Source organism: Equus przewalskii, chromosome 9, assembly GCF_037783145.1.
Source record: "Equus przewalskii isolate Varuska chromosome 9, EquPr2, whole genome shotgun sequence".
Taxonomy (NCBI): domain Eukaryota; kingdom Metazoa; phylum Chordata; class Mammalia; order Perissodactyla; family Equidae; genus Equus; species Equus przewalskii.
Genome location: NC_091839.1, coordinates 59,276,630 through 59,533,494, shown reverse-complemented (window position 1 = coordinate 59,533,494; position 256,865 = coordinate 59,276,630). Strand labels below are relative to the sequence as shown.

At 39.2% G+C, this 256,865-nt stretch overlaps 3 protein-coding genes across 29 annotated transcripts; 2 read left to right on the top strand and 1 right to left on the bottom strand.

The window, feature by feature from the left end:
- The first annotated feature begins 22,088 nt into the window (after positions 1-22,088).
- Positions 22,089-146,200, top strand: METTL24 (methyltransferase like 24). Of its 12 annotated transcripts, none has more exons than XM_070556805.1 (7): positions 22,089-22,519; positions 52,030-52,128; positions 58,380-58,519; positions 68,142-68,370; positions 96,726-96,836; positions 110,546-110,674; positions 120,388-121,222. In XM_070556805.1, exons 1-7 carry the CDS (start codon positions 22,202-22,204, stop codon positions 120,463-120,465), a joined length of 1,104 nt encoding a protein of 367 aa, XP_070412906.1. In that variant the 5' UTR covers positions 22,089-22,201; the 3' UTR covers positions 120,466-121,222. The 12 variants fall into 12 exon arrangements, 11 of the variants coding, with proteins under 11 accessions (XP_070412906.1, XP_070412907.1, XP_070412910.1 ...); XM_070556809.1 differs by lacking the exon at positions 120,388-121,222 and adding an exon at positions 146,047-146,200 and having other exon boundaries at positions 22,092-22,519; positions 96,778-96,836; XM_070556807.1 differs by lacking the exon at positions 120,388-121,222 and adding an exon at positions 146,047-146,200 and having other exon boundaries at positions 22,092-22,519.
- On the bottom strand, positions 121,013-169,428 carry CDC40 (cell division cycle 40). 3 transcript variants are annotated; one of them, XM_070556786.1, is made up of 16 exons: positions 169,114-169,428; positions 168,765-169,014; positions 156,507-156,593; positions 149,238-149,367; positions 143,479-143,562; positions 141,876-142,015; positions 140,645-140,741; positions 138,755-138,894; positions 137,845-137,919; positions 135,571-135,616; positions 133,410-133,511; positions 132,424-132,539; positions 132,034-132,167; positions 125,664-125,740; positions 124,014-124,158; positions 121,013-122,998 (listed from the first exon to the last, which is right to left on the bottom strand). In XM_070556786.1, the coding sequence occupies exons 2-16, from the start codon at positions 168,951-168,953 to the stop codon at positions 122,821-122,823; spliced, it is 1,740 nt and encodes a 579-aa protein (XP_070412887.1). In that variant the 5' UTR covers positions 168,954-169,014; positions 169,114-169,428; the 3' UTR covers positions 121,013-122,820. The 3 variants fall into 3 exon arrangements, with proteins under 3 accessions (XP_070412887.1, XP_008519512.1, XP_070412888.1); XM_008521290.2 differs by having other exon boundaries at positions 169,218-169,401; XM_070556787.1 differs by having other exon boundaries at positions 168,765-169,071; positions 169,180-169,266.
- WASF1 (WASP family member 1) lies at positions 169,290-230,879 on the top strand. 14 transcript variants are annotated; one of them, XM_070556795.1, is made up of 11 exons: positions 169,359-169,495; positions 170,614-170,799; positions 211,139-211,309; positions 211,615-211,775; positions 218,676-218,810; positions 222,985-223,138; positions 224,210-224,327; positions 225,875-226,047; positions 227,174-227,353; positions 228,467-229,095; positions 230,020-230,879. In XM_070556795.1, exons 4-11 carry the CDS (start codon positions 211,643-211,645, stop codon positions 230,175-230,177), a joined length of 1,680 nt encoding a protein of 559 aa, XP_070412896.1. In that variant the 5' UTR covers positions 169,359-169,495; positions 170,614-170,799; positions 211,139-211,309; positions 211,615-211,642; the 3' UTR covers positions 230,178-230,879. The 14 variants fall into 14 exon arrangements, with proteins under 14 accessions (XP_008519507.1, XP_070412890.1, XP_008519509.1 ...); XM_070556794.1 differs by having other exon boundaries at positions 169,424-169,560; XM_070556793.1 differs by lacking the exon at positions 169,359-169,495 and adding an exon at positions 169,502-169,958.
- Positions 230,880-256,865: the final 25,986 nt, after the last annotated feature.

Genomic DNA, 256,865 nt, shown 5'->3' with positions numbered 1-256,865 from the left:
TAAGATGTCAGCCCACCCCAAGACTTTTCACGCATCCTAGGATTTCCCTTCCATATAGACCCAAATGGTCTGGCAATGGAACTTGGCCTTTGTAGTGAATACTCCAAATGATTTGCCTGCTCTGCCCAAGCCCACTTTCCTGGGATGTCTGCTCAGGCCTGGGGGATCACTATCTGAGCAATATTCCTTGTGCCCTGCCTCTCTTGTCCCATCTTATTGGATCAGAGGAAACTATCACTTGGGTTTAGGTTCCATTGTAAGTAACAGAAACTCCCCCAAATAGTTGTGTAAACTAGATGGGCATATATTTCTCTCTTACGTAAAAGAAGCCTGGATGTAGGCAGTCCAGGGCTGGGGTAGGGACTTCATCAGTGACCCAGGCTCTTCTTGCTCACACTCAGCTATCTTGGGGGTGTGGCTCCAAAATGGCAGTCAGACCTCCAGCCATCACATCATCACATCCACCCTTCTCACCCCACCCCCACCCCACACCAGAAAACTTTCCAGAAGACTCACACAACATTTTTGCTTACATCTCATTGCATAGGCTTTAGCCTCAGGCCTACACTGAGATTCAGGGGAAGCTGGGACTGTAGTCTTTTGGCTTGGTGAGAGTGTAAAGGTCAAGATCTTAGCAGGATCTGCTAACAGTATCAAACCATAAATTGGGTTAAGCAGATCAGATTCTTAAAAATTTATATTTAGGGATTATAAAAGTCTTTCCTGGTAATGGCAGGCTCTGGAGACATACAGACTTGATCCGACAGTCCAAGTTGTTCAGATTTATACAGAGGAAGCCAGGCAGGAGAGAAGAGGCAGATAAAAGCAGAGAAGGAAACCCAAGGGGCCATTTAGTTTTGGGGAAGCATCAAGAATGACCTCAGGTCCTGACCCAGTTCCACTTCTCGTGAGGAGTGACTGAACAGTCAATTCTGCATTCCTCAGAAATTCACATTGTTAAAAACTGCTTTTAAAAATTATTGTACTAAGGAGAGAAAGAGGATGGAAGCTGGAGAGTTTCAGGTTCCCAAAAAAGAAGTTATTTTTTCCTGCAGTAATTTCAATAATAAGGATACTTTTTATAACCATAAGAGTAAAATCTAAACATCGTGGAGCCAATCCAGCATTTGGTGACTTCTCACTTTTGCTTGAAAATCTTGTCCTTTCTTTTCCTGTCACCAATGGTGGACATTTTACATATCCTTATCTCCTTATCTCCTTTATCCTTATTATCACTCCTCGTTAGGATAAACAAAGCTCTGGTGTTGCTCAGGTAACAGTTTTTCTTATATTGGTGCTAGCTCCTGAATATAATATTAGTACCCCATCAAGACCCTGGTGTAACCAGTGGTGTCCTTAGCAATGCAGATTATGTTCTTTAATTAATAGAATTGAGTTATGGCTAATTTGTATGGCAAAAACTCACGCTGTAGGTGTAATGCATGGATTTAATTTCATGTCCATGGATTCCACAGGGAACTATTTTATCATAATCCCCTTTCCTCCTTGAACCCATCTAAGTAGACGCTCTCCTTTCAAGCAAAAACCCATGTTTGTCACCTTATAAGCAACAGGTGGATCCCTGTGATGAGAAAACAGATTTCAACTAGGCACTAGACCAGGGGTCGGCAAATTGCTTCTGTAAAGGGCCTAGTAGGAAATATTTTAGGCTTGCCAGGCCATACAGTCTCTTTTGCAACCACTCACCTCCTCCACTCTGCCACTGTAACCTGAGAGCAGTCAGATAACGTGTAAACGATTACAGCTGTGTTCCAATAAAACTTTATTTACAAAAATAGGCAGAAGGCCTACTTGACCTGTTGGCTGTTGTTTGCCCTGTACTAGACTATAAGCTGCGTTGGGCAGGGACACATCTGGTTTGTTTAACACTTTATACCCTGTTCCAAACACCAAGCCTGGTACTCCATAAACGTTTGTTGAATGACTGGGTGAGTAAACTATCAACGTGATGTCAATGGACAGATTATCCCAGCTTAAACTTGAAAAAACTAGTAAGCCTCATTCAACAAGCTCTCCTGTCAGCTTTCTGATTGATTTCCCTTAAAAATCGTGAAAATCTATCTACTGCTACAATCTTATAGTTTGAGTACACCACAGAGAATACATTCAGGGCCTGGATTCTCAGGGAGTTGAATTGTCTAGCCAGGCAGAAGGAATAGGATGAAGAAAATTTTCTTAGGAGCAAAGCCATCACATCTGTGCCCGCATCCAGGCTGCACATCTCACTGTCATTATTCTACCAGGCTGGGACCATGAAGGAGTGTAAGGGTGCCCTTTGGTAAGGGGAGGAGCTTAAAGTTATGTTTCTTCCTTGCTTTGTGGTCTCTGAAACCTCCAGGCCTGTCGTGCCTAGGATTTGGCTCTTACCAGGAGAGGAACAAGATAAAAGATAAAAACATTGGAATTGTGTCAGGACACTGTGTAGACCAGAAAGCCTTCTGGCAAGCTCGATGCCTTGTTTCAGTTCAGCCCTTCCCACATTGGCCTGTGCATCCTGCTATCTGCCCAGCCCACCAACAGCACTTTTAATATGTCTGGTCTTCTCCCGTGGCTTGCGTTACCTTTGCGCCCACTCAAATGTGAGTTAACTTCCCTGAACAAGATCCTATTTGACAGTCTGGATCAGAGGTCTTCAACCCTGACTGTGCATGGGAATCACTTGGAAAGCTATACAAAAAAAAAAAAAAAATCCCTGATACCTGGACCCGCCTCCAGATGCACAGAATTAGAATCTCTTGGGTGGGGATGGCAGACAGTGATATTTTTTAAAAGGTCCCCCCACCCTCATCTTGGTGATTTTAATGTGCATCCAGGATTGAGAAACACTGATGTAGATTTCCAATCCTGGTTGTACATCAGAATCACCTAGGGAACTTTTAAAAAATATGGATTCCAGATGTAAAAAATCAGAATCTCAGAGGGTAGGACCCAGGAATGTACATTTTTGAAAGCTACTCTGGGAGCTTTCTGATGAACAGCCAGGCCTGAGAACCAGGCTTTAGGCCATGCCAAACACCTCCTGTTGTAACATGCTGGGCTTGGGCACAGGCCTGCTGGAAGCTCAGCCACCGGAGCTTGTGGAAGGGGAGAAAACCTGGACTAGGTCGCAGACGGATGGTGAGCTCTGGCCTGCCAGCGGTAATTCAGCCCATGCTGCTTAGGTCTCAAAGACCTCTGACCTGGACACTCAGTCTCAGTCCCTTAGCCGGTCCTGCCCAAGCCTGATAGTGTGGGGAAGGTCCACCCTCCTCTAAGCCAAGGGATGTTTAAAAGGGGAGACTTGAAAATGCTCAAATGTGAAGGAAACAGGCCCCAGAGAGGGAGAAATTGAAGATCCAGCCACAGAGTTAACTGATGTCCAAGATCCCTGAGAAGGCAGGGGAGGGGATGGTGAAGAGAACTCCTCCTCCGAGATAGAAGGAAGGCCAGCAAAGGGGGACGTGGGTGTGGGGACATTTGTAGGTTTGGGTGAAGACTGCTGGAGTTCTCATCTAATGATCTTGATCGCTCCCTGTAAAGTGGGCAGCAAAGTCTTTTGCTGATAATGAGTAAGGAACTGCAAGTCAGGCAAGGAGCTGAAAGAGAGGGGCGAAGTTTTAGAATAGGCACATGGAAGAGATCGGGCCAGGGACGCATGAAATAGATCACAAAGTAATACTTGAAGGGCGGGGATCCTAAATTGGTGGTGCCCCAATCCGCAAAATTAATCAATTAATTCAATGCATATTTATTACATGCCTTCGATGTACTAGGCACTGTTCCCAAACTGGGGGACAAGAGTGATGAATGAGACAAAAGTGTTATCTTCATGGAGCTTATATTCACTTGAGGGAAAGAGAGTACACAGGTACAGACCCTAATGTTAGCAAATGTCTAAGTGCTATGAAGAAAATTTTTCTAAAAAATAGGGAGGCTCTAAGGCTGCTGTTTTATATAAAGTGGCTTGGTTAGGCCTCTCTGAGCAGGTGGCTCTTGAACAGATGTCTGAGGAAAGTGAAGGAATTACGATCCATGTAAATATCTCAGGAAAGAACATTCCAGACAGAAGGAACAGCAGGTGCAAAGGTCCCAAAGAAGGAGTGGAGTGTGGCTGGTATGTATAAGAAACAGCAAGGAGGCCAGTGTGGCTGGGTGCAGTGAGCAAGAAGGAGAGAGGAAGAAGATTGGGTCAGAGATGTAGACCCAGGTCAGATTCGGGGCCGTGGTAAGGATTTTGGATTTCGTACTAAGTGCAATGGGAAGCTGTCAGAGAGTTGAGGACAAAGGAATGGCATGATCTGATATTACTCTGGTTGCTGTGTGGAGAATAAACTGAAAAGATGGGCAAGAAAGCACAAAGGGAGGCGGTACTGAGGAGGCCATTGCAATGATCCAGGGCAAGAGGAGAGTAGGTTGGACTAGGACGGTTGGGGTGGTAAGACGTGGCTGGGTTCTGTATATGTTTTGACAGTAGAACTACAGGATTCATTAGTGGATCTGATGTGGGATATGAAAATAAAAGAGGTAATAAAGCTGACTCCAAGGTTTTTGGTCTGAGCGTGTGGATGAATGAAGCTGCTGTGTTCTGTAACAGAGAACACTGAGGGAGGAGAAGGTTTAGGTGGAGGGTGAGAGGTACAAATAAGCAGAAGTTTTGGGCATGTTAAATGTGAGACACCTATTAGACACCCAAGTGGAGATGTCAAGTGTGCAGTTGGATAAATGGGTTTGGAGTTCAAGGTCAGGACCAGGATGAGGCAAAAATTTGGGAGTTATCGGCATAGTTAAAGTTGTGAGAGTTGGTGAGATCTTTTGGGAAGTGACTATAAAAAAGAGAAGAAGATAACTGAGGACTGAGCTCTGAGGCCAGTCAGCATTGAGACGGTGGGAAGATGAAGACGGGACAGCAAAGGAACGCCCCGTAAGGTAAAAGAAACACCTGGAGAATGTGGTATGTCAGAAGCTAAATGTAGGCAGTGTATCAGGAGGGAGGGAGTGATCGCTTGTGTCGAATGTTGCTGGGAAGTAGAATAAAGCAAGGCTTAGGAATTGACCACTGGATTTGGCAAAGTGGAAATCACTGGTGGCCTTGGGAAAAGTAGTTTCTCTAAAGTGGTGAGGGAAAGAGTGATTGGAGTAGGATAAAGAGAGAGTGGGAAGAAAGGATATGGAAATATTGAGTATGAGGCAACTCCTTTAAGGAGTTTTTCAATGAAAGGGTGGAGAGAAAAGGGGCTGGAAGGAGTAGCTCAGAGAGTTTTGGTGAGATGTTCTCCAGCAAGTCGAGTGGAAGATGGTGACTAGACCGATTCAGGGCTGGGGACTACAGGATGGGTACAGCAGGGGGAGTGGAGGCATAACCATCTGAGGTGCTGCTCAGAGTGCCCAAAGTGAGACCCCCAGGACTGGGTGGGATGGCCAAGGAGGTGAAACCATGATCCTTAGGAGGAAAGGAGTAAGGGAATCAGAGAGATAGGACTCAGTGGTCAGAGAGGAGCATATGGAAATTTAGGATCAAGGAAGTAAAGCGGTTGATGTCAAGGTCTACTCTGCAGCATAGAGAATGGCTTTCTTAATCGGAATGTGATCCCAAGATAAATGAGGAAGAACAACCAGGAAACAAGAAGTTTTGAAGAAAAAGAAATAGTGGAGAGAGAAAGAAACTAACATGTACCGAGGACCTCCTATGGGCTAGGTGTCTTTTACATGAATTATCTCTTTAAAAATTCACAAGTTGGGGATATTAAAATTCCCATTTACACCTGGGGAAATTGCCACTCAGAGGTTAAATTACATGTCCAAGGTCACACAGTTAGCAAACAGTCCGAATTTGAACTGGCTCTGAAGTGTGTGCACATCATCATCCTCCCTCCCCTTCCTTCTCCTCCCCTACTTCCTTCCTTCCTCCCTTTCTGCGTGTAATTTATATACAGTAAGGAGCACAAATCATACTTGTATAACTTACAAACTACACAGACATGTAATTATCACCCAGATCAGGATACAGAATATTTACAATACTCCTGAAGGCTCTCTCATGTTCCTCTCATTTGACATCTCTCCAAAGGTAAGTGCTTGTGATAGTTAATTTTGTATGTCAACTTGACTGAATCACGCATGGGATGCCCAGATATCTGGTTAAGCATTATTTCCGGGTGTGTCTGTGAAGGTGTTTCCGGAAGAGATTAGAATTTTAATCAGTAGACTCAGTAAAGTAAACTGCCCTCCCCAGTGTGGGTGGACCTCATCCAATCCCCTGAGGGCCTGAGTAGAACAAAAAGATAGAGATGGGGGAGAAATTGCTCTTTCTGCCTGATGGCTTAAGCTGGGACACCAATCTTCTCCTATCTTTGGTGCTCCTGGTTCTCAGGCCTTCCGCCTAACACTGGAATCTATGCCATGGACTTTCAGGCCTTCAAACTACACCACCTGCCTTCCTATGTCTCCAGCTTGCAGAATGCAGATCATGGGACTTTTCCATAATCATGTGGACCACCAGTCAGAGTAGGGTCTTAAGGAGGTCAGGTGATCAATGGAATATTTGCTCAGGTCTGTCTCATGGTGGGCCCAGTGGGTCCCGAACCCAACCTGTGATTTTCTCCCCAGTTCTGGAACGCAAAATTGGAATAGATATACTCAGCAGCTGGCAGAATCCCCACACCGGTTTGCTGATCTGTGGAGTGACGGCTATTACTGCAGGACAGGTCAAGTGGAAGCCAATAGAACTGCCTCCTTCTAGGAAAATGGTAAACCAAAAGCAATACCGCATTCTTGGAGGGATTGCAAAGATTAGCGCCACCGTCAAGGACTTGAAAGATGCAGAGGTGGTGATTTCCACCACATCCTGACTCAACTTGCCTGACTGGCCCGTGCAGAAGACAGATGGATCTTAGAGAACAACAGCGGGTTTTCGTAAGCATAACCAGATGGTGACTCCAATTGCAGCTGCTGTACCAGAGGTGGTTTCAATGCTTGAGAAAATTGGCACATCCCCTGTTACTTGGTACACAACTATTGAACAGGGAAATGCCTTTTTCTCCATCTCCATCCATAAGGTCTAATACAAGCAGGCTACTTTCAGCTGACAAGGCCAGCAGTACAACTTCACTGTCCTATCTCAGGGGCATATCAACTCTCCAGCCCTATGTTATAATTTAGTTTGCAGGAATCTTGATTGCCTTTTTCTTCCACAAGATATCATGCTGGTCCACTGCATTGATGACATTACACTGATTGGGCCTGGTGATCAAGAAGTAGCAACTACTACAGATTTATTGGAAAGACATTTGCGTGTCAGAGGGTGGGATAAATCTGATGAAAATTCAGGGGTCTTCTCCTTTAGTGAAATTTGTAGTAGTCCAGCAGTGTGAGTCATGTCGAGATATCTCTTCTAGGTGAAGGATACATGTTGCATTTGGCCCCTCTCACAGCCAAAAAAGAGGCACCATGCCTAGTGGGCCTCTTTGGATTTTGGAAGCAACATATTCCTCATCTTGGTGTGTTACTCTGGCCCATTTACTGGGTGACCCAAAAAGCTGCTATTTTTGAGTGGGACCCAGAACAAGAGAAGACTCTGCAACAGGTCCAGCCTGTTGTGCAAGTTGCTCTGCCACTTGGGCCATGGCATCCAGCAGATCCAATGGTACTTGAAGGAGCAGAGGCTCATAGGGATGCCGTTTGGAAGCTTCGCCAGGCCCCTGTTAGTGAATCACAGCATTGGCCCTTAGGATTTGGGCCCAAAGCCCTGCCATCCTTTGTAGACAGCTACTCTTTTTTGGAGAAACAGCTCTTGGCTGGCTACTCAGCCTTAGTAGAGAATGAAGGCTCAACCGTGGGCCACTAAGTTACCACATGACCTAAGCTGCCCAACATGAACTGGGTATTCTCTGACCCACTGAGCCATAAAGTTGAGCATGCATAGCATCACTCCATCATCAAGTGGAAGAGGTGTATATGCGATTGGGTCCAAGCAGGCCCTGAAGACACAAGTTACCTGAAGAAATGGCCCAAATGCGTACGATTCCACTCCTGCTACACTGCCTTCTCTCTCTCAGCCTGCACCTATGGACTCATAGAGAGTTCCCTGCAATCAGTGGAAGAGAAGACTCAGGCCTGGCTCATAGATGGTTCTGCCCAATATGCTGGCACCACCCTAGAGTGGACAGCTGCAGCACTACAGCCCCTTCCTGGGACATCCCTGAAGGACAGTGGTGAAGAGAAATCCTCCTAGTGGGCAGAACTTCGAGCAGTGCACCTGGTTGTTGACTTTGCTTGGAAGGAGAAATGGCCAGATGTGCAATTATATACTGATTCATGGGCTATGGCTAATGGTTTGGCTGGATGGCCAGGGACTTGGAAAGAACATGATGGAAAATTGGCAGTAAAGAAATATGGGGAAGAGGTATGTGGATAGATCTCTCTGAATGGGAAAAAAACAGAAAGATATTTGTGTCCCATGAGACCTCAGCAGAGGAGGTTTTTAATAATTGAGTTGATAGGATGACCCCTTCTGTGGATACCAGTCAGCCTCTTTCCCCAGCACTGTCATCGCCCAATGGGCTCATGAACAAAGTGGCCATGGTGGCAGGGATGTAGGTTATACATGGGCTCAGCATCATGGGATTCCACTCACCAAGGCCAACCTGAATATGGCCACTGCTGAGTGCCCAATCTGCCAGTAGCAGAGACCAACCTTGAGTCCCTGACACGGCACACTGCCTGGGGTGATCAGCCAGCCACCTGGTGGCAGGTTGATTACATTGGACCACTTCCATCATGGAAGGCGCATGTTTTGTTCTTACCGTAATAGACACTTACTCTGGATAAGGATTTGCCTTCCCTGCACACAATGCTTCTGCCAAAACTACCATCTGTGGACTCACAGAATGCTTTATCCACTGTCACGGTATTCCACATAGCATTCTTCTGATCAAGGAACTCATTTCTCAGCAGAAGAAGTACAGCAATGTGCCCATGCTCACGGAGCTCACTACTCTTATGATGTTGCCCACCATCCTGAAGCGGCTGGTTTGATAAAACAGTAGAATGGCCTTTCGAAGACTCAGTTACAGTGCCATCAAGGTGGCCCTACCTCGCAGAGCTGGGGCAAGGTTCTCCAGAAGGCTGTGTATGTTCTAAAGCAGCATCCGATATGTGGCACTGTTTCTCCAATAGCCAGAATTCATGGGTCCGAGAATCAAGGGGTGGAAATGGGAGTGGCGCCGCTCACTATTACCCCTAGTGACCCACTAGCAAAATTCTTGCTTCCTGTTTCCATGACCTTGTGCTCTGCTGACCTAGAGGTCTTGGTTCCAGAAGGAAAATGCTTCCCCTAAGAGACACAACAATGATCTCTTTGAACTAAAAGTAATGACTACCCCTCGACCACTTTGGGTTCCTCAGGCTTCTGATAATAGGCAAAGAAGGGAGTTACAGTGTTGGCTGGGGTGATTGATCCTGACTATCAAGGGGAACTTGAACTACTGCTTCACAAAGGAGGTAAGGAAGAGCATGTCTGGAATACGGGAGGTCCCTTAGGGTATCTCCTAGTATTACCATGTCCTGTGATCAAGGTCAATGGAAAACAGCAACAACCCAATCCAAGCAGGACTACTGATGGCCTAGATCCTTCAGGAATGAAGATTTCACCCCACCACGTAAAGAACCATGACCAGCTGAGTTTCTTGCTGAAGGCAAAGGGAGTTCAGAATGGGTAGTGGAAGAAGGGAGTAATACATTTCAGCTTTCACCATGTGACCAGTTACAGAAATTAGTACTACAATTGTCATGAGTATTTCTCCTTATTTCGTTTTGAATACGTTATGTGCTATTTGCAGCACAGTAATTAATGTTTATGATTTTGGGTCATTGAGAAAAAATAAATTGCATTTAGTCTTTTTTTTTTTTTTTAACTGAGGCTTGGAAAAGTGGAAAGCACTTGAAAAAATGTTTCACAGAAAATAGTTAAAAGAAAAGTGTTTTAATACTTCGAATTTGGTCTTCAGTTTTACTGGAACTTCCTTGATAGGAAGACCATGTCATAGATTCTGAGAATTGGTCAACACTTATTCCAACCTCCTTATAATGTGCCTTTTTGTACTGTAGAGTCTTGAAAGCTAAAAACTACATTTCCTAGACTCTCTTACAGCTAGGGTTCCGTATGTAATTTAGGTTCCTTTGGACTGATGCATTTGCATGAAACTTAGATTGGGAACTGAGTAGAGTGTGAAAAGAGGCAGGGCCAGAAACATCAACTCCTGCTGGAGCAGATGGTGGCAGAGGCATCATGGTTCAACATCAGCCAGTTCCTGATTCTGCTGCATCCAACAGCTGCAAACCCAACAATGGCAGAGGCAGTTGGGAGTTGTTCTCAGTAGCTCAGTCAGCTCCTGTTCCTCTACTTTTCCATGATTTAGGAAACCACATAATACTCGGAAATAAATACCTTTCTCCCTACATTAACTCAAGCGCAGTATCTGTTGTCTGCAACTGAATGCCATATACCAACGATGTTAGGTGCCTGAGATGCCCTCACCATCATCTCCACCACTCAGTTATCAGTGCCTGGTACTATGCAGCCCCATAATCAGGTTGGGTTAAGTAGAATAGGTAGCACTCAAGTAGAGTGACTTCAGAAGATGCTCTATGTTCGCTGAGCTTACCACCCTCAAATTTCACTTGAAATTCCACTCTTGATATTTCAGCTCTTCGAGGCCTTTTACTCCCTCCTCCAAATTGTTCCTTGGTGCATCACCCCCCGTTGGACCATCTCTTGTTATACACAGTGATTTTTAACAGTAATGGAATTTCTCCTCTGCTCTGCTCACTGGGGCTAGGTTGTGGGAGAGAATACACATGAAGGGTGTGGAGGGAAGGTATATCACAGTCTGAGGGAGAGGTGTATAAAGTAAAAATATTTATCAAGGTGTAGCTGCTTAAGGAGACACTAGTGATTTACACCTTAATGTGAATGTGTTGCAGGTCTCAGTTGAGAGTTGCTTTTGATATTTTAGAATTGGGGGTTTGGAGGGTTGTGGAGTAACAGGTGGAAATGTTTGGGAAATCCACATATTTTGGGTGTCTGCTGGAGTTGGAAGTGTTTGTTGCCAAGGGTGGTGGAGTGCAGAGCAGGGAGGTATTGAAGATACGTTTTGCTGAGGGTTGGTCATGCCTTTACCTGTTAGAGCTTAAGTGAAAGAATGGAACACAGTCACATGTCACTTAACAATGGCGATACCTTCTGAGATATGCATCTTTAGGTGATTTCATCACTGTGCAAACATCATAGAGTGCACTTACAGAAACGTAGATGGTGTAGCCTACTACACACCTAGTTTGTATTGTACTAATCTTATGGGACCACCATCGTATATGCAGTCTGTCGTTGACTGAAATGTTACGTGGTGCGTGACTGCATGCTAATATGTACAGATGTGAAGAGGGTGTGTCAACAGTGGGCAATGCATTGCTAGTTTTTATATTTGGAAGGAGACAAAGGAAAATGCATTTAGAGGATAAGAAGGGAGAGGGTAACAGGAATATTTTCACTCCTAGATAAGGCAGGGCTGCTGGAATTTCTCTTCTGACTAATCCAGGAAGCGTTTGGAGGGGTGGTGCAAATCTTTTCTTTTTGGTCGGTCATGTATTAAATGCTTTTGGACTTCAAGAAGAATGATTTTAAAGAGCAATTCAGAGACAAGGGAGCTGACTGTTGGCTCAGCAGAATCCTGGGCTTTTAAGGGGAAAAGGCTGGGAGACGGGGTCATTACAACTATTTTCAAGTTCCAATGAACAAGTTTATCCACAAAGCATTTCTCCAGTCTTTCCTAGGAGAATTAGAAACACTTTCACAACTATCTAATTTTAATCTTTCCAACATCCTGATGAGGTAGGTAAGAAATATTCTTACACTTTTTTTTAACAGGTCATAAAATTTCATGACAAGTAATTTCTAAAGAAACCACGTGGAACCAAAGTGTGAAGCCAGTCAGAGCAGTCTGTCTTCCGAGAGCAGAGCTGTTATTCTTATTGCTGAAGCATTTTTAGTGTGTCTCTTCTTTATATTCTGATCTGATGGCTATTGATGTCCTTCAGTGTAGTGATACAGGGCTTAGCACTGACCTGTAACGGACTCATGAGAGTGTTAATTATGAAGGCTTTTCTATGGTTCTGAGAGTGGACTGTGCTTAGAGTATGCTTTTTTTTTTTTTTTTTTTGCTAAGCACTTAGAGAAGTTTCAGAGTTGCAGGAAATTTCCCTGATACATGAAGCTATTGAACTTAGGAGCTGCTTCTGTTCAGGAGCCCAAAAAGCCTTTCCTGGAACATGAACCACTAATGAAAGGCAGAATTTTCTTAAAAAAGGACATTGCTAATCATTACCTTCCTACCATCTATTGTCTGAGGAGAGAAATAACTCGGTTGATCTGCCCAGCTAAGTTTTACCCCTGCCAGTAACAAAGACAGTTTCTAACAACGGTGGGTGAATAACAGACGAGCAGCCAATTTATCCTGGGATGTTAAAGCCTGAAAGATAATGAACTTCTCCCCTTTGTTTAACGTGGGGTTTGAAACAGGCTACATAGAAACAGTTGTATTTCATTAAAGCGTGATGGTAAAGAAGATAAAGACCTTTGAGTTAAAGAGAGTTTCTCTGTTTTAAAGAGATCTGATTGTGACAGATTGTGACTTTAGTTTTGATTTTTATTTCTTATCAATGAAACCTTAAGGTATCTCCTTTTCATCTTTAATTTTGCTGTTAAAAAAGCTTAAGGCTGGAGGACCCTTATGAAATCCATGCTCTTCTGCTTTTAAACCAGAATTGGGAAAAATGAAGGATTTTATTGGTCATATAAATGCCCACTGCTCTCTAGTTTCCCCCTTATTCTGGAATTAAATGCTGGGAGATGATTGTGTGACTGGCAAACTATTTTCGTTATTGTCCGCCAAACTTAGGAAGGCTCTTCTCTAATGCAATAAACAGACAAAATTAAGATTCCCCTAAAATTTCAGCAGTGCAGCTTTTAAGAGCTTCAACAAAGACGTGTTAGATGTATTTTAGCAGAGCTGCGAGTGCCTTCTGTGAGGTTGCAGAAAAAGTGAGAGTTTATTCTGAAATAATCATGCTTACCATTAGGTAATTTTGTGCAAAGAAGATGCATAGTCGGACAACGACCACTTTATTTTGTTCAATCTCTGTGTTCAAACCTTTTAAAATTCTATAGATTTCTGGGAGCATGTTCTGCAGTAAAGAAAGAGATCTATTTCAGTCTTGGGGGGGGATCAGGAGAAGTGGAGAAAGGCTCGGAAAAGGGCCTTTTTGCACTCAGAATTTTACATTGAGAAGATGTAGAATCAAGCCTTTTCAATGTTAATGTATCTGATGTTTTGTGTTTTACCGTTTGGTAGTGTTTTTATTTTGAAATATAGAGGGTGGGGCCTTGGGTGTGCCACATCTGCATTCTTAGGGTCTGTAGAGGTCTTCATCAGGCTCTCCCTTGAATTATATCAGTGTCTTCTGCTCAAAAAACCATCAGTGACTCCTCATTGCCCATTAATTAAAATCTAAACTGCTCAGCTTGCTCTTTTTCAAACCTGCCCAGGACCATTCCATGCCCAGGACAGGGCGATAGTGTTCCTTTCAGGCAGGGAATGGCATGAGCAAAGGTCCAGAGGCAGGAAAGCACAGTGGGTGTTTGGGGTACAGCCACTGGGGGCGCCTGACTGTAACGTGGGGTGCCTGAAGGTTAGGTCCATATATAGCAAGTCCAGCATCGCAGAGGTCTTGAACTCCTTAGCTGGACACATTTTATTGAGCTTTTCTCTGCACAAAAGGCTGGTTACCACAGCAGGCAAACATGAATAATTCACATCCAGGTCCCCATCCCCGCATCCCCGCATCTGCTGCAGGACGTAGGCTGGTAAACAGTCACACAGAGGCAGTTAAGTGCTGTGATACCTGAGGGGCTGAAGCTATGGCAATAATGGGAATTTGTTTCCTGAGTTTTACATACGGTTTCCCCACATTAAAGGCGGAATTAAAAACCCACCAAGACATTAAAGTAAGAACTTCAGCTATTAAAAACCTATTCTGGTGATCTCATACTTCGCGGTTGAAGCCGCTAATGGCAGCTACACACCCGCCGCGTTAGCAAGACACAGAAGCTCGTCCCGCGCTCTTCTTTGTGGTCCAGCCTAGAGCCGCTCTTCTCCAGGCCGCCCTTTGTGACAGCGAGCTACTTCTCCTGCTTTCTCTCCTAGCAACAGCAGCGTTCTTTCAGACAGCGTCTGTCTCCAGAGCTCTCTGAGCAACCCCGTCTAAGTCACTGGGGAAGGTGGAGGGGGGGCGGCGGAAGGCGAGCAGCTCCGGACCCCCGGCGCCCCCCTGGCAGGCAGCCGCTCTCTGGAGATTCTCAGCAGTCTTCTGCACCATGAATATTCCCGAAGGAGATGTTAGGGGTGTGTGCCCTGCGACTGGGTTTGTACCTAATTCTGATCGTGCAAACTCAAAGTCAAGCGGTCAGGGCTGTGGCTATCCTAAGGGCTGGGTGGAAAGGAATCGGAGGTGATGGAGCTGGCATGGCAGGAAGAACATGCTTCAAAGAGAAAGTGTAAGAGGGAGCACAGCAAACAAAAAGAGAATGGGAAAGGAGAGAAAAGCCGTGTGGCTACATGACACACAAACCCCAGAGAAATCAGAAATACAAGGGAGACAGGACATGGTTCAGAACACTGCAGGTCAAAGGGGGAAGGAAAGAGCTGATCCGTGTACTGTCCTAGAAATAATGGAAACCTCAGGAGGCTGTGTCCTGATGTGTGATGACACGAAAGGAAAAAGAGTGTGGGCTCTGGAGTCACACCAGGAGCCGAGACATGGTTTCCATTTCCCCTCTAAGGTCAGTGAGTCAAGACCTAGTAAGCCCAACTCCCAAACAAACAGCTCAGCCTGAAGGCAAGAGGAACCGAACTAGAGCAAAACTGAAGCAAATGTCCTTTCTGACTTACAGCGAACAACAAGGACACATTACACCTGATAGCACGTCCTATGGGCCCGGCACGCTACTCTGAGTTCTTTAAATACATTAACATGTTTAATCATCACAACAACTCTTGAGGAAGTGACTACTATTATCTCTATTTTACAGATGAGGAAACTGAGGCACAGAGAGGCAAGGTCACTTGTGCAAGGCTACCCTGCCAGTGAGCAGTTTAAGAGAAGCCAGGCTTAGATGAGGCTCTTCTGCTTCACCTGACCTTTTGGCTCTGTTTCCTCAATCTGCCTTTCCAAGTCCAGTCTCCTTAACATCCTGGGGTCCTTTAGTGAGCTGAAGGGCACTGCCTCCCGGGGAGCGCTGCAGATTTCCAGATGGTACTGCCTTACTTAGAGGAAGCAAGGAGCAGCTCTGGCCATGCGATATACCTGTGGGTAACCCCACACCCTTCCCCTTCCATTGCAGAGCTCTGGGAAATTCCCAGAGCAAATAGAAGAAGGGTGGAAGGAGGGAGGGAAGGAGGAGAAGGAGAGAGGGAGGGAGGGAGGGAGGGTGAAAGGAGGCTCTCCTTTTTGTATTCCCTTCACCTTCCTGTCAAGTGTCAGGGGAAGAAGAGAATGGCCTCTAAGGGGACTCATGAACTTTCGAATATGAAGAGCCCTTGTTAACGCCTAAAACTTTGTTAGTAAGTGCATTTAGAGGATTGAGAGAGAACATTTGCACCCATGGGTACTTGGACACCTTGTAATAACTGCTTCTTACATCCCCCTTCCCCCTAACAATCATGGCTGGGGAACCTCTACGCCAAGGCTTCTAAAAGTTTGATCCAGGACCACCTGAAACTTGTCAAAGATTTTGGGGCCTCACCTCTGACAATCTCTGGAGGTGGGGCTTCTGAATCTGCATTTAAACAACTCCCCAGCTGATTCTTATGCACACTTAAGTTTGAGAGCCCCCGAATTGTGATCTGAAAATAATACAGTTCTTATGCTTCCCCTGGCGCTAGAGCAGTAATGTGATGAGAAAGCAAAGTGGCTTTTGACCTCAGGATTTTTAATATATTCACGAGCTAAATCGAAATGACAGAGCCCTGAGATTTGTGCCTTTGGGCATGCTGTGCTTCCCTTCATCCTGTCAGTTCCCTGGTGATCTTTTCTGACCTTAAAAGGTTTTTTTAAGCCCTTGACTTTGGCAAAGTTTCAACCAGGAATATTTTTGACTTCAAAGTGATCTATAGCTGGGAGATTATTTCTGGCATGTGTTATAATGATGAGTCGAAGCTGAGGGAGGGGGGGATGCTCCATAGGTGGTCCTATGAAACAGACAACGTTTTGATCATTCTTAATCTAAGCTGCTTTATTGTCATAGAATCCAGGAATGTCTCATCGTGGGAGTTAATGTCTGTAAATAAACCTATCTAACAATGCCTCAGATATGTTTTCAGAATCCAGGAAAGTGTGTGTGTGTGTGTGTGTGGCACTTTTTATGAACTTCCTGTCCAGACCTAAGGTTTACCTAAAAGCTACCAGCCACCATAATTTTCACCCTATGTACAGCTCTTCCCACACCTGCATCTTTTACCTTAATTCTTTTTTCCCAGTGGCTTGTGTGAAGCATTCTCTGATTCTTCCCAAGTTCCTCGAGGGGAAAAAAGGTGCCAGGTTGGAGAAATTACCCATGAGCCATCCAATACAGGTTGGAGTATGATTTTTTTTTTTTTTTTTGGTTAAGATAGATAAGCAACCTGATCTGCTGGAAGAAATGTGCTAACTTGGGTCTGACTTCAGAGGGTTGGGTGTGATGTCTGTTGTTTCAGCAGTTCCAGAGACATGATTGACACCCTGCCCATGCAAGGCATTGCAGGGGATACAGAGATGAGTAAGACCTCATCCCTAAGCTTGAGAAACAACCCATTAGAGGAGGGACAAAGCAAGTCCACAAATGTTAGAGTAAGAGAAACACCAAGAATGGAGAACACAGTGTTAGGGGATTCAAAAGAGGCAGGAAAAGCTCCTGCTCTCTCCCCAGCAGGCCAGGGTATGAAGACATTCCCCAGGCATTTTCCATAAGACTAGCCCAGAGCCAGCTTTATTAGGTTGTGGACTAGGCAGTGGTGTGATTTTAGGCAGGGCTCCCAGCCCCAAATAGCAGTTCCAGTGTCTGTGGTTCTATTGTAACTTTGTTCTCCTAGGTCTTGAAAGCTCTCCTCTTGGTAAGGTCTTCTTTTAACGCAGATACTTCTGATGGGGCCTTAAATCACATTGAGCTAGTATCTTAATATTTAGCTACATCCTTAAGTGGGCCCAGGGAACGAATTGACAGTCCAGTGAACACAATCCCGTCTAGGATGCGGCTTCAGATGAGCAGTGGAGGGGAAATCAAGTGTGGGTTCAAGTGTAGTGACAGAAGGGGTAGAAGGGAACTAAAAATAAACTGCTTGGTTCATCTGTCTGTCAGAGGCTGGCTCAAGCCATCCTTTGAGGGTTCCCACTGATAACAAAGGAGTATTTGATGAGCTTTAAATGGGATTAATAGAGCCTTTTTTGGTGGACTGAGAAATTAATACTAGCACTTTACATCGAAAGACCTACAATTTTGCCTTAACTTAGCAATTCTACTCTTAAGAATTTAACATGATGAAATAATTACAGATGCACACAGATTTGATTCATTCTTCACTCTCCAATTCAACAGTCATTTCTTGAGTATGTACTACATGCCAGAGACTGTTCTAGGAACTGGAATTACAGCAATAATCAAAGCAGACAGAGTCCCTGACCTCATGGAGCTTACATTCTAGTTGGGAGAGACAGACCATAAGCAAGTCATAGTACTACCAATCTCATGGGCAGTTTTCAGCCCACATTTTATTAGACCTCTCAGTCTCTTCCTTCTGGAAATAGTTTCTTCACTTATTTTTTTCTGGGACTCCACATTTTCTTACTTTCCTGCCCGTCTATCTTGGTATCCTTCGTTGGATCCTCATCTTCCTGACTTTAAATTGGTGGACCCCAGAGCTGAGCCTTCAAAAAGTTCTTCCCTCCTTCACTCAACAGCAATATGCTGATGATCCAAATTTATATTTCCAGCCTTTGCTGCTCCCCTGAATTCCAGTCTTTTAATTCCAATTGCCTACTTGACATCTCCACTTGGCTGGCTTCTCAAACTTAACATGACCACCAAAATCAAACTCTTGATTTTCCACTCCAAACTACTCTTACTTGAGTCTTTCCCTTCTCAGTTAACGGCAATTTCATTCTTCCAACTACTCAGGAAAAACCTTGGAATCATCTTTGACTTCTTTCTTTCTCTTGCAGTCCACATCTGATCTATCAGATTTAGCTACAAAGAATTCCATCACAGCGTTGTTTATAAAATGAAAACTTGGAGATGATCTAATTGTTCAGCAGGGGAAGACTGGTTAAATCACAGGACATGTAGCCAATAAAAGCAATGTTGCAGGTTAATAGGTTACTGTATAATGAAAAATGTCAAACATACTCAATAGTAGAGAGCTCTGAACCCCACCACTCAGCTACAACAATTCTAAACTCATGACCATTCTTGCTTAATTGATACTGCTAGTTCTCTGCCTCCTCCCCCATGGGATTGTTTTTAAGCAAATCCCAGATATCATATTATTTAATATGCAAATTACATAACATATTATGTTACAAAAGCAGATTATAAAGAAATATGCTTTATGATTTCATTTTGTAAAATATATGTATGCATAGGAAAAAGTCTGACAGGACAGCTATCTCTGAATCATAATATATGAATGATTACTGATATCTTCTTTTGCTTGTGTATGTTTTCCACGATGAACATGTATTAAGTGGAGAAAAGATGTTGGGGGGTGGGAGAAGATGTTGATGCCAGACATTCTAGGTCTATTCTTTTTCTAAATTTGATTCCTTTAATTCAGGCTGGGTACTTCACATTGTGAAACAGAAATAACCACTTCGTGGAGGTGAGGATCATTGACTGTCAGCCTGTTTTCTCTTTGGACAGTCCGTAATTAAAAGTTGCCAATTAACGTCTATGGTTATAGCAGGGTTTCTCAACTTCAGCTCTATTGACATTTTGGGCTGGATAATTCTTTGTCGTGGAAAGCCATTGTTCCTATTGGAGGAGGTTTTGCAGCATCCCTGTTCTTTACCCATTAGATGCCAGGTAGCATACTCCGCCCACCCTCCCCTGTTGCAACAGCGAAAAACATCCAGAAATTACCAAATGTCCCCCTGTTTGCAAAATCGCAAAATTACCCTGTTTGAGAACCACTGCACTACAACATGTGTGCAAATTACGGTGCCTAGGAGATTAGCAGTAAAAATGTTCTCTTTCACTCATCTTGCTGGCTGAAACCTCAAGGAGAATGTAATTTGTGATCTGATGAAAGCTGCTTTTGTGGTTTACTGACCTGCACGTTTAATTAACCAACCTATGACTCAGCGGTTAATGATTATCTGCATTTTTGAAACATATCCAGAAACAACCCAGACAAGTTCAACTCTACGAGAAAAGCAAAGGTCGCGAATGAAAGATTGCTTGTCAGCTACCATAGTGATCAGTTAGATTTGCCTTGCCAGCCTACCAACTGACCCAGTTCACTATTTATTATCATGCACCACTCAGGGAAATATTGTGTGGAAGTTAAAAATGGGAGATTTCTTCCTAGAAAATTAACAATGCTACATATATATAAAGTTCCTTTTTATTAGTAATAAACACATAGAGTCAGTTACAGAACATAGAAGGGTATTTACATATTGCATTTTATTTGGATTTTTCCCCTCATAATGGAAACATTATTAGAGAACCATAGAAATGAGATAAGGGAAAATATGAGGTCATCTTAGCCATTCTCTTCAAGGGCTACACTGTTCTGTGTGCCCCCCCACCCCCAACATCCAGTCCAGAGTCTTACTAAATATTCCTATTTTAATAATATATGATATTCCTCATGTTTACCCCCTGGAGAGTAACTCAATAGATGAGCAGAGGACATAAGTCAGTGGTATCATAATCTTCCAAAGTTTACTTCTTTAGTTAGTGGCACTGTGTTGGTTGCATAGAAAATAAAACTTCTAGCAAAGTCTACATCAGACATCTGTGGTCCAGCTTGCTCAAGTACAACACAAATCATGTCTTAAATATCTTCACACAATTATACAACTTCATAGAGTGCATCTGTGGGATCTTGAGTCCTAATGATTTGTTTCCTGCAACTGCTGGGTATCCTAATTCTAGAGCACACTGTAGAAGATATTTATAAATCTCCTTCCACTTTCTCATGTTTACCAACTTTGGAATCAATGCTTAAAGTTTGTTTTTCATGAGAACATCCAGGATTTTCTTTAACGGTAAATAAGAAAAATAATTATAGTCACGTGCCACATAACGTATGGGGCAACAGCAGACCACGTATACGACGGTGGGCCCATAAGAGCGGTACCATACAGCCGAGGTGTGTGGTGGGCTGTACCATCCAGCTTTGTGTGAGTGCGCTCTGTGATGTTCACACAGTGATGAAATCGCCTAAGGACACATTTCTCAGAATGAATATTCGTTGCAAAGGGACACATGACTGTATTATTAACGAAGTACCTTCTGTTATTTCAGCTATTATGGGTCTATGGCACATGAGAAAACCAAGGCTCACATAGGTGACGCACTTTATCCAAAGTCTTACAGCTTCTGCAAGGCAGGATCCCGATTCAACACACAGTTCAAGTCTGACACTACAGCTCATGTTGTCTAAATAGTTACAGGATGTGAGATTTTTCTCTTAAGTGCTTGTGTTAGGAAAAATGTACTTGCTTGGACTCTTCAAAACAGCCCGTCTGCAACAGCCTGAGGGCTGTATCTAAGAAGAAAAGCAGAAGTCAGTCAGAAGAAAACACCGAGGAACGAGGACCCGGTGTGCCCAGGGAAGGGACTGGACTGGGTTGAGTTTTCTTACATGTAGACAAATAGCCCAAGTGCTTTGTATAGTGACAAAGAATAAATTGGACCTTTCTTAAGCCAGGGGGATCTTAGAGAGGAGGACTTGTTATGGAAAATTCTCGAAATTCAAGGGGGCTGACGGGGGGCTCCACATTTGGTCTCTGTTGTCCATGCTGCAGACCTTTAAGGGGAGAGGATAGGTCAGCACCAGCAGTCTCACACTGAAGCGTGGAAAATGCCAAGCGTAGAGCATGAAAAAAATGTGGCCACAGCTAAAGAAAACAAACCCAAACTCAAGCCCAACCTCAAACCCCCGCCCAAACCTCAAACGGGTTGTGGGAAAGAATTCTACTAACAATTGAAAAGGGAACAGCTAACTGGACTTCAGGCTGTGAGCGTTCAGCCTGATTAATTAAGGTCAAGGTGGTGATGGAAATACCAGCTGGGGAGCATTTTGCCGAGAGATAAATTTGTCCCTCTGTATCTCTGCAAGACAGCAGGGAGGTGTGTGTTTGGAGCTAAATTAATTTGATTTACATCACGCCATGGTAACTTCTGTTCCCTCTCCCCGCTGTCAGATGTCTTCTCCGGCTTTTTCCCCCTCCTCCTTCACCCCCACACGTTTCCCAACACGGAGAGAAAGCACGGATTGGCTTCGGGCAGAATTTAGAAATGGAATAACTCTCATTTGATTATTCTGCATTGAGTGCTAGTCTCTCCTCCCCTCCCCCTTCTTTCTTGAGGGAGAGAAGTTGTAAACCCGAGCACCAGGGCGATGCATTTTTCTATCGCGTTTAATGGCACAAACTGCTCGACAATCAGAACTTGTTCCTTGTAGCAAAATCTGGCAGCTCACCTCTTCTCCTCCTGTGTTTCTTCAACAATAATAATACGAGAAAATGATGTTACGGCCCAGCATCTCGTTAGCAATGCGCTTTTTCTGGCCTTGTAGATTTCATCTCCGCCGGGCTCGGGGACGCCGGGGTGGAGGGCGCTGCTCCGGGACCCCCGGGCTGGGGCTGAGCTCGGGTTCTGGCCCAAGCGAGCCGCCTGCACAACCGGGCCCCGGCCGGGCCCGCCGCCCCTCGCCCCATCCCGCGGCCGGGCGGGATAAGGTTACGCCGAGGCCTGCTTGGACGGGAGGAGGGAGGCGGGCCCGACGCGCGCCCCGGCCCACGGGGACTTCGCACAGCTGGCAGCTCGGCCCGGCGGGGCCGCCTCCCTGCTGCCGGCCGCTGAGCGCAGCCCCGGGCCGGCCCCGCCATGGCGCGGGAGAGGCCGCCCGCGAGGGGCTGCGGGGCCCTGCGCCGCTGTCTGCTCGGCGCCGCGCTGCTGCTCGGCCTGCGGCTCTGCGCGGAGCTGCGGCGCGCCGGGCCCCGGCCCCCGGCCCGCAGCGCCCCGCCGGGCACAGCCCCCCGGCCGCCCGAGCCGCACCTGCCGCCCGCGCCCGGCCCGCCGCGCGGCGCCAGCAGGAGGCGGGTGACCTACGTGCGCAGCGGGCGCCGAGCGCCGCCGGGGGGCCGTGGGAGCGGGCCCCCGGAGCCCGGCTGCTGCGCCCCGCGCGGGCCTCCCCGACGGAAGGTCAGTTGCAAACGGTGCAGTCTTGGGCCTCTGACCCGAATCCTCCTCCCCGACTGCGGCCACCCCGCTGGGGCTTTCCAACAGTCTTCTGCTTCTCTTCCCCCTGCCCTCTCTTGGGCGGCTCCACGGGACGCATCCTTCTGTGCCCAGATAAAATGAAGTGGGGCTGAGCAGAGTTCATTCAACATTAACCAGTATATGCTGAGGGTTCACTGTGTGCCAGGCCCCTTGCTCTGCGGGCATCCAGCAGTGGAGGGCAAAGCCCTGCTCCCACGGGGCTAATATATCTAGGGAGGGGACCATATGAGTGATGGGCAGGGAAAGGGAAGAGAAACGAGTGGTGGTTTTGCTTCTCTTCTCTTCTGTGCTTCTCCCAGTTTTCCCTCGAGGCCTGGACAAAGCTGGGCGGGTATCCACTGTGAATTGCTTTTCCGCTACCTTCGTCGCGGTGATTAAGACCCACTTTCCAGCCCCTTTCGGTTGCATTCCATCGCAGACCTTGGCAGGGTGGCTGGGGGGCGCAGGGTGAGAAGTCGAGCCCCCAGCACCGCTTAATGGGAAGTTAACTGGAACTTCGAGGACTGAAGTAATCACCTGGGTTTGTCTTAAAACCCTCGACAGCGTTGCTCTTCCTAGCTCATTAACGTCTTGGCTCACCCCTCACTGAGTAGTCCCATTTTAACCTCTGATTGTTAAGCCTCTGGCCTCCTACCCTCCTTTTAGAGCTCAGTAATTTACTTGGTAGTTGGGAGAGAAAAGATTAAGAACTGCAGGCAGGAGCTTGCCTGGCTCTTATACCCCTCAACCCTAACCGCATCCTCTGGGGCAATTTATTTCTGTTGCCTGGCTTTTCTTTCTCCTTCTTGCCCACTACCCCACCTCTTGGGGATGGAGGAAGACTCTTCTTGGACTCTGCCGCTTTCTTTGGCTTCCCAGTTTTACCCTCCTTTGCAGTGTCATGCCCCAGCATTTCTTCCCCAGCTTTCCTTCCCTCTACTTTCTCTTTGAGCCTTGCTCTGTCTTTTCACACCACTGCCGTCCCTGTCTAGGCCATCAGGGTTATCTTCCTCAATAAACTCAAATAGTTTTTCCTATCTCTGAACCCTCACTTCCCATGTAAAGTCTTAATTGGCTCTCCCAGAAGAATGCGGCCACTTCCTTCTCCATGCTGCTGATGCACTTTCCAGAATATCCTGTCATGCATCCAACACGCTCTCACCAAGACCTTATCAGGTCCCAGATGCTGCGTCAGGTGCTGGGGGGCACAGGATCTGTGGGGGCGGCACTCAGCACAGGCCTCCAGTAATGTGACCCAGGCTGTAATTAAGGCCTTGAACTCTGCCTGGGGAGTGAGAAAGGCTAACTGAGAGGAGACATTTGACCTAGGATTTGATGTTGCTTAAGAGTTCAGGCTCTTTTGTCTCTCTACATGTCCTCAAATGCCGCCTCCTTGATACCCTCAACCCCACCCTGCACTTTTCCTTTCACATCCGCTCTCAGCCTCCGTTGTTTCTGTTGTCACCTGTCCAAGAATCACTCTTAAATGTTAGTCTCCACTATGGACAATAGTATTGATAACTGGAGCCTGTCCTACAAGTGGAAAGTTAGGAACGCCTAGACTCAGGGGTCACTGGAGGGGAAGTTCACATGCACCCCCTTGGGAGGCTGTTGCAGTGATTAGCGCTGGGGATGGTGGTGGCTTAGAGAGGGTGGCAGACGTGGAGGTGTGAGGAGTGGTCCGAGTCTGGATATATTTTGAAGGAAGATGAGTAGCTTTGTTGTTGTTTAGTTTTCTCTTTGGGAGGGAATGCCTGGAAATCAGGAGTTTGGTTTTCACCATGTTGAGTTTGAGATGTCCTTTAGACGTCCAGGTGGAAATGTCAAACATGAGTGTGGAGTTGGAGGAAACGTCCAGGCTGAAGATAGAGACGTGCGAGTTATCATTGTCCAAGTGGCAGGAAAGCCCTGAGACTGTAGGAGATCACTTGGGAGGGAGGGTGGCCGACAAAGACAAGAGAGCCGGGTTTCATTAAAACTGAATCAGAAAAAACAGAAGGAAATATCTGCGTAGAGTCTGGCAGGTTGTAAGCACTCAGTAACGGTAGCTTTGATTTTCACTGATCTGTCCCAAGTCTTTAGTGTCAGCCATTCCCCAGATGTAGTTTGTTATCACCCATTTCCATTTGGCTTATGTTGGTTCTTTTGCCTTCGAGGCCCCATCCTGCTTGCTTGTGATTCATGTGCTTTCCATCCTTGGACGTTCAGGTCAAGGATCATCGCCTGGAAACCTTCCCATATCAATCCTACTTAGTGCTGATTTTTCCCCAGTTTGGGGTGACAACAGAAATGCCTTCTGATTTGTGAGTTGCTTTGTACAAGTTGCGACCCGGTAATCTGTTTCAGATTGAATGCTTTTCCCCACAGTTGTTCTTGATGGAAAAGATTGCATTTCTCAAAGTGACCCCTGGTAAACGCTTACTCCTGAGACACCAATATGTAAAAAATATAAGAATCTTACTATTTCAGCTTATTATGTGTAATTCTAAATGTCTTTGGTTAAAAATATACAAGAAAGAAAGGAGTGAGTTTATTGCTATTTTTAAAATATTGTTTTCAGCCTCCTAAGGAAAAAATTTCCCTGGATTTCCTCCTCCCTAGCTATTAGTTATTTATTTACTTATTTTCAGGATGTGTAGTCTAACTTGCCCAAATTGCTAGATAGTGGGAATCTTGAATTTGTTTCATTTTCCCATTATTTCACAGCTGAATTAAAATGTTCCTCAAAACCGGAAAGACCAGTTATCTAGTCTGTTCTCCCACTTCTGGGAACAGAGCTCTATGCCCTTATCTCTCTGGGAACAAGCCTTGTTCCTTTTTAGCTTCCTATCAAGATATGGTGAAATATAAGCCAAACGCCTGGTTAAATAATTGATATAATTAAAGTTTGGAAGTTATGTGTTAAACTCCTTGGATCTTATTTTATTTAAATTTGTTTGTTGGGAATCATGGTAAACAATGTTATTTAGGTTCTTGAATACTTTGCCATAGGCACCTACCAGATTGGTGAAGGAGAGAAAGTTCCATTCTATTTTGAGGATGGCTTTCTGGGTGGATGGAAACCTGCATGAAATAATTGGGGTGCCGAGTGTTTCTTGTCAACGTGCTTCCTCTGCAGGTGTTAGAGGCACCAAAATTCAGCAATTATATTGCCACTTTAATCACAGCTTATGCTCCTCTTGAAGAAAATAATGTACTATAAAAAAGAGAAGTGTAGTCTTCATATGATTCTTTCCCCCTTTCTTCATCCCCTTCTTTCACTGAACCGTGCAGGAACTAGCTCTAAATGTTAAATCTTTCACATCAGGGATTCTAGTCTTAGAGCATGGTGAAATGAGGGCAGATGATATATGATGGATAAATACTGCCCTTTTTGATGAGGATTACCCTGGAACCCATACATTTTGGTACGTTACAGAGTCTTAAGGGTTCCATCAGAGCTTAGTCTCCAAATTCTGCATACTACACACGCATAAAAATATCACTGTAATTCTTTTCTTTACTCCTCTCTCTGTTTTCTGTTTCTTTCTGTTTTTTGTTTTTCTTAAACAGGCATTTACTATGTTTACATGGGTAAAATTCTTTTGGGGAGCATTAATAGAGGACTAAGATATGGTCTCCATGATTTGTGCTTCTTTATGTAGCCTTGGGTAGATGTTTCTCTTACAGGTGGGCAATCCACCTAAAAGACAGCAGCAAAATATTTGGCTCATTTGCACGGGAGAGGCACTCATACAGGAGCCAAGCTTCCTGAAGAACTTTCTTCTCTCTTATCGGAGATATTTTACTTGACATTTAATGTGTTGGATAGAAAAGTGACTTCTGAGTCATAGAGCCACAGAACCCAGCCATGTGCTGGCTTGGTTTGTTAATTACAGATCCTTTGGAACAATGTGTCAGGAAAAAAAAAAAAAAAGCTGTTTCCTCTCCTGAAAAACCATATGGCAAAATTTGGTCGTTCTTCATCACTTCTCATAGAACTCTTAGTTTTCTAGTTCTGTGATTGTCATCAGGAAGAAAGAGGAAAAATGGCATAGTATGCCCCTTGCTATATATCCAACTGCCTTAAAAGTCCTTATTCTTTACAAAATACTTGCAGGTCGGGTTGAATTGCTTGTAAAATATAGCCCAGCAGTCGTTTCCAGCTACTTAGGGTTTTGCTGGGTACCTACACTTCTGTCCGTCAGGGAACAACATTAATCAGCCCTCTCTCACTGTCCTCAGGAGGCAAAGCGTTTTCATTTTAAACAAAGTCCTGGAGGGTAATTGAATGTGCTCCAGCAATATGTGGGTGTGAAATAGCAGTTGCTTGGTTTCACAAAGAAAAGCAGGTTTTGATTAAAACTTTGATGTGCCTTAGATGAGGAATAGGCCTGTGTACTCCTTCCAAACCCCGCAGTCCTCAGAGAGCATTCTCTGGGCAAAAGAACCGCTGATGGAGCTCCATTGTTTTTCAACAGTCGGTGGTGGAGATTTTAGGTTTTTATGTGCAATTTGTCCAGTCCATTTTCTCCAAGGAAAAGAAACCCTTATCAGTTTTCTCGAATTGGATTTCCTTTTTAGTCTGTGGAGAGGATCAGAGCTGTGTGGTTAGACTGGAGACTGTTCAGGGTGGGGGCTATTTGAATTTTCCCATTTGTGCTATGACACCTTAGGAGTCCTTGTGCTTATAAGGAGTTTGGCTCTTTATTCTGTGATTCATAGAAAGTAACAGGAGCCTGATTCATTTACCACAAGACACACGCTAAGGCAGGAATCTACCGGCAGAGATAAGCTTCTTTTAAAAGCAGCCCTTGAGTTCTCTAGATATCTCACATTGGCCCCATTAATGGCTTATGCAGTTTTCTGCTAAAAGAGGGTGGGAAAATTTGCTGCCCAAGAAGCATTTTTATCCTGCTCAAATGACCGAAACAAAATTGAGTTTTATGAGCCTTACAGTCTAGGACCATATGTAATTTAAACTAATAGCAGGCTGGGTTGTTAGTTGATGGCTCAGGAAGTAAATTTGGCCCATGAAGAATTTTGTTTGAGCCACACAGTGTTTTAAGTATTTGGAACATAGATCTCTTTAGCTCGGGCATACAGTATCCAGTGGAGTCCAGCTCAGTACTTTCTCCCCTTATGTCACCTTTCTGATCTCTGAAGACATTTGAAGTTGCAACCTCTGAGCCAGGTGTCAAAATTAACAGTTGTTTTTCCTAAAACGTGACAAACAAGGTTAATGCTGCTAAGCTCCATGGCAGCATGGCACATAAATACCAGCTACACAGAAGCTTAGGATTCTTTAAAGCCATTCCCAGCAAAGAAAGATGAGCCATCTGAGGCTGGAGTTGGGTATTGTGGAGAGTAAGATTCCAGGGGAGCATACTTAGTTCATGTAATGTCCGTTTGGTTGTAAACAAGAGAGATGGACTCTGGCCTAGCTTAAGAAAGAAAAAACAAAACAAAAAAAGATTTAAAGAAGTTTATTGGGAAAACTTTGGATTTCTCGCTGAATTGGAGGAAGCCCATGTCACATGGAGGAGACAAGGCATAGGGCTACTCTGGAAATCCAGCTTTCGGAGCTTCTTGGCTTCTCCCTCAAGGGCTACCATTGCAAGACTTAGCTCCCTCAACTCCTGGGCTCAGCTTCTTAGATGTTCACCCTGAGTCGGCCGGCTCTAGCCACAGGCCACAGACATAGACCAAAGGCCCCTCTCCCCATCCCAGAAGCCGTTCTTAGAGAAAGGGGAACTTTGTCCAAGTTACCCCAAGAATTCAAGTCCTTGGCGGTCCTTAACTATCCAGTATAATTTTTGTGCAGTTTTGCCCTTAGGTTTTTGGGCAAATAAAAATAAATAAATAAAATAATATTGTATTCTATTATGTCAACTAGCCCATTTCAGGGATTTTGGACCTGAGCATAGGCTGGCATCTATGCCTCTGTGTGTATGTATTTCTCTATTGGTTAACTATTTCTCTCTCTAGATGTATTAGATATAACCTTATTTCCAAGTAGCATTTGGCAATAAGTTGGCACCTTGTGCATACTTCTGATTTTTTTTATTCAGTTTGGTATATGCCCACAGGACCTATGTATATGCAATATTTTTCTTTTTTTTTCTTTCAGAACTTTTTTTTTAAAGATTGGCCTTTGAGCTAATATCTGTTGCCAATCTTCTTTTCTTTTTTTTTCTTCTTCTTCTCCCCAAAGCTCACAGTACATAGTAGTGTATTCTTTGTAGGTCCTTCTGGTTGTGCTGTGTGGGACGCCGTCTCAGCATGGCCTGATGAGCGGTGCCACGTCCACGCCCAGGATCTGAATCGGCAAAACCCTGGGCTGCCGAAGCGGATCGCACGAACTTAACCACTCGGCCGTGGGGCCAGCCCCCGATTCTTTCCTTTTTTTTTCAAGTAAGAAGTTATTTGTGAGGACGTTTGGGAAAGAAGGTAAATATAATCAGTATTCAGCCCATGATCCCAATTAGGGTTCTCGAACCAAAGTCAGAGTCTTATGTTCTTTGTTTGATGTTTTTCTGTCAATGCAGTTACTTTGCAAAAAAAGATCTGAAAAATTCTTCAGAGCATCTGAATATTTACTGTTCCATTTGCAACTGGCGAGTCTGGGATTGTTTAATATATGGTTACTTCTTGATCAGGACTCTCTGGGTTGCAAGTGACAGAATCCAAGTGAAACTTGTAAGAACAGGCATTCATTGGAAGGGCACTCGGGTGAATGAAGGAGTAGCTTCAGAAACCAGGGGGCTCTGGGAACTTCTCTGTGGACTCAAAGGAGCATTGAAGAACTTCTTCATCCATATCACCCATCATCACAGATGTGGTGGGTATTTATCATGCTTTTTGACCACACCTTTGAATTTTCTTCCTCTGTTTGAGGAACTTCTACCTTTCTAAGAAAAAAGCTGAAAAATAATTTGCCTTGCACCTAAAGTGCGTTCGTGTGACCTAGGCTTTGCCACTCAGAGATACCTGCATGAGAGTTTGAATTGTACCTTAGAGATTTGGAGAAGCAATTGGTACAAGGACTGTAGAGCGGCACATTAGCTAAGGTTCTAGCGGAGGCATCCCGTGCCCAGGATGGTGAAATGAGCCGTGTTGTCTGTGCCCAGCGGTGGAACAGTGCAGTCTACACTGGTCCACCTGGTGGTGTTCCTGCCCTTGAGATTCTGTCAGCTAATAAATCTTTAATCAATTCCTTTTCTACTTAACTAACCAGAGTGGTTTCTATTGTTTACAGCTAAGAACGCTGGCAGATCAATAAATTAGAACTGGCAGTTCAGAAGGTTACAACTGTAACTTTCCGCTTCAATTTTGCTTGGTGTATTTAATTCAGATTTTGGAACATGATGATCGGGGTCCAAGTGGACTGTGAGCTGAAGGATCTTTTCCTGACAAGATAATAACATTTGGCTTCAAATACTAAATTATACAAATCTGTTAACTTATCGCTAGAGACACCAAGCCCTTTTTCATGGCACCATTTGTCTGGGGTATAGGGCAGGAGGGGCCGGTTTGTGTTGTGATCACAAACAACCCTCAAATCTCAGGGCTCATGCTGACAAAGGTTTATGTCTTGTTCTGCTGTGTATCCACTGCTGTTTGGCAGGGGGCAGGGTGCTGCTCTGTGCTATCCTCATTGTCTCTCTGGACCCCAGGCTGGCAGCGCACCCACCACCTCGAATGTTGCCTGTCACCTTGGCAGAGGAGTGAGTGTTCTGCAGGGTCTTGCATGACGTTATTCAATGCCCTGGCTGGAAGCCACACACAGCACTCCTGCTCAATGGCCAGAGCTGGTTGCTGGACCCTACAGAACGCAGGAGGCCAGAGGCTGGCCATGTGCTCAGAAGTCAGACAGCTGGAAATGTTTGGTGAGCAACACTTACGGCCACCACAGTATGGTAACCCTTCAATCATCCGTATCTAAATGGGCATCATTTAGGTCATGGGTCACGTTTGCTGTTTTGAATGCCTAGATGAATATGCACATTCGACAGAATTGAATAAAGCAGGGGAAGCTTTTTTCTGGGGGCCTAGATCTAAAATGAAGCAGACATCCGAATTTAGCAGAACAGTGAAATTAAACAAGGCTCGATTTACGTCTCATAAACAGTGCTGTGGCGTGTCATGGGGTTTGTTAAATTCAATGATTCTCTCTGACATTGCTTATGTTAGATTCTTTGCACAGAGCAGTGATGGGATGATGGTCTGCAAGTCTTTTTTTCCTGGGGAAAAAAAAAAGCAAGTCATTTGAATAAATAAAGCCATGAGTGTAAATGAGCCAAAGGCCTCTGGTAAAATGAATCAGACTCCCATGTTTAAATCCATCTTCATGGTGATCGCTTACTCATTTTTAGTTGGAGCAAGTTGAAAGACTTCCAAACGTGTTTGCAGAATCTGGCTGCAAATCAGAGGCAATATTCATGTTGTATAGTGTTTGCTATTGTACACAATATGACAGCAAGTATTTTTAGTTTATTTTTCATCTACTTGGAGTGGAGCACAACAAATCGCTTAAAAATTCTAATTAGCAAAATACATGCCCATTGAGCACAGGGTGATGAGATCATATGTGGAGAGAGACTCTGTCGTTCCCCAGTTTGCAGGGAACAATATGGGAAAAGCCAGCGGAGGTAACACATGAGCTCCTTGGAGACCTCTTTACAAATGTCATGAGAATACTTCATCATGACGCATTATATACGCTGGGCTCATGTTTTTACACTTGAGGTCAGAAGTTTAAATTCTGCTTCTCTACTCACCGGATGCGGACAAGTGTTGTACCCTATCTGAACTTCAGTCTCCCCCTCTATAAAAAAGTAGTAGGACTTAACTCCCAGGGATGTTGTGAAAATTAATCAAAAGTGTGTCGGCGAAAACACCTGGCCTATGAGAAGAGTTTCCTAAATGAAGATCGTCTCTGTTCAACCTTGTGTTGCCGGCTGGGATGCTGGCCCCTGAGCATCAAAAAGGTCTAGGCATGTGCATCTGTGGGGTGCAAAGCCCAATATTCATTGGAAATTTAATATTTCTTTTATTTTTCTTGAAATTTAAAGCATATATAATATGCTTAGCCATCAAAGGTGCTGGAATATTTTTTTGAATCTTAAATAAAAGCTAGCAGTAAATTTTTGTTAGCATTTTTTATTATAAATTTATTCACCATATAACTCATTTATTATAAAATTGTTACGGCCTACCTGTTCACATCGATTTGTATTTCTTTTTTCCCTCAAAACTAATTACAAATATCTTTTACAACATGCTGTAAAATAATTTTGGTCCCTGTTAGGGTTGACTGTATAAATGTGTTTCTAAGCTTTCAAAATATGCTTTTTCCTCAAAAGAGTGTTTACAAAACTCCTGTTGACTTTGCCACTTACTATAACTCTGTTACTTCTTTAGTTCAGGGGAGGCCAGTGGTGTAATGGTGGGTCAAAAAGCTAATAGCTAAGTTGTTTTTTGGGTCTTGTTTTCCACATTTTAGTCAATTAAGTGTGTATTATTATACTTGGTACTTTATATGCATTTTAAAGATAAACTCAGTTTAATCAACACAATAAACAAAATCTAAGTACTGACCCTGGACATGGTATTAAGGAGGCCTTAAGGCTTTCAGGAAGCTTACAATTTAAGAGACGGGTGGGAAGGGTCGCTGTGCTAGAGGAGTTGCATATATTCTTTCATTTAATTCTCACAACAAACCTGTGAGGCAGGATTGTCTTCATTTGACAGATAAGGAAGCCAAGGCTCAGAGACATTAATCCATTTGGGTAAGCCATAGCTGTAAGGAATGGAATGAAGGTTTAAACTCAAAATCCATGACTTTCCAATTTGCCCACTGAGATGGGCAGCTAACAACACTTTTTCACATAAAGTAGATTACTTACGGAGATATTTGCGAGCTAAAGATAAAAATCCTCTTGGAAACAAAAGACACCACAAAGTTGAAAGACAAGTCATAGCCTGGGAGAGGATATTTGCAATGCGTATCATCAATAAAGGATTAATATCCAAAATTTTAAAAGGACACCAACGAAACAATAAGAAAAGACAGACAACCCAACAGAAAAATAAACAGGGAATTCACCAGGAATTAACAGAAGAAGAAACCTGAAAGACCAAATATATATATGTATGGCGAGAGAGAGAGAGCGTGCAGAGAGATGATCAGTCCTACCAATGAGCGGGTAGGCACATCAAACACAATGGGATTTAATTTCACCCCATCATATTGGGAAAAATACCACCTTTTTGCATTTGGATTGATAAGAATGCTGAGAAAAAGGAACTCCTGACTGAACTGCTTCATCCAAAGTATCTCCCTGTCCCAGTCGCCTTTCTAACACCTTCTCTTATTTTCTCCGTGGCACTCCCACTCTCTGAGCTTCTTTTCTTTCTTTAACTCTTTTTGCAGTTTCACCCCCTATGCAGGTAGGGAGTTCATCTGTCCTGCTCCCCACTGTATCCCCAGTGACCATGATAGCACCAGCACATAGTAGGTGCTCAGTAAATACTGGCTGGAAAAGTGGATATTTCAATCACTGGGGTACTTGACCGTTGTGTTTGACGAACATCTGAATCTTTGAAGAGCTACTTGCAAGTCCATTCCTGGCCTCCAATTTCTGAATCAGGGTTTTCCGCTACAGGCTCTTGGAACAGAGCACCCAGCATTGACTTTGCTTCAGACAATGGTGACTACACTGCAGAGGTTGTGAGCCACATCTGGCCCGTACCTGTTTTTGTATGGTGATGACAGTGGTTTTCATAGATGAACACTTGCAGTTGATTTCATGTTAGGAAACACTAACTTTGAACACCAGTGAAGAAAAATGCTTCATTTTGCTCCTCCAAAGTTCCATTCTTCTCATTGGTAGATCTATAGTACAAAAAATTGTGCACAATAATTATTATATTTTGAATTTCATCAACGAAAATGTTGTGGAAATTTGTCTTCTCTCTCTTATAAGTACCTACTTATATCTTTGATTTTCTTCCTGGCTCACAAACATCATGCGAAGTGGCCATGCCAGTTGGCTATCCATCTGGCTCTTTACAGAAAACCTTTGTCAACCCCTGCTGTGGAAGTGGCTTCAAGGCCACTTAACTGTGACTTTTCCAGGTGGAGGTGGACACAATCAAATCCACAAGACTCTTGTGGTAGAGTTTTCCTGCAGCTTAAGAAGAATAGTCCTAGACTTCCAACAGGGACACAGAAAATGATTGGGTCCTCTCTAACCATTCATGGAGATGTCATCATAAAGCCTTCAAGGTCTTTGTTTTGAGGCCATTGCCACAGAATGAATGCTAAAGTGGTTTAAATCTTGGTGTTTGCTTACTACTGCCTGTTACTCACCTTTTCTAACACGTGTGCAGTAATGCACTGCATAACACCGTTTTGGTCAACGATGGACCGCATATACAATGGTGGTCTCAAAAGATTAGTACCATATAGCCTAGGTGTGTAGTAGGCTATACCATCTAGGCTTGTGTAAGTGCACTCTATCACGTTCAAACAATGACGAAATGGCCTAATGATGCATTTCTCAGAATGTGTCCCCGTAGTTAAGTGACGCACAACTGTATCAGATTGTTGGGCAGATTATATTATGACAGTCAGATGACCCCATCTTTTCCAGCGTCTGGGATCACCCTTTCCCTTAATACTTAAGTTGAAATGTCTTGAGCCATGTGCTATGAGAGGTCCGGTACCTTTCCTCCCCTCAAATATTCTGACAATGTCCAGGGCTTCCGTTTTCTGGTCACTCTCTGTGAATTCCTCCTCCTGGCTCAGAGTTTCACCTCTGGCCACTGCTTTCTCCTCTCTGCCCTGCATTGCCTGCTTCTTTTATCTCCCAGAGTGACACCAACACAGGCCTTACTGAAGGTGTTAGGGTAATAGAGGCAGATATCAATGCAGTTCAAAACAGAAATCAACTTAAAATTGATTACTTAAAGTTTTCTTGCCCTTTGGGGTTTTCTTACTGGCTGTATTTTCTTCTTAGACTCTTGCCTTCTCTTCTCTACCCATCAATCCCTTTCTTCCATTTTCAAGCCTTCAAACCCCCACTGCCCACCCGCTCTCTTGAGCTTACATCCAGCAAATCCCAAATACATGTCATTTTCTTGCTCAGGCAATTTGGCTTCCTCTGTTCGCCTCTCTCCTTCCAGGTCTGGCCTGGAGATGAGTTATGACGCTGTGACAGGAAGGCACGATTGGCTGCAATCAGTGTTTATTTTCAAAAGTCACGTTTCCCTCATCCTCTCCACTGTTGGACAATACATGTAATGTGCTCAGCACGGGGCCTCGGGGATAGTAAACACTCATTACGTGTTCGTTGTTCTTGTTATGAGGAGGATCGTGCCACCTTAGGTCCAGTGCTGGTCCCTCATCCTAGCTATGGTTCCTGCTGTCTTATGGTGTAGGGGAAATACATTATTACAGCATTTTGGGAGCAGCAATATATTGCTTCATGCAGAATCCCTTTTTCCTTCATACATGTCTTCATTTCCTCCTTTGACTTTTGAGATCCCTGGGGAGCTATATTTCCTTCTGTCTGCCATGGAAATGTGTTCACACAGAGGGTGCTGACATGAACAGTAGGATTCAAGCTGCCTGGAGGGGGCCAGCCCCATGGCCGAGTGGTTAAGTTCACACGCTCTGCGTTGGAAGCCTAGGGTTTCGCCAGTTTGGATCCTGGGCGCAGACATGACACTGCTCATCAAGCCATGCTGAGGTGGCATGCCACATGCCACAACTAGAAAGACCCACAACTAAAATATACAACTATGTACTGGGGGGCTTTGAGGAGAAGAAGAAGAAAAGGAAGAAAAAAAAAAAGAAGATTGGCAACAGATGTTAGCTCAGGTGCCAATCTTAAAAAAAAAAAAAAAAGAGTGCCTGGAAATGACCCAGCGATTGTACTTCTAGGTATATACCCAAGAGAATTGAAAACATATGTTCATACAAAACTTGTATATGAATGTTTATACCAGCGCTATTCATAACAGCCAGAAGTTGGAAACAACCCAAATGTGCATCGACTGATGAATGGAGACACAAAATGTGGTGTATGCATATGATGGAATATTATTCAGCTATAAAAAAGAATGAAGTCTGATACATGCTAACGTGAATGAACCTTGAAAACATGCTAAGTGAAAGAAAACAGTCACAAAATGTGATATATTGCATCAATCCGTTTTAATGAAATAAACAGAAGAGGCAAATCTATAGAGACAGGAAGGAGATTAGTGGTTTCCAGGGCCTGGGGAGAGGGGAGAATGGGAAGTGAGCACTACTGGGAATGGAGTTTCTTTTTGAAGTGATGAAAATACTTTGGAATTAAATAAGAGTGATGGTTGCACAATCTATGTATAAATAAAAAGCCACTCAATTGTTCACTTTAAAATGGTAACTTTTCTAGTATGTGAATTATATCTCAGTTAAAAAAAATTCCTGGAAGCCCATGGAATGAATGACAGGTGTCAAACTATAGGCTTTACTCTGTTCAGATAAGACAAATTAACTGTGAGAGAGCCCTGGGATCCCCCCGATGGTGCTGGAAAATGGGCATGGGCATGTCCAGCATAAGAGTGGAGGCCGTGTGTGTGCTTCTCTAGAAAGCCCTTGGCTTGGCCTCTCAGGAGTGGTCCCCTGGCTACTGGTCAGACATGCAACACTGCATTAGGAACCCAGGAGCTTGCTGTTTGCCAGACACGGGAGAACTCCAAGCTGCAATCACTGGGAGCTTGCTGGCCTCCTAGGGCATCAGCTTGTAGCATAAAGCACTGACACAGAGCTCCAAGGGTTTGTGAAAAGATGTGGCCAAGCACCTGTCAGCCCATTGCACCTCTTATAAGAGTGAGTTTTTCTTCTGCTTAGGACTTCAGCTACCTTGGTTCATCTTTTTGCCTTCATTCTCATTCGCATGACCTTTGTCACCTCATTCCTAATGACTTGTGTGGAGGGAGCATCCTATACATTTTGGAGGGCATTCGTGTTAAAGGGAACAGTAATTATAACCAATACCTTGCTTTTATACAACTCTTCCCAGTGTACAAAGGCTTCCTCTGTTGTTATCCCAAGTGGTTCTTATAATAGCCTTATGAGTGAATTGGATGTTATTTCCATTCCACCAAGAGAGAATCTATTAAATAACTGGTTCAAGGTAAATAAAGATTATAACCCAGGTCGGCTGAGGTCGTATTTCGTATTGTTTCTATTCTATACTATGGCCATCTCCATGCTGAAATCTAGATCTCAGGAAAATATGCTGATTACTATAGATTTTAGGTTTGCTATTAAGGCATCTTAGATATTTTCCAGGTCAACTAATACATTTAAAGCTTAATTTTAGCTATTTTGTCAAGTTGGAATTTCAAGCATGCCTTACATTGCTTAAGAACAAATTTGAACTGATTATATAATTATGATAGAGAATGTTCTTTTGAATAGTGAATATTCATTTTGTACAGAAATAGTAAAAAATGGCTTATTTAGCTAATGTGCACTTAGAGGACATTCACCTCAATCAGATAGCTACATCAGTTTTGAAATCGAAGTGCTTGAATTTATTTGGATACCCTGGATACAGAGAACTGTTTTGGAAAATCTGAATGCCTGGGCCTTACTCCTGCACAAGGCATGTTCTTATTTATAAAACCAAACCACCAGCACAGATTGGAGCCTGTTTAACACATACAGCATTGTATCCTTCCTTGTAATGGTGACGTGTTGAGACAAGGAACAGGAAAAAAAAATACTATATAATTTGTTATTTTAAAAATATAGGCAAACCAGGATGCTGATAATTAAAATAAAGGCCTGTATGTTTGGTCAAGTCATTAACTTAATAGGAAAAACAGATCAAAAGTACTTGTAAGGTTTCTTTTAAAAAAATGTTTTGGGGCTGGCCCCGTGGCCGAGTGGTTAAGTTCGTGCACTCTGCTGCAGGCGGCCCAGTGTTTCGTTGGTTCGAATCCTGGGCGCGGACATGGCACGGCTCATCAAACCACGCTGAGGTGGCGTCCCACATGCCACAACTAGAAGGACCCACAACGAAGAATATACAACTATGTACTGGGGGGCTTTGGGGAGAAAAAGGAAAAAAGTAAAAAATCTTTAAAAAAAAGGTTTTAACAGTAAAACCATACGAATGGGAGAAGGGGGTAAGGGAAATTGCAACTTTAATTTTCTGTGTCTTTTATCTGAGAAGTTCTTAGATTATAGTTATTTTGAAACCAAAATTTTTAAATGTAAAAATAGAAGTGAAGAAATAGGAACAGATTGGCGTTTGGAGGAAAAAAAAATCAGAGCGAGAAAGAGAGAAATACACCAGGAAGGCTCTGTAGGGGGAAGTTGATGTTCAGCTTCTTCTCAGATTCCCTCTGGACTGTGTAGACAAGCAGGGCGGTGAAGACTTGCACTGGTTTCAGAACAGTGATTGTTTGAGTTACAAAAATTTGATGAAAGCAATTTGATGGAAGCTATGGACAAGCGTTCCAGAACACGGAACATCTGTTTGCACACACATTCATTTGTGCGTGATTTCAGGAGGTCTGTGGCCCTCATGAAGCCCTGAATTCTTAGTCCAGAAGTGGCTCAGAGTCACTCAAAGGAGTTTTCAGCATACAGATACCTCAGCCTCCCCCACCACAGGTCCCCTGTGAAGGACCACTCAGGGAGGCCTGTGTGCCAGGTTAAGACACATCAGTGTGACTAGGACGATTGATTCCTAAAGTTGGGGTAGATGCTTCAATAGCTAGTGTCCACCTTTAACGGAGAGCTGCCCCAGTGTGGTGGACTTTTCTCTCCCAGAGTCACCTCACTGTTCACTGGGAGCCCTCAGGTGGCGGAGCCCAGAATCTTGGCCGACAGCTTGTAGAGTCAGGACCACCCCAGGCCTGGCCCGGTGCTGAGATGTGGTGCCGAGATGTGCAATCCTTCTGATGGCCAGTTCTGCTCTCCATGGTCCCCTTAAGCTACACGTTGAGGAACAGCATGTTGTTTTCAGAATAGTAGCCAATGGTTCCTCCCTGCTATTCATTTTTATATTTCATTTGTAAATAAGTGCTTGTTTTATGCTATGAAAATGTTGAATGCTAAGAAAAAAACTCTACAGGTGGAGAAATTCATAGATTCTTGTGCAAATAAACATAAAGGAAGTTATAGGTCATCTCTTCCAGTCTCTCGTCTTGTCCACAGTCCTGCTTTATGTTAATATTTCTCCAGCTACACACCAACATTAGTCAGCATCTCAGTGGATTAATAACGTTGCCCTGTCTGTGGCTATGCTCTTGTGGAATCTCTACAACCATGTCTTTAGCAAGCTGAGTAGAAGCCTCTTATCCAAAATCACCAATTCCCGGTCATTGGTCAGTTATATAGAGGCAGTTAAAATAGCAAATTGCAAAGAGTATACGCACAGTCTATTTTAACTTAAAACATATGCATGCACATTTGTTTGTTAATCTTTTGTTGTGAGTATGGCTGCTGGCTGGAGTTCTGGTCTTTCTTGCAAAAACCCATCTGAACTTCAGCACTCGCCATTTGCAGTTTGGGGTTCTTCAAAGTGGAGCAAGAACTTGACACTGAGAAGCAGTCCGAGTGCAGAACACCTCCAGATTTTAGTGATTTTGCGATTCTCTTTTACAGTGACTTCACCGATACCTAACACAACAGTATTCCGAAATAGCACCTAGCTTTTAATTGGCCTGGCTTTTATAGGAAAGGGAACCTGCTTTTTTCTGTGCACAGATTTCATCAGTTCACCTAAATTTTAATTAAATTATAAAATTTCAATAACTCATACAACTGATATAAACTGGTTTGGGAACAAACCAAACATCTCTTGGTGAAAATACGACTGAACTGGTAGCAGCAGGAAGGCACAGGACGAGAAGATGCTGAGTGTCTGCTAATGTGACAAGTTGGTTTTGTAGAGACAGGTTAAGAGTGCTTCTACTATAATACATGTCAAAGAAAATCAAAATTGTGCACCATGTTTTAACGTATGTTGGAGTTACTTTATTTTATTTGTAAAATAAATTCCAACAAGGAGGAATGCATATGCTTACCTTTAAGAGAATCTGCACAGCAATGTTGTAGAGGTGGAATGAGCCAAACTAGGTCAGAGGGATTATGATCAGAAAGTCCATCTCTGCAAGGCATTGTGGGATCCACCTTCCATGGCAAACACAGCTCCACCTTTACCTGAACAGTCCATATTTCTGCATTTAATAAGTTAAAGTTAGAGTAACAAATATTTATAGTTTCAAGGTTACATGCCAACAGTCTTTGGAGTTATGAAAACAAACTTTCAATGTTCCTGAAAAGCTCTGTGCTTTTCTTAACAAATGGGTTTGGATAAAACCTAACTTTATGATTTTCAGGTATAGAATATGTTCAGGTTCAGCTTAAATTTTATAACTGGTATGTAGATATTTATTAACCTTTTAATCTATCAAAACCAATGTTAATTTTTAATGAAATGTTTTAAATTCTCAACAGTGCTTTCATACAGTTTCTCTCAGGGTTCCTGCTAAACTACTTATCTCTGGTTTTACTTTAATTTGAATAAACCTGGATCAAAGACATTTAAGGTTTATAATAATTTATTTCCACCTAAATAAATAGTATTTATATTTAGCTAGATTAAGGTATTACTGTACAGCTCAGCTAGTGAATTTCCCTACTTCCTTCCAAAGTAATAAAAAAATTGTTCTCAATCCCAAGAATTTGATCATGTTCTTTTCTCCCTGGCATTTAAATCCATGTAAAAATGTGCCTTGAATCATCTCTGTGGGGGACTGTGGAAGAAGTGAAACACAGGTGTCCTCAGAAGGCTTGTAGTCTGGTGAGATAAGATTGGCGCATTTGAAACATGTTATTCCAAACGTTTGATTAAGTATAAAATGAAAAGTACAAGCAATACGTGCTGAAACATCTGCTTTGTGTAGTTTATTTTGTGCATAGTAGAGGCTTGAGTGATTAGGAGATTTGGGGGAAGGCTGTGGGGCTAAAACTGGACCCTGAAGAATAAGTGGAATTTGAACTGACTAGTGAATAAGGGAGAGAATTCTTGGAAGGAGGAAAATAACTGGCACAAAATGTTAGGAGCAGGAGGCACGTAGGAAACAGACCAGAGAGTAGGATTTGTTTTGTAATCAGAATGTCCTTATGGTCTTTATCTGAGCACTTCTCTAACTTCTCTGAGTCTTATCTTGGCAGTGAATTATCTTTGGTTAGACTTCTTTTCTTTCCCCATGCGAGAGCCTTCATAAGACCAAAGGTCTGTTCTAGCCTACCATTCAATCTCTGGTGGTGGGACATTGGGAAGGTTCTGTGAGGATGCATTTATAATAATGATAACCATATTTACCCAGTGCCTTTTAGGTACCTGTAACAGTCAGGATAGGCTAAGTTATGCTGCAGTAACAAACATCCCCAAGTTTCAGTGGATTAAAATAATAAACTTTTATTTCTCACTCATGCTACATGTCCAATGTGAGTTGGTGGGGCTGAGAGTCAAGATCTCAGCTTCTTGCTCCCATTCAGGGACTCAGGCTGACCCTGCCTCAACTTAGATATACCACTGCCTTTGTCAGACAGGCCTGAATCCTTTCCCCTGACACATTCTAATCCTCCGTTTTAGGATGAGGATTTGTCATCTATGACATTTTCAGAGCTGCTGGTGAACTTTTTAGTGTGTTCCACATCTTATGGAACAAACAGAAATTTCATAAATTTGTTTCCATTGCATCAATGAGTGTGTCAGTGAAAAACGGCCATTGTGGTTTTTACCAGGGGGTCTCTTCTGCAGTTGCTATATTGGGCATGTAATGGCTATATTAACAGGAAAACTAGGTATGGAGAAGATAAAACTCTGAAACCTGGGATGGAGACAGCATGATACAGCAGAGCAAGTATGGGACTAGCAGCCTGGAGGACTGGGTCTGAGTCATGCCCCTGCCTCCTCCCACCTATGTGACTTTCGCATGTCATTTCACCTCTCTGAGCTTCATTTTCTTTAATTATCGTGTCAAGGAGTTGGTCTAGATTATCCTTAAGCTCTCTTTGAATATAATGATTCTCTACAAGTACAAAACAAGTAAAATTTAAAGCTAGAAATAGTTTCTGTCTTCTGGATTCTATAACCTTTAAGCTCTTCGTCATGGAAGTTTGTTTTTCTTTAATGCAAGGAATGTTAGTCCTCCTTTCTCATATAATTAAGAAATATGGTCAAAAGTTTCATCAGCTTGGATCGGCTATATTTATTTGTAATTTGTCCCCTTTCCTCTCGTTATTTCCAGTCTCAACTGGGGAAAGAGGACTGGGCCAAGGTCAGCTGCCACTCTGACAGCTCTGCTTCTAACCTTGGAGGTTCTCATGCTCATTCACCAAAGAACCCTGAATCCAGAGAGTTACACAGCAGCAAACCCACTAAGAATTGACCTTGGCAAAGGTCTGCGTCCTTCAGCAATTCTTCATGTCCCTGAAAAGGGCCACTTAGCGATAAAGATTGTAGATCTTTCCTTCCATTTAGGTTTGAGGCTTAAGTGCTTTTGTTTCCTGAGTTCTCCAGCCAGCTCTCTCTGCCTGGTTTTACGCTGCTGGCAGCTTCCCACAGAAGGGAAAAAAAAAAATTTATTGGGCTGCTCCTACGTGTCAGGCACTATAACTTATAGTGCATTCAGACAGAAGAATGTTCTATAAATATAAAATCATGTGAGGAATGTCCCAGAACCAGAGTCTTATCTCTAATTGTCAGTAGGATTCACTCAGGCAGCCAAATGCTTTATCCCAGTCAAAAGGGCCAGAGACCTGGCAACATGGACACTATGCAAATGACAAAAGAGTTAGTTAATAACGAGTGAATGTGTCCTCAAAACTGAGAAATACACACATACATAGTTGTGTGCAACCGTTTCTAGAACTGAAATACTTTCCCTGTAAAACTGCTCGGCAGCACTGAGCTTTACCACTGACAGGCTTTCTATTCAACATTGCACCACAGAACCTCATTAGAGGCTGTAAGACTGGGAGGATAATGGGGCGGCTGCGTGGATGGGCCTGGCGGCTTCAGGATCACAGTGACGGAACTCTTGGGGACTCTTGTGGTTTGGCATGAGGTTTGGGGACTGAGGTGGGCTGAGAGCCACCAAAGAGGCCCTGGTACCCATTATGGACAAACCTGGGCCCCAGGTGAACCTGTGGGGAAGATGAAGATGGCTATGCAGGTGTTGGGGGAGCAGCCCCCTCTTTCCTCTCATGCTCCCCTTTTATACTCTTTCCTTTTTCCATTCCTCTCCCTCCCTCATGGTGGTTTTTCTGCTCTCCCCACCTGCTGATTCCACTTCTCCTTTGGCTTCGGCAGTGACTTAGGATCCAAGGATCCCTGAAATGGTTTATGGGGGTGCTGTAGGCCTTCGATCCCAAGAGGCTGATGTTTCGGGAACCGGTAAATGTTTGGGGCATGTTAACTGGCTGAAGTTTTCTAACTAAACATGAACTCACAGAAGATTGATGTGGATTCTGAGCCCCAGAAAGTCTGGGTACCTTATATGTTTTGAATAGGATGTGCATATATGTGGAGTGGTGTGTGTGTGTGTGTGTGTGTGTGTGGAGAGAGAGAAATTCCTTAGAAATGTGGTTAATGCTGTTTCTAAATTCCTACTTGCTTTCTTATGCAGACATTCTTATATACTCTTAATTTCATGAGACAAATGAAACTCCTCTCTCCTTTCCTGGATGATGTTACCTCAGTGAGATCTATGATTTGACATTTGAGTGCCTACTGTGTACACAGACGCTGTCTGTTTCTCCATCATGAAAGCCTCCACATTTCACGGGATCTACTCCAGGAATTCGGCTTCTCTTTTTACTGTGTATGATAAAAACCTAAAATACATTATGTCTTATTCTCTTCGCCATCCCCTTGTGTGTTTCAATCTCACCCAGGCTTGAGCAATTTTGATACACACAGAAAACGTGGTGAATTTAGAGATGTCCGTTTAAGAACAAAAACCAACTCAAAATTGTTTGGCCTTTCTTTCCAACTTACCAGGATAACTTAGACAATAAATCTAGAGCTGAGTGCTTATTCCTCCTTGTCCTTTGTTTTCTTCTTTTTCACTTCCTTCCTAAAAGTTATCAGGGCCTGCTTGAATGATGGTGCATTTTTTTCTTGTCAGAGTTGATTTGATTTCTGGTTCCCTTGCCTCCCAGCCTACGCTATGTGTAATGATGCAGAGGCGGCAGATTGATGGGGGAGGCGTTCAAAATGCTGCTCTGGATTGGGGTTTCAGCATGCATGCTGTCTGCTGCCAGAGACATTTAGCAGATGGACTTGGAGAGGGGGCCTGGGCCGTGAGAGAGAGAGGGCTTCAGAGTAAGAGGCGCCCTATGGGCTGGGCTGGCCGTGCCTTTTCCAACTAGCCATTTCGACCCTGGCCCACTATTGAGTCTATCCCAAGATTAATAGAGACTCAGCTTTTTTGAATTTCTTTGAGTCTTTCTGTTAGGACTTTACTGAGCCTCTTGCATCTTTAGGTTTATGTCTGTTGTGAAATTTGGGAATGTTTCAGCCATTATCTCTGTAAATATTTTTTTATGCACTGCATTCTTTCTCTTCCTTCCCTTGGATTCCAATGACTGCATGTTAGACTTTTTGATATTGTCCCACAGGCCCCTGAGGCTTTCTTTTTTTTTTTTTTTTTAATGATTTTTCCTCTCTGTTGTTCAGATCAGATAGTCTCTGTTGATCTAGCTTCAAGTTCGTTGACTCTTTCTTGTGTCATATTCATTTTGCTATTGAGCCCATCCACTGGAATTTTTATTTTGGTTATTGAATTTTTCAGTTCTAAAATTTCCATTTGGCTCTTTGTAACTCCTGTTTCTTTGCTGGGACTTTCCATCTTTCCATTGGTTTCAAGAATGTACACCCTTACTTCTTGGAGTAATAGTTGCTTTTAAGTTTTTCTTGAATAATTCCAACAACTGCGTCATGCCTACATTAGCATTTGTTGATTGCCTTTTCCCCACACTAATTGGGATTTTCCTGATTCTTCATATGCTGAGTTGTTTTGGACTGTATCTGGACATCTTGTGTATTTTATTACGAGACTCTGAGTTGTGTTTAAATACTACACATAATGTTGATATATTTGTTTTCACAGGCGATTGACTTGGTTGGGTTCAGGCCTCAACTTCCAGCCAGCTTCTGAAGATTGTGATTTCAATATCAGTTCTGTTTTCAAAGACTTCGCAGTGTTTTTCAGATCTGTCCCACATACACGCCACCCAGTGGCCGCTCTGGGACCCAGGCGGAGGTGTGTCTGTTAGCTCAGTTCTCAAAGTCTTGGATAAGCTAACCAGGATCAGGTCCATTTCCGTGCAGTACAGGTGTGAGCCCAGGACTTCATAAACTACTCGATGGCCTTGCTTTCCTTCTCCGTGATTTTCCCAGTATCCAGTTCCCTGACGTGTCTGAACCTCTGGCCATAAAGGTTGGGCTTTAGTCACCCCTGCTCTGCCCATGCTTCGCTGCTCACTTCCTGTGACGGTGCCTGAGTCCCCAGCCAAGATCAGGAGAAGAGAGACGGGAAACACTCATCGAGGGGTTCACTCCATCCTCCTGGGGCCACAGCCTCAGATCAGAGAGGAAGCTCCCCTTACCTCAGAGTTTTTGGTCCTTGCGGCCTGGCTGTATCTTCCACCACCCCAGCTGGATTGCCTGGGAGTTGGGATGCAAGAAAGGAGAAAAGGAAAAAGCAAAAAGGAGAGGGGGAAAATGCGGGATTTCCCTGCTCTCTCTGAGCGGTCGGAGACCCCTTCCCTCCTTGAGCCTGGACTAGAGGGCTTCTCCTGGCGCCAACGGCCACTTCCAGTGCGAGGCTGCCTGACTCGGGGGCAGGAGGGGGATGCCGGAAGACAAACCAATGGTGACTCCACTGTGGTTCAGTGGTACTTTGAATTCTAGTCTTCCTCACGTCTGCCTGCTAGTATTTACTTTTCAGATTCCTCAAATAACTAACTGCTCCATGCCTTCCGTCCCGGTTGTCTTGCTGCACTCAGTGCAAGACACGGGCTGGGCCTGTGCTTATCCATCCTACCCAGAACTGAAACCCAGATTCTGGTTTTTTTAAGCAATTTTTTCACGCAGTACCTGAATTTTGCAGGTCGCCACAAAATGTGTAATTGACCCTGCTTGTTTTGAAGCAGAGCTGACCCTGAGAAAAAGGCCGGTCACAGGAGCACGCTGAGGGAAAGCATGTCAGCTGCCGCCCCAGGGCCTCTCAGAGCCCTAGTCACTCGCAAGCAAAGGCCTAAATCCACTATTATCCAAGGGCATTACAGAAAGCTAGTGGCTGATCTCACCTCTCAGCTCTGCCCGGATTCATGTTTTGCACGGGGAGCCATTTCGTGCCTCCTCCTTCCCCATCCACTTCCACAAACCCCCCTCTCCTTCTAAAAAGGAATAAACAATTTCCTTCAATCATTGTTTCCTGCCCACTAACAGATGCCCTTAATTAGCACAAAATTGCAGCAAAATTGCTAAATAAATATATTTTGCTTGTTTGGGGTTTGTTTCTCCCTGAAAGCTTAGGCTTCCCCAACATCAACATATCAACACATGCTCAGCGTATTGTTCAGTTTGGGTCAAGGACTCACAACCTCGTTCTTTTCCACGGGCACAACCATAACGCAGAGAATCAATTGTTAGCCGTCTCTCCCAGCAGAAAATTGCTGGTTCTGAAAGCTTTCGGGAGGTTGCTAGCTGTGGGAATGTACATTTGGGAGTACTGAAACTTTATAAAAATATCCCAAAACTCTACCAATTATCCATCAAAATAAAGAAACTGATCATTTAAATCACTCATCATACAATTTCATCGCCAAAGAACTGGAGCATTGAAACGCAGAAGAATGGACCATTTGACTCCTTCTTTTGGCTTATTTTATATTTGGTTTTTATACCCCTCCAAAAAAGTAAAAAAAGGCTTGTACAAAACTTGCTTGTACAACTCATGGTGGCACTGTTCTTAATTTGACAGTTTCTATGTGGGCTACGTGAGGTCATTCATGGATGTGGGGGAAACTGCCTGTGAAGAAGGAAGCTGTTATTCCAAATTTCAAGACAAAGAAAGCTTTTGCACAAGGCAGAATCGATGTCACTCTTTTCTAGGTCATGGGTGGGTCTGGTTTTTTCTATAATTTTTTCTTTTAACATAACCACTTTTGCTTGGGGCTTATCATCTTGAATTGATATATTTCTATTATGTGCATAAGCGGAGGCTGGTAGGCAAAAGAGTATTTTAAAAGATTGCTTTATTTTTTGCATTATCTTTTTTTTGAGGAAGATTAGTGCTGAGCTAATATCTGCTGCCAATCCTCCTCTTTTTGCTGAGGAAGACTGGCCCTGACCTAACATCAGTGCCCATCTTCCTCCACTTTATATGTGGGACGCCTGCCACAGCATGGCTTATCAAGTGGTGCATAGGTCCTCACCCGAGATCTGAACCAGTGAACCCCAGGCTGCTGAAATGGAACGTGTGAACTTAACCGCTGCACCACCAGGCCGGCCTGGTGCATTATCTTTCAATAGTAAAATTTTGGAATTTAGTTTCTTTGGCTTGAAAGAATCATTTTCTTTTTTCAAGAAACAAATTTAATGCTGAAATCATAAATTATAAAAATATCCGAAAGCCCCATGGCTGTGTTTGCTGCAGTCTTTCTGAGCCGGATCCATCATCTCTGTGCACCCCATTGGACTGGCTCAGGAAGCCCTTTTTTACCCTTTGGGAAGCAGAATCTGAGATGTCTGCAAAATAGCCCGCAAACAACATGAGTTAGTTGTGTATAGAATCTTCTGCTGTCCTTAATCTTAATTTTTGGAAATTTTCTCTATGTGATCAAAACTTTGCCCCTCACTAGAAGAAGCCAGCTCATTTTTCAACACACATTTCCTGGAGAAAGTGCCAGATGAAGCCTTCACAAACAAAAGGGGGGCTGCTTTCTTTCCTGAGAAATCTGGGACCCTGGCTTCCCTGAGATGCTCATCCGTGCTGGGGGAGGGGCTCATTGTTTGAGTGGCCTGGTGGTTTAGCAGGCAGGACCACAGACTGCAAAGGACTAGAAGGACCCTGTCCCTGCAGAGGCTCAGGAACGTGGCTGCAGCTCATTGTGTATGCTCCATTTGACATTTCAGCTCAAGCCTGTTGGGGACAGACAGACTGGCCCCCAGTGATGGTACCTCTACCACCTTCTGCTTAAGCCGCTCCTTTACCCATCTGAAGAGGAAGTGGGGGCGGCAGACAGGACTAGGAATCCACACTCCCACCTCCCCTGGGACTGGTAGGGGTAGCATCGTTCTGGCCACTTGATGTTTGGAGCACATGGATAATAGTGTACCCTGGCATTTAGGGAATTGTTTGGGGTAAAATCATAATGATAATTTTTTTTTAAGTAAAAGATGTCTTTTTTGCCTTGTTCTATTATTAAACACTGGCCATTGGTGTTTTCAGGTACTCCGAGAATTCTGTTTGTGGGAGTTTTGGAAGGACAAGCATTGATGTGTGCACTAGAGAATTAAGACAAATGATAATTGAAAGAGATGATAAAAGCTAGTGGTTTCCTTGGGGAAATAACCACGAACTGCTGTCAGATGGATTCCAATAAGAACATTGCTTTATGTGAAATGTTTCTTAAAGAGCTCATCCAAAGCATTTAGCCAGAGCACTTCTGAGGGCGCCTCTTTGCTGTGTGTTTCTTTATGTCCCCATCGGAGACTCTTCAACTTGTACTATTCACTATTCCGGCTGCCGTGGTTAGCTTCTTTGTGGTCAGCACCGAGTTGGAAATGAGAAATATCAGATTGCAAGAAAGATATTATTTGTGGACCCTTAAGATAACTCTGTAGTTTCGCTATATTGATTCCCATATGGATTCACCGTTATTGATCTGGGAGGTTACTTTTGCCCGTTAGCCCAGGTTAAGTGCTTCGACTGTGCTTAAGGTGTGTCTTTAATGAAGCTTTTGGGCTTCTCACAGTGGAGACTGCTTCCCACAATCTGCATTTGTGTTTTCTGGCATTTATTTATTACTACTTGGGTCCTCCATCTCCTTGACATTTCAGCTGAAGCCTGCCGGGGACAGACAGACCCCATCGTGCCCTCTAGAGATTTCTGTTAGAGCCCCTGCAACACTTCATTGCTTTTACTGCTTTACAGAGTGTGGCACGAGGTACAGTGCCCGCTGAATGAATGAATCACTCCCTGGTCAAGTCTCACGGCCTCTTTCCAAAGGATGCTGTGCAGGAGACCTTCCATTTGCCCCTCCAGATCCACCCTCCACCCTGCTCCTTCTGCTCTGCACCCCAGGAGGCTCACCTGCCTGGACCAACCACAGCCTCCCTTTTCTCTGCCTTCCTGTTGGGTGTGACAGTTAGGGCGGGTATGCAATAGGACTGGATGTGATGGGATTGGCTGTGTTCCTCTATTAAAGGCCTTCTCCATACGGTTACCCTCTCGGGTTTCACTAATTCCTCCCCCTCCTTGCTCCTTCAGGCTTGGGGTTTCAGAGGGCTCTCTGGTGTTCCAGCCACAGGTATTGCATTATTCCTTACAGGTTTCCTTAAACCCCGCCCACACCTTTGTAAATAGCCTCTCTATTAAATGCTTCCCAAATTAGCCAATTGGAAGGAGCCCACTGGATCCTGCTGGGACCCTGGACTGATATTTACCCAAGTCACCTGGATGACAAAGTCGCTTATAATCTAGATATCATAATCTGTCTCTCTTGCATTATTTCAAGTAAACACTCTCTTCTGGGCTGGTCTACTTCAGATTAGAATCAAATGGAGCAGGGGTCAGCAAACTACCGCCTGGCAGGCCAAATCCAGCCTGCGGCCTGTTTTCGTAAATGGCGTTTCACTGGCACACGGCCATGACCGTTTGTTTACTTACTGTTGGTGGCTGCTTTTGAGCTACAGCAGGAGGTGAAGAGTTACAACAGGAACTGTACAGCCTGCAAAGCCTAAAATACTAGCTATTTGACCCATTATAGAAAAAGTTTGCTGATCCTTGATTTAGAAGAAAACCGTAACGATGGAACTTTATTGTTTCCATCAAGAGGCTCCCGGGCCAGATGCTGGGGCACTTGTGAGTGGTCCCCCGACAGTGACGTGGGGAGCTTTCAATCTTAGGCCTAGACAAGCTTGCACGAAGAAGCAACAAGAATGTGACCAGGAGAAGGGAGGAGGCATTTGCCTTTAAATGTGCTTATAATTTATGAGCTCATAACTAATAGTTTCCTGAAAAGAATGGCCCTCCCTCACCTTTCAGCATTTCTCTATCAAAGTTATTCTGTAGTATCTGTCTCCTCGCTGTGAGTGCCTCTGGGGAGAGTCCAGGGTTTACTCATATCCATGTTGACCAGTGCCTGGCACAGAGTGCCTGATGCTCCGTGAATATTGTTTGGCCAAATGGTCATCAACAGCTGCTTCAGAGAAGGAAGAAGGAAATAGGGCTGGAAAGCGTTAACTGGGAAGACGCATGAGTTAATGGTCTCAGGCTCTCCCTGACTAGAGTCTCTGTCTGTTCACCCTTCACAGAATGGGAGCAGCCATATGAAAAGGCTGTTTTCCCAGAAAAGGGGCCCCTCAGGGCAGACTGACTACATAATTTGCAGGGCACAGACCAAAATGAAAACGCGGGGCCCTTGTTCAAAAATTGTGAAGATTTTCAAGACAGTGTCAACAGAGCATTAGGCCAAGCACGGGCCCTTCTAAGACCTCACAGCTTGCATGCCTGTGAAACCAGCCCTGTCTTGAGGGTTCCTGAGAAGAAGGCAGTGGGTGGGGAGTCAGGAACCGTTCTCCAAGTCTAGAGGACTGCCAGGCAGGACAGACACGTCTGGACGCTAAGACTGTGGGCTGTCGGGACTCTGCAGCGATGAGTCTGATAACGCCTCGCCTGGAAGAATGCTCCGTCACTTAGAGAGTTTGCATTTACCTGAGACCCTCACGCCAGAGCGCGCTCCTCCTTCCCAAGCCCACGTACCTGGCTTCACACTGACTGACCTGCTTGCTCCCCGCACCTCCTGGCTTTCAGTTCAGCCCCAAGTCACCTAGGCCACCCCCTCCAGGAGCAACAAACATCACAGCCTGGGTGGCTTATAAACCGCAGAAATTTGTTTCTCACAGTTCTGGAGGCTGGAAGTCCCAGATCGGGGAGCCAGCATGGTTGGGTTCTGGGTTGTCAATTGCCTTCTTCTGGCTGTGTTCTCATATGGTGGAAGGGGCTAGGGAACTCTGTGGGGTCTCTTTTGCAAGAGCACTAATCCCCTTCTGAGGGCTCCACCCTCATGACCTAAGCACCTCCCAGAGGCCCCACCTCTTATATGAACGCATTGGGCATTAGGATTTCAATATATGAACTTGGGGGGACACAAACATTCAGACCATAGCAATACCTAACTGAAGAACAATGTATATATTATATGAATGGTCCCTTTTTCTTGTCCCCAGAACCCTCCCCCGCTCCCTTCCTCACCATAAAAGGGGGTTTAGAAGCCCATCCCAACCCTTCTGGGGGAGCCCCTGTGCCAGGACACCCAAAGTCTTTCCTGACACGAGACATTCACCCTGCCAGATGCTGGGGCTTCTCCCAGGCCCCAACCCTTCCGTCATCTACACCCTGAGCAGTCCTCTCCCCTTGGGATCACGGTGAGCCTCCAGGAGGGTTCCAGGTGGTAGCCTTTGAGCTCTAGCAAGGACTTCATGACTAGCGCTTCCTTTTGACTTAGAGGGATCCCTATTTTGGATTCTTCCAAACCACGGCCTTCCCCCAACTCTTCATCCACCCCACCACCCTTGCTACACAAGAGGGCTTAGGGCTCATCTCTAACCACTCTGCTCATGGCAGCTTCTCATGGCCTCTGCTGAAAGGCGGGGGCTGCCTCATAGTGCTAGGAGGCCACCCTTGCCAGCCCTGGTGGTGCCAGCTTCCCCATGCTAGGGAAGGTGCCCAAGCACTCCAAGGATTTCAGGCACGATGGTGCCTAAAACTGGCCTTAGGGAGGCCCATATTTCTGAAGCTGTAAGTTCTGGAAACCGTAGCAGACAGGAGAGTTGGGAAGCGGCACCGTGTAATACCAAGCCGCAGTTGAGAGCCTGATGGGGTCAAGCTGAGTTTGCCTTTGATCAGAAGCTCCAGTCAGACATCCCCGAGCCTTTGCAATCTCCTGCTTAACCTGGTAGCGGGGCTTCCTCAGGCCTCATTTGTCTCCCTGTGACTGATGTGGTCTTAATGGCAGCAGCTCCAAACCAGCTCCCTGCCGCCCGTGTGCAGACAGGTTTATTTTGCAGGCGGCCTGTCTGATGACTCTGTGTCCTTCCCGCCCCCTCCCAAGCTCGTCCTCCTCCACACCGACCTCTGTTTTCTGTCTCTCACAGGGTCCCCGGTGGCATATAGATCTCCAGCCTTGGGCGGGCCCTGCTCAGTCCCTGGATGAAGAAGCCTTGAGGTTCCTGAGATATATCAGCACCACCCAGGTTGTGTTTCAGGCTCAAGAGGGTTTGGAGATGATGTAAAAGATTCCAATGACGCCTTTTAGAGAAGGATGTGTCTGTGAGCGGGTGGAGAGGTTCCTGATGGGGCCTTGATAGGGATGTGGTTTCTGAGGCCTTGCTGCTTAAATTTATCCCCTCACTTAGAGGCAGATAAGATGCCTTCCATTTGCTTCAGCATCTGCTCCCTTCCAGGAGTATCATCATCCTGAAATGTTTTAATGATTCATCCCGATGTGTTTTAAAGATCCACTTTAGAAAATTGCTTTGGAAAACCATTCAAAGCGACAGATTCGTGCCCGTGAATAGTCCGCCAAGCGTGTCACAAAACAAAAGCCTCATCTGGAAGTTCAAGCTCCATTTTGTATTTGGAGGAATCTGCCTTTTCCCTTTTCGGCCACAGATGCTTAGCAGACTGGGACACGCTGGGCCAGAGAGCAGGGAAGAGGTTGCAGGCAGTCTGAGGAGAAGCTAATGAATCCGAAAGCTCTCTTTTCTTGGGGCGCTCTTAAATCATTCCTGAGCACCGGCCTTCATTAGTGACTTAACGCATTGTGGCAGCTCCAGCAGGCTGAGTCAGTGCCCGGAGCAAGCAGAGAGACCGTCCATTAAGGAGAGTCTATGACTCTTGACACATTAATCAGGAGGTTCCATTCTCCAGCAGCCTGATCCTGGGGAAAGAGAGCCAGAAGAGGAAATCAAGGCCTGAGGGAAACTTTGCCCTAAACTGAGAGGTGCTAGGAAATTAACAGCTCAGACTGCCAGTGACGTGCACACAGCCCCACTTAGGACACTGCTCTGTGGAGCTGGTGTGACACTGGGGATCCTGGGTTCTTTTGATCTTTCAGCCCACTGGCTCTTGGCCGCCCACTTCTCCTCCCAAACTTTGCTGGCAGCAAAGCCCACTTTTCATCCATGGGAGAGAATATATTTCCAGATTTTTAGAAGGCTAGTTGAGGGGTAAAAGAAAGTCCCATTTCTCACACAATGCAGACAGACAATTGGAGATTTTAATATTTGTCACCTAGACATGCAAGTAAAAGCTTATTGAATTAATCATGAGTATGGGATAATAAACTGGTCCTGTGCTTTATAATTTCATCTTATTTTGCTTGCTGCTGCAGATTAATTTGGTGGACTTACACAGACTTAATTAAGATACTGAAATTTTAATTTTATAGTTTGGTTTTACATGAAGGATAAGAAGCTGGACCTCTTAACTGTGACTTAAGACCTGAAAGGCCCCAGAGAAAAATGAGAGGTGTTAAATCTGTGAGTTGGATTTGAGAACTATGGGCTCCACCCCCCCAAAATAAATTCACCCGGTGAGAACCTCCAAATTCTATTTTATACGTATTTCAGGTTAATGTTCTGAAATTTATAAAAGGCATATTTATTTAGAAGAGGCTCTTGAGGGGTGAGAGGGTCATTTCAAGCCCCTCTTGGAGCTTTCCTATGAGGTATGGGCTAAGAGGATAAAAATTCCAAAAACAGCAAAAAAAAAAAAAAAAAAAAGCATCCTATGATGTAGTCTGATGTTGTCACCATGGGCAATTTATTTTGCTTCTCTGGCTCTCACTGATCTGATCTTGAAAAGGAAGAGATTGTATAAATTCTTTCTGCAGTCCCTCCCAGTTCTGTGAGCTTGTACTGTGCTGAGAGCAGTGCAGGACTGTTATTAACCAAGTCTTGTTGAGTACCTACTACGTGCCAGGAACTGTGCTAGGTCCTAGGGAGACAGTTTCTGCCCTCAAGAGCCTAACAAATTGGTTGGAAAGGCGGAGAAATGGACATAAAATTATTATTCAGCTTGATGAGTGCAGTAACAGAGATTTCGTTGTTGAAGTTCACCAGAAGAATTTTTGTCCTCCAGAAAGGAGGAGATAAAGTTCCAGACCTCACAATCAGGGGTCATTTTACCCCAGTAAAGTCCTGTGCTTTTCTGTACTTCCGGGTCACTAGGAGGCCAACAGGTGGGAGCTCATCAGAGATGACACTAAGTGGTGATTAATCAGAATCTTACTAAGCAGGGCTCCCTCCCGCTCTCTATGTAATGCAGAGCTTTCTGGCTGCTTTGGGGCTTGTACTTCATTTAGAACTCATCTTGAGATGAAAGCCTACAAAGCTGGCAGAATATTAGAGTCACTATTACCTCAAATTTTCACAGTTAGCAGTACTGAGTCATAATGGGTAAGGAAAAAAAATAAAACCTCTAAAGGTACTAAAGCAAATTCCACCCCCATCCTCTTATGCTGCTGCTTAAAATTAAAAAAGAAAAAATTATCTCCCTTAAATCTGTGTTCAAGCTTGTACAGCAAGGCCCAGCATTCAACATGCTCATCATCGATGTATTCATTCCTCATTCACTGGGCATTTGTGGAGCACCTGCTTTGTGGCTGGCACTGTGCTGGCCACTGACTGGGATATGAAATCTGAATTAAATACCCACACAAGCTGGTAAACAGCTAGGGTGCAAGAAAGTTATACGTTCTCTAACAGGGTGGACAGATGGGTGGGGAAGCTCCCCCAGGCCGAGGGAGCTCGGGAACAGAAGCACAGAGCATGGGACAATGTGGCATTAGACTGCAATGGAGCTGGCGCCCCTGGACTTGTGCACTGTGGAGGCCCTGAGGGCATGGCTGGAGCCCTGCACTTTTTAATGAAACACCAGAGGAGACAGTGTTTGGGTAGAGAGTGCAGAACTGCAAGCTCAGTTTAATTAGGTATTGTTTTCTAACGTGAAAGACCATGATTACATCTCAGAGTTCCAGAGTCGATGATACACTGTCTGCTGCTAACAAGAAACGGTTAAATCACAAACACAGTGCTCTGTTCTCAGGGAAAGCTCCAGAACAGCTTTGTATGGCAACCCCCAAACCATATGCCTCCAGGAAGCATGTGCGGCAGGATAAAATTAATCTAAGCAACAGTTGCTGTTTTAAAAAAGAAAAGTATATTTTAAAATCTATCTATCTATCTATCTATCTATCTATCTATCTATCTATCTAATCATCTACCCATCTATCTATTTTTAAGAATAACACAAGAAACCCGGGTTCTGGACATGCAGACTTTACAACTTTATAACAATAGTATCTCTTGTATTTACTGTTACTCACACACACAAATTGGGATAAAAGCAACAAAAATACAGCTCCTTCCTTGAGATTTTACCTTTCAAAATAATGGTATTACAGAAATACACAGTTGATCATTGAAGTGATTCTTGCCAACAGTCCCAAAATTTTAAGGGCTCTCTTTTCCAGATTCTACTTATGGGTTGGCAGAAATGCTATTCAAGTTTTTGGGATATAAAATGAAGTGAAAATAAGTTAGATTCCTTTAAGTTAAATAACTCAAAAGCATTGCAGAAAACACTTTCTTCCTGGAGTCTATTTTCCTTTGTCCAGGCCTGTTTCCCTTTATATGGCTAACATTACAAGGAGAATTAGAGAGAGAGAGAACATCATTACCAGAGAGGGAGCTTAGCTAGCAGTTACCGCCCTCACTTATTTTGCTTGCAAGAGAGTTTATTGAGGCCTTGGCCATAAATCTTAACAAGAAAGTTTGAAAAATCAATATTTAATTAATTTTTAGGAGCTGAAGTTTACTGAGTACTCCTAGTTGTTTTCAAAAGCTGAAGTCTATCAATGAGATGGTTAATAAATGGTTAAAGTGAAAAAATGCCTGAGCTGTATTTATTTTTGAGCTAGAAGAGGAAAGAGGAACATTAGCAGAGAGATCAAATGGAAAAGAGTGTCTTTCTGGTAGGGATATATCTGTGCAAGATGAAATCTGTGGAAGAAGAAGAAATGCTTAAAGTGTCATCTTTAATAGAAGAAAACCCTACCCCCCACTGTTGGCAGAGGAGGAGCAGCTGAACCTCAAAGCTCTGAGTCTTTTTATTTTTTTTTCAGGAAGATTAGCCCTGACCTAACATCTGCCACCAATCCTCCTCTTTTTTGCTGAGGAAGGCTGGCCCTGACCTAACATGTGTACCCATCTTCCTCTACTTTATACGTGGGACGCCTGCCACAGTGTGGCTTGACAAGCGGTGTGTAGGTCCACACCAGGGATCTGACCCCGGGCAGCCGAAGCCGAACATGTGAACTTAACCACTGCGCCACTGGGCCAGCCCCTGGGGGAGCTTATTAAAATGCATGTTCCGGGGCATCAGCCTCAGAGATTCTGATTTTACAGATATGGAGTGGGACTCAAGAATCTGTATTTTTAAGAGCCTCCCAGGTCCATCACAATGTAGGTGGACCACACCTGGAGATACACAGTGAGAGAGATGAGAGTTAGATTTTAATGGCATTAGAAGGGAATTATGAACAAGCACCTGTGAACGTCCATATCCTGATCTGTCATTATGGAGGTTCTTGGGGAGAGGGACACACAAAGAACAGTAGCAAATGGGAATCGTCGTCCCACTTTAATAAAGACACTCCAGGAAGCTGGCCTAGAGCAAACGGCTCAGGCTTAGGAGGGCCACGCTTGCTTTGGGACCCACAGCACTGCCCTGGCTTAGCTCGCTGGCTGCAGGAGGCAGGGCATGGAATAGAGCACCAACAAAGGTGCTGACGTGCAAGGCACAGTAACCTGCCTGCTAGTAAAACAGGCCCAACAGACACAAGGAGCTTTGACTAGTTGGATTAGCAGCTTCTCCCTTGGTGGATGAGTGGGGGCTAGGCGGTGGGCAGGCAGAGGCATAATTTCCATTTATCTGTGGGAGAATGGTAGGAAATGAATTCTACAAATAAACATGTTGACGCACCCAGTTAATAAATGAGTTGCTTGAGAGAAGATTTGATTCCATATATATTTTGTCCTTTAAACAGTGGTTGTGGATAGAGGAGTAGAAAGATATTGGGTTGAAAGAAAAGAATAGATATATAGGGTTTCACTTTTTAAGCTTCCCTCTAAAACGTCCATATCCTAGCAGAAGACTCTCTCATAGTCACTGATAAGTAGTGCTAGGATGGTTTGCCAGGCCAGCCCTAGCAGGAGTGAGGGAGATGCTGTATTAGTTGAATAGGCTCCACATAGTACCCTCTTTTCAGATTAAAACTTTGGAAAATTGGTTAAATAAAAGGATTGGGCAAGCGCAGAATGTCTCCTTAAGAAGAAAATTATTTACTGTTACGTTTTCCAATGAATTAAAGCAACGAACCTCCAAACACCCTTTGCATCTGGAGACGTCTGTTATCTGTGATGTGACATCAGGAGCTGCTGCGTGATTCATGGAGCAGCGTCACGACTATGAGAGTTTTGAGGGGTTAGGGGGAAAGACTGGTGCTTAGTAAGGTAAATACCTTGGCCACAGAACTTGTGTTCTGTGGTTCCAACAGCCTCAGCCAGGCACATTGTGCCAGCCTCAAACACAAGTCAGAATTCCTTACAAAGTATATTTACTTAATGTGCATTTGAAATTAGAGACTTGATTCGGCATGATTTAGATACATGTGCTCTTTGGTTTTCTGATCTGATTTTGATGGATGAGTTAAAAGAAGTGCTTTGGTAGCTCAGGAAGGGCCTCCTTCCTGCCTGGGGCTCTTGCCCTTCTCCCCTGGGAGGAAGCTCATTAGAACAGTGTATCACAAAGAGGACTGTCTAGTTAGCAGGGACTACAAATTAATTTCACTTGACCCCTTGTCAGCTGTTTACTTGGTTAACACATGCCACCTTTCCAGACCATGGTGGCCCCACCTTATCTGCCTGAGGTAAGGAATAGAAAATCTCATATCCTTCCGAGATCGATGCCCCCACATCGCATCTCCCAGCTCCTAGTAGGAATGCTGTGGGTAACAGACCTCCATTGTGTCAGTACCGTTCTCCACGTCTGGCACGTCTTCTTGCTCTCAGCCTCTTGGTCGACTTCTGTTTATCCTCCAAGACTAACACACCTCTGCAAAGCCTTTCCTGACCCCTCCTCCTGCCATCGTTGCTCCTGACTTGCTCTCCGCTGCATACTCAGTGCAAAGGGCTATAGCAGCTCTTAACTTTCCCTCAAACCTCCCTATAGTCTGCGCGAGGTTACTTACAATCTGGTATTTGGAATTCCTCCGAACGTTTTACAGCAGTCCTGTGTTTCCCTGGGGAGGCGAGTAGTTAGCAGTGGAGAAGGAAGTAACTCTCCTGTTATGGTTTTCAGGGACCGGGGAAGCAGTAAGTCCCTACCTGCCATTAATCATCCAGCGCTTTAAATTATTCACATTGATTTCCAATCCCTGCAGATTGCATGCAATCACATAAGCACAGACAGCCTGGCTACCGACTCCAGCCCTGCAAAGAAGCCCTGGTCAGTCTGTCTTGACGACAGGTTTGGCTTAGCTCATCAAATCCGAAATAAGCAGTGCCGTCTCTACTCTTTGGGGTAAGTACATTTTACAGCAGAAGAAAACACAACACTCTTGCATGCAGCCAAGGCCTTTTCAGCAACACAAAGTTATGAATGGTTGCATCATGTGTAACAGGTGCTATACTTTGCCTCCTGCCATCGTTTCAGACTCATCTGTCTGTTATGTAACTGTGGGCACATGTAGACCACCAAAAGTGGCCAGGGCCACTTCTTCTCCCATTCTGCTAGTAGTAAGTTGGCAACTTCAGTTTTCAGTGTGATGATAATCTGCTTGGTGAAGCCAATGATTTCCAGCTAGACTTAGAGCATCTTTATTATAAAGAGAGAATATTAAGAATGTACCCAGAAAAAAAACCAATGAGCATATTAGAAATTTTACACAGTTATGATGAGTGACCCAAGACAAATGGCCACTGTTAGATTTTTATGTTTTGTGCCAAAGGTAAATCTGTGAATATTTTTGGGGGGATTTTTTTTGGTGAGGAAGATTGGCCCTGAGCTAAGATCTGTTGCCAACCTTCCACTTTTTGCTTGAGGAATGTTGTCAGTGAGCTGAGATTTGTGCCAATCTTCTTCTATTTTATGTGGGATGCCACCACAGTGTGGCTTGATGAGCGATGTGTAGGTCTGCACCTGGGATACAAACCTGTGAACCCTGGGTGGCCAAATCCATGCGTGCAAACTTAACCACTACACCCCAGGCTGTCCGCTACTTTTACATTTAAAGAAGAAAGAAACAAAAGGCAGATCTTATGAAAACCATGTGATTTTATCAAAACGGTGGGAAATATTGATATTCAGTTATTCAGGCTGAAAATGACCTAAATGTGCACACGGATTTAGAGAGCTTTTAGTAAAAGGGTGAATATAAAGTAGTGAGACTATTTCGCCCCGTATACCAGTACTCATATAAACAGTCTTGAACATACAAATGATATATACTTGAAAAAAGGCAGGAGAGAGTTACCTTTCTGTTCCATAGGTTCTTTGTAGAAGCTGTGCGGTTAGGTTCTCAGGCAAGATCCCTCAAGTACTGGGGACCCTAACAAGTGTCATATGCTTGTTCCTCACTGATAGGTTTCATCACCTCTACGATTTACGCTCAGGCCCATGAGTGACCACTGCCAGCCAGAATCCTAGATGGCAAGGGTTCGCGGCAGACATTGGGGTGATGTGGAAGCCTACGCAAAGGTGCCAATGCATACAGGATCACCATCACTGTCAAGCTTTACCAAACAAGAATTCTTGGTTATAGTCATGGTGGATTTTTTGTAAAAACAAAAGATTCAAATAAGAGTTTCAGGATAGTGAAAACAGTCTTCTGTGGGTTCAATGAAGAGCAATGGACTCTATCTGTGGAGCTTGGTATACAGTAGGCACTCAGTATATATTTGCTACATAAACGATTGCTCGAGGAAAGGAGACTAGGGAGGGAAATGGATGATGCTATGATTTAAACTAGGAGGCTGAGGATTAGGAAATAGTTGCTCAGCCAGTTGATTAGAACAGAGCTCTTTTTCTGGGAGCCCACCAGCTATGCTTTAAGATTATAGGAAGAATGGGAAGTTGTGACAGTGGAGTTTGTTTTGTATTATATTAAAAATGCATGAAAGTGGGTCATAAAAATAATTGCATAGTACCACATGCAAATTGGAGATCTCAGCTTTGCCCTATTTTCTGGCTCTGAACTGTCTTTATATTTTCTGTAATATTTTACACCCTGGAATAATTTCATTTAAAGGATATAACTGAGTAAAATGAAACTGGGAAATTGTTTTTGGGGACATTTTAAAAATTCTTTTTTTGCTTTCCTTATACTTCTGAGTCATTATATAAGATAGTTGTGCTGTAAGATTTCAGATTATGACATGTAAAAGGGTAGTTTCTTATTTTCATTTAAATGTTCACTATTCAAAATCGACTTTGTAAAGAGCAGATAAGGACAGTTGAATTCCACTGGGAATAGAAATGACTACACTATAAGGGCCAACATTTGATTAAAAACCTGAAAATGATTAATTGAAAACTGGGAACTAAAGAAAATATCTCTTACAGCTAAAAAAAGGATGCTTTGGATTTTGGATGTACATGTTAATTGCATTGTTACTCAGGATTGCAGATCTGGACAAACATCCTTTATTCTCAGGTGAATTGCTTGCCTCTGGGGCAGGTAAATAGCTGGCTGACAACATCTCAATTGATGCTAAGGGAAGAAAGAGACCCAGGCCAGAAGTGGTGGTCCCAAAAAGAGGCACAAGACCAGGGAATGTGGGCCCTGGATTCCCAGTGTTTGCAAGCGTTGGGATAGTTGTGACATAGGCAAGGAGGGCAGACGGCAGGGTCCTGGGGCCCCTGCACCCAGACAGTATGTGCTCCAAGCCCCAGGACTTGGAGCTGGGGCAGCAACAAGACCAGCCGCTGCTGTGCCCAGTCATTTCCAGGCAAACCGAGGATGATGGAAAAAGCTGCAACTGGGGGTAACTGTCCTGGAATGAGAGGGAGGAAGGGAGCTGAGGACGTAAGGATCAGAAGACAAAGGCTGAATGCCCTGTCTTCTGATCTGTTTCCTAGCTTCCCTCCTCCCCCGAGAACTAAAGCAGGTGTCACCTCCCCCTTCTCTCTGATGTCTGAAACTTCTTTACTAGGAGTCCAAGCTTTTTATTCTACATTTAATGTGAAAGACATTTTTCTGGGAGAAGTTCAGTTGAAAATTAAAATCAGATCCTTTTCAGTTTTGTAATGGGGTAGAATAGACCAGGTAAGGTGGGGAGGGTACCAAAAGGAAGGCTGTGTTATAGAGAAGGGAAAGAGAAGAGAAAGCAGAGGCTGTGAGAGTCTACCTTACAACTTCAGGTGGGGCCTGCCCTGGAAGTCTTCTCGTGTGTAGAGTGGAGGGGTGATGGTGGAGAGATGGTGGGGTGGTGGTGGGGAGATGGTGGGGTGATAGTGGGGTGGTGGTGGGGAGATGGTGGGGTGATGGTGGGGAGATGGTGGGGAGATGGTGGGGAGATGGTGGGGTGATGGTGGGGAGATGGTGGGGTGGTGGTGGGGAGATGGTGGGGTGGTGGTGGGGAGATGGTGGGGAGATGGTGGGGTGATGGTGGGGAGATGGTGGGGTGGTGGTGGGGAGATGGTGGGGTGGTGGTGGGGAGATGGTGGGGTGGTGGTGGGGAGATGGTGGGGAGATGGTGGGGAGATGGTGGGGTGATGGTGGGGAGATGGTGGGGTGATGGTGGGGAGATGGTGGGGAGATGGTGGGGTGATGGTGGGGAGATGGTGGGGAGATGGTGGGGTGATGGTGGGGAGATGGTGGGGAGATGGTGGGGTGATGGTGGGGAGATGGTGGGGTGATGGTGGGGAGATGGTGGGGAGATGGTGGGGTGATGGTGGGGTGATGGTGGGGTGATGGTGGGGAGATGGTGGGGTGATGGTGGGGAGATGGTGGGGTGATGGTGGGGAGATGGTGGGGTGATGGTGGGGAGATGGGGGAGGGGGGATGGTGGGGAGATGGTGGGGAGATGGTGGGGAGATGGTGGGGTGATGGTGGGGAGATGGTGGGGTGATGGTGGGGAGATGGTGGGGTGGTGGTGGGGAGATGGTGGGGTGGTGGTGGGGAGATGGTGGGGAAACGGTGGCAGCTAAAGTGAACCGGGAAAAATCACCTATTTTATCTTTCACGTCAAAGATTGTATTTCAGGGGTAGAAACGAGAGTGGAAGAGAAAACTTGAGAAGGGATGATATGTAGGTAAATATTTTTCATCTCTTCTTTAGTTGTCTGGTAGCTTGCACCATTTGATTTTAAGACATAAATTCTCATCATAGAGAGAAGAAAATTTGGCAGATGACACATGGTTAAGCACCAAGAGCCAATATCTTCTACAGAAAATCTGAGACTTCTGGTTGCTATAGTGTTTCAAGATGTATGAATGAGCTCCAGAACCAAAAATGTTCATCTTATGAGAGTTTAATGAACCGAGCAGAAGCTCATAGTGTACATGGATGGGTGAGGAATCAGAAAATCATGGACCCAAGGACCCTTTTTAGATAACTTTTTCCAATCACTCCCCCATGAAATTTTAATACCATAGAGACGCTGTCTATCTGTTTATATAATGTATGTATTTGTGCTTTCTATGTAAAAAGAGGAAGGTTTTTTTGCCTCCTAGAATCAATTTTCGCCCCCTTAGGATGATATTATCCCTGTTGAGAATGTTATGTTTTAGATGATATATTGACAGTTCATGCAATGTTATTTAATAAAAATTAATAATTATGAAATATTTTTTATCCACTATTCAGTGTCATTTACAGTTATTTTTAATCACAATAATCATAAATAATAATTTCATCAAATTAATAATTCAATAAATAATCTAATTTTCTATTAGCATAATCGATAATCATTTGGCTCAATTCTCTTTCCTACTGAGATGAAGAATGAACTGCTGAAACTCCTGGTGAAAACACTAATGTCTTAGTTTTTCCAACCCCCTACCTTCAATGGTGAGGTTGAAAACTTTCCTTGTATCTGCTCTGATTTTATTTTATTTTTTTAGTTTTTTAACAACTAACAAGAAACTCGAGTTTGTTGAGATATAATTCACATACCACACAATTCACCCATTTACAGTGTATAGTTCAATGGTTTTTGGTCACCACCGTCAATTTTAGAACATTTTCATCACCCCAAAAAAGAAGCCCTGTACCCAGTAGCAGTCACTCCCAATTTCCCTTCAACCCTCTTTCCCCGTCACCCTCTAGGCCTAGGCAACCACTAATCTACTTCTGTCTCAATACATTCACCTACTCTGGCCATTTCATATAAATGGAAGCATATAATATGTGGCTGGCTTTTTTCATGCCTGGCTTTTTTCCTTTAGTGTAATGTTTTCAAGGTTCATCCATGTAGTAACAGGCATCAGTACTTCATTCCTTTTTATTGCCAAGTAATATTCCATTGGAATGGATAGACCACATTTTATTTATCCACTCATCAGTTGATGGACATTTGGGTTGTTTCCACTTTTTGCCTATTAATAATGTTCCTATGGGCGTTGATGTACAAATTTTTGTGTGGACATAGTTTTCCATTTCTCTTGGATATATATCATTTTACACTCCCACCAGCAATGTGTGAGGGTTCCAATTTCTCCACATTGTCATCAACACTTACTATTGGTCTTTTTGTTTATAGCCATCCTAGTGAACGTGAAGTGGTATCTCATTATAGTTTTGAAATGCTTCTCTCTATTGGCTAATGATCTTGAGTATTTTTTCCTGTGTTTATACCCTGAGGTTTTGATTCCTGGAGAACATAAAAGACTCTTACCTTAATACTCTCAGGAATATTTTTAAAAGAATAACCAAGGACCTGAAACAGTGTCACATCCATCCCTTCCACCCCTCGCTGGCAATAAAGGGCATGCAATTGTCAGCACTCTGGCTAATCCAAAGGATACCTCTATATAACTTGGAAAGACCCCTTCCATCAAGAACCATTACTGCCATCTGCTAGAAAATCATCGTTATGGTGACTATAATGTGAGCAGTGCCCTCTAGAGTTGTTTAGTGCACAACCCACACAACCACACTTAGGGATCCTGGTTGTTGCTCTTTGAGACCGCAGAGGAGGAGGGCCAAGATGGTTATTCTGTTATTCTATTACCTTTCAAAGTTTAGCCCTGTGATTCTCCCTCTTCCTGTTTCTTCAACAACTCTTTCAGATTTGGTGGCCCTTCTATGCTGAAGAGTTTGTCGCAATCTCAAGCCTCTGTGTTAACATATGCAGAATAATATTCATAAGCATGAGTTATATAATTTTCTCTTTCTCCCATATGGAGGGATTGGTTATAGCTTTCATGAAGGCTTACACCTTTGAGTATACATATTAACTGCTTAACTATTTCAGAAAGGGGCTGTCACTGGAACTGCTAGTTGCCCCCCAGTATCCATTCTCTCCTTCTTCCTTGGGTATCAGAACTCTTGAGTTTAGCAGGGCACGTGGTCGCCTTGCTGACGACTGCGCATCCTAGCCTTCCTTGCAGCTGCAAGCAGCCATATCACCAGCTTTGAGCAATGAGATATGAGTACAAGTGATGTGTACAGCTTCCAGGCATGCCCCTGAGAGGAAAGGATGTGACTTTCGCTTCCACTGTTACTTTTCCTGATGGCTGGAATGCAGACGCAACGGCAGGGAATGAAACAACTATCTTAGATCATGGGATAGAAGTCTTATGATCTATATTTCTTGCTTCATGGAATAAACATTAAATAGAAAGTTTGCATAAAGTAAAATTTCCTACAGTGAATTCTCTTTCCAGTTAAATAAGAGCAGAACATGGTTTCCTTATAGACTAAATACATTTTTGTTATAAGTAATAGTTTAAATTTGGTTAGTTAGTTATTTCACGATAGTTATCTGTTCAAAATCTTTCTTCAGTACTCCTGTGAGGCTCTTCACATAAAGGATCATGTTTACTTTATCTGTTTGTCTCTGGTGTCTAGTATAGTGTCTTGCCCAAAGTGCTCTGTAGGTATCTGTTTATATACACGACTAAGTCAGTGAAATGTAGCCCATCCATGCCATGTTGATGTATATTCTGGGGATTCCAGACCCTACATAATAGTTTTCTTTCATTTAGGGGAGCATTTTGTAGATTTGTCTGTCATCATTCATCTATCTACTTGGCACGAGGGATTCAGAAATAAGCAAGATTGACAAGGCCCTATTCTTCATGGAGCTTTACTGACCAGTAATTGACAATTTCCTGGATCCTCGAGGTCACAAATATTCCTTCCAGGATCCTGTGTCCTGTGCTCCTTTGCAGTGAGCTAGAGTGTGAAGGGCACATGCTTTGAAAATACCCGGATTGGATTTGACTCCGGTTTTAACCTTTTGGGCCATGTTTTGCACCACCTCTGTACATGACAATTGCTCTTCCTCTTGCCTTTGACATCTACCACGAACTTGACTAGTTTAAATTAAGCTTATTTTGAATAAACGAAAGTAAGAATTACAGACACTGGTTAAATGAATGCAGTTTATTACTTTCCAATATAATACATATCATGTATTAAGATTAAGTGGATTTTATTTGTAAAAGTAACATGTTAACCAAAAACTTTACAAATTTCAATAGTTTCATGTTATTTAGTATATCATACAAAATAGTTCTTCACTATTTAACAATTAACTTACATATTTATGTATATACTTATGATATTTCTAATAGAGAACACTTGAACATGTGTAGAATTTCTGGAAGGATACACAAAAAACTGCTAACTGTGATTATCTCTGGAAATTAGCGGCTAAAACTTCTAGTGGAAGAAAACTTTTACTTTTCATTTTATATGCGTCTTACAATTTGAACTGTTTCTATGTGTGCTTGTTATTTTTTAATTATAAGAAACTAGTTTAAGTTGAAAACATATCAGTATATAATAAAGAGCAGTAGTAAAAAAATTAGTTACAGAACTCTGTGGTTAATTTAATTCTTAAATTTTTTGAGGTCTTGATTAAAATACTTATGTTTTAAAGAGTTATTTTGAAAACAGTATTCTGAAAATTCATAGAGAAAGAAATTATTCACACTTCTTTACTCTAGAAAGTTTATATACAAATTATATTTAGTGAGTACTTTTTTGGCATGGTGTTCTCTTAGTAAAGCTACAAGACTGCCATTTTCCATTGGATGACCCATGATAACATTGGTTTGCTCATCTGAGTTTCAATAAATTCAGTTAAGTGAAAAATCCCTTGAGGCAGGTGAATTCTACAACATTGTGATCTATATAGAAACAAATCTGTCTACTGAAAAATGCTTTGTAGTTTCTACTGCATCTCTTGAGTTTATATTTAATGCCAGGTTTATCAGTTGGCTATTGCTGTGTAACAAATCACTCTAAAACTCAGTAGCTTAAAACCATTAATACTGCTTACATGTCTACTGATCCGCTGGGCTTCAGTCGATCCAGGCTGGGCTCAGCTAGGAGACTTTACTCCAGGCTCGGATGGCTAAGGGCAGCTCTGTTTTTCACAGAAGCTGGTGGATTGGCTGGGGCACCTCTGCTCCTCATGTCTCTTGTTTTCCTGAGACCAGCAAGCTATCCAGGGTAGGTGTTTATCATGAGGATGGTACAAAAGAGTGAACAGAAGCACTTAAAGCCTAGGATCAGGACTGGCATACTGTCCCTTCCTTCTAAAGAGCAAGTCACACAGCCAAGCCAAAATATCCAGGGACAGGAACAGACACTCCACCCACGATGAGCATGGAAGTAGTGTGCATGAAAGGGTGAAGAATTAGGGCCAGCAAGTCAATCTGCCGCACCAGATTAGATCATGGAAAATTGGGGGGAAAACTAGAATAGAGATTAGACTGGTCTTTGGTTATGTGGGTTCAACAGGAGGCAGAAAATAGGAAACAGGATCTCTGGGTAGAAGGAAGGGAGGGTTTGTGAGAGGAGTGCTGAATCTTTCTAGCCAAAAGAGTTGACAGAATTATGCATGAAGGACAGCAGAGGGTTGACAGGCCGTGCGTCCAGTGAGGAAAGAGCAATGTCGTGGGAGTGCAGGGCAAGAACAAGGCAAATAAGCCTATTAAGAATGTCTAGGTGGAGGATATCCATGCTGAAGACTTATTTTAGTTAACTAAAACCAGATACATAATTGTCATCCAATGAGCTTGTATATTTCCACATCATGAAATAGCCTGGAATAGTATAGTCTAAGAGAGTGAAGCATTTCTGCACTGAGTTCAAGTTTGGCCAATGTATTATAGATACTCTGTGACATTTTGGTATCTTAAATCTCATCTAATTATAGTATTTTGGGCAGACAAGCTATAATCACCATTCTGAAAAATCATCCTCTTGGTTAATTTCGTGTTTTTCATTCAAATTGATGCTTTAATCAAAGTGATGAATCTTACACCACTAAATAAGGAATATTTCTAAGTAACTTAAAAATGTGTAAATATATGAAGCTTCCATATGATGGGCTACCTACTGGGTCCTTAAGTACCATCAATTCATAATTTCTTCCTCCTGTTGATGTGAATTTAGGTGAGGTCCCACTTCTGCTTCTCCAGCGCTAGATCCAGTAGGGCCACACACATTTGCCTTTTTTATTTAACTGTACTATTTTAAGATACATCCCATTTCTAAGGAGACAGCTATTGTCTTTAAGTCAAACTGCATGCACAGCATCGTGGTCATTAGAATGGAGACAAATTACCTCATTAGTGGAATATACCTCTTCCTAAGGGAACTGATCCTGGCGCTCATATTTCTGACATATTCTGAGAAGACCTCTTAAGACTACTGGATGATCTTTGTTTCATTGCTACTGTGGTTTACAACTTTTTAAAAAATTAATTTGATATGCTTCTACATGTTCGAACATGTGATCGCTGGTCTCCATTTAGCAGACAGTTTCTCTACTTTTTTTATCCAGCAGCTTTTAGCTATAATACTTTGGTGAAAGGTTTATTGAATGTGTACAGTTAGCCATGTATTAAACAGGAGAAGGCTTGATATGAGTAAGAAAATTGGCCTTGGAATTGTCATTTTGTCAGTCTACCACTTTTTGCTTCCTTCTATTTTATCGTTGTTGGTTTCTATCCTCTTGCTTTACAGGCTGGGAAGTGATGACACTCATTTTGAGGTTCGCATGGCCGATGATGGATGTGAAGTACATCGCTTTGATCCCAGCGTTAAGTCAGCTCATGTTCTGGAGAGCCAGCGCCTCTGGTTCCACCACTTGTCTGTCGACTGGCGGGACCCCCATCCAGCTGTTGCAGCCCAAAAACTGCATAGCAATGCCAGAAAACTGGGAACCATTTTGAATGAATTTGGGCATCACAAGGTGAGATTTTTCACTTGATTTCACATGATTACATAAAGTGAACAAACTCATAAACAGTTTTTTTTAATGCAAACTAAGAGGTGGATAGTTGAAGATCCAATTTTAACCTAACTGATCGCCCATCATTATTTATAGAGTCAGCTCTGTGGATGTAAAGTTTGGCAAGGATAGAGATATTTAAATTGATTTGGAGATTTTAGTTGCTGTTGAGTAGTGCTAAGGTTTTGGCCAAGACTGAGCAAGGAGAGTAAGAAACCTACTTTTGGCATAGATTCAAGAGTACCATTTCCGTCTGGCAATTGATTTAAAATGCCCAGACAGAGCAAACTACTTATGTCAGCCTCAGAAACAAAAGGTAATTGGAGCTGGGTTTATGTTTGATAAGAGATTGCTCGTCTATCATATTTCTCCCTGTTGTAACAACTATTTTGAGTCTCCAGGCTCTTAAAGGTCAGAAAATATGTGTAGCTTTGATTAAAATGTACTTTGTAAAATTGAATGGACATTATGTGTCACAACTGATATAATGATGTCAAAGGATGTCAAATCTCTGCAAATATTCTCTTGTGAACGGATAGCATAAAGGAAACTCAAGCTTTGAACTGTGTTCCTTGAAAGCGATTTTTAGCGTAGACCTGAGCTAATTGCATCCCATAGGCAGATACTAGAGAAAGTCTCCTGAGTGTGGTTGGCTTGCATTTGATTGCCAAGTCTTCTTGGGCTTGGCCTATCTTGGCTTAACACTCCCAGTCAGAGATGGCATGTAATTTAGAACGTGCCAGGATGGATGTTTCTGAGAAACAGTGTATGTGGAACTCAATTTTAAACTTGAGTTGGTGGCTTGATCTTTAATAAAAGAGCTTTTCTTCTGCATTCTTCTTCTTCCTCCTCTTCCTTTCCCTCCTCTTCCTCCCTCTCCCCCTCTTCCTCCTCCTCTTCTTTTTTTAAAACTCCTCTTAAGGGCCGGCCTGGTGGCGCAGCGGTTAAGTGTGCACATTCTGCTTCAGCAGCCCAGGGTTCGCTGGTTCAGATCCCAGGTGCAGACATGGCACTGCTTGGCAAGCCATACTGTGGTAGGCGTCCCACGTGTAAGGTAGGGGAAGATGGGCATGGATGTTGGCTCGTTGCCAGTCTTCCTTGGCAAAAAGGGGAGGATTGGCAGCAGATGTTAGCTCAGGGCTAATCTTCCTCAAAAAAACCCCCCAAAAACTCCTTTTAATTGGACAGCAGGAGTTTCTTCGAGAACAACTTCAAAGAATTTGCTGCTCTTTTAACATGTGGTTAACTCTTGATTTATGTTTTGCTTTGCCATTGAGAATAACTAGCATTTAATAGGAGCCTTAATGAAACACATATAGGATTTTGGGGGTAAAATCTCTGAACAGAACCCGAAGAAGTGGGAGCATTTTTCAGAACTTTGTTTTGCCACTTGTTAGCTTCCTAGATCTGTTTTTTGACAGCCGAAAATTACAGGCTTGATTCTCTAATATGTCGACTCTAGATCATTCAAAGAGGTAACTACAGAATCTTTGTGTTCACTTAGGAGTCTTGCTGCTACTTCTTAATGCTCTTTACACCCTGGCCCTATCCAGCTCCACTCTTCAAAGACAAGACTGAGTAGAGAAAAGAGATGGAACTCAAAGCCATTTTGCTTTTTTAAAATAATATTTTAGCAAAAGATTTGGTAAATGTGAGGATAAAATAAGAGTTTGGAACATGATCTGTGGACATAACTTATCTAAGCCACATGTCATACGGAAAATGTGTTTTTGGATAACCAGGTACGGACCTGAACCGTGCTTGTTTCACTGCAGGGGGAGCTGCAGTGGGCAAGACTCACTGCTGAGGATGGCTTGAAGCCCCTTACAACACTTCTCCTGAGACTGCAGAAACATTTATAGGGATACCTAGAAAGGAGAAATGTTTTAAAAGATTTCTTATACTACCAGGGCTACTTATTTTTATTGAAAACATTAATAATGATACTTTAAAAAGATGGTAATTTTATGTTATATGTATTTTACCACAATAAAAAAACATTGGAAAAACCCCATTAATAACGAAAATGATCTGGTTCAGAATAACCAGGTATGTATTTGCTGCTTTAAAAAAAATCCCCTGTGGGGCTGGCCCCGTGGCCGAGTGGTTAAGTTCGCGCACTCTGCAGCAGGCGGCCCAGTGTTTCGTTAGTTCGAATCCTGGGCGCGGACATGGCACTGCTCATCAGACCACGCTGAGGCAGCGTCCCACATGCCACAACTAGAGGAACCCACAACGAAGAATACACAACTATGTACCGGGGGGCTTTGGGGAGAAAAAGGAAAAAAATAAAAAAAATCTTTAAAAAAAAAAAAAAAAATCCCCTGTGGAGGGGCCGGCCTAGTGGCGCAGTGGTTAAGTTCACACACATTCCGCTTTGGCGGCCCAGGGTTCCTGGTGCAGACCTATGCACCGCTTGTCACGCCATGCTGTGGCAGGTGTCCCACATGTAAAGTAGAAGAAGATGGGCATAGATGTTAACTGAGGGCCAGTCTTCCTCAGCAAAACAAAAAGAGGAGGAGCGGCAGCAGATGTTAGTTCAGGACTAATCTTCCTCAAAAAAAAAAAATAAATAAAAATAAACATTAAAAAAAAAAAAGCCCCTGTTGAAAAATTTAAAAGATACTGATATGCCTTTCATAGACGTTTTCTTGGTGAATACTTTAAAACAAAAACTAAACCCTCTGGTGCGTGATTGCTTCCATTACAAACATGCTTCTAGGAGCTATGGGGTGCCAGATAAAAGGAAACCTCATTTCCGGCCTGTAGCAAGCAAGGTCTGTTTTCACTTTCCTGCATGTGTACAGACATGGGTAAATAGGATGTGGCTCTGGCAGGGAAAGCAAATAGAAAGAAATATACACCAAAAATGTCAGTGCCTTTGCCTGGCCTTCTTCACTCATTTTTTCTGAAAGTGCCTGTAGAAACCAGAGGGGTTTTAGTTGTTTCATTTTCCCTTCATGACTTTAAAATATCTCGTATAGTTTTGTGATATTTTCCACGTTAAGCTGTGATTTTTCTTCTTCTCTTTATCCATGCCTGGATTCCAGCCACTCAGGCAAAAATGTAAGCAAAAGTGAAAGGCAGTCTTCTGAGAGGGCGACAGAAAGATGCATATGGCTTTCGTACTGCTTTTAAAACTCTTTGGTAATTTTAACTTCAAACTGTAAATCACAAAGCCTTTCTAAAGCGTCCAATGAGAGCGGCTGCGTCAGCAAAAAAGCCTGTGAACCAGAAGCCCGGGCTGTCAGGAATGAAATCACCTGGATCCACCATTATTTGAAATGATTAACTGTCCTCTCTTTGCTGAAGTGCTTGTTGTTGTAACGGCCCATAAGAATTTTTCCAGAAAGTGACTAGAAATATCGAATCTGAAATTTCTGCTCATATGAATCAATCATAATGTATGCTTTTTTTCTGAAGTCTTTGTTACACAGAGGATCCTACATGATCCAGGCTGGTTGATGGGAAATTATTATTTTTAGTCAACCATGCTGATGATAATATGAAGAACAGGACTGCGTTAGGGTTTACCTGTATAAGATCACTAATCTGGGTTTGGGGCGTGGGTCTTCTTGTCAGTTTCTGGTGTGGGGCAAGTCATTTCACCTCTCTGGCGCTCAGTTTGATGGTCAGTAAAATGGGGACAATGATTCTACCTAAATGGATTGTTTTTGAGCATTAGATGCGAGAACACTGTGTGAGAGGCTCCAGCATAGCCTGGCAGGAGTTAGTCATTCGATTGCAAATTCAAAAATTTTTTATTAATAATTTCAGTTAGCTTTTACTAAATTTTACAGAAAACATTTTCTTCTTTTTCTTTCTTTGTTTTCAGGGAAAATAGCTCAGAGATTTCTCTGGAAATTGCTAAATGCACCTAGTTCCAGTCAAGAGTTTTTCATGAAAGCTTTGTGTGAAACTGAAGGGCAATTGGCTCTTGTTCGCTGCCTGGGGGCACTCGACAGCTTTGCCCGCGATTGTATAGAAAGTAAATACTGTGCTGTACACAAATTAAATAAGCTGCCGGGAATTAATACAGAGACCGCGGGGCGGGGGCTGCTGGTCAGACGCCCCGGGGTGGAGCTGGACTTCCTGCTATCCTTACCCAGATGCTGCCCTCGTGGCTGAGAGTCCGAGTGGCCCCTCGGAAGGCCGGCAGTTGCTGCTTCTCTGGGCGGGGCGCTCGCCGCTGTTCACAAAACATCAGTTCTGTTGGGTGGTTGCTGCTCTGTTTGACAGAATGCAGGCTTTGAAATTCGAGTACAGAGAGAGTCCTTTTCCTTTTTGCTTATCAAATTGGCAAATATAAACGAGATATTGATAGTGCCTTACATTGGAATGATTGTTGGGAATGATACGCATGCTTCGCTGCTGGAAATGGAAAATGATAGACTCCCTCAGGGAGAGAATTCGTCCGTGTGATGTCAATTTTTATTTCTGGAATTCTTTTTTGCCTTAAATGCTGTTTTGTGTGATATTAGTTCTGCCATACCAGCTTTTAAAAAAATAAGTATTTCTATGAAATGCCATTCTAGATTTCTTTAATTTCCTTTTTTTTGGATATAGTTTTAGTTTATGTGTAGCCTGTAAGAGCAACATATTCAGTACATGCTTGGACTGTGTTTTTAAATCCAGTCTGATAATATGTCTTTAAAGGGATGTATTTAATTCATTTATGTTTATATTTATTGCGATTACTGGCATATTTGGACTAATTTCTACTCTTTTAAATTGGGCTTTTTTGGTATTCTGTACTTTTTCTCTTCTTGCCAAAGCTTGTATTATTACTCTTCATGGTTACTCTTAAATTTTAGATGTATATAATTAACTACAAAATTTTAAAACAATATGTGAAATTATTCAGTATTTCTATATTCCTCCTAAACACTACCAGGATCATAGCTAGTTAACTACCCATCAGACATGGGCCCCTGGCATTGTTATCATCTGGAGTTTTAGTTTTACCTTTTTTTTTTTACATTTTCTTTTGAAAAAAATTTTAAATGCAGAAGTTGCAAGTTGCAAGGATAATGCAATGAACTCTCATCTCTTGTCAATATTTTTCCATATTTGCCCTCTTTCTCTCTGATTTATACAAATATATATATTTATATTGAACTACTGTCTCTGCAAATTTTAAAAAATTCTCGATGGAAAGGAATGGATGGATACTTCCATAATACGTCTATCTATATATGGGAGTACAATCCATTTATAGGCATACCTTGTTTTATTGCACTTGGCTTTATTGTGATTCACACATATTGCATTTTTTTAATAAATTGAAAGTTTGTGGCAACCCTGCATTGAGCAAGTCTGTCAGCACCGTTTTTCCAACAGCATTTGCTCACTTCATGTCTCTATGTCGTTTTGGTAATTCTTACAATATTTCAAACTTTTTCATCATTATTATATTTGTTATGGCGATCTGTAATCAGTGATCTTCACTGTTACTGTTGTCATTGTTTTGGGCACTATGAACCACACGCATATGAGGTGGCCAACTCAATTGATAAATGTTGTGTGTGTTCTGACTGTTCTACCCATTGGCTGTTCCCTCATCTCTCTCCCTCTCCTCCTGCCTCCCTATTCCCTGAGATACAACAATATTGAAATGAGGCCAGTTAATAACCCTGCAGTGGCTCCTAAGTGCTCAAGTGAAAGGAACAGTCACACGTCTCTCACTTTTAATCAAAAGCTAGAAATGATTAACCTTAGTGATTTTTAGTGTAGATGAAACAGACTTATGTTGGAAGATGATGCCACCTAGGACTTTCATAGCTACAGAGGAGAAGTCAACGCCTGGTGTCAAATCTCCAAAGGTTAGGCTGACTCTCTGGTTATGGGCTGATGCAGCTGGTGGCTGTAGGATGAAGCCAATGCTCATTTAGCGTTCCGAAAACCCTAGGACTCTTAAGAGTTATGCTAAATCTACTCTACCTGTGCTCTATAAATGGAACGACAAAGCCTGGATGACAGCACATCTATTTACAGCATGGTTTGCTGAATATTTTAAGTCCAGTGTTGAGAACTACTGCTCAGAAAAAAAGATTCCTTTCGAAATATTACTGCACTTTGACAGTGTACCTGGTCACCCAAGAGCTCTGATGGAGACGCACAATAACATCAATGTTGTTTTCATGCCTGCTACCATAATTTTCATTCTGCAGCCCATGGATCAAGGAGTAATTTTGACTTTCAAGACTTAATATTTAAGAAATACATTTTGTAAGGCTGTTGCTGCCGTAGATTATGATTCCTCTGATGGATCTGGGCAAAGTAAATTGAAAATCTTCTGGAAAGGATTCACCATTCTAGAAGCCATTAAAAACATTTGTGATTCATGGGAAGAGGTAAAAATATCAACATTAACAAGAGTTTGGAAGAAGTTGATTCCAATCCTCATGGATGACTTTGAGGGGTTCAGTATTTCAGGAAGTAACTGCAGATGTGGTGGAAATAACAAGAGAACTAGAATTAGAAGTGGAGCCTGAAGATGTTACTGAATTGCTGCAATCTCATGATAAAACTTTATTAAGTTTATATCATTTATAGATACTTTTAAAAAATTATGATTTTCACTTCCAAGATTTTTAATTGGTATTTTCCCTGTCTGTCTGTTCTGTTTTAGGGCTGCATGTTTTTATTTCCAAATGTATTGCCACTGCATGTGTGTTTGTGAAAATAGATATTATTCTTATTGATTGCTCTGAGCATCCTAAACATACTTATTTTAAACTTTTGTCAGACTGTTCAACAAAAATAATTTAATCTCGGAACGAAGTAATGTTCCAATTATTGCTTTGGCTGGCTGTTTCTCATCATTTGATTTATGTGTGCATTTCAGAATTTTGCTTGCTTACTCATTTTCAGTGGGAGGTTTTTGGTTTGATTTTGCTTTTTTCTTTCCTTTTTGGTTCACTCTTCTCTGCCTAGTGATTTAATAGTAGCCTGCAGGGCCTAGTCTTATATAAGCATTTGGGGGCTCCTGTTCCTCCCAGTGATATTGGAAATATTCAGTTACTGAACCATCTGGGGTCTGGCTCATTTACGACTTGTGAGGGAGGGTCTTTCTCCTCCCATCTCCCAGGCCAGTGGCTGGTTTTAAGCAATAGCCCCAGCCAGCGGTTGTCAGCAGTTTATTTCGGGCTCCTTTCTGGACCCAGAGAACTCCATCCAGCCCTTGGCTTTAATCAATGAATGTAGCTTGGCTGCTCTCTCATGGGAGCACTTTTAATTCCTGTTCCCTGTAGGAGATGCACCCCCAGGACCACTGCCATCTGCTTTAGAATGGGAGCCCAGCACGTCCTGGCTTTAGTACTGCTCGATGCTCTGTGTTCCGGTCCATGGAGATGTTCATCTTGTTTTTGAGCCCTGCTTTCTCCTTTTTGTTCCTCTCTCTCTCTCTTTTTTTCATCATTCTTTCTCTTTGCTTTGTGTTTGGCATGAGGGGGATGCATCTTGCCTTCATACTTTTCTTTAAATCAACTTTAAATTGATTTACTTTTCTTACTTAGAATTATCTGGAGTGATAATATCCATGGACTCATGAGTCAACTGTCCTAGTTATAGTTTCTAATAGTATTAAAAATATATAAGAAATGAGGAATTTTAAAATGCGTATTTATATTGCTCCAAATCATATTCTATACCAGTATTGCTCATATCTAATGTGTATGTGAACCACTTGCAGAATTTAATTAAAATGTAGATATTGATTTAGGAGGTTTCGGGTAGGGCCTGAGATTTCTGCATTTCTAGCAGGCTCTCCGGTGATGCTACTGCTGCTGGTTGGGGAACCACACACTGAGCAGCAAGGTCTGTGCCACAGTCTGAGAAACACAGGAGCAGAGGATATTAGTAGTAATTGGCAATGCTGGGACTTGAACCTGGGTGGTGTCTCCCAGAGGCCCAGCACTAGGCCAGTTTGTGCTCTGTTGATGTCGTCCACCCTTAGCCTGAGTCCCTACCAAGGGTGGTGTGAGGCCCAGACGCTGTGCTGTGCTCCGGGTCATTTTTCCGTTCCTGTGCCAGCCTATTGCACCAGATTTCTGTCCTAGACTTGCTGTTTTCCTGGGACAAATTTTTTCTCAGTAAGGAAGCTCATTTATAAAAATGTTCCCTGGTGGTCTGCCACATACCCAGACATGCCTGAGTCCTAGCTGAGTAAAGGCTTGACCCTCCTGCTAGACCCCTGCTTCTCAGCTGTGTGTTCCTAACTTAGCTGCGTGTGGCTCAAGGCCAGAGACCTTTTATTGAATGGAATCCCATCCAGACTACCTAGTGCAGTGCTGAGGAAATATGTGACACTTGTCGACCTGACTTTCTCCCCAGTACCTGCCCAGGGTATCAAAGTTTGAATACTTTATCTTTTCATACAACCTGCTGCAGAATTAATAAGCATCTGCTTGAGCATCCAGAGGCCTTAGTCACTGCTATTTCAGAAGAACATTTGGGTGGAAAGCTCCATGGAAACAAGATATGCTGCAGTAAAGTTAGAAGTCCAGGTGATTCTTTCAGGGCCCAGAGCAATCTTCTATTTACACTTATTTATATTCCTTTTTCAAAGAGGGGTATGTATCTTTCTGCATATTTGAAGGCAACTTCATCTTGCAGAATTGCCGTTTAATCATGACGGTGCTGTGTTTCTGTGAAATCAGCTAGTGGCAATTTGGGAGTAATGAGTCATTCACGGTCCTGAATTGCAATTTAAAATGCAGAGACATCTTTCGGTCCCCATCCATCTGTAGTGGACCCTAAGGACGAGCCGTCTTGAGAACGTGAGTCGAGAACTTGCGCACTCCACATTTAGGAAGTGAGTTTTGGCTTTTTCCCTATTCGCTCATCTATAATGCTGTGAAGCAAAATGTTTTGGCTCTTAATGATTTTCAAACCATTCGGCATTTAACTAGCAGGGAGCCACAGCAGATTATAAAGCCCATTTGAAGGAAGAACGAGGCGCATCTGGGTTTAGCTCTAGTTTTTGTTTTCTTTGATGTGTTCCCCCCTCGGTTTTCCTTTGACAGAAGCCATGACTGGCAAGGTTGTGTGTGAAAGGGGCTCTGGAATCCAGAGACCCACTGCCACCTGTGCAGCTGAGTGGTCATCAGATTTCAGTGTTAGAACTCGGAACACCGGAAAACAAACCAAAAATAACAACAACACGCCACAGGCAAAGAATCCAGTCACCTAGGGAGCTTGATTAAGATGTCAAACCCAGGACCGAGATCCTGATTCCACTGGCCTGGCATGGAGCCCAGGAACCTACATTTTTAACCCACCCCACCCCCTCTAACCCAAGTGATGTGAAGATCAGCCTTTGAGGAGCTTCAGTGTGTAGAGAGGACTTTAGTGGCCCAGACTTCCATTTGCAAATCCCCCACGCCTTGCTATGCATAAAGCCCTTTAAACAAGAAAGGGATCCAGCGCCTGGCTGTCAGCTTCTGCAGCCTCGCTCCTTGTCTCCTCACCAAGTCACTGTGTCCTCTGTGCCTCAGTTTTCCCTCTTGCAAGGTATGTGATACAAACCCCTGCCGCTGGAGAAGGTCGTGCAGGCAAATAAACTCATGTTAGTGAGAGAAATGAATGAGGAGTTTTCGTGAGACCGGAATGGTGATTTTATATAAAACAAAGCCTTTTGACCGACTGTTGCTTCTTCGAGATTTTCAAAGGCGCCCAGTATTATTACAAAAGAGGAAGATTTCACATATGGAGGAAATAGCCTCCAGGGAGCTGGCGTTTGTTTTTCTTCGTTGCTGTGTACCAGGAGTGGGCGTATTTGTCTGAGAATCTTGCCATTTTGACAAAGTTTTGAGAATGAGAGCCAAGTGAATCCTGAGGGCGCAGAGGGGCTGTTTGCTCCAGGTGTGCGTAAAGGTTTGTCGTTGTAGGACTTCCTTTCCTAAAGGAGACGATGGGTTGATGGAGGAATGTTATGTTTAGTGATTTGCTGGGTCACGCAGCTCTGCAAGTTCCTTTTTATGTGTTTAAAAAATGCTTAATGCCTTTTGACAGTAAGAGCCCCCAGAACTCATTATCGTATTAGTGAATCTTCTGAGAGAGTGTGTTCCTGAGCAAATCCTGTGAGGTCACACCCGGGCCGGCCGGCCAGTTACTGCCTTGGTCATGCCAGTTCTCTGAGGTGCCCACGCATAACAAACGGCCCATGAAATGGCTGCAGGTGCTTGAGAAAAGGTGGTCATGGTTTCCTTTGGTGGTAAAACGGGATTTATTTTCCAGCCAGTGAAAATATCAGGAAAGGAAGGTTTCATTTGCCGCTTTAGTTAAAAACATAAGGACTTTTCAAAAAACTCAAATTTCCTCGCATGGAGTGGCATTCAGCGTTTTTGCAATTAAAATGATAATGAAACATTTCTTATAAGAACTTCTCTTTAAAATCAGTGCGATGGGTTCACAGCACACCATTAAAAGGAATTATGTAAAGCAGCCTCTCTGTTCCAAGTTTTATTTTAAGATTTAATTTATTCCAGATTCTGCAGGAAAAAACCGTCCATGTGACAAGCCTGCTAACAGATGTCAATTTAGTTTTATAGCACATGCCTGCACTTCAGAGTTAGAAAATGGAGATTATTCTTTTTGCCTGCTGTTTATTACATGACACAGCTTCATAACATGATGCCCCGGAGGACAGCTGATTAATAACCTCTGGGCAAGCCAACTTATCACCTGCTTTCGTCTGCTGCCGTGTTGAGTGTAAGCTTTATTTAACATCACCCTTCTGGATTAAGAGAGGTGCTGGAAAGAGCAAAGGTGACAGAAAATGGATTTTTCTCTGTTTTAATAATATTTAGGTCAGAAGACAGATTATACTGTAGTGAAGAGAAATAAGAGAAAAAATAAGAATTATTCAACTAGATACAACTAAATCTATATTAAAATTTTTTGTGGTGTTAGGGGGTAAAATAAAGTAGTTCTATATGATAAATATTGTGTCAAAATCAACCATAACAAGAACTCTGCACTTCTTCATATTCCCAGGGCCCATTTCTCTGTGTTCACATGGCATGGTAATTATGGGTTTATATGTTTCTCTTCTGTTCACATTCCCATCCGTCTGTCCGGTCGTCCATCCATCTACCCATCCGTTCCTCCATCTATCTACCTATACAATAAATATTTATTAAGCATCTTCTATGTGCAAGCACTTGTGCATAAATAGTACAGAGACAGGGATAAACAAGTCTATTTTTAATTTAAAAAATTTTTAATTGTGTCGAAATACGTATAACATAAAATTTACCGTCGTAACCATTTTTAAGTGTGTAGTTCAGTAATGCTAAGTATATTGTGCATCCAATCTCTAGAATGTTTTTGTCTTGCAAAACTAAAACTCTATACCCACTAAACACTAATTGTCCCCTCCCCCCAGCCTTTGGCAACCACCATTCTGCTTTCTGTCTCAATAAATTTGACTGCTCTATGTATCTCATATAAGTGGAATCATACAGCATTTGTCTTTTTGTGACTGGCTTATTTGACTTAGCATAATGTCCTCCAGCTTCATCCATGTTGTAGCACGTGACAGGATTTCCTTCCTTTTTATGCCTGAATAATATTCCCTTCTATGTATTTACCACATTTTGTTTATCCATTCATCTGTCAGTGGACAACTGGGTTGCTTCCACCTCTTGTCTATTATGAGTAATGCTGCTATGAGTATGGGTTTGCAAATATCTTTTTAAGACTCTGCTTTCAGTTCTTTTGGCTGTATACCCAGAAACGGGATTGCTGGATCCTACGGTAATTCTATTTTTAATTTTTTTGAGAAACTGCCATGCAGTTTTTCATAGTGGCTGCACCATTTTACATTCCCATAAACAAGTCTTTTAAGATTTAACATGTAGCTAAAAAGACAGAAATGTGAGCCTGCAACGAGTGCTACAGAGAAGTACGATGTGCTATGGAAGGGTTGAATAGAGAAATCCAATCTAATATGCCATTTATTTTTGCATTCCTGATGGCTAGTCCATAGTGGGGACTCCATAAGTGTTTGGTGGGTGGGTGAATGAGCCGTCTGGACCCTTGGGGATTAGGCCCTTTTCCTTTGTCTCCAGCCAGCTGTTCGGCTGCCCTCCGTTCTACAGGGTGGCACTGGAGGGCTGTGAGAGCACTTGTTAATAGATTACTAGCTTTTCTTTGGTTGCCTCTATTGATCTCTGGGGAGATTATGGAAAACGTCTTTCCAGCAATATTCTTCTTATTGTGTATATCATCTAATATTCAGAGATGTTGAGATATTTCCACCAGATATGTCCCTGCCTTTTCTTTGGGGGAGAAGAAAGAGCTGCCTGAGGATGTAAGATGAAAGTGTAGTGACGTTAGGGAGTGGTGGGGTATTCAGGGAGAAAATGTTCTTTCTATTCTTGGAACACTGCCTCTATTCCCTGAAGAATTTTGTTCTATAAAGATAGCAAAAGGGCCTCTTGCTCATTTTTTCGTTTGGCTTAAATCAGTAACATTTTGCTCAATTCCATGCTATTTATAGATATTTTAAATTGAAATTTCATTCTTGAGATTTTTAAAGGGAATTTCAGATATTTAAAAGATATAGGCATTATATTTGGAGACACAAACTTCTTGTTCCTGGTTTTATAAAAAGAATCTGTTTATTTGATCCCCAGACCAATGAAAGACACAGCTATTATTCTGTCCAATTTTTTATTTTGTTAGCAATTGAGGCAAAGAAAGAGGCTGACCACAAAAATATTTGGCACAGTTCGTTCCTTAGAAATTTTTATTGGTTTTGCTCTTTGCCACAACATTATTATTCTGATCAGTTAGAGAGATCTATATCTGTCTGAAAGGTGTCCTGAGGGTTTCTCACAGTTGTTCTGATCATGGTATTGGCACAGGAAACCAATATTGATGATATTTTCAGAATGCTGTTTTTGGGGCAAGTGGCAAGTATTGGGCCATGTTGCCCAGTGGAAGGGTCGCTGGCTTTCAGGCAAAAAGGTCTTAAATAGTAGCTTTACCTCCTGTTACTTGAGTGAATAGCACGGGTGAATTAAGCCCTCTGAGCCATGTTTTATTTTTCTGTAAAATGGGGATGATAATACCTTTTGTGCAAGACTGTTGGGATTAAAGACAAAAAGGTCTAGACAGAAGCTGGCACAGTGCCTGGCCAGTTGCTTCCCAGACGGGAGCTGTTTAGTTAAGTAGTTATTAGGTTGGATTGACTGGAATTGTTTTAGCCAATGTTCAAGTACGTGGAACGGAGTGTTATGGTATGGACCATTTGGTATATTTTATTGCTTTTCTGCTTTCTTAGTGGAAGTAGGGAATTTCCATTAGGTCAACCATTTACTCCAGAAAGTGTTAAAATTTTGGATTTTGGAGGTGTTTAGAACAGCAGCAGTATGAATGTGATGTCCAGACCCCTCTTCAATGTCCTTGGGATCAATCGTTCTGCAGTGACAGTCATAAATATAATTGTGTGCATTTCAAATAGCCCACCTGCTTCATGGCATTGGTAGAAATCTTGTAATTCAGTCATCTTGCCCATGTCCACCTCTTGGGCATAAGTACTTAAAGACCCACAAGCTTATTGAGTATATTGTTGGGAACTCAGTTGAGTGGTGAGTATTGATGTCTTTGAAGATATTTTATATAGCAATAATTCTTTAATACTTTTCACTACATTTGCTTTATGCCATATTTCCCCTAGGTTGAATGCTCTCTCTGACACCCTCTGTTAGATAATTTTGACTCCTTTTTGGAGACATGTCAAGTATATACCAAGTGTTGGCAGAACGAAGTGCTCAGAAGTATTCTGGATAACTAAATTTTCGGACTAAATGAAAGAGGTGCTATTGTCCACCTCTGTCTTTATTGTTCGTCTCCCGCACTACTTACCTTGTTAAGTACAAACACCGCATCTGATGTGCAAGGTTCCAATTCAGTTTCACAACCTCTTTATTTTCCACCATTTTCACCTATTCTTTAAGTTCTATTCCAAATGCTGTCTCATCCACAAACCCTTTCTTAAAACCATTTATTTTAATGTTTTAAATTATATAAGTGACATATGTTCGCTGCAGAAAATTTAGATACTTGAGAACATGTAAAGTAAAAGGATGGAAATTAAAATCATCTGTAATTCTACCACCAAGATAACTACTATTAATATATATAGGGTTTCCTTTCAGACTTTCCCCTATATGGTAAATATATTTTAATGAAATTAAAATGGGATCATACTGTATATGCTGTTTTATAATCTGCCCTCTTGCTGTTGGCTTTATTTTTCTAGAGCAGTTTTAGATTCACAGCAAAATTGAGAGGACGGTAATAGAGATTTCCCATATGACACCTGCCTTGCCCCCAATATGCAGAGCCTCCTCCATTATCAACATGCTTCATCAGAGTGGTATGTTGGTTACAACTGATGAACCTACATTGACACATCATAATCACCAAAGTCCATAGTTTACGTTATGCTTCACTCTTGGTGGTGTACATTCTACGGGTTTGGACGAATATATAATGATGTGTATCCATCACTATGGTATCATTCAGAGTATTTTCACTGCCCTAAAAATCCTCTGTCTTTGCCTGTTCATCTACCTCCCTCTCCCTTCCCCAAACTGCTGTTAACTACTGATCTTTTTACTGTCTCCATAGGTTTGCTTTTCCAGAATGTCATATGGTTGGAATTATACCATGTGTATCCTTTTCAGATTGGCTTCCTTCATGTAGTTGTATGCATTTAAGTTTCCTCCATGTCTTTTCATGGGTCAACAGCTCATTTTTTTTGAGCATTGGATAATATTCCACTGTTTACATGTACCATAGTTTATTTACCTTCTACAGGGCATCTTAGTCACTTGCAAGTTTTGGCTGTTGTGAATACAGCTACTATAAACATCCACGTGCAAGTCTTTGTGTGGACATAAGTTTCAACTCCTTTGGATTGTATGACGAGAGTATGTTTAGTTTTGTAAGAAACTGCCAAACTGTCCTCAAAAGTGGCTGTACCATACCATTGCTGCATTCTTACCAGCAAGGAATGAGAGCTCCTGTTGCTTCACATTCTCGCCAGCATTTGGTGTGGTCAGTGTTCCAGATTTTGGTCATTCTAGTAGGTGTGTAATGGTATCTCATTGTTGTTTCAATTTGCATTTCCCCAATAACGTATGACTTGGAGCATCTTTTCATATGCTTACTTACCATATATCTTCTTTGGTGAGGTGTCTGTTCAGGTCTTTGGCTCATTTTTAATCTGGTTGTTTGTTTTCTTATTGTTGAATTTTAGGAATTACCTGTATATTTTGGATAACAGTCCTTTATCAGATGTATCTTTTGCAAATATTTTTTCCTAGGCTGTGGCTTATCTCTTTATTCTCTTGACATTGTCTTTCACAAAGCAGAAGTTTTTAATTTTAATAAAGTCTGGCTTATCAATTATTTCTTTCATGGATCATGCCTCTGGTGTTGTATCTGAAAAGTCGTTGTTCATCTAGATTTTGTCCTATGTTATCTGTAGATATTTTATAGTTTTGTGTTTTACAATTAGGTCTGTTATCCATTTTGAGTTACTTTTTGTAAAGGATGTGAGGTCTGCGTCTAGATTCTTTTTTTTTGTGGTGAGGAAGATTGGCCCTGAGCTAACATCTGTTGCCAATCCTCCTCTTTTTGCTTGAACAAGATTATCCCTGAGCTGACATTGGTGCCAGTCAGTCTTCCTTTATTTTGTATATGGGTTGTCGCCACAACATGGCTTGATGAGCAGTGTGTAGGTCCACGCCCGGGATCTGAACTCTTGAACCTAGGCTGCTGAAGCAGAGCATGCTGAACTTAACCACTTAGCCATGGGGCCAGACCCTGTGTTCTAATTCTTATTTCTTTTCTTCTGCTTACTTTGGATTTAATTTATTATTTTTCTAGTTTCCTAAGGTGGAAACTTGGATGATTAATATTATATCTTTTTTCTTTTCTAATATATGCATTCAATGCTATAAATTTCACTTTAAGCATTGCTTTCACTGCATTCCCACAAAATTTTGATAAGTTGTGTTTTCATTTTCACTTAGTTCAAGATATTTAAAAATTTGTCTTGGGTTTTCTTTTTTGATCTATGCGTTATTTAGAAGTGTGAGGTTTGGGGCCTGCCTGGTGGTGCAGTGGTTAAGTGCGCACGTTCTGCTTCAGCGGTGTGGACATGGTACTGCTTGGCAAGCCATGCTGTGGTAAGCGTCCCACATATAAAGTAGAGGAAGATGGGCATGGATGTTAGCTCAGGGCTAATCTTCCTCAAAAAATAAATAAATAAATGCCTGATTTTTTTTAAAAAAAGGAAGTGTGAGGTTTAATCTTCAGGTATTTGGAGATTTTTAAGCTATTTTTTTTTTTTTTTAAGATTTTATTTTTTCCTTTTTCTCCCCAAAGCCCCCCGGTACATAGTTGTGTATTCTTCGTTGTGGGTTCTTCTAGTTGTGGCATGTGGGACGCTGCCTCAGCGTGGTCTGATGAGCAGTGCCATGTCCGCGCCCAGGATTCGAACTAACGAAACACTGGGCCGCCTGCAGCGGAGCGCGCGAACTTAACCACTCGGCCACGGGGCCAGCCCTTTTTTTTTTTTTTAAAGATTTTATTTTTTTATTTTTAAGCTATTTTTATGTTACTGATTTCTAGTTCAATTCCACTGTGATCTGAGAGCAGACATGGTATGATTTCTATTCTTTTAAATTTGTTAAAGTGGGTTTTTTGGCCCAGAATGTGGTCTATCTTAGTTAATGTTCCATGTGAGCTTAAGAAGAATGTGTAATTTGCTGTGTTGGATGAAGTAGTCTATAGATATCAATTACATCCAGTTGATTGATGATATATTGTTCAGCTCAACTATATCCTTACTGATTTTCTGCCTGCTGGATCTGTCCATTTGGAGTCATCTATTTCTCTTTGCAATTCTATCAGTTTTACTTTACATAGTTTGACACTCTGTTATTAGGCACATGCACATTAAAGATTGTTACATATTCTTGGAGAATTGACCCCTTTTTCATTATGTAATGTCCTTCTTTATCTCTGATAACTCTCCTTGCTTTGAAGTCTGCTCTGTCTGAAATTAATATAGCTACTCCCATTTTCTTTTGATTACTGTTAGCATGGTATATTTTTATCTATCCTTTTTTAGTTTTTACTTTTAATCTGTATGTGTCTTTATATTTAAAGTGGGTTTCTTGTAGACAGCATAAAGTTTGGTCTTGTGTTTTGATGCACTCTGACAATCTCTATCTTTTAGTTAATGCATTTAGTCCACTGATATTCAAAGTGATTATTGATATACTTGGATTAATATCTACCATATTCATTATATTTTCTACTTGCTATCTTTGTTCTTTGTTCCTGCTTTTGTCTTCCATTCTTTTTCTGCCTTTTGTGGCTTTAATTGAACATTTTATATGATTTTACTTTCTCTCCTTTCTTAGCATATTGATTATACTTCTTTTTTTTACTTTTTTAGTGGTTGCCCTAGAGCTTGCAATATCTTATAGCTAAGCCAAGCCCACTTTCAAATAGTACTATACCACTTCCTGGGTAGTGTGTGTACCTTATAATAACAAAATAATCCTACTTCCTCCCTCCTATTCTTTGTATCATTGCTGTCATTCATTCTACTTATATATAAGCATATATGTATGTATATATCTATATATATCAGTATATGTCTATATATACACATATATGTATATATACAAATATATCTGTTGAATGTTATATAGTATATATTATATACACAAAAGCGCATGTAATCAAATACATTGTTGGTATTATTATCTTGAACTGATCTGTTAGATCAATTAAGAAGGAGAAAAATAAGTTATTTTACCTTCACTTACTCTTCTTTGATGCTCTTCCTTACTTGATGTAGAGCCAAGTTTCTGACCTATATTATTTTTCTTCTCTCTAAAGAACTTCTTTTAACATTTCTTGCAAAGTAAGTCTACTGGCAACAAATTCCCTCAATTTTTGGTTGGTTGAGGAAGTTTTATTTCGCCTTCACTTTTGAAGGATAATTTTGCAGAGTACAGAATTCTAGGTCAGTGGTTATTTTCTCTCAATGCTTTAAATATTTCACTCCCTGCTCTTCTTGCTAGCATGGTTTCTGAAGAGAAGTTAGATGTAATTCTTATCTTTCTTCCTCTGTAGGTAAGGTGTTTTTTTCCTCTGGCTTCTTTCAGAACTTTTTTTTTATATCTTTAATTTTCTGTAGTTTGAAAATGATATGCCTAGGTGTAGTAGGGTTTTTTTTGTATTTGTCTCTTCTTGCATGCTGTCTATTTAATCCATTAGAGCCCTTAGCATGTTAATCATAGTTGTGAAACCGGCAAACGGTTAGCCATTGATGATTAAGTAGCTAGGAACTAAAGTGTTTTTTCCTTTTTGCAATTACTGATTATAGCTTTTAGCTGTTTAACCCACCCATTGTTAACTGTGCTGCTGAGGCAATATGCTGTCTGACTCCCACTAGGCTCCTATAGGTAACATCTTCCTGGAGCCTGGGTCACCATGGTAATGGGTGGGTGAGCTGTTTTTCAGGAATTAGAACTCCTTGTCCACTTCAGGCTCGTTGAGACCAACAACCCATCAACTGGGCCTGCGCAGATGTCCGATAGGCGACATTTTAACGTCAAGAGGCTAAAAACTCCACCCTCAGATCACGTTAATGCTGCCTTTATGTGAGCATGCGTCCTGTGAAGAGGCGTGGAGTCTGACTAGACTTGCGCACATCATCAGTTACCTCCCCTCTCCTCACCTCCAATCACCTCTGTCCACATTTCAGACCACCTTGTCTCCCTACCCCGTAAACATCCCTGAGTCCCTATTTTCGAGGATGTGGATTTGAGACTCATTCTATCGCTTCCTCACATGGCTGCCTTGTGATTAAACCCTCTCTCTGCTGCAATCTCCTCGTCTCGGTGTTTGGCTTTCCGGGCAGTGGGCAAAAATGAACCTGGTGCCGTAACAGTTGTTTTAAATTCCCAGTCTGATAATTTCAACATCCTTGCCATGTCTGGTTCTGATGCTTGGTCTGTCTCTTCAGATTGTGTTTTCTGCCTTTTGGTAGGCCTTGTAATTTTTCTCCGTGGCAGGACAGGATGCACTGGGTGAAAGAAACTGTTGCAAATAGGCCTTTAGTAATGTGGAGGGGAGGTGTGGGGGAGGGGAAGCAGTCTATAGTTCTATAATTAGCTCTCAGTCTTTTAGTGAGCCTGTGCCTCCCGCCTGTGAACTTCACAAGAGTTTCTCAGTTTTTGCTCCCCACCTTAGATGGGACAGGGGGCTGAAGGCAGAGGTTTTTCTTCCCCCAGTTCAATTAGGTCCTGGAATACCTCAGCAGGGTAAGGCCAGGTAAACTAGTTTCTCTTGAGGGCAGGCTTTGTTAGGAATAGCAGCATGCTCTGGTATGTTTCAAAGTGGTTTCTTTTCCCCTCCCCCTCCTGGAAGACTGAGGGGATTTTTCTCTGATATTTACCGGGGGAATGTGGCCGAACTCCTAAAGGTAAATCTCACAATATTGTGGGGGACCCCAGTGACTGGGTCCCCCTGGGGTTTTTAACTCACAGACTTGTTTACACTGAGCCTCCAGCAATTTGCCAACTACAGTTCCAGTTTTCCTGCCCCAGCACCCCTTCCTGCCTTGGTTTCCACTCCTGAGTCTCTGCTCCTACAAGCCAAGACTCCCTGTATTTCCTGTCTCTCCAGTCTTGGGGGAAGCTGCTTGCCCTGTGTCCTCTCCTCTCTTACGGATCTAAGAGTTAATTGATTTTTCTTTCTGTTCAGCGTTTGACTTCTTGTTAGGATGGAGTAGCGACTTCCAAGCTCCTTACATGTGGGACTGGAAACCAGACATTCATCTGCCTTTATTTTTACTTAACAAAATGTCTTGAGTGTTTTCCATATTATTAAACATTTCATCTAGATATGTTGCAACATTGTTTGTAATAGCTAAATTCTGGAAACAATATAATTGTCCTTTAATAGGGAATTGAATAAGTAAAATATATTTAACAACCATACAATAGAGTACTCTGTGACTGTTAGAGAACATGCTATAGATCTGTATTTTGCTGATATGGAAAGATCTCCAAGGTAAATTGTTAAGAGGCCAAAACTAAGTGCCAAACAATGAGTATAGTATGACACCAACTATTTGAATAAAAATAAAGAGGTGTACATACAAATATATATTTGTGTGTGTACTTTACAACAGTGATGTCTTTGGGTAAAGGTACTGGGGATTCTGGGGTGTGAGAAAGACACTGCATTGTCTTTTTTGAAGGGTTCAATTTTTTTTTACCATGAGTATTTTATACTTTTTCCATAAAATTTATGAAATTCCTATCTGCAATGTAGTTTTTAAGAGCTGCATACATTCTAGTGAATGGATGTATCATCGTTTATTTAACCACTCCCAAAATGTTAGACATGTAGATTACTTCCAGTTTCTAACTACCAAAAACTGCAATCTTAAGGCTTGTCCTACACTGCTAAATTACCCTCAAAAAAGTTTGTGCCATTTTACTTTCCTGGGATTCTTCCAGTGAATGTGATTACTTACTTTGAATTTCCATAAAGGTTTGTTTGCATGTCTTTTATGGAATGGAGCTAGTTCCCTGTATCATAGTTACCTGGGTACTTCGTGTATCTCTGTGATACCCTATGCATCTCTATGATACACTATGAAATTCCTGAGATAGTGACTCTGTCATATTCGCTTTTCTCTACAGGCAGCACACAGTATCGTGCCTGGCCCATGTGAAATGTATAGTAAATAAATACCAGGTGCAGTGAAATGAGTTCGTTTCTCATGTTAGCTAGTGAGCATCTTTCTAAAAGGATGGTAGTGAAACTTGTTCAGCTGGCTGAGCATCCTGAGACCATAGCCCTCCTTTTAGACCACTATACTCTTTGTGGAACATCACGAAATACCAATATCTGTAATGTAGTGATTTGAGCTAGGGATAATTTTACCAGGAGAAAACATGACTAATTATATGTATGTAATACAAAGTTACAACAAAGACCATATGTTACCAAGCTGTAGGACTAAGCAGAATTGACTACTTCAGGTTTACCCATTAATAATTGGTTGCCACCTTTCATTTATTTTTCTTCTATTGGTCCTTGTTGGCAGACAATTAGCAGACAGTATGAAGGCTTAAGAAACACTGATGAACTTTGTCACGTGGGTGTTATGCTGATGCAATGTACTTTCCAAATATACTACCAAGTAAGCTATCCCATGAGTTATGAATCACAAATTAAGATGCTTAAATCGCATGGTTTATTGAATCAATTAAAAGCACACAGTGAGAAGTAAGGGGAAAGAGATGGAGTTGGTTTATATACTTAGGATTGGGTACAAGCTAGGTAGAAGGACCACACTACATGAGTCCTAGTCAGCTGGGCAGTCTCCCTCTGCTTCTCCTGTCTCCTTCTCCTCCTCCCACCCCCCTTCCATCCCTTCCTCCCCCTCCCCCTCTTCCTCTCTTGTCAGCCTTCCCTGCTGATGGTATGGTTATGAGGAATGGAGTTGAGGTTTGGAGCAAGGAGGCTCAATTGGAGAGACACAGGGACAAATGTGTCTGCTCACAACTGTAAGCTCACCAGTTAGTCTATGAGTGCTATGGTTTTTATGGGGCAGAGTATCTGTGGGGCCAGGTTGAGTATAACCAATGGGTTGCCAATAGAAAACCTCATAATTATTGAGTGGCTTGTATACCTCATGTATATTTAATTTTAGTGACAATTTTAGTGTTTACTTAGCATTTTTATCCTTATGTTCAGCACACACATATACTACTTATTTATGCCTAACATGTCTCATATGTTACTTATTTATCTATACTTAGCACATCTTACAAGTTTCACCTATCCCATTTGATCTCTCATTTTCTGTTGCAGAATTGAATATTCTCGAATAAAACAACAAATGCACATTACCAGTTTAAAACTTAAAATTGATAAGATTGTATTGATTAACTTTGTTTGCACCATTAATCCAATTCAGTGTTCAAACTCCTCCTTCCAGTGTTTCCCGGGAGCAAAACAGTCGTTAATAGGCCGTCATTAATAAAATAGGGTGAGCAAAGTGAGGCATTTGACAATCCTGTAAAGTCATTCTGGCCTTCACTCTGATGATGCAGTAATTAGTGGTAGAGATAGAACTAGGTATGTACTTATCTTAGGACCTTCCCTGGAAATAGTTTTCATTTTTTCAAAACAAGATTTCTTGTATGAATCTGTTCTCTTCTCATTCAACTCCCTTAAAATTGATCTGCAAAATCAAATTATTTTGGCTTTTTTTTTCCAATGAGGAAGATTGGCCCTGAGATAACATCCATTGCCAATCTTCCCCTTTTTGCTGAGGAAGATTAGCCCGAGCTAACGTCTGTGCCAGTCATCCTCTATTTTGTATGTGGGATGCCGCCGTGGCATGGCTTGATGAGCAGTGCTAGGTCCATGCCCGGGATCTGAACCTGCCAACCCTGGGCCGCTGAAGCAGAGCACACCAACTTAACCACTACGTCACCAGGCTGGCCCCTATTTTGGCATATTTTTAAGCTCTACAGTACCTGAGACAGTGCTCTATGACAAGTAGTAGGAATTTTTCTCCTATGCTTAAATTCTGGTTAATAGAGATTTTGCTATTCAACTATTCTATCATTTCAGAGGTGGTTCTAGAAGATATGTGTTTGAGGTACAAAGTCTCTGTTCTCAGGCACAAGACAGCCAGGATCTTAAAACAGAAAATTAAACTCACCAAATCATATGTTACCCCTTCTTTAGCCATTGATCTCAGTTTCTTCCCCTGAGCTAGATTTTAGCACAAGCTGTTTCGAAGAGGAAAGTGAAGAGATGCTGTTTGGCCTCTTCTAGCTTCCTGGTAAAAGGTGATAATGCATAGAAAAGCCAAAAGCATTAGCAAGGAATGTAAACAGAAGGAATATTCTACCCACTGGGGTGTCAGCTCTCACGGTGCCCTTTATTTAATTAACAACACAAGGGAACCAGAAACGAAAGACTCAGCATGTTCAGTGAAATAATTACTTTGGCCTGATAGAGTTACAGGAAGTAGAAAGGATAGGAATTTGGCCAGAAGTGTTGTTTTTATATAAAACAAATATGTGCTAATATCTTTGATGGCACTTTCAGTAAGCCTCCACATCGCAGTTACTCAAACTTTTGTCCTTCGTGATTGGGCCTAGAACAGGCAAAAATCGAACATTTATCATGTACAGAAAACCAACTATCATTCTTTTTGCTTCCTACACATTCTGTTATCAAGGATATTCTTTCATTAATGCTTAGGGGAAAGTCAGAATAATGTTGCACGGCTAAGTTCAGACTAGAATATTCCTATTTATATTTTTGACATGCTAAGATCAGTGTGTTTAATCAAGACAAATTCACTTACTTATAAGAAGACCCCACATTCAGTAATCAAAATGAAGAATAAGTTATTATGGATAAGAAAATCTCCTATCCACGTAGAATGTTAATGTATTGGGAAAGCAAGAGCTATTAAAGGAGCTTTAGCTCTCTATCACATTTTCCTGACAAAGATTCTTGTAGTATAACTTAAGCTGCACTTTTTGAGGAGCTTTTCCATTTACAGTGAATTTAACAATCATAGATATAATTTAGGGTAGCAATTTCCAAGAAATTGTTGGATAGCAGAGGAAAAATGAATCCTGTTCCCCAGGCAACCACATGGCCCTCCATAGAACATCCCTCAGGCTCCTAAAATGAAGTTTAAAGTTGCTACTATTTTTGGTTTCGGCTTCTTCTGAAAATGGTTTTTATCCCTTGAAAATTATTTTTTTATATAATGAAGTCTGATCCCTTTGCTACTCTTTTGTCTGTAACATTAGTCTTGTGTGTAACAGCCTCTCCATCCTTTGATCTCAGCGTGTGTGGCTATAACAGGAACGGCCGCCCTGGAAATAAGATCAAATTGGGGCTAGAAACTAATATCGTGAGAAGTGAGGGTAGAACAGAGGCATTTCCAGCCGTTCCAGTAGGCTCTCGTAATTTCAGGAAGAAAAGTGCTCCAGGGTTTTCTGACTCACTCAATCTTTTGTGAATTTATTTATTTATTTTTTAGCGAATATGTTATAGGATGCTCCGCTTCCTTTGGGGGAAAACATTTTAAATGGAAAAAAAATGCTGGGAGAGGTGCATTTCTGATTCTTTCGGTAGGCTTTATGTCTGAGCCCATCTATTTGGGTGTTGCGTCTTCTATGTGGTTACCCTAATCTTGACACATCTCTTCTCTCAACCTTTTTTCTCCTTGCTCTCCTTGCCCTATTTGTTTTTTAGTGATTTCTTTCCATGATGTCAAAAGCGTAGACCCTGAGGGATTGTGATCCTCTGAGCACTGCCCCTCTAATGAAGGGGCACTGGGAAAGCCCTGCCGATGTGCCAGCTGTGGGCAACCTTTCAGAAATGGGGGGTCTGGTTGCTGACGCTACCTCTTCCATCTTGGAGCTGGTAGTATCGAGTGACCCAGAAAGTCCAAGGGACTTTTAAAAGGCCTTCAAATAAAAATATCTCTTCAGTATATTCTGCAAATTAGATTCATTTGAGTTAATTAGCCAATCTTTTAAAAAGATATTCCTCTCTGGAACATTGAGCTTATTCTTGCCAGAGCATCAGCTACTTAAGTGATCTAATCTTATTTGTTGCTCAAGTAGTGTCTCATGATAGTGGGCTGAGGGAGAGGAAGTTGGTTGAGGGGGGAAAGGGGGCCATTTTTGCCTATGGCTTGGTGTACGTTCTATAGTAAGGAGCTTTGGTCAGTCTGAGGGCATCTGAGAGGGAAGGCTGTCAGGGCAAAGTCGCAGGAGGTGAGAGAGGATGACAGAAGGAAGGTGGGAAGGAGAAACACGGGTATAATTTGCCTTCTTTGCTATTTTGTCTGGGGCTGTGGAGGTGCCACCCGCAGAATTTCATGGCAGGCTTTCCTTGTGCAGGTCAGCCATAGGTGGTTAATGCTCATTATGTACTAACTGCTTCAAATATTTCATGTTCCATGCTACAGATGAAGAAGAGAGACTGGATTTTTGTTGTTTACTTTTGCTGGATACTGTTGAATGCTCTCTAGGTATTCAGTAAACCCTTTTTGAGGGCCTCCTGTAAATCAGGAACTCAACCAGTGACAGGGAAGCAATGAAGAAGGTCTTTGCCCTCAAAGACATCATGAGCTATAGGAGCAGACAAACATTGCACAAAAATGATATAGTGATGTACTAAGTGCTGCCACGGGAGAAGCAGAAGAGGGCTAGCTCCTTTTTCTTGGGGGGTCAGGGGGTGGCACAGGGGACATGCTATTTTGACTGGCTCTTGGAAGTTGAGTAGGATTTTATCAGAGGCAGAAGGGAGAGGAAATGGTAGATGCAAGGACGTAGATGTGAGGAAGAGAATTGCAAATTCCAAAAAGGTGAAAAATTAAGCATGGCTGGCACAAAAGGTGATTTGTGGAGGAAACAAGGAGATGGGGCAAAACAGGAAAGTTGGGCCCAGGCTGTGAGGGACCCAGTGAGCCCTGTAAGGGAGTTCAGATGCAGGGAGCCAGCAGAGACCCTGAAACAAGGGACTTAAATAATCAGGTTTTAAATTAGACGGATAATTCTGGAAACATTGTGGGCGGTGGACAATTCAAGCTACGATCTCTTGAGGGTAAGCAGAGTTCATTAGAAATATTGGGCGAACAAGCAGTAAAAAGATTGATAAGAGCCAGTGTTGGCGGAGGTGACATTGGTCATCTTGGCATTTTAGCAATAGCCATCGCATCTATCATTCTCTATCAAAATTTAACATGTGTGCAGGAATAAGGGGCTTTTACTTTTCATTTTATGCATTTCTTTCCCAGTTGCATTTTTACAACCAACTTTTTAATAAAACAAATTTATTTTTGAAAAAAAGTCAAATCCCACTGCAGTAAAATTAAAACCACAGCACACAACATTTTCAAGCTCTATTTAATAATTTATCTTAAAAAGAAATATTCACTACTAAAACATTTTGAACATTCCTCCGGGGCTTGCTCTAAACAAATTTGAACTGGTTTTTGTCTATGAAGAAAAGAACTATGTCACATTCCCCACAAACAATGAAAGCTGTTTTTCCACTGTCAGCAATTTATTATTTCCCTCCAGGGATCTAGTTAACCCAAATTGTAGATAACTCCAAATAAATATTTGATATTTAGCTATGAACTGTGCACTTATATCTGCTTTTGATTGTGGGTTTGGAAATTACCCCACAGGTAACTGAGAATTGACTTTTTAAAAAAATGTAGGCTATCTAGATTTTTTTACGTGGATTACGGGCTCTCTTTTGTTGATCCCTCCCTCTGAATTGTTTTTTTCGAGTCCAAATGTGTGTCCAGGTGACAATTTCCAGCACATAGATCAAGGAGCTCACAGCTGATACTGGCTAGTTCACCACACTCAGTTTTTTGGGAACGACAAATTGAAAATGCGTGCTCTTAACCAAAGATATTAAGAAGCCGTTTTCAGAATGAATTCATTAGTTAAATTATGAAGGAACTCCACCAAATTTGGCAATTCCCTCGGAAGAACTAAGATAATGCTGCTTTTCCTCCCCTCCTTAGAAACAAGACAGAACACATTTGTCTCCTTTGAGACATATGTGGAAAACACTGGTATGAGGATCATTAGTAACTGAAAGAACTTAAAGTATCTTAAACTTGCTAGGATAATGTCTTGTAAGAGATTTGACTTTTCAGGACGTTCAAATGGCGTGACATTATTCAGGGAAAAAGCTGTTGGGCTGTGAGGGAACGGTTCGCGTTCTATCTAACATAATTCAGAGCTATCCTTGGTGCCTGGAAAACTGTCTGCCTAAAACCACCGCTCCCTGAAATATGGAGCATCCATTCTAAGGAAGGTTTTTGTGATGACAGGTTAACAATGGACTGGCTGCCAAGCTCCATATGCTGTGTCTGCACATTAGGGAAGCTGCATCCTACCTTTGTTTCTACTGAAAAAATGCCCTCTGAAAAACTCCTCCAACTCCAATAAACTGCATTGCCTCGTGGCTAAAGCCTCCCAAGCATCAGCAATGCTTTTAAAGATGAAAGATGAATAAGAGGATAGAGAATCCTGAAAAAAACCTCAATTTAAAGATTATAAGAACAGCTACCGCTGAAATCAAGCAAGATGATGAAGTCCCTGGTTGACAACCCATTAAAGTTTCATGATTACCTCCACTGTCTCTGTTCTGGGCCAACACGCAGACTTAAAACAGAAAAATCCGTTAAGTGTATTGATCTCTTTGATTCAGTTAGAATTGTATAGATTTGGATGATTTCCAAAGATAATTATTTGCCAAAACACCCATGTGTCAATTGGTATCAAACTAAGTAGTAAAGGTATCTTTTCACTTTAGCTGTTGGGCAGCCATCCTACTGCCATCCATCTTTGTTGTGGGACTGAGGAATCAGAGAGGTTTTAGGGTAGTGAGAGAGGAGAAAGCTCAACCAGAAGTGCTTTGCCAGGCACGTGGTGGTTGGAGGACTAGCTGGGTTTCCTCTTCCTCCTCCTCCTCCTCCACATCCTCTTCTTTCACCTCCTCCTTGTCAAATGAATTTTAAGCTCCTCGAATGAACTTTTATCTTGGTAAATATTTAAATGACTCCTCCATATGTCCTGCATCCCTTCCTTTCTTTTGAATTTGCAATCTTTCCTGCTTGTGCAATTCAGAGATTGCCAGGTGTAAATCAGTAGATCTTGTGAAACATGAAAAAGATACAAACCTCACTAAATTCCTATTAGCATGAAAAGATAATGACAATTCATATTTTTCAGGAACGTCAGCTTTCATCTTGTCATGTAGCTCTGTGTAGGGTAAATTGTGTGGGCGCATCTTCATTACTATGGAATCAAAAAGACCCAGGACAGCCTACTGAATTATGCCTAAGGGCAGCTTGGGCTGTTTGCAGACATCTCTAGAATGCTCAAGTCAAGATGTCGAAATCATCTTTGCCTGAAAAATAAGAGAGCCGTACATGAGTATTAAGCAGATGGCCTTTTAAAGTAAAAAACAACCAAAAAAAACTCCAGTAGAAACAGATTTCAGAAATATATACACTGTTTGATCTCAGGTATTTTCTAAGGTAGATAAAACACTACAAGAAATATAACCAAAATGTTAATAGTCATTTCCTCTTGCGATCGGGATTTGGGCAATTTTTTTTCTTCTTCTCTGTATCTTTTTGTACTTTCCCAACTTTTAACAATTTCATGTCTTATTTTTATAAACAGAAACCAACCAACCAACCAACCAACAGCATTCCAAATTGTTGTCTTCTTGTAGGGAAAGGAGAAGCCTGGAGTGGGAGCAGGATGTCATATATTTGTTTCCTGGTATGTCAGGTATCAAATAATTTTTTTTGACAGTTTAACATGTGATATGGTATGGGCTATAGCCCTGGCCCCTCCAATTGGACCAGAACCTGAAATTAGGAAGTGAAGGGAATACATAATCCATTTTTCATGTGGAGGGGATGAGCTAGTGGGCAGAAACCTTTTATAGCAGGAACGGGGGCCTGTGGCAGGCGTTCCAGCCTCCACAGATGCAAATGGCGGTGTTCTTCTTATTACGTATTCATACTAATATATATGGGACTTCATAAAATATGAAGTGGCAAACTAAATGCCCCAGCCCCCAGTTGTGCCTTTTGGTCATACGGAAGCTATGAAATGAGTATAAATGACAATGTTATTTTTCTAGAAAAAAGGACATGGAAAGAAGGAGAGAGAGCACTCGTTCCCACGATCAGATAAGCTACAACCTGTCAAATGTGTGTGCCCATCAGAAGGCAGACCTGACTGCTGCCTTTCACCCCCGAGAATGGCAGCCAGTGGGCCATGCTGGAAGCTCCACAAAGATGTATTAAATTAATAGCTACTCCACATTTGCTTTTCTCATGACTGTCATTTTTCCAAAAAGAACTGTAAATCCAGAAACCCTTGACAATGTCGTATTCTGTGCCTGGATCCCTTACTATTGTGAGGGTATAAACATGGTGGTAAGAACGCCTGTGTTGAAGTCAGACCCAGTTAGAATCCTGATTCTACCACTTAATAGCTGTGGCACCCGGGTTGGTTGGTTAACTTCTCTGAATCTCAGGTTTCTATGGAAACTGCTTCATCTCTCATGGGCTGTGTGACCTCCTCGGCCTCCGTTTCCCTGTCTGTAACACGAGGATAATAAAACACTGATTTCATTTGTTTGTTGGGGGTTAATTGGGGCATTGCACATAAAGTGCTTACCATGCTGCTTGGCTGGGCACACAACAAGTGCTTAATTAAGGTTGGCTGTTAGTTTTTTATTGCTGGTAGATACAAGATAAAAAGGTAGATCTTGTGTTCTGAGGGATGGTGCCTCTAAAGCAAATGTTAGGTGGTTTTAAACAATATTCAGTGAGAGTCAGTGAATGGTTAGTTCTGCAATTCATCGTCTTAACACTTTCCCTAAGATGAGGTTTTCAGCTATAATCTCTATCTGACTATCCAGCACATTTCTTTGAATATTTTATGGGCGCTATCTATATGTGGTAGTTGGTACTGATCTTTTTGTGGATAAGGTTTTTTTCTCCCCTCATTGTAATTGCTACATCAATGTAACAGGAGCTTCAAAACTGGTACTGCTTATATTTTTTTCTTGCCGGTTTTTAAGAATTCTTGTCACTTTTTTTCTTATTTTCTGGCTTTTAGCCATACATCTGTTTATCATTTACTTTCACTTCATCCTCTCTTTTCCCCTGGGTTGGGATTTGTGCATATGTCTTGATTATGAGCAGAAGCGATTTTACCTAATTCTGTATTTATAATTTCATCTTCTTCTTTTTAAAGAGGGCCCTCAAATTAAATGAACTTCAAGCTCTACAAAACCTGGATCTGCTCCACTTATGACTTACTTTTGTTTTGCAGGTGAAAGACTTGACACATTCAACTTAAAATGGTCTAAAGTGAATGTTATTAAGGGAACATTACGAGACTAAAGATATCTTTATTTTCTTGTTCCACTTGAGACCTGACTGAATTTTGCTTTACTTTCTCAAGAAAAAGCATCTGTACTTTTCAGTAAAAATATATAGACAGGTAGAATTCATCAAGTGGTCAAAATAATGTCAGTATCTGGCTTCTTAAGTATAGACTAGGATTCCAAATGGGAGAATAGATAAATAAGAGCTAACTTCATTAATATGATGCCTCAAACCTAGATTTTTCAGGCTAAAGGAACGGACGGAGTGTGATTTTGCAGCTCCGTTTTGTTAATGCATTGTAAATTTCTGGGCTGAGAGGAAGGGAGGGTGCAGTGTGGCGGTCATGAGAATTCTGGCAGGGGAAGAATTGCCGTGGCTCTGGAGCAAAGGACGAGGAGGCAAGAAGAAAACACATAGGGCATCTAGGGGAAGAGTAGCGATCCCAGAATTAGAGATTGCTTACCTATACAGGAAGTGCTGAATAGCAACAGTGAACGTTTAAGTGGGGACTTTAACTTTCAATAGGCGTGGGCTGCTGATCTATTGCACTGCCACTGGCTACTTCTCAGAAAGCTTCAACTCTGAATAACTTTCTCAGTAGGGACAACACTCTTTATAAGTAGCTAAGAATACTAGAGTATGTTGAATGTATTTCAAATCAGGTTGAGTTACATGTGAAAAAAAAATTATAGTGGCTTAAACAAGGGAAAATTTTTCTTTCTCTCACATAAAAGAAGTCTAGAGGTAGGTAGTACAAGTCTTATGTAGAGACTCCATAGTCATCAGAGACCCAAGCTCCATCTAGCTTTCCTCTCTTCCATTCCAAGGCTATAATCCTTCTCCTCATGGTCCAATATTGCTGCTACAGCTCCAGCCATCACATCTTCACTGCAAAAGGATGGAGGAAGCAGTAAGTACAGCCCTTTCCTTTAAGGAAACTTCCTGGAAATCCCACATGACACTTACTTATATCTTATCTGTCAGATTTTAGTCACATTGCCACACAGTCATAAGAGACACTAGGAAATATGATCTTTTATCTGGGCATCAATGTGATCAGCTAGAAATCGGGGTTTTGTTATTGAGGAAGAAGGAAGAATGGATATGTGGGAAAGCAACACCTCTACCATGCTACATTTGCCTTTAAACTAAACAATAGTTATACGTTGCTATTTTTCTCTACTTCTTAAGAACCAAGCATTTTACAGGATCTGAATTTGTACTAATGTGCCTAGTGGTGAACCGGTATTGATCGGAGATAAATTTAGAAAACACTAGGTTGTGCTTTTCTGGGCACTTCTGGTGCAAAGAGATTCTTGGAAGAGAGGGATGCTGGGAGAGGAGAAGGTTCATGCTTCTTTCTCAGATATCATAGCAATCCTTAAACGGAATACCTCACTAGTCCTTAAGTCTCCAGGAGAATGAATCTTAGAGTCGTGGACTTGCCTCAAAGCTGTGTTAGTATGTGATGAATGTTACCGTGTGTGTGTGTGTGTGTATATGTGTGTGGATCTAAGACTCAGAGCAGAGGAGTGATGTTGAGATGCGGCATAACTGCCACTAATTAATTAACTGGTGGTCTTGGGCAGATCATTTAGCCTATTTCAGCCTCAGTTTTCCTTGTCTATAAAATGAGGAAGTTGAACCAGGTGTTCGCCAAGTCCCTGCTGCCTTTAATCTTCCATAGCCTGGGACCTGGGACATCCGCTTAACCATCTTCCCGTCCACCCATCCACCTGTCCGTCTTTCCATTTCCTTGTCCATCCAGCCATCCACCTATCAGCTATTTTGGAGACTGTCCGGCAGTGTGCTCGAGGCTTCGGATTCAAAAATAAATACGTCATCAGCCTTCATGGAGTTTGTAGTCCAGTCTAAGGTCCAGGAATATACCTCTTTTGCCTCTTGTCAGATGGAAATGCAGTTGAAGAAACTCTGTTTTCAATTTCACCTGCCAGTGTGCTGTATAGAGATGGTTCTTAGCTGTCAAGTTGGAAATACTTTTGCATATTTCCTGTACCAAATTTTAATTCTGCCCTTGAGTTATCTCCCAAAATATAGCTGCTGTGGTGCAGAGAAGGCGCATTTTGATATTAGCTTAAACAAGATCATCTTAATTTTGGGGGGGATTATGGACCTCCTTGAGAATTGGTGAAAATAACAGCTCACACTGATGGGGCACTTATTCTCCGTTGGGTGCTGTGTGTGGTGCCTCTTGAGCATTTCTCCTTTAACCTCAGGATAGCCCTGTGATAGGAGTCCTGTTGTTTTCCTGAGTCACCGAGAGACTAAACAACCTACGCCAGACCCATGTGATGAGGCAATTGGCCCAAGAATCAAGGTCCCAGTGACCACAGTGTCTTAGAAAAGTGCTCATGGGCACAAACACACATTTCTGCGCACAGTTCCAGGGAATACAAGCCTCACCAACACCTTGGTAATATGTTTAGGAAACTCTAACCTAACCGTATCCTAATTAAGAAAATAGCTGGTGCTGGAAAACCACTTTGTACCTTCCCAGGCCAAAAATTACCAGCGTGTTGATAGTTTCTGCCTCTGCTTATAAGAAGGCAGAGAACCCAGCCTCTACTGAGGCTGAAAGTCCTGTGCATACACACCGTAGAAAGCTCACCCAGTGTCATCAGCCGAGTCCAAAGGTTCTCAAAGTATGGTCCTTGGACCAGCAGTGTCATCATCAGCTGGACTCCTGGTAGAAATGCAAATACTCAGACCTCACTTCAGATCTGCTGACCCGGAAGCTGTGTTCATAAGCCCTCCAGGTGATTCTGATGCATGTGACATTCAGAGTACCACTGTCCAATGGAACTTTGTGTGATGATGGAAATGTCCTATAGCCGCATTGTCCAATAGGGCAGTCACTAGCACAGGTGGCTAATGAGCACTTGAAATGTAGCAGAGGATCTGAAATTTCAATTGTATTTGATTTTAATGAACTAATTTGAGTTTAAATGGCCACACATGGTGAGTGGCTAGGTCTCGGACAGCACAGCTCAGCTCCATAGCATTCCTAAATGTTCCTATGCCTTTACATCTGAGCAATTTACTGCATCAGACACAACACAACAACAACAAAACTGAATGCCATATAGAGAATTATGTGTTGATATTATCTATTTCCTTATTGCAATGTGGATATCACTTAACTGGAAAATGTTTGAGATGGGAGCCTTGCTGTTTAATGCCAGTGAAACAGACCATAAGAGAAAAACAATTTGTCTGTATTTCTAAGTCCTATCAGAACTTCTGGTAAGTAGCGCTTTCTTCGAGAATTATTCTGCTTTGGATCCTGAGGGTAAGAATTTTAGAATAACCCCAGCAACTCAAGTTGCTTAAAGAAAATGAAATTCAGTTGGTACTTGAAGGACAATTGTGCTGTGTATGTTGGTAGAGGGGAGAGATGATGACCGGCAGAAATTTTTTGTATTTCACACGGAGGAAGTAGAGTGAATAAAAGAACTAGGGCAGGACATTTCATGGCATTTTGAGGTATAGCAAAGAATTACATTTGGCCAAAGTGTGGGGTTCATGAAGCTTTGAAAATCAGGACCCTGGCGCCATTTGTGCAGAGTGCTGTGGTGAACTCCATAGCGGCCCTCATTCCTGATTTCCAACCCTTGACTCCTCTCTCCTCCCTTTCAACCAGTGAGGTCTTAAGCAAGATGATCACGGTGGTGGACGTGGAGAGACAGAAAGGAGGGCCCAGGTATAAGACGTTACAGAGGGAGAATGGAGAGGACATGTTATCTGATAGGATAGCACATCTACGGAAGATGGGAAGTCACATAGAAACTTGATACCAGGAGAGGAGTTAGGTCCTGCCCTGAAGGAACTTACAGTCCAGGAAAGGTAAGGGAATCAGTCATGCCAACAAATGAGTGCAAACCATGGCATATACTTCCCTAGAAGTCTGCACGGGGTCCAGCAATGGAGGACATCAAGGTGACTGTCATACAGCACACACTCTGAGACCTCTTGCTGTTCCCTCATCTCCTCTCAGTTCTGTCTTCTACCACTTGACTTCACTCACTGCTGGTTCTTTCATAATTTTCACTCCTAGGACAGTGTTGTTTCTCACTCATATATGAGTATATTAAAAAAATAACTAAACCCAATGAGTTGATTTTGTGTTTCTCTACACTGGTGCTTTCTTTTTGCATTTGGACCATGTATTATGTAGCCTAAGCCTCATTGCTGGCCCCACCATGCTCTGAGATGGACTTAGTCCCACATCTAAAGGTAAATATTCTCCTATTGAACCTCAAGAATGTGTCTGGCTGGAGAACATTTTATTTGGGTGTTTACTTGGTTATTTATTTGTTCACACATCTATTCGTGTAGGAATAATTTATACATGTTTGTGTTTCATGTCCCTTCTCTTTCTAGAAATACTTGAGAATGCTTGCATAAATACAATAAGGCCAGAAACATAAATTAACCAGGTGATGTAGCTTTAAGGCATAGGGTTCTGATCTAAGGTGGTTTTCAGTTGCCCAGGGAAGTGGGGTCTAAACAGAGAAACTAGAGCGGCTGCCTGGCACTGTCCTTGGTCCTGCTACTGCCTTCCTGCCTGACTCTGCCCTTGGCCAGGTCCCTTGTGGTCATCTCAGTCCTGCTAAAATTTGCACTTCTTGGTTCCTTGCTGTTGTATGTCACCAGTAGCACTGCTGACTTTTTGACTTGTCACCAGCTCACCCACTACCTGTCTCTGACCTAGGTTTCTGGGGCTGTGCATTATATCACCTCACCCTGCCCTGAAGATTCTCGCCCAGCATCTTCAGGTTAGATTCTTTGGAGTAGGCTGGAGATCTGGCAAAAGAAAGCCTTTGTAAATGTTTCCCTTTTTTCCATTTAAATTCATTTACAGAGTGTTGCTCCCTGCAGAGGTCATTTCTGTGAGTTGATGACTACATAAAAATTATTTTCTTTTATTCAGAATTGGTCCTACGTTAGCTTAGAGTGACCTTTCATATTTTTCATAATACATAGGGCAAGGCTTATCTCTCTCGCCTCAGTGGTAGCAGAAGTCTTGTAATGTTACATTTCTGCCAGCCCACAGTGATAATGGAGCCTGATTTAGTGTGTTTAAAGTCTAAGGCTCTTAAAGAGACTTTTAATCCTCTTGTCCATTTAAGATAGATTAATTTCTTCTATATTTTTACAAAACCGAGATCCTCTTCCTATGTGTTCAGCTTTTAGTTTTGTAAGTGCAGATATATCTTGCTTTAAGTACACGATATATAAAAGCCCGGATTTACTTCACTTTAATCATTAAATAACAATTTTTTCTTAATTAAATGAAAAAGCAGGAAGAAGTATTGATACAATTATTTTAAAATTATGATTGAATATTGACCCAAATTGTAGTGAATATGGAGAATGAATACAGTTTGATTTATTGGGATGGTAAGTAGCTGATAATTTAATTTTTAAGAATATTCATAAATAACTAAATGAGTCAAATAAATAATAATTTAAAATATGAGTCTAATTACAAAACTCAGTTTCCACATTCCTTTTCAGGAATCTATTTTTTGCATAATGTGAGAAGTGGCTGTAAATACCATATAGTGTATGATTCTGGCTCAAAATCGAGACAGCTGATATTGAGGCAAGCAGCTGTGTTTGCAGGTTAGTTACAGCCTGAATGGGAAGTCCCTTGTTCTGCCTTAGTTGATTGATAAGTTGGATGGTTAATATTGACATTTTATTGGCGTTACTTGTGTAGCTCTGGCTCTTAGCCAGGGATTTTGATTAATAACCTTTACAATTGATGGCAATAGCCAATTTTAAGCTTCAACACATTTTTCCAGGTGGAAAAGGAATCTCTATCCTTTTAAAGATTTCATGTAGAACACTAGATAAAGTATTTTTAAATGTTTTAAATAAAACTTATCTAAAAACAACTTAACGTGTACTTAAAGTTGATTTGTCTTGTTCGCTCTTTGTTTAAATGGCATGCAGGTTTTTGTCTAATGTAGTGGATTGTTCAGACCTAAAGGCAGAGGTGTTTTTAGGAATGTTCCAGAGAGTCATAGGGCTTCAGGGTAAGACAACACGCAGATGTCTACTAGGCTGGCGACAGTGGAGGAGCCTTTTGTGGTGGGTCTGCACAGGGCTCCCAGCCTGAGCACAACCTGGTTTGTCCTCACTTTCTCAAGAACAGAGACAGGAAGGGACTAGAAGTTGGTAAAATTATTAAAAGTTGTACACTGTGCCTGTCCTTTGAACCTGCTACTCCACTTCTGGGAATTTTCTTATTCTAAGAAAATGATGGAACATACTTCAATATTTAGCTACAGTTTTGTTGATCACATCAGTCTGTAATATCGTCTAACTGGAAAGAACCTAAATGTCTATCAGAAGGGGGATTGGTTAAGTAAATTAAACCAATGTAGAAGTCATTAAAAATCAAGTTATAGATGGAGGATTTTGAACTTATTTTCTTTAGCAGGAAGGCTCTTTTTCAGGCAAAAGTTTGTGAGGGATTCCAAATATATAAAAAAGAGAAAAGAGGAGCTGCTCCTGTTGAACTGAGGTGGAGGATCTGGGGTCTCACCCGCATCCCCCTCACTCCTGCGGGGACCCTCAGTCACCTCGATCACATTCTTATGCAAGCTCTGAGGGACATCATTTGGAAGAACATTTTAGGTGAAAATCTATTGGCTTGGAAAGATATTCACGACCTGTTACATTAAAAAACAGATTTGAAAGCAGTGTAATTCTCATTTTATAAACAACACATATGTTTGAATTATGCCCATGTATGTTGTAATTATGCCAATGTATCTATGCATTGTGTGTGTGTATGTATGTTTATGGAAAAGAAAAATACTTGGCAAAAAATACAACAGGTATTCAAGAATTAAGTGTTTTTAAACTCTGGATTATGGACATTTTAATTCCTTTTCTTTTTGCTTATCTGTAGTTTTCATTTTTAAATAATGACCATATATTGGTTTTTAATAAGAAAATATTTTTTGGTTAATATATATTATTTTCTAGAAATCATGGCTTTGAAATATATTGTATTTGACACTATCCAGGTAACTTTTAATTTTTAAAAAGATTGGCAGAAATAGCACTGGTCTCTGTTCTAGTTATCTACATAATGAATCACCTCCAAAACTTGAGGTTCTTAAAACAACAACTGATCATTTGGTTATCTCTCAGAGTTTCCGGGGGTCAGTGTTTGGGAAGGGCTTTGCTGGGCAGTGCTGGTTCAGGGGTCTCTTGTGGTTGCAGTCAGATTGTTATTGGAACATTGGGTTCTTACTGTCCCCCAGGATGGAAATCAAGAGAGACAACAAATGGGAGTAGAAAAGTAGAAATTTATTAGTTTGTGCACAGGAGAGGCACAAGGGAGCCTGTGCGGAAAGGGGGGGCAGCAACAGGCTCGTTAGGGAGGGGGATGGGGGTGCTTTTATTAGGCAAAGGCTGGGGTGGAGGGTCTTGTCCTGGCATGTAGAGGTGGGGTTGTGCTTGTGCCTGCAGTGTCTCGTACCATCCTATTACATGTGACTCATGTATCATTAGCATGCTAGCTCTCCACCCCTGGGTGCGACTTTTACTATGCTAATAGAGCTAGGGTCACCTTCAGTGGACTTCTGGGTGCTAGGGCGCATGCGTAAACCCAGGAAAGTCCAGAGGCTGCAGAAGGTGGATCTTGGTGGTCTCTATCTGATTCTCCTAGCTTGCCGATTGGTTAGATTGGTTAGGGACTTTATCTTGTTAGGCCAGGGGCCTTGCAGATGGCCCTGTCTCGTTAGGTTGGTTCCTGTCTCAAGATGGTGGCTGGAGTAGCTGGGGTTGGCCAGGCATCTCTCTCTGTGTGTTGATTCAGGGCCTCTTCATGTGGTCTCTCTGCAAGGGCTAGTCTGGACTTTCTTACAGCATGGTGACCTCAGGGCAGTCAGACACCTTGCATGGTGGCTAAAGTCGTCAATAGCGAGTGTACCCATGACCAAAGTAGAAGCTGAATCACCTTTTAAGGCCCAAGCCAATGCTGGGCCTGGTTGTGTGGCCTAGAACAAGCCCAGGGAATGAAGCAGAGGGGTTTCATGGTGGTGGTTTTAACGGGTCTTGGAGGCTGGTTGACCTGCCCTGGGTTTGACACTCAGCAAGGTTGGAGCTGTCACTGTTGGCTGATGCAGGGATTGGTAGGAGGACATCCATCATTGCCTCAGAGGGTTGCTGACCCTCGGATCTCTTGTACAGGACACTTTTCCTAAGCATTGGCCCTGTGAATTGGCTCCCAAACATACATACTTCCTTGAAAGCTTTATTGAGATAGTTATCTCGAACACTGCTGTGCTCCCCCCTGCAAACTTTGCCGCCCCCCCCCCCCCCGGTCATATGTTGAAGTACTAACCCCTGGTATACCTCAGGATGTGACCTTAATTGGAAATAGGGTCATTGCAGATGTAATTAGTTTAAATGAGGTCAGACTGGTCTAGTATGGCCCCTAGTCTAATGTGACTGGTGTCTTTATAAAGGGGGGAAATTTGGACACAGACACACAGGGATAACACATTGTAAAGATGAAGACAGAGATCAGAGTGATGCAAAGCCAAGGAGTGCCAAAGATTGCGAGCAAACCACCAGGAGCTAGGAGAGAAGCGTGAGACAGAGATAGCCCTTAAGAGGAAGGGGCACTGTCAGACACCTTGATGTTGGACGTCTAGCCACCAGAACTCTGAGACAATAAATTTCTGTTGTTGAAGCCACATAATTTGTGGTACTTTGTTACCTCAGCCCTAGCAAAGTAATGTAAATGCTGGGTCCCCTTCCCCGCTTTCTCCTCATCTCTGCAGTTCTGGGTGGATGAACACAGGGATAACCTTGTGCCCGTGATGAGGAAGCTGCCAGATGGCCTGACATCGTAATCCAGCTAAAATTAAAATTCGAATTTCCTCAAAAAGTTCTATGAAAGGTGATTTATTGTAAATTTCAGGCACAAGGAAAAGGAGATAATTTTTGATAGGAGGACCCCTTTCATGTCTCTGAACTTATACCAAATAGGTTGTTTCATCTACATTCTCTGAGACCCTTCCACCCAAGAATATGTCTTCAGTTATTCCAGAGTTTACCGGGAGTTCACACTTGGTTGGTTTTCTCAAGAAACCTGATTTAACCTATTAGAATTGGCACTCGACTACTCTCATGTAATCATTTGCATGCGTTTGAGTGCCATAATTGTTGAAAGCTGATATTAGAATCTTAAGAGTGGCCTATCTTATGTAGAGATGTTTAATACAATAATACTGGGTGCATGGTGCAGTAACAATGGAAATTACATCTGCAGAATAGTTGTGGTAATAGTGCATTCTAAAATGCAAGAAATGGAAAGAGCACAGTGGAGGAGAAAACCATGTTTTATTCACAGCATTTTGGCTGTCTGTGCTCGCAGGCCGGAGGGCAGAGGAGAGCTTTTGTGCCCCTCAGGGCCGCACCACCTGGGCTGCGTGATAGAGATCAGCCTGTACAATTCTGATTGAAGCGGGGAATTTTCAGTCCCTGGAATCAAAAGGGGGCGGGGGTGTTGCCATGTTTGAACATACTTGTTGCTCTTTAGATAGGACAGCATTTTGTAAATAAAAATTGGAATTCCAAACAAAGCATATTATTTGCTATGATTCAGCCTAATAATTTGGCTCCTTTCCAGTTGCTCATAACTTCTGATTGATAGCTTATTTTAGAAATATGTTTGGAAAAAAGTATGTAAACTATATTCCTCTATACTTCACCAATACGGTTTTTAGGTCAACTTAAGGCTGATTAACTTTACCCTGTCCCTTTAATACTTTGATTTGCTGATCACATTCAACATAGGCAAACTCACAGAAAACAATGGTAAAAATGGATATTTAAGAAACCTGAGAAATTCTTGACTATGTGAATTGACACAATAAATTTTGAGTTTTGGATAGTTTCTGTACCAATTAAGAAATTTTGTGAAGTTTTGATTAAATATTTCTTTTGGTAGCTTAATTACCCCAATTCAGGAATATCTGCTTAAAACTTCAAAGATGAAACAAAGCCAAGGAAGTGCCAGGGGAGCAGTGATGAAAAAAGAGTGAATTAATTCTATTGTGTCCAATTCATAAGAAATATCTCAGCCTTGTGTGTATTCATGTGGACCCCACCTTTGCTCAGTTCCTTTCAGAAAAGAAAGTGGTGTTTTGTTTGTTTTGTTTCTACTTTTTCTCTTTGATTTTATAACCGTTGAGCCAACAGGCTGGTCTAGCCTTTTCCAAGTCCTCTTGCTATTCTTGGGGTTGTTCCCATCACTCTTTCCCTGGTAGACCAGGAGCTACTCTCCAAGGCAACGGAGTGAAAGCATCTCCCACAGGATCACAGGACGTCGGGCAAAGACCATTTTCTTGGAGTGATTGTGTCTAAATTCTCTGCGTCTTCTCCTCCCCTCAACTCTGAAATCATGCCAGGAAGGTTACCATTGCACTGAGAGCGGCACGTCTCAGCCACATATGAGAAACTTATCAAACAGACATGCGCTGAGAGAGAGGCGAGGCTGGGGCAGCATTACCCTTGGTGTTTATCCGTCCTTCTGAACAGGCAAAGATACTTGGCTTTCATGGGCAGGATATTGGTGACTTCAGTTGGCAGCTTCCTGAAGAGCTGTTCAGGGTTCTGCTGTCACATCTTGGGACTACAGCCTGTGCTCAACTGCAGTCATTTCCTCCATCCTAATTATTCCAGTTTGTGTCTGAATGCTGTCTGCCTTCCTCTGGGGTCAGATTATCCCCTTTCGCTCCCCGCCCCCCTCCTCCATTTCTTGGCAGTAGAAAGTCATTTTTACCAAATCCTTGTCTGCCTATGGGGCTGTTTTACTGAGATTACGTATGTAGAGAGTAATTGTCCATGCTGGAAAGAGCTCCGCAAATGTAAAATGGTGATGCTGATAACAACACTTCTACTCACTGACGCTTATTCGCTTTCCAGTAGCACCTTATTTTCCAAACCAAAAGCCTTTTAGGAACTCTGAGTTACCATTTTTCCTTGGGTGGTTTATGGCGAGTCAACATTGTGTAGTGGTTAAGAACATGGACTGTGTAGTTCATGTTTCACCACTGCCTCTCCGGCTGTGTGACTGGGGATGGGTTCCTCTCTGAGTTTGGTTTCCTCAGCTTTAAATAGGGATACTAACATAATCATCCTTGCAGAATGGTTGAGAGGAGTAAGCGGATTTTGCAAGGGGAAGCAGTTAGCAGGGTGCCAGGTCCATATAACTACTTGGTAAGTAATTAGCTTTCGTTGCTTTCTGGAGGTATTTGGGGTTCTGCTATTCTAATGGATTTTGTGCAAAGCCAGCAGAGAAGAGCTGACTCTCTTAACTTAATTAATTGCTAAAGCCAACAGAAAAAGAGCTGATTCTCATAACTTAATTGTGAATTCTCCCCCATCCTGCTCTTCTTCCTATATTTCATCTCATCTGGAATGTGAACTTGTAAACTTATATTCATTAAATGAACAGAAAATGATGTTGCCTTTTTTTTCAGAATGCAATGATGGTATATACTTTTTCAAGAAATCATGGAATAATAATAGCAATTTTTTTACAAGTTCAGTATTCAGATCCTGAGAACTCTTTCCCTGGCTTTCAGTCCTGATGAAGTTGGAAGGGGGTAAGGTCTATGAGATGGTCCCTACAGGCAGTGGCCTCCGTCAGTCCCTCCCTGCAGGCCACCATTCTGTCAGGACGTGGCTGGCTTCCTTTAAGCAGTATGTGGATTGCTGGGGAGAGGCTGTGGGCATGGAGCTCCATGATATACCCACTCCAGCATCTCCTTCCGGGGCATCCATTCCTGTTGGGCGGAAAATAAGAGGGTCCGTTATGATTTCTGACTGGCATTTCATTATTTGTATATTAACATTTAGTGTGGAGTGAGATTATAAATTCATGTCATAAGTAGCCATTTGAAAAAGACCACTAACTCTAAAATTTGAAAAATTGTGCTTTCTTGGGAGGTAGTTATACAGTGATGCTCCTGATATCAAGGTGGTATTTTTAACAACCTTTATTGACTCTGCTAAACTTGTTTCATCATTCTGTTACAGATTGATGTTCTCAAAGCAGATCTGGAAAGTGCAGAATGGAAAGTTCTGGAAAATCTTATTCTGGAAGATGTCCTTGGACAAATCGGACAGCTCATCTTTGAGATCCATCTCCACTGGCCAGGGTTCGAGGTCAGTGGCAGCGACAGCAGTGTTGTGCGGTTCTGGTACAGCCTCCTCAAAGAGTTAGAACTCAAGGATTTCAGGCTTTTTCATAGTTACAAAGATTTATCTAAACCTCAGCTATTCCTGAAGAAAGACATTTTCAATGCAAGTAGCTGTTACATTCTGAGTTGGGTGAATACAAGATGGAAGTAGGATGCAGGACCTCATCAAGAACTCAAGGAAATATTTGTAGAATAGATCATATCCATGATTCTAATTATTGGTTTACTTGTCCAGTCTCTCACTAGCCTATTACCTGCTTGAGGCCAGGACTGTGTTACTGCCTTTGTAGTAGTTGTAGCTTGGCGCCTGCCACGTGGAAGTGGCACAGTTAACACTTGTTGAAAGGATGGACACAGGAGTCCACCTCCGTCTGCCCACACGCAGGCTCTTTGCCTGTTTCCCTCTGACAGAGTGCGGATGCTTGTTCTCCCTCATTTTAACTTGGAAGACAATCTCCCACTTATCTCAGTTTTCCCTAAAATTCATTTTGTATCCGTAACCCATGAATTCACCAACATGATAAGGAAATTACATAAATTTTCCATTTTTATTGAGATGATGAGATTCTCCTGTTTAAAATAGGGCCCCTGGTTTGACTTTAATTCACCTCTTTCAAGGTTTTTCTTGTTCACTTTGTCAATAACATACTTTACAACCTTGTAGATGTCAGTCATTCCTCCTGAGCAGAGGCTGAGGCCATGCTGCAGCTTTATAGGAGCCGCTGACTTGGTGCCTGGGAACTCAGACACATTGCATTCTGTCACTGAGTTTAAAAGGCTAGACTACCAAGAACTTCAACTCAGGATTCTTTTCCTACTCAGCCTTAAATTCTCTTCTGTTCCTATGAAACTAAGCACAAAGCAGAATTTGGGTGTCTCTACTGTTGCGTCTTCTGACTTCAAACCTGATTTCTCAACCACAGACTTGCCTATGCTGTCAAATCTTTTTCTTTTAAATACATTATCACAGAGAATAAGTGAATTTTTCTTTACTTCCAGTTGGCATTCATTACAAGCCGGTGGCCTGAGGGCCAGAGCCTCTTTCTTTCCTGGGATGGTTAAACAGTGTTTCAGTAGTACCAATCCTTTTTACACTTTTTTTAATTAAGCAGAAAATGCAGGTTCTCGATGGTTCAAGGATCTCCATCATTTCTATTTACAGGATTAGCCAGTTACTCCTATGAATGATTCTCAAAAATCCTACTTCAAATGAGTTAATTAAATAGTATAAAAATAAACCAAATTATTACCTTATTATAAATTAAGCATATTTTCTGGCATTTTTTACATCCTGAGAGAATAGGAAAACTATACATACACTGTTTGCTCAAGGAATCTGGGGAGAGAATTGAATACTGATTACTACTAGATTTTATTCCTCTTCTCTGTTTTTTACCTCTTTCAACCCCAGCCATTCCCTGGGTTGGCTTTTTGTTTCTTGCTGTGGTTTGAAAATATCATTCCTCAAGTGAGAAGCCAAAATATATTAGAGTTAGACCATCTCATTAACTTGGGTTCAAACGGGAACAAGACTTTCTGAATTAGTGGTGATGATTTTGTAAAATATAAATGAAGTTTTTATTTTAAAGCTTATAATAACTAATAAAAGTCATCGAGGTGGGAGGACCAACTTGAATAGTGTGATTTGAAATAGCAGATCAGCTGTGTTCAATATCCATATTTCAAAAGTCATAAGGGTCCATAAAAACCCTGAAGTGGTTTATACTGTTAGTTTGCATGGTGTAGCCTCCAAAACAAAGTTAACATTAGTGCAGTTCCTGTTTGGGATTATATCACAGATTCTTTCTCTTTTATATTTTAATAAAAGTTTTATACACTGAGGTATATATAATAAACCTTTTTATACATTAAACCTTTTAAACCTTCTTACACACTAAAGTATGACGTGTCCTAATGTGATCAGGTTTTAGATAAGTACACACCCATATCAAGACTTTTAATTCACGGGATTGAAGATTTACGGCATTCCCAAAAGCCCCCTTTGTACGGGGCAAGTTACCATTTATTCCAGACTGGTCGTGCAGAACATCGACTTCCTCACACTGTATATATCTGAAGCAAGAATGGGTGTACTGTTAAGAAAAAAAAGACAAACTCAAAATAAATCACAAACACACCCACCCACACCCACCTCCTAGGCAGCCTGTTCAATAGTTATTTGTACTTATTTTGTGCTTATTTCTAAGACTGTCCTTCACTCCCTTCACGGATAGTTTGAAATTTATGAGGAATATTCTGACTGTTGCTATGGCTTCCTTGCCTCTAGAATGTATTATGCTTATTGTGTAGGCCTGGGTTTCTTAACCACAGCCCTGTTGCCATTTTGGGCTGGATAATTCTTTGTTGGGAGAGGGAGCGCTGTCCTGTACGTTGAAGGATGTTTAGCAGCATCCCTGGCCCTCTGCGCCTGATGCCAGGAGCACCTCTCCCTCCACACTCCTCAGTTGTGACAACCAGGTATGTCTCCAGACAGTGCCAAATGTCCCCTAGGGGGCAAAGTCACCCCCTGTGGAGAACTACTGGTGTGGGCCATGAGCAAGGGTCTAGGCTACCGCAGCACTGGTGTTTGGGGAGATCCTGCTGGTGAAGAGCAGGCAAACCAGCAACCATCACCACCACCACGCAACACAAACGAAACAGGAAAGTGAACAAAATCAAAGGCTACTATTCATCAAGAGCTTACGTCTCCCCCTCCTCCGCACACCTCCTTGCCCCTCACTGAATGTGCATAGATTATTCCTAGTTCTCCCAGCAACCCTACAAGGAAGCTATACAGGCAAGGAAACTCCGAGAAGGTAAATAGCTTATTTAGATTATTCAACTAGGAGATGGTGGAGCAGGAGTCCACATCTCCATCTGTTAGATCCCGAGGTCCATGTGGGTCCCCTCCACAATGCTGCCTCAATAGCCCCGAATGAAGGTAAGAGGCTCTTCTCAAAGGGCGTATTTTCGCCTCCCTATCAGTACATGGGAGGGGTGGGGAAGCCTACAAATATGCTAAGACCTGCAAATCTGTTAGAGTTGGGATTATTTTTGTAGCATGCAGGTTTAATTTAAATAAGCTGCTTAATTAAAATATGCCCACCAAATGGAGTCTTACTGAAAAGATATGAGGACCTGGGGCTGGCCCCGTGGCCGAGTGGTTGAGTTCCTGTGCTCTGCCCAGGGTTTCACCGGTTTGGATCCTGGGCATGGACATGGCACTACTGGTGGGGCCATGCTGGGGCAGCGTCCCACGTGCCACAACTGGAGGGACCCACAACTAAGAATATACAACTGTGTACCGAGGGGCTTTGGGGAGAAAAAGGAAAAATAGAATCTTTAAAAAAAAAACAAACAAACAGATACGAGGACCCAACAACTTCTCTGTTAATATATTCAGGTTGCCAGAAAAGCTCTTGCAAGGTCTGGAAGCACCTCTTGGCCATGGCTTACCCCAATACATGGCACTTTCCTCCTGGCTTTTAGAAAGGACAGTCACTTGGAAGTGCAGTGTGAGTTTCCTTTGTTTTAAACTAGTCTTTGACCTGCAGACACATGAGCTCAGATGTGAATATCTGTGACACACATCTCTCAATTAACTCTCACCAGAGCCATGCTCAGAAATGAATCTGAACGTACACATTTAACAACGCTCTTCTCCAGTGATAAAAACCAAAACACCCTGTTCTTTTTCAAGTGAAAGACATAGGAGGATGTAAGAGATTCAGAGGTCAGAGGTCACTTTTCAGCACAAACTCTGTCACAATTTGAGATTAAAGCCAAAGAAAAACAATTTTCCCTGTCCCCTTTTCTTAGAGTGATTGTATCTGATGCACTTATAATAGGTTATCATATAAATATTTGTAACTATTTGACCTGTTCAAAGGAAGAGAGAGTTGACCGAAGGCCCACTAATTACATCAGGGCAGAACAAAAGTAAATTCATGAATTTACAGTGTTTAGTCCACATCAGTTATCCATGTAAGCATTTCTGCCTTGGCTATAAGATTTTGGTATATAGTAAAGACAGTACAAGATTTGTATTTCCTAAGTATTACATGTTTGGATTTTGCAAAGCTTGGATTAGCACCAGGGAGCCAGCCTTATCATATTTCATTGGATTAAAGATGAAGGCCTCATTTAAACAGTATAATAATACTTGACAATGCAAGGGTGCCTCCAAGCTCAATTAATATAATTGTTCTCTTTTGCTGGAAATAAATTTATGTTTCCGTTTTAAGCAATAACATAATTCTTTTTGTCCTAGCCAATTGCTTGTTCTTTGTGAATTCAATAATTTAACCTCATGCTAAAATCTTTCTTTTTCTTACATTGAAAGAGGTATTTGAAATTTACCTATCATATGAAATTTCTAAATTTAGAAATTATTGAAATTCTTTAAATAATTTTATTGTGTTTGTCCTTAAGAAAAATAAATCAAGCAAGCTTAATGTTGTCACACTTTATGTTTAGCACTGTTGAGAAAAATGCTAGTTCTCAAAACATTAAAACTCATGCCTTGTAAAACTAGCAACTTCATATTCTCACAAAATATTTTAAGTTTTTTTTACTGATTGATTTTAAGTTTTTCTTACTGATTGGTTTTGTGCAATAAGATTGTCTGAAATAGTAAGAGATTGTTTTTTTCAAGTTTGAATTCAAATCTAGACTATTTCAATAGAGAAGCCCAGTATACATAAGACAGATATGCAACCAATATGTACCTGTGAGCTATAGTGGTTGATACATGGCTGTGGTCCTGAGTCCCCCAGGGGTTCTCCTCCACTGTAGCCCATCCCACAGGACCCCCAGACCTTCCTAAGATTGAAGAATTGATGCACAGCACCATAGGCAGCCTCCAGGTCCCTGCCCTAGCACTGTGGTTACCTTCTATTCTGACTGCTCTATGTCCTGCCTTACCAGTCACTGGATATTTGATATCACTCCTGGGTGGGAATATATAATAAACAAAGGTCCAAGTGGGTTCTGTAACATTAATGAGAAACCACAATTATGTATCAATAAAAACAAGCAATTAATTATTTGTGCAAGAAAATATGATACCTCAAGGACTGATGTTAGATCAAATGTTTCCTCAGGAACCCCCCCTCTTAAGGCCCCAGCTATGTGTCCCTACGATGCCCTCTATGCTCTGCATCCTCATACTCCTTGTACTTAAATGTATCTTTTTGTATAATGGCTCTTTCCCAGCAGACTGTGAGCTCCATGAGGCTGAGGGCCATCTCTGTAGCCCCAGGGCCTAGCCTGGAGCCTGCTAGATAAAAGGTGCTCAGCAAACATTTGTTGAATATAAATAAAGAAAGCTATTTCACATAGGACTTTTCGTTGAAATTATTTCATCATCGTTTGTTATTGAGATTTTTTTCTGGCATTAAAAATATCTTTAGTATTTAGATGGCCCACTGTCTCTCATTTTGGTTAATTTTAGACACAATTTGTCCTTTTCCTGACGTGGTTGTTTACTGCACTGCTTGTGGTAGCCCTCATTCCTGACTAAAGGATGCTAACCTGGAGATCTTTCTTGACCTTGGGGACTTGACCACTATATAATAATTGAATCGAATAAATACAGTAATAACAGGTGGCTCAATTATTATAAGGTATCCTAGTATATTTAATCTCAGTATTCCTTTCTCATTCCGTTGTCCTTTCTTTGTGCCAATTCCAAGAACACCCACTTTTTAGAGTCAGTGTATTAAATCATAATTCATAGTAGCATAGCGAGTATTTTTCAGTTCATGAGAGAAAGAAGGTATGATGATGTGAGGCTATTTCTGTCAACGATATGGGCTGGTATTGACAAAACTGCTTAAAACCACATTGTTTTTATAGGACAAAATAATAAAGACAATTGTTCAAAGAATAAAAACAAGGTGAGAAAAGGTATTCTGTTCTCAAGACTATTTGAAGTATAACCAAGAAACATCCTTATGGGCACAGCTATGAGAGAGAAGGTGATGGAGCCCAACTCTAATGGAAGAGGCCATGAGAATATCTTTAGTTACAGGTTCTGTTTTACTAAAGGATGAAATAAACACGATCTAAATGGCTAAGTGTTTCATTTAAACTGCCTAACTCAGAGAGAGCAAGCCGGAAGCCACATAGAGTATGACACAAATCTGACAACTTAAAAAATACACAGTTAAGTGGCATTACGTAGAGGAGGCAAGATAGCAGGATAAAAGGAGGAAGATTTTGATACTGCTGCTAACTAGCCGTGTGATATCAAGCAAGTCATCACCTTTATTGGCCTATTTGCTTATCTTAGGTTGGAATATTTGATTTCTAAGGTTTCTTCTAGCTTGAAAATCTCATTATTCTAAGATTTTTTGTGATTAGAGAAGGCTTAGATGGTGGTAGGATAATTTCTTGATTTGTGTGCTAGAAAGGGAAGTCTTAGGATAAATTCAGGAGTCCAAATGTGCTTATTCAGAAGAAAAGGCCCAGATAAAAGATGAAACCATTATGATGGTTCTCTAGTCATCAAGTGAAGTGCCCTTAGGAAACACCTTTTTGGATAACACAAACTCACCTGGTTCTCAAAACCAGAGTGTTTCAGACTGCACTTGTTTATACTTCTGTTTTAAGACTATCCTAACAAAGTGGCAACATCTGAAGATACTAGATTAGGTACATATATATCTACGGTGATCCTTCTGTATGTATATGTGTGTGAATATATACGTATGCATGTATACATATATAATTATGTATATATGTGTGTATGTATATATATGAACACCCAAGAAAGAAAAATCTTCAGACAAAAAACTCTGAGGGAGCTAGCCCTGGTGGTCTGGTGGTTAAGATTTGGCACTCTCACTGCCATGGCCCAGGTTCATTTCCCAGTTGTGGAACTACACCACTATCTGTCAGTTGTCATACTGTGGTGGCAGCTCACATGGAGAACTAAACTAACAACTAGGATACACAACCATGCACTGAAGCTTTAAAATAAAAAAATTAAGAAATGCACCCAAAACACTCAGAGGGAGCCTATGTGTGTGTGTCTGTATGTACACACAACACACACATACATACATGCATATGTATGGCTGAATGCCCAAGAAAGAAAAATTTTAGACACAAAAGGTCAGAGCGAGCCTAGCACCTGAGAGGTCGACAGGACCCTACACTGCAGTAACCCTAGGAGTTGATAGCAGTGATGGCGTGGGTGCACTGCAGATATGGTCTGGGTTGGGGAAAACGACTGGGACTGAGACACCCACAGCAGCGAGACCTTTGGAAGGCTACAACTTCAGTGCAAGAGGGGCCTAAAAAATCTACCCCCTCCCTCGCCGCCCCCAGCACAAGGCAGCCTATCCCTGCTGCAGCTCCGGGAGGAAATAAAAGTTTCCCATGAGAATTTGAAGACTCCAGACTATTTAGGGAACTGACTTTATACTAATTACATGGGGAGGCAAACCGTAAGCTGAGAAATGAAGATTAAAAAACCGGTTCCAGGGGGTGATACCTCAGGGTACATGGCAGAAACAAACGTATACCCACTCTGAAGGGACTCTTCAACTCAGGCAACAACAGATTTCCTCAAAAAAACAAGACTAATAAAAAATTACAACTGACGAGGAAACGGCCCCCCATGAGGCAGAGTTAACAGACACAATATACACTGGGATTTTCAGCCCAAGAACTTGAGATCACAAAATAACAATCTTAAAAAAGTATAATGTAAATTGTTTAAAATGATTAAAGGCATAAAAGACGATACAGAAACCATAAGAAAATAAGACATATGAAGAACAGGTAGATATAGAAAAGTACAAATAGACCTTCCATAAAGGGAAAATAGTCATTGGACTAAGTTTAATGGATCAAACAGATTAGACACAGCTGAAGAGTTTATAAAGTGAATTGGAAGATAAACCTGAGGAAACTACCAAAAATGTAGCACAGAAAAATATGAACATTTATATTCTTTGCATGAGATACTCTGAGTAGTTTGAACCTTAGAATGCCTTTCAGATGAAAGCAGTAAAGTTGAATATCTGAGCCACTGTCTAAAAAGTGGTACTAGAACTGTATGTGCAATATGGCAGCCATGAGCCACATGCGGCTATTGAGCACTTAGAATGTGGCTGGTGTGACTGAGGGATGGAATTTTAAATGATATTTCCTCTTAACTAATTTAAATTTAAAAAACTTTATACTTGATTCAATTATTAGGAAACTCTTAGGTATGTTTGGAACAATGTGGGCATGTAAATCTACTTTGTATTAAAGAGAGAAAATATTCGATGAAAATTTAGTGTCTGAATTGAGATGTGCTGTTAAGCAAAATATATACCAGATTTCAAAGACTTAGTATGAGAAAAGTAAGATATTAATTTTAAAAATAATTGAATGCAGAAATAATACTTTGGATATATTATGTTAAGTAAAATATATAATTAAAATTAGTATCCCCTAGGTTTTCTTTAATGTGGCCATTAGAAAATTAAAAATTACAAAATGGCTCACATATTTCTGTAAAGTGAATTGGAAGATTAGCACTATGCTAGAACATACACTTAAATCAAAGATGTTTGAGACTTGAGTTAGTCCCTCAGATCTCAAATGCTGAAGGCTGGAGAGTAGGGTGAGGGGAGCTAAAAATTTCATCTGAAGACAGCCACTGCACTTACAGGAAGCTGTGCAAGCAATGGAGTTATCTCCTTCTTTGTCACCAAAAATAAAGCCACTCCAAGGATTCTGGCTGCAAGTCGTGACTTCTTTCCCCTTAAGTTCCACATAAAATTGCAGTGTTTAGGTTGAGAAAGTTGTTTCCACAATTATTAAAGTGACTATGAACATGGAAGGTATACATATAAATACATAAAATGTATATACACACATATATGCACAAACACACATATGCACACATAGATGTATAAATTTTTGGTTAGCTAACTTTCTCAGTTTACATGCATTAAAGATAATTCTACTTCATTGGTTCTCATCCTTAGTGTGTGTATCATCTGGGGACCTTGCTAAAAGTGCCGACTTTGATCCAGAAAAAAAAAAAATATATATATATATATATTTTAATTACAATCTTCTGTTAGTTCATTTTATTTAGGCAATGGTCAAATAAACATTTGATAACATGAACTTTGAACCAAGTGTGCTGTGATAGAACCTTCTTTCCACTGGATCTTCTCTTCTCATTCTTAGGTCCCTTGGTACTTGCCTTGTTTATACTGCATTTCATCAATTATTTCATGATCCACTAAGGAAGAAAGAATGCTGCCAATTAAACTATGACACATCATTGATTTTATGATGTAGCCCTATTTCAGAGATGTCAGAATGTGAAAAACAAGCATCTCTGATGATATACAGCATCAGTGTTCCCTAGGCCTCACTTTGAGACCCAAATTTAAGACTGCTGATGGATATCTTGGTCTGGATGGCACGTCACACTTCCCTTCCCCACAGGTGAATTCATTATGGCTCCCCCAACTACACTCTACTTTCTTCTAGATTCTGTATCTCAGTAAGCCACACCATCTCCAGGTGATTCTAATGCAGCTGTTTCTCAGGCCACACTCTGAGAAACACTGTTCTTCAAGGAGAGTGTCTATAATTATTGCTGGTTGCAGGCCTTACAGCTGCCATCCAAGGGTTTGATATTTCACTGCCAATGTTTTCTTCCAGGTAATTGATAAACATGCTAAGGACATCAACTGGCCTCACAATGCTTCCTCAAGAATCACTCGACACTTTTCCACTTAAAGAAGTGCCTGTTTGATGCCACTCCCTGTTCCTTATCTTAAAACCGTCTCCTTATTTAGGACAAAATAGTCCCAGCTTGTGCTTCAACATTTAAATATTCATCTGATTAAAACTTTCACTAAAGCATCATTTGTATTCTGTTAGGAAGTAAATCTGTCCTGGGTGTGACAAAAAGGTTGCAGTGAAGCAAAGGAAGACAGAGGATAACCACTTAATTCCAGTAACAACATGACCTTGAGACTTTTTTATGCTGGAAAAAACCCTCACTCATTCATGTATTCTAAAATGGCTACAATCATGACTCAGTGCCACCGCCAAGTGAAAAAATATGGAATGTGATAAACTTAATCTGTGTGCTCTGAGGGCCATGCCCTCTATTTTTATTATTTAATTAGAATAAACCCATTCATACACCATACTCCCCTCTAAAGCATCACTTCTCCCCATAAAATCAAAATGACGCATTGAAAATCTGCAAATGGTTTCATCTAGTGTCTCAACAGAGTTGAAACTTAAAAGAAGACTAAAGAACCAAAAATTCTGATAATACTTTCTACAAAAATGCTTTATTTAAAAATATGATCTTTTAAAAAAAGAGAATTTTTATATACAGTTAGTTTAGAAACAGTCAAAAACACAACAAAATAAACCGAGATTTAGAAATTATGATTTGTAACATACACAATACTGGTGCTGAGCAAGATAGTTTAAATGTATGATTAATTCTTTTTGTCCCATCACATTTCAGTAATTCACATTTATTAAAACCCGTGGTTGGAAATAAAGAGGTCTTGTCTGAATTCTTTCCTCTTCAGGAAGTGGCAGCCACCCTTCCTGGCAGATACAGAAGGGGCAGCAGCTAGGCACTGTATTCTTATTTGAGTGCCTGTGTGTCCAAAAATATATCTCTATCACTTTTATTCTTTTTCTATTTTCTTATTTGAAATTTATTTATATGTGGCTATAGTGCCTGGTCATCTCTATCATGCTTTTCTTTTTTTTAATTTTAATTTTTAAAAATGGAAGTTCTAAGGGCAAGAAGCAGCAACTGCTATTGATAGCACAGGACTCGGTGCTAATGCCCTTAGGATATCAACACTCAACATGATTCTGGTCTCCAAGTCAGCATTCTGAGCACTATGAACCAATCTTTTTTTTAGCATGTGCCAAAATGTTTCAAATCACATTCAAACATCTAATACAGATTTGTAATAAAACAGGAGAAATGGCTTGTCAAACTAAAGTGCTATTAGCTACTATATTCAAGAGTAATCCTGATTTCACAATTTGAAGTTTTTAAACTTTTTCTTTTTTAACCAACCACAGTCACTGTTTCTCAAACCGGGGAACCCTAACCATCTTCCTGGAGTGTCAATTTTACTCAAAGATTTGGAAAGAAGTTGAAAACCTTTCTAATCTTAAAAAGTTCTGTCAAACATACTCGCAAGCAAAATCAGAATAATTTTAAAGATAAAACATACAACTTCAAAGAAATGACAAGTTGACATTTTGGACTATGCCCTCACACCCTATCTCCTATGAGGAGTATTTCAGTAGTAACATCTGTGAAGCAATGACCTAGGAGACCCTGATTTCTGAAAGTGTAGCCAGGTCCTTACTGACAGTAAATACTAATAAAATTCAAAGTCTTGACTCATTCTTTTGAGTTCCATCTTCAAAAATAACATAATTCTCTGATTGTACCAGTCTTGTCATACTGATCAGGAAGAAAGTCAACGAAAGAACTCTGGACTGATTTTTATTTTACATCGTTTAATAATTAGAGGAATGCTGCAGTTAGAGAAGATTGCTGGCTTACAACTAAAAATACACAACACATGTCGTAAAAAATAGTGGAACTCCTGAATCCGAAAGATTAGAACTCGACCCACTGAAAATAATGCGAACAGAAATTGTGGGTGGTTTTATCCTTCTTTCAGATTCACATTTAATTACATCATTCCTGCTCCTTACTTCCCTTTCTGTTGAAGCAGTAAGTACACGGTACCCTTCTGAGTTATCTGTCTTTAATTATATTATCTCCTTCAGATAGATCCCCAGATCTACTAGGGATTCTTTCAGTATGTCATGGGGGTCAACCCAAACTGCCTGCCAACAATAACTACTTGTCAATTAGAAAGTCAATAGTCACTCTCTGTATAAAGTGAAGTTAGCAATGAAATGATATAAGCCAAATTTGCAAAGGACATTTTTTTAAACAGTGGGTCAACTTTATAAGGCCATGTAAGGAAATCATAATCTGTAAATCAAGTCGTCATCCAACACATTTAATAATTAAATATAAATATGATACTGGATCAAAAATGATCCTAGATAGTTTAGGGATTAATGAGGTTAATCCCACAGTTTAATGAGGCCATCCCAACCACACGTGATGACTTTGGAGGTTTCGTGAGGATGCCACACTGCACCGATACACACTTTATCATGAGCTTTAAACCGGCTGTAGAGTTTTGTGGTCTTCCAGTCCCAGATATTTAATTTTCCATTTCCATCTCCTGAAATCACATAACTACAATGGGAAGAAAAAATAAATTCAAATTATTCACACATCTTAAACTGGTAAAATGAATGAGGAACAGAGAAAGAGTTTATCTTTTTCACCTTAACATAAAAAAAAAAATCAATGAGAATATACACTACTCAGTGAGAAAAACAAGGCAGAGCATAAAGTAGTCTATAATTTAAACTTCTACCTAAAACCCTCCCCATTGAGTAAATTTATTTTTAACTTGGAAGATTGGGAGACCCAGGGACCACAATGAATACAGTATTACAATTACTCTAGATACTCAGAAACAATGTAGAAACCAATTTCACACAGAGCCAGCAAACACGTTCAGATCTATACTACTGTATTAGGCTCTACCACCTTCATCATAATTTTTTGGCTTCAGCATCTTTTGAATACGTCTAAGACTGACTCAGAGGTAGGAGTCTAAGGCCCAATTAACAGGCTAAACTTAGTAGGTCACAGGAATTTCTGAACTACTTCTACTTAGATGTTTTAGCTTAGAAAGGGGGAATGAATGCAGAGTTCACTCTTAGAAAGACTCCAGGGCTTCACAAATCTAGTGTGACCTAAAAATATTCTGAAGCTGGATTTGAGGTGTCAGCAGGGAAAAGCTATAGTGAAGCTGTTAACGTCAACACTGCAATACAGAACGAAGTCTTCTGGTGTTCACTCAATCACAGTCACATAGTGATTACAGTCCTGCTAGCCTTGCTTAGAAAAGCAGAGAGAAAATAAGGCACTGCCTATATAGCAAGGGATTTATTATTTAGTTAAAGGGCACAGCACCAAGCAAGGTCTCTTGAAATCATATATAAGGAGATACAAGAACTTAAAAACGCAAAATGTAGTTTTCATAACTTGTTTTTGCCTTTTTGTCTGGTATTTTGACAGTCTGCACAGTTCTCATACAATTACATATGTGAAAGTGATTTGTAAAGTGGTGTTATTTGTACAACAATAGTTTATATTATCATATTTGAATATGAGAGTACATGAGAAGATTTAAACTTACCTCATGTCTGGGGAAAAGTCCACCTGACAAGCATAGCCTGCTACCATATGGCCCTTAAAGATTTTTTTCTTATTTAATCTAAATCTGTTCTGTGCTCCAAAAATTAAGATTTGGTTGTCCATTGATTGGCATGCTAGCCATTTCCCTGTAAATTCAATAAATGAGACATTTTAGAGAAAGACTGAAAATTTTAAAAAGACTTTATTTTAAATGTGTTCAGTCATTAATATTTTGATCTCAACTACTTTATAATAATAGGAAAATGAATTTACCATACCATCTACGAAGTATTACAAATGGGTCCCTATATATACTCTATTATATATAGAGTAGTGAATTTTGCTCATACAAGCATATGTCATGGAGTACTCTCTATATAAAAGCTTTTTTTTGTTTGTTTAAATAAGGACATACGGAAATTCTGAGTTTAGCACTAATAGAACTAAACTAAAATTTTATGAAATGAAATTAATTTGTACTAAGTATAGACAATAGGACCATGGGGAGAAAGAGACTTACCGATGTTAATTATGGGGAAAAAAAGATTAACTTTAGGTGAGAAAACCTAGGATTATTAAATAAAACTGTATGAAAAAAAGAGATGATTAAAAAAATTGTAGTAAGTGTTGCTGGAAGGCCACACTGTCTTTATCTACCCAGGATTCACGATGGCCCCTAGCACCTAAACTACAGTATCTTCTTGCATCCTATATACTTACAGACATTATTAACCAAGGGGATGATCCTAACAATGCTCATAGTCTGAGTGGGTAAATGGCCTTGTTCAAGATGGGCACAGTATTTGTAATGGATGATTTAAAAATATACTACATGAAAGGTAGATGCATGACGGCAAATGTGACAAAGTATACAATAGGGTGATTATCAAAATAGGACCCAGTTAGGTTGTTCTTCTCATAAAAATCAGGGCATTTAGCAAATGATCACCAATTTGCCTGTGGCAGATGCCCTGATGGAAGAGCCAACTACTTGTTGCCTCCTCTTCCTTGCTCTAGCCTTACAGTAGCTACGTGAGTTTATTGGCTTTGACGACAATACTGCCCAAACATGAGATCCTCCACTTTAATACCCTCATGCAGAGCTATAATCGTATCAGTATACTGTCAATATATCTGCAGTATGAATTACCTTGTACTTAAAAGGCAACAGTTTATTGAATAGAAAACAGTATTAAATAGATTTCTCTCTTTTCTTTTTGCCTGAGAAAATCTTTTATACTAAGTGCTAAGGTGTTCTCATTATGGGGAATCAGACCAAAATTTTCTATCTCCTGAATGAAAAAGAGCTCCCAGTAAATTACTAAATGAGATGTTGAACATGATTCTGTTCGAAGGAGAATTATTAACAAAAAAGCCCCCTGATTCTCAGATGGAAATCCTTAGATGCTCAGTCATGTTAGTTGCAAATCATTGTTTCTTTTATTTTTATTTTTTCCAAAAACAAGAGAATGGGTGAGGTGGCTCACATATGCAAACCAGTGATTATTTCTAACATTGGAAAGATTTCCTTATATAAGTATGGCACACAGACAGACCTCCCCTAGGAGGGAATGGCCAAGGTTCTTTGAATACAGAAATCACACCGTGTCCTCGAAGCTCATTTAGAAACACATGCTATCTACTAACTCACCATTTGGAGACAAAGTCACTGCGGGCATTGAGTGCATACTGGGTTCTGCTATATACTTGAAATCCACAGGGATATCCCTAAAAGTTAAAAATAGCATATCAGAGTAAGTAATTTTAAAAAGCACTTTCAGAATAATTATCTCTGAAACAAAAGAGATACTCTTGAAATCATATATTTAATAAATTTTTCATGAAACTTCCCAGAGGAAGGACAATCACAAAATGACATTCTATTGATTATAAATCTTTTACTTCACAAATGACTTTCCATGACAATTATAACAGTGTCAGTGATTTAGTTTTCAAGCTCTAGCTGATTTACACTTTGACCTTCATGTTACAAAATCTGTTACTGGAAGTTCTTTAATAATGAGCTCATCTAAAAACGTACCATGGTAGGCAGTAGCAAGATGTCTGAGGCAAGCCTACAGGGAAGTATTCTTATTTTACCTGCCAGTCAATCTTGTTACTCTGCAAGCAGGTGAGAGTGCTAAAGAGTCTTCAGCAATGCAGGTGGATGGTAGGCAAAGCTGTAAAGGGATTGGCAAGCAGGTTGAGCCCATCTAGAAATAATGAGATTTCTGGAGGGGTAAGGGAGATAAATGCTTGGTACCTGGCCATCTTCTGTTTTCAGTTTACATGTAAAGTATTCCAAATTTGTATGGTGCAGGAGAAAAAGCATTACAGAAATTCTCATGTGAGTGACACAGAGGAATAAACAAAAACAACAAAAATCTAACACTAGTCGCTTAAATCTAGAACCATCAAAGGTTCTAAGTGCCTTTTCATTTTTAATATTCTTCGTGATAAAAAATTCTTTAGTAATTCTGAAGGATTTTGATCTTGTTGCTTTTCATTAGAGACCAGAAATGTTTTTTACAGAGTAATGTGTGGGAAATGTAATCTGATAAATAACACAGAATATAAAGCAGCAATTTCAATTTCAAACTATGGTTCAAGTCCAGTACTTTGATCAATTGGAAAATAATAATAATAAATTAATCAATTAGCAATTTATTATCTAATTAATTAATAATGTAATAATAATAATAATTATTAGTCTTTAAGTAAGGATTTTCTCTATCCATATATCCATCCATCCAGAAGAAGGAACAAATGATTAGAAAAAACTTCTATCAGGGTCTTGGTTAGAGGAAAAAAATTTCGGGTATATCCTGGGAATAGTACCATTTATCAGATCTCCAAACCTTTACATCTCTAAGGTACCAATGAGAACTGACATTCAGAGTGACGCAAATATACTGAAAAGAGTCTCAATTTGAAAAAGGTTCAACTGTTTTTCCCTCCTCCTATTTATTATTAGTGGCTAATAATTTTATAACATGGATTAAAACATAAGAACACTTTCTAAATTAAATTAACCATAGTTCAGGCCCATATCAAGCACTGTGTTACTAAAAGTAAACCAAAGATTTTAAACAGATCCCTTATTTCAAGGACTCTTGGTACAATGAGCTCTAGAACAAGAAATGAATTTGAACACTCTGTGAACTTCATTATTTCTAGTAAAAATGCCTGCTAGGCATAGTTATATTTAATAAACACAACAATGTTTTCTAATTAGAAAATGTAATTCAGTATAATAAGCTAGTAACTTATATCTAACAAACAATCTTCAGTCTGGAAATGAAATCATTGAAAAAACCCTAACAAAAAGCTACGAAATTTTAAAGCTAAAAGATAAATAGTAGTGTCAACTTCTGTAAAATTTTCTTTCAAAAATATTTTAACAAAATAAATACCTTTGGGAGAAAACATGTCTATGACATCTCATCAATTTAGCCGATTAGAATACCCAAGGCTGCTGAATATCTAATTATAATCTCTTATTCTCCTTTAAAATTGTATAATAGTCTTAGTTTGTATAGTAGAGCTTTTCCTTTAAGATCAGGAACAACACAAGGGTGTCCACATTCGCCACTTGTAGTCAACATAGTACTAGAAGTCCTGGGCGGAGCAATTAGGCAAGAAAAAGAAAGAAAAAGTATCCAAACTGGAAAGGAAAAGGTAAAACTGTCCCTATTTGCAGATGACATGAAACTATACTATATGTTGAAAATGCAAAAGACTCCATCAAAAAACTGTTAGAGCTAATGAAGTCAGTAAAGCTGCAGGATACGAAATCAATATACAAAAATCAGTTGTGTTTCTATACACTAATAATGAACTACTGGAAAAAGAAATTAAGAAAACAGGTCCATTCACAATAGCATCAGAAACAATAAAATACCTGGGAATAAATTTAACCAAGAAGGTGAAAGATCTGTACACTGAAAATTATGAAACACCAATGAAGGAAACTAAAGAAGACATAAATAAATGGAAAGATATTCTGTGTTCAGGGATTGGCAGACTTACTGTTGTTAAAACGTCCACACCACCCATAGTGATCTACAGATTCAATGCAACACCTACCAAAATTCCAATGGCATTTTTCACAGAAATGGAACAAACAATCCTTAAATTCATAGAGAACTACAAGACTCTGACTAGCCAAAGCAATCCTGAGAAAGAACAAAGCTGGAGGCATCAGGCTGCCTGATTTCAAACCATATTACAAAGCTATAGTAATCAAAACAGTATGGTATTGGCATAAAAACAGACACATAGATCAAATGCAAGAGAATGGAGAGCCCAGAAATGAACCCATGCATATATAGTCAATTAATTTTCAACAAAGGTGCCAAGAATATACAATGGAGAAAGGACAGTCTCTTCAATAAACAGTGTTGGGAAAACTTGATATCCACATGCAAAAGAATGCAAGTGGACCCCTATCTTACACCATACACAGAAATCACCTCAAAATGGACTAAAGACTTGAACATAAGACCTGAAACTGTAAAACTCCTGAAGAAAACACAGGGGATAAGCTCCTGGACATTGGGCTTGGCAATGATTTTTTGGGTTTGACAGCTTAAGCAAAAGCAACAAACACAAAAATAAACCAGTGGGACTACCTCAAAATAAAAAGCTCTGTACAGCAAAGAAAACCATCAATGAAATGAAAAGGTAACCTAGGGAATGGGAGAAGATATTCGCAAACCACATACCCGATGGGGTCAATATCCAAAATATACAAGGAATTCATATAACTCACCAGCAAAAAACCAAATAAATCAATTAAAAAATTGGCAAAGGGCCTGAATAGAGACTTTCCCATAGAAGACAAAAAATGGCCAATGGGTACATGAAAAAGTGCTCAACATCACTAATCATCAGGGAAATGCAAATCAAAACCGCAATGAGATATCACCTCACACTTGTTAGGATAGCTATCATCAAAAAGACAAGAGATGATAAATGCTGGTGAGGATGTGGAGAAAAAGGAACCGTTGTGCATTGTTGCAGGAATGTAAACTGGTGCAGCCACTATGGAAGTATGGAAGTTCTTCTTGAAATTAAAAATAGATCTACCATATGATCTATCAGTCCTACTTCTGGATCTATATCCAAAGGAGACGAAATCACTATCTCAAAGAGATATCTGTACTCTCATTTTCAATGCAGCATTATTCACAATAGCCAAGGTATGGAAACAACCAAGTGTCCACTGATGGATGAATGGATAAAGAAAATGTGGTATTTATATACACAAGGGAATAAAGAAGGAATGCTGCCATTTGCGACAACATGGATGAACCTGGAGGGCTTTATGCTAAGTGAAATAAGCCAGACAAAGACAAATACTGTACGGTATCACTTACATATGCAATTGAAAAAAAAAGGTCAAATTCATAGAAACAGAGAGTAGAATGATGGTTGCCTGGGCCTGAGAGGGTGGGGAAATAGGGCGAGGCCAGTAAAAGGGTACAAATTTAGCTGTATGATGAATAAGGTCTGGGGATTTAAAGTATAACATAGTGACTATGGTTGATAATACTGTATTATATAATTGAAATTTGCTAAGAGAGTAGAACTTAAGTGTTCTCACTAAACAACAACAAAAGGTAAATATGTGAGCTGATGAAAGTGTTAACTCATGGTGGGAATCTTTTCTCAATGTATATCAAATCATTATGTTGTATACTTTAAATATATTATAATTTTATTTGGCAATCATACCTCAATAAAGCTGGGGGAAAAAAAAGAACTCAAGCTTTGGAATCAGTTTGATCCGAGTCTGAATTTTGGGCCTTTCATGTCTTGTTAAACCTCGGGCAAATTATTTAACCTATCTTAGTTTCCTTATTTATAAAACAGGAATAACAAACAAAACTATGACATGAAATGAAATAGTTCACACAAAACGCTTAGCATGCCTGGCAGATAGAAAGGGTTCAACAAATGTAGCATCATTCATAATTATGGCGACAATGATTTCCTTAGATATTCAGTGCACACTACAAGCCAGGTACTGTGCTGGTGCTGGGGACAGATGGAGAGCATGACTGACACACTTCTTTCTCTCATGGTTAAGAACTTGTCAGAGAAGAGGGACAAATAAGCAAGCACTAAAAAGCTGTGGGAAGCAAAAGACTGTGGGGGATGATAGAGAAGAGGCAGCTATCCTCACGAGAGGATTGGCTGGGAACGCTCCAATAGCAAGTGAGGATTAAATTGAAATCTAAAGGATGTCATCACTTATAATAAAACAGTATTATGACTCTTAAGAGTATTTCTTAAGCTCTGAGAAGGAAAAAAAAAGAAACATGCTAACATCACCCCTTAATCTAATGAAAATATTTTGCTGACCAATGCTCTATTTTAGAACAACACACACACACACACACACACACACGTGTTCTTAAAGCCCTGTAATTGGTGCATTATTTAAATATTTACCAATTTCTTTTATACAACTGCATATTTTAAAATGGAGCTGAAATATCATCTGAAGACAGAAACATTTGAAAGTTTAAGTACAATCAAACTGTTAAAATATATAAACAAAACAAGGACATGTATGTTTATTCTCTGGAGTATCATGAAAATGATCTAAGGTGGCTCATACAAAACTTAGTGTTCACGTCAGATTCTCTGCATGTGACATCATTTCTGAAGTAAGAAAGATCTCAGTTATAAGATAGTCTCCAATCATGGACCTTAAGGATGACGCTAAGACTAAATAAAAAGTACAGTCATCTCTTCCTTAATTGGGGGTAATCTGAAGGGGTGTACTGGTGGTGAGTGTGGGAGAAACTACAGTTAAATTACATTAAATCTTCAATTATCCAAATTGCCCTAAAAATGGTTAGGAACCTGCTCACCTCCCCAAAGGGACTCAGTTTTAGGAGGAAACTACTGGCTGTAGTTCAAGGCTTCCCACTTCCTAGAGCAGAACAAGTGCTGGGGGTGGGAAGGCACACTCTCTAGTCCCTGCAAGGCTGCACCCACGGTTGAGCTGTGCTCCATCACTGACTAAAACACAAGACAGGTTCCAACCAAACATTCATTTTAACAAAAAGATTACTATGCATTTCTTTGTAAATTATAAAACATGATCTATGATCCTTGGTGAAACCAGCTTTAGTATTTCTTCACTTTATAAAAGTGTTTTTTTTTTTTTTTCCTCTAGGAAAGCACAACTAACCAATATATTCTGATTATATTCTACAAGTAAAACATTTGTTTCCTACCATTACAGGCTATGAATGGTAGGATGCAGGGGTCATGATATGGGGCAGTTTTCAGTACTGAATAATCCTAATGCAGTCATTTAAAAAAGTAAGAGTGGGGCTGGCCCTGTGGTGCAGCGGTTAAGTTTGCTCGTTCTGCTTCAGTGGCCTGGGGTTTGCCAGTTTGGATCCTGGGTGTGGACCTACGCACCACTTACCAAAGCGATGCTGTGGCAGGCATCCCACATAGAAAGCAGAGGAAGACAGGCAGGGATGTTAGCTCAGGGCCAGTCTTCCTCAGCAAAAAGAGGAGGATTGGTAGCAGATGTTAGCTCAGGGCTAATCTTCCTCAAAAAAAACCAACTAAGAGATTTTTCAGTATTTTCTCTGAGTTGGTTCTGAGGCCAGGCTCTTATGCTGAATCCCTATTGTAACCAATATAGTCTATACATTTCTGGCTCCCACTTCTCATCAGGCATTTGCAAAGACAAGTAAGATCCCTAACAAAGAACGTAAAACAGCACACAATATGAACTTCTCACCACTTGAAGAAAATGACTCAAAATACATATCCTCTAGACAGACTATCCAAAGACGATGAAAGGTAGCATGCTTAAATTTTTATTCCCATATTCTGGGTATTTAAATAGTTAAGACAGTTTGACTGGCAAGCCAGAGATCACAGTTGTGAAAATATTCAAACGGTTGTATATTATCAGGCTTTGCCTTTGGTTACAAATTTATAAATTGCTTGCCTTATATAAATCAGATTTTCTACTGATAGAAACTCACCATTCCCAAACTCTTAGGCTCTTATCATCAGATGTGCTCACAAATCTCCTATTCTCATCAACAAAAACAATGGTGTTGACAGCTCCCAAATGCCGATCATATTCCTGCACAATTTCTCCACTTCGAATGTCCCACTGTATATCAAACAAAAGAAGAGGTAACGTCAGAAGTGGAGCAGATTTAAGAAAATGAACAAAGTCATAATTACAGAAAGGGGAGAAGGAAAAGGTCTCCAACATCATGTTTTCATGACTTCACTGTTTTCTACTAAGAATAGGGCATCAGCAGTCCCTAAAAGTAACAAACATTAAACAAGCTAATATTCCTTGCTCCATCCTGATATAACATAAAGCTCAGGAATCTTAATGAAAATATTGTGAGAAGACTTACTTGCACAATCTTTTTATCAGACATCCCAGCCACAAAGAGATTTTGCTTATCTTCATCAGGATTAAATTTGACACAGTAGGGTACTTTTCGATTTGTAAATCTTGATATACACTGTCCTAAAACCAAAGACCCAAGTCAAAGTAGGTAAAATAAATTTAACCACTTAAAGATTAAGATCCAGAGATCATCTGCTTAACACATTTTGAGGAAGGACAGCCTGCTTATTCTTTACTGTAAATGACATTGTTTTCTTTTCAGGGATTTTTAATGGTTAAAAATAATTTTTTCAGAAGTAAATCAGTGTCATCAACTGCAGAAAAGATAAAGCCCTCCACGTGATTACAGTGTGCAGCCAGAGCTGAGGAGCGCTGCTGAAGAGGCTGAGGGAATGGGCTTTGGCATGAGTGACCTGGGTTTGAACCCAATTTGGCTATTTACTAGTTACGTGACCCTGGGAAAGTTACCTCTTTAAGCCTCAATTTCCTCATCTTAAAACTCAGCAAGATGAAAGATGATTTTCTATATAAAAGTATATTAGCCACAATGTACTGATGCAATTAATATGTCTGTGACTGTGGAAAACCAATTGGCCCATGGAACTTCAGATTTACAGTTTAATCAATTTGGGCAATCAAATTTAATTCTGTTCATCAGACATTTATTGTGCTTCTACCAAGCACAATGCAGTATGCCAGGTGATGTAGGGGAACAAAAAGATCAATTAAATGGTCTATGGAAGATTCCAAATTTGCTTGTGTATCAACATGTTTGCTTCATAAATCATATTTGGTGGAAACAAAGTTTCATAGTGAAAGAGCCTCCTTATATAGCTGAGTTTCAACTCTACATTTTGTGATATTAGCTGATAGTCAATGGTATGAGAACCAGCAGTTAAAGCTACCATTTTGCCACAGAGGACCACCCACATTGTTTCATTTATAAATGCTAATTTAAAGATAAATACATATGAGTATGTGAGCTCTTACCTGTCTCAGTGTCCCAGAGCTTCAGATACCTGTCGTAAGCTGCGCTGAGGAACTGTGTCCCTGCAGTATTAAAGCAGATGTCCCTCACAGCTTTACTGTGACCTAAAGGCAGAGACAACAGAAGGGGAGTTGAGGTGAAGTATCTTCTCTTAAAATAGAAGAGAAACAGCATGAAACAATGGTTTCAAGCCACTCACTGAGTCAAAATCACCAGAACCCTGTCCCGATTTACTGACTTAGAATGAGTGACGTGTGTGCTTGGGAATGGAGGTGCTTTCCCCACACTCCCTTCAAAAGGCTGCTCAGGTGATTCCAATGCATAACGTTAGGTAAGACCAAGAGAAAAGATCTAATATCTTCTTCTGAAAGTCTGTCATGGCAATCTCTTAATATGTAATACATACAACTGATGACTAAACAGCCAAGAATTTAAGGAAACATAATAGGCCAATTACTGCCAATGAAAGAAATGACTAGTGACATTTTGGAGGTTCACTCAGGTTACTCACCAAGCTGGAAATGAAAACAAGGTGCCCTGAACCTAAAGTTCATGAAATTTTAGCCCTTGTTCAATAACTACATATTTCTTTTCTTACATTACTAAATTTCATAGAAATGGATTTAGAATCTCAGAGACTAAGCCTTTTTGAAAACAAACATTAACTTCTATTTTGTTTTAAGATGGCATTTTGACAATAAATTAACTTTAAGGTGCTTTTCTTGGAAATCAATCTTGCCAGACCAATCGACTCTGTTGAAAGGTTTTGTTGCTGTTAGTGCTGTCGAGTGGATTCTGACTCCTTGTGACTCTGTACAGCAGAGCAGAACCAGAACTGCCCCTCTTTTTGCGCCATCCTCTCACCTTCTAGTACTATATCAGACAATGCTCTGCTGCTATTCACAGGGTTTTCATGGTCAATTTTTCTGGAAGTGGGTGGCCAAGTCCTTCCCAGTCTGTCTTAGTCTGGGAGCTTCACGGAAACCTGTCTACCATGGATGACCCTGCAGGTATTTGACATGCCAGCTTTGAGCATCACATCAACACGCAGTGCCACAGTATGACAATCAACAGACAGGTGGTGTGTGGTTCCCTGACCGGAAATGATCTTGGGCCATGGCAGACAGAACACGGAACCTTAACCACTAGGCAACCAGGGTGGGCTTTTCAAAGCTACAGGGACATATAAAACGTGGTTAAATGAAAGCAAAAACTTTTCTATTTTTTACCACCCCACCATGACTGACACTACCGAGTACAATTATAGAAAATGGGCATGGCACAAATTGTCCACCGCACACAGCAGCCCTGAACCACCTCACCTCTAGTCAGGCAGTATGTGCCATGGCAATGAGGCCTTCTTTTCTATAGCAGGAGTCCTGGTCAGAGCTGCTATCATCTTCCTAAGTAGGAAATTTTCAGTTTTCCACTGAAAAACTGTCTGCCAGTGCAGGGGAGACAGACGGGAATCAAATCCACTCCATCTGCAGCAGACATTTTGTTCCCCTGGACCTGCTGAGAGCCTCCGCACAAGGCTTCCTGGAGGCGGCTACAGCGTCTCGGGCAGTATTTATTTGTGCAGTGAGGTCCTAAGATCATAACAAAGCCCTGCAGAGTGGACTCCTGCTTGAATCTAAAAACAGAGGCACTACGATGCACACAAATAGTGTTCCAATGTGGTACAGTTAAGTTCAGAAATGTAACTAGCCTTCACACGAAATCCGACAAAGACAACAAAGTATTCTCTACCGAAAAGGCTCATCTGCCACAAAGCTGTCCTCTCTTTGGCCTCTTCTTTCCTTTAGGAGTTCTCTCAATCTCATCCTTTTACATGCTTTAGTTGCCAATTCCCAACCCTTCTTCAAAGCTTAACATTTGGCAATCTAATTGCTTACTGGACATTTTCATCTCAATATCCCAAAGGCAGCTCAAATTCAATGAGTCTGAAACTTCCTGATCCTCTTACACTCCCTCTCTTGGTGAGTGGCACCACCATTCACACAGCCACCTGGGAGTATGAGTAAGTCTCCCCCTGCAAGACCCAGCTCAAGTCTAAGAAGACCTTCCTTCACATGAGTGTAGTAAAATCGCTGTCAACGATGTTATCTTAGTTTAAAAAGTCTTTCCAAACAGATCTATAGCCAGAGAAAAAAGAAGCATTACCAATAAATGTTCGCAGACAGCGCCTGTCTCCATAAACCTCCCATAGCTGGGGAAAAAACAACACACAAAAATATAAATTTAATGCAAGACTTTGATAAAATCACAACTTTCAATCATTAACAATAGCCACATGTTGGCTCCATGTGTGCATATCTGTGTGTGTACAAGGGATTTAACCAAAGGCATTACACATCATTAAACATACTGCTTGGTGCTGCTAGTCTGTGTTGCTCTATTTGGATTAGACTTACACACACACACACACACACACACACACGGACTAAACTTTGAAATCTCATATTTAAAGATATATCGAAATATCTAGAGAACTTAACTTAGATGGAGCTAATACAGGTAATTTTCATTTCCTTCATGTTCTTTTCTATAATTTGATATATTTTCTACGATGAAAAGTTTCTATTTATACAATATTATGAAGTACTTTTAAAAAATTAAATGTTATTAAAACTGCCATGTTGGGGCCGGCCCTGTGGCGTGGTGGTTAGGATCAGTGCACTCTGATTCAGTGGCCTGAGTTTGTGGGTTCGGATCCCAGCTGTGGATCTATACCACTAGTCAGCCATGCTGTGATGGTGACCCACATACAAAATAGAGGAAGATTGGCACAGACGTTAGCTCAGAGCTAATCTTCCTCAAGCAAAAGAAGAGGAAGATTGGCAACAGATGTTAGCTCAGGGTGAATCTTCCTCAGAAAAAAACCCCCCAAAAACGAAAAAACCTGCCATGTTTATAACATTTTGGTACTAAAAGTTTTTTTTTATTTTTAACTTTTCTGAAGTAATGAATATTACAGAAGCTGTATGAAAATGATGATGTAGACTAAGATGTAATAGGCTCATAATTCTCATCATGTCTACAAAGAATCAACACAATAGCTTCAAAACTACCTTTACTCTTGTCTGCCTCAAATCCAGTGCTCAACAATGCTGCTAGTGCTCTAAGATAGAAAGCATTTCCTGGCCACCCAGTGCCAACAGGATCAAGTCTCAGTTCCGGCAGCATACCAGGACCTGCTGATCCCTTGCCTATGACTATAGTCATTCTGTGTCTCTCTCAGATTTTAGACTCCAGCAAGCACACAACTTGGTTCTCAGCACAACCATGCTGCTTCAGTCTATTCACTCTTTTCAGACATACTTCACTCCCTACGCTCCCCCCTCTTTACTTAGTTACCTTCCTATTGAGGTAGGCTTCCTCCTTGAAACCAGAACACCTTGTGCCTGCCTCTATAAAGATCATTTATGTCATAATGAAATGATCACCCTACAGACAGGGATAGCGTCTTAATAATTCTTTATCCTCAGCCCCTTACACATAATATGTTTATACAAGTGAACTAAACTGAATTCTATGCTTTTCTTAACGGGTCAAAGAGAAGACCATAATCTCAATTAACATAGTTTGTATAAAGTGAAAGTTAAAGGAAATTAAGAGTTTTTACTCAAAACTGTTGATCTGTCATTATAAGCTACTAGAGACAAATGCCTAAACGGCTGCTCTCATCAAAAGCAGCTGCCTTATTTATACATTGTTAATATCCATGAATTATTTACAAAGAATAAAAGTTTAACGATTCAACTTGCCAAGCTCCAATGGCATTATAGGGTTGATATTTATTGACCGTCATAATGATCTGGACACAGAAGACACAAAAAAGATAAGAACTATTCTCCTAGATTTAAGATTTTTAAAAGGCCTTCCTCATATTCAAGTTGACATGCACTGGCAACTGGGTTTTCTCTATCACCCCTTCTACGGCTGAACATCAGCTAAAGGTAGAGCTCCCCAAGACTGGAAAAAGTGGGAGAAGAGTCTGGGAGGAGTTCTACTTGATGCCTACTAGCATTTAGAAGAAAAAGGATGAATTATATTACCTACTCTCTAAAAATGGGATTTCTATCACATGTCCTCTCTACCTCAAAAGGCCCTGAGGAACAAATGAACTCAGTTACATATGCAAAGCCTCTATAAAAATGCATTATTAGTGATTAAATGTTTATGTGTCTAAAGCCAAAGGGATTGATTACATTGTAATCAGTCACGGAAGCTTAAAAAAGAGCCTAGTGAACTGGACCACAGAGCCATATTTCAACCAACATGTTTGGAAGCAGTTCATAAAGGCTGCCTTCACAGGGCCTAAGAGAAAAAATTAGCCTCTGCCTGCCTAACAAACCCAAATTTATATATAATTAACCAAAGAGACTTAACCAAAGCACTAGCTTTGCAGCACTCCTCCTGTTACTGAAAACTCACCTTAATTTTACAGTCCATGGAACAAGACAGCAATAAATGGCCGGAGAGAGGAAACAGTCTGACTGCGCTGACGCCCTATGAAAAGGTATCACAGCTGTCAATCAGAAGCACTCTAAAGTCAGCTAAAATTGAACACACGGAAAGGGCAGGATATTTTCAAGCAACTTAATCTACTACTTTTCTTCATTCCAGAAATCATGCCACAGAATCACCCTCATTAGTATTCTTAAAGCAGCCCTTACTGACACTAAGCTTTTGAAGGTGTTTTTTTTAACCTTTAATGTTGACTTCCTCGCCCAAGGGAATTCTTAGTCAACCAAGCTGCTGATGCCCCGACTCCTATCCTTCTTTTACTCAGTCTCTTTGCTCTTTGCCAAGAGCTGAAAATTGTCAGTTGGAATAGTGCAGACGACAAAGAATATCAACATGTAAAGTCTTCAAGTAACTCGTCTCTGCATTAGTTTAACTGTTACCATAGTTTATAAACCAGGGAGCATCTAATCTTCTCTGAAGTGTGATAACCCCAAGAGCTAAGGCAAAATTACTGAGGCTTTGGTGCTAGTAGCAGCCCATTATTCACTGACTGGGTGCCCAAGAGGACGCAGGCTGTAGCAGAAACTTGTGGAGAGAGGCCTGGGCCACCATAAGGGGTCAGGACACCAAATCATGAATGCTTATGTCATGGCCCACCCAGATGACCTTGAAGACTGAGTGACCAATGTACTTGTGACCAATACATGTGGTGACCTCCAAAGCCCAACTCAGGTTTACCTTCAATTTGGCTTCCTTGCTCCATCTTCACTTCCCTACATGTTTACCAGAAATACTGAATGTTCCATATCAACAGCTGAAACTTTCTGTTGGCTTCATTATTATGCATTACAACAAACAAAAACAACCAACTGCTTACCTTTGTGTGTCCGGACCACACATGAATTTGTTTTTTGGGAAGATAACACTTCTCAGGTGGCACAGTTGACCGCAGATTGACACCAACATCCTGAGGTATGTGAAGATAGGACCTGCCTTGATAGTCATACATTTCTTTAACTGAAATAAGAACGCAAAGGAAAGCAGTGAATACAAGCCATAGTCATGAAATCTATATTCTTCTTTTTTTTTCTGCTGAGGAAGATTAGCCCTGAGCTAACATTTGTACCAATCTTCCTTCACTTTATGTGTGGGTCGCTGCCACAGCATGGCTGACGAGTGGCATTAGGTACGCACCCAAGATTGAACCTGCAAACCTGGGCCACTGAAGCAGAGTGCGCTGAACTTAACCACTACACCATGGGGCTGGCCCCAAAATCTATATTCTTAAAATGATAACTAACATTTTATTCATAGGGATATCATTCCATATCAAAGTTTAAGTAATAATACTCTGATGGTAAAACCAAGAGTCAGTTAAAATTTAGTTGCCTGAAATCATTGCTATTATTTACAATTAGAGATATTATTTTGGAATTCCTAAACATCCAGAGAATATCAGACCTTTAAATAAGATGTATACTTCTTTTACTCAGTTACACACTTTAGTGCTATATAAAAAAGACTTCACTGCAGTATAATTATAGTGAGAGAAGAAGAGACAATAGTTGGGCCTTCTAAGTCACTGGCAAAGAACCAGAAGCAAAACAGAATAAACAGAAAGTTAAAACAAAACAAAAAATATCAATTATCCCTTTTCCCCTGCTTTCCTCTTTTATGCCCTTCCAGGTTCTTTTCCCATTCTCTTTTCTACTTTCAACACAGATTTTACAATAAAGCCACTTGTGGGAACTAAATAACATGGTGTATATAAAGCATGCCTGGCACAGAGTAGGTATTCAATAAATGGTGGCTGTCATTGTTGTTATGGCTGCCAAGCACCACAGAACTACAAAGATTCCTTGAAGATAAACTGGAGCTCAAGAAACCAAATATGGCTTTATCAAACCCAAATATTTGATATGTGATATAACATTAGAATAACCAATATTATCAGAACTGAATTATTCTTTAGAGTTTCAGATAATTACTATATAATTTCCTAAATAAAACTAATTATTAATGAACCAGGTACATTCTAGAATATTTATAATTTATTTTGGTGAATATGCATTTCCTTCCACAAATCAAAATAAGTATGAGAGTCTTAATCTCTAATCTATTCACATGAAAAACAAAGTTTATTCTTTTAAAATATAACTTAGTAACAGCTATAAACTGTGAGGATAGCTGAAATATTTGATTTAGGCTAAAAACAAAAGGTTAAAATGACTAGGGTACTACTAACACACAAAAAAAGTCAACTTTATCTTAGGAAAGAACATGTGGACCATTCAAGTTTCTTCTTTATCATTTTTAAAAATTCATTAGCACTAAAAAAATTATCTGTGGCTAGCATTAATCATGTGATTTTTCTCTTTTATTAGAACATAGGAGAGTTTGCTATAATTTCTTTCTTTCTTTATTTTTTGGTTAGGAAGATTGGCCCTGAGCTAACATCCATGCCAATCTTCCTCTACTTTGCATGTGGGACACTGCCACAGCATGGCTTGATGAGCAGTGTGTAGATCTTTGCCCGGGATCTGAACCTGTGAACCCTGGGCGACCAAAGTGGTGCAAGTGAACTGAACCACTGCACCACTGGGCCTGGCCTACTATAATTTCTTTGGGATGCAAACTGTCCAACATAATTCTTAATATAATGAATTACAGCAGCTGATTAGTAAGGGCAATTGATATTATATGAAGAGAGGACAGTAAATATCTGAAAGTTGATCATAAAAATTGAGAAGTATAAAAAATATGTTACCATGTAAGATTGTCTTTTCCTCCCCAGGTTTCTCTTCTTCTTGTTTGCCTTTTTTCTGCCTCTTTGCTGTGATTTCGTCCAATTCTTTTTGTTCTTCCTAAGGAATTTAAGAGTAAACTTTAAAACGGATGTTCTAGAACCCCATCATTGCCAAAGCTGGTTACAAAGTTTTTATAAAGAGGTCTACTTTTTGGTGAAGCAGCATCTTCACGTCAGCAGATGCTGTCCCAGGAGTAACAATGTCAACTTTCCGACAGATCACAAAATGGCATTGAACACATATGGAAACTGGTTAAGATTTTTAAACTCATTTTATAGAAAACCCGTCCTTCTGGAACACCAGAAATAAATTTAACGTGTTATGCTAATTATGCAAGCAAAAAGACGAGGCAATTAGAAAATCTAGTACCAGAAAGGAAACTGAATTTTAGCACACCATGTTGTTCTTCAGTAAATATGTTTTACATGGTCATAAGGATATAAGCAACGACTATAGATTTGTGACACAATTTTTGTGGGAGGAGCAGTGGAAGGAAGGTGGGGTAGTAGAAAATATTCATTTATAGTAAAAAAGAAGTTAATAATGATGTCTAAAATAAGTAAGTAGCAGCCTATATATATTATTGAGATATACGGATGTACGATACAGCTAGAATATAAGCTTTCATGAATACAGAATCTCCTTGATCTTGTCCATCGCTATATCCCTAAGACCTAGAACAGACTGGCTCATGGAGACAGTGGGATTAGGAGGTGGGGACGGACAGGGTAGGGTTCTATACTTTTACTTCATATACTTCATATTATTATTTTTTTTAAAAAACAATATAGATATATTACTTTGTTAAAATTTTTAAATAAATAAATAAAACCCACCATCAATTCTAAAATCATAGACAGGCTGATTCTGTAGTTACTATCTGAGTATCTGGTATCAGAACAGCAGCTACTATGGCAGCTTAATAGCATTAACAAGGTGATTTTTATTAAAAACTGTTGAATATTATATTTTAATTAAAAAGTATGGAAGAAAATAAATCAGAAAAAATATAAGTAAAAATATTCCAAAGAAAAACAAAGAAATCTTACTGTATTTTCTCAGTCAACCAAAGCAGAGAAATTCTGATGAGTCATTTGGTTCCCTGAGGAAATCTCAAATTTATTAACACAGCTATCCCTCATAGAGATACAGCATACACCTGAACTGACAAGGAAAAACATCAAAGCTTACTTCTGAAGGTTTGGCTACATCTTTTTCATCCACATATTTTGCCCATGGTCCCAAGAAACCATCAATATTAGATGCATCATTTTCTTTGAACTTTTTCCTCTTTTCTATTTTCTTCTGACCAGTTTCAAACACAGTTAAACCTACATGAAAAAAACCCAGAGGACACAAATACAGATTCTTCTAAAAAAAAATAGCAGTATAATTTTACTTTATATGGTTAAGAGAAAGGTGATTGTTCACGTGACCAAAGATTTATTAAAATACATAAAGTCCATATGAATATGCCAGATACACCAACTCATGCTATCCAAAAGGGAGTCAACCTTTTGGGCAAAGAAGTTTACTAATGCAATATTTGCAAGTTCTAATATATGTAAAGAAAAGACCCAGCAATGGTACACAATCCTTTTAATGAAGCACAGATCTATATCAGTGAATTTTACCACTTTCTGAAAGAAACTTAGCAATTTAATATTGCTAAATAATGATAAAGCTACCTCTGAAAGCAGGAATAAAATAAACTTTATCATTTAAAGACTGAATTAAATTACAGTAAGTAATAGCTCATCTTTGATTTACTTGTATTGCAATAATATATAAATTAAATACAGTTCACAAGAGTCTGGCAATTTTTCTAAGTGATCTCAAACTAAACTCGACCTCTAATATCATAAAACTTAACAGTAAGAAGAAAAGAGGAAAGAGGATGCTTCTGGTTGAGACTTTGATTTGATCACTAGGAGGTGGCATACTGTGTGCAGCTGTCAAATTGGAAAAAGAAAGGTCTATGGGAGTCATAGTAACAATTTAACTATTAACTGAGAACCTAGCTACATAAAGATGTGGCTTGTAGAAGTCTAATTTAAAGAAAAATGTTTACCTATATGAATTCGAATCAGTTTCTTCTGGCTGTGTGTTATAATAAAAGCTTGTTAAAATTCAATTTTAACAACAATCTAGCTTATATACCAAAGGCAGCTTGATCATATAGGGTCTGTGGCTACTAAGTGTCCTCATACAAATGGCATACTCTGTTTTTCATGAGCACTTTACGAAGATTCCAATGGGCTGATGAGCTTTGTGACAAGTTAGTGTTTAGAGTATGATACTTTGTCTTATAAGCACAAAATGAATATGACCACAAACATATATTTTAAAACACAGATTCAAACTCAGTCTTCAAAGCAACCCTTCAAAGACAATTTTCACAGACATCCACAAGGAAATTTTCTTCTGCTGTTAAAATGTAGCTTGACATTAGTGTTAAGAAATAAACTACTAAAATTAGCTATACATTAATTACAATTTATTGAATGGCTTCTACAGGATTGGCACCATGCCAAGTACTCATTCCAACCCCTGAAAATAGGTACAACCATCTTCCCTACCAGGTTCCATACCTAATAGAAGGCAAAAGCAAGTTCTAAATGGTGATAGTTCTAAACTATATCGCTCTAAACTCTATCACTATTGTTTCAACTTAAAAAAAAAAAAAAATCAAGAGCTAAATAGAATACTAGTTTTTTCCTACTGTCTAAAGTCAAACTGAAAGACAGTAAAGATATGCATATATATTTGATACTAAATATTTCAAATAAATTACCTTGATTTTTTTCAGCTTCTTCTACAGAGCCAATATATTTAGTAGACACTTGATGATTATCTAACGAAGGGTCCAATGCATAACCTAAAAGGAAAAAAGTACAAATTATTCACTCAATTTTTGCCATTTACAATTCATTTTAATTCTATGCAAATATACTCATTTCATGTTTTCCTTCCTAGATGTCGAAAATGGTCTCTTTAACTTAGGACCAATCCTTCTCTCCTGAGTTTTGTTTCCATTTAGAACAATTAACCCAAATCTCAGGCTGGGCCATGAATGACTTCAGCAGAATAAGAAGCATCATGGGATGAATCTAGTATATTGACCTCACATTACTAAGAGCCTCTCCAGCCAAGATATCAAACTGTGGTCTTACGTTTTGTAAGAGCTTAAAAATATATACGTATACATACAAAAATATACATTCAGAAGCTTAGAAACTGTTTTCTTTTTCTTTTTAACAGACAATATGTGACAGTTTATCAAATTATATAAACCATTAAATAATTTAAAAAATAGGGTAAGAAGAACTACATAAAATCTAGCTATTATTTTGAAAATGTCAATCTCAGCAAAGACAGTCTTCTCTCCTAATTTTAAAATAATATATTTCTACTTCATAAATCATTATTTATATTTCCTTAGTGAGAGAAGTAAGTATGGATATCTACTAGCATATGGAAACACTCTTTCAACTAGTGAAAGAGTGTATAGCTACGTATAAATGTGGTTTTCAGTGATCTATGGGAACTTAAGAAAATGTACATTAACTCAAATCAGTTTTTTCTCAAGTGGGGGTGCTAGCATGATAAATGTTTGGTAAAATCAGTTTTAATAATAACCCAGCATATTCACAAAAGAAAGCTGGATGGCTCGTCACTCTAGGGCCCACAAACCACGTGAACAATCATGGAATACATGAAAGTACTAGTGTTTTTTTTTTTCTTAAAGGGCATATCCTAGTGGAAATAGGTATTTTAATTTTCTAGCTAAAGATTAAAAGGGAATTCTTTTGGGGAACAGAAAAAGATTTGTCATCAAACATACTTTTCAAACAAGCTAAGGATGTAGGTGTTCAACTCACCCTTGTGATATGCTAGAACAGAACCAACCACTTGGCTATTAGCTTATTTGCATTTAGTTTTGTTCAGTATTAAAATACATTCTTAGCCAGAGGAGAGAGTTTGATGGCAGAAAAGCAGCTTTGGAATAGAATCTCTGAAATCACAGGTTCAAATCCCATGAGTTATTTCATCTTTCATCTCTCTGATGTACAGAATAGTTTTCTGGAAATGTTTTTTTTAAATGAGACTGTATAAGGCTCATATAAAATTTAGACCAAAATACCCTAAGTTAAAAATCCCCATCTCAACCATAAAAATTTATCTAGAATGTAATTCAATCTTGAAGGAGATTTCTGTCTATATAAATGGCAGTGCATTATGTGTTTGGAGGGATGGAGTAGGAGGCAGAGAGTGAAGAGAAATCCCTGGTCCTTCTTGTGTTACTGTGTGAGCACCCATCCCTAACTCGTCTGGTCACAGTGTTGTTTCTGAGGAAAGGAACTTACGCTCTCCTCCTTTTCCACATCCTCACGGTAAAGTCTTTACTGCCACTATCACCATTACCACTGCTTCCTCCAACCCCAGGTAATTAGGGGATAATAGTATTTTCCCTTTACATATAAGGACAGTTAAACATTTAGCTGTATGTCCTACTAGAGGTCAGCCAGTGGCAGAACTAGACATAGCTCTAAGAATACAGAATTTCAGTCCAATTAGTTTTCTACTATCCTGTGTCTCAAATAAGTGAATATTAGTTCTGAAATACGCTCATCTATCTTTCTGAAGCTTATTCTCCATTTTATCTTTTCAATGGAGTTAATGTCTATCTTCTTCCTTTGTAGTCTTATTTGAAATGGCTCTAATAATATCAATTTTATTACTAGATCCTTAATATTATTAATACTAATGTCCCAATATATAAATGAAGAGAGACTAAATAAACAATTTGTAAAAACAATGGTCACAAATATATGGGAAAACCTTCAAAACTCACTAGTAGTCCAAATGAATAAAATTAAAATAAAGAGATAGAATATTTTGATTATCAAATAAACAAAGGAAAAACAATCCTAGATCTTGGGTAATGAGAGTAGGACTTTGATATATGGAGGTAGCAGTATAAGTTGGGAGAGTTCTTTAGGAAAGCAATTTGAGAATACATAACAAAAGCTTTAAAATCATTTACATTCTTAGGCCTGCTGCTGGGAATTCATGTTAAGAAAATAACCAAAAACAAAGTTTTATGCACAAAGATATTCAGCACCACATTTTAAAAAGCAGTTTAATATATACGTCACCACATTTTGAATAGTGAAAACCGGAACCAACTTGAAATCTAAATGATGTAAGAAATGTTTACATAAATTATGACATCTTCAGGAGAATATTTTAAAAAATTATTTAAAAAGGTTAATAAAGAGTTTCTAATATTGAAGTTAAAACTCAGTTAATAATAACTATGGTGAAACTAAAGGTGTTTACTTTAAATTCTATTTTTCAGTTCCATAGACTGGTGTAAAGAAAATTCTCGGTGAAAGTAGGACAAAGGGAAGAAACCTGATTGAGAAGCCCCAAGGAAGACCAGCAAGGGAGCAGGCCAGGAACCCACGACAAGGGAGGAACAGATGACAAAAGAATTCACACAAACCACTGAGAGACAGAGAAGGCAGGTGAAACACCATAAATAGGAGCTAAAAGCAAAACTCTGCAATGAGTAAATGGGAAGATACAGCAAATGTGACCATCTTCACCAGTAAGGACTCCACAGGTGAGTTCTGTGATAAACTAAATGTACTGTACAACACAAATCTTCCAGAAATAATACACTTGGATGATAACATTGCTCCAACTACCTAAAAAGGGGAAGAAAAGTAGGATCAGTGTTTGTTCTATAACCTAGCAGTCACAGAGTGATACATGAGTGACTTAGGTAAAACTGAATTCATGTGCCATCTACCTTATGTCTCGTGGTAACACTAGTGCAAGATGTAAGGTTTGCTCCCTGGTACTTTGCAAATGAAGGAAGGTAACAGAAAGTTCTCATAGCCTTACATTCCATGCATAAGGGTCAGAGAAAACTCGCTCCCTCTCTGAAAGGAATCAGATCACTACCTGAAGTTAGACAAGGACTTTCTATGAGAAAATTATAAGACTTTTAAATTAACAGTAGCTATACTTACTTAGTACTTGGGGTTAAAGAAAAAAGAGACTGCTAAACCTGAGGTTGGTTAACTAGTTTATTAATTTAAATTCATACAAATTGCTCTCAGTTCTAAGATTATCATAAGGGAGACAGAGCATTTCTTAGTTTTGCAAGTGGCCACTCCCTTTATTCCAGGCTGCCGGATACAGTACAGCCTCACCTTCACTTTTTGTCTTTAACTCACTAAATACTTCAACCAGTATCCGAGCCCACCACCGCCTAACAGGACGGGCAAAGACACTGGTTATTTAAAAAAAAAGAAAAAAAGCCCATTTCTGAACTCAAGTCTAAAGCCAATTAAATAGTTTTAAATGCTTAAAAAGGAAAGTAGGTACCAGTATAAGCTTAACTGGATTTTTCCCCCCTATTTTGTTCTACAGGAGATTTAAGCTATCTAAATTATTGCTAAAGGCCCTTCTAATGTCAAAGAAAACAAAGTCTTTAAAAGTCTGTTTTATTATAGACTAAAACACAATAAATTCCTGATGCAATAGAGTTGATTTTTATGCTCTGCATATATACTTACATGAAATCCCTTACATAAGCAATGGGTACAATGCATTTACAACCATTTTATTGGACTGGAAGCGTCACTGAAGTCTCTTAGGGGATTCTGGAGTACACAATCTTGGCTGTGACTTTTGGCACACAGTTAAGTCAATTATAACTTTGCCAGGGCGAAATACGATCTAATAGATGATAATCTTTTCACAACTAGTTTCCAAGGATAGATTGTGATAAATAACTAAGACTATTTGTACTAAACCTCTAAACTAATTTACAGTAAATCAGTTTGCATCACTCACTAAAAATTAGAAAAATTAACTTGCCAACATTAGATTATGTAAATTATGATAGAACCAATCAATGGATATCATATAGCTCTTAAAAATGAAAAGCTTTCAGATTATAAAGTAACAATGAAAAATGCTTATGATAAAATATTGAATAAAAAGTGAGATGCAGGGGCCAGCCCTGTGGCATAGTGGTTAAGTTCGTGTGCTGAGCTTTGGTGGCCTGGGGTTCGTGGGCTTGGTTCTTAGGCTCAGGCCTACACACCACTCATCAAACTATGCTGTGGTGGCATCTCACATATAAAACAGAGGAAGCTGGCACAGATGTTAGCTCAGGGACAGTCTTCCTTAAGCAAAAGGAGGAAGATTGGCAACAGATGTTAGCTCAGGGTTAATCTTCCTCACCAAAAAAAAAAAAAAGAGAGAGATGCAAAACGTTCAGTTCAGAAAGATTACAGCTCTGTAATATAAATATGAATATGAAAAAAGACTTGGAGGGATAAAGACCACAATGCTAAGAGTAGATACTTTAGTATAATGGGATTATAGGTAACCTCTCATTCCTGTCTAAATTTGTTTATATTACTTTTCAATGAAAATAACTATTATTAAAAAGCATCATATAAAAAGAACATATAATATTTCACGATATTGCTTTCTTAACTTTTTTTTTATCCTATCTTATAATAATGGAAGTTAATGGTAGATTGGACAGAAAAATTTTAGAACTTCGAAAAAATTCTACCATAAGAAATAAAAGGGGGAAATATTAGAATTCTAACTGTAAAGAAAACTTAAGAAAGAAAAGAGAGACAACATTGCTGAAGTCTAAAAATGTGATTATTAAATTTGTTGTAAAAAACAATTAAGTTTTCTTTTTCAGTTACTCTTTTGGGAAAGAAACACCAGCACAAGTAATTAATTCAAAAAGAAGATCACAACTACAACAGGCATAAAAACATTCTCATTTACTTTGTTCACCCATCCCTGCCAAAAAGGTCTTTAAAGCAGAAGGTGACCAGTGTGTCTGTCTATCTACAGACGTGGATCACAGGAAGAGAAATGAAAGGCACCACCAGATATGAACAAAGCTGATGTAAGTGCCCAGGACCTAGGATCTGTGGAACTACCAACAAGGACATTATAAAGGCCATCTCTTCTCTTAGAGGGGATTCCCAGCCTTGCATGCATATTAACTTTCTTATATCCTGCCACTGAGGGGATGTAATTATTTTACACAGTGAATTTGTGGCCATTCTATTTCCTGATGCCCCTCAGTGATCAAGAGAAAACTTGTCTGTGATAAGATGTGAGAAACAGAGTAAAGTCAACTAGTGTATAATCAGATAAAAAATGTAACCTCTTACTCTATCCTGCCATTTACTAACTTCAACAGCAATCTGCATGTAATGGGCATTCAATAACACCTGTTCACTATCAAGTAGATCTTAAGACCACGGAATATTTCTAGTATTCAGAAATCATAGTGGATTTAGAATGACAGCCAAAAATAGTAGTTCACCTTTCCATTTGTATAAATATTTATAGATGTACATAAGAAAATACTACCTTTTTTGAAGGAATTCAGATTAATAAATTTAAAAAGCCAGAAGATAAAGGTGATTATCACACACATACATACACACATAACTCCTAATGAAGTCAAAGTTAAAACTATAAGTCTTATCGCCTTACCATATGTGGCAAAAGTTCTTCTTTGCTGTTCAAACATAAAATCATTGATATGAGCTGGTTCAGCATACCCAGAAAGCATATTTCTAGGAGCAGCCATTTGCTGTGTCCTAAAGGGATTTTCTGGTCCAAACTGTAATGTTATAAGAAAACAAACAAACAAACTTAAATTCTGAGTCTATAAAGCTAGAAGTACCAGAATAATGTACAACATACAATATATTTTCAACTCTAACTCGTCAGGGGCTGACTACCCTATTTGGGAACATGCTCACTCACATAGTTCAGAAGAATTGGGCAACGGCTGATTAGGACTGGCTGTCAGCCCCTAGGACAGAAGGAGAGGAACCTACCTAGTTCATCCAAGTCTACATGTATCTATTTAAATTTAAGTTAATTAAAATAAAATATTCAGTTACTTGGTCACACCACCCACATTTCAAGAGCTCAACAGCCACGTATGGTTACCAGCAGCTACATTTCCCTCATATCAGGAAGTTCTATTTGACAGTGTTGCTCTAGATAATTCAGACTTTCTATAACTTTGTCTAAACCATGATTTGGGGGATTTGGGTTGACTTTTATACGAATAATGGCACTGAGATGTAATTTAAAAAAAATGTGTTTCTCCTCTACTAGACTATGAGTTCCTTAAAGGTGGAGACTTAGAATCCTCCACACCAACCATAGTGATGGGCATACAGAAAACACTAATGAGGGAAAGATTAGTCAGAATCCCATGGGGGCAGAAGACAGGAAAACAGACAATAAAAGTCAAGTGCTTGAAAAACTCCCTAGGAAAAGACATTACAAATGTAAATAAAATTTCTCCACTCTGAAAAGTCACACTATGAAAGTCTTACACAAAATAGTACCATTATCACCTACTTGTATATAATGCTTTGAGTTTCCAGAATGGCTTTTCAAACGTTATTTAATTTTATCTGCACAAAAACTCTGGAAAGTTAAAGAGGTATTTTCCCTCTCACGTAAGAAATGAAGGAAAAGCCACAGATGATGTATTTTACCTACCTTAGAGTCAACAGATTTTTTTTTTTTTTTTTTGCTGAGGAAGATTTTCCCTGAGCTAACACCTGTGCCAATCTTCCTCTATTTTGTATGTGGCTTGCTGCTACAGCACAGGTGCCGTGGAGTGGTGTAGGTCCACACCTGGCAACCCAACCCAGGCCCTGAAGTGGAGCACGCTGAATTTAACCACTAGGCCACAGAGCCAGCCCCAAGATTTTTTAATTAGTAGAAACAAGACTAGAACAAATCCTAATCTAATGTTCTATTGCATCATAATATTCCTTAAATGCACAATTATAGCCTCTAAATTATAAAAAAATTGGGTAAAAAAAGTACTAGAATATATTGTGTCAAGTGCTATTAGTTTAATGCTATTATAAAAGGTATTGAGAAAATCTAACTCTTTTCTTTTTTGTTTTAAAATAAAGAATAAAATGAACTTTGGAAATAGTAGAATTAGAACATTTTTATTTGAACTCTGGAAGGTCTACGGTCATGATGAAATATTTTGACATTAGAACATCCTAGGTCACTACCATTAGAAACCCTCTTTTCTATGATACCTTTCCAGAGCCAGAAACATAAATTATTCATCTCTTAACCAGAATGTTGCCTTCTCTAGATATCAACGTTATATTATGCATGAAAATCTGAATTCAAATGTTAGATTTGCCTTACTTTTTTTTTTTTTGGCTTCAGAATAAATTACTACAATGTTCCTTTCTACTGACAGTTTCCATTTCTATGATTAAAGTGATTCAGTCTTAAAATATCTGATTTATATGTAAAGCTCTTACAACTATTTATTCTAAGTTATAATAAAGGACAGTACATACTGTCCATTGCAGCCCATACTAGTTCTTCCTGTGCTGATGGCTGCAAACGTAGGAAAAAAGTCTAGATTACTGAACGCCGGAAGTTGTAGTTAACTTCATTCACAAAATATAATATAATGAACACAAAATTTATTATAGAAACAAGGAACACTCATAAAGTTAAAGATAACACAATGATTTAAAAGTTTCCTAGATGCTCTACTTGCTATAGTCAACAACTATCCACAAAACAGCATCTGATATTTCCAGGGGGGAGAAATCTAAAAATGATAAAAATCTCTATTGCCCTTCTTGTCACTCCTATCACATATAATAAATTAACCATTGTAATGCTTATACCTTCCAAGTTAAAAAAGAAAAATACAATTTCCATACTCTTATTTTATGAATATTTTACAAAAAGAACAATTCTTCTACAGGCCATACATATCAAACCAGCTTCATCTTGTTTTTTTTATTATTTTGGTGTGGAAGATTGGCCCTAAGCTAACATCTGTTGCCAATCTTCTTCTTTTTGCTTGAGGAAGATTGTTCTTGAGCTAACAGCTGTGCCAACCTTCCTCCACTTTTTGTATATGGGATGCCGCCACAGTATGGCTTGATGAGAAGTGTGTAGGTTCACACCTGGGATCTGAACCTGTGAACCCTGGGCCACTGAAGCGTAGTGGTCGAACCCAACCACCACGCCACCAGGCCGGCCCCTAAACCAGCTCCATCTTTTAAAGAAAAATTCTCATTGTTAAAGAACTTTGATGTCTATAAGAATACAGATGTATAAATTACAGCTAAGTATATTTTATATATGGTGCTGTTCCTAAAGCAGTCTAAAAATTTAAGTGTGTTTATGCTTTACAGATATTTAAGCTGAGACAACAAAAAATCTTCTAATGATACAGGAAGCTGCACGGGGAGAGGATTCATCTACTTTTGGCTCAATTTAACTGCCTGGTTGCCGGCAGCGGTTGGAGCTGACCTCAAAGACATTAAATGCCAACAAAGAAAGGCAGAGAATGGTATTCAGCAGAACTCAGCTCTTCCCAATACTCAAAACACATTTCTCTGATGTTTCTGCTCTCCCTGAATATGCACCTCTTTTAATTCTAGGTTAACCACTAAAAAAAACCTCCCCAAACAATGCATATAGAAAACACACAAACTGATTTCCAAATACTTTTAAACTTTTGGTTATAAGTTTAAGAGTAAATTTGTATTCAAGTGATTTTAAAAAATACATATTTGAGTGAATTAGGCATGAGTACTTAACAGTTTTTGGCTAAGGGAAGACTGAAGGACACCACAGTCAATTACAATTGTAATCTCCCCATATAAGGCACACACACTTCTGTATTAATTCAGACCACTGCACCCAGAAGAATGTACGCTGCTCCTGAGAGGTAAGGATCCTGACATCTTTAATCTGAGCGAGGAGTCATTTATTTATAGAGTTGGGAGAAAGCATTTTCAATTTAAGACGTTGGCTGATAAATCTAAGAGATCTGTGGCTGTGGTTTTCAAAAGCCTTCAATAGGTAGAGTACTTGAGGATCAATGTCTTAGCAGTATGTCATAACATCACAGGAATTAAGAAAATTTATACTAGTAAAAACTGACTATATGGAATCATAACCATAAGTTCACATACAGGAAAAAAAAACCCCATTACTGAACTAATAATCATATTATACTAAGATTGCTGGTAAGTTTTTCATTAATATTTACTGCAGTCATCAATGTTTAAAACATTTATCAACAAATTTTAAAGTGAGAAGAGTCTATTGATTAACTTAATTATTTCCTACAAATTTGGAAAAGATCACCAGAATTCAATTTTATTGGTGGAATACCTCAAATTTGTAAGATATGAGCACAGTTTAAATATTACTATTATAAGAATATTTTATTAGTGTTGGTTCTATGACCTTGGGCCTCAGTTTCCTCATCTATAACACAAAAAGAGCTGAGCTATATGATTTCTACAGTTCATTCTTACATTTATATTTATAGCAGTCCATACAGCCAGATTTTTTAACAGTAACTAGCATTTTTTTCCCCTCAACTTTTGTATTTTTTTTATTTCTAAAAGTACTACTATTTTAAGAGTCTGAAATTCTCCCTGAGGCTTATGGGTTTTATATGAGTCTAGAGCAGCTAACAAATACACTTTTCTTTAAGCAGATCTGAAAAGGATTGAGTGAAATGAAGAAAATCACTAGACTAAAACAACGGTTATTACATCTTCAAGTTCCATCTGTAATTTCAGAAAGCTTATCTGGGTATCTCTAGCTGGGTAGACCATTTAGGAAAAGTCCTTGGTTAGGAGGGAGAAACAATCTTTTATAAAATAAAATAGCCAATTCAGTTAATTTACTGAAGTAGCGAAGTCAAAGGCATAGATGGGGTGTGCCCTGCATACTCCACAATGGCCTCCAAACTGGTCTTCCAGTTGCAGCGATTGTTAAGAGCGATCTGGACTCAAATCCCCAAATACACCACTTGCTGGCTGTTTAATCTGAGACTTGGTTTCCTTGCTACAAAATAGGGCTAAGAGTACTTACTTCATAGGGCTGTAGTGAAGACTAAAGGAAACAAGGTACACAAATATGTAAATCCCTCAGTGTGGGACCTGGCATACAGTAATACGTGGTATTTTTACTTCATTAGTCTCTCTCCCCGTTCTTTTCCAACATGCAAACCCTTACCAGATTACCCTTCCTAAAAATTCAGCTTTGACTATGCTAATCCCCTACAGAATTGAGAGAGTCTAAGTTTCTAAAGAACCTCAGAAATCTGTCTATCAAATCAAGACCAGACTCTTCACCGTGGCCCCCAGAGCCCTGTGCAATATTATACAAGCACCATTCTAGTCTCACCCTCTTCTCCCTACTGATAATGACTAAAACATTCCTGTTCTTTAGACCTTTTATGATTCGGCTCATGCTGTTCCCTTCTGCCTGGAATTTTTCCTCATAAAAGCCTACTTAGCCATCAATGCCAATATTAATATAAATATAAATAAGGGCCACCATTTACTAAACGCTTACTCTGTGCCAGGGAGTTTCCTAAGCACATTATCTCATTTATCCTCGTAACTTGGTAAAGTAGAAATTACCTTCATGTTTCCTATGAGAAAACTAAAATAATGCAAGGTTACACAGGAGCTAATAAGCGGTATGTTTAACCTCAAATCTCACGTTCTTAAACTGGACTGTATTGCTCATTTCAAATACTACTATTTTCACAGAGCTTTTTCTCATCTTTACAACCAGATGCAATCTCTCCTTAGACTTGAATAGTACTTTAGAGGCATTATCTCTATCTTTTTAAAAAATAAATTCAGTGCGGCCTCTCTGGTAAAGAGAGGGATATATATCTAGTTTGAGGAGAGGGATTATATCTTGTTTCTAACAGTGGATTCTCAAACTATGGGAACTTGAATTTCATCTAGCAAAGTTCCTGACAACACCTTTCTAGACTTTTCCAACTTAGACAGATCCTAGTCATAAAATTCAAAGTTAATAACTTGTTATGTCACAGACGATTCATTTGGCAATCAGGAAAAATTATAATTTTTCTTCACTTTTTAGTGTCATCATTTTCTTCTAAAATTGTTGACAACAAGCATAGAAGTGTTCCTAACATAAACTAGTTTACGTATTTAATGTAAGGCTCCCTAACATGGTGAAAAGAAGAACAGAACATTAAAGGATTGCTAACCCCACAAAGAGGATGGCAGGCCTACTGCCTTGTCAATAGCACCACAAAAATTTTTGACATTTTGAATTTTTCTTGAAAGTTTTGAAATCCAGTTACACAGCAATATATTAATTACGCATAGGATCTAAAAATTTAAGAAAAATAGACTTCATAGAAAATACACTGACACAGGAATGCCACACACAATTCCAAAATTTCTTACTTCAAATTTTATTATTTTCTGGATTCAGTGGCTCTATTTAATTGAAGTACTCTTCATTAAAAAAAAAATCATGAGGCATATATATAACATACCATCTCTCTCCAATGTGTTGGCTAAAATAGTGCCAAGGGATAAAAGATGGCTTATAGTTTGACAGGATAGAAGGATTTAAGAGATAATGGAATAAAATTAAAAATGTGTCACAGTCTCAGAGCATGAGAATGAGATCCTTGCTTACTGTTACCCAGAGAACAGCCAGAGCCCTGTCTAACACTAGCACACACCGCCTGTGCTACACATTTCAATTGCCATATTTTAAGTGACTACGGAAACCTAAGCATGAAAATTACATGAAATAGTTTTATGGTTCTGATACACCAAAAAAAACCCAATGACTATATGCTAAACAATGAAAAATATTAAAAAGTATTTCTTTTCCACCAAGATGCAGTAAAATACGGCTCCTCACCTCCATCTTTTAGTGCTCTTAAGGATCCTCCTACTGAAGCCTTATTATTCTTTCTTACAATGACCATTTTCTAGCATCTCTATTTTGGCAATCAAGCATTCTTTTCCTTTTATAAGGGCAAAATATTTATAAATTTCATTTTTTCTATAAAGACTTTGCTAAATGGACAATTTTCACTGTTTCTGATGTTTTCTTTTCCTTCCTTATCTTTTTAATGCTTCCACCGCCATTTATCATCATAAGATGTCTTACTCAGAGCAGGCGATGAACACTGCAACTACTTCCAAGCACTGACCATGTGAGTATGGGACCTCATTTAGTGTTTAGCACTGCAGCATTTGTAACTAGACATTTCATAATATACTCTGCACTGACGATGCTAATAAACCAAATATTTTTTCCCCCTTATGGTTAATTTGTAATATTCCTTTATCAACACTGAGAGGAAGATGTTAATTAGGTTCACATCTAAGAATCAGATATTTTAAGATTTCCCTTTTCAAAAGACATAGTTCTATACTATCAGATAGTTGTGTGGATGCAGATACACAGCTAGCGGATTTGTGTGCGCGTGTGTGTGTGTGTGTGTGTGTGTGAGGAAGACTGGTCCTGAGCTAACATCTGTGCCAATCTTCCTGTCTTTTGTATGTGGGATGCTACCACAGCGTGGCTTGATGAGTGGTGCCTGGTCCGTGCCCTGGATCCAAACCTCCAAACCCTGTGCTGCCAAAGCAGAGTGTTAACCACTCTGCTTAACCACTACACCACTGGGCTGGCCCGCTGGTGGATTTTTAAAAGTACTGCCGTAAGACCATACTATTTAAACTTTTGTAGGCTAAAAGAATATATTTTCTTTTTTCAAATTGAGATATAATTGACATACAACAAGATATATTTTCTAAAAGTTTAAATAGTATACTTTTGTGAGAAAACTTTGAAAAATTCACCAATTGTTTATCTACTTAGGCATAATTTAAATACTTTAGCAAAAGGCAGAATCTTAAATATAGTGTCCTTTCTTACCTCAGGAGCAAACATGGTCTCATAGGTAGGATTATACTGAACCTCTTTAACAGCAGGGTCAAGGTGAACTCCAGTCTCCAAGTCTTCCTAAAAGAAAACCAGCTGAATGTTAAAGATCTGACGAATAGCTACTTTAGAAACTACATTAAGCTAGCCATTTTAATACCAATTTAATCATTATCACACTAGGGCCATGTGATTAATAGTTCTAATAATCAAAGACCAATAAAAGTAATGTATGTGGTTACAGAAGTTAGAATGCATAACAAAAATTTTTCCTTTCAAAACACTGACTTTATCCCATTTGAACAAATTAAAAATGTCTAAGTTAACACTACTCAAAGCCTTAAATTAAGAGAATCCAACTCTTCTTTCTTAGTAACTCAAACGACCTGATCTTCTGCTTCCAAATTCAGGAGAAGCGCTCCTTCGTTTTCAGCAAACCTCCTTAGATATGTACCAGGGGGCACTCGGTTAGGGACTGTGGAGGAAACAAAAGGAAGCAGTAGGGCCCGAACCCTCTAAACCCACAGACTTACAATCTACGTCAACGTTTCCACCTTCCTAAATTCATCCCCAGTTTAAGGAACATAAAAATCTCTTCTCCACTACAGAATTACTGGCAGTCTATCTCCTGTGTAACTCTATCACTTACAAATAGAACAATTCCCAAATTGGTACCTTGAGCCTGACCCTGTCCCCCGAACCCTGGAGACTTACATATCTAAGCTCCAATTCAACATCTTTTCTCCCAGGGTGCCTAACAGACATCTCAAACTCCCTATATCCAAATGGGAACTTCTGCTCTCCCTTCCCCAATGACTTTTCCAGCCTTCTCTATCTAAGTTAATTGCAACTCCATCCTTATATTTGCTCAGGTGAATACTGCCGGAGTTATCCTTGACTCCTCTTCTCTTCACATTATATATCCAATCCATCAGCAAATCCTCTACCTTCTACACACATCCAGACTTCAACCACTCCCCCAGTCCTCTTTTCCTATCACTGCCGTCCAACTTACCATCTCGCCCCTGCATTACTGTAATAGCCTCGAAGTTGTCTCCCTGCTTCTGCCCTTGCCCACCTACAGCCTCACTCCACACAGGGGCCAGAGTGATTCTTTAAAATATTAGTCAGATTATGCTACTCCTTTGCTCTAAACCCTCCGGTAGCTTCCCACTCAGAGTAAAAGCCAGACAAAGACTTACAAGACTCATTATCAGTTGTTCTCAAAAATTAAGTATGGTTCCCTAGGGTCGTTTCACAGTGCACTGTTGTCTTCCTGTATTGTCCTGCACGAGTATTTACATATTAAAACACACTATTTGTACATATTTAATTTACATATTAAACATATTAAACATACTATAAATACCTTTAATTTAATTAGGGCATTCAAGTTATATTTTGAAATTTTTAAGGAAGTTCCTATTCTCTATGAATTATATTTCAGTAAAGCTAGAATTACAAAATTGCTGTTACAAAATGAGGAAGTTGGATCTAATTGGTTGCGAATTTAACCTCCGTGCTCTGCCCTCTGCCCACACCAACTTCTGTCTTCATCTAGCCCTGTGCCTGTGTTCACTTACTCCAGCCTCACTGGCTCATTTGCTATTCCTGGAATTTATCAAAGGACAATCCTGCCTTAGGGTCTCTGGACTTGCTGTTCCCTCTTCTTGGAATGTTCTTTCCCTGGATATTCACATGATTGTTCTCTCTTCTTTCAGGTCTCTGCTCAGTTTTTCTACTTTCCCCTTACTTCGCTTTATTTATCTCCATTATATTTATCATCACCTGATGTATATATTTATTATCTACCTCCCTCTACTAAAATACAAGCTATACACGCTGGATTTTGTATACACAAATGTGTTCTAAACCCCTAGAACTATCCCTAACATATCACCATCTGTATCCTGCTGGCCTCTTGCTGATGGCAGGATATATCTGTCAACATAAAGCAAAGACAATGTACAGTAATATTGCAAATTTTGCAAAAAAGGTGGGATATCATGATGTTGACAGTGATATTGAAGAAGCACCGCGACTGACAAATGGCAATCTGGTAGAGTTAGACCAGCTAATGACCAAAGACCTGAAAATGACAAGAAAAAGAATACCATAGACACAAACTTATCGTTCTGAAATTTTACCACCTTTAAAACACCCTTCACCAAAGCAGCCAACTTAGTTCTTCACTTCTCAAAGATACGGTCTTTCAGGTACGACTCCCTGAACTTCCTTCAAAAGTCTCCATATCTTTAACTTACCTTAACCTTCCCATGACTTTAATTTCCACCCTGAATTTTTATCTGCAGCCTCGACCACACTTCTGGTCTCTGGATCCTCATATCCAACTGCCTATGGAACTTTATTATATGGAGGTTCCACAGCATCAAACACTTTGCTATGTCCAAACAGAAGATATCATCCCCATAACTCCATCCTTACTCACGCACAAATCCAGGACTGAGCCTTACTGACTCCACCTCTGAAGTGGTTCTCTAGCAACCCTACTCCCACCTTCCCTTCACGTTCTAGCCACTACTGTCCTACTGTAGCCTTCATCATATCCTGCCTGGTCTATTATAATACCTCCTTACCTGGTTTAACGTACTCTCACTTTTACCATATTAGACTAATTGCTGATTTTAAAACTATGAAGCTCTTTCATGCTTTCCATACCATTGGCAATGTTACTGTCTTTGTTCCTCATGCATATCCCTTTACTATCTGATAATCTATCATCCTCTTATTTTCCCTGATACCTTCCCTCCTCCTGCTTCAAGAAAACTGCTTTTCATCCACAGTCCTGTGGAATGCTGTACGCAGCTCCTCATGGCAACTGTAATAGTACACTATTTGTTGCACACGACTTTTACTTAGATTTTACATCCTTACTGCCTAGTAGAATGCAGGCCATTCAGCGCATGTTCAATAAATATTTGTTAAATCAAATGGAAGAAAGAAAAGTCAAATCCATAGAACAACTAAAGAGGATGAAGGCAGACCAAAGATCACTGAATTCGGCAATTACGTCACAAAAGAACCTTTGTCAGAGTGATTTCCGTTGTGGCGTGGAGTATGGAAAGCTACTTGCAAGGGGCAGAGGTATAACTGAGGATTTAGAAAATCAAGACAGTAATAATTTTTACTCTTTCAAGACATTTGGCTGTAAAGAAGAAGAAACGGGGTGCCAGATTGAAGGATTTTCAGGATAAAATTAAGTTTGTTTTTTCCTTCCTTAAGAAGAGACTAAGTCAAAGATTTAGTCAATCATAAGCTAGAGGAAAGGAGCGAGCAAGGAGAAGCACATGAAAAGAATGAGGGGGCAATCAAAGGTATGGTTATCCCAGAAGAGGTGGGAGGGGAGAGAACCCAGGACACAGTTGAAGATTAGCCTCTGAAAGAAAGAGAGCTCTCTCTGAGCTGAAACAGAGATGACAAAGACGAGGATGGGTGACGGGTGATAGATGTTTGGAGCAGATGGGAGATGTTGAGAGCCACAGTTGATCTTTTTATTTTCTTTGTGTCGTCAGGAGCATAAGCATCTTCATAAAGCAAGTATGGTAACTTCAGCTTCATTCATTCATTCCAGAAATAATGACTGGGGGTCTACCTATGTGCCAGGCACTGTTCTAGGCCCAGAGAAATGGATGACATTCCCCGCCCTGCTGGAGCTTACAGTCTAGTGGGGGAGACAGACGATAACCAATATAACAGTGAATTATGTAGTTTGCTAGAAAAGCGTAAGTGCTATGAACAAAAATATTAAACAACAGTAGTTGCCAAGACCAGGATAGATATATCATCTCATATTACCCTTACAACAACTCTGTGAGGTATTAGCAAGATTAAGTCACTTACTCCAAAATATTAATAGAATAAATATGAAGGGCAAGAATTTAAAGTAACCATAATGAAGGATATTAAAAGAGACTCCGTTAGCAACAAATGAAAAAATTGCCAGCAAAGTTAGCCAGGATTTTTAGTTGCAACCAACTAAAACCCTCCCAGGCTGATTAAATTGTGCTGAATCCTTTTGAGTTTCTCTTAGCATTGCCGACAAGGGTGGAGAATCAGCTTGGGGAAACAGGCAGAAATAAAGGGTGAGTATACAGACGGAATTACAATTCAAAATCAATCATATCACAGAACCAGCCCAGTGAGGACAACAGTTCACCATCTCCGAACACCATCACTAATCTCTCTGGCTGCCACTGCATGCTGCTGTTGAAACTACTGGCCCGAGAAACTAGACACTGTTGGCCACCGCCACCACTTAAAAATATTTTCTTGCTTCTTTGTGGACCAGCTTTAGATGAGATTTAGGTGGGCACATTTGGCTGGCTGAGCCCAAGTGACAGTCCTGAGCCTCAGCTGACAGGGAGCTGGGAGAATGAAAATCGGGGCTTTCAGCTTCTACAGGTGGGGGCAGGGAGGGATGTTCTTCACATTAGGACTCTTAAGGAAAGGGGTTCAAATGCTGGGCCGCCTAAAAGATGATACATATATATTACCCTAGAATGCACACTAGAATCTTCATTGATTAGAAATACTATCTTGCCTAGGGCTCAGAAGCAAAACCCAGTACCATAAAGTTAAAAGGTTACACACAAATTGCTTAAATTGCATAAAAACTAAATTACATGCTTTTCTCTCTTAATATTCAACTCCTAGTGATAAACTGCTTAAAATAACAAGAAGCTTAGCCACATTCATATCTCCCCAATGGATTTTATAGAATACAGTTGCTAGAACCACTTTATAATATGGCTTGCCAGATCCTCCTGATTAAGAGTATTTTAAATATTCTAAATTTGAATTATTTTGAACAGAGCATTATGAGATGCCAAGTTTTAAATGCAAAGTATAATTTAAAACGAATTACTCTTTATATAAGCAATGGTGGCAACTAATAAAAAATACAGATAGATCCCAGTTTCTGGCTCTTGCTAAAATTCTAGAACAAATTGAAGAACATTCAGAAAATGAAGGATTATTAATTTTATATTTAATTAGAAAAACTTAGACAATACCTCAACCTTGTTTTAACACCCACAAGGAGTTCAATAATAATTAGGCATGCAATTGAAATTATTACAGAATTACCAGGGATTTCTATTCAGTTTTAATTATCCATAAAAATGAAAGTACAGTAAGTGAAGAGCATCCTATGGGTCAAATAAGTTTAAAAAGTTTATCTTTTATAGATTCAAAGAAATTTGAGAATAAAACTAAATAATATTTACTTTTCAGTCCTTTTCACATTTCTACTGTTGTACAAATAAGAAAACAGAGGTAAAAGCACTTTGTAAACTATAAAAGCAGAACATAAATATTAATCATTATTCTAAACTATTTATCAATTTATGGTATAGTTTTTTTTCCCCCAGAAAGTAGAAATGAAGACTTCCTAAAATGAGAGTCTAGGTGGATGAGACAAAAGAATAGAAATTCATATGAACACATCCTTTGAGTTTGGCCCTTAACAAACGCAGAGGGAAAAGGCGATCCATTTGAAGCTCACAAGTATGAGAAAGATCACCCAAGAAGAATGAATTTAAAAATATGCTAAAATTAGAGGCAGAATGTTTATTCTACTCAAGTTGGCTGTGCTAAAGCAGGGAATGCACTGGGGAAAAGTAACATAGTCACTGACTGGAATGAGAGAAAGCCAGGTCTGCTTTTATTTTTTTAACTTTAGAGTCTATTAATAAGCAACTCTTGCAACCCAATTGGGCTCATTACGTGATTTTCAAAGTGCAAAATCTGACAAGGTTGCATTAAAATAAATTTTTAACCAGAAAATACTCAACCATTGTCATACATTAAAGAACACAAATATGTTTAATTGGAGTTCTAGAATAAGAGGAGAGAGGACAGGATTAAAATATGTGAAGCGATAAGAACTGAGAACTTTCCAGAAATGCCGAAAGATCCACACTCCAAACCAATCAATTCACAATTAAAGAAACCTGACAAATTCTGAGCAGGACAAATAAAAAGAAATCCACACCTGTGTATTCCATAATGAATATAAAGAATGAAATGATACCCCAATAAAAGGGGGGGGCGGTGACTGTCTTAAAAGCAGTCAAAAGAAAAATAGCTACACTGACGGCTGGCTTGTTATCAGTAACACCGAAAATCAGAAGATCGTAGAATATTTTACTTTAAATACGCTGAGAGAAAATAGCTCTCAGCTAAGCAAACTAAACTCAGTGAAAATATTCAAGAAAGGGTTAAATAAAAAGTTTGAAGACAAACTAAAACTGAAAGCAGTTGCCACTAGTTAACCCCTACTAAGGGACATTCTCAACTATGCATTACAGCAAAAGAAAGCGATCTAGCGTATGAGATGCATGAATCCACATCAGTCATCGTCATCTTGTGAGGTTTAAATATATACAAAAAATACAGGACAACTATAGCTAAAGGAGGGGTGGGGAGATGTGAATAAAATGGAAGTGCTCTAAGGTTCTTGCGCTGTTCACTAAGAGGCATACGTATTGATTAATTCAGACATTTCAATTTCTAGCGGGAACCACTTAACAGAAACTGAGGGCATCATTTATAAATGAGCAGAGGAAAAGAATGGAATGATAAAAAAACAATCAATCCAAAAGAATGGATGCCTAGTATACTAACCTTCTGCCTTTCTTCTTTCCTATTGCATGTATTTAAGGCTATACTTAAAAAGTATTGCTATGGCTGCACCTCACAAGTTCTGATGAATATTATTTTCCTTATTGTTCAGTTCAAAATATTTTCTATCATTTTTTTTCACTTTGGCCCACGGGTTACTGAGAAGCACAACTTCATAATTTTCAAATATGGGAATTTTATACTTATCTTTTTGTGACTGATTAGCTTAGATGCACTGTAGTCAGTGAATATGATAATATGATTTAAAATTTACTGAGATTCATTTTATGGCCTAGTACAGAGGATGGCAAACTATAGTTTGTGCACCAAATCTAGCCCACGTCTGTTTCTGTACCAAGCTAAGAATGGTATTTACATTTTAAAGGGTTGTTTAAAAAGAAAGACAGACAGAAAGACACTGTGACAAAGACGGTATGTGGCCAGCACAGTCTCAAATATTTACTATGTGGCCCTGTACTGAAGTTTGACAATCCCTGGCCTAGAATATGGTCATTTTTTAAAAGAGTGTTTTATTAGTCCTTGAAAACAATATTCTGCATTGAGTTCTATATTCTTTATACTCTTTAGATAGAGTATGCTAATTTTGTTATTTAAATTTTCTGTATCGTTACCGATATATCTTGTTTCTTCTATCAATTATTAAGAGAGGTATATTAAAATCTCCCACTGTGATTACAGATTTGCTAATTTCTCTTTGTAGTTCTATCAGTTTTTGCTTAAATATTTTGAGCTTACATTATTAGGTGCATATGAATTGAAAATTTTTAAATACCTCTTTGTGAATCGAATCTTGTATCATTATGAAGAGACCCTTTTTCTATTTTACTGATCTTAATACAACCAATGCTGCCACCTTCTTTTGCCTGATATATCCTTTTTCCATCTTTTTATTTTTGCTCTTTCTGGAGATCTTAGCAAGCATGGCAAAGCAAGAAAAAAAAATAAAAGAAATAAAAGTTGAAAGAAAGAAGATACGGTCATATTTGCAGCTGATATGACCATGTAAGGAGTAAGATAAGTTAGAAAATTACATAAATGGAAAAAATAACGCTATTTATTAATATAATAGCATAAAAATAAGATGCACTTAGAAATACCTGCAACAAAACTGTACAAGATATTGATGGAGAAAATTATAAACTATGGAAGAAATTAAAAACCTAAAGAAGATCTAAACGAATGAATAGATATAACATGTTTCCAAACGATTGAATCTATGATTCAATGCAACTCCAAACAAAATCCCACCTGGTGTTAGTAGAACTTTATGAGTCAATTCTAAACTGTATATAGAATTACAGGGGCCAAGAATAGCAAAGACATTCTGGAATAACAACAACAAAAAGGGGGGAGGGGCAGGCAGAGAGCCCTACCAAAGAGTGAGCCACAATTATTAAAAATGGTCACCTCATATACAAAAATTAATTCCCTGTGGATTTATGACTTAAATGTAAAAAACAAACACATGGTCAGGGGCTGGCCCTGTGGCCAAGCCAGGGTGGTTAAGTTCACACGCTCTGCTATGGTGGCCTGGGGTTTCACCGTTTTGGATCCTGGGCACAGACCTAGCACCACTTATCAAGCCATGCTGAGGCAGCGTCCCACATAGAACCAGAAGGACCTACAACTAGAATATACAACTACGTACTGGGGGGATTGGGGAGAAGAAGAAGGAAAAAAAGAAAAAACGATTGGCAACAGATGTTAGCTCAAGTGCCCCCCCCCCCCAAAAAAAAGTAAAGACATGGTGCTTTCAAAAGATAAAATGGGAGAGTATTTTTAAGACTTTGGGATAAGGAAGGATTTTTCAAACAAGAGACAGGAACCACAATCCATAAAAGAATAATTTGATAAGACTACACTAAATAAACCACTTCTGTTTATCAAGACAGTGAAGAGAGTGAAAAGACAAGCCACAAACTGGAAAAGATATTTGTAATACACATAACTGACAAAGGATGGTAGCCAGTAATACAAAGATCTCCTACAAATCAAAAGGAAGAAGACAACCCATTAGTTGCTTCAATAAGAAAAAAGAAATTCAAATCACCGATAACATATATGAAAAGATGCTTGGTCTCATTAGTGTTCAGGGAAATGGATTAAAAACATTGCATAAGTTTATTCTCTGCCAAAATGCTTGCTATTAGTCACAATACAATTAGTCATATACAGATGAACTTATTTGCATGCTTCACATCGCCTCTGTTGGTCATGTTTCTATCATTACGTTCACTATGTATAAGGCTTTTGTGGGTTTTTTTGGGCATATAAGCAGGTGTTGGTTCACAGACTAACGATGATCAATGTCCCTGACTCTCTCATCACAGAACCTAGATCACTGGGGGGTCTAGCCCCAGCTCTGCTTCTAATGGACCCCTGGGACCTTATGCAAACTCTCCTTCTGGAGTACCTTACTTATAACCTGAAGTGATTGAACTAAGTCAGTTCTAGAGACATCCCCTCACTCTCACCCAGTCAATGTACACTGATTCTCAATGTACATGCCATTTCAAGACTTTCTTTTTCATGTAATCTTTCATTCATTCTTTCTCATATATTCCCCTCAATCTTGTGTACTAGCCATTGGAGACATGAAAAGGAAAAGACACAAGAATCTCTGGTCCCCAGGGTCTCCCAACAGTCCAGGGGAAAGAAAAAAGGCAACAAATGACAGCAATGTGGCAAGTGCTACAACTGAGGTAGGAAAAGGGGGTGAAGGCAGACAGAGGAGGAAATGCGTGCGCTGAGACTGAGTAGAGCAGAGGTTTTTTGGGCAGGAGAGAGGCATGGGGCAAAGGATTTCTAGGCAGAGAGACTAGTATGGGCACAATCTTGAGAGGAAAAAAGAAAACAAGGCTTTTGGGGCTTTGTCGAGAGTTCAGCATGAAAGAATGGCAGGTCTCACGGGTTTCACAAGGAACTCAGAAATTACGCAGTAGGCAACCTGGTGTCTTTGGGCAGGGGAGTGATAGAATAACGCTGGAATTGAGAAAATCACTCTGGGTGCACTGTGAAGGAAAGAGTGCGGTATGGAACCAGGAGACAAGAAAGGAGGAAGCAGAAAGATCAGTTAGAAGGATATTATAATTGTCTTGAAGATAAATGATAAGAACCTGAACTAAACAGTGGCAGCAGAAAAGGAAAGAGAGATTTGATAAATACCACTGTGTCACAATGGACAGGTCCCACTACCCAAAAGTAGAGGTTAAGGGAGAAAGAAAGTCAAGAATGACGCCTGAGAGAGGTAAGGAAGATAGGAAGTAAGGCTGTGTCAGCGAAGATGAAGAGGAAGGAACTGATTTGAGAGAAATGAAGCAGAAATGTTGGAACCAGTTGAACCACTACCTTCAGGGGCTGAGGAAGAAGGAAGAGAAGAGGAAGACCCCTTTGTTCTTGGCTGGACTAACGGGGGCGGGGGGCGGGGTGGGTTTGCAGGACGATTAATCAAAATGGGAAAAACAAGTGAAGTGGATTTTGAGGGAAAGAAAATGTGCTAATTTTTCAGCACATTGGATTGTAAGTGTCCGAGTGTCATCCTGGGAGAGAAGTTTAATAGTTCTGGAGCTAGCAAGGAGTTTAGAATTGGAAATAATAAGGATAGTGTGCCTGGTACCGTTCTAAGTGCTTAATATGCTTTAAGAAAAGCCTTTAACTCCGTGAGATAGGTACCAGTGTAATCCCTACTTTACAGATGAGAAAAACCTTAGGCACAGAGCACTCAAGTAACTTATTCAAGGTCACCATTTGGTTAAATGTTGGAGCCAGGATTTGAATCCTAGCAGTCTTGATTCCAGAGCCTGTGTGAACCACTTCACAGTGTTCACCTGTAAGTCATCAGAAGCACAGACTGAGGGTGAAGGCATGGAAAATTTGAGGGGTGTAGAGAAGACTAAGGGCAGAGTCCCAGGAAACACCAATATTGAAAGGGAGAGAAGAAGAAGAAACAGGAGATCAGAAGACTGAGGATAGCCCCATGGAAGCCAAAAGGAGAGAAAGCTTCCAGAAAGAACTATCTAATGGCATCACTTGATGCAAATACTAAAGTCAGATGGCAGAACTCGACAACTAGAAGGCCAGCACATCACTCAGGGAGAGTAAGTAGTCTCCCAAGAGGTAAGGCTGGGCTGCACTGGGTGGAGGAGAAAATGACAGAGCTCCAAAAAGCTGAGCTGTGAAAGAAGGAAGATTCAGGAGGTTGCTGGAGGGGTATAAATTTGGGGAGTTTGCTTTGTTATAAAGAAAGGAGGATTCTAAGCATTCTTTCATATCAGAGGCCCGTTAATAAATAATAAAATTCATAAGGAGCTCACTACAAACCTGTAAAAGACCTAAGTTATAACACTAGACTTGGGAACATCTTAAATACAAAGGAATTTTGTATACTGTCTCCCCTCACCACATCTTGAGTTTCTGATCACCCTATTAGGCTCTGCTGGGCCGACACTACCAATCGGTGGACGCTCTCATTGGGCTTTCGACACGCCAACCTTTCCTTAGTTCTTCAATCACACTAGGCTCTTTGCCCTCTCAGGCTTGCTGCCTCCTTTGCCTGGAAACTCTTGCCTTAGCTTGCACATGGCTGGCTGCTTCTTGTTCTTTAGAGCCGCCTTTTCAGAGAGCATATCCCTGACCAAACCATGGAAGTCATGCTCCTACCTTATTCTCTACCATGGGACTCTATTTTTCTCCTTCACAGTGCACAATCCAATCTGTAGCCACTTTATTTTCTCACATTTTATTGGCTGCCTCTTCCACTAGAATGTATGCATCATGATGGCACAAATGTCTGGCTTGATGGCCTGTGTCTTCAGCCCTTAGAACAGTTCCTCGCAAATAGCATGTGTTCAATAAATATTTGTTAAATGAACTATATAACCCATTTTCTCCCTCTATCACCTTCCTCAATTGAGATCATGCACAGTTTCTTGACTCCAAGGTCTTTTACTCATGTATTATAAATGTATTGACATATATAATCACAAGAGCTAACATTTATTGCACTTTTATTAGACACTAGACTCTGTGCTATAAGCTTTCTTTCTGTCATTTCACTTAATCTTCACAATATCCTCTCATATAGATAGGTGCTTTTAAAATCACCTTCACTGCACAGGGGAGGAAACAGAGGAGATTGTATAACTTGCCCAAGTCCACAGAAGTGGTGGAGCCGGGATCAGAATCCAGTTCTGACTTCAAACACAAAACAAAGCCAGGTCACTGCTCACTTCAAGCGAGGGCACATACTCGAGTTAGGGAAGTCCTCATCTAGCTTTATTTATGTTCTGAGATAACTCCTGCTCTATCCACGCCACATCCTTATCCATGAATTCGAAATTTCACCCCCTCTTCCCACTTGCTTTCTGATGGCGGGAGGCAAGAGAGGGGAGCAGTGGAGCTCTGTCCTGAACTTCCAATTCTCAGCATCTCCCGAGGAAGAGGCACGTAGAAAGGAGAAGCGAACCAAGCGTTAGCAAGTTATTTCTCAGCACTGAGGAAGAGGTAACCCGGGGTCTAACAAATGGGACTGCGGGATTTTGGAGCAGAAGCCGACAATTCCCGCACCGCATCAGCGGCCGAAGCGCTTACCTTAACTGCCACCTCCGGAGCCGAGTCCACCGCCACCGCCAGAGAGGGCTTGGCCGAAGGCGATTTCGTCAAGTGCATGAGAGAGTCGGCGGCTGGCAGCGGACACCGTCCGCCCTCACTGTCCGAGTCCGATTCGGACCCTGAACCCGAACCATAGGAAGCTGCCAGAGCTGCAATCGCAGCCGACATGACGGCAACAGATCCTCTGCGGAGACCAGGCCCGGGCGGAAGAAGAAGCGGCTCCCAGGTCCTGACAGATTGCCACGAAACACATTATTCACCTCCTTGCAAGTCATTTATCACATTTCTAAACAACCAATTAATTAGCATTAGAATAAGTGAAACAGACCTGAGAATTTGGAAACACTTATCTAGCGAAATACAGAGAATTATAATAACTTATAACTTTTAGGACCTAGTCAGATAGATTAAAGACTACGAGTCCCGAAATACCCCGAGGTCGCGAGGTTCTACCCTCCCGGCGTGCAGAGCGGTGGGACGTGAGAGAGGCATAATGGGAAGTGTAGTTTGGAGCGAGGGGGCGGGGCGGGGCGGGCAGGCTTCTCTTTGACCCGGCCCCTGAATGGATGGTTCATTCAATTGGCTATCATCTTCCCTCATTCCCGGGCCAAGCACTGTTCTCCCCGTCCCCCTCCCCCAAACGGAGGATTGGGCAATACCACAAAGCCTCAGGAAAGGGGGGGAAGAGCGGTATTCATCCCCACGGATGGGTGAGTGGGCGGAGGCTGAGTTTCGCACCGCGGTAGCACCTGGGCCCTGGGGGCTGAAGAGGAAAGTGAGAATCTTAAGTTGGAAGACCTTGATGGGCGGGGAATAGCTCCCCGTGGGAAGGATGGGAGGTTAGGTGGCGAGAGTCCAGCGGTCCCCCCTGCTTCAGGCTCGGGTCCCCGCGCCCGGTTGTGGAGCGTCGCGCGCGGGGAGGGGGCGGTGGGGGGCGGCGGCGGCTCGCGGTGTTGTTCGCTCGCGCGTCGAACACACGGTGGGTCCGGCAACCGGCGGGCGCCGCAGGCGGCGTTGCCCGTGGCCCGCGCCTCGGCCGCTGCCCGGAGCGGGTCCCACCCCGGAGCCTGACGTGCCTGGAGGCTCTAGGTGGAGTCCCGGGAGCTGAGGGGGACTGGCGGCCGCCGCCGAAGCATGAAGAAGGGGTAAGGCAGGAGCCCCCAAGATCTCACGGTGAGCGCGCGTCTCTCAGGAATCGTGTTCTGGGGGGCGAGGTGATGGGGAGGAACTCTCCTCGCCGGCCGGAACGGAGAGGGGTGCGCGTGGAGCTCCCGTCCGGAGGGGTTCCGGGCACGGGCGCCTCCCCCCGCGGCCGCCACCCCCATTCGCAGGTGCCGGAGTCTGGCCGCCCACCCGCCAGCCGGGCTGGGAGCCGAGGGCGACGGCGGCCGGCGGGCGCGCCTGGTGTCGGTCGCAGGGACCGCCCGAGGCGGCTCTAGGCGGGGGACTGCGGGTCTCACCTGAGGTGCCCCGCCTGAGCGCCCCCGCGCCCGCCCCCGGGCCTGTGGCTCCGGGGGGGCTGCAGCACGGGGCGGCGGCGGAGCCCCGGCGCGCTGCGTGCCCGGGCTCCGGCGAGCCGGCGCGCGCGTTTGCGTCCTCGGACATAACGGGCCAGCGAGTGCGGGGCTCTCTTTCTTCGCTGCGAGAGGAGGCGAAGCGCGGCGGTCGCCTCCGATGCCTATTAATTGGGGGGTGTCTCGGGCAGAGTTGTGGAGCCGCTCACTCAGCTCCGATGTCGGCCGGACTCGCCCATTGTGCCACCCAGATAATTATTCAACTATGCAGCATCCATTGCACCTTTCCCATTTTTCTTCTCCCCTTGCTACAGCATGCCCCCTAGCTTCGGTACTCTGACGCCTTCTCTTGCACTTGCGGGTGATGAACTGGAATAATGATGAAAAGAAAGCCCGTCTGAACATTCACAACCTGTCCTATAGCCGATTAATTGATTAATCCCCAGCTGCACTAGATACTTTAATACGACTCGGTCTACTCCTATCCTCTTCTCTATAAGGTGTGTCTTGGATGATGTTTTAATTTTTTCTTTGGTGTTAGATTCTCGTATTGGCTAAGTCTTATTTCTCTCCGGTAATGGATGTGATTGATTTATTGGTCATTCAACCCGTCTAATGTTCTTAAGTTTAACTTGAATGCTAGGTAACTTTCGTTTTTCTTGTCGTTGATAGCACTATACCGTAATTACAAATGCAGTCTCAGTCTGAACTCTCGGGAACAGTTTTTCCTTTATGCTCTTAAGTTTCTTTTAGGAAAAGTATTTTTATTTATGTCGGAGATTTGAATAAAGAACTTGATATAAAATTTCTCAAGTTTTGAATAAGAAAAGTTTTGTATTTCTTTATTTTTCAGTAACAGAATGTTTGATTGCTAATCATAGCCTTCGTTGAATGAAAGGAAGCATTTAATATTTAAGATAGGGTTTTAACTGCCATAATGAGCCTTCCTTAATTTATCTAAATTTTATTTTTTATTCAGTTCGTTTCTTTGCAGTATCATGTATTTACTTCTGGAATTTGTTCTCAGTTTTCTAAGTTTTGTTTACAAGGATGAGTAGGCTCCAATTTTGTATGATCTGTCTGAAAGAGGAAATATTTTTTGAAAATGGAAAACAACTGTTGGTTACTTGATTATGTTAAAAACTGTTTACATCTCATTATTTAAAAGTAAATGATTCACTGCCAAAAGGAACTGTTTTCCTTTTCTTTTCCTAGTCTTTCCTTCCCAGCTTTTCTTGTTTAAGCTTGTTGCCCTAACCCTCTTGATACAACGGAATTGCACATAGGCATTGCAGAGGCAGTTGGTTTAAGGTACAGTAATTGTTTTATGGCACTTGGAAGTGGCGCACATATAATATAACTTGATGATGTAGGATCAATTGCTTGGTTGGGAAATGACCTTGCAATTTACAAAATGGACACCTTTGTGCCTTGGTTTTCTTACATGTAAATAGAGATAGTGCCCATTTATGCCACTAATTAGTATGCATAAGTCCAGTAAAGATGTTTTCAGAATGCTTTTAAAGAAAATATAAATATTTTAGCTGATGGATGTTGAAAATATTTCATTGTAAAATACAATGAAAAAATGTCATTAGGATTTTTCGTGGCATGTTAGAATGGCTGATTTACAATGAATTTTGCTTTGGAGACGTAGGGCTCTAAATTGAAGAATGTTTCTTATACATTGTGTTTTTAATAATTGCAAATTTAATAGGTATTATAGTTAATACCTATAGGTAGTTATAAATATAGGTGTAGTTAATATTGATAAAAAAGTTATACGATTTGTTAATAGACAGGTAGAGTATTGAATTAAGTTTGTGAAAAATAAGATCTTCAGAAAACATTAAGGCCTTTTTCATTGAAAAATTCTCACATGACACAATCCAAAATACATGTTGCGATCATTTGTAAGGTATAATATGGAGTTATTTTTAAATTATACAGGTTTGTAAATAACCATATATTCAGAGGCAATGTCTTAATATTGTATACTACTATATTTAATTATACATTTTGCTTTATTTTCAGAATAGTTTAGGGTATTATTACCCAGTGCTTGATTTTCATTATCACAGTAGATAGTAGTTTTTGATTTCCTCGTTGGAGGATTAACTCAGTTAATTTTCATAGCAAAAACTGCTGTTAAAATATTATATTATTGGAACTTTTACCAAAACAGTACTTCTTGTTACTTTGTGGGAAAATTTCCTATCAATTTTAAGACTATTGAAATGTCTTGAAGATTACTATTGTATAGTTTCTTTTTTGAGAATTAATTTGATTACATTTTTTAATGTTTTCTTAAATGACCAACTGAAATTCAGCTGTCATTATCACTTGCGTAAATACAGTTAACTTGAGGTTTTTCCAGACTCCTTGAGGATAGGAACTGACCTGATGCTTACTATCGTAAATCCAAAGTCACTAGCATAGTGTTTAGCAAATGGTAGGAGCTCAATTTTTTTTGGTGGACAATTAAATGAGTGAGTGAAGGATATCTATTGATTTAACGTACTGAGTAGAAATTTTTAAAAATAGATTCTCAAACATTAATTTTAACTTGTGAAACATATAGCTTTATCTCAAGAGAAGAGAGAAAAATGTATTTGGAGGTTCTTTGAACTTCATTTAGCTGTTCAGATATAATTCCTGTACCCACACATTTTTTGAACTAGCACTAAGTACTCTGTAATATATACATCATCAACCTGTCATTTATGAAATGACAATTTTCTTCTTACCTTTTATAGCTCACTTCATGAAAATATACATTGAAGGTTTTTCTGTTGATGTTTTTCCTAAATTAGATTAGTATAGACATGTGTTTGATTCTTTTTGACTTATTTTGGTTTTCCAGTGAAATATTAATAAAAAGATGTGTGTTTACATCTTTTATATCCTGTGCTAAACATTCCTGAATAACTAATTTTAAAAATAAATGACCCTTGGGGGCTGACCCTGTGGCATAGTGGTTAAGTTTGGAGTGCTCTGCTTTGGCTGCCCAGGTTTGTGGGTTCAGATCCGGGGCACAGACGTACACTACTTGTCAGCCATGCTGTGGCCGCGATGCACATGTAAAGTGGAGGAAGATTGGCACAGATGTTAGCTCAGGGCAAATGTTCCTCAGCAAAAAATAAGTAAATGACCCCTAAGGTGGAGCTTTTTATAAAATGAAGCTTTTTATGTGTTTTTAGTTATCATATTCAGTTTATAATTTTGAGTCTTTGTGTATTGGTAGTTCCTAACTTAGAATGAGATTGATTATACTTTAAAACTTGTAAAATGGTTTAGAACTTGGAACTTACTCTCTCAGAAACACTATGCTTAGTGGTTAGATTTGCAGGCAACCCACCAAATTTAAACCATAATATACCTGAATTAGAGGATTAGGCTAATAATACTAGAGAATTATGAAATTATATTAATAATAATTAGCGTAAATATTATATTGAAAAACCTCTAATACTGTGCACAACAATCTTTGGGAAAATCAGTTCAGAATCTACCTTGAAATGCTAGGAATACATTTCTCTTGTGTTACGCACGACAATATATTAGGAACTTGTCCTCTGACACCCACTGGAGGTGAGGAGGAGGATCTTCTTCAGTTCAGTGGGTGGTGTAGCCTTACGTCATCTGGGGCAAGAGGTCGGAGGATGAGAGCAAAAGGAGCTAGTGTCTTCTGTGTTAACACTGGGCAAGTCATTTTACCTCTCATGGTCTTTGGTTTTCTCAGTTCTAAAGTGAGAAGGTTGAAGTAGATGATCTCTGAGATTGTTATAAATAAAATTCAGAGGCGCTTTGAAGCTCAGTGTAACCCCCCTTTTTTCTGATAGTTCATTTTCCCTTTCTAATATTATTGCTTACATACATCCTGTCAGGGAATTTCTCCTTTCTGGATCCACCCCTGAAAAGATAATAGTCTTAATCTTTTCCTCACATGCTTATTCTTGGAAGCAAGACGTTTTAGGTTTTTAAAGGAGTTTTCTTGTTATACTGGTTGTTTTGTTTTGTCTGTTTTTATCCCCCCTTTTTTTTTTTTAACTTCCAGCACCACCAAGAGACAGAATTAAGATGATTTCTTTTGTTTTCCTCTTTTGAGTTTTTTTACCGGCAGCCTATAAGTAAAATCAAGGTAGATTTTATTTATACTTTGGAGAAAGCATATCCAGTGAATCTCCAGAGAAATGTTTTTATAAGGAAAAATATTGGAACTGATTTTATGCAATGGGTGTATGAAGGTAAAGAGACGGAGTGTGGCCTGGGGATAGGATTGGCAGATAATGTGTGGGATATCTTGTATTTTTATTTGCTAAATCTGGCAGCCTTACTTTGGGTGCTGTGGAACTTGTACGGCAGGAGTACTGGCGTGGTGGGGTTGGAGGCAGAGTGAGAAAGTGAGTTTATGAACTCCTTGAGGACAGGAGTTTTGTTGTTGTTTTGGTTGGTTGATTTGTTTTGCTTTGCTTCATTTTTCTGTTTCCAGTATTTGTTCTTTGGTTTAAGCTAAAGGTATATTTGAGTGGATACAATTACTACAGGATAGCAGGTACGTAATTCTCTTAGGAAGGTGAAAAGATCAGGATGCTGTAAGAAAAGGGGTCATGAAAACAGCTATGTTTGTCATATACAGTGGAGTATTTTGTAGGTTTTTAGTTAACTTCTTATTTGAAGGTTAATAATATTCAAGAATAACAGATAACATAGTCTCCTAAGACGGCTTGCTATATGTGCAAGTCAGTGTATAGGTACTGTTACATATATTATCTTATTCACTTGATATCATAGTTCTGTGAGGATTTTCTGGGAGAAGGGGCTTAACTAAATTAAACAAGTTGCTTATTCTGCTTAGCAGAATCTCGAGTTCTCTGGGAACCACTTTCTCTTCCCAGTAAGTTACTGCTAGAGCAGCCATTTTAATAACTTGATAACAGTAATTCTGCCTGCCTGCTACCCTCCTCCTCTTCTGCAATTGGTTGATCTAGTGGTGATTACTCCCTGTCTCATGCTAAGCCAATTCATTCAGCATGTAATTCTTGAGGGTCAACTAGATGTTAGAAGGATATAATAGCAACACAGCTCTTGATTCTCTTAGAGTTAACAGATTCTAAACAAATATACACATTTATAATTAGAAATTTTGGGAGTGTTATAAAGGAAAAGAATGGGGAACCTAATTTACCTTGGAAGTCAAGGAGGGCTTCTTTGAGGAAAGATAAGTAGAAGTTAACTAGTTGCAAAATGGAGAGACTGCAAAGAATATGTGTAAAACAGTTTTGGGATGGGAAAGAGCTTGGTAGGTTCAAGGAACTAAAAAAAGGCCAGAGTAGATAAAGCTCAACTTTAAGGTGAGCAAGAGGGATTGTGGCTTGATACGAGGTTGCAGGAGGTGAACAGGAGCCAGACCATTGAAGACCCACATAAGTCTTGGTTCAACGGAACTTAGGATTTTAGTGTATTGGGGAAGGCCATAAAGGATTTTAACCAGGTTGATGACTGGATCAGATCTGTCTTTTAAAAAGATCACTCTGGCTTGGAGGGGCAAGGGAGGTCAATCACAGTTCTGCCCATTTCTCTAGTTTATTGGTCCAGTTCTAGATACCTGTGCTAAGCCAGGCCACTCAACTTTTCTTGGATCCTAAGTGCCCAGAGGGTTGAATAATTTGTTTGCTCTCTGGTGGCTGCAGCTATAAGATACAAGACTCAGAAACTGTTAATGGCCTTGTTTCTTGCCATATGAACTAGATAAGCAGTGGCATCTGGAGGAATGACCAAGGAGAGAAGCAGACGTACAAAGAGTCCTGACTGTATTCAGATGTCTTTGTCCATGGTCCTGAGATTGGGTTCCAAGAGACACTCTAAATAAATCTTTGCAATAAGTTGTCCTTTTTGCATAAACTAGTTGAACTTGTATTTGTGGTACTTGACAACCAGCCAGCCTACATAGTCTTCTTATAGATTAAGTAATTTGTAGAAGATCACGTGGCTAATAAAAATGGTAGAGGTGGAATTTGAACACAGATTTCAATATCCCATTTTTTCTTACTACCCTATGCTACCAAGATAGGTAGCTTCTTTAACAGTTCTAAAAGAATTCTAAGGATGTGGATTTGGGGTGTGATAATACCTCTTGGATGATAATGGCAGCAGTGCTTTATTTGGGGTATGTTTGACAATGGTAGAGCTTCCTGCCATTCTGTCCTCTTGAGTAACAGTTAGTCAGGTCTACTCTAATAAGTTAACGTTTCTATATTGACTAACTCATTTGAAAAGAAAAAGAAAAAGCTTGTGTGTCAGGCCATGGATTAACTTATTCAATTCTTCCACTAAAATATATGAAGTCTTTCATGTTTTCACATTATGCTACAAAAGTAAGCTTTTTTGTTTACCACTCTTTAATAAGACATCTGTTGTCTTATGTTGGTCTTTTTTGGGGTAAATTTTTGTAACATACATGTACTAGAGATCATACCTGAGAATTGTGGAAAGGTTAAGCAAAAAGGGAGGAACAGGAGAATCATTTTATATTTTGCTTGAGAATGAAGACTAGCACTTAGTTATTTTAAAAACCAAAATAAAAACTTTGTGTGATACATCATGATACATGGCTAGAAATTTATCAGTTTTGTTGATATTTTCAAAGACCCCTCTTTTGGTTTCATGGACTTTCTCTGTTGATTTCCTATTTTCAATTTCATTGATTTCTCCTCTAATTTGTTTTTCTTCTGCTTGCTTTAGGCCTATATTCCTCTTCTTTTTCTGATTTTCTAAGGTGGAAGCTGCAATTATTGATTTTAGATCTTTGTTCTTTTTTAATATATGCATTTAGTGCTACAAATTTCCTTCTACGCACTGCTTTTGATGGATCCTACACATTTTGATAAGTTGTATTTTCATTTACTTCAAAATACTTAAAAATTTCTCTTGGGACTTCTTTGACTCATGTGTCACTTAGAAATGTGGTGTTTGGTCTCCAAATATTTTGGGATTTTCTAGCTATCTTTCTGCTATTCCTTTCTAGTTTAATTCCATTGTGGTCTCAGAGCATACAGTGTATGATGTCTATTCCTTTAAATTTGGGGAGGTGTGTTTAATGGCCCAGAATGTGGTCTGTATTGGTGGATGGTCTGTGTGAGCTTGAGAAGAATGTTCTGCTGTTCTTGGTGAAGTTCTGTTTTTTTAATTCTCTTTTTCTCTTTATGTTTTAGTTTCGGAAGATTCTATTGATACTTCTTCAAGCTCACTGATTCTTTCCACAGCTGTATCCCATTTACTGATGATCCTATCAAAGGATTTTCATTCTTCATTTCTGTTAGTGTTTTTGATTTCTAATATTTCTTTTCGATTGGTTCTTAGAATTTCCATTTTTCTGCTTACATTACCCATCTGTTCTTGCATGTTGTCCATTTTTTCCATTAAATCCCTTAGCATGTAATCATAGTTATTTTAAATTCCCAGTCTGATAATTACAGAATCTCTGCCATATCTGAATCTGATGCTTACTTTGTCTCTTCTAACTGTGCTTTTTCTTTCCTTTTAGCAAGACTTATAATTTATTCTTGAAAGCCAGACATAATAAATAGGATAATAGGAACTGAGTTTGTTTTTGTTTCCCTTGTTGTCTTTGAGTTTCCCTAGAAACATCTTAAACAGAGTCTGAGCCTTGCAGTTTTTTCAGCTATAGTCCTGTTATTATGTAGGAGCCCTATTCATGTGGTGCTAAGGTGTAGGGGGTGGGGAAGTGCTCTGTAATCCTGTGGTTAGATATCAGTCTTTTGCTGGGTCTGTCTCCCTGGGCCTTTACAAGTGCTTCTAAACCCCCTGTCCCCCATATAGGTATGTCATTAAGACTAGAATGGGCAGGAATTGGGTACTTTTTCTTTCCCTAAGTTGGATAAAACTTTGGTAAAGTCTTTTCCTTTGCTGAATAGGCTTTTGTCGTGGAGAACTCTCTGGACTTACTTAAAACAGGATACTTTTTCCCTTTCCTGACCAAGTGGGAGATTTTTCTTTGATCCTCACTGTGAGAGCCCCATGGGGCATAAAACCTAGGAAAGTGTAGCAGCTCCCCTTAGACTAGACCCCCAGGAATTTTGTCTCTCAAACTAGTCCACAGTCAGCCTCCAGCATCTTGTTGAAGTTGCTTTTTAAGTGTTCATACCGGATTTTGGTTCCTGTGGCTTCTGCTTTAGTTAATATGTATTCACCATTCCTCTAGTTTGGGTGACAGTTTGTCCTGTGACCTCAGTCTCTGATGGATCTAAGAAAAGTCCATTGGTTTTCAATTTGTTCAACTTTTATCTTGTTGTGAGAGAAGGAGTGGTGACTTTCATGCTGTTAGAGTGGAACCTGGAAGTACCATATTTAGGGGGGAAAAAAACTCTGTGTGGTATTCTGTTGTATAGATATCCTAAAATTTGTTTCACTTGTTCTCCACTCTTAGATGCTTAGGGCTGCTTTCTTTCTTTTTATGTGACAGGCTGTGCTCTAATAACTCTCTTTCAGTGAACTGCAATTTTAATTCTAATGGCTATTTTCAGTTATCTATATCTCTTCCAGCCGTTTACCCAGGAATTAATCAGGAATTGACTGTATTTAAATCAGAAGACTGGATTTAATTCTTAAGGCTTTCACTTATTTTGTAATCTTGGACCGTTTTATTTTTGATCAGTTTTCTTTTCTGTAAAATGTAAATGATAACTATCTTGGAGAGTTGTAAGTATTAAATGTTATATTAGAAGGCATTTGTAAACTATAAAGCACTATATAAAGGTTAGATGATTTAGGTATATTAAATTGTGATGTAAACTATGAGGCTTAGTAGTCAGGCACCTTGAAAATTAAATAGCTTGAGACTGGGCTGCCTAGTACAAGATTTTGAATTATTGGTAATTCTGAGAAAGGGGCTATAGTTGATTCTGAGGGAGATAGCTAAATAATAAGTACACCTTAAAAACTTAATTGAGAAAATAATGTGTTGATAGCAGCTGATATTTAAACTTATGATAGAATACGTTAGATTTTATGAAGGTAAGAACTAAGAAAAATAAGCAAAGCCATTTTTATGTCGCTCTGCAACTTGGCAGTCAGTATATGTTCTGAAACATTTTGATAAGACTGTTAATCGGATAGAATTTAGATTTTTCATTTATTTCAATATTCTTCTCTAAAGTGGTTTAGTGATTTTTGAGGTAACACAGTCTTTAGTACTCATCACTACTCAAAAGCGTGATCTGTGGACCAATGGTGTCAACAACATCTGAGAGCTTGTTAGAAATGCAGAATATTAGGTCTACCCCATATCTACTGGATCAGAATCTACTGAATCATTTTGAGAAGATTCCTGGGTGACTGGTATATACATTAATGTTTGAGAAGCTCTTGCTTAGTGTATGTAAATCTGGCAATCGAGAAAGACCTTTTTCAAGGTTTTCAACTACGGTCATGTGTTATTTAATGACTTGGACACGTTCTGAGAAACACGTCCTAGGGCAGTTTTGTCATTGTGTGAACATCACAGAGTGCACTTACACAAACCTAGATAGTTTAGCCTGCTGCACACCTAGACTCTGTGGTACTAATCTTATGGGACCACTGTTGTATATGCAGTCCGTCATTGACCAGAATATCATTATGCAGCACCTGATTGTACAGTGTCTCTGAATGGCTTATGATTGAAAGAGAGAAATGGGTATTGGGTTAAGTGTAACTTTACCAGTATTGATAGAAATTGTGCTAAAAAGAGGAATGTACTAATCTATTTTAAAATCCTACTTAACAAAGATGAGGATATGCTGTTGATAAGCCTAATGATCTATAGGTCAATGTTGAAATTATTTTTTAAAGAAAAATTAGATTAAGTTTTAAACTTATAAAATGTTGTAATGGTTCCTTCATTTGACTTTATTGGGAATTAAGAGATTCCATTTACATGTCTTTTCCAAAAAATTATAACTTCTCCCTTTAAAAGTAAAATTTGTATTTTAATTACTTTACATGGAAATAGTTCTAAAAATATTATGCAGTTTTCTGCTTCTTTAAACAAAGCATGTGGAACATAATTTAACTTTTTCTTAATGATAAAGATTCCCCTAGGGCCTACCAAAGCTTTATACATATATATAGATACTCAGTTAAACTGATGAATTGACTCATTGTGAAGACCTACTAATAGTATTATTTGTTGTAATAATAAAGGTGTTGATTATTAAAGGATGTTGAATTGTTTATCCATATAACAAGTGATCCTACATCACTGGCCTACATTACTGTGTTTGCTTTTTTTTTTTCTGCTGAGGAAGATTAGCCCTGAGCCAATATCTGTACCTGTCTTCCTTTTTTATATGTGGGCTGCTGCCACAGCATGGCCAGTGAGTGGTGTAGGTCTCTGCCTGGTATCCGAACCTGTGAACCTGGGCCAGCAAAGTGGAGCATGCTGAACTCAACCACTAGGTCATGGGGCCGGGCCCTGTGTTTGCTATTCTGAATTTTCTCCGTCTTTGTTTAGTTAGCAGCTTTCAGTGTTTATATGCCTGCTTCTAGCAACTTCCCTCTCTAATTTGTGTCTTCTGATCTACTGCATTCTAAGAAACCATGTGAAGTTATACATCACATGAGGGTCTTGGCCTCTCCATTCACTCATTCATTAGTAAGTGTGTATTAAGCACCTATTATCTGCCAGGCTCTGCCAAGAGTGGAGTATTCAGTAGAGGACAAAACAAAATCATGTGGAACTTACATTCTAGTGGAGGAGATAGGCAGTAAACAAATACCCATGTAATATAATGATGAGTGGCAATAAATGCTATGAAGAAAAATAAAGCAGGGCATAGATACAGAAAATAATGGGAGGAGCCACTACTTTAAGTAGGTTTGTAAGGTAGAGCATGGGGAGCAGAGACCTGAATGAAGTAAGTGAGATATAATATTTTTAAAAGAAGAGTGCATAAATTTAACGCGTAGACTATGGCTTCTACTTTGCCTAGAATCCTCAGGTGTTTACTTAAGGTCTAACTCTTAAATATTTCTGCAGAATGCATCACATTTGCATTTGAATTTGTTGCATAACATCGGAACCAAAAGTATGGTTACTATCATACCATCTCAGGATTTTTATGCAATTTTTGGAGATAAAAGGTAGGCTGAAGGATGAGGTTTAGAGGACAGAATGTTGAATTTCATAATATTTGAATGGTTAAAAGAACTGTGGAATAGAATACAGTAATCAAAATTAGAATTGTTGTAGAAAATTTGGGACATAGATTGCTTTAAAATAACACTGTGAAAAAAGTATGCTGTAAGTGGTTCCCTGAGAAGCAGAATGCCTTCCCATGTGGCCATACTGCTCCTAATTTATTAGTGGCACCAGTAATCACAATAGCACCGCTTTTTGAGGACCTATTATGTGCTAGGCACTGTACTAGGTGTATGTGATGCAACTCTCACAACAACCTTGTGAAGAGGTATAATTCTCATTTTTATGAGGTGGAACTAAGCTTTAAGCATAGACTGCTGCAGGATTTTTCACAATGCCAGCCAAAATTTAACTGTCCAGTCTCTTATGCTTGTTCTGATGCAAGCTTCTTCTAGATATAGGGAAAAAATGGAATTATTTTGATTTACTTGTTAGGTAGCAAAATTGGAGGTATGTGCTGGGGACTGGTTCCAGATTTAAGCCGTGTGCAGGGTAAAAATAGTGTGCCATCAAAGGAGTTGAATGAAAATGGCTGTATCATATCCTTTTGATGAGAAGGCAGTCATTTTGCCAGCAATTTTCACATACTCAAAAGTTTTTTTAATTGATTAGTAGAAAATCCATTAGTTTGCTTTAATTTAAAGATGATCTCAAATCTTAAGTGATTTGGTATTGTTACTAGAAATAGAGAAGTCTAGAGAATGAGTAAATTTTCTTTTTGGGGAGAGTGTGGAGTCATGGATGATGAATTTGATTTTTGGATGTTTGGGTTAATGAGACATTCTTGTGTTGCTGTCTGGCAGACTGATAGAACAGGAGTAAATATTTACAGGGATGTTAGGGTTGTTTGTATATGTAATTTAGAGTTGATAGTTCAAGATTCTGAAAATAGGTGGATTTATGAAGAGAAGAGAGTGTAGAAAGAACTAGGGTCTAACAAAAATGTTGACTCCTGACTTAATCTTCATAGAGTGGGAATTAAAAGGAGAGCCAGAAGCGGGTCCTGAAGGTGTGATCAGAGAGAACATAATGTGTTGCATTCTGATAGCACTGTTCTTTTGGGACCAGGGAGTAAGGCATGGTGGTCTGGGGCAGTTCTCCTTTGAAGAGGAATCTGAAATGCTAGTGAGGTAGGAAGGGAGGCAAAGCCACAAGTGTGCTGATGGTTTTGAAAATAGAGAAGAATGGAAGGATTACAGGAACTTGGTGAAGACAAAGAAATTTTATAACGAGGAATGGGAGGGTTAAGATAGAATATTTAGGTCAGAAAGGGGCCTTTCTCCAGAGATGAAGTTCTTGGAGTAGAACTGTTTAAGGCTCTGTACAGACACTTGATATGTTTAGTGGTAGAAGGGAAGGTGCTACTCTTCAGTCTTCAGGATTGGAAGTACTGACAGTGGAACCCTCAAGAGAGATGGGGTGCACTTTAAAAAGCCTTGCTTTAGTCTGTATGCTTCTAACACTTGCTCTGGGGTCGGCAGGCAGTACATGCCACCGAGTTTGGGGTAGGACTCTTGGAGGGAGGAAAGGGGTCATGCGTTACTCATGAGTGCTCAATTATAAGTGTCTTCCCCTTGTTGCTTTCAAAACTAAGTCTTTTTCTTTGTGATAGAGGCAGCCAACAACTGTGTACCTCATATATAGATTAGTGTTAATATCATAAAAATCATCATTTTCACTGTCACTCTAGTTAAAGTAGTAAATGAAATAAAGCAGGTATCTTAACAGAAGTATATATAAAGGACTTAGTTTCCTTGATTAGCATTAAAAGGAAAATGTAAATTTCTTTTTTGTAATTTTGTAGTAAGTACAGAAAGATGACATTAAGGACCTGTCATCAGTTGAACATGAATTTTAATATATATTTCGTGTAGTAGGGGTGGATTTTTCAGTTCTCCAACAAATTTTAAATGCGTTGAATTTGCTCCTTAGAAGTCTGACTGTTATGTGAGAGGTGATATTAGGAGCAGACACTGCTGGTTAAAATAGTATTTACTGTAATATCCATATGAAGTCTTTTTTTAGGGTAAAATGAGATAATTATAAAAATGCTTTTGATGCAAGTCTATATTAATATAAGATGTTACTCTTATAGGCCCACGAGACTAGGACCATAAATAAGGCCATGATTTACATTTTTTATGAACTATTTAGTGTGGTATTTAAATGTTTTTAATGTAATAAATGACTAGAATAAATAATAAGTATTCATTTTGGTATTCATCAATTTAGCTTTATTATTTTTAGTTTTTAAGTAATTCGCTATACCAGTAATATTGAACTTAAATAAAGATGGTGATGATTTGTTGAAAATTGTCACTTATTTTTCTTTTTAACTTTTTTGTTTATTTGAATCTTTTTTTCATCTGCAGCTGCCTTCCCAAATTATGGTGGAATTATCTGTAATTGACTGTATTTGAGGATGACAGTGAAGCATGCAAGTTCTTTAAGTTAGCTATAGATATATGTCACTTTAAGAATTTAATATGAATTCACTAATGGAGTGAGTGACGATAAAAATAAGAAGGAAGATCCAAGGCCTAAGTCTTGGAGTACTCAAAGATTTAGAGGTACAGAAGATACGGAGAAGGAAGGAGGAGGAGAGCTGGGAAATTTGAGGTCTCCTGAAAGCCAGTTTAAGAAAGTGGTTTCAAGGAATGAACAGCTGTGTCAGATGCTGTTAAGAGGTTGAGTGAGAAGATGCCTGAGAAATAACCACTGAATGTAACAGAGAGCTGACCTTGGTGAGATGGTTTGGTACGGTGCTGGAAATGAAAGCCTGCATAGGACTGATTTAAGTGAGAATTGGAGGAGAGAAATTAGAACTCATTCAAGGAATTTCTCCATAAAGGAGAGTGGAGAAATCAGGGGGAGGGGTTAGAGTGGCTGGAGGGAGGAGTAGGACCAAGAGAGGTTTGTTTTTGTTGATGTTATTGTTTTGTTTTTAAAGATGGATGAAATTATAGCGTGTGTCTGTGCTGATGACAGTGATCCAATAGAGGGAGAAACAGTGATGCAGGAGAAAGAGAGGATAATTAATCCCTACTGCTTAAATGGGATTTGGGAACTGGCCTGTCCTGGAACTTTGCCACCATGTAAAATGTTTCTGTGGAGAAATTTTTGACTTTGATAGGCAAATTAAAAACGCCTAGTCAGCCAGCTCACATACTATTTTATAATCGTAGATTTTTTTTAGTCATGGGATGGGAATAGTTAAAGCCATACTCACCAGTTTTCCATTGTGATAGCTACATTTATTTTCAAGTCAAGAGTAGGATTGTAATGTGTTGACAGAAGATAGCAAAGCTTACTGATCTACTCAAGCTTGTCTGAATTTGCACCATGTTTTTGTTGAGGAAGATTAGCCCTGAGCTAACTGCTGCCAGTCCTCCTCCTTTTGCTGAGGAAGACTGGCCCTGAGCTAACATCCATGCCCGTCTTCCTCTACTGTATACGTGGGACGCCTACCACAGCATGGCTTGCCAAGCGGTGCCATGTCCGCACCCAGGATCCACACTGGCGAACCCCGGCCTGCTGAAGCAGAACGTGGGAACTTAACTGTTGTGTCACCGGGCCGGCCCCTGCACCATGTTTTAATCAGTCTTTAAGATTTTTTGCTTGTGTATTTCCAGAAAGATTTTTGAAAAACTGTCCCTCTTGCACATTGAAGTTGATGTCTAATTACTATCATAAATTTAAATCATTTATTTTTTGGTAACAGGTGGTAGAAAATAAGTATTTTATAGCATAGTATGAGTATTGATTATGTTAGAATAAATGGTTAATGCTGTTTGGTTAAATGGACTTTTGAGAGGACTTTTGAGAGTTTTATTGAAATATAATTGACATACAATAAATTGTACAGTTGGATGTTTTGACTATGGATGTACTCTTGAAACAATCGTGACAGTCAAGATAATGAACCTCCCAAAATTTCCTAGTCTTCCTTTGTAATCCCTACATACTTCTCCCTACTCCTTCCAACTCCAACTCCCACCTGAGGCAACCACTAATCTCTTTTCTGTCACTATAGATTAGTTTACATTTTCTAGAACTTTATATGAATGGAATCATATAGTATATGCTTTTTTTGGTTTGGCATCTTTCATTCATCATAATGATTTTAATTTACCCATGTTGTCACATCCATCATTTGTTCATTTTATTGCTGAATACTCTTCCATTGTATGAATACTATTCCAGTAGATAACAATTTTGTTATTCATCTGTTGATGCTGTCTATGTTGTTTTCTGGTTTTGACTATTGCAAATACAGCTGCTGTGCGCATTCATGTACAAGTCATTGTTTGGACATATGCTTTCTTTTCTTCTGAGTAAATACCTAGAAGTGAAATGTCTGGGTCATATAGTAGGCATATATTTAACTTTATAAGAAAATGCCTAAGTACTTTTCAAGGAGGCTATGCCATTTTGTATTTCTACAATCAAAGTACAAGTTCATTTGCTCCACATCCTTGCCATTCTAGTTTTAGCCATTCTAATGGGTATGTAGTAGTATATCATTGTGGCTTTAATTTGTATTTGACTAATGATGTTGATCTAATAGTCTGACTAGTCTAAGACTAATGATCATCTTTTCATATACCATTTGTGTATTTTATTTTGTGAAGTAGCTGTTCAAATGTTTGGCCATGTATTAGGTTATTTGTTTTCTAATTGAATTTTAAGGGTTCTTTATTCTAGAAACATGTACCTTATCATATATGTAATTTGCAAATATTTTCTCTCAACCTGTGGATTTTCTTTTCATTCCTTTAACAGTGTCTTTCAAAAAGCAGAAGTTCTTGGGGCTGGCCCCATGGCCGAGTGGTTAAGTTCGCGCGCTCCGCTGCAGGCGGCGCAGTGTTTCGTTAGTTCGAATCCTGGGCGCGGACATGGCACTGCTCATCAGACCACGCTGAGGCAGCGTCCCACATGCCACAACTAGAAGAACCCACAATGAAGAATACACAACTATGTACCGGGGGGGCTTTGGGGAGAAAAAGGAAAAAATAAAATCTTAAAAACAAAAAAAACAAAAAAAACAAAAAAAAAACAAAAAGCAGAAGTTCTTAATTTTGTTAAATTCCAACTTAACAGTTTTTTCTTTTGTGGATTGTGCTTTTGGTATTATATCTAAGAAATCTTTGCCTAATCCAGAGCCACAGGGATTTTCTGGTTTCTTCTAGAAGTTTTATAGTTTTACATTCTACATTTAGGTCTATGGCCCATTTGCACATGGTGTGAGGTAAGGATCAGAGATTTTGGGGGTTTTTTTTTAAATGTAGATATCCAGTTGTAGCACCATTAAAAAGAAAAAGAATATCCTTTCTCTACTCACTTTGCTTTGCACCTATGTCAAAAATCACTTGACCATATATGTGTGGGATTATTTCTGGACTCTGTATTCTTTTCCATTGACTGACTGTTTTTCTTCATACCACTACCACACTATCTTGAATAATATAGCTTTATAATAAGTACTAAAGTCAGGTAGTATAAATCCTCTACTATTGTTTTTCTTTTTCAAAGGGCTATGTGTTTCCTCTTGAGTGAACTTTGGTAGTGTCTTTTAAGGAATTTGTCCATTTCATTTAACATATTTACTTTATTGGTGTATGTCATTTATAATATTCCCTAACTATTCTTTTAATATTTGTAGAATCTGTGGTATGTCATTCCAGATATTGGAAGTTTGTGTCTTTTTTCCCCCGATCAGTCTGGCTAGTGGCTTATCAATTTTATTGATGTTCTCAAAGAACTATCTTTTGGTTTCATTGATTTTTTTTTTTTCTCCATTATTTTTCTGTTTTCTGTTCCATTGATTTCTGCTCTCATCTTTACTATTTGCTCTCTTTTGCTTACTTTGAATTTAATTTACTTTATCTTTTCTAGTTTCTTGAGGTGAGAGTAGCCGAGGCCATTTATTTGAGACTTTTCTTCTTTTCTAATACAGACATTTTAGTGCTATAAATTTCCCTCTGTCTACTGCTTTAGTCACTTCTCTCAAATTTGGATATGTTGTTTTCATTTTCACTCAGTTCAAAATAAGTTTTAATTTTTATTTCTTCCTTGATTTGGGGTTATTTAGAAATATGTTTTCTAGTTTCCAAATATTTGAGAATTTTCCAGATGTCTTTCTGTTACTGACTTCTGATTAGATTGTGGTCAGAAAACACTTTGTAGGACTTGAATCCTTTTGAGTTTATTCTGACTTGCTTTATGGCACAGAGTATGGTCTCTCTTGGTAAATGTTACTTCTCTTAAAAAGATGTGTATTCAGTTGTTTTAGGGTAGGATGTTCTTTAAAATTCAGTTAGGTCAAGTTGGTTGATGATGTTCTTCAAGAGCTCTATATCTTTATTGATTTTCTGCCTTCTTGGTTCTGTCAGTTAAGGAAAGAGAGATGTTAAAATTTCTGACTACTGCTGGGTACTTTTCTGTTTTTTCTTGCAGTTCTATTAGATTTTACTTGATTTTGAAGCTTTTTATAAGGTGCACAAACATCTTAGATTGTTATGTCTTCTTGCTGAAGTGACTTATGAATGATCCTCTTTATCTCTGGTAATATTCTTTTTCTAAAATTGACTTTGATATTAATATAGTCACTCTAGCTTTTTTTTATTAGCATGGTATATCTTTTTCCATCCTTTTATTTTAGCCTATTTCTGTTTTCATATTTAAAGCAGGTTTCTTGTAGGCAGCATGTGGGTGGATCTTGATTTTTTTAATTCAGTCTCACAATCTCTGTCTTTTAATTGGCATATTCAGATCATTTACAGTTAATGTGATTATTGATATGGTAGGGTTTAAATCTACCATTTTGCTATTTGTTTTCTTTTTGTCTTAATGTTCATCTGTCCCTTTTATCTCCTTTTTTGTCTTTTAGATTTAGTAGTTTTTTTTAATGATTCCATTTTGTTTCCTTTGTTGGCTTAATAGCTATAACTCCTTGGGAAATTTTAGGATTTGCTTTAGAGTTTATAGTATATATGTCTTTAACTTATATAGTTTGCATTCAAGTGGAATGGTGAGTTTTTCACAAATTAATTTGTTCAGCTTTCAGATTAAGGACTTAACATTATGTCACTTTAGGGTCATACTCATTTGGACTTTGGAGTCGTATCCACCTGGATTCAAATCCTAGCCATGCAACTTACTCAGTGTAGGATTGCTTATACTTTCTATGCCTTAATCTTCTCATCTATAAAATGGAGTTAAACACTTTGATAGTTTTTCTTGAAATACAGCGCATTTAGAATGGTACCTGACACACAGTAAGCACTATATTATTAAAAATCATGTTGATGAAAATGCCTTATGGATTCTGAATATCTTGCCATCATTCTACTTCACCCATCACCCTAGTTAAAGTACTTATTACTTCTTTAGTCACTGGTCTGCTACTCTTCTGCCTTTCCCAATTTGAATCAGTCCTCCTGCCAAGTTAATCTTTCTCCATTGTAGCACTAATCATATCACATCATTTCTCTGTTCAAAACTATTTCCACCTGACTACTCACTTCCTCCAGGATTAAGGACAAACTCTTCGTCCTGACAAGCAACATTGCCTATTGTATCTGTCCTCGATTTATCTTTTCATTCTTCTCTTTCACTGTTCTTCTACTTTTACTCTATATAGTTCAGTCAAACTGCATTCTCTTTCTTCCCCAAATATGTACTGTAGTTTCCTGTCTCTGAATTTGTCTTTGCTGTTTTGTATGTCTGTGAAATGTTTTGAGAGCAAGTATGTCTCAAAATTACCTTTTGTACTAATATTTGCCTGTCATAATCCTTTGTGTCTTTGAAGGCTCTCATCAAATACTATCTATTTCATGATATTTAGCTGGTTGTGGTCTTTCCATTTATTATATTTCTACAGTTATCCTTTGTTTTTCTTATGTCACTGGCCTTACACTACTTTGGGTTATTATACAGGTCCAAAATTCCTTATCTGTAGTTCTAAAATCCAAAAGACTCTGAAAACTAGAATTTTTTTTTAAACTTATTTGGTGGCTATAGTGAGCAGAATAATGGAGCCCAAAAGATGTCCATGTCCTAATCCCTGGAACCTGTCAATATTTATCTTACTTGGCAAAAGGGGCTTTGCAGAGGTGGTTAAATTAATTAATTACCGTTACTATAGATTAAATTAAATTGGCATATAAGGTCCTTTCAGATTGTAAACAAAAGAAATGCTTAAACTTTCTTAAGTATTGGAGGTTTACTCCAGAGCAGGGAAGTAGGGAGGCTGAGCAGACATACAGCCCCTGGGTCCTAGTGCTTACGGGATAAGGATTTACATCAGGTTGTTCAGGATGCAATAGCAGCTTTAGTGGCCAGTTTTCCAGTGTTTATTGCATTCATTTTACCTAATAAAGCATTGAATTTGTCTGTCACTGTCTTCCATGGAGTTGTCCATTGGGGCAGTTTTGTGCCATGTCACTTTATAGGTGATAGGCCTTTCCTGTGTCTTGTCATATGTGGTTGCTTTTAGATGAAATACCAAACCAGTGGTTGTGGTCAGATTAGCAGGTTTGATTTAATTGAAGGCAAAATAGTATAACTCGTTAGTTTTACTCTATACAAAAATAATTTCATTTCTTTAGAAAAGGGAGTTGTGGCTTGTTTCTGTTCTCTCTCACGGGATAATAAATTACCCCAAACTTTAATGGCTTAAAACAACCACTTAATTTGTTCATGATTCTGTAGGCCAGCAATTTGGGCTGGGATGAGCTGGGCAGTTCATCTGCTGATCTTGTCAAGGTCACTCACATGGCTGTAGTTACCTGGAAGCCCAGCTGGGGCTGGATAGTTTTAAGAGGACCTCATTCCCAGGTTTGGCAATTGATTGTGGATATTGACTGGGCCGTGTCTCTCTGGAAAGCTAGCCAAGCTTGTCTGTGGCCAAGCTTCTTGTGGAAGAATTCTAAAAGAGCTATTATAGGAGCTGTGAGGTCTCTTGAGGCCTAGACTTGAAATTCACATAAGTTTCACTTCCACCAAATGATACTGTCAGAACAAGCCACAAGACCAACCCATATTCAAGGAGTATGGAAATAATATAGTAAAGAGTTGCAAAGAATTTGTGGCCATTTTTAATCTACCATAGGTCTTGAGGCACTTAAGCTTGCATAAACTGGATGACACGTATGGGTAACAAGGAGCAAGTATTAAAAAACTACCACGAAACATTGACTTGGGTTATTTGGTAGAACAAGCAAGGGAGTCATAGCCTTGGGGGAATGTGGGAGGTGATAAGAGGATGCTGACTGAGGTTTTTACTTTCCTTAAATGGCATGGAAAAGCCCAGAGAAATGTTATTTGCAAGGAAAGGAGTCTCACAAAGGAAGAATTTTACAGTTTTTATCTTTTTAGAGGATATTACATGCAACTGGACTTTTAGAACTCTGAAAACTGGGTCTCTTTTTTCTATTGTTCATTTTTTGGGTATAAAAAGAAGGTGAAAGTGTATCACTGCCTTCTTAGTGCATAGTCTCTAAGGCAATTTAATTGAATGTATTTTTGGACTATTAGGAGTAATAGACAAAAGGATAAATGACTAAGGTAGATCTGCATTTTACTTACAGAATTGCTTTTTGTGATACTGTAGTATAATAAGAAACATATAGTGGTGGGTCTTTGTCCCTGGTTCCTGGCACAGAACTCCTAAAACCCTTGAATCTCATAGTGGTGAGTGTCTTTTTGTATGCTAATAAGGTGACTACTGGCTGGGGCTCCCTAAATAGCTTCAGGATGTGGGATAGAGGCCAGAAAGACCAAGCCTTGACTGGAAGCTTGGAACTATCAGCCTTACCCCTCAACCTCCAAGAAGGGAAGAGGAGTTGGAGATTGAGTTTATCACCAATGGCCAGTGATTTGATCAATCATGCCTATGTAATGAAACCTCATAAAAACCCCTAATGTACGGGGTGGGGTTTGGAGAGCTTCTGGATTGGTGAACACATCAAGGTGGTGCGAGGAAGGTGTGACCAGAAAGGGCATGGAAGCTCTGCACTGACACCCCCCACCTCCATACCTTGCCCTATGTATCTCTTTCATTCGACTGTTCTTGAGTTGTATCCTTTATAATAAACCAGTAATAGTAAGTAAAGTGTTTTCCTGAGTTCTATGAATCATTCTAGAAAATTATCAAACCTGAGAGAGGGGGTCATGGAAATGTCCAATTTATTGCCTGCTGGTGAGAAGTATGGGAGGCCTGGGACTTTCAGCTGGCTTCTGGAGTGGGGTCAGTGTTTTAGGAGGGAGCCATTAACCTGTGAGGTCGTGCTAACTCTGGGTAGCTAACATCAGAATTGAATTGATTTGTAGGATGCCCAGATGGTGTCTATAGAGAATGGGAGAATTGCTTGGTGTGGAAAATGCACACATTTGTTGTCAGAAGTGAAGTGTGGGTAAAAACAGATCACAGAACTTCTTTTCTGCTGGGTCTTAAAAACTAACATTCAGATTTGGTTATTGATTATGTTAAAGACCAGAACAGTCTGTCTGAAGATTGAACAAAGCACTTTTCTACAAGAATATACATAACAGATTCTGTGGTCATGCAAAATAGTAGTTCGTAAAAGGGAAGGTGGCAGAAATCCAGACTACTGCTGTTCCCTTTTATTCAAATATTGTCTTTCAAAATGAAAGAAAGTAATTCCAATTATATTTAGAGTAGCCCTCTTATCTTTGGAAGATTCCTCATTAAGAAATACATTCAAAATTTTTTTCATACACATAATAGCACTTCATAGTCTTATTGGCTATGTACCAGTCCTTATGCTAATCACTTTATCTCATTTAATCCTCATAAACAACCAGATGAAGTAGGTAGTATTAACCCCAGAGGCACAGAAAGGTTAAAGTCCTTAGCACAGTGTATAAGTGGCAGAGCCAGGTTCAAACCCATTTCCTCTGTGGTCAGACTCTACTCCTAACCACTACAGGGAACTGCCTTTTAAATTTTACGGATTAAGTACAACTAGCAATATTTTTGCTAGAGGAAAAGGTAAATGTTTCATCCATTGCTAGAGTATAAAATGCCAATATTAGTGTATTATTTTAGTAATGTATTTAACAAACTGAAAGAGATTTCATCTTATGTTGGGTTTCTGGTGTCTCTGGTCATTCTCTGAGCCTTGCTTTCCATGAAATGAGGAAGCTAACTATTCTCTCTTTAATCTGGATATTCTCTGTAAAGACTCTACTTTTGGTCTGTAGTTGCAGTCTGAGAAGGACATTAGTATTTTAAAAACATTGTAGTCTTAAATCTGTTCAGGGTAAAAGAGTTCAGAAATATTTTGGTCAAAATGAGGAGAATTCACAATAGAATTATTCTGGGGCATCGTTTTTTCTCATTAGTAAATCCTCTTTCTATTCTTTCTCCCTGGTTTCCTGTTCCATCAAACTTTTTCTTTTGATAAGCATTCATCTGCTGTCCCATTTTCCTTATTCCCTGATAATGAACGTATCCCATTTTGCTTGGTATACCACCAATTTTTCTCATAAATGTTTCTCTTTTTCCAAATATACCCTTGATCCCCTTTTAAATTTAATTTTGTGCTACTGCATCCCTACGCCTTCTCTTCTTATAAAAACTTGGCCTATCCATTTGACTTTGGTTGTACCTTGCTTCCTTTATTCCTAGAATTCATGCCTTTTGCCAGGAACCTAAAGGAGGAGGTAGAAGGAGTGCACAAGAGCCAAGTCTTCTAAAACACCGTGCTCAGACTTTGTTGTGCATCCTAATTATCTGGGCATCTTGTTAAAAAGCATATTCTTAGGAGAAGTTCTGGGGTAGGACCAAAATGTTGTGGTTCTTACGTGTTCCCAGGTGATGCTAATGCTACTACTGATGCTAGTTTAAGGACTACACTTTGAATTAGCACTATTATAGAAGGTCTAAGCCAGAAGAAAGTAGTTAGAAAAATTATCACTTTAAAGGAGACTCATTCTTAAATGATGATGTGATTATAAATGCTGCCTTGCTTCTGCAATGTAAGGACACATCGAGAAGACAGCCATCTATGAACTAGGAAGCAGGCCTTCACCAGACATCTTGATTTTGGACTGCCTTGATCTGCCTTGATCTTGGACTTTCCAGTCTCTAGAACTGGGAGCAATCAATATGTGTTGTGTATAAGCCACCCAGTTATGGTATTCTATTATAGCAGCCTGAACAGACTAAGACAGTAGTTTGAGTAAGAAGAGATGGAGAGGAGACAGACATCTGAATAGAATACCTTCGTAATTCTTAATATTGCTAGAACCCTCTTATGACTTTTTGAAAATTGTGATAAAATATATGTAACATAAAATTTACCATTTTAACCATTTTGAAAGTTACAATTCTGTGGCATTAAGTACATTCACATCTTTTATCTTTTTTTGCTGAGGAAGATTAGCCCTGAGCTAACATCTGTGCCAGTCTTCCTCTACTTGTAACGTGGGTTGCTGCCACAGTGTGGCTAACAAGTAGTGTAGGTCCGTGCCTGGCATCTGAACCTGCAAACTCGGACCGCCAAAGTGGAACGTGCTGAACTTAACCACAACACCACAGGGCCGGCCCCTTTTGTAACTTTTTTTAATGTACTTTTTTATAGCATTTTTAGGTTCACAGCAAAATTGAGCAGAAACTACAGAGTTTCCACATACCCCCTTACTCCAAACGTGTACAGCCTCCCCCACTATCAACATCCTGCACCATAGTGGTTCATTTGTTACAATCAATGAACCTACCTTGACATATCCATTACCATTCAAAGTCCATAGTTTACATTAGGTTCATTCTTGGTGTTGTATATTCTGTAGATTTTGACAAATGTGTGATAACATGTATCCACCATTTCAGTATCATACAGAATCCCCTAAAAATCCTCTGTGCTCTGCCTGTTCAGCTCTTCTTTCCCCCACAACCCTTGGCAACCAGTGATTTTTTGCTGTCTCCATAGTTTTGCCTTTTCCAGGATGCCATATGGTTGGAATCATACAATATGTAGCCTTTTCAGATTGGCTTTTTTCTCTGAATACAATGCATTTAAGGTTCTCCATCACTTGATAGTGCTGGAGAATACTCCATTTCTTTTTAGCACAGACTAATACTCCATTGTTTGGGTGTACTGTACTTTATCCATTCACCTGCTGAAGGACATCTTGGTTGCATATGCTTATTTACCATCTGCTGCATATATCTTTTTTGGTGAAGTGTCTGTTCAGATCTTTTGCCTAATCTTAAATCAGGTTGTTCTTACTGTTGAGTGTTACGTTCTTTGTATATTTTGGATAACAGTCTTTTGCAAATATTTTCCCCCACCTATGCCTTGTCTTCTGTATTGACAGTGTCTTTTGCAGAACAGGTTTTAATTTTAATAAAGTCCAGCTTATCAGTTATTTTTTCATGGATCTGGTCTTATATCTAAAAAATAATCATCAATCTTAAGGTCATCTAGATTTTCTCCTATGTTATCTTCTGAGAGTTTTATAGTTTTTGCATTTTACATTTAGGTCTGTGATCCATTTTGAGTTAGTTTTTGTGAAGGGTGTAAGGTATCTATGTCTAGATTGATTTTTTTTTTTTTTTTTGGCACGTGAATGTCCACTTGTTCCAGCACCATTTGTTGAGAAGACTGTCTGCTCCATTGTATTGCCTTTACTCCTTTGTCAAAGATCAGTTGACTGTATTTATGTGGGTGTATTTCTGGGCTCTCTGTTCTGTTCCATTGGTCTATTTTTCTCTACTTTTGCCAATACCACACTGTCTTGATTACTGTAGCTTTATAGTAAGTCTTGAGGTCAGATAGTGTCAATCTTCCAACTTTGTTCTTCTTCAATATTGCATTGGCTATTCTGAGTCTTTTGCCTTTCCATATAAATTTTAGAATCACTTTGTTGATAGCCACAAAATAACTTGCTGTCATTTTGATTGGGATTACAGTGAATCTGTAGATCAAGGTGGGAGGAGCTCACAGATTGATATGATCTATCTCTCCATTTACTTAGTTCTTTGATTTTTTTTTAGAGTTTTGTAGTTTTTCTCATATATATCTTGTATGTATCTTGTTAGATTTATACCTAAATATTTTGGTTTTTTAGATGCTAATGTAAATGTGTTTTTAACTTCAAATTCCAATTGTTTATTGCTGGTGTATAGAAAAATAATTGAGTTTTGTGTGTTAACCTTGTATCCTGCCATCTTGCTATAATTACTTATTAGTTCTAGGAGTTTTTTGTTGATTCTTTTGGATTTTCTACATAGATGATTATGTCATCTGTGAATAAAAACAGATTGCTTCTCAATCTGTATACTTTTTATTTCCTTTTCTTGTCTTTTTGCATTAGCTAAGACTTTCAGTACAATGTGGTAAGAGGGGACATCCTAGTCTTGTTTCTAATCTTGATAGGAAAGCTCTTAGTTTCCCACAGTTAAGTATGACGTTAGCTGTAGGTTTTTTGTAGATTTTTTTTATCAAGTTGAGGAAGTCACCCTCTATTCCTAGTTTGCTGAGAGTGTTGGATTTAGTCAGATGTTTTTTCCACGTGTATAGATATGATCATGTGATTTTTATTCTTTAGCCTGTTGACGTGATGGATTACATTAATTGATTTTTGAATGTTGAACCAGCCTCCCATAACTGGAATGAATCCCACTTGGTCATGGTATATAATTTTTTTATACATTGTTAGATTCACTTTGCTAATTTTTGTTGAGGATTTTTGCATCCATGTTCATGAGAGATTGATCTGTAGTTTTCTTGACAAGTCTTTGTCTAGTTTTTGTATTAGTATGATGCTGGCTTTATAGAGTTAGGAACTATTTCTTCTCTACCTTTTGTTTTATGACCTTTGAAGCAGGAAATGTGCTGTCTGCCTGATACATCTTAGTTTTTATCTTGCTTATTTTGAGAATACTGTACAATGAAAAAGTTAAAATGTGATTAGGTTGGAGTAGACTCTCACAAAAGAGTAATCATGAAAAAAATAGGGGAGGTGAAGCAGAATTCATCTCCTTATGTTCTAGGATCTGTCCCCCAAAATAGAAAATTTTTTCGTTATCATTTCTGATGTTCATATTACTTTTACTCTTAAAAAACATTTTTAATGTATATATTTAGTGAAGTGCCCAATAATAGCTTCGGCTATGTCAATAAGAGAGGTAGAATTCTGAATTTCACCACTTGTACTCTTTCAAAACTTAATAAACTTTACGTTTATTAAGTTCAGTTGGTGGTAACAAAGTCCCCCCGTGTGTTTTGTATTAGACCCATTTTCTTTATTTGCTTATGTGTGTAATACATATTAACAGAAGATTTCCCTTATGGGCTAGGTTCTTGCTGGAATGTAGTCCTTCCATAGAGGTCAGGTTAAGGCTGGGCCATGGTTCTTGCTGTCATAGAGCCTGTTCATAGAGGACAAAGTAATGTTGTTCATCTGAGTAAATAAGAAATCTGGAATGCAGACATCTTTGTAATAATACATTGAAAATGCATTAAATGCAATCTGTATTATATTGTCTTTTATTAGGCATATATGCAACAAAATAAAAACACTGAAAGATATGTTGGGGAAAAAAGTAGAATTTAGAAAGAAGAGACTTAAGTCTCTGTCTATCAGTCCATCTTCCTTGCTGTCAAACAGTTTGTAGAATCCCACTTTCACTAACCTTTTTCCAGTTAGAGAAGAGGAGATTTCATAGCTTCTCCTAAAATTTACTTTTGGAACTCAAAAGAATTACTCTCATTTTTTTTGCTCCAAAGGTACCCTTAACTCTTTGCCTGCCCCCACCCTGCCTTGGGACCTTAAAACAAACATATATATTATTTACTCAACAAGAACAAAAACATATGTCCATACACAGACTTGTACAGAATGTTCACAGTAACTTTATTTGTAATAGGCAAAAACTGAAAATAAGTCAGATGTCCATCAATGGATGAATGGATAAATTATGATATATCCATACAATGAAATATTACTCTTTGACCCTAAAAATGAATAAATTATTGATGTATGCAACAACATGGAATCACAGAATCATTAGGCTGAATGGAAAGAAGGCAGGCAAAGATGAGTAAACACTTTATGAGTCCACAGTTCTACAACAAGCAAACAAATCTATAGTGACAGCAAGTCAGTGGTTGCTTGTGGACATCAGTAGAGGGAGGAACTGCCAAGGGGTACAGAGAAAATTTAAGGGGTGACTGTGGTGATTTCAATGTTAAAACTGACCGAACTGTGTGCTTTAAGTATGTGCACTGTATTAATTTTGTGTTGCTCCTTAATGAATTACCACGCGTTAGCAGATTAAAGCAACTCTTATTAATTATCCCAAGGTTTTGTAGGTCAGAAGTCTGTGTCCACTTAGGGTCCTCACAAGGCCAAAATCAAGGTGTTGACTGAGCTGCATTGCTTTCTGGAGGCTTTGGGGAAAAATCAGCTTCCAAGCTCATTTAGGTTGGCAGAATCCAGTTTCTTGTAGTTGTAGAACTGAGGTTCCTGTTTTATTCCTGGCTGTCAGCCAAAGGTTGCTCTTAGCTCCTAGAAGCTTCTCTGAGATCCTTTCCAAGTGGCCCCGTTTGTCTTCAAGCCAGCAATAATATGGTGAATCTCCCTCATGATTTGAATCTCTGACTTCCTCTCTTGCTGTCAGTTGGAGAAAACACTCTGCTTTTAAAGGGCTCAGTGGTTAGGTTAAGCCCACACATATAATCTCCGTATGTTAAGGTCAGCTGGTTAGTGACCATAATTACATCTTCAAAATCTGTTTTAACAAGTAATGTAATATAATCATAGGAGTGGCACTTGGGGCTGGAGATCCGAGGGCCATCTTAGAATTCTGCCTGTCATGTGTACTATATTGTGCTTCAATTATACCTCAATAAAGTTTGTTTAAATATTTTCTAGGAATAGGACAAAAAGACCCAATAATAACAATAACGGTGATAATAAATGCTTGCAAGGCATTGATTGTGAGACTCAAATAAGATGTAGATTGATTTTTCTTACTGATTGTATTCAGCATAGCATTTCCATTTCCAAATCAGGGACTATAACTAAAATATTAATAAAATATCTAACACCTTTTCTTCATTTGTATTTTCTTCCACCTGTGATGAGAGGAAACTGTAGAAAGGTGAGGATGTAACTAAGCATCAGTCATAATAGAAGAGAGGTGATTTTGTATGTTTCACAAGTTCTTGACTCAAAATTGTGATTAATGAATATTGTGATTTACTATGTCTACAAATCTAAATTTAATATTTTTAAGTCCCTATTTGTTATTTAAACTTGTACAATAGATGAGTTAGTGTAGCTCTGTATTTCGTTGATCTTGTTATTATTTAGACCAATCTTGAAATACTTGAGTTTATAGAATTCTCACATTACAGAACTCAGGGAATGTGTTTCTATAGCATGGAAAAGGTTTTATCTACTCATCATTTACTTTCCGGAAAGGATTAAATCAAGAATAATTCATTTAATGTTTTATTATAATTACGTATTATTTAATGGCCAAAGATTTTAAAAATTAAAATTTTGGATAGGCTAGATGAAATTTTAGAATAAAATGTGGTTAGTTTTGTTTGGATCATCAAATTATTAGTGTACAAGTGTTAGCAAGGATGTCAAATAACTGGAACTCTCATAAATTGCTGGTGGCTATATAAATTGGTTCAAGCACTTTAGAAAACTATTTAGCAGTATTTAATAAGCCTGTACATATGTATGTGTATATGTTCCCTATGACCCCACAGTTTCCAGTTTCCAGTCATCCCACATGTACTCCATAATAAACAAGAAAATCTCTTTAAAATCAAATGTTTGTGAGCTCTTACTCCTTCTTAAGAAGACTTGTCTTCATTGAATATCAAAGTTCAAAATCTTTAATTTGATTGCATTCTTTGTCTTTTATTTCTACCTTTGTGTTCTTTCAAGCAACTTTCCTTATTTTTTCTCTCTCATTCTTGACTTGAAATATCTTGTCTCCTTGTCATTTTATCCATTATGGACATCAGTGCTGTCCAGTTGAACTTTCTGCAGTGATGGTATAGTGTTCTGTAACTATGTGGTCCAGCATGGCAGCCACAAGCCACATATGGCTATTGAGCACTTGAACTGTGGGTAGTGTGACCGAAGAACTGATTTTTAAATTATTCATTTAATTTTAATTTAGCTACGTGAGGCTTAACAGTTACTGTATTGGATAGCATAGGTCTATATCAGTATTAGCTTCCTTAAACTCTTCAGCTTGTTTTGATTTCATTCTTTCTGCATACCTAATAATTTGTCTTACCCTACTTTTAGACCTTAGCCATATGTTAATTTTTATTAATTTTAAGTGTTTGGCGTATCTTTGCTTCCTGATTATCTTGTAAGCTTCTGGGTCGTGAAGGTATTTTACTTCTTTCATATCTCTTTCACCACCTATGTTTTGGTCATAATACATAATCTGAAAATATTTGTTGAAGGAGGTAATCATCTGGGAATTGGGGAGCTTCAAAATACCATTGAAAATCTTTTAGGGTATTGTGAAATTTGGGAGGCTAATTTGTCAAGAATACAAAATGGAGTTCAAAAATAGTAACAGATTAAGAGTAAAGCAGTAGATTAAAAATCTGGAAACTAAAATCTAGTCTTAGCTTTGCTGTTCATTTTGTGAATTTAGACAAGTTTCTTAACTTTTTCAGATAAATTTGCTCATCACAAAAATGAGAGGAGAATTAGTTGGTTTTTAGTATCTCTTCTAGCTTAAGATTCTTAAAAAAGGTAGGCTTTTCTGAGTTGAAAACTATTAACAGTGGAGATTAATGTTGATACTGGTTTTATTTTATATTTAAAAAATGTTTGAGAAAGTATGTTGAAATGCCCAGTTTGAAATGCCAGAACACTCCTCTGTGTAGTGAAATGCCAAGAAGGAAAAATTATGTGAAATTCTCATGAGACTGTGAGTGGACAGGAAAATAGCAAACGAGCTTCTTTGTAGCCAACAGTGAATCCAACTAAGGAAGAATAAAGCTATATTTAAATGATTGTGTATTCCAAGTAATTAGTTAACAAATCCAGGAATAAGATTTAGGAGAAAGTGTCAACATGTTGTAATGAAGGAAACAATGAATTGGAAGTCAGAACTGAGATCGTTATCTCTGCAGTGCCAATATTTAGCTGTATGACCACATGTGGTAGAGTTTCAAAGGGTATTTACTTCTGTGTGACATAGCGTCGTCTCCTGACACCTTCAGGACCATAGCATAAACCAAAGAGAGTACCCCTACTCTTTCAAAAGACCTGGAAATAATTCCATTATGCCTCATATCACTGTTTATCTGGGTCAACTGGCAGAAGTGCATGCCTTTGTTTTCTGTTATCTTCTGAACGCACATCTTCATACTGCTTTGAACAGCCCCTCATCTGACACATTTCTCCAAATTTCCCAAATCCTTCCACTGTGTTCCGAAGAGCTTCTGCCTCTGTGACCTGCAAACTTCCTTATATATAGTTATTTTCATCCTCTTCTCCAAACTTAAACCCTCCGTCTCCTTGCCTTAACTGATAAGTGGCTGGTGCCTAAAATTAGTTTCATCTGTATGCTCTTCTGTGGGCGTGCTATCTATATCCATATATCCCACATATATTAAGTTTAGAGAAGATGTGGGTCAGTATCTTCTTTGCTTCCTAATGCTGCTTGCATATCATTTTTCCCCACTTTAAAATGAGTCAGAAGGTACTATCAATTCTATCTCTCAGCAATGTTGGTGAGAAATCATAATAGTAGTTATATTTATTATGTGCTGACTGTGTTCTAGGAAGTTTTGTTTCCAGCTTTATTGAGATAGTTGACATACAGCTTTGTGTAAATTTAAGGTGTACACGTGATTTGATACACATATATATTGTAAAACGATTACCACAATAAGGTTAGTTAAAACATCTGTCACCTCACATAATTACCTTCTTTTGTTGTGAGAACATTTAAGATCTGCTCTAAAAACTTTTGAATATATAATACAGTATTGTTAACTATAGTCATCATGCTGTGCATTAGATCCCCAGGACTTATTTATCTTATAACTGGAAGTTTGTACTGTTTGACCAACATCTCCTCCATTTCCTTCAACCCCCAGCCCCTGGAAACCACCATTTTACTCTCTGTTTCTATGAGTTTGGCTCTTTTAGATTCCACATATAAATGAGAGCATACAGTTTTTTTCTTTCTCTGTCTGACTTATTTCACTTAGCATAATGCCCTCAAGGTCCATCCATGTTGTCGAGAATGGCAGGATTTCCTTCTTTTTATGGCTGAATAATATTTCACTGTATATATACACCACATTTTCTTTATCCATTCATCTGTTGATGGACACTTAGGTTGTTTCCATGGCTTGGCTATTGTGAGTAATGCTGCAGTGAACATAGGGGTGCAGATAGCTCTTCAAGAGAGTGATTTCATTTCCTTCAGATATATGCCCTGAAGTGGGATTGCTGAATTGTATGGTAATTCTATTTTTAATTTTTTTGAGGAACCTCCACACTGTTTTCCATAGTGGCTGCATGAATTTACATTCCCACTAACAGTGTACACCTCTACATCCTCACCAACTCTTGTCTTTTTGATAATAGCCATCCTAACAGGTGTGAGGTGATATCTCCTTGTGATTTTGATTTGTATTTCACTGATGGTTAGTGATGTTGAGCATTTTTTCATGTACCTGTTGGCCATTTGTGTGTCATCTTCAGAAAAACGTCTATTCAAACCATCTGCCTGTTTTTAATTGGAATGTTTTTTGCTGTTGAGTTGTATGAGTCATGTGAACTCTAGTTACAGAGTACAGAGAATAAGAACAATCTAGGGGACCAAAGGAGTTAAGGGGATTAAAGATTTCTCCTTTGGGGTGAAATAAATAAAGGAGGCATATGTCATATAGGAGAATAATGAAATACAAGGAAAAAATAAAAAGAAAGGGAAAAAAAGCCACTAAATGCTCTCTTACCTTCTCTATTAGTTTTGGCTTTAAAAGCCATCATTACCCCACAACCCTGTGCCCCAAAACACCATTAAATTACTCTCTCCGTGTTTCCAATTACCTGGTTGTACTTAATAGTCTTGGTCATAAATCTCTTCCTAATCCCATAGATTTTGTGGATAGGGAATAAAATATTGATATAGTTGATCTGCTTCAGAAATAATTTTCAGTTTTTTGGCTGACCATAGAAAGTTTCTCATGCCAAGAATTTGGGTCTCACCCCTACATCTAATACGTCATTAGTCCTGTGGATTCTACCTTCAGGATGTCTTGAATTGGTATGCTTCTATATCACCATCAGCTAGTCCAGATGACTACTATCTCTGTCACCTGGTTTATTACTTCAGTCATATTCCAACCGGATCTTTTAACTAGCCCACCTGCATTTATTCTGCCATTGCCCACCCTCTCAGTTATGCTTCATAGAGCAATTAGAATGAATACCCATTTCTGATCTTGGCATTCTTTTGCTTAAAATCTTTTGATGGCTTCCTGTTAGGATAGCATTGAAAATCTTCAGTATGACCTTCAAGGTCCTACTTGACCTGATCTTCTGCCTCAGTCTCTGCTCACTGTGGACCTACTCTCATATCTGCCAGTGCATCAAGCCCCTTCCCAGTTCAGGGTCTTTGCATATGATGCACCTTCTGAGTTAGAATGAACACACACACACGCACGTGTTCCAGCTGCCCCAACCTAGCTAGCTAACACCTAATAATCCTTTTGGTCTCAATTTAAATGTCATTTCTTGAAGGAAATAGATCTTTTTATAGTGCCTAGGACTTTTACTTCATTGCACTTATCATAAGTATAATTATATACTAGAGTCTAGCTAATTAATCCATGGGAGACTATTTTTGCTCACTGCTTTACCATCAGCACTTAACACAGTGCTTGAGTTGTTGGTGTTCAGTAAATGGATGGCTAGATGAATGGGTGGATGGCAGTGTGTCAAAAGTGCCATGTTTTTTATAAAGTACAGCATATTACTTTTTAATAGTATAAAGAACACTTGGTCCTGTTTTTCATATAGTTTAATCTCCGTTTCTGGTTTACATACCTCAAATTTCAAATTAACATTCTTAAACCACTAAAAATAACGTTGGAGTAATATTATGCTTGTGTAATTTGACAATTAAGTTTCAGTAGTGGTTATATTAATTTAAAAGAAACACATATTTTCTTTGAGAATAAAATGGAGTCACATAATTACTGCTATCTAGTGGATCTTATTACTAACTTGACCATACTGAATCCTGTTTCCAGTCTATAGGTGTTTAATAATATTTACTGTTTCATTAGCATCCAGTTTTCTTCTTGAATCTAATAGTAATGTCTATAATGAATTGCAGAGTATGTAGCTTATTTATTTCTTTTTTACTTTGTTCATATGGCAGTGTGTTCTTTTCAACCTTAGCCTATCAAAATTTAATACTTTGCTATTGTGACTTGAGATGAAAGATACAATTATCAACCTATTTATTTATTTTTGGTAAAGATAGCACTGTTCTTAGGGCAGATTCTTTCACCAAGGGTCAGAGCACCTCAAAGCAATCAAATAACTAGAGGTGTTCACATGATTAATGGTTCTTTAGTCCTGTGAATGCCTAATTTGGCTTTGTCATTAGTTTGTGTATAGAATTTTAGAGATTCATGAGTAGTGAGTAGTTTTAAAGTTACTGCTCATAACAAAGGGGAAATTTGTTACTTTTTTGTGTTCCTGAGGTTGTTCTGCACAAGTTTATATTGTTTCACTGGTAAGTTCAGTTATTTTTTATTTCAGTTGTTTATTTACAATAATAAAACAACTTGGGATATATACACTATAGATTTAGGGGGAAGGAAAATTTTAAAAATTCTGTTTTTGATATACTTTTAAACAATTTGTATTTGTAAAATTAAATTACCTTAGTTAAAGACCTATGGTTTTGCATAATTGAAATAAGTATTTTTTAAAATTAAATTTGATGTATTTGTTAATGTGAAATTCTTATTAAAGTATTTAAAATATTGAAATTTGTTTTTATTAGAATATTTTATTCTAACCTGTTCCCTTAGGTCACATAATACAGTCCTTTAGTTTGAGTAGTGCTGTTATGAAAGTTTAAAATTCTATTTCTATAATTTAACATAAACTTTTCTTTTCTTTTTTTTGAGGAAGATTAGCCCTGAGCTAACATCTGCTGCCAGTCCTCCTCTTTTTTTTCCTGAGGAAGACTGGCCCTGAGCCGACATCTGTGCCCATCTTCCTCTACTTTATATGTGGGACGCCTACCACATTCATCCAAACCGGTGAATCCCGGGCTGCCAAAGCAGAACATGCACACTTAACTGCTGCACCACTGGGCTGGCCCCAAATTTTTCTTTTTTAATGTGTCATTTAAAAAATTCAGAAATACCCTTAAATGATGATACATTAGTTTCATTGACATATGAGTGAGTATAAGAAATTAATCACTTGTCATTGGTGAAATAATAAAATACTTTTAATTCTTATGCTCTTTATATAACCCATAAAGCAATTATTAACTATAATTATTTTATGACAGGTTTTAAAAACCAACTCTTTAGTTTTCCTCGGAATTGTTAACTAAAGGAGTCCTTTAAACATTTTAAATAGATTTTTAGACCATTTTTGCATTCTGAAAGTGAGAATTTAGGTAATTTATTTTTCTGATTTCTAAAGCCATAAAATCACTAGAATCTTTGAGCCATGGTTATTTTTAACACTTTATATATTGCTTTATATGTTTATACAAATAAATATGTGTGTCTGTGTATATACACATACACATGTACATAAAGTCTCAATTTGGATCAACAGAAGACATTCTTAAAATAACTTAGAGAACATATTGATATTAATAGTCACCAAAGCATATTTTTAATTTAGAATTCTGTCAAACATTTTCCTGTGGTTAGTGTTTCAATAGTTTCACTTTTGTTACTCTTCTAAAAGATTATTTTCAATATATTAATTTAATGTATGGTTTATTTAATGTAGAAATTAAATTTAATGTATTTAATTTTTATGATGTCTTAAGCAGTATTGTAGCTAATTTTATTTTTAATTTTAAAATCTGTATGGATTTAAAATTACACTCATGAAAAAGTTATTTAAATTAAAAAACAGATTTATTGAGATTTTAGTTAAATTATTTTATCTTATAAAATAAGTTTAAAAATCTGCCCCTTTTGGGGGCTGGCCCTGTGGCCGAGTGGTTAAGTTTGTGCGCTCCGCTGCAGGCGGCCCAGTGTTTCGTTGGTTCGAATCCTGGGCGCGGACATGGCACTGCTCATCAAACCACGCTGAGGCAGCATCCCACATGCCACAACTAGAAGGACCCACAACAAAGAATATACAACTATGTACCGGGGGGCTTTGGGAAGAAAAAGGAAAAAAATAAAATCTTTAAAAAAAAAAAAAAAAAACTGCCCCTTTGGGAGATGTAGTCTTTAGTTTTCGTAATCTGATAATGTGTTGATGTTTGCTTCAATAATTGACTGTTTAATTGCTAAGAACCCAGGAAAATATATGAAGTAACGTAGGAATTGTTTCAGTGTTATTGCATTGCTGTTTTTGCAAAACTCAGTTACTTTTATAACCACATGGGATATACAATAGTTGGGAAATTTTTGTTTGCTATGCTAGTATCTTTAGTTGTGACCTGAGAGACCAGATTAACAATTTTATAAAGTAGTTATTCTATGTTTTAGCACATATAATTTAGCTTTCTTGCTAAATAAAAGATTTTTATCCTCAAATAGGCAAGTTAGGCAATGGTGGATTAAACGATGTTAAAATATATTCAATTGGTTCATGCTATGCAATATATGTGTTTTGTTTTTTTTTTTTGAGGAAGATTAGCCCTGAGCTAGCTGCTGCCAATCCTCCTCTTTTTGCTCGAGGAAGACTGACCCTGAGCTAACATCCATGCCCATCTTCCTCTACTTTATATATGGGACGCCTACCACAGCATGGCGTGCCAAGCAGTGCCATGTCCGCACCCGGGATCCGAACCCTCAAACCCCGGGCTGCTGAAGCAAAATGTGCAAACTTAACCACTGTGCCACCAGCCTGACCCCATATGCAATATTTTTTTATTGCATTTAAACAGAAAGTGTATCGTGTAATATTTATAAATATTGAAATGAATTTGACTTCATTTTTGCTTGCTAAATAAATTATAACTTTTAGCATTTAGGATTTTTTTTCCATCCTTTCCCAGTCTGACAAAGGATCCTATTTTAAAGGTGTTGAGACCTCTCTAAAACAGTCAGAAATCAGGCAGTTTTCTCAGAATTTAGGAGATGAAGTTGTTAGGCTTTATTTTACTTTTTACCACTAAGACTTTGATAGTTGAGTTAGATAAATGATCATTATAATCAGCAAGGAATAAGACAGAGAAATAAGAAAAAGAATCTAGTATTGAAACCAAAGTAAAAGGAAAGAATGAGGAGAGTTTTTCTCTCCAAAAAGCTTTGTATTTTACCTCAAGGCACCATTTTAATCACAACAAAAGCCATTTCTTTTGAGATTAGGATAATATTTTGAAACTACTGTGTATGCTGTACAACATTCCTCTGATCAAAATTTGTCTGACTGCTGTACCCCAGATGCTGAACTAGCCCCTGAAGATGCAGAAATGAGTAAGATGTGATCCATGCCTTCTCATAGGAGAACAAAACTAGCAAGTCTATGATTCCACAATACAAATAGTAACATACTATTTTTCTCAAATGCATTTCTTTTCTGTGCGCATAGAAGAGAGCCGCTCCTTAGGGTCACGGTTAAATAGTTGCTTTAGAAAGGTAGGGGTGCATGTGTGTGTGTCCGTCCTCTCTGCTCAATAACCTAAGGAAATTTTTTTTTTTACCTCCTTATAGTTCATGGATTGTTTTATCCCCCTGTATTTATCAGTCAACTATTGAACAGCTACTGCTTTCTGATTTTTGGAAACATAAGTTGAGTAAGGCAAACTTTTTGCCCTCTGGGAGCTCTCATTCAAGCATAGATATGTAAACATATAAGTACAATACAGAAGTGTGTAATCATTGTATTTAGGTAAATGCATATATGGGTCAGAGTTATGGGCGCCAAAGAGTAAATGGTTATATCTGCCTGGGAGATTCAGTAAGGCTTCAGAAAAGAAGTAATGGTTTAGTCTAGTCTTGAAAGATTAAGCGTTCTCTGTGACGATAGGAAAGGGAAAGGCATTCTAGATAAGAACAGCGTTAGAAAAGGCAAGACTGTACAACAGTAAGGTGTGTTTAGAGTGATTAGAATATAAGGTAGAAGGAATGTAGTGAGAAATGAGGCTAGGAGAGGAGCTAATCCTGAAGAACTTGGTATATGATGTTCAGACTTTTTCCTGACAGCAAGGAACCATTGAAGCGTTTGTCTTTGCAGGAGAATGACATTAACAGATTCAGAATTTTGATAATATTTTTAAAGCTGTGGTGTGGGATGGATTGGTGAGAGTGGTGATACAGATGGAATGGCAGGGAGAAGCTGTAAGACTAACGACAGAAGGTCTACACTAACCAAGTGTGAAATGACCAGGGTTTGAGTTAAAGCAGTAGAAGTTAGAAAAGGAAGGTTGCAGTGTGAGAGATGTTAGTGAGATAGAATTAGTAAGCCTTGATCTCCCATTGGATATGGATAGGAACTGCGGCAGAGGGCAAAATTGAGGATGATGCGTAGATTTGAAGAGAAAATACTATGAGTTTAGTTTTGGACATACTGAGTTTGAGGGATCTAATGGAATTTCCATGTGCAGATGCCAACAGACAGTTGCATATATGCATCTCCAGCTTAGGAGAGAGATTTGAGCTGGAGTTAAGAATTTTTGAGTTATTCAACAAGTATATATTTAACATGGTTTTATATGCCAGGTATGTACCAGATACTCAGCTAACTATGAGGAACATAATAAATGAAAAAGAAACACCTAACTGTATGCTCTGAAGTGACATGTCTAAAACACAAAGCTACAAGAAGGTTGAAAGGAAAAGCTATATCTTGTAAACAGAAATGAAAGGAAAGCTGGTATAGCTATATTAATATCAAACAAAGTAGTCTTTCAGGCGAAAAAACCCAACATATTACTAGAGGTAAAGAGGAAACTTTACAGTGATAAATGTAGTTAATAACATAGTCTCAAAATATGTAAGTCATATGGAGAATTTGACAAATCTGTAGTCAGAGTGGGAGACCTTAACGCATCTCTCTGATAGAACTAGAAGACAAAAAATCAGTAAGGCTATTCAAGATTTGGGCACAATTAGCAAATCTAACAAATGGACATATGTAGAACATTGCAAACAACAACAGCAAAACGTACATTCTTTAAATATAATTGACTATATGCTGGGCAATGAAGTAAGTATAAATAAATACATCTTAAAGGATTGAAATCATACAGAGTGTGTTCTCTGACCTCAATACTATTAAACTAGAAATTAGTAACAAAAAGGTAACTAGAAAATTTCCATATGTTTGTTAATCAAAATAATATACTTCTAGATAACCGAGTCAAATAAAAATCACAATGCAAATTAGAAAATGTTTTGCAGTGAACAATAATAAAATTATTACATATCAAAGTTTGAGAGATACAGTTAATATATGCTTAGAGGGAAATTTATAGCTTTAAACCCATATGCTTGAAATAAAGCTGAATATCAATGAGCTAAGCGTCTGTATATCAAGCAATTTTTAAAAAGAGTAGCATATTAAACACCACAAAGCAGTGTGGTGCTTTTATAAAAAACAAACATTTGATAAAATCAACATCATTCATGATAAAAATAAATAATAAATCAGCAGTAATGAAATAGCAAGTAAACGTACAGTAGTGAAATTCACTAAAGCCAAAAATTGGTTCCCTGAAAAGACTAGTAAAATCGGTAAACCCTGTGTGATAAAGAAAGAAAATTGAGGATGCAAAGCTGATATAATAAATGAAAAAGGATATTTTATAATCTTATAATCATAGGAAGACCGTAAGGAATTTTTGATGTCAATAAATTAAAAATTTTAGTTGAAGTAGGTAAATTCCTAGAAAATACAGCTTACCAAAATTAGCAGAAGTAGAGAATCTCAAAAACTCTATGACAATTAAAGAGCCCATGATTTTAAACTTCCCACAAAGAAGACCTGAGGCCAAACGGTTTCATAGACGAACTGCACCAAATATTTAAAGAAATAGTGCGTCTCTTGTACAGACTCTTCCGAAGAATAGTGCAAGAGGGGCACAGCCACGCTTGTTTATCAGGTCAGCACAACAATACAAAACGAGCAGAGACCTCTTGAGGACACTACACGAAAGGGACATATGGACCAATTTCTCTCACGAACATAAATGCAAAAATTACTAGACATAGTAACAAATCCAGCTCCAGCAGTATGTTAAAGAAGAAATATAATCTCCCTATTTTGAGGTCAGTTGTTTGTTTCACTTTGTACAATTTAAAAAAGGTTTCATATTGTAAAGAGAATGCTGAACAAATAGGTCAGAGGAGACAAATTTCACGTGAAAGTTTGTTTTTAAAGAATATTGTGGTTTTTTTTTTTTTTTTGAGGAAGATTAGCCCTCAGCTAACTACCGCCAGTCCTCCTCTTTTTGCTGAGGAAGCCTGGCCCTGAGCTAACATCCATGCCCATCTTCCTCTAGTGTATACGTGGGACGCCTACCACAGCATGGCTGCCAAGCGGTGCCATGTCCGCACCCGGGATCCAAACCAGCGAACCCCGGGCCGCCGAGAAGCGGAACGTGCGAACTTAACCGCTACGCCACCGGGCCGGCCCCTGTTTTTAAAGAATATTGATAAGTAATACTTCAATGCAATTAGATTTATCCAAAACTTTTTATTTGGTAGTCATTAAAGCTCAGTAAATAATAAATTACTTCTTTCAGTAACCATTGTTTACCAGTAGGTAAGTATAGGCAGTCCTCACTTTGCATGGTAGTATGGGACCCAAAAAGTGACCAAATGAGCCAGAACTATGCAAAACAAATCTTAATAATCAATGAGAAAAATTACAGTTCCACGATCTTTAAAAAATTTTGTCAAAACACTAAAAACTCTACTATGTTCGTTATAAACTTATAGGGAAATGAAAAAATAGTAGAACTAATATTAATTTAGTGCAGTGTAGTAAAAAGCATGAGAAACAGAATTAAGATATTTCATTTCTTTGTAAAAAACTTATCAAGAATATTTTGTGCTTTCCCTTCTCCTTGTATAACAGAATAACAGAGCTAGCAGTGAGCATCCTTTCTGTGTCTTGGCAAGTTGTCTTACTCCTCTCTACTAAATTTGGATCCATTTTCAACATTTTATCCTTTGCACTTTCAATGTAATGAAATGTCTCTTGAGAGTTCCTTTAATGTGAAGTTTTTCGTTGGTGTCACTTCCTCTGGGACATCTTCCTTTTTGTCACAACTACTTTCCTCAGTTATATCAATAAGTTCACCTGCAACTAATTCCTTTTGTTTCTTAGCATTTCATTTTTCGTTCAAAGAAAACTTGTAAAAGGAATTGTAAAGTTTCACATGGGTTTATCACTGGCAGGCTGGAAGGTAACCTAGCTACGTGCTTTGCGGTCTTTAGGTGAGTTGAATAGCAGCTGAGGAGTGACCAGTCACCAGCCGACTTTGAAAAGAAATGACATGTTGGGTCACTGATCATGGTGTGCATCTCTTGTTAACATAGTGATTTGTGGACTGACGTGCTAGCAAAAAAGTTCCTATTTATGCAGTTACTCACAATTAATATACTGTGGTAAGTGAAATTGGAAGCATGTTGTTGGGGGACTGGTGTTATTTGTGCATATGTGAATCTTAGGATGGGAGGACTGCCTGTAATTCAAAGAAGGTTGAACTCTTCCGTCAGTTAAAGATCTGATCAGTTTTGATGCGGTTGAGGTTGTAGAAGGTTAACGAGATCAGTTTCGACTCATTCAGTCAGGTGATTCCATTTCATCATCTTATACTAGCAAATATTTCATTATTAAATATGGAGGACAAGGTCTGACTCTGTGTTGGTTGAAATTAAATAATGTTAATTTATTGTTTGATTTCCTTCAGGTGAACTGGCACAGAGGTCCATCTCAAGATGCCATTAGTGAAAAGAAACATCGATCCTAGGCACTTGTGCCACACAGCACTGCCTCGAGGCATTAAGAACGAACTGGAATGTGTAACCAATATTTCCTTGGCAAATATAATTAGACAACTAAGTAGCCTAAGTAAGTATTTTTGTATCAATTAAAAACGTTACTCCTAAAGCAGAATGTTATGCTTTAGAGTATTAAGAAGATGTTCTTGTGATTAATTGGGGGAGGCAGGTGGCAGGGTGCGGGTTATATTTGGTGAGGAGAGTACAAAGTTATCCTGAAAATTTAAGTAAAATTTATGAGTTTTAGAGTCGTTTCTTCTTCCCCTGCATGTTTCCTCTGGGAAGGGGAAATAAGGACAGAATCTTTAGGAACAGAATCACATGATGGATAAGAATTACTGAGATTGCTTTTAAAATATGATTTGATCTATGAAAGGTGGGGCTAGAGTTATACTTTTGCTTGCTTGTTATCACTGTTTACTTTTTTAGAGACTTCAGCTATTTGTGTTTTGGGACACTGGTATCTCTCTCTTTAAATGTATTTTATTAGTGTAGGGAAATATTTTTATATTTTCAAATACCTAAAAGTGAAAAGTGTAGGATAGTCACTAGTCGGAGGATTGGGTTGGTCAAGTGAGTTGTCTGAAGGACATTAGGGTATCAGTCAAGAGTCTGATATGCAGCATGATGTGAAAAAATGGCAAGTGAACCTGGCTTCTGACAGACAAAAGGCAAGCAGGTTGGCCAGATAATAAAGACCAGTGAAAGGCGCAGGTACGAGAGGAGGAGACAGGCAGTGTGTTCCCATTATAAGATTACAGAACAGAGCTCTAGGTTAAGGAATTAAATTATTTCCCATTATTCTAAATTTAATGTTAGAAAATTTAAACAGTAAATCTAGCCTATCTTTTGAATTAAGAATTAGCTTTTTTTTGTGAGGAAGATTGGCCCTGAGCGAACATCTGTGCCAGTCTTCCTCTATTTTATGATTTATATAGGTTACCGCCACAGTGTGGCTTGACGAGTAGTGCTAGGTCTGTGCCTGGGATCCAAACCTGCAAACCCCAGGCCGCCGAAGCGAAGCACGCAAACTTAACCACTACACCACTGGGCCAGCCCCAAGAAGTAGCTTTTTAATAAGACATTTAGGGGCCTGCCCGGTGGCGTAGTGGTTAAGTTTGCGTGCTCTGCTTCGGTGGTCTGGGCTTTGCGGTTTCGGATCCCAGGCATGGACTTACACATTGCTTGTCAAGCCACGCTGTGGTGGCACGCCACATGGAAGAACTAGAAGGACTTACAACTAGGATATACAACTATGTACTGGGGTTTTAGGGAGGGGGAAAAAAAAAGATTGGCAACAGATGTTAGCTCAGGGCCAATCTTCCTCACCAAAAAGCATACTGTAAAAAAAGTAAGACATTTATGTTTCGTTCTGGAGATAAAACAAGATGATCTTGGCTTAGATATATTCTGTAAGTGGTCTTAGATTTATGTTCTCATCCATATCCTGCCACATAGATTGTCCTTATAGATAGGATTGGCTCTTCTTTTTCTTTTAACTTTTGTCTTTTCTTTTTATAATTGAGTACTTATCACAAGATAGAAGTTGTTAATCTGTTTCAAGTTAGAGAATTTGGACGTCCACATTTGTAGCTAGAGCAAGATAAAAATTTAGCTTTGAATGCCCTTGGTGAGAGTACTAGAGTTTTTACGTTGCCTATGAAATAGTTTGAAGAATAAATTAAAAGGCTGTTAATTTGAATTTGACTATATTCCTTGTCCTTTTTGATGCTTCTTTTTTTCAGTTTAGTTACGGACAGTAAATCACTAACGTATTGTTTACTTGTTTCTTCCTTGTGAAAGTCAGTATAGAATGTACTTGAGAGACAAATCAAAACAGTCCTAGATATTGTATTAACATGATTAACTCTATTGTTTAAAGACATTTGCTGACTTTTTTTGTAGTCTAGCACTAATTTGAATCTAAAATAATGAATTCATGTAAAATTTATATATACTGCAAGTACATGAGTTTATCAGCATGTTAACATTAAAATACATGTTAAGAGCATAGAAATGAGATTAATAAATTTGGTTAAAATATTTCTTAAAATGAATTTTGGATTTAGTACTGGCATCTTGTTTTAGGTATATTCCCAATGTAGAATTTAGAACTAATATATGGTTAAGGGTGTTAATTTGCAGTACTAACTCTCTTCTTACATAGCCTAAAGGTGAAAATTTAAGGAATTTTCAAGTCTGATATAGTCCATATAAGCAATGTTTATCAGCAAGCAGATGGTCATGTTGTAGCTAAACTCCGAAAATAGAAATACATTGTAAAAATGTAACTAAAGTAGGTTTTTGACTGCTTCATATTTGGAATCAAACACTATACATAGGCATTTTGTAAGCAGTTTGTAGAGATTCAGAAACAAAGAGAAAACCATAAAATATTGTAGCAAGATGTAACAATAGTTTACGGCCCTGGAATTAAGCTCTCTGGCAGCTTTCCCACTTGCCATAGTTGAGAACCTGGAATTAAATTTAAAAGGCCTCTAGATAGCCAGAATAAACAAGCCCATGCACTAAAGGCTGTGCACATAAACGAGCCAATTGATCCCTCTCTCAGAGCCTGTTTACTTTTACTTTGATAGTTCATACAGGTTTGATGATGTGGTTTCCAAACATTTATGCTTCAGAGCATTAAAAGAGGAGATTTGGGAGAAGATAATAGAAGCAGGCATTACTGAAGCCAGCCAAAAGAAGTAGTTGACACAAAGGAAGAAGTGACATAAAAACTGCAAAGAGGCTATTTAGTGTGAAAACAGATATTCTTTTACATTTCAAGGCTGTTTTCTAGCCTGGGACATTAGTTGATTTTCATAATCAATTCACGCCTATAAGTCCTCAAGAAAAGGTTAAATTAAGTTTAATTTTGTATTCTACTGAAAACAGGGAAACTTAGAGTAGATTTTACATCAGTTTCCATCCAAAAGAGTTAAAATAATAATTAATGCATTAAATAATCTCTGAATTACTTTGAAAACTTGGCTTTCCAAAATAGTTGTAGGTAATTGAGCTTTTCACTTTGGTACTATTGTTGGCACCAACAGTGTGCTGGAGAACACGGCAGTGAAGGTAAACTTGCCAGGCTCAGCATGGCATGGCTTCAGCCTGAACATCTCCTGTCCTCTTCACAAAAATGTACATCCCAGTTTTTTTCATAGTAGAACACAATTCTGTTTTATAGTAGATAACTACTGAAAACCTAGAATTCACTTATATAAGTTTCCTCTGCTGTACAAAGATTCTTTCCCATTTTTGTCTTAACTATCATTGGGACTCTAATTACCTGAGGGATCTTTTACCGTTCTCTCTTCCCAAGGCCTTTCTCTTGTTGAATATAATCAGTTCATGCTGCCAAGATGAGCTTATAGAGCCTACTTCTTGTTCTCAAACATAATGGATAGATAGCAAGGTAGATGGGTAGGAGGATGGATAAATAGATTGACTTGATAAGACATTAGATACTTAGACAGACAATGAACAGATAACACTGAATACTTTGCTGTATGATAAAGCTACATTTTCTTGTCCCAAAAGAGCATACCCCATTTAGTTGAAGAGTTGAATATGGTGAATATTGAAACCATTCTGAACAGTGTGAACATGCATATAATTAAAATCATGAGTTTTAGATTATAGGAACTGAGAAAAGGGAGATAAACATAGGGTGAAGTCATTAGAGGAGGCTTGCTGAATGAATTATGAATTGAATCAGGCCTTTAAAGGAACAAAAGAATTTGGAAAATGGAGAGGGATGAGGAAGGAAGGCATTTCAACTTGCCTAAAGAATTAGATACATAGAGGCAAAAAAAATATATAAGGGGGATTAAAGGGACCAGTGAACTGGATAAATATGGTGGAGACTGATTATGGAAGACATAGAATGTTAGATGAGGGGATTTAGATTTTTACATCATAGATAATGAAACCTTGTAGGTTCCTGAAGAGAGAAGTATAATGTAAGATTAATTGAAATTCAGATACATACACAGTCAATTTTACATTGCAAGCTTTCTTCTTTTCACCTCTCTCTAGGAGGGAAGGAGGAGGTACATTTGGAAAGTAAGAGGGGATATGAAAAGAGAAAGGATAGGATGTTTATCTTATCCTCTGAAGTACTTTGGCACTTAAACTCGTGGTAGAGGGCGGTGCGAGGGGGCAGGGGTGGAGCACAAACTCTTTTTAAAAAATCTGTTAAAAAACTATGAGCCCTCTCTCCAGAAAAATGTAAATGCATTTAAACATCCGCATATAATTTCAGGTGGTATACAGACTGTTAGTTTAGGATCCCTGTTTAAACTAAGCTCTTTTAGGGATGAGATTCTCTCTGCCATCTCTGTATCCCTAGCATTTGCATCCCTAACATTCTTTGAGTAAATGAATAACTTTATACCTGTGTTTTCTTCCACTTGGGATGCTTACCTTATCTGCCAGAGAAACTCGGTGTCTCTGGAAGTGTCTGAAACACCATCCCTCACCCACAAGTTAGGTGCTGTGCTTCTTTCTCTGTGCTCTGTGGCTCTTATTTCATATTGCAATGAGAGCTGCCTGTTGTTGAGCTGCTACCCTGTATCGCTGCTCTCCCAGGCCCTTTCTTCACTGTGTCACCTTTTCCTATACAGTCATGAGTTGCACAGCAGTGGGGAAATGTTCTGAGAAACGTGTCAGGTGATTTCATTGTGTGAACATCAGAGTGCACTTACACAAACCTAGATGGTACAGCCTCCTACACACCTTGGCTATATGGTACTGATGTTAAGGGACTTCTATCGTACGTAACGTCGTGATGCGGCCATGACTATAACTTCTTTTTGAAGCAGGTATTTTTGTCCCTATTTTACAGGTGAGGAAATTGATACCAAGATCTCAAAGTAAATGGAGCAAAGATTTGGACTTATTTATTAAATGGCTTTTCGTATTTGTTTAAATATCTGTTTTCTCCTCTGTTCAAAACTCATCAGCGGCAGACACCTTCTAATGATTTTTGTATCTCCAGGGTCTGATACAGTGTCTGGTACATTAGACATCTTCAGTCAGTTCATTTTCAAGAATGTATTTGAGTGAATGAGTATATATATAAACTATCCTTTTCCTCTTAATTTATTATAGAGAGATTAAAGTTCTGATTTTTTTTTTTAATTATAAAATCTTCTAGAACAGGAGTTTTATGTGTTACTTTTTGATGTCTTCAGTAGACCATACACCTACCTACTTGGCACAGAGTGAGTCCTTAGTAAATGTTTGTTGGTTTAACTGATAATATATTGAAATGCTTTGGAAAAAACTGCAGCATTACTCAAATATATAAATGGGTGTGATTAATGAATTCATTTAATAAATACTTAGTACTTCTCTGTCACAAGCACTGTCTCAGTAGAGCTTACTTTTGAGCTAGACTTAACCTAGACAGTGTGTTTGGGTCTAAAAATGTCATGATTTAGGAAAACCATCACTTTTTGTTGTTGTTGAAAGGTATAGATAGTAATTGACTCATTTTTATGTTTTAGGTTTGCATTACTTAATATGTTCTAAATGCACTTAAACATTTTTTCATTATAAGTTGTCTAAAACTTCTCCCTGGCTTATTTAGTAATAGAAATTTCTATTCTTTTTCTCCTTTTAGAATAGGATTATTTTGACATATGCTTTTCAGTAATGGAAATTTGTATGACTAGAGAAATACGGTGATTTTAGATTTCTGATGATTTTTTAAGAAACTGGAACAAGAGAATGTAAAATAGTCTCTCATGAATTTTCAGAATCTTTTTGGGCATACCTGAGACAGGACGTTTGAAGAATGTGGGATTCTGCCACTTGGCCTGAAATTCAGTTCTAGTGTAGAGTCTATTTATGAATGCTGATTTAAGATTAAAAGACATATTATTTGTATGTACTTTTACATCATAATCTTTTCTAACCTTCAACAGGTGGGTAAATATGGATAAAGCAGGTAGAGTACCTCCATTTTAGACAAGTCACCTTGCAAGAAGTGGTAGCACTGGTATTTTGAACCAGATTTCTCAGAGTTTGTGCTGTTTTCCCACTCTGTCACCATTGGACTGCTTTAGGCTAGGATTTAAAGTTTAAACTAGTTCCGAATACAGTCATGTGCTGCATAATGATATTTTGGTCAATGATGGACTGCATATACAGTGGTGGTCGCATAAGATGGTACGAGATAGCCTAGTATGTAGTAGGCTATACCTCTTAGGTTTGTGTAAGTACTCTAGGGGGGAGGAAATTTTCCTTTACCCTTCTGGGCTCTTGTGGCTGGTCTCAGAATTAAATTGACGTGAGACATATAACAGGAGAAAAACAGAAGTTTAATAATGTGTATACATGGGAGAAACCCAGGAAAACCTAGTGGCTCGCCAAAGTGGCCAAAGCCCTCACCTTAAATACCATCCTCAGGTACAGACAAAAGATGCTGGATGTGGGCAGAGTCAGGGACTTCAAAGGGCAAGAAGGCAATTCACAGGTAGGGAAAGGAGCAAATGTTTGGAAAACAAGTGTCTGGCCACAGAGAAACAGAAGAACACAGAAGAGAGCCCAACCAACAGGCTTTTCTAGGTTCCTCCCTGTCTACCACCCAGTTCATGTTATGCTAAGGTGATAGCTTGCTTTCTGAGACAGGTTTTTTTAATCTAAATTCTTCTAGGCAGTTAAGGGGGAGGTAACAAGAAAAATTTTCTGAGTCTTTTGTTTCTTAATAATAATCAGCCTAAAATAATCCTCATGTTATAGAGACACATTTCGAGGTGGCAAATTTTGTTCTTCTGTACATTCTGTGATGTTCACACACAAAATCACCTGATGATGCATTTCTCAGACTGTATCCCCATTAAGTGACACATGACTATGAATGCCAAATTCATCAGGACGACACTTGTAAATGTTAAATTGTTTGATGTTTATCCTTTATCATGTTAGATTTTATGGTATATGTTTCACTTTTGCTTAGGTAAATATGCTGAAGATATATTTGGAGAATTATTCAATGAAGCACATAGTTTTTCCTTCAGAGTTAATTCATTACAAGAACGTGTGGACCGTTTATCTGTTAGTGTTACACAGCTTGACCCTAAAGAAGAAGAATGTAAGTTTATTCATATTATAATTTCTTTCACATATATATTTTAGGTTAGGTGAGATGAGTGATAGATTTAAGAAAAGTATTAAACTTGAATTTATTACAAGTCTTTTTTACCCATGACCTTTGGTGTACATGTTGTAATAAATCAATAAATTGTCTATAAATGCCATTAGCATGACTCTCCTGGCTTTTCTTTTCTGCTCTTTTTTTTCCCCCTCTCCTTTTTGTATACTAAATAGCTCTTAATTTTTTGACATGAAAAAATTTTTAGCCAGACTTTTCTTCCATTCTCTTTCTTTTTTCTTTTCTCCCTTATAATTTTTTTGTAAACTTTTATCTTAGTAATAAAAATTATTTGAAAATTACCAGAAATTCTTAGGTTTGATTCTGTAAGAATGTAATTCCTTTTAATATGCTTTTGTGTGTGCATATTTCTAAAGTGCTAAAATAGTTATTTGCATGTTATTTCTCCCTTTAAATGAACATTTCCAAAAAACACCAAATTGCCAGTATGAAGGACAAAAATCTTCTGTACTAAATATCAAACCAGGGATATCAGGTGAAAAAAAAAAAAACATTACAGGCTGAAATAATGGTAGAAATTTTAGTGGTAAAACAGTTCCCAGGCATGGACCTACTTCACTGAATGGTGGCCATGCTGTGGTGGCAACCCACATACAAAATAGAGGAAAGTTGCCACAGATGTTAGCTTAGGGAGAGTCTTCCTCAAGCAAAAAGAGGAAGATTGGGAACAGATGTTAGCTCAGGGCGAATCTTCCTTAGCAAAAGAAAAAAATGAAACTACTAAGAATATAATTTTCACTTATCCACCCTAGAGAATTATTTAATGTGAATCTCTTGTAACCCTCTCTTCAGAATATTTTTTTTGTTGAATAACATTTTTAGTATAAATGCAAGTTATATAATCTAAACTTGAACAATAAAAATATTAAAGAGTATCACTGGAAAAAGCAAAAGAGTGTAATGATAGGTGTCTTAGTGATTGAACCAACTTCTTTTGACATAGCCTTATTTAAAGCCTAAATAAGGAAAAAGAAATACCATGCTGAACTTCTACTGCTTGTGAAGATACAAACTCATAGGCATGGATGTGAAAAAACCAAAATAGTACTTTTTTCTCTTGATCAGCTTTATTGAGACATGTTTCATGTACTCTACAATTAACCCATTTTCAGTTAAATTGTACAATTCATTGGTTTTTAGTATATTCACAGAGTTATCCAGCTATCACCATAATCAACTTTAGAACATTTTCATCACTCCAGAAAGAAACAGTATACCCCTGAGCAGTCACTCCCCATTTTCCTTCCCCTCAGCCTCTAGCAGTCACTAATCTATGTTCTGTCTCTATGGATTTGCCTATTCTGGACATTTTGTATGAATGGAATCATACAATATATGATCTTTTGTGACTGGCTTCTTTTACTTAGCATAGTGTTTTCAATACTGGTTTATGTTGTAGATGTATTGGCATTTCCCTGATGACTAAGAATGTTAAGCATCTTTTCATGGCTTATAAGCCGTTCAGAGACAAGTCACCCAGCAGCAAGTGGTAGAGCTAGGATCTAAAACTAGGGTTTAAATGACTTATCAGTCGTTTGTGTATCTTCTTTGGAGAAATGTCTATTCAGATCCTTTTCTCATTTTTGAATTGGATTATTTTTCTTTTTATTGTTGAATTATAAGAATACTAGATATATTCTGGATCCAAGTCCTTTATCAGATATATGATTTGCAGATATTTTCTTCTATTCTGTAAGTTGTTTTTCTTGGTGGTTTCTGAAGCATGTACATGTACATTAGTTATACTTCATGAACTTCTTGAAATAAAATCAATGCTAATGGTGAAAAAATATTTTATGGCCATACTTTCAGATATATCATTTACATCCAAAATGTCTTTTTAAAATAACTTAAATATTTAAGTTATAAATATATGCCATCTAATAATACAGAAATACATAGGCAGTTCATATATTAACAGAAATAAAAACATTTAGTTTTAAAACACTGTTAAATTTTAACAAATACCTTAGCACTCCCATTAAAATTGAAAAGGAAAATACAGATACTAGTAAATACATTAAAATTAATAAGGTGGGGTTAAGTGTTTAAAAAAAATCTTAATGTACCAACAACTATCAGAATTGTTTATAGTTTCCTTTAAAATTATATGGAGCATTGGGGAAGAATTCAGAATCTAAAAGCTGAACTACTTAATTTGAAATTGTTTGGGAGATGTTGAATAAATGGAATTTTCAAAGTTATTTAACCTAGATTTTTAAGCTCAGTGAAAGTTCAAACAAAGTAACATTATGAGTACAACACTAAATTGCAGAGTGTAATATCAGTATGTTTGGTTTTTCAGTTACGCTAAACAGTAAGTGATGATGAGAACTACCAATGTAATTTAGAACGTGTATAGCAAATGAGTTTTTAAACAAAGACCTGCATAATTATGTCTAATTCAATTATGTTTACAAACATATTGTGCTAATTTACTGTGCTACATAATACTTTTCAAATAATAAAAGATGTCATTGTTGGCAACTGGAATGGGCTTTGTCACAGTGGTCTGTTGACAAATAAGACAAATGATAAATGAGAGGAGTTGAAGATAGAAAAGTGCTTATTACCTTATATGGTCTTTACATCCCTTACTAAGAAAGTTTTTGGAGATTAAACATTCGATTCCATCTAGTTACATACTTACAGTTAATAAGTGGGATGGGAGAGTGGTAAAAATTGATCCATTTTGGTTGTAGAAAACAGAGAGCATTTCTTACGGGAGCCAGAGGAACAGCATGTGCTATTGTGGCAAAGGGATCAGCCTCAAAGGCAGGCAGATCTGAGTCTTCTGTTCTGGCTTTACTGCTTATTAACTGTTTTGCCTTGGCCAGTTATATAATATTCCCTAGCCTTGGTTTTCTTAACGTTTAAAAATAGAATAATAATTCCCATTGAATTGTAAACATTAAATAAAATAAAAATTAATGAAAGCATCTAGCACATACAGTATGTACTCATTAAATATCTCTCATACTACTCTTTAGTAAGAGTGGGGAAAAAACTTTTTTCTTTTTCTGAATATTATTTTAGTGTATTACAAGTCACGCAGCGTTGAGATTGCTGAGGATGCATTCATGGTGTGGCCACTGCGTAGCCGGCCTCACTCCTCCACCTCTTCCCTAGATCCAAATGTTCGTGTCCGAGTCAGTTTTACTTGTGAGGGTGGTAACGATACTATTTTAAGGGGAAGAGTAATTTAAGAATTGTTATGATTGTTTAGTACTGACTTGCTATGGTATAAAGCATTTTTCTGTATTCTTAAAGCTATGTTAAATATGTAAGAAATCACCTAATTTTTTAATATCAGGAAATCACTCTAAGAGTTAAGAATATGGTATTTTGGTACATTTCTTATTTTAACATCCTACATAGTCCAAAAGAAAATGAGTAAATTAAGTTATTTTGTCATCATATATAAATGGGGCTGTGTTAGTTACTGGAGATACTAATGTACAAGACAGTCTTAGTCTTCAAGAGCTTACAGTTAAGGAGAGATCCTTATAGGGCAAGATAAAAGATAAGTGAAATAGACAGTAATATGGATTGCCCAATACTTGCAAATGTTTTCTTTACAGTGAAGTTTATTTTAACTTTATAGTATACGTATAATATTTATATTCTCTATAGCATAAAAGTCAACAGTGTGTTTAGCTCAGAATGCCACTGATAACTAATTCCTTCAGTGTTATTGGTATAAGCTAAATAAAAGTAATAAAGGGCGATGAGAACAAAAGATTACAGAAAAAAGGAAGAAGAAAATGTAGTTTGGTGGGGACTCAGGATGGCAAGTAGAGAAAAGAAAAAGATGTATTTGGTGGGAAATATAGACGTGCTTCAGGTGTCATTAAAGCCTTCTGAGCCTCAGAAATCAGAGGTTGCATTAAAACCCAACTGACTGGGAAAATGGCGCAAAATTATGTGGGATATAATGATAGAGCATTTAAAATATGGTTCCTGAGTGATAAGCCACTGCAGTTACAACCTCCTAAGCCATGCTGAGTTGTAAACAAATGGAGTATGTGAATTTGTCCTTTTGTTAAATCATCTTAGTAAAATAAACAAAATATGTTTTTGATTTTTGTTTTAGTGTCTTTGCAAGATATAACAATGAGAAAAGCTTTCCGAAGTTCTACAATTCAAGATCAGCAGCTTTTCGACCGCAGGACTTTGCCTGTTCCCTTACAGGAGACATATGACGTCTGCGAACAGCCCCCGCCTCTCAATATACTCACTCCGTATAGGTCAGTAGGCTAATGAATTAGAACGCTGGTTATTTATCTCAGACTGCAGGTGCAAGTAGGTAGCAGTCTACCTTCAAATACTAAATCCCCAAACAGTCTATTTCCCTGGGCTTCTGACCAATGCAGAGAACCCTCCCCATCTACCACTTTGAGAAAACTTTTGCTTTGTTAACTAGGTGAGTTCCCAAGGTTCTGGCATACAAAAGACGATACTTATTCAAAGGAGTTGTTTTGACAAGTATAATTAAGAAAAGCCAGTGGCAAACTTATTAATATGAAGGGACAAGGAGTTATTTTTTAATTTCTAATCAGATGGAAAATAAGAAATAAAGAGCTCAAAATTCCACCACAGTAACAAAATAATTATTTTTGCTTGTTCTTGTCTACTCTTGATCTCTAGGCATTAAATTTTTACATAGTGAATATGTAGTAGCTGCTTTAAAAATGTTTTTTTACCATTTAATAAAATCTTGAATTAATCAGCTTTTCTTTGCAGTCCTTTCACATGATTTATTAAATGGTAATTTAAGGTGTTCGACGTATATCCTGAATAAAATGGTGTAGTTATTTGAAACTGTCAGTATGCAAGTCATTGGATATAAATAACTCTTACTGCAAGAATGACTATTAGGTGATTTTTTTTTTTGGATTTAGTAAGATAATAAGTAAATTAGAGTTTTGGCAGAAACCCTGAACAATTTCTCTATTCTAAGTGTTGTTATTGTCCTTTCAGGCTTTTATCTTTAGCAGAACCGTTTGTAATTACTGAAATTTCCAAAAGGACTTTTAGAAAACTTGGAATTTAGCAGAAGTTAGGGATGAAAATTGTCCAGCTGTACTTTAAATTATTAACACTAACTCTGAAAAACATCTAGTTTTCCATTTTCCTTAGTTGCCTGTCTGATTTGTGAGAAGTGCTTTATTGGTGCGGTAGTCTAATTTATTTTGCCAATATTCTTACATATGCTATATTTTATTAATGTAAGAGGAAAAACATTTCAGTAAAATTATTTCTATTCTGGCTGCCTAGGTCTTACTAATGTATATTTTAATTGATGTTTTATATCTCAGAGATGACGGTAAAGAAGGTTTGAAGTTCTATACCAATCCTTCATATTTCTTTGATCTATGGAAAGAAAAAATGTTGCAAGACACAGAGGATAAGAGGAAGGAAAAGAGGAAGCAGAAGGTATTACAAGAGATTCAAAAAATTGAAGTTAGTTTTTGTGTATTTGTGCTTTGCTGCATATGTGGAACTTTATTAATCCTGTGCTTTGACAGTTTTATTTTATTGGCTCTATATAGTCAAATACTAAAGCCTTTATAACCACACAGAAAGATCACAGTCTAATGGGGAGCAAATGAGCAATTAGATTATTATAATAGGGTGTGATAAGTGCCGTAATAGAGGTATTCATGGCAGGTTTGGGTAGCACAAAATAGCGCACCTGCTTTAGACAGAGGACAAGGTTGGTAAACATTTCCAACAAAGCTTATAATGAATCTTGAGGAACAAACAGGAATTAAGTGGACTAAGGAAGAGAAGGACATTCTGGTAAGAAGGAACAAAGGAATATTGTGCAGATATTGATAAAGTAAATTAAGCTAATATTTTCTTACCACAGAGCATATCCTAAATGTTTTGGAAAGGTTATTCTATTATGACTAAATTCCTTTTATCTGTCTGCTGTGTTGTCATTTTCCATTTTCTAATAAAATTCACTTGAATTTGCTTTATTCCATGTTGATGATAACTAGAAATATAGAATGAGGAAGCAAAATTAGATTTAGACAGAATTATGAAGGAGACAAAGTCTGTGTTCATCATCCCTGTTTCTCCTGTAGCTGTCTCTGATTTCTCCCCTTTTCCCCATAATGCCTTCATTTTATTGTCTTCTACACTAAACAGTATCCCAGTGTTCTAGCTAGAGTTTGCAAACTGGTGACTGGCAGCTCAGATTACACCTGCAAGTAGTAGTTTGTTTGACAAGCACAGTTGTGTTAAGATTTTTGAATTGGAATGCGTTAAATGGACATGCTTGTATAGTTAGTTCACTGCAGTCCTCATCTTATACCTGACTCTTCATTCATGTATGTTACCTGCTTGATACCTGACTCTTCATTCATTTATGTTATCTGGTTGGCCCCTTTGAGCATTTGACTTTGTCACACCTACTCTAGACCTTTCTGTACTTTCTCCCACAGTTTGAATCATTTTTTGTTTTATTTTTCAAATACCCTGTTTTCTTTTGAGTGACAAAGTTATTATGGGTTAATTGGATAATTGGATTTTTTCTGATGTATTGGCTAGCTAATTGGTGCCTTCCCAGATAACATAGCCTTAGTAAATTTTCCGGTTTTGGTTAGAGGTAGCCAGTGCCATTAATGGTAGAAATTTCACTCACTATAGCAAAAACGAATAGATGTGGTTGCAGAGTTGGTGAATCTCTTTTCATCTGAAAGGACATTCTGACCTCAAATTTTATTACTTAGGCATACTATTTTTATCTGGTGCATCGATTCCCATTAGAGGTTAAAGAAATATGACAAAAAACTGGGATCGCAAGTAAACTAGCTAAGATTTAACTCTAAATGTAAAAATGAATTGTCTCTATGTTACTTTTACCATATTATGACATTGTCTTTTTCAATATTGATGTTAGAATTTGATTGTTAACCTCTTTTTAAAAACTTAGCACTTCAGCGTTTGGCTTTGTTTCAATACATCTGTTATAGCAGAAAAATCTAGATCGTCCTCATGAACCAGAAAAAGTGCCAAGAGCACCTCATGACAGGCGGAGAGAATGGCAGAAGCTGGCCCAAGGTCCAGAGCTGGCTGAAGATGATGCTAATCTCTTGCATAAGCATATTGAAGTTGCCAATGGCCCAGCCTCTCATTTTGAAACAAGGTTTCTTTTCTTTTGTTTGTTTTTTAACAAAATTAATGGTAAAACACTGATTTTATTTCTAATATCTATGCCTCTAAGTCTTAGGTTCTGAACTGTTGAATTGGCAGACCCTGTTATAAGTATAGAGATGATTTCGAAACCCTGACCATTGTGAGCCTACTGAAGTCTGATCTTGGGCAGGTCATTTTCATACCCGGACTTTAGTTTTGTCATCTGTAGAAAGAGGTGGTTGGAGTAGATGATATTTAGGGTTATTTTAGCTTTCTTATGAAGTCCCAACTGCCCCTCAACATTTCAGGCAGAGTCTGCTAGAATTTCATAGTAGAAGAATGGGGTCTGGGACTTTTTTTAAGTATTATTGATTCACTATATATAAAATAGGGTTGAGAAAGGGTTATATTTTGTTCCTTTTTCTTTCCCCTGACTTCCTTTCTATGCTACATCTCCCACCTCAGATATATCAGCACTTTCAAAAAAAAATTACTCATCCCCTTTTGTAGAAATATAGAATAGCTTCTTTCCCTTTCTCAGTAGCCAGGTGCCCTATCTAAGTAACATGCTACCCTAACATTATAGTAACATCTCTCTGTGAAGAAGGTTATTTGTGTATTGTTGATTGATGGTTGTTGTTATTGTATACAGTCATTGATTTTTGAATGGAAAAGAGCTTAAGGTTTTCTTGTGAATAATACATGCAAATTATTGGGCCATAAGTGTGAAATATCTTGGCCTATTTTAGGAGTAATGTACATGTAAGATACTATTTGTGTGCGTTACTGAAAGAAAGAGACTGAAGAATTGAGATTTTTTAAAAAATTAATCTGTCAACACATTTATTTCTACTACTATTAAATAATTAAGGTATTTAGCTGACCCAGTACTGTAACACTAATTTCTAACTTGCTTTGTGCACATCTTTTAAATCCAACCTTGTCCCCAGCAGGCACTACAGTAAAACAATTCTTTGTTTTGAAAGCAGAGTGACTGTAATAAATTTCTGAGAGAAGTTTCTTAAAAGTGGTTAAAATATTGGCATTCAAAGGATAAACCTTAAATATCTCATGTAGAATGCTTTATCCCACCAATAATTCAAGAAAAATACACTGATACTGTATATTTTTTTTAGACCTCAGACGTATGTGGATCATATGGATGGATCTTATTCACTTTCTGCCTTGCCATTTAGTCAGATGAGTGAGCTTTTGACTAGAGCTGAGGAAAGAGTCTTAGTCAGACCACATGAACCACCTCCACCTCCACCAATGCATGGAGCAGGAGATGCAAAACCCATACCCACCTGTATCAGGTATGTTGGGACAAGCATGTGATGTTTTATATCAGGGGTTGGTAACCTTTTTCTTTAAAGGATCAGAGAGTAAATATTTTAGCCTTTGTGGGCATATGGTTTCTGTCACAACTACTCAGCTCTGCCATTGTTGCATGAAAGCAGCCATAGACTATACATAAACAAATGAATGTTTATGTTTCAGCAAAAATTGACTTACATAAACAGGGAGCAGGTCAGATTTGGCCTGTGGGACGTAATTTTGCCGGCTTCTGGTAAGAGCGGACACATTTTTGGGGGAAAATTTAGCTAGTGAGCATTTACTTTAAAGATTAAAGTGTGTTTCATTTTATTATAGCTTTGTTATCAAGCACATGATATGTGGTATATTAATAAAAATTAAGAATTTTTGGAATGTGGTAAGGGGCTAAAATGGCAACCAAAGATGTGATTATAAGTGTTAGTTTGATATTAAGGGAAATATTCTAAGAATTTGAGAGAGGATAAGTTCATAATAATCTTTCAGTAAAGCAATTTTGAAGTTTTTGTCCATTGTTATCGAAATTATAAATTTTGTTAATAGATAAATAGAGATCAGCTTTACAATTCTCAGTTAAAAAAATCAACCTTCTATCACTGACTCATTTGATGTCCCATCCTCAGAAAGGAAGAGGGCCATAAATTTCCTTTCGTGGTTTGTAATTAGTTGTCATTCATTTAACTGAAATGACACATGATGAGTCTTAATAGCTTCAATATAAATAGAGCTTTGTATTGGCCACACATATTTCTACAAATATTGAAATATAAGTATGATCTTTACAAAGACTCATATCACAGTGTAAAATTGAGCGTTTTATTTATCAAAGTAAGCATAAAATGCTTGAGTGGATATGAAAGTTGCATGGGAGGATGAGACCATTTAGAATATTATAAACCAAAGCACCACTTATTAATTTTCTTGTTGTTGTACTTTTAGTTCTCATTTCACTCTAAATACTGGTGTAGAATTTTTAATTTCAATAGGAATGTGTTGATGCATTTATCTTGACATAATTACTGATAGTCATTTATACTTTGTGTGGTTAGTTTTTTCTCTTTGAATAACTTGCTAGGATCTCTTTATCGTTTCAGTTCTGCTACAGGTTTGATAGAAAATCGCCCTCAGTCACCAGCTACAGGCAGGACACCTGTGTTTGTGAGCCCCACTCCCCCACCTCCACCACCACCTCTTCCATCTGCCTTGTCAACTTCTTCATTAAGAGCTTCAATGACTTCAACTCCTCCCCCACCAGTACCTCCCCCACCTCCACCTCCAGCCACTGCTTTGCAAGCTCCAGCAGTACCACCACCTCCAGCTCCTCTTCAGATTGCCCCTGGAGTTCTTCACCCAGCTCCTCCTCCAATTGCACCTCCTCTGGTACAGCCCTCTCCACCAGTAGCTAGAGCTGCCCCAGTATGTGAGACTGTACCAGTTCATCCACTCCCACAAGGCGAAGTCCAGGGGCTGCCTCCACCCCCACCACCGCCTCCTCTTCCTCCACCTGGCATTCGACCATCATCACCTGTCACAGTTGCAGCTCTTGCTCATCCTCCTTCTGGGCTACATCCAACTCCATCTACTGCCCCAGGTCCCCATGTTCCATTAATGCCTCCATCTCCTCCATCACAAGTTATACCTGCTTCCGAGCCAAAGCGTCATCCGTCAACCCTACCTGTAATCAGTGATGCCAGGAGTGTACTTCTGGAAGCAATACGAAAAGGTAATTTTCTCAGGGCCATTAAGAACATTGCTATGGTAGCATTAGAAACTTTGTAAATATTTGAGACAATAATATTTTCCTGGTTTATAGAATTTTAGATGATCATGTGTTTGCACAAATGGTCTTTAGAAAATAAAGCTATGTTCAACTTATATTTTAAATCATTTTCCAGAAAATATATCAGATTTAATCATTTTATTTTCATATTTAATGGGGATTCGTAAAATGTTTATTTAAAGAATGAGAAATTAAAAGTATCAGACTTAAAGTTATAGAAAATTTAGTTAGAACCCTTTATATTATGTTTAATTGTATGTTAACTCCTTTATAAGTAGTATTTTCTGTAGTGTTAAGGCTGTCCATTTGGTGTATCACTGATACTTGCTCTACCAGATGCCTTTAAAGGATTAAGATTCCTCCCTTAGTAATAAAGGAAAGACATCTCATATTCATTCATTTATTCAGCCAACATTCTTAAGCACCTAGAATAGGCCAGGCACTAACCATACAGAGTGAATAATAGTGTCTTTCCCTCATGGACTGAGAGAGAATAAAGCCGCAGAAAACATACTCAACTATGTTTAATTTTTTTGACCATAGAGATAACAAAAGAAATGTATCACCTGGTTAACTTTTTAGGGAATGGTGAGTCAGGAGGCACAACAGATCATAATAGTTAAATAACCTGTAGATAGCCACTGGGTTATCTGGTAAGTACCAGCTAACATCACAGAAAGAACATAACATAATGGAAGACTTAGTGTCTCTCTAAATATGATTCCTTCAAATTCTTTTTAATACATTGTGCTTTTTGGTTTCCTATTAGTGTTTCTCATGTGTATTTGATCTCATTCCAGAAAGATTAATAATATCTTGTATTTAGCGTTTTGGTTTACAATGAATGGTTTGGGTTTACCGTATCAGGTATCCAGCTACGCAAAGTAGAAGAGCAGCGTGAACAGGAAGCTAAACACGAACGCATTGAAAATGATGTTGCCACCATCCTGTCCCGCCGTATTGCTGTGGAGTACAGTGATTCAGAAGATGATTCAGAATTTGATGAAGTAGATTGGTTGGAGTAAGAAAAATGCATTGATAAATATTACAAAACTGAATGCAAATGTCCTTTGTGGTGCTTGTTCTTTGAAAATGTTTGGTCATTCCAGTGTTTTGCTTTCTTTTCCTTATGATAACCGTTCTCCTCCATGATTTTTGATTTCTAAGAAAAATATTAGCATACATTTCAAACTAAATGTTTTACAGTGGCTTATCTTTTTTATTTTCCCTGAAAAGACATAATTTGGGCAAATAAACCACTAAGTATTAAGCATGGACAGCTGTTGTTAGAGTAGCAGATTCAGTTTTTTGATATATCTTAATTGTGCACTTTGTGAATTTTAATTTAAAGAAAGCAACTGAGATTGAAATCTTGAGGGCAGCTGTATCTATTAATGAGCCTTATTCCATTTCCTGATGTTTTAAAAGAAGAAACACTGCCTTGATTATATGAATACACTCAGAAAGTACATTTAGCTTGTAGTATTGAATTCTCTTAAAGGAATGCTTGAATTTTTTTAATTATTGTTTTATTGTTTTTAAATACTTGCCTTATTTGAATGTTTAGCACTACCCTCTTCTCACTTATATATTGTGTGGTACGATTTTGCTTGCCTATAAGAGTTTAAAAAATTTCCATGTGAAATACTCTGACATAAACATACATGTAACTTACGTAACTGTTAAGAATAACAGTCTGATTTAATAAATGGTTCATTTTAAAGGTTCATGGGTGTTGCTCTTTTAATAAAACTATTTCTGATAGTTTATTAAATAATATAAAGTAGGCTCTAAATACACAGATATTAAACAAAAATTTAAAAAAACACTTCTATATAATTTCCTCTTAATTGTACACATTCATATTGTCTGGTGTGTAAGGTAGCTTTTATATCACTTTTTCTGAAGGTCACAAAATTAGTATTTTTTAACTCCTTATACTCTTAAATTAAAATCTCAATTTACTGTCTAATTTCAGCACACCTTGACTTCAGTTTAACAACATTGCTGAAGTTACATTTTGCAATGATAAAATGAGTTGTTACTCTTTGCACAGTCCACATTTAGGGGTGCAGGGGAAGCAGCATTAATATCAGAGTATTACCGTGAAGTTTTGGTAGTTTGATTGTAAAAGTGACTGCAGTCTTCATCCTTGCCTCTGTCTACCCCTTTTGCAGTGCGGTTTCCAGCTCCTCCCATCAACAGATGGGTTTTATTCCCACCTCCTTGAATCTGAGTGTCGCTGAGACTTGTTTTAGCCAATAGCATGTGGCAAATGTAAGCTCAGGCTAGGCTGCTGATCAGAAACTTCATGCAGAGAGCTGTCTCAAGTGAGACTATCTTAGACCAGCCAAGCACAAGCTCGCCTGCTGGCTGACTGTAGATAGATGAGCAAGCCTAGCTAAGATTAGCCCAGCCCAGAAAAAATGTTTAGCTGACCTATAAATTTATGAGCAAAAAAATAATGCTTGTTGCCTTACACCTAAGTTTTGAGGTGGATTATTTCACGTTGCGTTATTGTGGCAATAGACAGCTGATACATGAGGTCATTGGTAACTTGCTAATGTGGTGATTATTTGGGCAGGTAACTAATGACCTGTAGTCTTGTAGGATAGGAATGATGAACTAAATTCTGGACATAAAAAATATTTCCTAATAGCTCTAATAAACAAAAAATTTGCTTTGCCTAGAACAAGAGATTAGATAGCCATTTGAAGTTTTTTCCTAACCTTACAAAAATGTATAGTATTGAATTTAACTCAAGAAAATATGTCAGAATTTAAAGTTTGTCTTCCTAAGTATGCTTATGATCAAAGGTGGTTTTTTGTTTTTTGTTTTTTAAAGATTTTTTTTTTCCTTTTTCTCCCCAAAGTACCCCAGTACATAGTTGTGTATTTTTAGTTGTGGGTCCTTCTAGTTGTGGCAGGTGGGATGCTGCCTCAGCATGGCTTGATGAACAGTGCCATGTCCATGCCCAGGATTTGAACTGGCGAAACCCTGGGCCCCCGAAGCAGAGCGTGCGAACTTAACCCCTCGGCCATGGGGCCAGCCCCTAGTATATAGTTTTTATAAAGCTCAGTTGTGGCCAGATAACCAAAACATAATGGTACTGATGTTGGAGTAGTTAAGGGTGATACAAAAGGAAATGGTTGAAGATTTCTTAATAACAGAAGTAGATCTGTTGTAAAGCCTGGCAGTATATATGTTAAATAGTTTGTGATAGATTTTTTTTGTTTTTCCAAAACATTCCTGGAAAATAAGAAAGTATGCACAGACTGAAGAGCCCATATATGTAGTATCTATTTTAAAATCAAAATAACCTTTCAGTCTAGATATTCAGCTTAACTTGCTGAGAGAATTTTGGAACAAATCATTCAGTGGTCAGTTTTAATACCCTAAGAAGAATGAAAGTTACTGGGTAATGACTCTTCTTCTTACTGAATTATGTTTATTCCATTAAGTCATCCATAAGAGTCAAAAAAATGAATTGTTTATCATGGGGAAATACTTGGCTTCATTTGTTTTGATCAAAGTCACCCATTTACCTCCACGTTACCAAATTCAAAAAGACTTTTTAGTGCTTAATTTATTTGATCTTTATTCTGTAAATATTGAATGTATACAGAATATATTTCTGTATTATATTTTTTTATTTTCACTCTAGTACTCCTTGAAGCTGCCGATCCCTCTGGCTTTTTTCTTTTTCTTTCTTTTTTTATGACACTGTTCCTTCCCCTTCCTAGTAATGGTGGGGCAGAAGAAGGGGAGGGACATACCTAGCAGCAGTGGAGTTTGGGATGAAATTCAGTCATTGTGGAGGGAACAGGACTGTGTTTATAACTTTTCCTAAGTAAGGCATATTTGTAAGCTGCAGATTTATAAGTCATCCTAAGGTCTAACCACTGCTTTCCATAACTTATCTGTTTGGGCAGATGAGATGACTTCTGAAGCATTTTCATGTTATAAATATTTATTAAAAGATAAATAAGAAAAATATTCATTTGGATTGTATTCTGTAAATTATAAAATGAAACACTTCCCTTTATTTCTACTTTTAGAAAGCCCTACCCTTTCTTCAAAAGCCATCTCACATCCATATTTTCATGAAGTCTTCTCAGATCACCACAACTGGAGTTTATATTCCTTTTCAATTTCTTTAATTCTTTTACTGTTAGCTTTCTTCAAGCACATTTATGCCATTTTGCATCACAGTTATTACCTTTTCGAGCTTGCCAAATAGATTACTCACAAGACAGCAGGGGCCTTGTCTTAAATAGGCAACTCACAATCTCTCTTATAAGCAGGTTCAGAAATAGTCCTTTTTTGTCCTGTCCACTAGGGCTCTTAAAATCATTTCTTCCTAGGTACTGCTCCTGCTTAGAAAGTTTCCCCCCACTAATCTCAGTAACAGTAATTTAGATTGACCTAAAACTAGTCCTCATTTCATCAAACTCTGTGTGTGTGTGTAACTTAAGAAGTGGAAAGCATAGGATTGACTCTTCTGGCCAAAGGTGAAAATTATTAATATTTCTTAAGGCAGAGAGCAAAATTGATCGTGTTTTTAATTTAACGGGAATTCTCATGAATTACTTTTAAAATACAGTGTTAACTTTGCCCTTAGTAAAGTACTGCTGCTGTTAATTTTTTCATTTTCACTCTACTCTATTTATCTTGACCCCAGCTTTTTTTAGAACTATCTCCCTAAACTGAAGCAAGCATAAAATAAATTATTTAAAGCTCCTAAATAGTTGAAGAAATTCCTTTTGGAATTCATGATCTCTGTATTATTTACTTAATAAAAAATGCAAATAAACCAATGCAAGATATTAATCATGCAATATCAGAATTTAAAGATGGCTTTGCTCCATTGAACTAATGAAAATGAAATATTAAATCATGGTATCTCTAAGTTATGTCATAGAACTGTAATTAATAGAAATCATCGTGCTGAAACCAAAGAGAATGCATAGGACCCTTGTAATACAAAGAGTAAGTCTTTTCCTCCCTTTATTCATTGCTGTACGAAGAACAAATTTATTTATGTTCTCGATGACTTGGCTGTAGAATGCATCAGTAATCTCTGTTGCTTTTCAAGCCTGACAGCCAGGCTCTGAATAAAGAATGAATACCAGCCTTGAATGAACATTTCAAGCACTTTCTTCTTTTTACAGACTAGTTATCAATACCTTTTTCTTATTATTGTACGGCCAGCTGCTCTAACTTTTTTTTCCTTTAGGAAAAAAAAAATTTAAGTAACTGAGCATGTATTGAAGTCATCTTTCTCAGGATATTTATAGTTTCTCCTCTTTCCTGTAACTAGATAAATTTGTTTTAGTGGTAATTTTGATTATTTTTTAGTATCTATATAAATAGTTCCTTGTATATGTGTGTTAGGCTAGCTTTTTCAGTACTACTCTTTTGATATAGGACATTGATGTCTCCAGGAGTAATAAAATTTCCCATTCACCTTTTTGGCCTGGAAACGATATAAAAGACACAAGAACTGTCAAATCACAATATGTTTTTTATTGTAACAGCTTTCAGTATTACTTAAAAGTATCTCTTCCATTCTTACCCTTAAAGCCATGAAATATTGCACTTCTAACTTTAAAGAAAATCTATAGCAAGTATTTATCTAAATTATTCTGGATAAAGGAACACATCTCCTATTACTAATGGTTTACTTTTGTTTTTGTATTTGTTTTTATTTTATATTTATTATATTTATTTTCATTTATTCAACAGAAATTTGTGATGCCTGCAGAGTTACCTTGCTGGGTATTGGGGCCACAGCAGTGAATAGACAGAGCCCTACTTTCTGAGTGTACAGATCAATTAACAAAGAACAATGAATGTTGTGTTAGGGAAGCACCATAGCACAGAGACCAAACCTAGCCTAGGAAGTCAGGAAAGGCCTCCGAAAGAAAATGACATGTAAAGTTTGAGGTGGATCCAAGCAGATAAGTGTTGAAGTGAGGGTGGACAGTCTACCAGGCAAAGGAAATAGGTGTGTGAATGTCTGGAAATGTTTGATGCAAAGCATGCAAGGAGTAGAGTAGAAATAAGTTAGAAGGGTAAACAGGAGCAAATCATGAGAGAGTTTTAGGAATCGTATTAAGCAGTTTGCCTTTCGTTTCATGGGCAAAATAAAATTGAGTAAGTGACATATCAGAATAGCATTTTGGAAAGATAATTGGCAGCTGCAAAGTGGCAAATGAATTAAGAGAGTAGTAAGCTTGGAGGTCAAGAGACCAGTCAGGCTGTTACAGTACATGATAATAATTAGGGATGGTGGTGACAGAGGGGAGAGATAACAAGATAGATTCAAGAGAGATTTAGGATGTGGAATATGCTGGACTTGGTAATTAGAGAGGAAAGGGTCAAGGATAAATTCCAGAGTTCCAGCTTACTGATGGACCATTAGAGGAGGAGAGGGTTTGGGAGGATGGGTGATGTGGTTTGGGACATAAGGCGGGGAAAGTAGCACTGGCATGGTTGGAGGGAGGAGTCAGTCTTATATTTATGAAAGGGAACCTCTTCTGCAGGAAGGAGGGAAGGATGGATGTATAAACAGTTAGATTTAAAGGTCTGGAGCCAAAAAGTTGAGAAAGTTTTCTTCTAAAGGCATCTGTTTTCTCTTTGAAGTAGATGACAGCACTGCTCAGGGTGACTGGGGAGTCAGGAGGAGTGTCAACAGTTTTAGGAAAAGTAGAGAAGGTTTGAAGTAGTCATTGTGAAAAATGGGAGCGCTTTCCAGGGTCATAGAAATTTTCAGACAATTAATTAAAGACATTGTTGAGATTGGTGACCATGAATTTATGATGGCACCAGTCTGTAGTCTGTGATTTTTATTTTTTTCAAGCAGTCTGAACACAGTTGCCAGAGAGAGACAGTTGGATTCATCCAGAGTTGGGTTTTGACTCTATTGTGGGATGGAAGGACTATCTCTAGGAAGGTTGACCGGGTCTCCTTAATATCTTAATCCCATAATTAAACTCCCATGTTGAAGTTCGTCTCATCTAGTTTCCCATAATGCTAGTTTGATCTCCTTTTCTCATTAAGTGCACTCTAGTAGGCTCTCCTCGACTGTCAAATCGTGAAGATGAATCATCTGTCTTTTTAAAGTCTTTACAGTCCGCCTCCCTTAGGCCCAGCATCATCCTGATTTTCCTTCTACTTCAGTTTATTATGCAGTTCCTCCTTTTTATCCTGTTAACCTGCAGAATTTCTGCCCTGTTCCCATTTTAATGTGCTCAGCTATACTTTATTCTCTTATCTTTTAGATCTGGAAGTTTTCTTCTAAGAATTCTGTCAAATGCAATTCTGCCATAAAAGTTATATAATTCAAAACCAAGAAGCATCAGGGCGAGGCTCCTTGGGATTTGACCTTTTTCTGTCCCTTTCATGTCTGTGTTATCTCATCTGCCTCATTTACTTTGTGAACAGGAATCCGTTTTCTCCTGAAGACACTTAGATCAGCTCAACAAATCAATACTATGCTTAATTCTATTAATTTTGTTTTTTAGAGCATGTTCAAATGAGGCCAAGTTTTTAGATTTGGTTCTTGGATTGGTTAATTTTCCACAACTCTTTGGCAATAAACTGTTTCTTTACCCTTAGCCAACCATCTCAGAAATGTCTGGCATAGGGTCTCAGTAAAAGATGCTAGATAATTCGATGGGAACTGCTCACCATTATCAATAAAATAACTCAAGGGCCTACTAACGAAGTGCTAAGCCTTTCATCTTGATATCAAAGACCAACCCATTCCTTTTGTTTGATTATTTAATCTTTCTGATTGTAAAACATGATATAGAAAAGTGCATAAAATTTTCAGCTCAGTAATCTATCACAGTGTGAATACCAGTGTAACTACCATCCAGATCAAGAAAGAGAGTATTGTTGTCACTCCAGAAAGCCTCTCTCATGCCCCCTCCCAATTACCACTCTTTCCCTCTACTCCAATCCCAAAGGGTAACCACTATCCTAATTTACGATAATCATTTCCTTACTTCTGTCTAGACTTTTACCACCTAAGCATGTGTTTCTGAATATAGTAGTTTAATTAGACCTGTACTTTGAACTTTATATGAATGGGATTTTTTAGTATGTGCTTTTTTGTATCTGACTTCCCTTACTGTAAAATTTTGTGTGTGAGATTCAACCATGTTATGTGTAAACTTTGCTTTATTCATTTTCATTGCTTTTTAGTAGTCCATGGTATAAATATACCACAATTTATCCATTCTGCTGTTGATGGGTATTTTAGTTTGCAGTTTGGAGCTTTTACAAATAATACTGGTGTGAACATTTTTTCATGTTTCTTGTTCGTGTGCCGATATTTCTGTTAAGTGTATACCTAGAAGTGGAATCGCTAAATCATAGGATATGCCTATCTTCACCCTTAGTAGCGTTGTCTGCAGCCGCAAAGGGCAAGGAATGACAGGTACCGCCAAGGCTACTTGATTGTTTAAGTAATCAGAATTTATTGATAAAGAGGAACAGAACAAGGAGCAGGGAAACAAAGAACAAAAAATCGGTACTTACAACATCCACACCACAATCAGCTGGGAACTCCCAGTAGTTTGGATGGTGGGCGGGAGTGCCGATTGTCTGGATCTGAGGCAAAGGGTCCTCTCCTCAGTGAGACTCTCAATCGTTCTGTGCTTGTGACTCCCTTTTACTCCAATGTTTTCTGGGTTCTGACTCAGAGTTTCAGACATTTAGATACTTTGAGTTATTTCTTCTTGTTCCCATGGATGGAATGTTTTTATCTTTTTGCTCCCATGGATGGGATGTTTCTATAGTCCAATCAGGTGCCCATCAGAGTGGCCACCCCAGACAAGGAACATGACACAGGACGTTTTCTTATTAACTTGTGCCTTGGGGTCAGGGTCAACGTGGCCATCTCTGGCTCTGAGCCCAGACACATTCTTCCACGTAGGCCCCAGATCCCAGTGTCTCTAGAAGGTGGGGAGGTCAATGAACTCTGTACAAGTAGATACTGCCAAACAGTTTTCCAAAGAAATTGTACAAATTTATACTTCTACCAGCAGTCTGAGAATTCCTGTTGCTCCACATCTGCGTCAGCCTCTGGTATTATTCTGTTTAATTTTAGCTATTCTAGTGGGTTTGTGGCAGTGTCTCATTGTGGTTTGAGTTTTCTTTTCCCTGATTTCTAATGAAGAAGGGCATCTTTTCACGTGTTTATTAGCCATATCTTCTCCTCTGTGGCTTATCTTTCTCACTTTAATGGTGCTCTTTGAAAATAAGTTAGTAATCTTTTTAATTAGAGACAGCTTTATTGATATATTCTTCACGTGCCATGCAGTTCACCCTCTTAACGTGCGCAGTTCCGTGGGGTTTAGTATATTCACAGAGTTGGGCACCCACATATGATGGTTTTATTCCCTCTATTTAAAAAATACCATACTTTACACATCTATCCATATTGCTTCACAATTTTCTTTTTTTTAAATGTTACTAATTTTAATGGAGTCCGTTTTATCAGTCTTTTTATGGTTAGTGATTTTTGTGCCTTGTTTAAGAACTATTTCCCTATGCCAAGGTTATGAATGGTCCTCCTATATTGTCTTCTGGAGACTCTCTTGTTTTCCCTTTCACAGTGAGATCTATAATCCATCTGGAATTGATTTTTGTGTGCCATGTGAGGTCAGGGTTAACTTTCATTTTGTTTTCATATGGGTATCCAGTCAGGTTAGCGCCATTTATTGAAAAGACTGTCCTTTCCCCGCTGCTCTGCAGGGCCAATTTATCAAACGTACATAAATACAGACAAAAAATAAATATACTTATGTATTTATGTTGATAGATGTTGTATGATATGACTGTCTAATGATGACAGTACAGTTACACACCAATACATGAGTCTGTTCATAGACTGTATTCTGTTCCACTAGTGTGTCCTTATACCAATAGCACAGTTTTTAATGGTTATAGCCTTATAGGAAGTGTTGATATCCAAGAAAGCAAGCCTGTCCATCTTGTTGTTTTTCTTTAAGATTATCATTACTATTCTTGGCCCTTGGCATTTCTGTATAAATTTTCGACTCAGATTCGACATTTAGAGGCAGCCGTAGCTACACTGGCCTGGTAGGTGGGAGCCCATTACATTGTCTTCATTTCTGCCACATGGCCACTCTGTCCATGTGCCCCGATGGCAAGGTTTCCTTGCCTTAGCATAGCAGACCTCCATCAACTGAGCATTTAAATATCTGTAGAGCTTTGTGAGTCTGGAGAACAGAGCTTCACTCAGCTACTTGGTTGTATCTGCTCTTCCATAGCCAGAAATACGGGCCTTTTTATAAGCTACTAAACTAAGCTCTCACCCATAGACTAACTGCTGGTTAATAGCCCTCACATTGTCGTTATCCCTCTGCAGAGTATTATGGCAACTTGGCAATAATTAGCCAACCCCACTGTCCTTTTAGGCATTGTTCTCCCCATTTCATTTAATTGCCTGAGTTATTACACATACAGGGGCAGTTACCCCCCCAGGATGTTTTCCCAGGTCACCATTGGTGAAATCTTTAGCGATTTGGCTGTTACCCTGTGCCAGGGACTATCCATGCCCCTATATACCAATCATGATGACATTCTTCTCTTCCTACCAGGTAATGAAAAAGTCAGTCTAAAACTCCATCCTACCACTTGTCTTCTTAAACCATGCTTACCACCACCTATGTTAGTTTGGGTCCTCTGAGATAAATATGCCAAGACAGGATTAGATGTGCAAAATATTTATTGAGGGGAATGCCTATGAAGGAAAAAGGGGAGGGGGACCAGAGAAGGTATGTGGAGAGCATGTGGGTGGTGAAGGGAGAGGAGGGAAAAAGGAAGATTGGTTGAAAAGTGTCTTAGGCTGCAGTGCTATTCTAAGAAAATTTTGACCAGGTCTGTGGAGAGTCCTCATACCAAAGTTGCCTGTTAGAAGAATGGGCCAGTATTACTAACACTGCTGTGCTTAATCGTTGGCTAGGAGCAGCATGAGATAAGCTTGGTCATGGTGTAAACATAATAGTAGATCCAGAAGGGCAGCAGCTGGGGCCTCCATCAACTGTGCTTCCCCTAGCAGGAGAGCGGAATGGTGCATTTTTATGGCCACCACAGATTGCTTTGGTGCCTTTGTCAAAAGCAAATAAATGTATGAGTGTGGGTCTATTTCTAGGCGTTCTACTATTCCATCGGTTGGTTTGTCTGTACTCTGCCAGTGCCCCACAGTTTTGATTACTAGTATCTTTTGTCTATCTTGGAGTCAGGTAATGTAAACCCTCTAATTTGTTCTTTTTCGAGATTGCTTTAGATTTTCTAGGTTCTTTATATTCTTTTGTGAATTTTAGAATAAGCTTGTCAATTTATACAGAAATTTTTTTCTGGGAATTTTGACTAGAATCACATCGAATCTATAACTCAATTTGGAGGAGAACTGACAACAGCGTTGAATCTTCCCATCGATGAACATGGTCTGTCTCTATTTATTTAAGTCCTCATGGATTCTTCTCAGCAGCATCTTGTAGTTTTCAGTATAGAGGTTTTGAAGGTTTTCTGTTAAATTTGATCTTAAAGGATTTAAGGTTTTTGACAATATTTAATTTTGTAATTTCACTATCCAGTTGTTTGCTGTTAGTATACAGGAAGAAGTACAATTAGTTTTTATGTGTTGACTTTGTGTCCTTCAAACTTAGTAAACTCATTAGTTCTAATAGTTGTTTTGTGGAATGCATAGAAATTTTCGTGTAAACAATCCTATCAACTCTGAATAGAAACAATGTATTTCTTTTCTGTCTGTATGCCTTTTATTAATTTTTCTTGTTTTGTTCCCCTGCCTAGGACTTCCAGTGTACTACTGAGTAGGAGTAGGAAGAGAGGCATCCTTGCTTTGATCCCATCACTAAAGTATGATGTTACCATTAAGTATGATGTTAGCTGCAGGGTTTTTATAGGTGCGTTGTATGAGGTTGAGGAAGTTCTCTTGCAGACCAAATTTGCTGAGAGTTTTTGTCTTGATTTGGAGTTGCATTTTGTCAGATGCTTTTTCGATATCTATTGAACTGATGATACGATTTTTCTCCTTTGTTCTATTAATGTGGTAGATTACATTAATTGATTTTCAAACATTAAATCACCCTTGCCAGCATAAGCCTTTGCTTGATCATGGTCCTTTTTATGTATTGTTAGATTTGATTTGCTAATGTTTTATTAAAGATTTTTGTATCACTATTCAGGAGGGTTAATGGTTTTACTTTTTGGGAATGTCTTTATCAGATTGTCATATAGGAATTATGCTGGACTTATAAAAGTGTTCCCTTCTCTATTTTCTGAAAAAGTTTCTGTAAGGTTGGTATTATTTATCTCTTAAGTGTTTGATAAAATTCGCCAATGAAACCATCTGGACTTAGAGTTTTCTTTGTAGAGTGGTTTATTATAAGAGATTTAACTTCTTTAATAGATATTGGGTTATTCAGATTTTCACTTGTATCCATTTCGTCTAAATTATTGAATTTATTGGCATAAAATTGTTCCTAATGTGTCTTTATTGTGCCTTTAATGTCCTTAAAATCTGTGGTGATACTATGAATTTCTTTTTATTTATCTTCCTTGGAATCCAAAGGGCTTCTTGGATCTATGGCTTGATATCTATCATCAGTTTTGAAACGTTCTCCATCATTATTTCTTTAAAAAGTCCTCTGGCCTGTGTTCTTTCTTTTCCTCCTGGAGCTCCAGTTGCCTACGTGTTAGGACTTCTTACTGTCTCCTCTTTGTCTCTTTACCTTTGTTCTCTATTTTCCATTCTTTGTCTGTGTTTAATTTGGATATTTTCTTCTGGTATTTTTTGTCATTCACTTAATCTGTGTCTAATCTGCTGTTACACCCATTGAATGGGTTCCTAATTTCTGTTCTGTGTTTATCATTCCTGGAATTTCCAAGTTTTTTACATTTCCATATCTCTGTCAGAATTTTTAATCTTGTCTTTTATTTCCTTGAAAATAGTAAGGTTAGTTTTTTTATAGTCTGTGTCTGATAATTCTATTATCTGGAGTAAATCTGGATAAATCAAATATACCCTATTTCTAATGTCTGTTATTTCTGTTGGTCTTATTTATTGTTGTCGTCTCTCTTCATGTACCTAGTTATTTGTGATTATAGAAATAATTTGAAGGCTTTTTTTTTCATGATGTCTTCTTCCAGAGAGGATTTACTTTTGCTGCTTCCTGACCCAACAATCAATATAGAATTACCTCAATTTGGTTTCAGGAATGGAGATATCTCACAGTTGAATTGCAGTCCCTGCAGAGCCCATCTACTTCTGATTCGACCTTACTCCTAGGGTGCAGCCCTTTGGGTCCCAACCTAAGGTGAGGAGGTTCACCTGGCCTCCCCATAAGGCCAGTTCCAGACTCCGGTTCCTATCCTCCTAGCACCAGGAGGGTGTCAGAAGTACTGCTTATTTTCTCAATAGCCTCGGGAATCATTAAAGTCATCCAAGAGAAAGTGACTGGGCCATCAAATTCCCCCAGATCTTGGCCTGGCAATTCTTTATTATCATGTTCTCTCTCAGGTAGTTGTGAGCATATATGTTTTAACTTTGTCCAGCTTTTGAATTGTCCTCAGCAAGAGGATAAATCCGTATTACCTAATACCCCACTATCAGAAGAGATTGGCCAGTCCAATCTCTTTTTTTGTTCCTTTATCAATAAAAAGGAAATTAATGTGAAGACCATTTTTGGTACTTATGAGAAGTAAAAATTGATAACCAAACATTTTTCCATCTTGAGACTGCATTACATAAAATGCACAATTTCCAAATTTTAACTCAGTTCTTTAAGCTCACAATTAAACTGTTTGCTGTGAAACTGCATGCAGCTGCATTTAAAGACACATCAGAACAAAAAAGAACTGTGAACAATCCAGGTTATTTTTAACTAACAAAGGCAAGTGTTCAAAAGCATAGATACAGAGGCTTATGTAAGTGGAGACAGTACATCCCGGGAGTTTTCTGAAGAATGAGAAAAAGCAAGTGACAGACCTGTCAAATGGCTCCCAATTTACTGCTTGGGGACTTACAGGATGCTATTTGAAGTTATACAACTTGTAAAAACGTCATCATAAATCAGAACTCCCCAGTGGCACTTTACTTTGAAGCATTCTTGCTTACGGGAGGACAAGTGTGTTTGAAGAGTTTATTTATACTTTCAATTCTATTTTGACTTTTTCGTGACTGTGAGATCTTTGTTGATTACAAATGGTGCCCTAACAGGTATCACTGACAATACCTCAGCTGGAGGATAGAGACTGTCTCTTACTCATCTTTCTCCTCCCAGTTCTTGGCATAATACATGTTTGTTAAAGTAAAATATTAACTCTCTAGAATCCTTGAGAAATAAATCATTCTGGATAAATCTCCTTTCCAGGTAATTAAGGGTTAAAATTTTGCGTGTTATAAAGAAAGTATTACTGTTATTACCATTACCACCCCACCCCCTCACCAGCCATCTGCTGTTTTTGTGTCAAACACTGTCCTAGGCAGTTTACATTCCTTACCTCATTTTATCCTCCTAACAACAGGATGAGGTAGGAACTGGTGTTATCTCTATTTTGCAGGGGAAGATGCTGACCTTCAGAGACGTTGTGACTTGGTCCATGTCTCGCAACTTATAGGAGTAAAGCCTGGATCTGAATCCAGGTCTTTCTGACTCCAAAGCCCACGTCCTTAATCACTATTATTGCTGAAAGCTACTATGAATTTTTCTACCTTTTTAAAAAGAATGTTCTGGGCATCATTTCCATTTTAAAAAATGATATTAACAAAGCACTTATCAGAATATATTATAATTATTTGTTTATATTAGACTATGAGCATCTTGAGGACTGTATCTTCTTCATTTCTCTGTCCCCGACCTTCATTATAGGCCCTAGCCACATAGGAGGCCTTCAGCAAATGTTTGTTAAAATAATGAAAGAATAAGTGATCTAGTGTCATTGTTATCAGTATTGGTAACTGTGAGGTGCTAAAAAGCAGGTACAGAAGCAGATATAGATGTAGATTGCGGTGCATGATGCTAAAAGGGTAGTGTTTCCATCCTTGTACTTGAACCTTGCTTCCTTTGAGAAAACTTCCAAGTGTCATTTTTCTTTTTTGCTCGTTTCTTTCCTTCATTCAACAAATATTTACTAATAGTTATTATGTATCAGGCATATATGACTATTTTGTACTTGTAAAGAAAAAGGAACACACAGATCTAAAGTCACTTACAGTCACTTTCTCATAAAGGAGTGAAGCTAGTACAGCTGCACCTCTTTTAGGAAGGGTAAGATGATTTATTTTTTTCCGGAAAAGTTTATTAGAAATCAGAGACTAGGGGCTGGCTCTGAGGCCTATTAGTTAACTCTGCTTTGGCAGCCCAGGTTCAGTTCCCAGGCACGGACCTATGCCACTCATTGGCAGCCATGCTGTGGTGGCAACCTACATCCAAACAGAGGAAGATTGGCACAGATGTTAGCTCAGGGCGAATCGTCCTCATTAAAAAAAAAATCAGAGACTGGATCACCCTTACCATAGAGAATTTTCTGGCTCTAACCAAAATCCTCTTCTTTACTGTTCTATATATTGATTTGTCAGCCTCATTGACTTGATGCCTCATTAACACAGTGAATAAGCAGATATCTCTGAAAAGCTTCTATTCACTCTTCCAGTTCACTTGCATTATTAGTTAGTGGAGCGAGGAGGAATTCCCTGCCATTTACTAAGTGGTTATTAAACTTGGCTATCATCATGTTCATCTGTGGAACTTTCAGAAACTTATCAGCCATTATCTCATCAAATCTTTCTTCTACCATCTTTGATCTTTCTCATCAAATCTTGCATCTTTTTCTGTGATTCCAGTTACATATATGCTTAATAGTTTGGTACTGTCTCACAGCTCTTGGATGCTCTCTTCTGTTGTATCACCCACCCACCCCCAACACCCCTTTTTTTCTTTGTGTTTCAGTTGAGTAATTTCTATTGCCTTATCTTTGAAGTTCATTCATTCTTTTCCTTGGCTGTGTCAAGACTACTAACGTCAAAAGCGTTCTATAGCTCTTTTGCCAGGCTTTTTATTTCTTGCATTTCCATTTCATTCTTTCTTATCATTTCCATCTCTCTTCTGAAATTTCCCTTCTGCTTGTGCATGCTGTCTACCATTTTTTATTAGCACTTTTAACATAGTAATTGTTTAAAAATTCCCTATCTAATAGTCCAACAAGAGTAGGTACTGACAATCTTTGCAATTCTGGTGAGTGTGAAACAGTATCTCTTTAGTTATCATTTTAAAAATATTTGTATTGGCCATTTAAGTTTCCTCATCTATTGTCTGTTCATAGCCTTTGCCCATTGTTTTAATAGAATGTTTGTCTTTTTCTTACTGATTTATATTACACAATAATACGAACTGTAAATATCTTCTCCCACTCTGTAGCTTACCTTTAACTTTGAATATGTTTTACCAGACAGAAGTTTCACATTTTAATGTGCAGTCAAATTTACTATTATTTTTCTTTATGGTTTGTACTTTTTTTGGCTGGGTAAAGGCATCTTTTTGTACCTGAAGTCATAAAGATATTTTCATATAATTTCTTCTGAAAGTTTCAGAAGTTAGCTTTTTCACATTGTCTTTAACCATCTGGAATTTATTTTTGTTTAGGATGTAAGATAGGGATTCTGATATTATTTTTCTTTATGAAAGAAAAACTATTAGACAGTCCTTCCTATTCCACTGAATTGTAATGCAACCGCTTTCATAGGTCACATTCCCATGTGTGAATGAGTTGGTGATATATTAATCTTTCTCTACAACAACAATATGTTTTCCTAATTAGTATAGATTTCTAAGTCTTGATTTCTGGTAGGCCAAGTTTCTTTTGCTGTTTTTGAAAAATAATCTTGGCTATTTTGGTCCTTTATTCTTCCAAATGAACCTTAGAACCAACTTACTAAATACCATGAATATTTTTTTGAGATTTTTATTGGAATTGTATAGATTGCTGTCTATGCACAGATTGTATAGATAGAATATGATCCCAGTCTCTGGGGAACAAATATTAAGCCTCCCAAGAACTTCCTTTCTACACTTAGGTGACAATCAGGGTTGGCCTACAAGTTTTGCACCTCGGCCAACAACCGTCTAAAGAACCCATTGTTAGGCATCTCTAATCTATTAGTCTCTCTCTTGAACCAACTGCCCTTTCTACCCCTACTCAGCTAACCATGGATTACCACACTCTACATAAGGCCACTGCTGACCGTTCCTTCTTTGTCCTTGTCAGTGCCCTACCTAATACACTGGGCAGGAGTAGAGTTGGATGATGGTAATTCTGCATTCCCTAGAGGAAGGAGTCTGGTCCCATATGTGGTTGGTTCATGGTAGTGTTCCTGGAGGTGGTCAACTTGATGCCTCTTGTTCTCTATTTTGGTCTCAGTAGTTCTGGGATAACAGAACAGAAAAGTCCAACTCAATATCCTGTTTGTAGTTAGGTTATTACTAGATACCTTATTATCTTTCTTATTACATTTCCTAAATGGTGTACATAATATTTTTCAAAGTATTGTTATATTTACAGCAACCTTGCTGAGCTTGTCTAATAATTCTAATAGTTTATGGATTCCCTTAGATATTCTAGGCAGAGATTGTAAAATCTTTGGGAGCATACCGTCTTGTCAAACCTGGTGTCCCTAGCATTAATGCAGTACCAGGACAAAGAACGTGGTTGATGAATGTTTTGTGGAATGGATGGAAGCCACATGTGATTAAAAAGTAGAATATTCTTGGGGCCAGCCCAGTGGCATAGTGGTTAAGTTTGTGTACTCCATGTCGGTGGCCTGGGGTTCGCAGGTTCGGATCCCAGGTGAGGACCTACATACTCCTCATCAAGTCATGCTGTGGTGGTGTCCCCCATACAAAGTAGAGGAAGATTGGCCCAGATGTTAGCTCAGGGCCAATCTTCCTCACCGAAAAAAAAAAGAAGAAGAATATTCTTGATTAAGAAAAATAAAAACGTTGGGCATCATAGTGTCTCTGTACCTTTTGAGATCTTGGGGCTGAGAGAGAGATTTCTGGATATTTGAAAAATTCTATTAGTTTCATTGTGATACCAGAACCTTCATTGAGGTTTAAGATGCAAAAGAGGGGCAAGATGCAAATGACTGCAGCTAATATCTAGGACAGGGAAACGTCTCAGGAAAGCAGTGCAAAGCAGGGCCAGCCACTGAGGTACATCCCACGGAGGGCAAAAGGAGAGGCTCAGGGAGGAGGAAGCAGCTGCTAAGGGGAAGAAACAGACAATACAATTAATGGAAACTTTTCCCATCTTCCTTAGGAGATTCCGTTCTCCTCATTTGGTAGGCGCCTGCTCTCTACCTCTGCCCCTTCTACTTAGTCAAAGATAAGACTTTGGCTGAGCTGTACACTTGCCTGCCCATCCCTCTTTCCTATCTGCTGTTTTCCTACACAGTCCACTCACCGTCGGCTCCATCCTGAAAGTACTTTGTTGATGACTGATAACCTGCACTGCGCTGCTCACTAGCTGTCTAACTGTCACTGAGCAAGGACTGTTGAGAGACAGTACTCCTGACTCTTGGACTCCAGCAAGGCCCTGCCCATTCTGTATCTGGGCTGGTGCTCAGGGTGGTTTTTGAAGTGAGCAGCCTTGAGCGATGAGGTGATGTCTCCCTCCCTGACAAAGAGAGCAAACTTGCTTGCTTCCTGCTTTAAAATGGCAGGTACCCCGAGCTCAGTGTTGCTCTCCTGTAAAGCAGCCCACTGCAGGTCCATCTACATCTAGGCCCACTTACGTCACCCCTGTGGGCACTGGAGCTTAGGGAACCACTGCGAACATCTGACACTCTGGAGACTGCTTTTGCTGTGAGTAATAGTCTTTCATTTCTTACTCAGGTGTCTCATGTCCTCTGTCAGCATTCGGGAAATGAGCTTGCAAGTAGGATGAAATCTTAGACCCTTTACCATTTTTGACAGACTAAACTTTTAATTGTGAGTGTCATACCAGTCAGGTTGTCTGAGGCTTGCCTGCTGCTGGGACCGTCATTCCAGGTATATTCTGAAAATTGGGCGTATCTTAGAGGAGGACCTTACTCATAACCAAGGTCTGGGACTCTGAACCAAGGCCAGAAAGGAACACTTTCAACCCCGGAAACGTGGCTGTGTAAAATCTTTCTTCCTGTAAGTAGTGAAAGATGACAGCTAATATCAGAATTGGAACTTCTTCTAGGGTCTAGGCCTCAGAGGACTCCGGTGTGCTTGGCTGGAAACTTAACATCTGCTCCCTTCCTTCTCCTTCCCTCCTCCTGCCCTCTCTCTCCCCTAAACCCAAAAGTAGAGCAATTAATTTTTTTAATGTTTTGTTTGGAAGTAATTTCAAACTTAGAGAAAACTTGCAAGAATAAGAACAGTACAAAGAAAACCTAGATGTTTCTTACCCAGATTTACTTGTTATTAACATTTTACTTAATTTCCTTTATTATTTACTCTGTGTGTATGTTGTTTGTACTTTTTAATGAACCATTTGAGGGTAAGTTATGTAGATTCAGGCTATTAGGTTTTGTATGTAAGCTTAAACTTGAGATCCACCTTCTGCCAAATTCCATTCTGTTGTGAATAATTTTAGCCTGAAGTTGCTGTGTACTCGGAACACCTTTCTTATCTTGAGAACTTAATAAGGAAGTTGGTGGTTGAGTTTGAACAGTTATTATTTCGCCAATAAAATGACCATTTTCACTTCACAGGAATATTATGATATTTTGTATCATAGTTCCATATGTATATACAATAGTATGTTATTGTCTTCAAGCATGATTTTTGAGGTACCATTGAAATTATTTTCTTTCATTCCTTCCTTAGGGTAGGATATAATTTAAAGTTTCATGTTTTCTACTGTTATTTGGAATGTATGATTTTAAATCAAGGATTTAAAAAGGATTTTCTCAAGGATTTTGTATATGTTGGTGACATATGGTTTGTCTTAGAAAACGACAACAAAGGAATTGTGACTGATTCTCTCAAATTGAAGCACGTTGCAGAGGCTAATGCTACACAAATATTATTAATTATGGCTTGTAGTGACATAGTACCAGAATTATGTGTAGAAAACAGAAAAGTAACTTAAAGAAAAACTACAAGTGAACCAGTCATTAGCAGAGATTAATTTTTTAATTATCTGGGATTCTGTGCACATGCTCTTGGCACTACTCTGACGCCAGGTAGCTACGGCAGAAGATATTCTCTGAATATTTTAATGAAAATTTGTAAATTCAGGAATAATATTAATGCTGGTTGTACTTCATTAAAATATGATTTTCTTATTGGACAATGGCGATTTATAACACTGAAACTTGAATAGAGCTAGACAGAAATCGTAGCCAGTTTGCTTATACCGGTTTAGATTCTTAGTGCCAGATCTACTTTGATTCCATGGTTAGTTTTAGGAAAGAGAGGAGCTGGTTTTAATTAGGATTGAAGTTTCCTCCTGTGACTTGTGCGTGGAACAAGAAGGAGCGTCATATTAACTTAAAATGACATAGAGGCTATCTTCCTAAGAAAACAGATCCAGCAACTTCTTACCAGAATTTTACGTTGTGAGAAGGCAAATAATAAATAATTCTATCAAAATTTCAGCTAACTTTAATAAAATATCTCAACTATCTTGTTACAGCAAAAGCTGCAAAGCATTTTCTTTATTTGCTGAGCAATACATAATATTTATAAAATATGTAATGAACACCCACATATCCTCTACCCATCTTAAGAAATAGACACTAACCAATATAGTTGAAGCTACTTGTGTTCTCCCTCCAGTTCTGACTACTGCCGTGAATTTACTGAGTTTATTATTTCCTTGAATATATATATTTTATGTTTACATATGCATGTATATGAATATATACACACATGTATTCATACTTATATTTCTTAGGGATATATATGTGTATGTATATGTAAAGATGTATATGTATGTGTGTGTGTGTCAGGAAAATATATATATCCCCAAGAAATAGAAGCATAAGTATGTGTGTGTGTGTGTGTGTGTGTGTGTGTCTAAATTCCTACGAAATATATATCGTTGTGCATAGCTTTCTAACTTTGTATTCAGGGTATACTATATATATTCTTCTGTAGCTTGCTTTTTCTTCAACAGTATGTTTGTGAGTTTCATCTATGATGATATATGTGGCTGTAGCTCATTCATTCTCACTGCCAGAGTATTCCAAGGTGGGAATAGCTTATAACTGATTTATTTAGTTTCCTGTTGATGACATTTATTAGGTTGAACCATATGAAATTTCGGTTTTCCCAGGAAAAGGCGATTAAATTTCTAACATGCTAGTGTGCACATGAACAATGTGATTGATGAAGGATGACCTTCCCTGATACGGTTTAGATGTTGCAAGGACATAGGAGGGTATGCAGGGACAAGGAGGCTTTTTAGAGAAGATGTGGGTATACAAATACATTCCTAGGAACGGAGTGAGGTAGTTTCTGAATAGAGGGGGAGGCTGGGGACATTGGGCTCACTACTGTAAGAATCCTAACAGCAAGGACAGGGAAGAATGAACTTGAAGGCTGGAGTCTGCTAATGGAGTTGGTTGGCTCTGATTAGTACATTAGGTAGGGAGCTGGAGGCCCAGGGCCAGAGAGAAAGGCAAGTTGGTGATTTCCTGGCAGAGCCCAGAAGACAGTAGACGGATTGGTCTAGAAAGATAAGAAAGCAGTTTTGATGTCAAAGGGGTGGACTTGGGCCCAGAGAGGGAAATATCCTGCTTCCCCAGAAACAAGGACAGCCTGTCTGAAAGGAGAATTCAACCTAGCATGGGATTAAAAAGCCTTCAGGGCAGGCAAACAGCCCCATTCCCCCGTCCCCTCCCACCCCCAAGGCTGAAAACTCGGAAAAGGATTCGCAGGGTAGTCTGAATAAGACAGTGTAATCTGTGTCAACTTTTTGACTTACATAAGATTTTCCTTGCACAACAGTAGAGATTACAACCAACAACAATCGCGCTGTGTTACAGGGAAAGGGGAAGGGAAACGGGCTCAACTGTGAAAGAAGAGTGAAGAAAAATCATGAACACGAGGGAGTGGACTGTTAGGTGAAATTTACCTTGTCCCGTTTTGGAGGGGGTCAGGGAGAAGGACTTCTGAATAGCAGCTAAAAGTAAACCAAAGCAAATGATTAGACCGTGACAGAAGGTCAAGACTCTAGGGGAAGGGGAGAGAGAATGCCATGGGACTTAGGTTTTATCACAAGGGAAGAAACAACATTGAAGATAATCATAGTTCCCTTCCTTAGAAAGGGAACATTTAATGCTTTTTTTTTTATGTTTGAAGAAACATATTCATATTCTTAAAAATCTTATAGGCATAATCCCAATTCTGTAAATATAAACACTTAGAACACTTGGATGAAATATGCCAAAAAGTCTCTAGATTGTAAGATCATCATTTCTTTTCTACAGGTAATAGGCATTTTCTACATAAAAATGTATGTTTAAAAAATAAAATGTATTTTTAAAGACAATATTTTAGAGTTTTAAAAAAATTACAGAAGACCATACTGATGCTGGGTTGGAATCGCCTGCCAGGGCCAGCCTGGGGTAGCAGAAAGGAAAGATACACACACAGGGGTGGGTGTGTGTGCATGTGTATGTATATTGCAGAGAAAGAGTGTTTACTTTTGATAGCTTCCCTTCTCTCATTCCAGAATAAATTTTCTGCCTCACTCACAAGACCTGTTAGGGCAAAATATTGGGGTTCTCTGCCCCATGCGCATAAACAAGCCAATTAATTATGGCATCAGCCTTTGAGGGGAGAAATCAGCTTTTATTCTGCAAGATGGATCTGCGGGGAGACAGGGCCTGTGCCCTCAGATCTGTCTCTTCGACTCAGGATTTGGAGCAAAATTTAAGAGGTTAGAACAGGCTGGCACATGGAAATGCTGGTGGGACAGGTTTTGATTGGTGGGCTTCAAGCATTTGTGGTAAGGTTTAAAAATTTATGACAGCGTTCTAAACATTTATGACAGGGTTCTAAACATTTATGATGAAGTTCTAAGCACTTTTGATGAGGTGGGGAAGGAATTTTAACACCGGACCTTCCTGAATGAGGGTCCCCTTGCTTCTGATAAGAGTCTGACTTTCAAGTTCCAGTCTTGTCTGGTCCTTGGGTTCCGTGGGAGGAGCATCTTTGGTTCCGAGGTTGTCTCAGGTCAGGATTTCTTCTTTTGGGCATGCCCTGGCTATGTGACTCTGCAGTTTTTCTGAAATCAATCCTTAATCGCTCTGTTGATAAGAGATGGGATCAGTTGAACTGGTGTTGGAGGGCCTGCAGTTACAGGCCCTCTCCGTCTCACCCCACCCACACATCCCTTCCTATCTCAATGCTACCTCTGTCCACTGTGCTGGCGATTCTGCAGCTCCCTGACGTCACTGTGTCCCACCACGATGCTTCACCCTCACCTCACCAACAAAATTCACCAGTCCTCTTCCATATCCCCAGTGGGCTTACTGTACACTATCAGTAAGCTAACAACTAGTCCCCAAAAAGGTTTATCACTAATAATTTATTTTGTTAGCTCTAGGATCTTTAACAGGAGATATTAAAGACTGGAAAGGCTTAAACCAAAAGAATGATAATTTAACAGATGATTTGGGCATTTTGAGAAAGCTTTGGGCTAAGGTTTCTTGGATGCCTCTCAACTCACACCCAAGAGCTAAGATTGTGAATTGATTTTATGGCTTGAGGTGTCTTGGTTATCTCAAGGTTTTAATACTGAGAGAGGCCCTATAAGTGACAACAAACACAGCTGTAGAGGAAGGAACAGGGTGCTTATCCAGCTGTGGCCAGCTGAGCTCTTCCAGCCCTACTGTCACATGTTATGTGACCCTGAAGATCCCTGTTTCCCTTTGGTAAAACTCACATTATCTTAGATGTGGCCTTTTGAGGGTTTTTGGATAAATTAAATTGTGCCAGGTATCCCATTATCCAGTATGAGATCTAGTCTTTCTAGAAATGGGATAAAAGAATAAGAGATTAGGTAGCATAGAATGAGATATGAAACAGAGCCATCTCTGGGCTGGTTTAAAATTTAAAATACTTCATTCAGTTTCCTGGAAAGTTGATTGAAGGAAGAAAATATATGTTATGCATGCAAATTTATTTAATATATTCCCCTAGCATGAGCTACCTTTTAGACATATTTTATGTGCTTCTGTAATTCACCAACAAGATTTATTAGACCTCTAACATCGGTATTTGATTTAGCCTCATATTTTCAGCAGGAAATGATTTGTCTTCTCAAAGAAAATGTGCAGTCTCTGGAGTTCTTTCAAATATGCTCCATTTTCATACCTAAAAATAATGCTATCAAAGTGAATTTTTTATCAGTAGCAATACAAACTGTCTTGAGGTTATATGTGGCTTTAATTTGATGTTCATTAGCTAAGCTAAAAGGTGAAAGTACTAAACTTACTATGTTTCTTTACTGGAATCCTGATGAACTCCACAAAAATAGAGATTGTTCAAAACAATATGGAATAGGAATTTTTCCTGCTGTGGTATTTTAGAAAAAGCTACCCTAGTTAAATGCCAAGACACAGAGGGTGTAGTATCTCATACTTCCAAATAAACTATTTTCTTTTCTTTTTTTGGTAAGCCCTGAGCTAGCATCTGTTGCCAATCTGCCTCTCCCCCAACCCCACAAAGCCCCAGTACATGGTTCTATATCCTAGGTGCCTCTGCATGAGCCGCCACCACAGCATGGCAACTGACAGACAGGTGGTGTGGTTCCACCACCGAGAAGCAAACCCAAGCTGCCGAAGCAGTGAGTGCCGAACTTTAACCACTAAGCCATCAGGGCTGCCTCTAAAGAAAATATTTTCAACCACCCAATTTAAATGCTTAGGATTAGCATTGCTTTTCAACAGATCAACAAACATTAATTAACACGTATGTGACAGGCATTTCATATAAAGGGAAAACACCTAGCATAAATATTCAACAACTATTTGTATAGCTCCACAGTGCAATAATAATAAAATATCACGATGAAAGAGACCCATTCATTCAGTATCTCTTCAGATGTTCCTAAGTCCTCAATGGTATTTTTTCCCCAAACGCTGAGGTATCAAATCTGCCCTTCACTGAGATGATATATTCAGATGGACCTTGTATCTCTTTTAGCTGAAGAAACTACTATTAGCATGTCAAGTCTTTAAAATCTTACTTGGCATATACACTATTTAAAAAAAAAAAGAGACATGGATGTGAAATATATTTCTATGCAGTGTCTTTTTTTTTTATTGAGTTATTGATAGGTTACAATCTTGTGAAATTTCAGTTGTACATTAATGTTTGTCAGTCATGTTGTAGGTGCACCACTTCCCCCTTTGTGCCCACCCCCCACCCCACCTTTCCCCTGGTATCCACTAAACTGTTCTTAGTCCATAATTTTAAATTCCTCATATGAGTGGAGTCATACACAGATTATCTTTCTCTCGCTGGCTTATTTCACTTAACATAATTCTCTCAAGGTCCATCCATGTTATTGCAAATGGAATGATTTTGTTCAGTTTTGCAGCTGAGTAGTATTCCATTGTATATATGTACCACATCTTCTTTATCCATTCGTCTGTTGCTGGACACTTAGGTTGCTTCCACGTCTTGGCTATTGTAAACAATGCTGCAATAAACATTGGGGTGCATAGGACTTTTGGGATTGCTGACTTCAAGCTCTTTGGATAAATACCCAGTAGTGGGATGGCTGGATCGTATGGTAGTTCTATTTTTAATTTTTTGAGGAATCTCCATACTGTTTTCCATAGTGGCTGCACCAGTTTGCATTCCCACCAGCAGTGTATGAGGGTTCCTTTTTCTCCGCAACCTCTCCAACATTTGTTGCTATTAATTTTAGATATTTTTGTCATTCTAACGGGTGTAAGGTGATATCTTAGTGTAGTTTTGATTTGCATTTCCCTGATGATCAGCGATGATGAGCATCTTTTCATGTGCCTATTGGCCATCATTATATCTTCTTTGGAGAAATGTCTGTTCACGTCTCCTGCCCATTTTTTGATTGGGTTGTTTGATGTTTTGTTGTTGAGTTGTGAGAGTTCTTTATATATTATGGATATTAAGCCTTTGTCAGATATATGATTTGCAAATATTTTTTCCCAGTTAGTGGGTTGTTTTTTTGTTTCAATCCTGTTTTCATTTGCCGTGAAGAAGCTCTTTAATCTGATGAAGTCCCATTTGTTTATTCTTTCTCTTGTTTCCCTTCTCTGAGAAGGCATGGTGTCCGAAAAGATCCTTTTAATACTGATGTCAATGAGTGTACTGCCTACGTTTTCTTCCAGAAGCCTTATGGTTTCAGGTCTCACCTTTAGGTCTTTAATCCATTTTGAGTTTATTTTGGTGAATGGTGAAAAAGAATGGTCAATTTTCATTCTTTTACATGTGGCTTTCCAGTTTTCCCAGCACCATTTGTTGAAAAGACTTTCTTTTCTCCTTTGTATGCCCTCAGCTCCTTTGTCAAAGATAAGCTGTCCATAGATGTGTGGTTTTATTTCTGGGCTTTCAATTCTGTTCCATTGATCTGTGCACCTGTTTTTGTACCAGTACCGTGCTGTTTTGATTACTGTAGCTTTGTAGTATGTTTTGAAGTCAGGGATTGTGATGCCTCCCGTTTTGTTCTTTTTTCTCAGGATTGCTTTAGAAATTCGGGGTCTTTTGTTGCCCCATATGAATTTTAGGATTCTTTGTTCTAATTCTGTAAAGAATGTCGTTGGGATTCTGATTGGGATGGCGTTGAATCTGTAGATTGCTTTAGGTAGAACAGACATTTTAACTATGTTTATTCTTCCAATCCATGTACATGGAATGTCTTTCCATCTCCTTATGTCGTCATCCAATTCTCTCAGAAAGGCCTTGTAATTTTCATTATATAGGTCCTTCACTTCCTTAGTTAAATTTACCCCAAGGTATTTTATTCTTTTTGTTGTGATTGTGAATGGTATTGTATTCTTGAGTTCTTTTTCTGTTGGTTCATTACTGGAGTATAGAAATGCTACTGATTTATGCAAATTGATTTTATACCCTGCAACTTTGCTGTAGTTGTTGATTACTTCCAACAGTTTTCCAATGGATTCTTTGGGGTTTTCTATATATAAGATCATGTCGTCTGCAAACAGCGAAAGTTTCACTTCTTCCCTCCCTATTTGGATTCCTTTTATTCCTTTTTCTTGCCTGATTTCTATGCAGTGTCTTTTAACTGCCTTGTCTCCATTGTCAGGGGTGCTTGCTTGAAGCAGAAGTGAGACGTTGTTGGCTGAGTTCAGTCAAAACTAGGTCTCCTGCCAGGGGACTGTGACAGTGAAGGAGTATAAGAGGAGCTGATGTTGCCCTGATGGGCAGTGAGAATTTATTGACAACTCTGAGGGGTCCCTTGACATCTCTGCCACTTAGTGTGTGGCCCAGCTGCTGTAGTCCCTTGCCACATGTGGACGCCATTTCTAGACCCTGGGACATCAGAGGGAAACTCAAAATGATTAAAGAAAAAGCTAGATACTGCTTTTTTTTTTCCTTTTGTTGCATTTTAACAAACTAAAATAAATTGCAAAATTGAATGCCTCCAAAATCTGAAGTAATGCGAAA

What these genes read in the sequence shown, in the direction of transcription:
- WASF1 (XM_008521285.2), top strand. Translation starts at nt 211,643, where the DNA reads ATGCCATTAGTGAAAAGAAACATCGATCCTAGGCACTTGTGCCACACA. An exon ending in TAGACAACTAAGTAGCCTAA is followed by an intron (nt 211,776 to 218,675) that starts GTAAGTATTTTT and finishes ACTTTTGCTTAG; the next exon opens with GTAAATATGCTGAAGATATA. An exon ending in TCTGGAAGCAATACGAAAAG is followed by an intron (nt 229,096 to 230,019) that starts GTAATTTTCTCA and finishes TTACCGTATCAG; the next exon opens with GTATCCAGCTACGCAAAGTA.
- METTL24 (XM_070556802.1), top strand. Translation starts at nt 22,202, where the DNA reads ATGGCGCGGGAGAGGCCGCCCGCGAGGGGCTGCGGGGCCCTGCGCCGC. An exon ending in GATATATCAGCACCACCCAG is followed by an intron (nt 52,129 to 58,379) that starts GTTGTGTTTCAG and finishes CAATCCCTGCAG; the next exon opens with ATTGCATGCAATCACATAAG. An exon ending in TGCCGTCTCTACTCTTTGGG is followed by an intron (nt 58,520 to 68,141) that starts GTAAGTACATTT and finishes CTTGCTTTACAG; the next exon opens with GCTGGGAAGTGATGACACTC.
- CDC40 (XM_070556786.1), bottom strand. Translation starts at nt 168,953, where the DNA reads ATGTCGGCTGCGATTGCAGCTCTGGCAGCTTCCTATGGTTCGGGTTCA. An exon ending in CCATGGACTGTAAAATTAAG is followed by an intron (nt 135,617 to 137,844) that starts GTGAGTTTTCAG and finishes TTTTTTCCCCAG; the next exon opens with CTATGGGAGGTTTATGGAGA. An exon ending in GACTTTTCCCCAGACATGAG is followed by an intron (nt 122,999 to 124,013) that starts GTAAGTTTAAAT and finishes TTCCCATTGTAG; the next exon opens with TTATGTGATTTCAGGAGATG.